The following is a 211612-nucleotide window of genomic DNA, read 5'->3' as shown; positions in this document are numbered from 1 at the left end:
CTCCACCCAGCGATCAGCAGGAAGCTTGGGATAATTGAGAATCATCATCATCGTGGCAATCATCATCGTTAATCCTGGCTCTAGGAATCACCACCAATCCTTTCAACTTAATCTTTACAGCCCCAGACTGAGGAGAAACTCATTCTGTTATTTTCAAGTTAACAATAGTAGGAGCTTCAGTTTACACCTAAGTTGAAGGGGGTTATGCAGTGTCTTGGCAGGCCGAGCAAAAGGAGACAGACCAAGTCCGTTTTCTTAATCGTAACAATATTAAGGCCCGTGCATTAAAGTGGGATCTTTATCAAGGGTGCAAATGGAGCAGGGAATCCATTCTTTTTTGGCTGCTTGCAAGCCCTGCTATTATTGGCTTCTGATGGCCGATTCCTGCTAGCTCTCTTTGCAAATCATCCTAGCTTTGAGCTTTCAAGACTGGCTTTGTTTCATTCCAATTGCTATCTGCAGCTTGCTTGTAAACGGGAGTTTTTGCCTGAATTGTTATCTACATTACCTCTGGGCAGGCTGGCATGATGAAAGGGCAGCAGAAGTAAAGTGATATTTCCCCTCCCCGCATATTTTTCCCCCTCTCTCCACACTTTGAAGTATAAGCCCCCATCATGTGCACAGCTGATTCCCTGGAGGACAAAGCTGGTATGTACGTTTAAGCTTGCACGTTTAAGCCAACAGCCCAACCTTTTGACCTAGTGTCCTTTTTTTGAAAGCAGCCCTTGACTACCTGTGATGGAAGTGGGCCAGGTGAGGTGCACTGTGGGTCACACAGAAGCCCTGCAGGTCCGTGCCTGATTTTGGAAGACGGCGGTTCCAGAAGAGCTAAGAACACTTTCCAAGATTGTCATCTGAATGCCTGCTTAGTTTTGGAATGTAATTGTAGCCAATTCCAGGCTCAATAATTTCTTTTTCACAGAACGGAATGCCCCCCCCCCCGAGTTTTGCTCTGTGATTCTTAGCAGCACTGGATAGTTTTGTCATTGGGGCTCCTGAGATATTTTCTTGACCGCCCAGTCTAGCCTGTATCCCAGGCCACGCTCAGTCAAGCACTACTGGTTTCTAATCTTGCTTAGTTTTCAAGTCCAGCCAAGGTGGACTCTGGACATTTTGCTTAGATGTCCTTAAAATGGATGGGACGACTTCAGGAAGAGTGGAGACCTTGCATCTTTATGGAAGTTGCTCTGGACGAAGGAACCTTAAGATCTCTGCTTGCGAGCTTCCCCAAAGCATCTGGTGACATTAAATGATGCTATGCAATATTCAGAAATAAAGTTTGCCAGTTAAGCATGTCTCCAGCTACAAATTAGCTGCACCTCTTCGTTGAAATACAGCAAATAATAATTGCTGGGGAAAACGTGTCAGGAGCAGCTTAATTAATTCTAGTGGGGTGCTTTCGTAACTCCATTAAAGACCCACATCTCCTCCTGATTCTTCACTAACGACCATATACATTGTGGCTGAGGCCAGTCATCTTCTTTCGTGTCCCAAAGCTTGAGCGTTAATATGCAGGTGAAAGGCAGGGGGGAAGAAGTGAGAGATCAGAAAATAAACACCAAGGTGCAAGAAGAAAAGGAGATAAAAAGTGTTTACTCTAGATTTTTATTAACAGTGTTTCAAGAGACAATAGAAGGAAGGAGAGGAAGGAAGTAAGACATCAGAGCATCAGATTTTTCTCTCCCCCTGCCCCCACCCCACCCCCACCCCCCGGCTTTCCTCTGTAGGTGCCAAACTTTTCTTTCCTTGTTGTTAAAATCATACAAAGGTAAACAACGTACAGAGAATTCAAGTTCAAAAGCAGCTCTCAGCGGACAGACCCAGGTAGGGCGAAAAGTGAGGAAGATAGGAAGTTGTAAGAGGTGGGGGTGGGGTGGGGGTGGGGGTCTTCCCAAGAAAGAGGAGGGAAATTAAAAAAAAATAAAAACAAACAAGGAACCAGTATTAACAAAGACTGTCCTCAGAGCGGGTCTAAGAGATAGAAGAGGGATCAAGATGCAGGAATGTATTTACAGTTCCTCAACCCAACCGTTTCTGGAAGGTGAAAACTAGAGCAAGCACATCTGGTGGCTTTCAGAGATTGCCGTGCATCCAGCTGAAACAGGTGGCTGCCTTTGGGGAGGCAAGGATGGAAAGTTGGCTATAAAAATTCTTTTCCATCCCTCTCCACTGGGTTATTCCACTTAACTACTGTTTTTCTCCTGAGCGATGAGGTCTATTCCCACAATCTCCTCTGGTACTCAAGACAGCAAGGGCCATCAAATGATTTGGCCGAATACGTAAATCCTAGCTGGGGGGGGGGGGGAGAAACCAAAAAAACAACTGCCACTCAACCATCCATTGCCCTCCCCTTTTATTTAATTCAGTGCTGTTGAAATAGGAAGTGTAGGGCCCTGGCTTGGATAAAGGCTGGAAATCAGTACGGCATTCTAACTTCATAATACAAAAAAAAGTCTTCCTTTTTATAGTATAAAAATAATTACGTTTTCCTTGAGGTGAGGATGCCTAGCACTGCAGAGAACATCCACGTGTCGCTTTCCATGAGTCGGGTTTAGTTCCTCAATGAATGCGTGAGCACAACCCCGTGCGTCTCCGGCCAGATTTAATCTGATGCCGTTCCATGGGATCGACTGTACTGTACTGGTTAAGGCAGCGTTTCTCAATTTCGGCCACTTTTAAGGCAGGCGGACTTCCAATGCCCAGAATTCCCCCAGCCGGCCGTCTGTCTTAAAAGTTGCCAAGGTTGAGAAACACTGTGTTAAGGCACGGGAACAACGAGTAGGAAGACCCAATTTCACATTCAGCCTCAGCTATGGAAGCACCTTGGGTTGCTTTGGGGGCCTGTCACACTCACTCTTCTCAATCTAGCCCGCTGCACAAGGGTAGTTAGAGAGAGAAACTGGAGGCGGGCGTATTGGATCTGCCGCCTTATCTAAATCTAATGAAGGAATCCCTAAAAGACGTGAGCGTTAAGGCCTGAAGACATGCCAAGTGAAGAGATGCTAGGTACAACTCAACTTGACATCGCCCTCTGCTTTGGGATGGGAAATTGGATTACTTCCCATTTCTCAGGCAGTTTGTTCCTGGGAGGGAAATAACCTTTCCCAGCTTGCATCGTTACGGAAGTTGGGAGCCAGGAGTACAAACCAAACCGGGAGGCATGCTGGCTTGGTTCGCCTTTATTTCATTCCTTGAAACACTCCCGCATTCACAACGGTCACCTCTTGCCCCATCGTGGTACAGTTGTGTACTGCAGGCAGGGAAAGTCGCCTTGAGTAAATGGAGGCGATGCCATTCTAAAGAGAGGGTTGGGGAAAATTTTTACCCAGAGACCCAGATTAGGAGATTTAGTCAATCAACTCACCCAGTTGAACAGAACAGCCGCTACCCTTTGGACATTTTGACCTTTCCTGTAGAGAAACCTATTTTTGAATCCGTTCCAATATGTGACTCGGGTCAACTTTCTAACTGGAACTGATGCCATGATTTTCATCTGCTTCGTGCAGACCTAGGATTGTGGCATGTGCGAATACAGTTTTATGGACAAAGCCCTCCCGGGTACCCCCAATTCCTATGGAAACAGCACTCAACATATTCACAACTTTTTAAATCTTAGTGTTCTTTTCTTACTGTTTTCCCTAATTTTGTCTCCAACGTATGTCACACCCACCTGTCACAGTGGACATGCACAACCACTGGCCACCTAAGCTGTGCACACACTTTTAGACATGGCTCCAATCCTACTTAGTTTCAAAGGATGAACTAAGTTAATTGGGAGGCAACCCAGCAGATTTTGGAAACTGTAGTGATGCATTTCATCCCTGATACTCCAAGGCTTTATACCAAAGCCAAATAAAAGTTTCAAGAAAAAAATATACGTTTTTCCTACTCTCCTCTGCATACGTACGTACGTATTGTGTGTACCTGCCTACGTAATATGCAGAGGAGAGAAGGAATGAAATGAATTGGTTGATTATTATTTCTTTTGGTAAAAGATACACTCCCTTAGCAACTGTACAAAAGAAAAAAAAATACTGACATTAAATACACCAAAAAGGATATTGAATGTCGGTGGGTGGAGGAAAATAAATAAAAATTTCTTGCAATGCTCCACCCAGGCATCTTTAGTAATAAATTAAATATTTAACGTCACCCATTTTAAAAAGACAGCACGTAACTCATAATAAAAAGAACATTAAAAATCTTTTTTTTAAAAAAAAAAACAAAGAGAGAGAGAACCCAATACTGTTAAATAGGAAAAAGTGCACAGTCAATTTTATACATTGCATCTAGAGAAAGTACATCTTAAATACATAAATCGCCGTGTCAGAAGAGCAGAGACCAATTCCTCACTTAGGATGGAACGGAGAGCCCGGAAGAGGCCATTCATGGTGGATCTCTCCCTTTTGCTCCTGCCATTTCTGTCCTCGTTTGCCTTTCCTCAAACGGGCCCTGTTTGCCCACCTCAAGCTGAAGAAATGTGTTGCAGAGCCGAGTCAGAGAGAAAGACAACAGGGCCAATCACAGCAGAGTTTCATACGCTGGAGACGTTTCCCCCAAAAGGGCACTTCTGGAGGATCTCAAACTGGTTTCAACCATTTCCTCTACATGGGCACAATCACTCCTAAAGAGAGTTTGTTTGCCAGAGGAACTGTGTTAGATCAGAATTGGACTCGGTGAAATATCCTGACTGCTGGCCCCGGGACCTGCCTCTTTCAAGAACCTTAGGAATTGCAATTGGATTAAGGTTGGGCGAGAAGGAACATCTGGTGATGTAGAAGTGTCAAACAGGGATCACCGCAAGATTGGAAGAACTGGTTTTGGACAGGTAGAAAATGAAATGATTGAGAAAAATAAAAACAGCATTAGTAGGAATAGATATCCTGGTAACTGATGGGCAACTAATTCCCTCTTGGTTGGTTGGTTGGTTGGTTGGATGGATGGCCTAAAACACCAAGGACATCTCTCATTATTGGTCATCTTTCATTTGTGATCCTTTTCTTTAATAATACCATGCAACAGCTGTTAATCCTGAGGCATTATCACATTTGTTTGGAAGCGTAGGGGAAACTGCTGCTTTCCACCCAGAATGGTACCTCTGGTTAAAAAAAATCCCTTGTCTTCCTTCAAATTTCCTGAGCAGAGGACGCAACGGTAGCTGAGAAATGGTAAAATTCCCCTTCCACTTGAAAAGAAGGCATCTCAGCATCAGGATTAAATTAGTTTGGCTTGCTGGTCCGGCCATCATAATTTGCAACAACGTCCACTTCTGTTTCCTGCTTACAGCACTTTCAAGATGTAATGGTTTCCAATTTGCTTTGAACTGTGTGTTCCGCACAGCATCTCACCATCCCCAAAACTCAAGTTGTCAATTTCATCATTTTTGTTTCTAAAAGTGGGTCTAAGTGTCCCACGAGACTTTGTTTGGACCTCCAAAGGCACTGAGACAGCCTAATCCAGCAGATGAGAAGTGCATCCCTTAAAAAAATTACATCTAGGGGTTACTTCACAGCAGGATAACTGGGTGGAGTAAAGAATGTACCTGGATATTTCCTCTTGATTCTACGTCTTCAGCTGGAATGGAGCAGAATCTAACCAGAGGAGGAGGAGATCTCAAGATGGAATCAGGGAATAACAAGAATCGAGGGAGGAAATAAATAGCAGGCGATGGGAGAAATCAAGAATTCACGAGCAAAGTATCAAAATCAACAAAAAGTTTGAAGACACCTGGAGGGAAGACTGAATTAACACGTGTTTGCAAAGAATGTTTCCATTTTATCAAAGGATTGATAAAATTTGGATGATGGTCAAAAGCATAATCCACTCAAAAAATTAAACCACCGGAAAAAGAAGCCATGAACCTTCCTGCACACTCCAGCCCAACCATTTTAGAAGCTCAGCCTAACCAGACCTCGCAGGATGGTTGTGATGATGTTGAAAAAAGAAAAAGAAAGAAAGAAAGAAAGAAAGAAAGAAAGAAAGAAAGACCATCTCCTACCACTCCCTGAGCAGAAAAATGGAATGCAAATGACATCTGCCTTCCTGCTTTTGCAAAAATATAACAAGGGTAAGTTGTACATTAAGGAGAAGGCATAGGGGCTGGAGACCATGCATGTATGGCTATTCCAACATGCCAGCCACTCTACATTTTACACTAGTTATCTGGAGAAGATGTGAATTGGAAGCCCACTACTGCAGAGGTAGTGGAGTTGAGAGGACAGATGGCAGAAAGAACCCCTATCTCTTTGGACACATCGTGTCCACCACACAAGATGACCTCGTAGTAGAGAGAGAGCTAGGCTGATGACTTACATAATCCAGGTTGGTTATGATCGGATAAAGTCATGTGAAGGAGGCCATGGCCACTACACAAATGTGACATTGCGAAGAGACCTGGATGCTCAAGTGCTCTTGAGTTGGCCAAGGGATGGTGGCTGCAGATAGAAGGAAACAATTGAGGGGAAAAAAAGTAGCTTGGAGCCAGCATTGACAAGCAACGTGAAGCCAAGCCAATTCAAGAAGTTGGATTCCAGCCGAAAGAAACTCCCGTGTGCAGTAGATTCTCTGTTCTTCACAGGGACCAAATCCCCAAGCCTTAGCCTCCAATTTGAATCAACACAACATTCTGGAACATATATTCCACTCTCCCCCCAATGTGCCAGCCTTTTCCTACCACCCAACCACCCAACTCCCAAACTTCACAAATCAAATCAGCCTCCCTCCATGGCTTAGCAGAAGATTGAAAAGGAGAAGGCGACGATGAATTGATGCTGGGGAATGAGGTGAAGAAGAGAATTGCCTTAAGACACCCCAAGCCATGCCAAGGAGGCACGGCAGAGGTTTCCACTGCTCTGAGGAACATCTCTTTTTCCATCCTTCTTCTCTCTCCCCTCCAAAGTATCACTGAACCAGTGTCTGCTTTGGAGTTTACACGTGCCCTCAAGAGAAACTGCCTACTTTCTAACTCTAAAGTAAAACCTGTCTTCTGAACAAGACCGCCTAAAAACCCAGAGTGGGTTTCGGGAATAACCGTTTCCTGCTCTACAAAAAATCCCCCACAAAAAACAAACCCCATAATAAAATAAATAGTGCCTAACCCCCCACCCCACCCCCAATAACCTGAATTCTGGAGTTCTGTGAGCCCTCTGCAATCATGCATTGGTGAGAAGGGGAATCACAACCTTAATAAGAGTGCACATGCAAAAAAAAAAGAGAGAAGACTATTTCTGAGACAATTTTTATCCCCAGTTCCCAAGAGATTTGATCAGGGAATTTGGTTGCGTAGGGATACCAACCACCCGCCCCCCACCCAGGTTTGTTCTAGCTAGCTAGCTAAATGTTGCTTCAAGAAGTGAGGAGAGAGAGATGTTACACTGCTCCCTGGCTGTGGTTGCGTTGTTGTTTTTTAAAAAGGGGGGGGAAGGAAAGAAAAAAGGGGGGGGGGAACCCATCGCCGGCAATGAGTCCATTCTTCTCACCACTTTGGGAAGTCAAGGATAGGTGAGGATAGGTGCAAGAGTTGAAGGACGAAGACAGAGGTATTCTTTCAAGAATATGTGGCCCTATTTGTTCCCTGGCTGGAGGCGCTTAAGTGTGTAGGATAAAATACAGTTTACAAAAGACGAGTGCTGAGGCAGAGGCCTGTGTATAAAAGGTAAAGGTTCCCCCGCACATGCATGCTAGTCGTTTCCGACTCTAGGGGCCGGTGCTCATCTCCGTTTCAAAGCCGAAGAGCCAGCGCTTGTCCGAGGATGTCTCCGTGGTCATGTGGCCGGCATGACTAGACGCCAAAGGCACACGGAATGCTGTTGCTTCCCACCGGAGCGGTCCCTATTTTTCCACTTGCATTTTTATGTGCTTTCGAACTGCTAGGTTGGCAGAAGCTGGGACGCATAACAGGCGCTCAACTCTGCTACGCAGCACTCGGGATTCGACCCGCCAAACTGCCGACCTTCTGATCGACAAGCTCAGCGTCCTAACCCACTGAGCCGCCTCGTCCCTTTTTAGTATGGAGGTGTGTTTTATGATGAGATTATTCATTGGAAGCAAGTTGATTGCTTCTAGCAGAAGCAGTCCAAAATCAGATTACCCTTCAGCTGCCTGACTGGTTTATTCCTCTCTCTCGTCTTTCATCAATGAAGTTCTTCAGGAGAATTGCTCTGAGGACTGGACCCAGAGGTACCTCCTAAAAGGCCAGATCAAGTGTCTCAGAAGTCGTCTCACCTCAAACACCCATCCTGAATTTTCCAGGAGGGGGAGGAACACTCCCCGATGGACCATTTGGGGCACTGGCTTCCCTGTTGCTAGCCAACTGGCCAGGCCTTTCCTGCAAAGAGGCAGAATTCTGTTGTTCTCTGTTGTTCTCGGCAAGCCCGTGCCAAGTTTTCTTCCAACCAAGCTAGCCTGAATTAACATCTGTCTTCACCCTACAAGGATTGCGTCCTCATCTTGGAAGTGGCTGAGTTATGGCTTTAACCAGCTAAGATAACCTCCTGGTTAATTTCCCACAATGAATCAGTCGTCACCGGAGAGGAAGCGTTTGGCTTGCAGGAACCTCAGACCCTGGGAGGGAGGGAGGGAGGGAGGGAGGGAGGGAGGGAGGGAGGTTCCCCCCCCACACCAAATGCCTCTTGATCCGTGAACTGCAGCCTGTGCTGAGAAGACACCAAACTGGCAGCCCAGGTGAACTTCACCCCTGCCTGTTCCGCACTCTGAACAGGGCTATCTCATTCCTGGCCACGTGCTAACTGTGTATGTGTGCATGCTTGTTGTGTCTCGTGTGTCTGTTCTCCCTCCAGTGGATTTGGATTTCCTACCCGCGGTGCCATCCGCAGAAGACAAAGAAGAGAGACAGATACAAGGGAGAGAGAGAGATGACGAATAAGCCTCCATCAGGTTTAAGTTGGGGATCTCTTTCCAAATGTAGCTTCAGTTCCTTCCTCCTAAAAACATTTCATCTCCAAACCCTGCTTTTAGGCCTGGAGAGACCATTCAGACAGTCAGTTGCTTTTTTTGGGGGGGGAGGGGAGAGGGAGAACCGAAGGGCAGATTTAAGCTCAGATGCACCCCCTCCTCCTGAACCAAATGCAAAAAAATAATAATCTGATCTCGGTTGATTTTAAGGGTCCTCTCTCGCTCTCCTCCTCCTCCTCCTCGCTGTGCAGATTTCAGCCCATCCACTCTTTAGTGTTCTGAATGGAAACCTTCGGTCAGCAAATTCCCCTATCCCAAAACACACGTCTAGAGTTTGTTCCCTTTTTTGTTTTTTTTCTCGGGCTCAATTCAGCTTCCTTAAATTTTGACCCAAACACGGAGGTGGCGGCAGGGTTGCCGAAGTTCTCACTAACACTCATCTATGTTAAGGCTGATGAACTCCTGTATACATTTTCGGTACTGAAGCTCGGTAGGGCTATTGTTGGCATATTGACCTGGGTGTCCGAAAGGGCCCTCGGCTTCACGCATCTCTTCGTTCATCCGAGCCAGACGCAGCCTGCAGGAACGAGAACCGGAGAGAAATTTTAGTTGGCCAAGGGAGAAGACAGCGCTTGGGTCAAACACGGATCGTACAGGCAGTTGGGAGTTAAGCCCTTCAGCAGAGCTGCTTAAGACAGTGGCCTGTCAGGGCTAAGCCTCGGTTCTCGTTTTTTTTGGCCACAACCGGCCAAATCTACTCGTGGGTGTTGAGTTTCCAAGTCAGCGACTTCCAGTACCGACATGCAGCTCATCTCTGATGCAGTAAGGACCCACTTACAAGGTCACGATGTCCGCATTAGCAGCCTGGACAGCGATGCTGAGGGGGTCCTGCCCGTCCTCGTCTGCTGCGTGCTGGTTGGCTCCTCTCTTTAGGAATAAGCAGACCTGGCTGCCAAATGTTGAAAGAGGAGAGAAAGAAACCAGAGAGAGAAAAACGAGGTTAGCCAAGAACATGCTGGGACGAAGAAGGACAGTTTGAAGAGACGGACGGCACAAGGTTGAGAAGCATTAACGTCACGGTTCCGATGAATGAGACAGTTCAAACAAGTTGCAGGCATATTATTTATCTTAAAAGTCTTTGTAATGAAACGAAACATCGGCGCTCATGGAGGCATGCCAGAATCTGAAATCTCCTCCCACCAAACCCATCGTAACACACACACACACACACACACACACAATCCCCGCCCTTATCTACACATCATAAATCACATTATCCAATTAGTTTTACATGTGAGGTCTCTCCTCCCATTCTGTACGCGGGCTTTTCTAATCTTCTCAAAATAGTGGTTAGAAAATTCCCTCCCTTCAAGGTTCAAAGTGAAGCACTTTAAACAAAAGGCTGTCTCTTATATTGTCAGTGCAAAAACATGTCAACGTCTGCAGCGTTGACAATTAATGTATCACACTAGACTTTCATAAGAAGCTACTTTACCCTGGACCGTTTCCACTCTTTAGACTTTCCACTTGGAAAATGACCACCATCTGGCTCAGATTCATCAAGAGTTGCTTCTAACTAACCCAGGCCGGTAGCTTTGGCCTCAAGCCCATTTACCCAACTCCTATTGGCGGCCCGTGCCTGGGTTTGTCTCCAGGGCCTTGAAAACCAGCTTGCTGGGATACGCCATCTCTGGTTTTGCTCCTTTCTCCTCGGGAGTCCAAAGCAACGGTGTCTCCGGGGCAAAGTCTCAACTGCAAACAGCGGTTGACTTCCCCAGGATTTTGAACGACCACCACCTTTTTTGTAGCTGAAGGCACAGCAAGGGACTTACCCGGTGTGGCCCAAATATGTGGCATGATGCAAAGGTGCCCGCCCTCGGATATCTCTTTGGTTAACGTCTGCCCCGTTCTGGAGCAAAAATTCACAGGCTATTAGTGAGCCCTGAAAGACGCAGAGAAAGAAAAGTTAGCTTTGGAGTCTTGGACTTCTCTTAAGGTAGTCCGTGCCTTACGACGTTTAGCGACCCTTCGAAGTTAAAACGGCACGGTAATAAGTGGCTTACGACGGTCTTTCACACTTACGATCGGCGCAGCATCCCCTTGGTCACGTGACCAGAATTCAGACGCTTGGCAACCGACTCGCACTGGTGACGGTTGCAGTGTGCTGGAGTCATGCGATCCACTTTTGCTGCCGCCTTACAGGCAAAGTGAACAGGGAAGCCTGATTCGCTTAATAACGGTGTCGCTAACTTAACAGCTGCGGCGATTCCCTTAACAACCGTGGCAAGGACGGTCATAACATGGGGCAAAACCCACCTAGCTGTCTGACTTAGCAACAGAAATTTTGGGCCAACAATCAAGGACTACCACAGCGAAGTGACCCATTTTTTTTTTGGTGGCTAGGCGGTGCCTGGTACAACGTAACTTTAAGGAAGAAGCCCATCCCTCCTCCTCCAATTCTGAAGAGACATTTGGGGTTCTTCTTCATCTGAGTAAATTTTCTGGCCTACAATTAGCAAGGAAGCGGTGAAATCTAGGTGGTGCTGATGAAGCCCACCCAAGGCACACGGACCTGTTAGACCTGCTTTTACCCTGATGGAGCAACCTCAAAACTGGCCCGGCGACCCGCAGATCTCGCTCACCCCCATGACAGCTTGGATCAGCGGGGTTTTGCTCTCATCCTCTTCATTCACCCAGTTGACGCTGGCCCCGTGGGCCAGGGCCTCCGCCATTACGGGCAGGTTCCTGGCCCTCGACGCCTTGTAAACGAGTAAACCAGGATGGAGCGCCCTCAGGTCTTCCAAATCGGAGGCCTCCTGCTCAATTTCGACTTCCCCGCTGGATTCCTCTGACGCTTCGGCCTCTGCAGAGAGGAAGAGAACGGAATGAAATCCCGGGATCCAAAGACCTCCGGCGGAGGCGTCGATACCGAAGCTCGTGTCTCCCGGCAAGATAAAAGGACTTTGCCACGAAGATCTCACCTTCTTCTGTGACACTGTCAACCACCGAGCCAAAGACCAGAACGTCTGTGCTGCCATCCGTGCTGCCACCCAGTCCGCTGTCGCTGCTTAGACCTAAGAGATCAAAGGAGGAACCGGGCAAAGTTTTAATATGTGGGTGCCGTGAACTCCTGATCTTTTCCTGTGTTGGTTGGTCAAGTTTCCTGTCCTTCTCTTCTGGTTGCCCATCTGGTATGGAATTCCACCACATCTGCCCTAATTCCACCCCCACCCCACCACCCCCATTTTTTCCTGAATTCCCCCAGGCCCCACATTTCATTTGAAATCCCTTGCCACTAGTGTGATTTTGTTTGTGGAAGGAGTTCCAGATTGGGCATCTGGGAGCTTTATTCAAAGGAACCAGGCAGATGGGCATCCCTAAACAGAAGGAGAAGGAGAACTGGGCAAAGCCAGAAAGCAGAGAGAGACAACTAAGCCCATGGTACACAGCGCTGCTCGGTTTGCCCTTTTAAATCAGCGAAGGAGCGATGGGCCAGTGCTATGTCCTGAAATCCCCTCCCCTCGAGGAACTTAATAATAATAGGGATGGGGACCAATGAGCAAAGAGAGAAATCTGCCACAGGAAGTTTTGTCCCACCGGGAACTCTCAGCTCTGGATAGGAGGCAGATCAGTAAGCTAAAAGGTCAGGAAGAGTGAACAATTAGGAGAGGAACATCCCGACATTCAACCCGATTATAATGACTGCAGTTCCACTTAACTTTAATTAAACCGGGTTTCTGCCCTGATTCTTCTCTAGGCCGTACCTGCCCATTTTGGGTGTGGAAGCACATTTCAAAGACTGGGCTTGGAGCTTGGCCAAAGTTGGGATTCCCCTGAAGCTGTTCAAAGTCAGTATTCCTGGGAAGAGGGCTTCAGAGCCTTCGACTTTGAGGTTGCCAGAGATACAGTAAGAGATTAGATGGCCACGGTGACAAAGCCAGATAGCACTTGACTCTAGCGATGTTCTACAGCCTTACCTCCATCCAGGAGAAACGGTGAACCGCTGCCTCCAGGGCCATTGCTGGTCTCACTCCATGGGCTGGCTCCCACAGGCTGTTGAGTTGACGCCTGGTTCCCACCTGCGGAGAAGGAGATGAAAAACGTGACAACGGGCAGCCAGAGCCCATTTTTCAGTGTGTTATTTTCCGAGCCAAACCAATCTTGTTTCATTCTTTAACAAAGTGACTAAACTAATAGACCAGCGAAATACTGTGGAGGTAGTATACTTAGAGTTCAGTAAGGCATGTGATAAAGTAGACCACCACCAAAGCACCTGAAGGCAGGACAAGAAACAATGGCTGGAAACTGACCAAAGAGAGAAGCAACCTGGAATTAAGGAGAAACTTCCTGACAGTCGGGACAATTAACCAGGGGAACAGCTTGCCACCAGAAATCGTGGGCGCTCCATCACTGGAAGTTTTTAAAAAGAGGCTAGACAGTCACTTGTCTGAGACGGTACAGGTTCTCCTGCTTAAGCAGGGGGCTGGACTAGAAGACCTCCCAGGTCCCTTCCAGCTCTATTCAATTATTGCAATTTATATTCTTTTTTTTTAAGGCATCAAACAGATTTTGTTCTTCCTGGAGGGAGAAAAGGGAGTTTGGGGAGAGGGACCAGCTGCTTAAATTTGGCACAAAACAAAGAGAGGGAAAACCTAGCTGCTAAATTTGAGAAAGTCCAGAAAAGTCCCTTTACCGCCTTTCTCTCGTAGCTGAGCACTGAGCTACAGCTGTGCGAAGGGTTGCAGATCAATCTGCCGCACTTACTGCGTGGGCCTGCTCCTGTGTCGAAGTACGAGAAGAGGGAATCCAGTTCGTCAGGGCAAAAGAGGGAATCTCGCCGGAACTTTCTTTCCAAAGTGGCAGCTGTTTGGAAAAAAAAATAACGTTACCGCTATTTTGCTAACGCAGAGACACCAACTCATACAAATAGCTCTAAAAAAAATGGCAAAGCTGGGATATTTTAACTGTGGTTTACTGGGACAAATCACAACGCTCGGCTAGCTCCCTGATAATGACTTGTTCTCGGCAAACCTGGACGTTGGCTCAACAAGCCCAGATCCAAACCATGTTAGATCACAGCATGAGACGTGAACCGCTTCAGGGATATCAGGAAAGGCGGCCACGCAGTGTCTCGACCAACCCTCAAGCTTTCCGCCGCGCAAAATGGCGGCCACTTTGGGCCTGCTGAGGTGGGCCGCCTACCTGAAGAGTGGGCAGCCGGAGACGCATTTCCCGCCTCGTGCCGATACTTCCGACGAGTCGTGGGCGCTTTGGTGGTGCTGTTGCACCTCTGGCACTTTTTCACACTCCAGCGGCGGTGCTTCTGCTCATGGTTGGCCAGGGGTTCTCCCGCCGGTAGCTTCTTCAGAAACTTCTTCTCCACGTATTTGACTTTGATCCATGCTTCTTTGTCCTGCCTGGGTGGAAGCCATTTCTCGTGCTGTTCAAAAGTGTTGGGTTTGCACCCCAACACGCCTCACTTATTTAATAATGGCCACAGATATGGTTTTTCCTTTCCTTCTGCTCCCTGGCCATGGTGGTTTATGGTTTGATATACCCAGGGAAACAGTGACTCCGTTAACCAGCTTGTGTGTGTTGTCTGAACACAGCAACGGCACAGGGCTAACTCATGGGGAAGCAGACATGGAGGAAGTAAAACATCAGAGGCGGGCGGGTAGCAGGAAGACACTGAAAAAAGGTTTACCTTGAGCTGCCAGCTGTGGGCTTTTTCAGCCCCATCTCCTCACATTGAGCCTCGTAGATCTGATTCATGGTAGCATTGCCCAGCTCACACATCAGCTTTGGAAAAACAGCATGTGGAGAAAAAAAAACAGGACAACAGGTGAAGCCAAGTTGCTCTTTTGGCTTCTCCATTCACACACAACGCCCCGTTTGAAATCATATCAGGGGTCTTCTCAGCGGGGATGCCCTCGTTCCGGAACGGTTTCCCCTTAGAGAGGCCAATTTTAGTTCTAGGTTTGTACTTTTCCTGGCTCTGCCCAGCTCAAATTCAGCACACTTAAACACGATACTAGTCCTTAAGCTCCAATTTCCCCCCCCCCTCAAAATCGCAAGATTTAGAGCAGCGTTTTTCAACCCTGGCACCTTCAAGAGGTGTGGGCTTCAACTCCCAGAAGTAAACACTGGTTTACTTTTAAAGGGAATGCAAAACGGAGTGTCAGAAACGTAAAACCTTTGCCTACTCAAGTTTTAGCATTTTCTTCCTCAAGAGCGTCTGTGCATTGTTGTTTTACTCCAAGACGTGACTTAGACCCTCATTCTTCCTCTTTTGACCACATACCTTTTAGCTAGTTGGGGGGGGGGTTTGGCCTTTACCTTCAATAATTCTGGCTCCCAAGAATCCAACGTGAGTGACCGGACTTTGGAGCAGTGAACTCCCAAGCTCCTGTAAGGCAAGACGAAGAGAACGGGTCAGCTTCGCCTGCTGCTAAGCCAAGTCAGACTGCAACCCGCAGTTCGACTGCTGCATTTGTTCTGAAATAACTCTCTCTCACGTTGGCAAGAGTACAGCCTCCTGTGCCGGCTAAGAAGCTGGGGGTACTTTGATCTTCTTAGCACTCAAGGAGGCATGCATGAAAGTACCCGGTGCTATTGAGGTCCTTGGTGATCTCTGAGCTTGGTGGTTTTCCTGCAGGCGTTTCCATTACCCAACTAGATAACTCCGTCAGTGTGAACCCTACACTCCTTTACACTGATGATGTAACCTAGTTGGGTAATGAAATGTCTGCAAGAAAACCACCAAACTCAGAGAGCACCAAGGGCCCCACCGTTGAACCCAACCCTGCGCTACACGTTCTTCTCTTGTGCGGAAGATACCTGTGTATCCCTGAACATTCAATGCATAGTAAGATGCCCAAGTTGATGCTCGCCCACCGGGGATCGGCTTGCCCGCAGTCGCAGCACTGGTCGTTGCCCGAGATACTCTGCACCCTCTGCAGGATGGTTTCCCCTTTCGCACTTCGGTCCCGGGAATCGGAGGCGGAGTCGATGCTGCTGGTTGAAGGGGAGGCTGTCCGATCCAATTTCTGGAGTTAAGACAAAAGCCAAAGGCTGAAATACCAAGCGAAAACATCAAGCATGCCTTTTGCTTTCTGATTTCTCTTAATGCAACCCAGTATATTTTGATATCGTTTTTCAAGGGTAATCTCGGACGCCGACTGGATGCAAGTGCCTCCCGTCGTTCTGGAATAAAAAGGAGGCCTCGTATCTGCGTTCTACGACAGATTTGTGAGTGCGAATCCTGCACCTGTCCTACCGCCTTCTGGTTGCCGGTTCTACTCACTTCAATGTAGCAGCTGTCGGGGCTTTCTCGATAAGCGGAGGCTATACTCGCTTGGACCGCCTGGATCCACGCTTGGCGCAGTTTCTCGGAATCGGCTTGCAGCATGCAGCTCCTGCGGTGGGAAAACAGAAGAGATGGTGACCAGGAGGAACAGAGTTCGCAGCATAATCCTGGGAGATTCTCCCGTTCTCCACCCTTTTTACACCAGACGATATTAATTTCCCCCTTTGCTTGTTATTTACCGATTACTTCTGCTTGGCACAGCGGCAGCAAATTTGTTTAGTTAACCCAGCAGTTCTCGACGGTTAATGCGCACGCCCTGCCCCTCCAAAACTGGGGTTTGGAGCAGTGTGTGAAGTTCTCCTATTAGGGCTCGGTCAACAAGTCGTGGTTAAGCAAATCATGACTTGTAACAAGCAAAGCCAGATAGAATAAGGAAGAAGTCACTGGATTCTAAAGGCATCTTTCTAACAAATTGCCAGTCGTGTGGGTCGTTATGTAATGATGGGATCAACATAGGTAGAGGAACATCCGGGCTCTTTTTTAAGTGAGAGACATGGTTTCTTCTTTAGCACAAAAAGCGGATGAATGGATGGATGGATGGATGGATGGACAAGGAAGCAGAAATTCTTCCTTCTCTCCCGTAGCCCCAGATGTCTGACTTGGCTACTTGACCTTTCATCTAACCTAGAGCTGGCCCAAGTAACTCATTCTCCAGAACAAATTCTGACCACGTGTCTCACAAAACCTGCTGCCGACAACTTCCCTGTTTAATCCCCATCTCCCCTCCCCTTCTTCCTTCCTTCGCCTCTTTTCAAGATTGCTGTTGGCACGATGGCACAAATGATACATGGATTTTTTTTTCCACCACCACCACCCTCTTCTAAGGAACACGTTACTTACTTGGTGGGAGAGACCACTTCAAAACAAAACCTCCGTTCTATGTCCTCGCAAGGCTTGACCGTGCAAAGCCGGAGGTCTTCCACAACCACTGTGAGCACATCCTGCAGAGGGAAGCACAAAACATCTGTCTCAGCCTCCCTGCAACTGGATTTCCTATGGCTTAAGACACTGAAATAGTCTCTGTTTTTGTAACAGCTTCTGTTTGAGTCAAAACATGGGATGCACGCATGCCCCACCCCCAATCTATTCCTCTCCTAGATACAATAAGAGTTTTTAAGTCTTGTGCACCAACCAGCTCAGTTAACCATGTCGCTGAAAGTAAGGAACTAACCTTTAGCTTCTTCTGGTAGACCAGCTGGCTGTTTTGTATGGAGAACCATCTCCTGCAAAGAGAAACAAGTAGCAGGGAGGAGGAGGAGGAGGAGGAGGAGGAGGTGGAGGAGGAGGAGGAGGAATAATGAATGAAGAACGAAAACAGCTTGAAAGAGGACAGTGCCTTTCAGAATAAATGTAGACTTGGAACAGATTCTGAAAATGACAACCAAAAAGCTTTTAGAGGCAGCTGCAGGACAGTATTGGCTTTGACAAACAGCTGTGACATCAATTTAACATGGCCTTCCACAACCTCCTGTCCTGATGTAATGGTAGGTGGAGGACAGGAGGAAGAACCACAGGCTAGACAATAATCAGGGGAGCCAGCAGAAAGAATGCGGTATGGTAAATATCTCAGAAAGGGGTGGGGGTGATTTGACTTGGTTCTTCCTGTCCCTGGTTCTAAACCTCCCAACCGCCCACATTGCCCCCGTTTCACGGCCACTTCGCAATGGCTCACCGATTCCAGGTCTTGAATGCATTGCTTGCTCTCTTGAAGAGGTATCCTTCCATCACTACTCCGTTGGGAGCGTCAACGTTGAATTCCACCTTGGATTCATCGTAAGAGAAATCCTGAAGGCCCAAAGTACAGGGAGGAGGGGAAAAGACATGAGCCAGTGTTGGGATTGCTTTGCTTGGCTGATACAACAAAGCGATCCTGAGTATCTTTATGCTAAGAAGGTCGTCTTGATTTGAGCAAGGAAGTAGGATCGTAGCCATAATCTGGATGAACGTTGAGCCAGCCCATTAATGAAGCAGGCTGCAACCCTTTGGCCATGTTCATCCATTATGCTAAGCCATCACTGGATTTGTTTGGTTCTGGATTAGTGAACCCCAACCCCAACCGCTGAGAACCAATGGCCAGATGGGGGAAAAATGCAAAAATGGTAGCTGTGGTCCTACAGTAAGTCTAACACAATTGAACAATGGCGGAGGGGAACAAACCCCCCAGGAAAATCCCAGCCTCACTCATTTTGCAAAAAGTATCCAGTATGACTCTCTATCACAATGCATTTTTACAAAACGGCTCGGATGCCCCTTCCCTTAAAAAAAAATGTTGATCTAATTACACGTGGGTTTATTTCAATAAATCCTAGTGAAGCCACGAGCCGTCCAGATGTGCAAACTGGAAAGCCAGCATTGTGGCTTGTTTGGTTTGATTTATTTTTATTTGACATACAAGATGTCTGTCCTATTTTCCCTCCTCAAAACAGTGCCTGAAAAAGCAAACCATCTATAAATAAATGGAGAACAAGTAAATATATACGTATGTTTAGGGTCGATGTGTTGAGTGAATCCAGCCACCCCAGATTGGAAAACCACAACGTATGGCCTTGCCTGGTGTGGATAGCCAACCAAATGTGATTTATTCGAGAAACAATATGGCTATATGGAAACCTGCTCAGCGTATGCTGTTAAAAACACAGATCTCTTTCTTGGGTGTACGATTTGCCCCCTCTCATTCTGGGAGCCCCAGTCTGGCATGTTTGCAACCCTGTATCTCAAAGCCTTAGTCCTCCAAATTAAATCCTCCTTTACAGGAAGTCCTCAGTTTACAACCACCAATTTCTGTGGCTAAGCGAGACAGCGGTTAAGTACGTTTTGCTCCGTTTTACGACCTCTCTCCCCACAGTTAAGTTAGTCACACGGTGGTGAAGTGAACCTGGCTTCCCCCTTTGCACATTGGAAGGTCGCAAAGGGGGATCCCCACTGCAACCGTCATAACTGTGAACCAGGTGCCAAGCCTCTGAATTTTGATCATGTGACCATAGGGGACGCTGCAATGGTAGTTAAATGTGCAAAATGGTCCTAAGTCACTTTTTCCAGTGCCACTGTAACGTCAAAGGGTCACTAAATGAAGCATTGTACGCCGAGGACATCACTCCTGGTTGCATCCATTTTGCCTCCTTTCTGTTGGAGGGTTCATTCTCGTCCTCGGAGATGTTTGTTTATTTACTGAATTTATTTGCTGCTCGTCTCATAACGAAGAGAGATCTTGGCTTGCAGAATAAAAAAAACGGAGGCCAAACGATAGAAAGTTGCAAGGCAAGAACCATTAGCTTGAAAGCTTTTTTGCTCATTGGGAGCAGCACGGCCTCCGGCATGCACAGTTGCTAGGCAACAAACCATCCTCTCTTCTTAGGATGAGTGCAATACACACACACACACACACCCCATAAAGCTGGCTCACTCCGCCTCATGTCACATTAAAGAGAATAAAAGCCATATGACCTAATGCTGGCGAGGGACGCTTGGAACCTCCTGGCATTTTGACCAAACCCTGACTTCTTGGGGAATCGGTTTCCCGTGGGAAATGAGTGCTTTGCTCTGGTTGCAGCCATTTAGAAGACAAGACAAAACAAAACCTGGGACATTTAAAACGGAGTTTTCATTTTTTTTCAGCAATCGATCCAAGTTTAGCCTTTGTGATTTGAATGTTCGGCAAGCAAGCAAGCAAGCAAGCAAATAATAAATAAATGAACTCAGCCTTATGAGTTTATTTTCCAAAGCCTTCAGAAGGTGTGGAGGCTGTTCCGCCACTGAAGGCTGTTAAAGAGAGACTGGATCGACCATTTGTTTGAAATGGTGTGGGGTCTCAAGCGAGGGGGTTGGACTAGAAGACCTTGCAGATGTCTTTCCAGCTCTATTCTGTTCTAAGGATTATTAACTTGAAGGACCACAGCTTGTCAATGGCACTTGAGAGCCTTCTTTGCAATATCTCCAGTATTTGGAATGTATCAAGGTATCAACAAAGACAGGTTTGGTGGGGGAAGATGACTCACATGTAAAATTAATATTTGAAAGACAAATCCATATTTCATTTGCAACAGTGTACTGCCAAGAGTAGTCTGGGTCCGATTTTCCTTCCTTCCTTCCTTCCTTCCTTCCTTCCTTCCTTCCTTCCTTCCTTCCTTCCTTCCTCCCTCCCTCCCTCCCTCCCTTCTTTCCTTCTTTCCCTCCCTTTTTCTTTCCTTCCTTCCTTCCTTCCTTCCTTCCTTCCTTCCTTCCTTCCTCCCTCCCTCCCTCCCTCCCTCCCCCCTTTGAAATCTTACATTATATAGGGTCTATTTATAATCCCTGATTTAATATTTTACGTGAGTGTTTTCATACACCAGAGACGTAATTGCTCACTCCGTTATGCCATTCTTCTTTTTTTTTCCTTTGGCTTCACGATAGGCATCAAGAAAAACAAGGAAAGAAACGCTGCAGACACTCAGATATGCCACGCATCCTTCAGCCCGGATGGCTCTGATACACAGTGGCAGCCAGATTTTGCACAGCCGGCAAGAGCCTCATGAACAGTGACAGCCCGAGCCCATCGGTGGCTGCTTCCATGCACACAAGTTCCAGGGAGAGTGACACCGTGTAGCTGAGCTTTTTCTGAAAATTTATCTTTGACTTAAAAAGCCATCTGGAGCGGTCGGCTGCTTTTGTGAATTTTAGACCACGGACAGATCCCTTTTCTAACTCTTAAGCTGAACCAAATTGCAAATCAAACCCAATTTGATTCGGAGGTTAAGAACACACTGGCCCATCCTTACAGAGTGTCCAAATTGGTTTTAAAGGGCTCTGTTCGATTCAACCTTTAAAAAAAATAATCACCGGAATTGACACGTAGGCTACTTCCTTCGTTTCCCCATCTTGACTGGCAAAAATATACATCAAAGCAATTTTCTAGAGCAGCAGAGGGGGCTTCCAATCCTACCCCCCCCCCACCCCACCCCGCCACAAATGCAACATACAAGTAATAAATTAATATCAGTAGTACCACTAAATTGGATGGAGAAAGCAACGACATGGGCTGGGCAGAAAATCTCTGCCTAACCTTGATCCACTGGCGACCAAGAGACCTAACAAGGGCTAAAGTTGTAGCTTGCGGCTTATCCCTCCTTGTAAGAAAAGTCTTGTGTTTTTCCTGCACACCCACAAACTGTTTATTACTCAGGCAAGCAAGGAATGTAAAACTATTTTGGGGAGCTGAAAAAAAACAAAAACCAAGCTTGATCTGTCAGGAAGGCAGGGGCTGTCCCCTGCAAGAATGGAAAGGCAAGAGCAACCACAACAGGTGCAGAGTACTTGGCCATAAGACGCACCCTCAAGAATTGTGTTAAGAGCTCCTTTTGTGAGTCCTTTTTCCTACTAAGTCATTAGGTGACAGGCACTAAGCATCCCGTTCCCCGGCCTCAGCCGTTTCCACCGCCTTCCCCTTTCCTGTTTGATTTGAATTTATTATAACAGTCTTGCGTAGAGAAGGGTTTTCTGCCCCCTCCCCAACAATATTGGACAATTGTTTCTAGGGAAACATCAAATGCCACCACGAAGAGATAGCAAATTCTAAGAGAGCGATCGGAGGATGGAGATGGTTGCGTTAAGGCCCCTTTCTATCGTTCCGAACCCAAATCAAGCCATAGCAGTCTGCGGTTTTTGCACCAATCCTTTCCCAGCCTCCTCCTCCTCCTGTTTTCCTCCCCCCCATTCTGATGGGAAAAGCCCCCCCCCCACTCTCTTCCCTTACCAGAAGGTACTCCAGTCTTCCAAAAATCTTCATGATGCCCCTGTTGCGCTGCGTGGCCGAGCTCTTCCAAGCGTACAAGCGGTCACGCTCCGAACATGTGATTCTACATGGCATTACTAACCCAGCAGGGTGTTTGCTCCTGCCTCCTCTGTCCACCCACCCTCCACACATGTGCTGTGTGCTGAAAATCTTCCTTACGTGGTTTGTATTATCCCACACACCCCCTCACCCCTCCTTGCTCGAAGACTGGCCCGCTGGGTCCTGTCAGAGCAAGAGACGTGGGAGAGTAAACCCAAGTGCAGAGCTGGCTTCAGGACCACCTGCCCGTCCCCCTCCCCTTAGTCCTCCCCCCCCAGGGTCCACGGCTTCCCTTTCAGCATCAATCAGCTTAGTTGCACGAGCTCATTTCCATACAGCTGTCGCCTCTGGATGGAAGTGGGGAGGGCAGCAAAGGCAGAGAGAGGGCTGCAGTGCCTAAACCACTAAAAAAATAATAACTGTGCACCCCCAAGAACGTTGTGAAGGACCCCTAAGATTGTCCACTTCCTACCAAGGGTCATCATGAAACCCCAGCCTCTACACATCTCCTGCTGCAGCCATGAGCCAGTCCAAATTGACTCCTGCCCAGTGGCAAGCTGTACAACAGGGTCATATGGCCGGCCAGTTTTATTGATTTTTTTCCCCCACCAGGCCTTTTCTTTTAAATCAATGCGACAGGCCCAGGCTTGGTATCCTCAACTTTCCTTTTCATTCGTTTTTTTCCTCTCTCTCATGCTTTCACATGCCAGGCAGGTCTCCAAGTCCCCTGAATTTATGTGTGTGTGTGTGTGTGATTCTGCTTGCATCAAAGTGCACCTCTCCTTAAGCAATTGGCCACTGTTTGGGCATGGAGGAGGGTGGGGTGGGAAAGCACAGAATCTCCTGCTACTCGGTGTTGGGATTTTGTAACTGGCTGACCACGTTGCACATTCATGCCGATATATCAAGAGCTCTGGCGGATCGATAAATTGCAGTATGAGCTGCAACAGCTAAATGGAGCCTCAACATTCAGAGGCAGTCTATACCAGGTGCTACAAACGTAAGGCATCACAAATCCTCCCAATGGTCATACTCCCATATTTCTTCCTAATTTTTACCATACCAGAAGTTATTACTTTAACTTGATAGTCATTTATTTATGTGTCACATCCTGCCCTCTTTCCGGTCAAGGCAGGTTCCCTAGCAATTTATCCCCACCACAAGCCTGCAAGATTGGCTAGCTAGGTGGAGAGAGACAGGTTGCGCTCACCCAGTCATCCAACCTGCTGACTAAATTTATCCGTTTTCTGAGCTCACAAAACACACTAAACCATAAACAGACCACACAATGCTAGCCAATACCAACCACTACTACTGCGGCAACTCCGCGATGCAAATGCGACTGCATTTTCTTTAAAATGATCCAAGGCTGTTGTTTGAACTGGTCTGAAGTCATTTAATAAACTTCCACCACTAAGGTGGGCGCCACTGTTTACCCAGAAACAATAAACTAACCAGCATCCGACCGAAGACAGAACTAATAGTACGAGGCGTTTCGATCATCTGAAATGAGTCCTACAAACCAAACAGAGAACACTTAAGCTGGTACTCACCTGTAAAAGAGTCTGGATGGAAATTGAAGAAGAGCGAGGGGAAAAAAAGGAAATAAACAGTGTTATTGGAATCTGCACATCTGTAGGAACCTCAAGGATGCAAAGGTGAATATTTAGGCCAAGGGTGGCCAACCTTGGCAGCTTTAAGGCTCGTAGACTTCAAATCCCAAAATTGGAAGTTGACATCCACAAGTCTTCAAAGATGCCAGGACTGGGCACCCCTGATTTAGGCCATGACAAGACCACAAATTAGGAAAGTTAGAAGCAATTGGCAGTAATACGGCATCTCTCTCCGTATAAGTATAAAATGCAGAACAAGCAATGGTTTGGCCAAATGTCTTTCTTCACCAGTGCCATTCTGTAGGGTGAGGTTTCAGTTGTGAAACCGCAGATTAGCCATGATCTGCTTTTTCCCCCCTCATCTCTGCATGCACCACCTTCCTTGATAAGATAATGTTCATACTGGAGACAGAAAAGCTGATTTTTCCTCTCCTCCCCCCTCAGATCTCAGGTCCAGGAAACACTTTAGTGCCGCCGTCTGATGTGGCCCTACGGCACGACCCAACCCTGTGGGCCCAGAGATAGGAAAAACACAGGATTCCAGCTCTGGATTTTCTGCTGGCTGACAGAGCAGGCCAGGAGGAGAGGGGAAGCCCAGCGGGCAGATGTGCGAGAAGGTAAGAGAAAACTTTTGCTTCTTCATAGTTGGTGGGAATCACTCATTTTCCTTCCTAGCTAAAGAGCCTTTATGCACAATTCCCAAATCCTGTGGGATTTATTCTCAAGTCATCAAATAGTTCTGTACTGCAGGGATATTTTTGTTAGGGCGGTGCATCTTGCGTGACAACTTCAAATTTAATTTAATTTTTTTTTAAAAAAAGAGCTTTAGAATTTAACCCTTCTGCTTAATTATATCGTAATTACTGGCTCAGTAATTCTGGGATTGGAAGTCCACAGGGTGTCAAGTCGCCATGGTTGTCCACCCCTGCCTGCGTTTTTAATCTTTTATGGACAGGAAGCTCAATGGAGAACATAGATTCTGGCCTAAACTGACCCATTCTTTTATGTTGGGATGAGAAAGAAAATTTATTTTTCCCTGGTGCAGCACTTGTTTGAAAGGGGATTCTAATCCAGAGAGAACCTCTAGGCCAGGAAAGCAAACCGCCTACTCATACGCAAGCACGATCCAATTTATCTAAGCAGATGCCTGGGTCTGAGAAGAGAGGAGCAGCAGAGTTTTTATGCCATGCTTGGCTGCATTTCTTTGAGGCAGCAGGCTGATTATTTCTGAAAGCAGGATGCTGCATCTCCGCTTGTGTGACTTCGGGATTCAGACTCACCCGTTGCTGAATAAGGGCGTGTTTATGCTCCATTTCCCTCTTCTCCACAGCCGAGTCGATGACCAACTGGTCCAGCTTCAAGGGGGAATGGGAAGAGACGTAAGTCAGAGGAGACAGACTCATTTACTGCTCTCTCAAGTTTTTTTTTTCTCTCTCTCTCTCAGCCCAAGCAGAACTGTCTTTCTCCCAGGAGACCTCATGCTGGACAGGGCTAAAAGTCACATAGGCAGGGGTAGCCCAAAGCATACCCTCTTCTCTCTCCCCCCCCCCATGAGGTAGAGTGTAGGGAAAGAAAGAAAGAAAGAAAGAAAGAAAGAAAGAAAGAAAGAAAGAAAGAAAGAAAGAAAGAAAGAAAGAAAGAAAGAAAGAAAAGAAAGAAGAAAGAAGGAAAGAAAGAAAGAAAGAAAGAAAGAAAGAAAAGAAAGAAAGAAAGAAAGAAAGAAAGAAAGAAAGGAAAGAAGAAGAGAGGAAGGAAGGAAGGAAGGAAGGAAGGAAGGAAGGAAGGAAGGAAGGAAGGAAGGAAGGAAGGAAGGAAGGAAGGAAAAAGAAAAGGAAAGGAAAGGAAAAGAAAAGAAAAGAAAAGAAGAAAAGATTTCAAACCCAGTATCTGGAAAATAGGCCAAGGGCCACAAGTTGCCCACTTTATTTTTAGGCACAGCTGCATCACAAATCATCCGTCAGAAAGTTTAGAATAGTTTCTAGTCCTCATCATTCAGAACAAGAGATGATTTGAAGAAAAACCAACCAACACACACACACACACACACACACACACACATACACGAAAGGCTTCCTCACCTCAGTAGCTAGTTTCTTCATGTAAGGATCCAATTCGTGCAGGAGGCTGTTAGCCTTGCTGGAAAAAGGTGTATTGGGCGTGCATAAAGGAAAGCATCTGGCAAGGAAGACAGGAAGTCCTTTACGACCCACTCCTAGGTGACCTGTGGCCCTTTGGGGCTCTTCTGTGTATTTGAGGCCTTCTCTGAAAAGGGAAGAAAGGAAGATGCCTCTCCAAGGTGGATCTAGAGAGGCAATCCTTTCTCTGCCTGAGGGGAGAGGGAGAGGGAGATTCCCTCCAGGCCACGGAGGAGGTCCTCCTCTCAGAGAAGGCCACCCAAGCCATCCTCTCCTACATGCGTGGGAGAAGTTCAACTGGTTTGCAGCATCCCCACTGATGGAACTCTTCACCATCCTTCGTAGGTTAGCTGCGGGGTGGGGAAGCGAGAAGGATGAACTTAATAAAAATCCTTACGGCATCCAGAATTTCAAATTTCTTCTTGGCCTGGAGAACGTTGATCTATAATGAAACAAAAATGGGTGAAGCTAAATTTCAACCCTGTGCCGACGAATCTGAAATAAACTAGATGGATAAGTATAAATTAAAATTTCTAATACCAATCTGTAAATATATATATATATATATATATATATATATATATATATATATATATATATATATATATATATATATATATATATATATATATATATAAAGGTAAAGGTAAAGGTTCCCCCGCACATGCGTGCTAGTCGTTTCCGACTCTAGGGGCCGGTGCTCATCTCCGTTTCAAAGCCGAAGAGCCAGCGCTTGTCCGAGGACATCTCCGTGGTCATGTGGCCGGCATGACTAGACGCCAAAGGCGCACGGAACGCTGTTACCTTCCCACCGGAGTGGTCCCTATTTTTCTACTTGCATTTTTACGTGCTTTCGAACTGCTAGGTGAGCAGAAGCTGGGACGAGTAACAGGCGCTCACTCTGTTACGCGGCACTCGGGATTCGACCCGCCAAACTGCCGACCTTCTGATCGACAAGCTCAGCGTCCTAACCCACTGAGCCACCGCGTCCCTTATATATATATATATATATATATATATATATATATATATATATATATATATATATATATATATATATACACACACATACAGAACAGGATGAGCCAAAGACGGCAGAATCTACATGAACATTTTATTGCCATGTTTGCAGGACCTCCTGGCTTTGCTGAAGTGTGAAGAAGGTGTGTGCGTGTGTGTGTGTGTGTGGGGAGAAACCTTCTCTCACCCGCCCCCCGCTAAAAACACTGCCAGCATAGCCAATATCTGGAATGACGGCAATCCTAGTGGTGGAACCCTTTCCGCCAGGCTACTAAGCTAAAATGGACTGTTCAACCAGACTTTTTTTTTAAAGGCTTCCAGGAGCCAAAAACAGCTGACCCCTGTTTTGGTCACCAGCAGGTTATCAGACACAGAGAAAAGTTTGAGGTTCCTGGTTTCTTTGCTTCCCAGTGTTTCCCCCAGAGCCAGTGGCTGCTCATTCCTACAGATCCACAGGATATGACTCCATATGTTGTCCCAGGATGAGACAGAACAGGTTGGCTGCTTTTTTACAAGGGGGAGGGCAGGGAAGCAGCTTGGATCAATATTAGCCTGGAATCTGGGATGGGGTGAAGTAGCGGAAAGTCAGGAAAAGACAACTCAGTCCAGAAAACCGTTTTTCAGATATGACAACATATCCAGATCCGCATAAGAGGAAGCCGGGTAAGGAAGTGATTGGGCCCGATTCTGCCCAATTCATAGCAAAACGTGGGTCAGGAACTGTTTCCTATTTCCTGTCTCTTGCTCAATGGAGTGTTTTCCAGCCTGGGACTTCCCCTCCACCCCCACCCCCCCACCCCCACAAAGATGGGTCGCTTTTCAACATGTTTTTCAAAAAGCAACGCTCAAGCTACTGCCGAAGCAAGCCAAAGGTGGGCACAAAGAAGGAAAACTCAAGGGGAAAACAAAATTGTTTTAGCACTTCTGCCTAATTCTGGGAAGCCACCTTAAAATCTCACCTGCAAGACGTAATCCAGGGCCAAGTGCCGGAAGCATTTCCTGGTGATTGTCAACGTGCCCGTGGCCTCTTCGACTTCGTGGGGCTTGTGCCGCGGGGCTTGGGCATTCTTGACCAAGGCGATCTCCATGTCTTCTCGAACTTTATCAAACTGTTTTTTGGTCTCCTTGAACTTGCGGACATCCCTGCAAAGCAAAGCATTGGGGTGGCCATTAGCTTGCCTGACTTCAGCAGCCTAAAAGGTAAAGGTACCCCTGCACATGCGTGCTAGTCGTTTCCGGCTCTAGGGGCCGGTGCTCATCTCCGTTTCAAAGCCGAAGAGCCAGCGCTTGTCCGAGGACGTCTCCGTGGTCATGTGGCCGGCATGACTAGATGCCAAAGGCGCACGGAACGCTGTTACCTTCCCACCGTAGCGGTCCCTATTTTTCTACTTGCATTTTTATGTGCTTTCGAACTGCTAGGTTGGCAGAAGCTGGGACGAGTAACAGGCGCTCACTCTACTCAACATCAAAAATGGCCAGGTTGGTCTGCACGAGGGGTGTTCTACCTAGGCAACTTTCTGACTAGTGGACTTCAACTCCCAGAATCCCCCACTTCTGGGAGTGGAAGTCCCCAGGTCTTAATATTGCCAAGATTGGACAACGCTGGTCCACCCTGCCTTCACAAGGTCTGCTTCATACCAGCCAATCTGACGTGGGTGCAGTTACTAGAAGTTCAAACTTTTCAAAAATGCTACACATTTTCTAAGCCAAGGGAAAAACATGACAGGCAGTCCTCAACTGATGACCACGACTGAGCCCAAAATTTCCACTGCTAAGCTTGAGAGGATTTTTTGCCCCATTTTACAACCTTTCTTGCCACCGTTGTTAAGTGAGTCACTGCCATTGTTAAGTTGGCAGCACAGTTGTTAAGTGAATCTGGCTTCCCCATTTCCTTCGCTTCGTCAGAAGGTCACAAAAGACGATCACAGGACCCGGGAACACACTGCAACCGTCATAAATATGAGTCAGCTGTCAAGCATCCAAATTCTGATCACCTAACCATGGGGATGCTGAAACAGTCGCAAGGGTAAAAAAAAAAGGTGATACGTCACTTTTTTTCAGACACTAAAAGAAATGGTTGTAAGTCGAGGACTATCTGTATTGTACTGGTCCTGTATCTTTGTTCTGAAAAATGCATGAGGTCTAAGCAGTAATGAAACACTGTACGTAGAAGCGGTAGGGTGGAGGGGAGACAAATTCTTTAGGCTAAAACTAGCCATGTTTTGAACTTTTTTGAAAGAAAGGGAATTCTTGTGTTGGCTTCTCTCTTTTTTTCTCCCCGTGCAGTTATCTTCAACACAAGACTTATACGTGAAATAAATAACTCGGGTAGAGTTCAGATGCTATCTTTTAACCCAATAATAAGCCATGGCTCTGAATGAGAAACAGAATCACAGACTCGTGAAAGGGAGGAGGGGTCTTTGAACCATTGGCTTGGCATTCAAAGCCCAGCCAAGCAGGGCCGGATACTCACTCCTTCACGAAGTTGTTCAACTGTTGCCGGACAGACCTCTGAGCTTGGTCGAAAAGGATCTAAAGATAGAGAGGAAAGAGCAAGCAGAGAAGGGGGGGAGGAAAAACAAATAAGGCCATCAAAAAGCATTTAACTCTGGATTCTTCCAGCAATCCAGTGATTTTTAAACGGGGGGGGGGGGTGTGTCTGTTAACATAAGCCACTTGCTAAAAGACACAAGACAGCACTAAGCGTATGTCTGGGAGGAGCCCACAAGTAGCACGATCAATAGCAGTGCCCCATTGTTCCTTCCCCCACAGCATTACTCAGAGATAGACTACTTCTACGCCTGGAAGCTCCAGACCTAATTGTCGTCACTCTATTTTCCACGAGAGAATGCCCATAGATTAATTATTTGAATTAATTAATTGTTTTAACTGATTTTAATTTTTGTATGTTATGCTTTTAATTTTCCCTGTAAACCGCCCTGAGTCCTACGGGAATAGGGCGGTATATAAATTTAATAAAATAAAATAAAATAAAATAAAATAAAATAATAATCATCCAAAGAAGGGGTGCCTTTTGTCCGCTCCAAAATATACGACGCCCTGCTCCGTTGAATTGCTATTTAATTTATATGTCTACTTATACAAAGGATAACGCTGCTGTTCTGTCTGGAAGGCAGCCAAACCAGCTAATGAACCAACAACCAGCAGTTAAAGTACCGCTAAAAAAAAAGCTTTAAAAACAAAAATCAATCGAGAAATTGAAGGAGATAAACAAAACCAGTTGCATTCCCCACCTTTTCCTATAGAGGGCACCCTCATTCCAGAGGCCAATATCTTTGCTGGCATCAGTATGACCACTTACGTCTAGCAGCTGTTTCTAATTTATCGAAATCTGCGATGACTATGTATTAATACCTTTTCATTTCTTTTCCTGTTCGACCATCAAACCTTTTCTCAACGTCTTAATATTCTAGGCGACTTCAAAGGCTATTTAACCCATCCTGTCTTCTCCTGCTTATATTAATATAATGCTACTTTCTTTCCTTTTTAAACCCTTTCTTTTATAAGAAGGTGGGAACAATCCTCCAGTTTCAAATTCCAGCCAACCTCCAGCCCCCACATTAGGTTTCTGGCTCCTGTCATTTTTCTGGCAACAGGACAGAAGCAGTACCCTGTTGCCTTGTTCCAAGCTGTTTCTTTGGGAGTTCATATTGGCTTTCCATTCAAGAACTGAACCTAGTCCTACTTTTTTGAGGCTAACATGGCCACGCAGCTAGAACCCACACCAAGTTGTGTCTGTGCGTTTCCTTCAGAAAAAAGGGGAAAATATGATCTTTCTCCTCCCACAAATTCTTTGACTTCTGAAAACTCCAGTATCCCCCTGGGTACACTCACACTTTCCTCTTTCTGTGCCCCAAAGCACTGGCATTCACATCCTCCACACTTGAAATAACATAAATGTTTGTTTATTCAAGTCTGGTTTTCCTGCGATATTATTTGAAACTCCTTCAGAAGGCAGCCTTTCGCGAGCAGAGGCCTGAAGCACCCATCAGCCTGCTGGCAAAGGGGGTACACGAGCAATTACCCACCCCTGAAGTCTTTTTAGCTCAATCAATTCCTTTGGCCAAAAGGGGAATATAGCCCAAGAGACACACCAGCTTGAAAATGGTCCTGAGTGGGTTTTAAATGCAAACAGATGCAAGCATTTAGGAAGTTTGAAAGACCACCCAGCTTCTCTTTGCATTTTGCCATCTTTTTGCCCCGGTGATGCAGATGAAAAATCATACACAACGTATATAGCGCGCCGCACCTATGGAACCAACTTCCCACGGAAGTCAGGACTGCCCCCGACCTTCGCTCATTTCACCGGGACTTGAAAACCTGGTTCTTCGAGCTGTTTGGCCCAGACTGAGGGGTTTTAACTAATTTAATTTAATTGGGTTTTAGTTTAACTTCAGGGACTGTGATTTAATCGTAGTTTTAACTGATTTTAATTTGTATGTTATGTATTTTAATTTTCCCTGTAAACCGCCCCGAGTCCTACGGGAATAGGGCGGTATATAAATTTTAAAAATAAATAAATAAATAAATATGCCCAAAGATTCCAACAGCACACAGGGATGCGTAACGCAATCGCAATGATAGTTCATAGCAATCATAAAGGGAAAAGTTCATTTTCACCTCCAGAGATGGAAATTTCTGGCAAAGGTATGCTTGCTGAGGATTCTCCATTCTGAGATTCAGACTGAGATTAAGCAAACTGAGAATCCACAGGCCTGCATTTCTGCAGGATTCGAAGCCCAGAGTCCAATGTACCTATAGCCACAATCTAGACCCATAGCTTCCATCTTGACTGCTGAGGATGACAAACAGGAGATGGCAGTAGACTGAAGATGTTGTGAAAGAGCAGAATGTTGTTGTTTACGGGTCCCAATTTCAGTAGACTGAAGATGTTGGGAAAGAGAAGAATGTTGTTGTTTACGGGTCCCAATTTCAACAAATCCATCAGCTTCAGGCAGCCAAATGGGAGGCTTGGCACCGGGCAAACAAATCTCCATCACTTCCACACACTAATTTCCAGTCCTTTCTTCTTACTCAGAATTGGCTTCTTCTCCCAAAGTCCACCTTGGAATTCTTCTTGATCAAGAGAATAACTCTTAAATCATGGGCACACAATTTTAATGGGGGGTTTAATGATCTGATTTAATTTAATTGAAACCCAGATGTAGATGACCAGGTTGAGCCCGAAGGCAGGGTCAAATGCATCATCAGTCATGAGTTCCTGCACGCCCACAAGAAATCTAAATCCAGCCCACCTTGGAGTCCTTTCCATTCTTAATTCCCACTCAATTTCCCTTAACTGTGAGTAATTCAGATTCTTGTAGAGAGCTTAAGCTTGCCATAAATATTTATACCCATTTGAATTGCCCGAATCTTCTGACTTCCCTAGCACTTGACAACAATTCAAGTGACTTGGAAGAAGTTCACAAGTGGAACAAAGAAGAAAATCTGACAACATCTTCCTACTTAATATTAGAATTAGAACAGTTAACCTAGACTTCTTAATTAACCTGTGGAACTGTCCATCCCACAATGGAATGATGGTGTCCAGGTTAGATGATTTAAACTAGCAAGCAGGGTAAAAATGTCCTTTGGTTCAACTCAGTTCTGGGACAGCACGAGAGAGGTTTTGGGCAGTTCACAAAAGTGGTTTGTGAAAAATTATGGGATTTTTTTTTTAAAAAATCCTATTTCCCATCCATCACACAGATTTAAGTCACAGAAACAGCTATTTGAACGTTCAGCTTTCAAACTTCGATAAGATCACCTAGAGATAATTTGCAGAGAGGTGAATATTACTTTTTTTCCCCCAAAAAGAATTAAATATTTATATTTAAAAAGAACTTGGCTTAAAAAAAACAAAAACAAACCCTGATGCTTTTTAAACTTCTCAAGTCGTTTTTTTGGCTCCGCAACTAAGCTTGGAGCTGATTGTATAAAATAAAAGTTTCCAGAAAGTCTGTCTCTTTTGCCCACCCAGCTCCAAAGTAATCACCAAGATTTTAGGATGTGAATCACTCAGCACTGGTCACTTTAGATGGAGATGTTCCTCTCGGATTAAGTCCCGGCTCCAAGACCAGCCCAATCATAAAGTCAACCTAAGCCAGTCTTGGGGTGCCAAAATTTCAGGATGGCATCACACAATATTTTTCCAGTGAGGCAGTGGAGGTGAAAGTGGAACAAATTAACTAGAAAGTTTGCAGTTCTAGTAAAAAAAAAACCCCAACACCCTCTTTATTTTGTAGAATGGTTCATCTTCCATGTTTTTTACATTCTTTTGGGAGTGCGTGTCCCCAGTGTTAGTGATTTCAGCTTTAGAAGAACAAGAAGCATAAATTAGCTTCCAAGATGATGTCCCACATAGCATTGCTTCATTGCCTAAGTTGCAACAGTCCCTAAAGCTGAAAATAATCAATCGGTATTCATTAGAAGATTTTCTTAGCAGCAGTGGAGAAAGAGATGTTTCTGGTTAAACTGATCATAGCTCCTACGTTACTGTCTAGACCAGGGGTGTCCAACCTTGGCAGCTTTTAAGATCTGTGCACTTCAGTTCCCAGAATTCCCCAGCCAACCGTTTTAGGACAGCCACTGTCTTCTGGTTTTCTTTAGCAAGCAGGATGCTTCTCCATCAAACAAAAGATTAAAGCGTACCTACAGACATATCCTGCAGCCAGAAAACCAGCCCATCCTGGCATGCTAACTTTCTAGATGCATAGATTCCTTTAGTCCTGGGGCCATCAATTCCCCACCCCCATCCCTTGGTGGTTTGTCCACATTACTCTTCATTATTCTTCCTGTTTTGTTTTGTTTTTTACAGTGAAGGTTTATAAGGGGGAAAAGGAAAGGGTTCCATCTTTGCAATGTTCGCAAAAGGTCCAACAATTTCAGAGCAGACTTGCTAAGGTCTCCCCTTCTCTCCATTCCAGCCCACTCCTCACGCCAGCATCGGCCACGGGCAAAATAAATCTACAGCTGCAGAACCTCCATCAAGGCACACCCAGCAAGCAGTGGAAAAAGCAGAAGGAAGCCTCACCAAGCTAATCAGATTAAGTGTTTCGAAGCCAAGTCAACCTACAGACCTCTTAAGAGCATCAGCCCCTTGTGGAATTAGTCCGCTCTTAGTGAGCGAGCGACGGGGGAGCCGGAGAATTGTGCCACATTCTGATTTCCTAGCGGAGGGCGGATTTCTCCTGCGACCTTCCCAAGGCTGCAGAGCGAGAGGGAAAGGGGCTTTGACACTCGCCACCCACCGGCGGCAAAGTCCAACTTCCACGGGGCCTTCCTAGAGAAGCCGTGGAACCAGCATCTCCAAAGGAGGACACTGGAACTCATTCTCTCACATGGCTGGCCTTTGCCCGAGGCAGGGGGAGGCAGAGGCGTCCCCCCCCCAGCGCCTCCCACCGAAGAAGATTGGAGCAAAGAGAGCAAAATCCCGGCTTCCTGCGCGGTCACCCGTGCACCCACAAATGCCCCGCGGGTGCCGATTCCCCCCCCCTCACCGCATTCTGCTTCTGAATCTCCACTGTTGCCATGACAGATGTTCAGAACTCCTGGGGGAAGAATTTTCAACTTGATTTTCCCCGTCGCAGAGGAAACGGACGGCAACCGCAAAAACAGGCCTGCAGAAATTAAAGCCTCGATTGCTTTGCGTTTCCTTCCCTTTCGGAAACCAGCCGAGGAAACGAAGGCCCCCCCCTTTTTGCCCCTCCTCTCTCAGGGACAGATTTTATACCCTCCCTTGCCTGCCCCCAGACAACCTCCAGAGACCGATTTTGATCCATCAAGATAAGGCGGGGGTTAAAAAAAAAAAGCCAAGGCTCCACCCTGCTCAGACCTACTAACCCCCTGGGAGAAAAATCTTCTCCTTCTTCCCCTCCCAAGAGCATCGTAATCCTTCCGGAGTCGTCCACTCCCTCTGTCTGGAGTTCGGCTGCCAACAAGAGTTTTTGGCCAGCTGGAGGCTAAGTCAGCAGCTCCTATGGAACCGACCCCAAGCCCGCCCTGATGAACTAATGGGCCAGTTGCACAAATGTACTTTGAGGTTCAAAATGCAACCCACGTATGCAGTGCTTTTTTTGTAAAAAGAAAAAGGTGCCGGAACTGACACATGTCATACAACCTGCCTTGCCTACCCTACAAAGGTTCCATCCAAAAAAGGTGCCGGAACTCCGTTCTGAGCATCCTATGAGAAAAAAAAAGCCCTGCGCGTATGTCATTTTGTCGGGAGCCGGATTTCCAAAGTAGATGTGATTGCCCCCTCCCTTTCTTAAGATCTTAAAAAGTGATGTTTCTCTTAATCAGAAGGTGATATCTTATTATCCCAAGAGGGAGGGGCCTCCTGAGGTCGGAGAAACGCTAACTTACAAACAGGGATATCTCATTTCTAGAGAAGGAGAGAGAAAGGGGAGAGACTATCCTGGGGAAAAACACACCACCCCTATTTATTTGGTCATTAACAGTCCTCCTCTGACTTCACGACACAGAATAATTCCAATCAGAGAAGGATATGGAATAGTATTGAAAGGGCTTGAAAAAGGGTCAGGAAAATATGGGCAAACCTTCAAAGAAGGGACTATAATGTGGGTACATGATATGGGGACATTTCAGTACGCTGCGAGTTTCTCCTTTTTAATTAATCTACTAATTAAAATCTGGGAAACAGTGGAAAGGGAAAAATAATCCCAAACATTTCACCTTTTATTTTCCTTCTTATCTGGGCATGAAAAGAGGCAGAAAAAGAGTGCTGGTTATATAGTATACAGCAGGGATCTCCAAGGTTGGCAACTTTTAAGACCTGTGGACTTCCAACTCCCAGAATTCCCTAGCCAGCAGGGAATTCTGGGAGCTGAAGTCCACAGGCCTTAACAGTTGTCAAGATTGGAGACCCTTGGCATATTGAGTACTGACTGGGGTACACAGAAAAACAGCAGAATGTTGTTATCATCATTTCTTTTTTTCCATTTCTCCACCCAAAGTATTAGATCACCCATCTTCCCTCACCTCAACTCTGGGTTCATCGATTTCAACGGATCTGAAAAGGATCCACTGCAGGGTCCGGCAAAAAAAGGATCAGCCTATCTTCTGACCGTCTCAATTTTATCGGGGGGGGGTAGAATGGGTCCTTTTAAAACAGCTGCATAAAAATGTATATTTAAACAACGCACTGTCCTCACAAGCTAATGAAATTCAAGACTCCAGATGGTTTTTTTTAGACTGTAGGAGATCCAGTTTTCCATAAGATCAGTGCATTTTTTGTAAAAGAAAAAGGTGCCGGAACTCACACATGTCATACAACCTGTCTTGCCTACCCTACAAGGTTCCATCCCAAAAAGGTGCCGGAACTCCGTTCTGAGCGTCCTATGACAAAAAAGCCCTGCATAAGATATGAAAAATTCAGCTAGGGAGAGTGTTGGCCATCTCAAGTGGGGACACGAAGATCAAAGGGATCTCTTATTACACACCACTTCCCCAATTATCTGGCTGTTGGCTAGAGAGATGCTGGGTCTACACCGACCAACTATTATGTTCTGGAACTCCTAATTCAGATGTCCTTGGGTGACTTCAAGAACATCCGTTGAACGTCTCTGCACAGAAAACAGCTGAGGGAAAGGACGCCACTCACCATGTGATAGTTGACCATTTCCTGCAAACTGTCTCCAAATTTATCCAAGCATTCCTGTAGAAGGCAATAATAATAATAATAATAATAATAATAATAATAATAATAATAATAATAATAATAATAATAATAATAATAATAATAATAATACAGGGGGGCTTAGTTCCATGCATCAGATATCTACGGAAAGGACCATTATCTGCGTTGGAGCATCCCACCTCTCTTATAGAACTGATGGATTCTAACTGAGGCCAAAAGATAGATAGATAGATAGATAGATAGATAGATAGATAGAGCGAGAGAGAGAGAGAGAGAGAGAGAGAGAGAGAGATAGGTCTCCTCTAGCAGCCTTAAGGGGAGTGCTGCAAGCTATTTTCTGGAGATGTTTTGCATCCTGCAGAGAAAGGCAACACTCAACTCATTCATCCCCAGCCAGCCCACGTAGAGAGAACCAATGAATCTGGTTCAATGCACTTGATTTTAAGGCTCCCCTCATTGCTCTCTGACACTCTTGGTCCCCTCTATCAAGTAGTAGAACCCATTCTGCTGGAACGCTTGTTGTTTGACACGAAACTGCAGCCCCCAAATGTAAATGAGCCGTCCCTGGAGGGGTGTCCTAAAGCCCGCCCCCCCAGCTCATCTCCTCCCCATGCCTGTCTCCCCTCTCCCAAATAATGGATGCTCAATGACCTAGTTCAGAGCCGCCAGCAGCTTCGCATTCTGTCTTTTGAGAAAACAACGCAATTTCTTATGGCATCCAATGCCTCAGATATTTTTAGCTGCATACGGAATCTGTGGATGTGTGTGTGGCTTAATTGTGAGTTACAAAAGCCAAACATTTCATTTCTATTTATTCTTTGCACCCAAAATGCACGGAACTAGCAACGTTTGTGTGGGATTCTTCCTCACCTTTTTTTGTTGTTGTGGTGGTTGTTTGCTTGCAATTTTCAGGTCTGATTTGGTGCCTTTATTTAGAACATTTTAACATTCATCGCAAACATGAGCTTCAACATGCTTATTAAGTCACTGCTGGCCTACTAAGAACATGAATAATATTTTCATTTCTGGCCAGTGGGGGTGTGTTCAAACAATTCCAAATATGATCCAAACATCAAATCTGTTCCTCAGATATAAAGTCATATGTTGTTTTCAGATGACACATTTAACCCAGCAGGTGCTTTCACCCACCACCCTAACCTTGGTTGTGCTAACCAGAGTAAAATCTTTAGTAGCTTAGCACATTGTGAACATCCATCTGTTTGCTTCCCCGCATTGTGCCAACACAGGAAATGGGTAAATTCAATAAGTGGGTACAGCTATACTATTGAACTCAAAAGCTGAACTCCACTGCAGTAAATCTGTTACCTCTGCTTCAAAGACACATGTCCTGCTATTAAAGAGCTGAAAACCTGAGGTCCTTCTTCCAAATATTTAATCAAAATCACTTTATTTATTTATTTATTTTGTAATTTCAACCTGCTCTGGAATAAAAGATAGTAACATTATCCCATCCCAACCTCATAGGATCTGTGTGTTTTTGTGAACACTTTTGGCCAAAGTTTCTTTAAAAAGGCACACACACACACACACACAGAGAGAGAGAGAGAGAGAGAGAGAGAGAGAGAGAGAGAGAGAGAGAGAGAGAGAGAGAGAGAGAGAGACAAAAAACCCCACAATGTAATAATGTTTCTGTGTGATAAAAATCAGATGCTCGGTCACTTCCAAACACAGAATTGACAAATTCAAAAGTTGCCTCTGAATGAGATAGGGAAAAAAACAACCAGTGTGATTGGGAGGACAGAAACAGCAAAGCTGTGTTTTCCAAACTTAACACCTTTGAATGGTGTGGACTTCCAACTCCCGGAATTCCTCAGACAGTCATAGTCTGTACCAAGTCTGTGAGAATGACAACCTATCATTAGATCTGCAGCGGCAAGTCTGAACTCAAATCGTGCTGAGCCTGGTCAGCGTTTTGTACACCCTCACAATTTCCAAGTTCTCATTTCTTACCGAGATCATTTCGTCCTTCTTGCACTGCTGGGAGAGATCTCGGACGCCGCCGACAAACTGTTTGTTGGTGATGATGTACGCTTTCCCGGCGTCTACCATATTGCTGCATAGCTTTACCAGCTGAGAAAGAAAGAAAGAAAGAAGGAAAGTAAACCACCTGGTGATGACATGCATTTTTTTTTTAGTGTGGGAGCCGGTCCATCAGCTTTGGTTCCCGCATCAGTTCAGCAAGAGTAAATTTGGTGAACTTGCAGCTGAATGGGATTTATTGCCCGGCCAATGCTTATGTACGGTGGGCACTCCAGAGGTTTGAACTACAATTCCCAGAACCCCTTGTGGAAGGAAATTGAATTCTAAACCTCTAGTGACTGCCTCTGGAGCACAAGTGATAAATTATACCAGAAATTATATTCAGTTGTGTCCTAGGTTTTGGGGAAAGGCAGATTTGCAATTCCACCCTGGGAAAAAGACCCAGCACTTGGAATCTTCCAAAAAGTTTGATTTTAGACAAAAGGGCTCACAAGGGCCAGACAAGAAATAAAATCTGAGGACAGATCCCTCGCTCGCTCTGTTCCCAGCATCTGCCAAGGCAAGCCTAGGTTGCTGGCAACCTCCTTTGCACTGTTGCATCTGATTCCAGGGAACAAAAGCAAACAGATGCAGCTCCCGGTCACATCTGGCGGCCAGATGGGCAGTAGGGAGGCTCCCGAGTCAGCCTCTGGATGAGCAAGGCAAGCTCGTTCTTGCAACGTGGCAGTTTCTGCAGTGCGGTTTTGTGTTGACCAAAAGCTAAGCAAAGCTGTACGTTATTTGCAACAGGAGCTGAAGAGGGGGGGGGAGCCCCGAAATGCAATTAGACGCTCACACTAATTGTGGCGCATCCATCTCCCACAATCAGAAACAGAGGTCTGGCAGAGGTGTGCTGCTTGGAAGAACCGCATGTGCCAGCTGCCACACACACAATTTGCACTTAAGCAAATGAGTGTTTCCTGATTGGCCACACCCCTCTATTATTATGATGATGATAATGATCCCAACCCCTGGTTCTTCCCGCTGGCCAGGGCTTATGGGTTCGTGAGATTTTTTTTCTTTCTTACCTTATCAAGCTTGACTTCTATTTCCACAACATCTGTTTCTACGTCATCTATGGTCGCCCTGCAAAAAAGGAGAAATGGAGATTAAAACACCGGCTTGCCATCCCACACGGAAGCGTCAAGTACTAAGCTAGGAGAAAGTGTCACTAAGGCAGCAGAAGGACAGGATGGGAGCAGAGGAAGGGGTACCCTCTTTGGGCTGAAGTCTACGTTGCATGACGGCTCGGAGAGTCGCTTGGCAGCCCCTGCTAAATCGGCTTCATTCCACTGCTTTCGTCTGTTCAACTTCTGAACTATTTCTCCATCCGTTTTGGGGCTCACTTTGTAAGTTAGGCCCACGGAGAGATGTTTTGGAGGTTATCTAGGGAGGGAGGGAAAGGAAGAGAGAGAGAGAGAGAGAGAGAGAGAGAGAGAGAGAGAGAGAGAGAGAGAGAGAGAGAGAGGGAGGGAGGGAGGGAGGGAGGGAGGGAGGGAGGGAGGGAGGGAGGGAGGGAGAGAGAGAGAGAGAGAGAGAGGAAGGAAGGAAGGAAGGAAGGAAGGAAGGAAGGAAGGAAGGAAGGAAGACAATTTCTTTTCAATGCTCCCTCCCGCTTTGTATCTGAATTTCGTTTCACATCGCACTGCACAAATTTCACATGCCCTAACAGCAAAGCCATGGCTCAGAGGAAGAGTTCATCAGCCTGTTGTCAAGGGCTGTTTTCCCTCTGTTTGAAAGGCATTGCTTTAAAGAAATATAGTCCAGAATAATCTCCAGCATAAGTTAGCAAGCTACCCTACCCCCCACCCCCCGCAGCCCCCATAACTATGCACATACACCAAGGCGCTCAAGAGGGAAAAAAATATTAATAAGGCAAGATCTGGAAGTACGGGTGAGCCAAAAAAGAGAGAGAGAGAGAGAGAGAGAGAGAGAGAGAGAGAGAGAGAGAGAGAGAGAGAGAGAGAGAGAGAGAGAGAGAGAGAGAGAGAGAGAGAGAGAGAGAGAGAGAGAGAGAGAGAGAGAGAGAGAGAAAATAAATGTTTCTTCTGGAGCTCATTTTGGTGGTAGAACCAGACAATGGTTCCTTTAAACTGTCTCCTGGAAGGGCAATAAACCACGGGGCCAACTTGTCCGTCCACCCACCTACCAGCCTGGCCAAATCCCAGGGGTTTGCAACTCCTAATTGTGTGGCTTGTGATGCAGAAGAGAAGTGGGTGGGTGGGTGGGGAGAGCCTGCGAAATGTCTTGGCTTGCTCTCTTCCAGTATTCTGACATCACACACGCCCCTTGTTTCCACTCTCTGATCGTTTCCTCTTCTCGGCATCCATTCGTCTCAGCAAGCTCCATCTTGCTCCACTTAGTGCATTATCCCTCTGCTGAAGAGGGTAGAAGATCCTCGCCTTCCTTAAACGGAAACGTATCTCAGCTAACCAGGTCAAGAAGACCCTGGTTGGTACCCAAAGCCATTTTTCTTCATTCATTTACTCCCAGGGGAATTTAAATGAAAACACACTCTATGTTGTAGTAGAACAGGGAGGACTATTGGGTAGGTGGGCCATCACCATGGTCGCGGCCCCTTTTGCGGCCTGTGGACTTCCGACTCCCAGCATTCCTGAGCCGGCGTCATTCCTGAGTGAAGAGTCCGTAAGTTATCAAAGGGCCACAGTTGCCTGCCCCTGATCTATGGCCACCTTTGCTGAGCCCGTTCCTGACATCTTTGTGGTGGATCCAGAACTTTCGTCCATCCCACAGAAAACAATTGGACAGGAGTAAACTAGGATTCAGGGACTCCCAGCTTTTTGGCGTTCTCATGCTTGGAAGGTGAAATTGTGTAGGGGTCGATCTGGCTGTTTTCTGAACCCAGTAGAGAGAGGAACATAAGCCAATCTCTGGATTAGGCAGCTGCTCCATAGAACATTCTGTGTCTGTCATCTCTGTTGGTATTCTCCACCTGAGTTCAGGTTTAGAAGAAGCCACCACTTCTCTCTCTCTCTCTCTCTCTCTCTCTCTCTCTCTCTCTCTCTCTCTCTCTCTCTCTCTCTCTCTCTCTCTCTCTCACACACACACACACACACACACATGAACAGAAAGACTTCTCAAAAACACCTCACTCCCAATTATTGCCCAAAGATTCTTTCTACCTCGTGCAGAAGAACGCATTTCCCATCTGATTCAGCTAACACCTTTCCAGCTTTGGATCCCTCTTTTTTTTTGCTATCCAAGTGAGCCAGGCGCTCAAAAGATCTGCCTGGTTTCCTGCAATCAGGGAGAAATGGGCCAGAAGCAGGCAGAAAGAGCCCGGCCTTCAGGAGGAGAACCCAGTTGTGATTGGTACACAGAACTCTACAATCTGTTAGACGTGACAACGGCCCCGGGGCAGGAGAGCTCCCTCTGGAAGCTCTCGTGAAGGTGAGTCAGAGAGAGGGTAATGGCACGCACTTCGTGATCACGGCATCCGCGGGAAGGGAGAGCCACGTGAGTTTGCGTGACCTCTTCCCCCAACTCTCGCAAGCTTTGGCATGCCGGAAAGATGCCTTTTGTGAGGTTGGAGGAGACAGGAGCACCAGAGACAGTGAGCAAGTGCCCACAGGAAGACATCTTGAAGAAACCAGGTGCCTGACCGTATTATCAGTCAAAAAGAACACGTGGAATGAGCCTTCCGGGATCCCAGAACGGGAACATCCCTTACCGTGGAGAGAAATTGCTGTCTTAGCAGATTTAGAGGTACCAACTGAGGTCAGAACAGCCATGACACCCGAGATACCTGGAAATTGGCAGCTGGAAGAAGCTTCTAAATGCTTTGTGGCCCACCGCACCCCATCAACCCAACATTAGACATTCTCTTTATCTTGAATTCTGATAAGACTTCTGGTCACTTCCCAAGAGATCTGCCGTGCAACTCAGTACCATTTTAGCAGTGCTTTTTTTGTAAAAGAAAAAGGTGCCGGAACTGACACACGTCATACAACCCGCCTTGCCTACCCTACAAGGTTCCATCCAAAAAAGGTGCCGGAACTCCGTTCTGAGTATTCTATGACAAAAAAAGCTCTGCATTTTAGGCTTCTGGAGGCCGGGTCTCCTAACCCAGTAGGTCCAGCTCGCCTCTCCGAGACCGACCGGTAGTAGCAGCCAGCTGGAGTGCTTTTCAGTCCCAGATTGACTTTGGCACCCTGCTGCACTTTCAAGCCGGATGCCTGCGATTCCTACGTCAGACAGTCTGTCTCTCCCTGACGGCGCAAGGCAGCCCCGCTTGATTTCTGCAGCCCAGTTGGCAACAGCCCCTGGAGTCACGACAGGGTGCCAGGATACCCCTCTGGGCAAAAAAAAAAAAAGGACACTCACACCCAGACAACTTGGCATCCAGACACGTTAAGCCTCAACTTCAAGAAAATAAGCATCACAAAAACTATTTTTTAAAAAATGGACAAAACGCTTCAAGCCATTAATCACCAATCTGGATTACATAAGACAGGAGGGATCTGGTTTCGTTCAACAACAGTGAACGGGAAGAAGCAAAACAGAAGAAGGAGCCACGTGGTCCACGGGAGGACAGCTGGCCTTTAGCTCCATTTCCCACGAGACCAGCAGAAATACCTGCTAACGTAGCAGGAGAAGAAATGAAGATTTCCATCTGCTGGGACGTTTTTGTTCTCGGAAGATTTCACACTACAGGTAGTCCTCGAATTACAACGGTTCGTTTAGGGACCATTCAAAGTTACAACAGCAAGGACAAAAAGGGGCTCATGACCATTTTTCACACTTACGACCCTCGCAGCGCCCCCAGGGTCACGTGATCAAAATTCAGAGGCTTGGCGACTGACTTGTACTTAGGACGGTCGCAGTGTGTGTCACGCGATCCCCAATTCATTTAACAACCGCGTTAACTCCCTTAACAACTGCAGTGACTCACATATCTATCTATCTATCTATCATCTATCTATCTATCTATCTATCTATCTATCTATCTATCTATCTATCTATCTATCTATCTATCTATCTATGCCACAAATCTGGACCACATTTGATGCATCCTTCTTGAAGCTGGCTCCAAAGAGATATATTCTGCATCTGCCTGCTTCTTTTTTAGCCTCCTCCCCCCTCCTCCCCCCCCATATTGTTGGCAAGGCCTTGCCTTTTCTGAAATACAATAATGAACATGTCTCTCCTGGGCTGATTCCTTCTCGCTATTTTTATTCTCCTGGCCTGGAAGTCACGTGGGCTCTGTATGGAAATCTTTTCCCTGTCTGTTTGGCTGGGATGCTTCTCTTGAAGGTTTATCTCAGCTGCAAGTGCTGAAGAGAGAAGCATAAGTGTGAAGGGAAGGAAGGAAGGAAGGAAGGAAGGAAGGAAGGAAGGAAGGAAGGAAGGAAGGAAGGAAGGAAGGAAGGAAGGAAGGAAGGAAGGACTTTTCAGAGGAGGAGGAGGAGGAGGTAAGGGGACAAGAAAGACAATGCTGAAAATTCTAACCATGGCATCGCACGATGTTCCTGCACTTACTTTACCTGCCAGTGTTAACATATTTCAAGTCACTCAAGAGAAATCTCTGTTTTGAAGCATTTTGTTGGGAATTTGAAGGACTGATTTGGAACACACACACACACACACACACACACACACACACACAATCTCTTCCCTGCACTGGCTTCACCTAAGTTCTTTGGATCCAGGTCTAAAGCTCTTTCCAGGTTTCAGTGATGTTGCAGAGCAGAAACACAGCAACAAACCGCAGAACAACAAAACCCCCAACAAAAGCAAATCCCACCGGTTCCAAGAGCCAGTCGGTCTGCGGCTGGAAAAGCAGGAGGGCGAGGCTGTGAATTTCCTCTGGGGCTGCCAAGGGTCGCATTGTTCCCCCACCCTCCCACCCCACCCACGGGATGGCACGCGCCAAGCACATTAACCCCGGATAAATTGCTTTATGAGCTCTGCCACCGTGGCATTTTGCCAATAGACCGGTAATGAGTTGTAGCCATGTCTAATGCAGGGCTTGGTTGGATCACAGGGGTGTTTGTGGTTCCCTCTCCTCCCCTCACACCTGGCCAGCAAATCAAGAACCACCAGGCACCTGAGGGGAGGGGGGGCGTGGAAAAATTACATCTCTGTCTATAAAAAAGAGCCAGGATTGGACTGTGAATACTGAGCAAAAGCAAATCCGACCAGTCACCCCTACGATTTTCTAACTGCACGTCTTGCAACTTTCTTTTGGCATAATTTATCCTGCGAGCATTGCAGAATTTTTCACAGCCCGTTGTGTAGAGCTTTATGGCTTCAAATGTGCACACACGCACACACACACACACACACACACAAACACACACGTACCAGTTCACAAAGGATCGAAGAATATTATCTCTGCCTTCATGAATAGAATAGAATAGAATAGAATAGAATAGAATAGAATAGAATAGAATCAGAATAAATATGGAAGAATAGAATAGAATAGAATAGAATAGAATAGAATAGAATAGAATAGAATAGAATAGAATAGAATAGAATAGAATAGAATAGAACAGGAATAAATGAATAGAATAGAATAGAATAGAATAGAATAGAATAGAATAGAATAGAATAGAATAGAATAGAATAGAATAGAATAGAATAGAATCTGGAAGGGACCTTGGAGGTCTTCTAGTCCAGCCCCCTGCTTAAGCAGGAGACGCTATACCATTAGAGGGACACTTTTTTCCCCCCCAGGCTGACCGGCACTCTTGGCCTGAAATTCGTAAGCTGCAGGATGCAGTCTTGAAAAGTAGGCATAGTCAGAGCAATGAAGTCAGTGGGTACAAGGTACAAAACTAAACCTAGCCTGAACGAACATCTCATAAACGTTAAATCAAGCGAGACTTAATAGGATGCCTTCCCGTTTATGGATGCTTGAAAGCCTTACAGTATAATCAGGCATGTAAAATAGTTCAGACACATGAAAGGAACAGCCAGCCAGCCAGCAGCCTCTGCATGCAACCAGCTATCAAGCTTCACAGTTAGAATTAAATTAAATTAAAATTCTAAGCGTGAAAAGGGTCATATATATCCTTCTTTTGAGTGCTGCTGTAATTTCGAACGGTCGCTAAATGGATCGTTGTAAGGGGAGGATTACCTGTGTTTTCCTGCTGCTGACAAGATGCTGAATGATGAAATGATGCCACCTTAGCATCGTGCGCTTGAGAAAGCATGCCAGGGGAGAACAATATCGTTTCTGAAAAAAGCCTACCGGTGGCTGGGATTCGTGGGATTCGTCTGGCTATATTCTAGCCGAGCCAGAAATAAATATAAACCGGTTACCAAGCATATGAGTTTTGGCCCTGGGGATGCTGCAACAGTCGTTAAGTGTGAAAAATGGTTGTAAGTCACTTTTTCGAGTGCTGTTGTAACTTTGGACAGTCACTAAACGAACTGTTGTAAATTGAGGACCACCCGTAAGGTAAAATCATCAATTTTCTCTTTTGCATAAACCCTGCTGGCTCCTTAGCAAACTTGACACCAAATGCAACAGATTCTACTCTCCGCTTTTGCTCCAGTTAAAAGCACGCTTTAACTCTCCAGGATTTATTCCGCTTTGATCTTTAGCTAATTCCAGCTTCGCATCGCTTGACAGCCCACCACTGGTGAGAAAGTTAAAATTATAAGTACTTTTGACAAATGAGCACGACGAACATGGATCGGCCCTCGTGTTAGCCTATTTGTGCTTTTTAAGCATCTCTGGAGACCGGAAGTTGGGCATTTTGGACTCATCTGCCAAGGGAATTGTTGCAGTCCATAAGAATCCTTAAGAGACAAGTCAACGCAGCCAGATACGCGAGAAAGCCAACACAAATTCAAGGATCCCCCAACCAGGCTTCTTCCACACACCTCCCACACTTGCAAAGTCTTCTTCCCCACCTTTGCAGCATCACTTCACATCCCTCGCTCTCTCTTTCTCCCCATGTGAGAAAAACGGCACCATGGCAACCCTTCACCATGGCAACCGTCTCCATGCTCAGGGGATCCAGGGATGGCCACCGCAGCTGGCATCTGCTCCAATCCCTCAAAGGGGCTCTAGATTTCACGTGGCCTGTCAAACCTGGCACCAGGCCCTTCGCATATTTTTTAGTAAAAACCTGGCTGTCAAAATTGCAAGTCATCGGTGTGTGTGTGTGTGTGTGTGTGTGTGTGTGTGTGTGTGTGAGAGAGAGAGAGAGAGAGAGAGTATTAAGAATTAATTGAAAATAAATTTCATTTAGTGCATTTGGAATATGTTTCACTGTACTGTACTGTGCAGAAGGAGGAGGGCAAGGCTTTAGGTTTTAAAAAGTTACTTAAACCTGCAAAATTTGGCACACATCACAATACTTCCTCCCTTGCACCTCCATCCTAGAGGCTTGCTCCTTCCTTCCTTCCTTCCTTCCTTCCTTCCTTCCTTCCTTCCTTCCTTCCTTCCTTCCTTCCTTCCTTCCTTCCTTCCTTCCTTCCTTCCTTCCTTCCTTCCTTCCTTCCTTCCTTGGAAAGTCTGCACATCTTAAAGTTGCCAAGATTGAGAATTACTGCTCTGTGCTCAATAGCACCAATAAGTTGTTGGCCAAAGATCCATATCTCCAAATAGCTAGTTGTTCCCCAAATTACAGGATAATTATGTGTTCCCTGCTTATTATGTGCCCAGGATTATTTCCCATCAGCCACCCCTGAGCGGAACAGAATTACTCCATTTCCTGCAGGCTGGTGGGAACATAAAGCAAGATGAAGCAGACAAAACAGATCAACCAAGAATTAATTGTGGCTCTCTTCCTCCGGCCAAGATACACAAATCCACCACCCTCTCTCCCTCCATGTGGGTAAGCAAAACTTCCCTGAGATTAGACCTCATTTGGCACATGAGAAAGTTAAAACGTGGAACTCAATCCCTCCCACCCCCCACCCCAATATTTTTGGCTTAAGAAGAAGAAGAAAAAAAATATCCAGGGATTGAAACATTCCAAGCTAAGACAAATATTTAAACTAGATTTCCAGTGCATTGCCCTCTTTTTCAGAGAATCCCGATTGTTCTTATTAAAATAAAAATAAAAATACAGAATACAGACTTGCTTGCGATATTATGAGTAAAGGGCGTCCTTAACAAGTGTCTCGCCAAGCAACAGAAATTTTGGGTTTAATTGTGGTCGTAAGTTGCCGGCTACCTGTAAACAGACCACTTTGAGGATGAACCGTAATACTGACAGAATGAGGTAGCTCTGACACCTCTTTCTCCGATAGAAGAAGAATATACACAGATATAAAAGTATCTTTAGAAACATCTTTGCCATTAAAACTAATAGGTGATAAGTTCAATCCTTGACTGCATTTAAGTGAATTAGCCTCAATCAATCAATCAATCAGAAAAGAGCTGAAAAGGGGCTTTGGAGGTCTTCTACTCCAACCCCCTAATCAAGCAGGGGACCTTATGCCCTTTCAAAAAAGTGGATGCCCAGTCTGAAGGCAACAATTAAACACTGCTTAATTGTCCTCACTGTTAGGAATTCCAGATTCCTTCTCTCCTTGATTAGTTTCCATCCGTTGTTTCTTCTCTTGCCTCTTTTCTGGGCAAGTCCAAACTGAACTGCAAATATACCAAACCAGACCAATTTGCACCCTATACAAAGAGGTAAAGGTAAAGGTTCCCCCGCACATGCGTGCTAGTCGTTTCCGACTCTAGGGGCCGGTGCTCATCTCCGTTTCAAAGCCGAAGAGCCAGCGCTTGTCCGAGGACGTCTCCGTGGTCATGTGGCCGGCATGACTAGACGCCAAAGGTGCATGGAACGCTGTTACCTTCCCACCATCGTGGTCCCTATTTTTCTACTTGTCTTTTTATGTGCTTTCGAACTGCTAGGTTGGCAGAAGCTGGGACGAGTAACGGGCGCTCACTCTGTTACACGGCACTCGGGATTCGACCCGCCAAACTGCTGACCTTCTGATCGACAAGCTCAGCGTCCTAACCCACTGAGCCACCGCGTCAAAGAGACAAATCAGCAAACCAAGATGAATGCTTCCTAACGTCCTCTCAGCCTTGACGATCTTGCAGTCCATTAGAACGCGCAATGGAATGCCTTGTGTGTGTTCCAGGCCCGCCTGCCTTTAAAAAAAAATGTGGCTTTTTAACTTTCTAGGCAGGAGTTTGGAACCCAAAGGTCAGAATGAAAGAATTGTCTCTTTTTATTTTTATTTTTAAAACCAACTGCCTTGCGGGGATGCCCTTCAAATAGCAATGCTTTAAATTCCCATCATGGCCCAGAAAAAGCCATCACTAAATCACAAGCAAAGCAATTCTTAAAATATGGCCCCCTCCAAAAAAAAAAAATCCCTCCCCTGAAACAGGGTAGTTGTTTACACAAAGTCAGCTGTGCTCCGGAAATCTCTTTTCCTTTCCAGAATCCCCCCCCCCGTTAGTTAAATTATGCCAAGGCCTATGGGGAAGTGCCAAAAATGTTCAGAGGGGATGTCGCACGGGGGTGGGGAGGGGGGACTTTTTCCAAGCCAAAAGAAATGGGGATCCTCGGAGGAGTGAATTTCCATAAACAGCTTCATCCGTAAAAGAGCATCCGAAGCAGCAAGGTTCTTTGAGACCCAACACCAGGGATGTCCAGCTTGGTCAACTTAAAGACTTGTGGATGGGAATTCTGGGAGTCCCAGGAATTGCCAAGCTTGGACACCCCTGTAACTAAATTAAACCACCTTAAGAGAGAACAGAGGGCTCCTGGTCATAGGTCTTATCCAGTCTCCCCAGCTGTCCCTGTATTTGGGGGTGCTGCCCCACGACTCCTTATTGGTTGGGATCAGGTAGCAACCCTGATCGGCTGGGATCATGCATCCATTCACCCCCAACTTCACACAACCTCACGGGGACTCCCAAAACTGATATTATTACCAAGTAGGGTCATGAAACGTCTGCAGAAAACCAACCAAGCGCCGAGAGCACCAAGAATCCCACAACTCAACCGTAAGCAACAAATGTCCTCTTCTCGCTTCCAACATTGGACTTCCTTTGCTGAACGGAAAAGTAGCGAATACTCAGCCTGGGCCTCAGCCAGCAAAATAACTTTCCCTGACGCAGGGCCATGGACCAGATTCATCACACACACACATACACACACGAACGACAACATTAGATGGCTATCCAGCAGTCCAACATAAACAACTGTCTTGCTTAGCAACAGAAATCTTGGACTCTGCCGTGGTCGTAAGTCGGAGACTACCTGAAATACAAGTTGAGATTTTTCCTCAAACTAGGGGAGGGGAAAAAAACCTCTCTCTTTTTTCTTTTTCCTTTCTCCTCTGGGGCTATTTGCAGCTGGCGTTTGCTCCGGTGGCCTGGACTCCTGGCCAGTTCCTCCTGGCAGAGATCCCCGTCCCTCCTTTATTTTCGCAGGGACCTGGGGGTGGAGAGAAAGGGAGAGAAAGAGCCCCGTCCATTGATTTCGACAGCTGCACGGAGAGGCTTTCATGCCAACTTCCTTCTCCCGGTCGTTGGCAGGAGTGGCGCCCAGCCTCATTCATAAACCATGCCAGCAGCTGGCACCGGTTCGAAATCCAGCGAGGCCGAGGCGGAAGCGCCTTAGCCCAGCCGCTCCAAGCCAGATTTCGCAGGTGTTTCTGTCTTTGGGCAGGGATCAGCGCCACGCTCACAAATCACAGGCTCATGGACGCACTCACACTCCAGAGACTGTTTCCCCGGCCTGACTTCATCAAGCGGGCAACAATTGACTTACACATCGCTCCATCGTCCGTCCTCAACAGAGCAAGCGTTTGGCAAGGGAGAGTTCCTCATCCTCCTTCTCTCGTCCGTTGTCCATTTTCATTTTTTTCCAAGCTTGTGGGACCCAAGTGGCTCCCAGCTTTTTGTCTCAGGAACACTGGAGTCTATTTTCCTCTGTTTTTTGTTTTAAAAAATTGCCAGACAATATTCTGTCTCTTTCTCCCCAGCTTCTGCGACAGGAACTGAATTGTCAGTGTTTTAACACTAACAGCTGTGTCTTCCAACAATTCTCCTTTCTGTACAGAATTTCCTTGCCCGTGGCACCCGATCCAAGGTTTACAGCTCCAGGTTTCACAGCAGCCAGAGGACAGGGACCTCTCCATGTACACACACACACACACACACACACACACACACACACACACACATCTCTATTTATGCATATATACATGCATACATATCTATCTATCTATCCATCCATCCATCCATCCCAACTGAACATCCCACAGGTTCTGCCAGTTTGCAGTTTTGGCCATGCGAAATTGCAATGGGCTGCCTTCTGTGCAAGCCTCCAATTGCTCCCACAAAAAATGAGCATCTTTCTCTCCAAGCAAGGAAATAGCCCAAGGTCAGCCTCTTTATCTCTCTCTCTCTCTCTCTCTCTCTCTCTCTCTCTCTCTCTCTCTCTGTCATTCCTTCTCCCAGCTTCCTCCACTCTTCATTCCTTCCTTAGCAGAAAAACGCAAACAGGACCCTGCTTTAAATTAAGCCCTAGCCAGGGGCCCGCTTCTGTTTAAGCTGTAAGCCAGGGGCATCCGACCTTGGCAGCATTAAGACTTGTGGACTTCAACTCCCAGGATTCTCCAGCGAGCATGGGGAAATTTTCAGAACGGGGAAACCTGCCACAAACTTCCAGCACCCCCCCAGGAGAGGATTGAACGACTTCTCCATTTGGGGTGCAGCTCCCCACCCCCAAACTTGTCAGAACTTCTCCACTGAAAGAGACTGGCAAAATAGCGCCCTTCCCGTTTGGGTAGGGAATTCAGCTCCTGAATTAAGTCTCTTCCTTTGGAGGCTAATTTTAGGTAGTCATGGAAGCCCAGCTCAATTCCCGGGGTCTGCGTGAGCTGAGGTTTGCAAATGCCTTTGCTATATTATAGTAGTAGTGGCTGGACACCATTCCTCCAAAACACTTTTACAGTTTCTCCATCTAAGTCCTCCCTTTCCAAGCATTAACCAAGCCGAAGTCTGCTCTGGGAATTCCTGCAAAGGAGGGCGAGGAACCTTTCCCAAAGCCATTTCGTCATGGCCGGACTCAAGAGAGCCAAAGCTGCTTGGAAATGCAAGGCTGATTTCCAAGAGGATGGACAGCCAGCCCCCCCCCCCGCGCACACACACACACACACACACACACCTCCTGACAGATTGGCAGGGAGACCTTCCCCACCCCAACCACCCCTTTTCCCACCTCCTGTAATTTCATCAGATTTATTCCCTGGGAAACTCAAGGAAAGGTCGCTGAAAAGAGTAGAAGGGGTGGGATTTCCTTGTGAATTAAAGAGAAGGGCAAAGAAAGGCCAGGGGCCTGGCTGTCTGTATGTGGGTCAAGCCACTTAGCCCTCTCCCCCCCCCTCTGTCCCTCTCCCTCCCTCTCTTTTGAGGGCAGGTGATGAAACAGGAAAAGCGTCACTCTTTCCTTGGTCATGTCCATCATTTTGGAGCCGCATCTTCCCACTCCTAGATGTTTATTTTAAAACTTCTAACGAAAGGAATGGGGAGGGGAGGGGAGAAACACCCCCCCCCCCGCACCCTTGGCCATTATCCTCGCCCTTCAAAGCCGTCATTATGCCCGTTCGGATACAAAGCCTCGAAGGCTGGAGGCAACTTTCAAAACCAGCCTTGAGACCTTTTAAGCTGTGCCAAGCTCAGTCAAGGCTGAGAAAATGTACGCTGGGCCTGAACCCTCAGCCAAACAGCAGAAACCTCACCCCGGAATCTAAGGACACGGGCCGGAAACAAAAAATGGACTTTTAACTCAGTTCATAGGAAAGGCCCAAGGCCTCTCCTGCTGAAGCTGTTTCCTTCCCTTCTCTCCTGGGGGGAGAACAGCCAGGCACGGAGGGTCTGACCGTGTCTCAGCAGGCAGCTGCCTTTAGCTTTGATCCAAGGCGAGAGCCAGGAGCAAAGGCTGGGGAAATCTTCCTAGAGATTTTCTCTCACCCCTCTCCCAACGGCAAGGGCAATTTACAGACTTTCCTTGCTGTAGGGAAGTGATAACAAAGTTTGCAAAGTTCATCCCGTTTGTAAACGATCGCCGCAGAAGAAGTCACGGGAAGAGGAAAAGAATTAAGCTAAAAACTATACGTTTGGGAGATCTTGCTCCTCGCTAACTAGACAAGGGGGTCCTCAACCTGCGAACGCCATTGAGCCCAAAATTTCTGTTGTTAAGTGTGACAGATTTGTTAAGCGACTTTTGACCCATGTTACGACTTTCCTTGCCGCAGTTGTCAAGGACTTTCGGTACATCAAGTTCCAAATAATCAGGGAGATGAAGCGGATGGCTGAAGGATTCAGCTGCATGCAAGGACTAGCTCTTTACGGCTGCTTTATCGGCTCCTCCTCACGCTTGGCTAATGGTCTCCTTGCCCAAGGCAGGTTGAACGGCAAAACCCAAAAGGAAACATCTGGATTAACAATGACCAGCAACACACAGATGAACGTTGGTGGGCTCCAACTGCACCTGGACTGCACAAGATAAGCTTCCCTCCCACCCAACTCTCCTCCAGCCCAGCACCCCGTTTCCTACAGAGGCATCAAGCTTGAAATTATGGGTTTTCAGGATTATTATTATTACTATTTGCAAAGGCTCATTCAGATGCCAACGCAGGGCTAAAAACACTGCAATGATCATTATTATTCTGACATTCATCACGAGATGATCCTGGAATAGAAATCGCCAATTATCTTGCCTGGAGGACTTCTCACCCACATCTTTTTTTTTTCTTTTTTTCCCCCCTGGAAGCAACCTGTATATTTATAACTCCCAGGTTGGCAGCCTGGTTCCCTTCTGGGGTGGCTTGGGTCAAAATGGTCCTCCTGCGAGAGGAAAATCTCAGACCCTCGGAGCGAGGCATCTTCAACCCAACTCACTTAACCACTGTCTCGTTTAGCAACAGAAATTTGGGGCTAAGTTGCTGTCATAACTGGAGAACTACCTGTATATCCACCAGCCCTTGAGGCAGCTTTAGTATTCCGCCAGCCCCGCAGGAACTCGGCAGAGATGAGGAGCGAGCCGGCCTCTCCTTTCTGGCCAGCCTCTTACAAAAGGCCATTTCATGGCCCCTCAGGATACGTCCGGCCGCGGTGGAGGAGCGAGGCCCCCACTTCCTGCCGGCCCAAGAGATTCCCAGGAAGAACAAAGCAGGTGCTGTGTCTGCTCTGGCTAGAGCGATTTCCATGAAAGGCTCCCCAAACTCAGAGCCCCGGGTGAGACCCCAGGAATCAACAGTGTGTTTAAGGAAGATCCTTCCGTGTCTCTCTTTGGGTGAACAACGTGCAGCTTCCAAGGCAGGGAGAAACACCGGCTTGGGTCAAAGCAAGCGGCAACCCCAGAACTTCGGAGAACTTTTCAATCCGAACCACCGAATCCAACTATCTCAGAATCCTCTAAGCCAAACTCTGAAGATGAACATTCGGACATGCGAAAGGCTTCTTTCCGTAGGCCTCAGGAGCCGCTGCTGGTTAAGGAAAACAGCATCCTGGGACTAACGAAGAAGTTCAGTTCGCACAATACAATGCATCCAGATGCGACTGATTGGTCGGCCTCGCGGTGTGGACGCAAAGCCCCCCTTTTTACGGCCCTGTAATCCCTTAATTCAGATGACTGCAAATGGTCCCCTAAACCATGTTTATAAACAAGCCTTAGCTTCGAATGCACGAGGCCGTCAGTGGAACGTGGTTAAAACACACCATGACTAAATGTGCACCCAACTCACTGTTGGCTCCTCAAATCATGGTTTATAACTACAGCAATGCATCAGCCCAGCACGGGGGATATTTTAAAAAAACTGTTTTTAAAGCCAATGTGGCAGAAATCTTTTCACTGCCCTGGAGAGTCAGGTTGGAACATCCATCTGTCAGAGATGAGGAGTGCTAGATTGCTTCAAGAGAACAACCCTGCACATGGAATTAGCCCGTTTTCTGGATTCACACAATGCCTGGAATCTTAGGCTGCCGTTACACAATGCCCACACCGACTCAGAGAAAAATAGACCAAGTTCAATACTAATACTAACCAAGGTCCTTCCTTCCTTCCTTCCTTCCTTCCTTCCTTCCTTCCTTCCTTCCTTCCTTCCTTCCTTCCTTCCTTCCTTGGTTTGCAGTTGCAGTATTGTTTTTTGGCTATTCATTAGCACCAGACCTGCATCCTCCCATCTCTCTTTGGGGAAACCACATTATCTCACAGGCCAGAATTGCATAAATCTGTTTAGACTAAGCTAACCGGGGACTTATTTCACAGCCGAGCAATTGTTACTGCCCGGGGCTTCCACCTTTGAATTTGAACCACCCGCCTTAATCCCCCGTTTCCCACCTTCCTGCCTTTTGCGCTCACTGACTCCTTTCCTTTCAACAGACCGGCTTGAAAATGGGATCCAAAGCAGGGGAAAAGTGTGGGCTGATACACATACAGAGACACACACCTTTTGTGTTTATTTTCCCAAGAATTAAATCCATCCAACCAGTCTTGACAGAAAGGGCTTAGCTTTCGAGCCTGGCTCAATTCCAGAATAAACTTTTGCAGCGTGGAAACTAACTTAAAGGTTTGGCGTAAGGCGAACAAAGGCAGGGGTGTCTAGGTTGGTTTTTAAGGAAACATTTTACCTAAAAACCTAGAAATCTCTTCCCAAGGTTGCCGTTCGTGACCTAAATAGATCAGGGATGTGACGCCTTGACAACGTGGACAAGATCCCGTTGGGCGTCACCGCAAAATATAACTCTGGACCCCAGGATATCCTCAAGCTAATCCTATAAGAGGAGAGCGAGGAGTTTAATTTTATTTGAAAGGATAACTTTTTCATCCCTCGTTTTGAAGGGGCCGTCCTTGGAATCACATTACTCCCAACACGTCCCCATTGAAAGACATAAAAATGCTGGGTGCCCTTTTTAAAAAAATAGGTTTCAGGACCGGCCCACAATGAAGCAAGCTGTGGCTTGGTGTGATGGGGTTCCCAAAGAACAAACCCACCTCCCGCTTTCCTAATGTAGATCCGAGCGGCATCCCCAGTCACAGGTGACAGTGAGTCAGCCAAGCCGTGGCGGCTGACGTCAGGGCCGTGACTCCTCATTCGGGCGACACCGTGAGTGCCGATTGGGTGAGTGAACCCGAGCAGAACCAAAGGGGAAAAAATGCACTCCAAACAGGTCTTTCCAGGTAATTAGATTTGTTTTCCTGAAATTAGGCTTGCCTCTACAAGGTCCACGTTGCACCAACGAGGCTGGATAGGATCAACACAGATCTAAGTCGACTCTTCCCCATCTTATTTTTTTTTTAATATATTAGACAGAATTAAATTCACTTTTACACGCCTCCCCCAAAACATCCATTTCAGATCCGCTTTTCCCAGCCTAGGTCTCCCAGATGGGCTGGACTACAACCCCCATCGCCCTCAAGTACTCATTCGTTCTTCTGCTTTCTCGGAATGTCCGCTGTTCCTGAGATCTATGCTCAAGGCAACTGCACAAGCAACGTTTTAACCAACAAACCAACCCCACAGACACTCCCCTTACTTTGCACTCGCTGTATATTTCTTATATTCCTAGTTCTTATAGATTTGGGCCTCCTTTGCTAACCAATTCCATTGTTGTTCACACTTTAAGACACATTTTTGAAAACCAATTGACAAAAGAAAGAGAATTAGGAGAGAGAAGGGAGAGCCAAATGCTGCAGGCAAGCTCTGAATTGCAAATATGCCATTATAGGACTTTGATTTGTTTGTCTTCAGACTGACCCACCGGCCTTCTCCAGCTGGATATTTTACAGGGCTGAGCCTCTTGCAAATCCCAGTCGTGTCCATGAAATTGGAACTGGGAGAACCAAGAACTGTCTTCCCATCAGGAGGGCCTCGTGTTGGGGACCCACTGTGATACTGTCTCAGGTCATCATCTTTTGGGGGACATCCCCCCCTCAAAAAAAAACCCTGCAAATAAATTTCTAAATAAGATAAAACCACTGTCGATACGGCTTTTTCCGAAGTGCAGATCTGCAAGAAGAAGTGCAAACAATATGCAGAGAAAGCAGAAAGCGAATGCAAAACGTTGGAAAGGCTATATTTCGATTCGAAAAGGTGGTTGGGCTGGCAGCTTCACACTCCACAAAGGTGAATGCCGAAACGGGGACTCAGCACCAAAACCTTTTCTCTGACACCTGGCGCCCAGGAAGCAAATCATTGTAGGCAGTCCTTGACTTACGACGTTTGGTGACCGTTCAAAGTTACGACGGCACTGAAAAAGGGACTTAAGACCGTTTTTCACACTTAGCGACTGCTGCAGTGATTCACTTAACCACTGTGGCAAAAAAAAGCCATAAAATGAGAGAAAATTCGCTTGACATGCGTCTCGCTCAGCAGCAGAAATTTTGGGCTCAGCTGTGGTCCTAAGTTGAGGACTATCATTATTACATTATCTCTACGTTAAAAGGGATGCGCTGCGGTACCTTCCCCAGCGACGTTTCCACAGGGCTGCTAAAAAAACAGCTGATTTTTTTTAAAGTTTGTAAAGCTTTTCAAACACAATACACTTAAATCAACCTTCCAACAGGCCAAATGACCCATGAACTGCAACGATCCCCACTGTCTTCCACAACTCACAAGCCCAGCAAGAAGAAACGATCCATCACACACAAACTCATTCATTCTATTGAGATTTATCATCAGTGCGTTAAAAGCTAGGAAAAAGCAGAGTATCATTAAAACGTGCTTTCTTTTTAGTATTCTGGTTACTCCCTCCGTTTTTTTCTTTTTTAAAAAAAGCAACCACAGGCATTCTACATTTTTTAAAAAAGAAAATAACCGTTCGCTCTTCCGTCGTTGGAAAAGTTTAAGAAACAACCATCTGACATTTTGCCCTGATCTGATCCAAAAGTTGAAACCCAGTGTTGAAAGATGTCCAGATCCTGAACCCCATAACCCTGATATCCATTTTGAATCTGTCTGGACTGCCCAACCCGGCTAACAATTACATTAATAAACATTCAGTCTCTTTTGGACTGAGTTTAACTCTTGGTGGCTTTATAGACACCCATCCCTCTATTTTTCCTGTCAGTGTTGTGTTACGCAATTTCCTGCTTGCCTTTTTTCTAGGATGCCTTCTCAACTTCTTGGCCAATCTGGCTGCCCTGAGCTTTCCTGTTGATCTTCCACCCGATTTGTAAGCAGCCCCCTGCCCCTAACCCAGCCGAATGTTGCAAACTCAGCGGTGAGGGTGAACAGCTCAGCACAAACGATAGGCGGCTGCCACGACACCAAAGCGCCTGGGATTGTCAAAAGAGCACATCCCAACAAAGATGGCCAGCCCCACAGCAATGTGTTAAATAAACACACACCAAAGCCCGTACGCTCCACCTCCGAGTCCCATCACAAAGGGTCACGGCCACAGGGGGAGGCTATCTGATCAGTGAGGTCACTGATCTGGCCCATGGCCAAGGATGCATTTCCAGCCCACCCATCCCTCCCCTCCCTGCAACAGAACTGAAACGCAGCCACTGATCTGCCAGGTTAGATTGTCGGAAAGGGGGGAAGGGAAATGATCAACTCAAGCGGAAAAACTCTGCCCAAATTCCCCCCCCCCCGTTTCACCAGCCTTGTGTAGATCTCACCTCCAAAGTTCCATTTCAAATGAAGCACACATGCAAAAGCAGCATTATGCAGGGACCTCTCTTCAAATGCTCTCTTAGTCTTGCACTCCTCTTATTTTACATAACCCCCCCACCCCCCCGCCGACACCCCAATTTGCCCTCGCCTTTCATTTTACAGAGTGCACCCGTTTTTCTCTAACATCTGGGACTTTCTGCTTTGCCTCTAGTTGCAAATCACACAGGCAAGTTGGAAACGTGGAAAGGTCAAGGTAGAATAGCATCTTTAGTTTCTGGGTAAGTCGGCTGCCAAAAAACCCCAGCCACTGCACTTCCTTTCCCAAGCAGAGAACGCAGGGGGCTTAAAGCAAGATCCACAAGCTTTAACTCCCCAGCCCTGCTCACTCAACAAGCCGAGGGAGGAGATTTCATCTCAAGATTTCATCAGGGCCAGCAACGTCTGTAACTTACATCAGAGCAACCAACATGCCTCTATAATCCTGACGGAATGCAGTTTTCCCAATCCGGGCCAATTTTTGTTTTAATTGGATGCTTGCGAAGTACACTTCTCAAACCAATGCTCAAACAACTGGACGTTAAGGGGGAGAGAACAAGTAACAATGCCGTGTCTAATAACCTGAAAGGAAAACCACACTGCACTCAGCGGGTTGTGTCAAGTTAGGTTCAATGCCGTCTCGCAAATAGGTTGCCTTCTGTCAATAAGACCATTCTTCTCGAAATCCCCAATCCCTCAAAAGTATAATGCAGTTTTTCTAGGCAAGCTCTCCCATCATTTTGGCTTGCTGTTCCCAGCCAACAGAGCAACAAAGCCTCTCAAATATACCTCTGTCTCAGAAGCGCCGAGAGCTGGCAAACCACAATCCTCTCGTGGAGGAAGCACATATTTGCATACCCACAAGAACCCCGGGTCATACTGCAAAATGTGAGCTTCAACAATTTCATTTTGCAAAAAGTCCCTGGAGGTTTGGGATATATCTCCAGGTAAGGCTAGGAAAGAATTCTGCCTGCCCCCATTGAGAAGCTCTGTCTTGGAGGAAATGGCATCCAAGCTCATCCACGGAGAATGGAACAGCTCAGGACATGTGCTTTGTACGCAAAATAAATTCGTATGGCCTTATTGAAAAAAAGTAGGATTGGATCCCAACGGTAAATCCCACAAGAATCAAACATCCTCTTCATTCTGCATTCTCACGTGGTAAAGGTGTGGCTGGGAAAGCCGGCCACACCTGAAGAGAAAGAAGGGCGACCCCTGCAAATTCTGGGTATCTAAAGTACCCTAAGTACCATGGACAGCGACAGTCAGGACTAGTCCTTAAATAATGATCTAGAACGGGGTGGGCAATTATGGCCCTTGGCAACCTGTGGACTTCAACTTCCAGAATTCCTGAATGGCTCAGCAGGAATGGCTGGCTTGGGATTCTGGGAGCTGAAGTCCAGAAGTCGTAAAGGGATCATAATTGATACACACACACACACCCCTGTTTCCCACTATTGAAGGAACGGAGGCAATGGACAGAATCAAGACCAAAGCAAAGGCCTGGAATTGGAGCATTCAAATCTTACCTAATCCGGTACCTTTTCAAGGTACTAAAGGGAACAGAGAAGCTCCTAAACCCTGAATAAGCAAATGTTGCTTCCGGTGCTTAATATTTAATCTTAATCCTGGAGGATCGCAGGGGAAGCCACTGCCGAGAGAAAAGAAAATTCGATCCAGATGGCCAGGCCTGAAGCAAAAAAAATTAAAATAAACCAAAACAACAACAACAACACACACACACACACACGTTTTTTACCACCTTGCAACAGAACAGTGCTGCAAAAGCGCGATCCCGAGAGGCCGAGCAAAAGAAAGAGGAAACTAGCTTTCCTGTGCCATCTAAGAGACATCTGGACAGCGGCAACCCAGATCTAGTAGCTTTCAGCGCATGCTCAGAGACTACATGCCACTGTTTCCCTGCTTTTCAGCTTCCCAGAGGAAATTAACAGGTGTGTGGGGAGGGGGCAGTAAATTACAGCTCTCTTGTGACACACACACACACACACACACACACACACACACCGGCCTTTCCTTCTCTTCTCAACAAGGCTGGTGCAGGGACTTCCTCTTCCCTCCCCCTCCTCTTATCCTCTTATGCTGTGTCTTTTCCTTTAATTCCTTTCTGGGATCCTTTTGGGCTGAAAAGTGGAGCAGACCTCATGCTTCAATCAATAACTAATAAATAACAGATAGCAATACAGTGCTGATCCTCACAGGCACACACATTAGCACACTCCCACGTCCGCCCGCCAGCAAGCATTTGACACACACACACACACACTGCTCTCTTCCAGTTTTGGGAACAGGGCTGGCTCCCCCCCCCCCTTCCTTGAGCCAGACTGCCCCTTCCAACATATTTTTAGCCAGCGCATCCCGGCCTGTCCATTGAGCCCATGTGCATCAGGATGGCAGCCAGCCGTGTCTGTCTCAACCTCCCAGCCTCCACCCTTCCAGCACACACGCGTGGCCACGGACGACCTTGATGTGACCAAAGGAGGGGAGGGGGAGATTGCAGCAGTCCCTTCCTTCCTTCCCTCCCCACTGCTAAGTCACCACCGCGGGTCTGGGGGCAGAGGGATGAAGCCCATCGCAACCATTCCCAAGCTGCTCCCCCCGTTCTGCTTTTACACACACACAGACACACAGAGGACGGGGTCCAGGCTGGCTTTCGAGGGATGCTTCCGCGCCACCCTTTTTCCCTCCACGCTCCTTTATTTGTTCTCACACCAGACAAGAAGGCTGGCGATGGGCATCTGCAGATGCACGGAGGCCCCTGGTCCACCACCACCGCCGTCTGGCGTGGGGCTCCTGCAACCGCCCAGCCATGCGCATGCCACTCTCTCCCCCACCCCACCCCAGCAAAGTCAATGGAACCAAGCTTCGTGTGGCCAGCAGGCCGGGCCCCTTGCAAAACGCCAGCCAGGTGACTAGTTCTCATGAGGCAGACCAAGCAGCCGAGCTGTTATCCCCAGGGAAATCAGCCTAGGGCAAGGCTTTAGTTGTAGGCAAGTACACGCTCCCTCTCTTCCCGTCCTTTCTCCTCCCGACGAGGTAGCGAAGGCGGGGGACGGGCGGGGGTGGTGGTGTGGAAAGCCCTAAAGGATACCTTCTCTATTCCCCACCCCCACCCCCACCCCGTGCGAGCAGCTGCAGGCAAACGGGAGGAAAAAACGGGGAGCCTTTTCCACCGCCCCCATTTTGCCTCCTCGCGTCGCTAACACGGCGGCGGGGACGTCGTCCGAAGCGAGGGCTGAATCGCGGGCGGAATCTTAACAATAGGCGAGCGCGCGGCGCGGGTGAAGAGGGTGCGTTGCGCGACTAACCCGCAGCGGCCCTTGCCACCCCTCCCTCCCCCCCCGGAGAAAGCTCGCCAACGCCCCCTCCCCAAACTCCCTCCACCTCGAACCCCGCCAATCCAACCCGGCGGCGGGCAAAAGCCATGGCCAGGGGAGAAAACGGCCGCGCTTTGCAAAGTGGGGGGAGAGACGACGCCTCCCTTACCGGAATCGGGGCGAATCCTTAATGCACTCCTCGAATTCCACCGTCATCTTGGCCGCCGGGGGGGCCGGACGGGAGGGGGGGGGCAGAGCGAGAGGCCGCTCACAAGCCGGGCAGGCGCATCTCCAACCGGGCGCCCAGAAGCTGCAGCCAGCCAGCCAGCCAGCCAGCGAGCGAGCGAAGGAGCCGGTCCGGGGACGCCCTGCGCAACGCGCACGCCCTCGCCTTGGCGCACGGCTGGCCGCCTGGAAGAAAGGCGGAGGGGTTGGTTGGTGGGGGGGGAGGGAGAAGAGAGGGAGAGAAGAGGCAGGCTGCGGAGCCGAGCTGTCAGCAGCCCAGGGAGCGTCGGCCAACTCCGGCACTCGCTGCAGCGACGCCCAGCCGCCGCCTCGCCCAGCTCCCGGAGGCGGCGAGGGTGGGGAGGGGTTGGGGGGGGGAAAGGCGACGCCTTTGCAGCCCCGGCCCCGTTTTTTGGCACCGGCGCTGCTGCTGCGCTCGGAGCCGGGCCGATCCGGCTGGCAAACCTTCCCGCCGCCTCTAGAGGGCAGCCGGGAGTGCGCTGGCCCCGCGCCTCACCTGGGGCAGGGTAATCCATCCCAAAGGAATTGGGGAAGGGACTGGGGTCCGCTCTCCCCCCCCCACCTTTGGCCTATCTCAGCCGCTCCGGGTAAGGCAGCCTCTTCACCCAGAGGCAGGTTTAGAGGTCAGACTTTCCAATCAACCACTTTCCAATCAACCGCAAGCCAACCAGCCAGCGCTTAGCCCAGCAGGCGAAACAGCTCTGCGGGTTAGGTGAAGTTTTAGACTAGGTAGTCCTCGGCTTACAAAAACGGTTTGTGTAGTGACCGCTTGAAGGTTGCGATGGCCCTGAAAAGCAGACGCCACTGCTTTGCACCCTTACGCCCCCCCCCCGTTGCAGAGCATCCCCCCTGTGGTCACGCGATCCCAATTCAACCGCTTGGCAACTTGACTCGGATTTTATGACGGTTGCGGTGTCCCGGGCTCAGGGGATGGCTTTTTGCAACCTTCTGACCGGTCGGTAGGGAAGCCAGATTCGCTTAACGACCGTGTGACTGACTTTAACGCCTGCAGGGGTTCACTTAACACTTGGGGTGAGAAAGCTGGTCAAATGGGGCAAAACCCACTGAACAAAAGTCTCGCTTAGCAACCAAAATTTGGGGCCTCCATTGCGGTGGTAAGTCAAGGGCTACCTGTAAATGAACCCGGGCGGGGGGGGGGGAATTGCTAGTTTACCTGTCGGGATCCTTGTGGGACAAACTGTGCAGGAGGGAAGCTCTCTTTGGATAACCACAGAAATAAATCAGTAGAGACAGTTCGATTCAGAGCACCCGGCAGCCAACATTAATCTGCCTCTCCAAAGCTCATCCAGGGAGTTAAAAAGCACTGAGGAGGATCCTTAGTTTGACATTTATATGTGCTTTGCAGATTCAGAAAGTTTCCCATGGATTATTTTGACCTAAACCCCAGCAAGCCGCCCCCTCCCTCAATTCTCCCAATTCCTTCACAATGGCTTTCCCGCAGAGATGGCGGCTCTTTCCAATGTTGGCCGATTTGTAACTTGCAGCTGGAAACGGCCTTGCAATGAAAGAGCTGCTGATTTTATCATGTGCTTCTTTGGCAGGAATATGTTTGCAGAAACTCACAAAACAAAAACAAAACAAAAAAAGGCAAGAACGGACACTGCCTTTACAGATTAGGCAGGCAGTCCCGTCTGAATTTTCAGAAATCTGCTCCTAAAGAAGAACTGAATCCAGCTCATTACTCTGTCCTTTGCTTCATCGATGGTGTGTGTGTGTGTGTGTGTGTGTGTGTGTGTAACAGGACAATGTCTCATGCTGAAACAGTCAAGGGACTTCCTTCAGGCTGGATGACGCATTTATAAGCAAGCCAAGTCTCTAGCCCTTATGATTGCAAGGATGTCTGAAAACATACCAGGAATTTGCCCTGTAAATTCTTCCAAAATTTACTTGGAGGACCCACCACTGTCTTCCCAAACTCCTAAATTAGGGACTCTTTTAAAAAAAATATGAGCCTTTTGGGCGTAGGACATGGGTCAAATACTTCACTCCCTGCTCCTTTGAAGCCTCCAGATGTGGGGGGCATTTAGAATAAAGATCCTGAGGACATAATCTTCCAATTCTGCAATCTCAAAGACTGTCTGGGCCCAGAACAGATTAATCTAGCACGGGTGAGGCCTCAACAGAAATCAGCAGCAGAGGGTGTGCTGTTTAATCCTCATCCTGCGTCACACAAAGCCGTGGGAACCTTTTTCTCCAAACTCCAAGTGACACACAAAATTGTTACATTTGGCAATCTTTTTCTCACTGTAGGCCAGCCTTTTTTTGGGGGGGGGGTCAAATGTAGTAGATTTAAGTTATTGCTGGCCTTATAAAAAAATCAGGCTTGCCTTCACCAAGAATGAATGAGTGTGTATATATCAGGGCTTCCCTACGTAGAAGAATTTAAGCATAATTTTAACTGCAACTTACTTCCTGCTAGTTCTCTTCCGGGTCTTAATTTGAAGTCCTGAAGTTTTTGTCTCTGAACTTCCTTCCAGATGCCAGCCAGCTGTTTTAGCTGTACAACAACCCAGGGAGGCAGGATAAGAGCAGCATTCATGCCTGAATGGGAATCTCCATCTTGATCCTCTCTAGAACAGCTTAATTCAATCACATCAGCCCAGAGAATGTAACAAGACATCCTTGCTTACAAAGGAGAAGGTATCTCTGCAATCACAAGGGATAGAAGCTTGTTTATTTTTAAGCCAAAGCTCGAATTTTTACAGAGGCAGACGTCTGTGGTGGGTATCATAATGGGTGGTCTTTTTAGAAGCACTCATGCCTGACGGTTGCCAAGCCTTGAGGCTTGCTGTTTATTTGTTTCATTCTTGTTTCATTTTTCTGTCTGGGAGCAGAGTTCTCACTAGTTGCCAAAAAGAATTGCGGGCCCAACTAGGAATTTATTCTTGGCCTGTTCACAACATGGAGAGTTGGAAGGGGAAAAAAAAAACAAGCCCTGAACTAACCATGGCTAACACGATATAGTCCCATGGTGGTGAACCTATGGCACACGTGCCACACGTGGCACGCAGAGCCCTCACTGTGGGCACGCGCGCCATCGCCCCAGTCCTAGTAGGCCTTCAGCTGGGTTTTATAAAACCTTTTCGCTTTCCGCCACCGTGTACAAAGAAGAAGAAAAAAGTTCAATCAATTTCAACTTCTGGCAGGAAAAAAAAGATCTTGCAAAGTTGGAATTGATTGATTGAACCTTTTAGTCCCACCCAGTCTGCCATTACCGCTGCAGCCATGCCCACCCAATGGCACCCAACAATACATCAGTGGGTTTTGGGTTGCAGTTTGGGCACTTGCTCTCTAAAAGGTTCGCCACCACTGATATAGTCAGTACCCACCCATACGTTCTCTCTGGCATCACTCAAAGTGTTTTTTCTCCATATCTAGGAGAAAATGGGCGTTTGTTACAGATTCAACCTCCTATTCATCACTTTGACAGGGGTTTATAAAAGTCAGAGGTTCAGTTTCTTTAGTGAAAACTCCATTACCAATGACCGACAAGAGGGTAAATAATTAGAGTTGTTAAGTCTCCACAATCCACAAGGATGTTTCTGTGCTTTGGAATATTTTCTCACTGAAAGAATTCTGCGCATGGTCAGAGGCGCAACGCCTCTAGGATGCCCCAGAACCACAACAAAAAACGCACCTAGCTTTTCAACTTTGCTTGGATATATTGGGATTTATTTATTTACTTATTTTATTTATTTATTTTGCACAAAAGAAATTGGGCGTTTTTCTGCCAGGCTGAGAATTTTCCCCAGCTCCCTTCGGGAAAGCTCCGGCTGAATAAGCCCCTCCCACTCCTGGCCGCCGTTCCATTTATAGGCGAAGGTTGCAATCAAGGCGCGACGTCGCCCCTTTTAGGTCCCCTTGCAATCGCCCTATCTTTTCAGTAGGGCCGAGTTTAGGCGGCCGGCTGACTGCCAGCAAGAGGTAACCAGTTGGGGCGGGGGAATATCCATTACCGGCCCCGGGGAAGAGGGGAAGGGAAATAACCAAGCAAGAGAGAAATATTTAGCGTGTGGCATGTCTGAAAACGGTCGAGTTAATGTATTCGGCCGGGGCAGGCAATCGGATAGACACCTTGGAAGGGGCCTTTATCGCCAGGCGCCTAGAGCCTGGGAAAAAAATCCTGGACCAGCAGCCGGGGGATTGTCTTGTTTCATTAAAAAAACATTTTTAAAGCAAAAAAAAATAATTGCATTTTTTTAGAGGCGAGCCAATCCCTCTGCTTTGCAAAGCAATATTTTGCTTGGGCATGCGTTTTTCCCAGGCTGATGGGAATTGCAACTTTAATTTGGGGGACAAAGCCGAAATGAACTCTACCAAAACTCGCTACTTAATATTCTTTCAATACTTCGGGGCCAAATATAGGTAAGGCGAAGAACAGCGCGTACAAATGCAACCTTGAAAGCGGCGGTAGGGAAAAACCAAAGCAAACCACGAGGGAGAAAACAACGATGGAGGGAGGTCCTTGGGTCATCTGAGGATTAAATTCAGAAGGCTAGAGGCAGGAAATTTAAGTTTTTCATTGCAATCGCTAGGAATGCCCTTAATGGGGTGCGTTAGCCAGAGAGGAACCCCGGGGCCATGTGCCAAGCGTGGACTTCTAGACTCCTCCCGCTTCTACTCTGCTATTTTGTATTGAATCGTTGCTTAAATTGAAGGGAGTCCTATGTGAATGCACAGAACTATTGTGTGTTTTTTTCCTAGCATTTTGGGTTCTGGGTCAAAGTTAACAACCCTGCCTCTATCTGACAGTCCGATTCAGCCCACTGTGGAAGACAAAAATGTGAAATGTGGGGGGAAATGTGAAATGAAGTCACCCTCGTCCGGTAAATGTCTCAATCGCAAGGGGAAGCAAGTATTTGGGATGTCAAAAATGGCCATAAAAAGGCAAGTTACTTCAAATGCATTTAAAGCGCCATCAGTGGAAAAGTTTCTTTTAATCCGGCACTTTTCTCATTCTTTTGCTTCGACAGAGGCCTCGCTTTGTTGAAAGCCTGGCATGTAAACATTCCTTTTAAAAGTTTACGTCCCTTTGGGTTTAGCCGCAGGGCTGAATGTGTTTCTACAAATGGCAGTCTTGTGCTGCGGCTTAGAAATTAGAGCTACAAGACAAATATGCCATCAAAATTACACGGTCTGCCATGAGGGGAACCTAAAACTTTTGCCGGCTAAGAAATTTGTCGCTGCACTGTCATGTCAGAAGACCACACTTGGAATACTGCATCCCGTTTGGCCACCGAAGAGCAACAAAGACGATTAAGGGGACTGGAGGCTAAAATATATGGCGGTTGCATGAATTCGATAGGTCTAGTGAAAAGAAGGACTGATATGATAACAGTCTTCCAATATCTTAAGGGGCTGCCATAGAGAAGAGTGGGTGGATCTATTCTCTAGAGCAACTTGAGGGCATCAAGGAGTGAATCAACCTAGAACTAAGGAGAAATTTCCTGGCAGTGAGGACAATTAATTAGTGGAAGGACTTGCCTGCATAAGTTGTGGGTGCTCCATCGCTGGAGGTTTTTAAGAAGAGACTGGGCAGGCACTTGTCTGAAATGGTCTAGGGTCTCCTGCCTGAGCAGGCGGATGGACTAGATGACCTCCAAGGTCCCTTCCAACTCCGTTCTTCTGTTCACTAAGGAGAGAAACAACATAAGTCTGAACTTTTTAATAACGTAGGAATGGGGAACGTCATCCAGGTTTCAAGAGGCTCGTCTTTCAAGAACCACAAGACTTGGAAGAAGCCATATCAAATGAGATGGCGGCTATACTGCATTTCCATACTGTTGGAACCCAGCCAAGTTTCAGCAGCGTGCAACTCTGCTTCAGAATTGATTTTGAAGTCCTTTGTTGGGACGCAGCGTAGATTAACTCAGCCGTTTGGGAGAATAAGGATTATCACATTCCCCCCCCCCCCGCCGCCCTCAGTTTTGACAGGGTAAAACCATCCCCCACCCCTTTTTTCTTGCCCTAATTTGTTAGCTTGGACAAGAGGTTTTCCAACTTTTTTAGACCAAGATTTTTTTTTAAAAAAAAATGGTTCTCGGAATCACGATAAGGAGGCAAAGCTCTCAGGATTGAAGAACGGCTGGGTTCAAGTCTTTTTTTTTCTTCTTTTTTTGCTCTTAAGTCTTTCACAAAACCTCAGGGTTCCCAGAACAGTCTGAAAAAACCCTGTTCTTAGGCAATGAGAAATCTGCCAGGTTGAGTGATGGCAGGAAGAATTGGAATAATTGGAATTTAGCACGTCAGTGACAGCTGTTATTCATATATGGATTTGTGTCTGCACCTGCCACTTTAATATTTTCATTTGCTTTTTAACCTTCTTAGGCATTTTACTATTAAAAAGGCAATTATTTCACACAAAAGCCTGTGCCACTCATTCTTAGCAAAACTCTTCTTTTAACCTACCCTGAGTGGATATATTTTGGTTCTTGCCTTCAGAACTATTGCTTGCTTTAACTTTGAGACTAAAAGCAGATAATGAATTGGGAATAATAATTTTTACTGTAATTATCTGTATTGTGCTTTAAAAATGGAGAACGGAAGCTGCTGTTGGATTAACAGAAACAGCCAGAAGTACTAAGGCAGCTGAACAAGTTAATTTTGTGGGGATGTACCTGCTCAACAATGACCGGTAGGAGACTACAGTGCTGTGGTATTGGGTTCAAAAATTGCCAGAGTTACCAGTTTTGGCACGTCTCTGTTCCTTTGGGTGTGCTAATGTTGAGCACACAGAGACCTGGGTATGTTGTTGAGGAACAACTTGCCAGGGGCAAACAGGCCAATGGGATTTCCAAAAAAAGGTGCAGAGGAAAAAAAATCAAAGGAATTCTAGATAGCAAAGAAGAATATACAGAATTTCTCGGCTGATGGCTGGGAATCCACTAGAGGCAGCTGGATAGGGAACTCTTGAAAGAAAAAGGGTGATAAACACCCAAGACTGGGGTTACCTCTCATCTTCTCAAAGCACCTGATTTGTCCATCTTGGAATCCAGCAGGTGTTGCATTGACATCACCGTGAGAGAATAATTTCGCTGTTCGTTTTTTTCTTCGTCCCCTGCAGTGGTGTGATGGCTCTGCCCGCCAGCATGTCAGCTGTTGGTGTGGAAAATCACCTGGAGGTAAGGAACTGTCTTAGGATTGACCCACCACCTGGGGCGGGAAAAGGGGTCCCGTTTGCTGCGTTGGGCCCCTTTCAAAAGGAGGCGAGGCTCAGCTTTTCCACACCCAGAAGGACCCAAAGTCACCGGCTACCTTAAGTGGGGGGAGTCAGCTTAGCTTGGCTTGCCTCTGTGCTGTTTAGCTCACTGTTGCCCCCTTCTGGATTGTTTGGGCTCCCTTAGGCTGCCCCACGGAGCTTATGACGTTCCTGGTGATCTTGTCTCCCAACCGCTCGCTGCTGCTGCGATCTTTAGAGATCAGCCGGGCTGGTATGCTTCACTTCCAAGGAATCCCCTTTGCCCAGGGCTGATCCACTGCTGAGAAAGCAACAGCCACTTCAGCAGTTTTATTAATTACCCCAAAACGAAAAGGGAGAAAATGGCAAAATTGGGCCTGCTGTTCTTCCCAAGGATGATTTCAAAAATCTGGAGCTCTCCCAAGGAAACCAGCATGGCTGAATTGTGTGCTTTGCTTTGCATCTTTTAAATGTGCTGGCTGGAATGCAGCGAGAGGGGGATGTCTCACTTTCCTGGCTAGAATCTTTCATCCCCCTCCTCTCTCTCCCCCTTTTTTTTGCAATGAAATCCATCCAGAAGAGATCTCTGCCTAAAGGGAAAAAGAAATCTTTTTCTTGGACCCTAAAAGTCTGTGCCAGAGCCAAGAATTTCTTCCCAGGCAATCAAAAGCAGCAGGAAGGGTGCCCAGGACGGCTCAGCTCCTTGGAGAGACAGGAAGAGGGGAGGGAAATGCAGGAGAGGTAAAGAAAATCCTGCTGGCCTTGGGAGGATTATCTGCAACAGGATCATCCTGGATCCTGCTCCCATCCCCGTCTGTGAGAGCTTTTCCAACTGTTCTCTGCCACGACCCTCCAACTTGCCGCCTCCTTAGAGGAGGAGGATTTTAACTGTTTTTAACTCTTGTATTGTATTGATGTTTTTAAATACTTTGTAAACCGCCCTGAGTCCTACGGGAAAAGGGCGGTATATAAATTCAATAAACTTAAACTTAATTTGCAACTAGCTCTTTGCACCTGGTCATCTAGGGCAGGGGTCCCCAACCTGTGGGCCGCGGCCCACTACTGGTCCCTGCTCTGCTGGCCACTGGAACAGCTGGCTGGTGCGTGCACACTCCCCACTACTTGTGCTAGCAGTCACACAGGCACTGGCAGCCCCATTTGCACATGCGTGTGCACGCACGTGCAAATTCGCTTGCTCTTCCCTTTCCCTGGAAAGGTTGGGGACCTCTGATGTAGGGAGTTAAAAAAGAAAAAAAAACTTTCAGGCAACCGTCAAGCAAAATTGGACTGCGATGCCGCTGTGAGTTTTCTCCTCCAGCCTTTTCTGTTGTAAGTGAAAGACATCTAAACCCCCAACAGCTAAGGGTCTGTTTCTTCCCCCCCCACACACACACACCTTCCCAGAAGGCTGCCGAAAATCTGAGAGCATCCGAGCCCATCAAATTTGTCGTCTCCAGCCGCACAGACGCCGGGGTGCATGCCCTCTGCAACACTGCCCACCTGGATGTCCAGAGGAAGGAGGGGCAGCCCCCCTTCTCCGAAGACCTCCTCGTCCAGGTGCTCAACAAGCATCTCCGTTCGGAGCCCATCCGGTGAGTCTCTGGAAGTTTCCAGAAATGTGGATTTAATCTCTTTGGTGGTAGGCTATTGAGCCAGATGGAATTGGCTCGCCGGGTTGGCCTGGAGGACCTCCAAGGTCCCCTCCAACTGTGTTACTCTGTAAAACCGTGGCTCTAGTACTCATTTTAGGGCAAGTCTATCCCTCCTCCCTGTGGACTGTTCTTTCAGTGGCCCTGAAAGTCAGATCAGAGTGGATCATGCTGCCAGATCTTTTCTCCACTGTGATCTCCACGCGTTGTCATGGCATCCTTGCAATGTGGCACCGTTCTCAGAGCGCGCACCTACTCAGCTGGTGGGCTGGGCTACTTGGGCACAAGGAGGGAGCTGCGTCTCATTCAGATGTTACATAAGCTGGGTCCTCTCGCCCCCACGTCTGCACCACGGCGGGAGAGCCGGTTCCACTCCAGAGAAGGGCAGAACAGGCCTCTCTTCCCACCCTCCCCATTCCTTCTCCTTGGCTTCCCCTTCAGCCTCCAGATTCATGTCGTCGGCCCCGTCAAAGGGTCCTGAACTCTGAACCAGAAATGAAATAGAACCTGGGCCTCCAGGGTCACGGCCAACCTTGCTTCTTCCTTTCTGCTGTGGCTTTTAAACAAAAGGCCTGTTTTGAACATTTGAAAAGCTCCCCTCCCCTCTTGGGATAAGCCCCTCTCGCCTCCCTCCCCCCCTCGGCCCTGTCTTTGCCAAGAGAATGGGAAAGCTTTGGGTCGCTCACCCACTCTGGTCGTTCCCTCCTCCACTGCTTTGTCCCCTAATCTGTGTTTTGTTTGACAGCCCAACTCGGAGGCCAACCCAGCATGTTTTCCAGCTTTCCATTGAACGTGCTGCATTCCCTTCCCTTCTCCCCCAAGCCCAGCCTGCAGAAGAGTTTTCTGGCAACGCCTAACGTTTGTGCCTTTGCCTGAAACCGAGGTTACATTATTTTCCCCCACGAATAACAAGAGTTGGAAGGAACCTCGGAGGTCTCCGAGTCCAGCCCGCTGCTCGAGCGGGAGACCCTGCCCCATTTCAGACAAAGGGCTGCCCAGTCTCTTCTTAAAAGCCTCCAGTGACGGAGCATCCACAGCGTCTGAAGGGAAGCCGTCCCTTCCCTGGTTAACAATCCAAATAAATCTATCCTTCTTAAATAAACGCATCAGTACCGAGGCTCACATTTCCTTGCCTCTGGTTTCCCAAATGGCGGAGCCAGGGGCCCTGTCTTCTGGAGAGTGGTGAGCCTTTGCGAGAGGAGAAATGATCAGATGTGACGTCCGGCCCTTCCCCAGCCTTTGGGGAGGTGTGTGTGTGTCAGGAACCGGCTGGGCTACGCAGATCCTAGGACCTCCTAACGGCGCGGAAGTATCAGGCTGATAACCCTAACCCCACTGCTCCGAGGCGTTAAAAGAGAGCCCTTTGTCAATCTCTGTCCGTGCTCAAACGGGCAACCGGATCCCTCGGAATTATTACTGGTTGAATCAGGACTGAGAAGGCCCGGGTTCGAGTCCACCCTCAGTCTTGGACACTCACTGGAGAACTTTGTGACAGGCGCTCTTGTCTTGCTCCCTGACCTCCTTCACAGCATTGTGGTCGAGTGGATAAAACGAAAGAAGCCGTCTTTACATAAAAGCCACGTTGAGTGAAAGACCGCAGAGGAATTAAAACAAATCCCTACCTCTCCCCCTTTTCTTTCTGAAAGCGTTCTGAGCGCTTGCAGGGTTTCCAGCCACTTCCACGCCCGCTTCTTGGCGCGAACCAGGACGTACCTTTATCGGGTGGCCACCGGCTGCACAGCCTATTCTGATCTGCCGGTCTTTGAACGGGATCTCTGCTGGGCAAACTGGCGTGGGTAAGTTGGTGGAGCTCTTGTGTTTGTGGATCCGGCCACTTGCTTCCCCCTCCTGCTTGCAAACCCACTTTGAGCCTTAACATTTCCCATGTTGAAGACACAAGATCAGGACTGCGGATCCCCAGCTGGGCCTGCGAGATCTTAACTAATCTGGGGTTGAGTAGTAATTCGGAGCTGGCTCCAAGAAAACGACCTTGGCATCTGCAGTGTAACCAGGTCACCCATAAATTATGCAGTGACTGGATGTGCCAAGACGTGGGTGAACATACTTCCACAATCTGCTTCCTCTCCGGGAGTTGTTGGATCTGAAACTTGAAAGAGCCACCGAGTCTCACCAGGGATCGTCCGATCTCGATGGCTCAGCGTGTTTTCTCTGAGCCTCGGCCAGGCTGACGGGAAAAAGATGGTGGTCTCAATCAATCCAATCCAATCAAGGGATTGGGTCCTACGGCCCATGAGGCCTGCTCTCTTGGTGCCTCAGTAGATGTGGCTGCAATTTTCTTGGTAGAATTGGAAGCAGCCTCGCTGTTGCTTTCTTGCAGATTTCTTCTTTCATCCATGCTCTTATTTTGATCGGCGTAAGAAAAACAACACAGGTGAAAAAATGGACCAAATTTCTAAACAGGCATCAGTCAGAATTGTTTTCTGTAAAGGGCTTTTTCAGATGACCGGGGCCTTCGGCTATTATAAAATAAGACAGAAATGGTGTCCTTCTATCCTTGGGAACGTTAGCTTTTTCGCTGTTTTCCTCTGTTCACTTTGCAGCCTCTAGACCATTTCGAAAAGTCAGGTGAGTTTCCCCCAGAGCAAATTAATATTTGGGGGAGGACTGCTAGGGCTGTTTTGTAGGGCTGTGTAGAGATGCCGAGACAGGCCAACAGAAGCAGGTTTTTTGCGGTGCATTTTCCTTCTCCGAAATCTTCAAAGGACGAGTTAGGGACGGGTCGCCCATCAGTGTGGTCACTGGGAATCAAAAAGGGCTCGATGGCACATCCTCAGTCTTCTTCCTCTGGTTTAGGCACCTGAACCTGGCCGCCATGCAGGAAGCAGCCACGTGTCTGATGGGCACCCACGACTTCTCCACCTTCTGCTCGGCCAGCTCAGAGATGCCTGCCAGAAGCCCCATCAAGACGCTGAACTGGGTGGAGGTGAGGCCTGCCCAGGGCTTCCTGTCCGAGCACAGCCAGGACAGGTGAGACTGCCCAGAACTTCACTCGTAATTTTGCACCTTGTCTCTCTTTTCCCCATAAATTTTTTTCCTGATGGTTGCTAGTCAAAGACTCACTGTGTTCTGCTTGGGTATTCCATGTTGTGTGGATGCGGCAGTTGCTTTTCTTAACCGAGGTTTGTTTGTTTGTGTGTGTGTGGTGAAAATGTTAATTTTAAATATTAATTTTAAGAGATGGTTTTGAAACACCAAGGTTGACAAGGGTCATCTGGAAGGGTGTCAGGAAGCAAGAAAGAAAAGAAAGAAAAAAGAAGGGGGTGGGAGAGAAAGGAATATTTTATTACTAAAAATGGACCAAAAATGAAACGGGGAGGAGCTCGGATTAATAGGCCTCCATGGATAAGCAACCTTCCTTTGAGGATTTGGTGTTAAGCAATTTGCATCACAGGAATTGAGTTTTGAAGGATTTAACTTTAGTGTGAAATGGAAAGAGGCTCTACTGGCAGGGAAGGTCCAAGAGCTCTCCGTGGTCCTGAAAATCGTGCTCTCTTCTATTTTGCTGAAGCTCAAGACTCGGAAATTTCCCACTCCAAAACTGCCCAAGTGTTTGCCAACTTCATTGCAAACCTAAGGACCAGAAACTTGTCCGTCAGAAGGGCTTCCAAAAGGGAAAAGACTGGGGTGGTTACCCAAAAACTCTTGTCTTGTGCCTTTATTTCAGACTGGGCTTGTAGTGGGAGGAGTTAGGTAAGGAGTGGGCAGGGCCACAAGACGCCCCCACCCCCAGAAAAGCCGTGTGGCTCTTTAAGGACATAGCTGTAGGTTGGGGCTCTCCCAAGATGCTTGGAGGAGACCAACGAAAGAGGATTCGATCTCTGCACAGAGCAAGCTAGCTTGTCAGGAAGAAGAAGTGGAGTGGAAGCCTTCTCCCGATTTGCTGGCTTTCTATCTGCAGGGAAAAAGGTACAGCTCGTTTCCGCAACCAGAAACAAACACGATCGCAACTCACTTTTGAGTGCGAGGGTCAAGTCAGGTCTTACTTTAAACAGAGAGCTTCCTTTGCCCATCCCAAAGGCTGGATTTCAAAAGCTGAAAGCCACCTGAATGCAAGAAGGAGGAGGAGGAGGAGGAAGGATTTGAATTCGCATCCAAAGCCCACCTGTGACTTCCCTTCAGGGCTGCTTCAGCCTGCCAGGTAGTGGGAGAAGGACCTCCTGCTAGCTGAGTGAGGCATTTCCACGTGATCTGAAGGAGGGGGGAAAAAAAGTCATCATGTTTGAACCCACGAATTTTCAAGAGGGTTGTTTTTTTCCTACGCTGATCCAGGCTGACAATTGATCCGCTGAGGCATGCCCACCTACGGACGCTCGCCCGGCCTTTGCTCAGAAATGTCAGCAGGGAAAATTCATCATCGAACTGAAGTTTCTTCCGAAGCCTGCTTTGCATTGGCTGTGCGCCATAAGGCATCCCAACACCAGCAGGGGCACTCCAAGATAGACTGCCCCTGTACATGAGGGGGTGTTTTTAGCACTTTCGGATCAACCCACGACAGTCTTGTGGGTGAACGGGAATGTTTTGCTGATGCTGCAGCCAAGGGGGCTCAAGCCAAAGTTTAGCGTTCCGTGCAGCTGAAGAAGGCCTTGCAGTCGGTCTGAAAAAGGAGCCACGGAGCATGTTTTTTAATCAACATGGTTAGGGAAGAGTTCCAGGGGCTAAATTGAGGCAGGAGACGTGAAGACCCCCAGCCGTTTCTGAACTGTGTTACAAGATACCCATTTTGGTCCCTCGCTGAAATCATGGAAGAGTGCAGATTATTTTGTGTGGTGTTGCATTCAGATTGTCCACAGAGGATCTGTTTCTGAGCAGACCTCTGACTGCTCCAGGGTAGGGCAGTAAAGCAGTCACCTTACAGAGGAGATGGGTGGCATAGAAGTTTAATAAATAATAATCAGCATCTTCCTATATGGCTTTTAATGCTGCCTTTTTGCCCATTCTTTTCCCTCCAGCAACCTGAAGTTTTGGGAACTAGAATTTGTAAGCCGATCTTTCCTCTACAAACAGGTACGGAGAATTTTTCCAACTAGACATTTTGAATAGCGGCGTTCGTCGAGGCAGACTTGTTTGGTGGCCCCTGCGTGCTTCCCGTCGCCGTTTTTCCTCTCGTCCCAAGCCTAGGTATTACGTTTTTATGATTTGAGAGGCAGCCTCTCAACTTTAAAGTCAGCTTGAAGTGCCAACGGCCCCTTCTGGTGGCCCACGCAGGAGAGCAGCGCGTGTCCCTGGAGCACCCAAAGAAGCCTTCTTAACTCGCCAGCTGTCTCCCCTCCACGGCCATCCAGAGGCTTGATCTGGCCAGCCCAAAAGGGCTTTGCACAGGGCACACATGAGGCCACCTGGCAAACAGCCCACCGTGAAAATACAGATGGATGCCTCTCGGCAGGCCCCTGGCACAACTGGCTGTGTCCGGTTAGGTAGAATAAATGAATCACGCTGGGGATGACTCAAGAGGCAAGGGAGATGAGGCTGGCTCTCGCGGAAGCGCCCACCTACAGTTGGTTAGCCACGAGGAGAGGAGGTAGCTTCCTCCGCTTGCGTTGGCTGACTGTTTTCAGCTGGTACTTGCAAAAATAAAAAAAGCCTTAGGGGGTTTCGTTTCCCCCACCGTCTTGTCGCTTGCTTGAAAACAGCTCTGAAAGCAGCTGCCAAAACGCTCCTGGGCCTCGGCTGCCTCCCTCTGTTGTGGGCGGGCGGGCGGCCACGTGCCGCTTGCAACCTGCAGGAGCCGAGAATTTTGCGGCTGGTGTAAATGACGTGAGAGACTCGGGGTGGGTAGCAGCAGCCTCGCCTCCTTTGCTAAAGGAAAGAGCTGCTTTTCCCAAAACACGGAGCCCACCTCGGTCGGGTTGTAGAAAGGTCACTGGGCCCTAAGCTTGGCTAGCTTAAGAGGCACACGATACAGGTAATCCTCGGCTCACGACACAATCGAGCGCAAAATTTCTGTAGCTAAGCGAGACAGTTGTTAAATGAATTTTGCCCTATTTTACGACTTTCCTTGCCCCAGATGTTAGGTGAATCCCTGCAGTCGTTAAGTTAGCAACACAGTTGTTAAGTGAGTGGGGCTTCCTCCATGCACTTGGCCTGTCGCAAGGTCGTAATAGGGGATCACGTGACACCCCCCTCGACACTGCCTAAATATGAATATGAACCAGTCGCCAATTCTGACCATGTGGCCAGAGGGATACCGCAATGCTCGTAAGTGTGAAAATGGTCATAAGCCACTTTTCCCAGTGCCGTTGTAACTCTGAACAGTCACTAAACGAACAGTTGTTAAGTCGAACACTACCTGTATTCCTCTCCCAAGAAGTGAAGGGCTGTCTCGTGGAAGAGGAGGTAAGCTGGGATCCAATACGGATTTGGGCTGAAGATTTAAAAAAGAAACCTTGTGTTTGAGACAACCCAGAAGACGGGCGGGTTCTCCTTCTCTTTCAAACAGATGGCTATTTCTCGGGAGGGTCAGACTAGATGGCTGCTGAAGGACCCCACCCAACCCTCCAGTGCCATGATTCCACTCCCCGATTTTGCCCCAATTGTGTGGATTCTGGAACTTTGGTGTTTTCAACCCTTCTCACTCCAGGTGCGGCGAATGGTGGGGGCGTTGGTAGCCGTGGGTCAGAACCGGCTACAACCGCATCACATCAAGGAACTCCTGGCGGCCCGGGACTTGATGGCTTATCCCCACAACACCATCGCGCCCCCAGACGGGCTCTTCCTCAAGCAGGTCGAGTACTACCAAAGTGGTGAGCAAACAGATGCATCGGGTTGAATTTGGGCTCCCCCTCCAGTTCCAAGGCTATGGAAGCAGAGCACAGGTCATCCAGGATGTCTTTTGGCGTCTGACTTCTAGTCCTCATGAACACAAGAACCAGCTCAAGCAGCTGGACTGACCGTGGATATTTTTTCTGTTTCACGTTTATTGCACTGCAGTCCTCACAAGAACAACTCTTTCTATCAGGGAGACCCCGTGGTTATCTCCTCCGTTTTGCAATTTGTGGGGCGGGGGGGGGGGAGAAGTAGAATTGAGGCTGACATATCAACAATTTATCTAAAGTTGTCTCGGAGATGAGGTTGAAAGCAATTCACTGCCGAGTCTTACCGCTGCTGTACATTCTGTAATTCTGGGTTTGTTTTCTTTCCCCCCCTTCATTATCTTGCAGACTTGGAGACAGAAGATTGAAATGGACTATAATTTCTGCCCAGGGTTTATATACTACGTTGCTGGAGGAAGAAAAATTCTCATTTTCTCATGCTCCGCAGGCATTTTGTTAATAAACTTGCTTAATCCGAAGTTCGACTGCCTCTGCCAAGAAAACTATTCCTTCTAAGGAAGCGATGGGACTCTGAGTTCGGATTCAGCTGCTTCCTGGCCCTCTTAAGACATTCTCCGATAAGCAGACGAGAGAGAGAGAGGGCCTGTTGGAAACATCCCTGCTTTTATTAAGGGCTGGTTCTGCTGTTGTTGTGGTCCACACGGTCAAAAATGGGTGTGTACTCAATAAACCTGTCCATAGGGTCGCGATGGGTCGGACACAACTTCGCAACTAACAACAACAACAACTCAATAAAGCAAAAACAAATCCCGTTTTATATCCTCCTTCCCCCTTTCAGTTACCCATCCGGGATCAGCAATTTCATCTTGACATCTGGAGTGCAGTTTCTTGAGTCATTGCCTTACTATCGTGGGAGATACACGCAGTTGTTAATGAGCGTTTTTAGCACTAGCTTTCTACAATCTTGGAGAATGGCAGGATATTCCAGTTCTTAGGCTACATCTGTGGCCTCCATGCCTCTTTGCGAGTGCAGCAGCTTTTAAGGGTTCTGCCGTTAATTCATCTAGTCAGTTCAACCAGGTCAAGTGCCATCTTGAGATTCTCAACAGAATTTTAAGTTTCCAGTCCCTAGTGATACATTAAAGAAACTACTGCTGGGTACAGAACTTGGTTTCCCCACAACCACCAGCAAACTACAACCCTTTGTCAGCTTTCGCCTGTGCCACAAACCCGTTGGATTAGAGATTGCAAAACACTTTTAAGATTCACTTTCAAAATAGTTTCTCAGCAGAATATTAGACTTGATCGCGCTTTTTCGTTAAACGCTTGACAAACAAACCTTTTATTCTGTTATTACTCTGCTGTCTTTTCATGCCTCCCTCCCCCCTTATTAGAGGCGGGGGTTTGCACAATCAGGATTATAAACTCTGGACCACCAGCTTTGCCCTTCTGCTCTAAAATCTTGGGGGAGATGCCACCATCTTAACACTGAACTGTCTTATTTCTTGCTGCCTCGGTTGCAGTTTGCAAACCACAGTAGCAGAGCCTCTCTCCCCGCTTCCTGCACAAAAGGTGTGTAGGAGGCCCTGACACACCGTGGGGAGCAAACATCCTAAAAGTCAAAAGGAAACAAAAATAAGCTCAGTTATCTTCCAAGAGTTAACAGGACGGCTAAAGACAGATGCAAACGGGTAAGTTTCTCACGTTGTATTTAGGGTGATGAAAATGCACAAAGGCTCCCTTAAAACAAACCTCTCACCTTCAGAATTTTCACAGTCCTGAAAACCTTGCCCAAACTTGCGAGCAACTTCTCCCTTCTATGCAAGTGGCAAACTGGTGTCGTTCCTGCTTTCTTCAGCCTACCGTGGTTGGGAACGATGGGTGCCCCAGTCCAATATATAAAGAGGGGCCACAGCTAGACTTCCAGTGCTTTGGCTAAGCCCTGGTTTTGCCCACTCCACCAAAACCTGAACCAAAGTCAGGGTAGCCAATTCCAGTTGCGGGTTTTACTTTTAAAATTCTTTTGTCCATTTCCCGAGCCTTACCTGTGCCTGCGGTTTCCTTGGATCGGATCCTCGTTTCTCCAAGCTGACTTGAGGCGGACGGCTGCCTTCGCTCCCAGGATGATGGGCTAAGAGGCTTCCTGCAGCAGGCAAAGGCCAGGGAACGAATCCTGCTCCAGAGAAGATGGAAAGCCAGACGGCAGCCAACGCCAGCGAGGAGTGCAGCCTTAGGGCCGACTTCCAGTATTTCCTCTTCCCCGCCATCTACGTTCCCGTCTTCGTGCTGGGCTTGCTGGAAAACGGGGCCGCCCTCTACCTGCTGACCTGCCGGGTCTTGCGCCCCCCTCGCTCCTACGTCTACCTGCTCAACCTGGCTGTGGTGGACACCTTGTTCGTCTGCGTCCTGCCCTTCAAGATCCACTACCACCTTCACCACAACAACTGGGCCTTCGGGGACGTGGCCTGCCGCATCACGGGCTGCATGTACTTCCTCAACATCTACCTCAGCGTGGCCTTCTTCACCTCCATCTGCGTGGACCGCTACCTGGCCGTCCTGCACCCCTTGGTGTACATCAGGGTCAAGAGCGCCCACTACACCCTGGTCGCCGTTCTCCTCTGGGCGGCCGGGCTGAGCATCGCCGGCTCGCTGATCCTGGGAGGGCCTCTCAACGCCAACGTCAGCAGCGCCCAGGTATGCTTCGAGAGCTTTGGGGAAGCCTCCTGGAAGGGGCGCATGCTGCCTTATAACATCTGTGTGTTGATTTTCGGGTTTCTGGTCCCCTTTGTGGTGATCTTGATCAGCTACCCTCTGATCGCCCGGCGAATTTCGCACATCGCCGACAGCGCTTTCAAAAGGAAGGCCCTGAACACCATCTATCTCATCCTCTTCATCTGCGTCTCCTGCTTCCTTCCCTTCCACCTCACCCACCTCCTCCATCTCCTGATGCGAGTCGGCCTCATCCAGAACTGCCACTTGGCCGCCTCCATCTACCAGCTCCGCCGGATCACCTTAGCCCTGGTTAGCTTCAACTGCTGCCTGAACCCCGTCTTGTATTACTACACCTTGGCCAGCAAGTGGTGCCCCTGGAAGCTCCGTTGGCAGAAGCGAGCCTCCAGAGTCTACGCCGTCAACGGTGACCGCGGAGGACGGCCCGACCAGAGAGCGGCGTCAAGGAGCGGGCGATGGGGCAGCCCGGCTGCCAGTGATGCGGTGCTGATGATGCCCCCGAGAAAGTTGGCTGGGCTTTCAGGGGCTGTCGTTTGGCAAAAGGTTTAATTATGTGTGTCAGTTTGGGCTTTGGAGAGGAGCTACCGTCTGGCTTTCCAGATCAGCGGGGTGTTTGAGCATTGACTTTGGCTGGGAGGGGCATTTCCCTTGTTCTTTTGTGTTGGGGCAGTTGTGCTTAAAATTGTCAAATTTTCAGAAAGCAAAGAGATTGTTTAAACGAAGCTGTGGGAGTGTGGTGTGTGTGTGCTGGTTGGTTTTTGCCTGGGTCACAGAAACGAGGACGCAGATCGGTTTCTCTTGCAGCAACTGAGGTTTCTTTGGTTTCAAGACATCAACATGCCTGTAGCCCTGCAAACAGAGTTGCTGCTGAGACTGCAGAAGGATTCAAGATAAGGGAAGAGGTCTGCTCATTCCTTGGTCATGATGCCTGGTGAGACTTTTTGCCAGGGCGTTTTCACACAAGACGCCTGGCACCTGGAAGCAGGCCATCTGTGACCAGGAAAACCAGTAATATCAAAAGTGTAATGTCTTTATTAAAACAGAGAGATAGGACACAAGTATTTACACTGCTCTTTTTTAGGGGTGGCGTCACATGTTTGGGGCAGGAATTGCCCTGCGTGGAAAATGAGGCCATTTTGTTTGGGCAGAAGCAGTTGGGACCAAAAAAAAAGGAGGGTGGTGGTGGACCAAGGGTGTTGAAGTTGAGGAGGCAGACAGAAGGGAAGATAAGGTGGGGGGGATTTGGGGCAGTGGGGGGGTTATACTGCATACAAGGATGTTGTTAATGGCTGAGGGAAGAGAAGGTGCCAGGAAGATGGATGAGAAGCGCGAAACGAAAAAGGAGAGGAGGACTCAGCTCACCTGAACTGCTTCATCCCAGACCCTCCAAAATGACTAAAACAAACATGGATTTTTCTGTTCTGCCAACTCACAACTCTTGCCTCTCGTGCAAACCTGCCACTCTCTGCAGCTAAAAGTCTGTGGCAGTAGCCGGAGGCATCCAGGGCTTCATCCTGTGATCTGAGGCAGGGCCTTTTTCAGCAGAGAGGTGACGTAGCTCCCCATTTCTTCATCCTGCACACGCAACCCAGATTCAAGGTTTCAGTACAGGCAGTCCTCGACTTACGACTAGTGTCTCCTCTCAGAAAATCAGATTTAAAACCTCACCTGGTACGTCCAGGACACAAGCAGAAGTTTGGTGGCGGGATCTTCAGACTGGACCGTAACCTGGATCAAGATGGACTCCACCATGATGGAGGTGTCCGAGAGATGCTGGACGGAATAATCCTTCAAGGCGCTGCGGGGGTGGGGGAAGGAGAGAGAAAACACGTGAGTTTTCCCTGTCCAACCGGAGCAATTTTCTAGTCCTCAAGGTGGGGCAGATTGCCTGGAACCCCCAGCGGCTCCTGCCAACCCTGCCCCTGTGCAGACTTTACTCTTGAGCGCTCAACCTTTTCAGATGGTTGTAGACGCGCAGGCCGGTCTCGTGCTCCTTGCGGGGGTCTTGGAAGTGGATCCGGCAGGTGAAGCGCAGCTGGTGCTCCCCCAGCCCCAATTCCTTCAGGGCTTGCTCGGAAGACACCAAGCGGAAACTCTGCAAAGGAGCAAAGGAGAAGCCTTGTCAATTCCTGCGCGGCAGGATAGGAGGAAAGAATCTGCACTGCACGAAAACTCGCTCTGAGCTCGCTGGGCAGGAGACCCAGTCTGACACTGCTGGTTTCCCCCCCAGTTTGGGCATAATGTATCCCCCCGAAAGGAAAAGTGTGGGCCTCCAAATAAATTCTTTTAAGCCGTGTCATTTTAAAGCCTTCCTTTCTCAGGCTTAACGTCCTCAGAGGCAAGGCTGTCACACTTGCCTTCCCCTGAAAGGCAAATGGCTCCCAGCCTTAGGGATCTACCTGGATTCCCTTTTCCCCACACTCACGTTATCCTTGATGATCAGGGTGCCGTGCAACAGCTTCGGCTTCTTGGAGGCCGGCGAGGGGCCTAGAGAGAGAAAAAAGAACGACAAAGGAAAGCGGAGCCTTTTGCCCCCCTGGATTTCCAGCTCCTGGGCCCCAAATTCCTTCCCTCCAGTCCGTGCCCCTTGGAGGCTGTAATGGATGGCGGTGGGCAGGGCAGGGCCACAGTCTCCCACATGAAACCTACTGATGGCCAGCTCTCTCTTCAGCAGCCCGAGAGAAATATCCACTGGGATGTTAGGATTGGTGAAAATGGACACCGTTTCCCCATTGGCAGGCATGTAGCACTGGACCCCTGCAAGCAAAGAAAAGCGGGGTCCTTGTTAGCTCTGTTGAGGCTTCTTGTCTAATCCCACAGGGAGGACTAGAAGGACCACAATGCTGGTGAAGAGCTGCCAGCCCTTGTCCACCGTCTCGGACTAGCAACTGCTACAAATCCTAGAGTCTGCCACTGTAGCTGACCTCCCCAGCCCCAAGTCAGCGGACAAAACCAAACCCTGCCAGCCCTTTTGCTCCTGCCCGTCTGCGCACTGTTAAAGAAATACCCAAGTTGCCCAAACGTAGCTGTGGCATGCCATAAAACCAACGTCAGGCCGCTTAATAGCAATAGCCCTTAAGACTTATATGCCGCTTCACAGTGCTTTACAGCCCTCTCTAAGCGGTTTACAGAGTCAGCAAATTGCCCTCAGCAATCGGAGTCCTCATTTCACCGATCTCGGAAGCATGAAAGGCTGAGTCAACCTTGAGCCGGTCAGGATCAAACTCCTGGCTGTGGGCAGAGTCAGCCTGCCATACTGCGTTCTCACCACTGCGCTTCCAGGGCTGGGTGTCACTGCTGTTCCCAGGAAATGCAGAGCTGGATCAGAAAACCAGCCAATCACCCCACTTGCGAACATGCGCCCAACCACTGGCTGACCCCAAGCTCGGTTCCCTGTTCCTCCCTCTGAGCCACTTCCGCATCAAACCCATTCAAGCTTTCCGTGTTTCGAGAAGCCCTCGCAAACCTCAGGGGACAAAAGGCTGCCCAGCAAAGTTTCCCAGCACTCCTGCTCAAGACTGGACACGTACGGAATTCTTGCTCGATTTTCTGCTTCAGAAACTCCATCTTCTTGGCCTCGCCATGGACCAGGAGGACGTTGCGGGGTTCGGCTTGCCGAATCAGCTGCATGATGCCCTTGGCGTCGGCGTGTGCGCTGAAGGACATGTACTCCACCTGCATCTTGACTTCCAGCTGTGTGTGTGGGCGGGGTGGTGGTGGTGGTAGAGGAGGCAAAAAAAAAGCATGGCAGCACTCTCAGGTGTCGGGCACGACAACCTTCATTTATTGGTTGCAATTTAGAATATTTCTCTATTTTTTAAGAAAAAAATGTCCCTGGATGTAGCATACTAGTTCAGAACAGTGCTGAGACCACTTGCTGAATAGCTAAACACTAATTTCCCCATTTTAAATTGGACCTTTGGACCTTGCCACATTCCTTCACTCCACGAATATTTCATTGATAGTAAAAGCAAGCAAGTACAGATTGCAACCCCATCTCCTTTTGAAAAATAAGCAACTGTCCCACTTCTTTAAAAGTCGAGATCCTTTAACAGCCGTCAATTGTTTTGGACACCCCAGCCCCCTGCCCTCTCCGAGGGTTCAACTCACAATTTGTCTTCCTTCCATTTCTAGCTTCCGCTGTCCACCCAAAATTTTGTGGCCCACTGTTCCTTGGACACAATACCCTGGCATGATGACCTGGGGAGAAAACCCAGAAAGAAATTAAAGCAGGCCATAACGACTTTGAGAATACAAATAAAAAGCAGCCAACTGTCCCCACACAATGATGCCATTGTAGAGTGATCCCTCAGTAGCCATTAGCTGCTTTTCTTAGATTGGAAGAACAGTTCAGTAGCAGTCTGCTGCCAATCAGCTAAGGCTGAAGGAAGTGTTCAGAATGAGACTGCTGGGCTCAGGAGTCTTTAGGACTGATCTAACAAGCGGCCTGGTTTTAAATTTCCCAAGCACCCAGGCTGTTGAAATAATACTTTCTAGTCTTTCTGATGTGAAGGCATGAAAAATGCAAGCGACTCTTAGCAGACGACGTTAACCTCTGGGCAATTTATTTCTTAATGGCGGACTTGCCGTCTTTCTCCTACCATGTTTTTCTCGTTGCCAGCCCATTTCTTGAAGATATGGAGCGACTGGCCCGCATGCAGCATCCCTGGCGTAGCAAACACAACCTGGGGGAGGGGGTGGATGGGAGAAGGAAAAAGCTTAGATCAATCCACCCAAGATTAAACTGGGGGTTCATATAATGGGTTCCTCCATTGCCCATCCGAGTCTAGAACAACTCGCTGCAACCAACTCGCCACGGCCAACTGGTTGTAAGGGCCGCCCCGCCCCTCCACGCTCATACCATGGGCCCAGGGTTGTCAACGTAGGTCCTCTCAAAAGCTTTGATGTGCTTGAACTCAAACATGTTCCTCTGGACAAAGGTTTTCCGGATCTTCTGATTCGTCCACGTGATGAAGAGCTTGTAGTAGTGGTTTGCCTTCTCCGTCAGCCCCGTTGAGAAGTAGATGGGCGCCTTCAGGTTCATGCGCTCCCTTGGGTGGGAAAAGGGGGAACAAAGCGTGGGACTCTCGCACTTCAAAGGCGAGGCAACGGAGAGGACTCTGCCTCCGCTTCCTCTCTTTATGTGGCCCGACTCCCCTTCCCTGTTCTGGGCTGGTGATGAAAGGGATTCGTCCCTAAGCTCAGCTTTAAATGGCATAAAGGAGGGGGAGGGTTTAAAGCAGGGCTGGCTGGAGAATCCTGGGAGTTGAAGTCCACAAGCCTTAAAGTTGCCAAAGTGCTGCTGTAAGCCAATCCCAATGCTTGGGGGTGAAGATTCCTACAAGCAGCAGCATGGGCTTTAGAGAGCGATGGTTTCAAGGCAAAGGACCAAGGATTGGTGCCTACCAGAAAGTCTCCAGCAAAATGCAGAGTTCCTGAGCCCGGCCCAGAGCAAAGACTGGGATCAGAACCTGTGGGGAAGGCAAGCGAGCAAGCATTAACTTCAAATGGAAAACTGCAGCCCACCGCCGTCCCTGCTGAGAGTGGCGGAGGCACAAGGTAAGAGAAGAGGTGTTGGGTCTGCTCTGCTCTATGCCAGCGTGCAACGTCTCAGCCTTTCAGAGGCAGCCAAAGGACTTGTGATTTGTCCCCCAGTGACTGTGGGAAGCCACCGTCTCAGTCATCGGATGCTCTTTCTGTTCCGCTTCTCTCTTTTCTCCAAACTGCTGTGATTCGAGGAAAGGGGGACACTGCCCCCTCCCCCCATCCCTCAGCATGCCAGCTTCTGGCGTTCTGCCCACAGCGGACCTTTGTTCTGTCGTTAGAGCGATCCAGTTCGAAGTCTCTGGGGTCACCTACCTTCCCTCCGCGCTCAATGGTCTCGTGGACCTTCTTCAAAAAATCCCTCTCTCTGCAGCGCTTGGAGTCCCTGATGGTGGTGGCATATGTGGACTCAGAAATCAGCAGGTCGGGACGGCATTTGTCAATCCAGGCAGCCCTGAAAAAGCAAAACACTGAAGGATTGAACACCTAATATGCCAATCGCTGGATTCCTTTTGTTTTCTTTAAAAAAACAACAACCACCCTCTGCCAACTTGGGAGTGATATCCAATGCAATATTTTAAAAGCCATTAAATTGTGGGCTTACAAGTTTTCTTTTATTACATCCCTCCAAAACAAGTGGAATTAAATCAGTGATCCCAATCAATTCCTCCTCCTGGATTCCAAAGTGCTTACCCCAAATGCCTGTCTGGAGTCATGTTATAGTCACCCTAATAAAGAGAAGGAAATGAAAATATTTACTCCATTTACATCCTCTTCTGTTCATATCAAAGTTTAACACTGTAGAAACAGTAGAGTCGGTTCTTTAGCCAGCGCCTAAAACACTCAGGGTTTGAACAATTAAACAATTAAATCTCATTTGGTCTTTCAACTCAGGAATGATAGGATGATGATATCCTGCCCAGATAAACAGAGCTCCAGCTTACAACAAGGACCTCACAGAAAGCAGAGTTCGGGTTGAAAGGGACCGTGTGGAGACGTGGCAGTTTCAATCCAGGACACTTACAGTATAAACCACCGATTCAGAACCAACTTTGATCTGGAACATCGCAGCCCCAAGGACGTGGCCAGCATAATAGGCCTTAATCTCCAACTCGCTGTCCACCTAAAAACAGGATAAAGTGACTGAAAAGCCAGTAACAACAAAGCAGCATTTTGTGAAGGCTGCATAACAATTCTTCAAGATTTTTCCAATGGAGGATCTCCCAAATTCAGTCAGAACCAGACCAGACCTAACCAGTTACTGAACCGGGTAACAGAGTCATCCCAGCTGTTTTTTTTTCAATAGCAAATCTGGGCAGTTTGCCACCCACTGTGTGAATAAGCGTCCAGTGTTAAGCCATGACATCGCAAACATGTCCAAATTGTGCACGTTATGTAGTGTGTCATTTGTGCCATCCTGTGATCCAGGGTGTGTCATTTCCTCCGGAACTAGAAATATGAGGATTTACAATATACACTGATGCAATAAATGCTCTTTTCTTCTAACTCACTTAAATTTGGGTCCTTCCCCCAAGAATGGGGTGTGATGTGCCTTTCTTGACCAAGTACCTCGTTCCTTGGTCTAACCAGATCTAAGGTAAGAGTAGATCCAAACTGGGATGAGTACAGATCCCAGAGTAAATGCAGCTACAGATATGACTTTTATTTTTTGTTCAATACGCAGAGAGGGTGATGTATCCAGATACTTTCCCAACTTGGGCAAAAATCCCTCCACTGAGGAATGTTCTGGAAATCTGAGCTAAGCGGTCCAAAGGTCCCCTCTCCCTACCTGCACAGTCTGGTGAAGGTGCACAGCCACCACTTTCTTCATGCAGTCTTTGATCATCTGGGACGTGAAGAAGTTGGTCTCCCCTTTCTTGTCCACGGTGATTTTCCGGAAATCTTCCAGGAGAATGGGGCAAATGGCTTTCGTTGGGTGGGTCATGTAAATTGGCCCATCGTAGCCGACCATCTCGCTGAAGTAGGGGAGGGCCCCACAGTGATCCAAATGGAAGTGGCTGGGAAGGACACGAATCCAAGATGGGTTTTAAAAAAGGACTCAGGGAGTTTCAATTTCAGCTCAACTCCACTTTGGTTTCTATCAAATGAAACTAGTTTCAGAACTGGTTTTCTAAGCTAGACATAATAGCGTTGAAACTAATAGATCTTCAACAGAGACTGTTTCCCTAACTGTTGATTCTATTTCTGAGCGCTCTAACCTATTTAGAGATTGATCCAGCACATGAAATTAATCTGATGTGCTTGTTTAAAAAACTGTCTCCAAAATGTCAACAAGAAGAAATAAACCATGTCAAACAACTATCTTCTGGCAAAATTGCTGGCCCGGAAAACACTCTAAATGAAAATCTCCCCAAAACACAGCAAGGGGCAGAACTGGAGAGGCACAGCAGGAAAACCAGGGTGAAGTTAACAAGAACTCCAGAGGTTTTTAAGTTATTTCTTGGAGGGAAACGCCAGGATCTCACTGACAACTGCAAACATGAGACTGGGAAATAGACGGCGAAGGCCAGCAATTGCAGTCAAACTTGTTTTGCATCTCAGGCAGCACAAGTCACGTCAGCTCACAGGTAGTAAAGGATGCTAGGGGTTTTTTTCCCCCATCTGCTAAAAACATAAAGAGAGATGCCCTCACCTAATGATGACACAGTCCAGGAAGTCAGTCAGCCTTCCGTTCTGAGTGATGTAGGAAAAATCAGGAAACCGCCTCTAGAAGACACAAAGGATGTTAGCGTGTCTGGGTTTTTTTGTTTTTTTTCCCCTGCTCTGGCTCTCTGCTTTCCACCTAGCTAGCCACAGATCTCACGGTGCTTTGGCCATTTTGAGCCAGAGGTGCAGGAGGATGAGAGCTTAGAGCCCCCTTCACAAGATGAAACACAGCATGACCTCTGCCTCAGGGAGGCCGCCTAGCCTCCAGCACCCAAAACCCAAGAGGGCTTGGAAGAGGCTCCCATTACTTTGACAGGGAAACCGCCATTCCAAAAGTAGTTTGGGAGAAAGTTCTGGCCATCCCACCACAAATTTAAGGAGGAGAACCTTCAAAGCACAGATCTAGAGGGACTACAAAAGCCATCCCACAGCCTTTTACTTGGACGGCTGAAGTCTACAGGAGGTGAAGGCCAGCCTTTCTATGCTCCACACTGAATCTCCCATGGAGATTTTGGAGTAACCTCCAGCCAGCTCAGTTAGTGGGCCACGCCATGCACCAATCCCTCTTACATCATCATTGAATCCCATGTGCATCCCGCAGTCCAGCATGACGTTCTTCCCTGCAATGGACACAAGGATGCAGCTGCGACCCACATCTTGGCCAGCTCCTGAAAAAGCAAGGGGGAGGGAGAGAGAGAAGAGACAAGTGAATTGATTTAATTAAAAATGCAGGTTTTTATTGATACTCTCACTGGCGCCTGCCACATCTGCATTTAATGCTGGTTTACCCTAGGCAAGCCAGGAATTCCACAGGCAAGCAGAAAAACTGATAGATCATCACTGGATGAATCTTTCCTTTCACTTTTTTTTAAAAAAATTCAACCTGTGCTGCCTACTAAGCTTCCATAAAGGATGCTCCAGCTTCAGTACCTCGACAAAATACATGATAGAAATGTGCTTGGGCCAATCCAGAGCCAGGGATTCAAACAACCCACCGTGTTATTTAATCCACTGATCCAAAGCAACCTTCAGCTTAAACGTTGCCAATTCTCCTCCACCCTGCCCAAAGTAGGGTGTAGTGATTTGTCATGTCCGATTTTTTCCCCAAACTTTGGAAGGGGACTCTCTTAAGGGCAGAGTCTCCTGGCTCTGATCCCCACTTTTTCTGACCCCAAAACATTTCTTTTCCACCTGGCTGACCTGGACTGTCAGGGATTTTAATTATGTTTTTAATTTTTAACTGTAATTTTTAACTTTTTTAATTTTAATTTATTCTACAGGGGCCATTAATTTAATTTTCTTTTCACTTCTGTATTATTGTATGTTATTGTTGTTAGCCTTCGGGAGATAGGGCGGCATATAAGTCCCAATAATAAAATAAATAAATAATAAATAAATTATTACCCAGGGGAGTGACTTTTATTTCAGGCATCCCGGAAGGAAAAATGGCTCCGCAGCGATCACCGTCTCGGCATTGCCGGCGAGCACGACCAAAGTTTCCTAGAGAGGAGCAAAAGAGGGTGCTGAGCCATGCAAGCAAGGAGAGGAAAAACAAAACAAAACACCTTTATTCTTTGCCAGTACCCGTGGGTCAAGCCTGGACTACAGTTCCCATCGGCCCCAGTGTTGCGTGGCCAATGGGCGCGGACGCAGGCCCTAAAGGGGTGGAAAACACCCCCCCCTCCATTGTTTTAACCCCTGGGATGCTGGGAACTGTAGTCCAACCTGGAAAGGTGGCGATCCGTCGCTTACCACCCTCTCCGCCACTCGCCTGGCTCGCCCGTGGAGTGGCGCGCGTGCGCAGCACCGCCTCCTTGGTTTATAGACAAAGGAAAAGGCTAGACTGCCCCACAGGTCCTTTTCTTCCGGGTACAGAAAGGAAAAAAGCGCCTCTCCCGGTTAAATCAGACGACTCTGCCCTAAAACTGGGGGAAAAAAAACATAAAAACTGAAGTCAGGCGAATCCAAGAAGTCTTAAATTTTTTTTATTATTCTTTCCAGAAAAAAAAGAGAAGAGGGAGCACGTGGGAGAGTCACGCATGCGTACGGCAGACCCCGGAAGCGCGAGCTTCCCAGCAGGTTCTGAGCCTTCGTTGGCCGGCAGCTGCAGAAGCCGGCCAGCGGGGAGCCTATTGGCTAGCGAGAGGAGGAGGCGGGCCGTAGGGGCACGAGGAGACCTGCTATTGGCGGATCCGAGGAAGGGGCTGGCTGAAGCGGGGAAGGACGAAGGGGTTGCTAAGGTGAGTGAAGCGCCGGGCTGGGAAGCCCCCTGGAGAAGCTCCTCCCCTTGCGGGGCGGGGCGGGGCTAAGCCTGGGGAGGGGGGGAGGCCTAGAGAGTGGGGGGCTTCTGCAGCCCGGGGGGGGGGGTCCTTAGCTTGGGCTGATCCCAAGATGGTTAATAGCAACAGTAATAACAATAAGCATACCCTTCTGTCCCACCCCCCCCACCCAATCCTAGACAAAGCTCTGGATTCAAAACATGCTGAGTTCTGGGCACGCTTTTCCTAGGAATAATTTGGCATTTTGAGACTGAATTGGCTCTGCTGAGCCCGAAACCCAATAGGCTTATTAACAGGTTCTTCTGATTCTCCGCTGGTTATTCAAGAGCAGCCCAAGGATCTCGGGTGGAATTCGGCCCCGGGACTTTCTGTGGTTGCCTTTTCAACATTAATCAGAAAAGGAGGAAAATCCCCCAGTCTGGCTGGGCTCCTCCCGCCGGAGTTCACGGGTCGGCTGGGCAGGGCTCTCTTGCCCTGTGGAAAGCGACACCCGTGCACTCTGCCCTGGACGAAGGGGGTCGCTGCCTTTGGGACCCCCACGCCAGGCTCCACTGGTGTTAATATGGGCTGACTGGGGGGAAGAGGGAGGGGTTAAATCTTCACCCAGTCCCTTGGATCTGGCTGCCTGCCTGCCTCCAGGCTGACCAGGACTAAAACCGACTAGTAGATTTTGTAACTGAATCGAGACTCAAGTCTCGGAAGAAGCGCCGCTTTGTACAACCGCCGGTTCTTGACTTACAACCGTTCGTTTTGTGGCCGTGCGAAGCTACAACGGGGCTGGGAAAAGTGACTTGGGGCCGTTTCCCACACTTAGCGACCGTTGGTCACGTCATCAAAATTCGGGCACCTGGCAAACCGACTCGTAGGGGGGGTGGTCACGCGATCCCCTTTGGCGACCTTCTGACAAAGGAGAGTCGATGGGGAAGCCAGATCCGCTTAACCACCGTGCCACTGCAGGGATTCACTTAACAAAACGGAGGGCAACTCACTTTGCAACTGCCTTGCTTAACAGTGGAAATTCGGGGCTTAGTTGTGCTGGTCAGTCAAGGACTGCCTGTACCAAGTTTGAAGTCATTGTAACGGGAGGAGGGGAGGAGGAACAAGTTAGACCAGCTCAACCTGCTAAACACTGATGGGTACTTCCGCTCCTGCCCCCCCCATTCCCCCCCAAAACAAACACATGCTTTTAAACTGGATGCTCTGCCCTAAAGTAGGATGTTTTGACAGCCTGACCAAAAGCTCTGGATCACCTCTCCCGTCACACCACCACGCCCGTCTCGGTGACTCTTCAGAATTGGTTTCGCTTTCACCCAGGGCCAGGACTGTCTTTCTAGACTTATTGCAACCACTCACAGAAAGATCTTCTACCTGGAGGTTCCCTCCCGAGGCTCTTTTTTCATCTGCTGGGAATCTCCTCCGTTTCCCAAGCTTCGCCATGGCCGACGGCGAGGACATTCACGGCTTGAAAGGGGTGCTGGTCATGTTCCAGAGGTGTCTGAACAGCAAGGGAGAAATCCTCATGGACCCATATTTGGGAGGCTGGAAAGGACTTGTCAGGTAAACTTCATCGCTTGCTTTGACCTGGGATCGGAATGCCCAGTCCGTTCTGAAGCTGGGGAGGAAAACAAAATTGGGGGGATTAGAATACATTTAGAAAAACCAATAAAGAAAATGAGGCTGTTTTCTATATTACAGGCTAAATATATTCTGGGGGGGAAAAATGTCACTTGAGGAAACCAGAGCTGAATTAGCCAGAAAGAAGCAGGTCACGTGAACAAAACCACCGCTGACCCAATTAAAAATGGGTCCAAACCTCAGCTTTGGATTCCGTAACCTTCACTTTTAAAAGGGGATGGGAAATTAAAGTTAGCGACCGTTCATTCTAGCCGTCATGCTCTGTACTGTCAAACCGTCAGCTTATCTGACAACTTTTTAGTTCAGACCTCACCCCATAGGAGAATAGAATAGAGTAAATAGAAGCTGGAAGGGACCTTGGAGGTCTTCTAGTCCAGCCCCCCGCTTAAGCAGGAGAACCTAGACCATCTCAGACAAGTGACTGTCCAGTCTCTTCTTAAAAATCTCCAGTGATGGAGTGCCCAATATTTCTGGAGGAAGCTGTTCTACTGGTTGATTGTCCTCACTGTCAGGAAGTTGCTCCTTAAACAAGGTGTTCACTTGTTTCCAAAGCTGCCTGGATAATTGATGCAATTACATAAAAGACATTACAAAAAACCTTTCCAACCCTAGTTAGTTTCTTGAGATTTTATTGCATTCAATGTCTCTTTCCCATGTAGACAGAAGAAACATTTGGTGGGCTCGGAGACCCTTGTCCCCCAATTCCCACTAGCCCAGCCAATAGCAATAGCATTTTAGGCTTACATACCACTCCATAGCGCTTTTCGGCACTCTCTGGGCGGTTTACAATGTAGGCATTATTTGCATATAGGCCCCAACAATCTGAAAATGGTATATAGCGTCTTCTGCCTGAGCAGGCGGTTGGACTGGAAGACCTCCAAGGCCCCTTCCAACTCTGTTATTCTGTATCTGGGTCCTCATTTTACCAACCTCGGAAGGATAGAAGACTGACTCAACCTTGAGCCCCGTCAGGATTGAACTCCAGGCTCTGGGCAGAGTTAGCCTGCAACAGTGCATTGTACCCACTGCACCGCTCTGTCCAGTAGGTGTTGGAGCTTGACAGAACATGGAAGGGGGCGTCAATTCCCATTACGTTATCCTGACCACATCTTTGTTTTTTCTCTCTCTCCGTGGAGGTTCCTAAACACGATGGGGTCGATCTTCTCCTTCATTTCCAAAGACGCGGTGACCAAAATCCAGATCATGGAGAACTTCCGCAGCAGCGAGCAGCAGGAGGACTACGTCACCCTCCAAGCCATGGTGAAGTACGAGCTGGCCAATGGGCTGGTGGACCTGAGGGAGCCCGGCAGTTACCCTGCCTCAGGCTGCCGAACTATCCTTCGCCTCCACCGGGCCCTGCGCTGGCTGCACCTGTTTCTGGAGGGCCTGAGGACTAGCGGCCCACGTTCCAAGACATCAACGCTGTGCACGGATTCCTACAACGCCTCCCTGGCCAACTACCACCCCTGGATCGTCCGCAAGGCAGCCACCATGGCCTTCTACGCCTTGCCCACCCGGGACGCCTTCCTGGAGAACATGAATGTGGGCACCACCGAGGAGGCGATTGAGATGCTGGGCGAGGCTCTGCCCAGCATCAGCAGGGTCTACGATATCACAGAAAACCTCTACGCAGAGCACAAGCTCCTCGACCTGCCCTGAGGGGCCGGGGGCCGGCCCAAGAGTGGCAGCTCTTCCTGCGGCTGCAGCTGGGGCCTCCTCGAAATAATCTCCTGCTCTGCTCAATCAGCTTTCTTCTCGGAAAACTCCAAGGCCTTCAAGCCATCCCTGTTTGGGTTTCTGGCACTGGAGATAAAAAAAGCCTTTATGCCGTTTCCCCAATCAGGAAGCTCTCCTTCTGCCCCTTTTCCTCCTTCCGGAAGCTTTGATCCAGAAATGCATCCAGTCCCTGATCTTCCTTTCTCTTCCTTCCTTCCTTCCTTCCTTCCTCCCTCCCTCCATCTTTTTCTTTCTCTCTTTCTTTCTCTTTCTTTCTTTCTTTCTTTCTTTTCTTTCTTTCTTTCTTCTTTCTTTCTTTCTTTCTTTTTCTTTCTCCTTTCTGTTCTGTCAACCAATCGATCAATGCCGGGGACTGCTTCATGAAAGTGCTGCTCTATCCCAACCCAATTAAGCATGACAAGGGTTTTAAGTGCAGGTGAAAACAGGGTGGGAGGATTTACTTAGGTGCAAGGAGACGTGTGATCTGAAGAACTCACCTTGCCCGAGCCATTCCTCCCACCCACAATCAAGCATTCTGCCCCAGGAAATGCAGGGAGGGCCCTTGATAAAAGATTTGCGTTTAATAGTTAAGAGCGCTGGGGAGACACGGATGCTTCTGATCAAGAGACGTCTGGCATCACTGGGCCAAAGGAGCCCTCTCGGGAGTTCTGGGCCTTATCTCTTGGCACCCTTCTCCCATCCCAGTGATGGAAAGGATGCTGGGAGTTGTAGTTCAGCATCTGGAAGGCCATCCTGAAAGCCGTTTTAAGAACTGAAGTGTGTGCTTGAGAAACGGCCCACAAAATCTCACTGCTGATCCTCCTGCCAAACCTCCAAGAGGAGGAGGAGTTTCCCCAAAGCCCTGGGAACAATCTCTCTGAAGGCTGGAAGCTTAGCTAACCTCTCCCTTCATTTTGTGACTCTTTGTCAAGGGTAGATTTGGAGGTGTGGAAAGGGATCCTGGTGATTATCCAGTGTGCTGGTTACTTGACAGCTGCATCATCGCTCAGCAACTGGAAAGCATGCAATCTTTGGGACAGGAAGGAAAAAAGAATTAGCCATTAAGACAATCCATTGATTCCCACCGACATGTACATCAGAAATGCCTTTTCTGCTTTCATTATCATCTTTCGTTTCTTGTTGTCTCCCAACACTTCTTCACACAACTAAGGTTCTCCCCTAACCTTTCTCCCTCTACCTTGGCAGTGCTCTTGGAAGTCTCTAGGGCTGCACTTTCACAGCCTCCTACGCAAGAGCTTGGTCCTGAAAGAGGCTTCAGCCGGACAAGACAATCAGCTCCTCTAGGGCCTCACCTCTTTCCTTGAGAACTGAATTATTGGGTCTGCTCTGTTCTGCACGCCAAAAAACGTGCCGTTTGAGCAGCGCACGGCTACGCCAAGAGACGAAAAGACAGACTTTCTGTGTCGTGGGCCAAAAAAACCACCGGTGACTTGAAAATTTCATTTCCTTATAGATCCGGTAACCAATCTCAGTACTTACTGTTAATACTTGCAGTTTTAGACAGCTGGGGCACAAACTTATAAGCTACACTCCTGCTTTGAAGGAAACCACATGTCCTGCTTTTAAAGCCAGGGCAGGATTTAAAGCCAGTATTCCTTCATTTGCAACCTTACCGCTTTTAGATCTGAAGACTCCGCCGCTTCCTTCTGTTGTAAAAGGGAGTCTGAGCTGAGATTCACCCCCTAACAATTGGAGCAGCCCTTCCCCTCCAGATTACGGCTTGAATATCTGCCTGCAATTATTTTTTTGTTGTTTCAAAGGGAAGTGTGTGGGGGGGGGGAGGACCCTGCCTCTGTCACACCAAGACCTAACTTTACTAAGCACTGAAATTCGGCACAGATTAAGGCTGTTGCTGTACCTCTGATATTGAGACAATCCGACTATGTTTTGTTTTTTTGTGTGTGTTTTCAAAATGGCATATTTTTTTGTCACGGTCCGTTGGGAGGATTCCCTGTTGTTCTTTCTTTCTCGGTATCGATGTATTTAAGGTATGTTTTTGTATTTTCTACCTCCAGTCTGTTTAAATAAACAAGTGCTTTGTTTGGGGTGCCCTAAGGAGGTCGCCCCTAGAGCCTGGATGTATTCTGCAACAACTCTGGTCCTTACCGCTTGCCTTGCTCCGTCTGAAATAAACATTTCTACTGCAGCTTGAAGCAGATGCGTTTCTTTTTCTGAGTTTCTGACAGCTGGAAAAGGGCAGGAAACAAATTAGGGACAGAAAGGTCCTTCCCTTCATCTTCACCCCCCACCCCACCCCATGACCCTCCTAGCCTTTTAGAATATGAGCAGACTGGCCCCTCCCATTCCAAGCAGTACATCTGAGCATAGGTCTGGACAAGCCTCGCATTGTGAGGCCGGAGGAGACGAGGCGAACAGAACAATGTTCCAGCAGCGCAAAATATGAGTTTGTAAATAATTCAAGCATTTAAGACACTTGAGTTCCGTCATTTGATGAATGCTTGACATCACAGTATATATTACTGTACCAAGTCACAAAGTTTGGGGGACCCTGATAATAATAATAATAATAATAATAATAATAATAATAATAATAATAATAATAATAACAAGAAGAAGAAGAAGAAGAAGAAGTAGTAGTAGTAGTTGGAAGGGACCTTGGAGGTCATCTAGTCCAACCCCCTGCTCAGGCAGGAAACCCTATACCATTTCAGGCAAATGGCTGTCCAGTCTCTTCTTAAAAACTTGCCCCACAGAGTCTTACCTGCGGAGAATCCGTATCCTTGCCTTTGGGGATCGGCTCCAATTTTTGTATTCAAGCACGAAATCTGCAACACAGTTCAGGGCAGAACACTGCATCACCAGGTGGGTCAGTCAGACCTTCCTCCCCGCCTTTGGAAATGTGACATTTTGCTAAACAAATTTTCTTTGGACGCTCCCTCCCTGCAACTCACGATGCGTTTTAGCCTTCTAAGAGGCTTCTAGCGGTGAATTGCTGCTCACTCAAAAGCTGCTTTTCAATGCAGCACAAGGAAATGAGATTTCTGTCAGTGGCCGGGCTTGTCTTCCATGGTGCCCTTAGCCCAGCCACACAACTGCTTGTCTTCCCATTTTAGAAGGCCCTGAGACTACGTCTTGGGTGGGCTGCTCCATTCAGAATTGGCACTGCCAAGCTGCCAGACTCTGCCAGAGCTTCAACAACTGTGGGAGGTAAGAACAAAGCCAACACAAGCCAGTTATGAGAGGCAAAGATCCAGGATTTTGGGGTCCGGTTAAAGACTCGGTGAAGGCAAATCCATTCCGAAGGGCCTCAGCAAACTTTTGTTCTGACTGACAGCCAAGCCGCGATGGCCTTTTTCAAACAAGTCCATTTCATTTCCCCGTCCTTTTTATTTTTGGACTTCTTATCCAAAGGACGAGTTGTCGTTTGGGATGTTTTACTGCCACTGATTTTGCTTTTAACTGCAATAATTTCACAGCTGTCGTTTGCATTTTGTTTTACAGATGTAAGCTGCCTTGGATGCTTCCTTAAGTTAATATATGCATCATTTAGAATGCAACATTTTTATGATATCCATTGTTTATGATTTGGGGGCATGTAAAATTCTCTATATAATCAATAATAGCAAAACGGAAGGGAGGTCAATATATTATTATGGATTATGCTTTGGCAAAACTTTAGTGTTCTCCTTGAATGTTTCCACTACCGCCGGACAAGCACCAAATCCTCCCCATTTCACCCCGGGTCTTACCAGAGAAAACAGCAGGTAGAAATTGCACGCCGATCATGGAACAAACCAATAAAAGACAGAGACAACAGAAATATATATATATAATATCTCGGAATAAAATGTTGCCACCACCAATGAAGTAAAATCACAAAAGTGCATTTGTCACATAAAAGTAAAAGCTTTTTTTAAGAGTTTAAAATAGCATTTACACATAAGCAGCTATATATTAACTATACAGACAACTGGAGTTTTTCATACAATATTTACAACAAGCCCTCCCCAAAATTCAGAAAAAGGAAGATGATGTTGGAAATAAGGGGAGTGGGCCATTCACACATCGTCAAGAACACAATCTTGGGTATGACCCAATGCTAAGATATTTAGAGAGTCGGTGGGCAGGGATTTCATTTCCTGCCTTTAATTTCATTTACTATTTTTTTTCCTGTACTGTACATAAATTCTGTATGTGTCGTTCTAATTCCTGATTAGAACTAAGCTGTTCCTTTGACATTATTCCTTACTGTCCAGTTAAATGCAACTTTAAAGGGGAAGAAGCAGCTAACTCAAAATATCCAATTTCAATGTTTTCTTCAGGCCCAAAACAGGCTCACTGGTTAGCAACAGGAAGGATGAATGGGAAAGCTGACGGAAGATCACACCCACAAAACATGGCTGGCTTATCCCAACACAGCTAGGTAAAACATTTGGGAGTTGGGGATCTGTCTGAAGCAGAAAAGGAGAATATGTCAGAGAATATGTCAAACACATATGTCAAACACATCTTTTCAAAACAGTCTCTGACTCAGTAAGCTGAAACACGCTTGTTTCAATGAATTCATGAGGACTAGCTTCTCTGCATGATTATACGGTTTATCTTACTGGCCAGCAAGATAAACCAGCCACGTGGAACCACAATACAATTTCTTCAAAGAGAAACATTTGCTACAGTTTGCCATTAGCTGTGAAAATCCAAGTATCAGCCAGAATTGTTTTTTTTAAAAAATAACAGCCAGCCAAGGGAACCTGTTTCATCTCCATTACCGTAGAGGACCATAGAGAGAGAAAAAAACTGTGTGTGTGGGGGGGGGGTATGTGTGAAAAAGCAACTTGAGTCAGCAGTTGGGAACAGATTCCCTTGCTACTTTGAAGGATCTCCTTTGATTACCAGAGCTGGAAAAAGAAAGTCTCTCCAAGTGCTTGGAGATTCGCAGAGACCCACCTGCCTGCCCTTGATATATAGGTGTGACTGAAGACCTGCCTTTGCCAGGTTGGTGCCCATTAATTCCCATCATCCACATCCAAGGAAAGGGACACCCGTAGGAAGGTACTGCAACGTTCATACAGGACAAAAGCTGCCTTGTGTTGCATTTGCATCACACTCCCATACCCAATGGTCAAAGTTGGAGGGAGGCACGGAATGGAGCCCCTTGAGGGAAGGGCACAGATGGCTGGCTGGCATCTGAAATTCTCATTCTATTTTCCTCAAATCATCCTGGAACTTCTTTTCTCTCTCTGCCTCTCTGCCTTTTCACTGTGTTCTCCTGAAGACAAAAAATATACAGGTGATACCGTCGCACAAACAGAGAACAACTTTGTCCCTCTATGTAATTCTTTTCCCCTTCCTACACATCCCTCTTCTTTCCTTCCTACTTTGATTGGCCTTTCAGGAAACCAGGATCTTTGCACTCCAGCCCAATGAAATGTTCTTAATTCAGAGCAATTGGAGGGGGGGGGCGGCGGCAATCAGTAGCATAAAGAAACTGCAAACAATATCCAGATGCAAACGTAGCCATGATAAACCAAAGCATCTTAGTGTAAAATTGGGTGAAATGCACCGCAACATAGGTAGTACAAAACCATGTACTTTCTCGCCACCCAGCTTGGAAACCTGGGTAGTGAGTGTGTTTGTGTTAATGCTTCAGCTGTTTCCAACACATAACACCGGTGTCGAAGGAAAGGACCTCACTTGGGCCAAAAATCCTCTCTGGAAACGAGAGCACCACCCAGAGATGTTTTTCCAAGACAGAGCTTGACCATTGGCTAGGAGAACAGCCAAAACATAACAGAATAACTGAATAAGAGAGAGTGTGGCAAGACACAATGCCAGATTTAGGGTCTATGACCAACAAAGGCAACAATTCTCTCTCTGTCAGGAGCAAGGAGAGGGATGGATGAAACACCAATTGGCAACACCGGGCTGGAATACCTGCCGAAGCCGTACAATCACCAGAATTTTCTTTCAAGGTGTAAAATAGGCAACCAAAAAGTTCATATCTTTGGAGGAGAAATTTAACCCATCAAGTTTCTCACGAAATGGTTTTCCCTTCTTAAGGCCAGTATGGAACCAGGCTGAGCAGGTGCAAACAAAACCTTAAAGAAAAGTAGCCCAAACGAAGAAGGAAACGAGAGAGATTTTCACCCATTGTTGCAATGGGGTTCAACAAATGAAACCCAATTTTATTGCCCCTAGTTAGTTGTGCTGTCTTCATCAAAGCGAATCCTTCTCATGGTAAGTTTTTATTTCCCCCAGACTGGAAAGAAAGGAACCAGAATATACTTTTTTTTAAAAGGTGCAAAATATGCAGGATTGGAGAATTGCCGTGTTGCTTTTGTCTTTTTTATATATATATAAAAAAAACCTATTATATAAAATACGATCCCTTGGTTAAGCCAAGGAGAAGACAGTAAAATTGCACTGAGAAAAGGTGCCACGCATAACAAAGCTCATTTAAGATACCTGGGGAGAACACCTATCAATCACAGTCAGAAAACAGAAGGGATGGGAAGGAGAAAAAAGGAGGGGAGGGGAGAGACAAAAAATGCCTGATTGGCAGATTTAACATCCCCGGAATCGCTCTTCCCCGTTTGCTGGCAAAACACAATCAAGAGTCAGAAGGGTGTGACATGCAAAAGATTGTCGGGGGGGGGGGGGGCAGGGGGATAGGAAGGGGGGGTTCACTCTCTTTCCCCGTTGCTTTGAAAGAAAAAAAAAAGGTCCCAGGCCGGTCTGCCGACAGAACAGGAACCCTCTGCGCGGACTCTCTAGGAAGGCACTTCTGTTCACATGATGTCCACGAAGAATTCGCACGGGTTGCCCATGGCTTTCTGGAAGGACTGGCGGCTCCCAGTCAGTTCAGGAGGGATGGAGCCAAGTTCCCGCACGGGGGGCCCTCCGGGCGGCCCGCTGGTGGCGTAGACTTTGCCTCCCAGCTTTGGGAAATTCCCCAGAGAAGGCAGCCCTCCCGGCGGGCCGTAAGAGTGGTGGCTGCGAGGACTTCTCTCGCTGAGAGTGGCCGAGACGTGGCTGCGGTGGCTAAGGTGGCTGGGGGGCCTCTCGTGCCGCAGGACGCTCCCTCCACCCCCGCTCCAGGTGGCTGGGTCCGACCCGCTGCTGCTGCCGCCGCCGCCTGCTGACTTGCGGTCCTTCTCTCGACGCCGGCTGTTCTCACTGTTGCTTCGGTTAGAGCCGCTACTTTTGCTTCCTGGAAGGGAGGGGCGACAAGGAGGAGGAGGAGGAGATGAAGCTGGATTAGGCCCAGGAGAAAAAAGGTGGTTGGGAGCCTCGGAAAAGTCCGGGGAGTGATGAAGCAGAGACCGCGGGATGGATGCAGATGGATGCGGAAACATGCGGAGATGCTCAAAGCAAAGCAAAGCGGGTACATAATTGCAATGTTGCATTTGAGGGGATGAAACAAAGCAGACCACGTCAAAAGGGAAGAAGAGACATTCCGGAAAGTGAATGTCGGGATAAAGAACTGTGCAAACAGGGAGTCCCTGGGCGGAGTATAGATTTACAAAGGGGACCCTGTAACAAAATGTTGTACTGTGACTACCTTCCAGCTGTTTTCGGCCCTCACTAGTAAAATATCCCGTTTATTTTTCAATAGCCACTCTGCTCTCACAAGCTTGCGGGCGAGGTTGTCTCTCCTGAAGAATTTGTCCCCTTTGTTTATTTTTTTGAAAAACAGGTCGGCGCTTCGGTACGCTTGGCATGTCTCAAGGAAGTCAGTGCCTTTTTGGCTACGGGCCGGTCGGCACTCGGCACGGAAGTTGAGTGTTAGGAGAACTCGACTGAAGCACGGCGCAATTGGTTAAGAAAGGGTTCCCGCCAAACAGGCTGTCTTCAACAACAAACCCTGGCCAGGAGAGCTGGGGGTGGGGGTGGGTCTGAACCATGAGAGAATAGTTCCCCAAAGATGCAAGTCTCCAAAATTAGTCGGCAGGCAGAGAATAGATAAAGCCTCTTAGGGTTATGAAGGAAAGTCCTTGAGTTGCTATCCTCCGATGCCCATGCTCAGAAATTCAGGGACGGAGAATGAGGGGGAGACTAGCTTTTGGGGGGGGCGGGTTGTTACGATACGAATCCTAAGCTCCTTCCCAGCAGAAAACAGACTGTTGACCTTCTAACAGAAAAGCGACTTTCCTGGATGTGCAAGAGCTAGGGGGCTTTTTTCCGCCTCCGGGTACCTGGCTTCTTTCCTTCCTTTGGTCAACTTCCGCTGGGAAGATGCTGAATGGCAGCAAGCTAGTAGCTAGCTTGCAATCCTTGTTTGCTCAACAGGCTAGCTTGGCTGAAACCTCCTCTTTCTGGGTGCAGAGCTTTCCATGGTGCTGAAGTGTGGTCCACAAAAGGTTGAGGTGTGATTTGAAACTGCTGATTAACTGACAACTCTAGCTGCAACAACCATGATCGGGTTTTCTGCCTCTCCAGGAATTCTGCAAGTGGTAAGGCCAGGGTCCAAGGTGCCCAAAGCAGGTTTCGGGTTGTTTTTTTTTAAATAAATAAATAAATAAATAAATAAAGGACTTAGATGAGGAAGTGGGGAGGAACAAGTTCAAAATTCCAGAGGATGGGGGGGAAAGGAAAGACATGAGAATCGATGGAAGGGAGGAAAAATATGCTTACCAATCCTTTACGAATCCTTCAATCTAAGGCTTGCTCAGGATAAAACAAGGAAAAAGCAATTACCGAAAGCAAAGTTCCTTAACCGGGAGGAGTGTCATAGCAGCACTTAAAACATCAACACACGTCAGCCAGAAGGGCCACTGGAGACAACTCGGGTCCTCTTGACACAAACACACTCATAAGACAGCCATATACAGGTAGTCCTCGACCTTCAACCCCAACTGAGCCCAAAATTTCTGCTGCTAAGCGAGGCATTTGTTAAGTGAGTTTCTGTCCCATGTCATGACCTTTCCTGCCATAGTGGTTAAGTGAACCGTTGCAGTTGTTAAGTTAGCCACACGCTTGTCAAGCCAATCTGGCTTCCCCCTTGACTTTGCTGGTCAGCAGGTCGCGCAGTGGGCTAATGCCTCCTTAAGTAACACCAGCTGCCTGCAATTAGTGCAGGTTCGAGTTCCACCAGGCTCAAGGTTGACTCAGCCTTCCATCCTTCCGAGGTAGGTAAAATGAGGACCCAGATTGTTGGGGGCAATAAGCTGACTTTGTAATAATGCCGCTTGGGGGGTGTGTGTGAAAGCCCTAACAAGCAGGCATATACATAGAATGAAGGCTACTGCTAAGCTTGTAAGCCGCCCTGAGTCTTCGGAGAAGGGCGGGAAATAAATGGAATTAAAATAAAAAATAAAAAAAAAATAAAAAAAATGGAACCACATGACACTGCAGCCGTCATAAATAGGAGTCAGTTGCCAAGCGTCTGGATTCTGATCAGGTGACCCTGGGGGAATGCCGCAACGGTTGTAAGTCGTCTCTTTTTTCAGTGGCCGTTGGAACTTTGAGCGGTCACTAGTTGAAGTGCTGTAAGTCGAGAACTACCTGTGCTTTGCTGGCAAGCTGGGAGCTCTGCAAGAACCAGCCCCGGGTTCAGAATTGTTCTGAACTGTTCTGAACTCGGAACGAGTGTTGTTGTTGGGAACAACACTCGTACTTCGAAAGTTGCTGGCTGAACCGAACCCCTTTTCTAGGTCTGCACAGCATGGGGTGAATCGCCAATGCATCAAACAGGCGACGTGGGAAGCCACAACCTGAGGATCCACAAGCCAGGTTATCAGCAAACTTTGCAGCTGCTAGACTTTTCCCTGACCAGGTGAAGGAACACGTGTGAAATCCATGCAGGCAGCTCAGCCGAACCTTGTCCCCCCTCCCTGATGGCCGTAGCTAGGAGTCAGGCTGCGTGCAAGATGGACGCAAGGGTGCGTGAGAAGAGGCAGGTAAAGCGAGCGCAGGGGAGGGAGGAATGTGCAGAGGAGCCAGGGGAGCAGGAAGGCAGAAGCTGGTGCCCGAGGGCCTACCTTCGCTGTGCTGGCTTCCCGCACTTCCGCTGCCGTAGCTGAAGCCAGGGTCCTGGTAGGCTGGCGGGAAACATGGAGGGGCGAGGGGATATTGGTAAGGATAACCCTGCCCCAGTGGCCAAGGTGCCGAGGGGTGCGGGAGGGAGCCCAGGGTGTCTTGGTCAGAAGCCCCGCTGGAACCGTTGTTGAGGTTCATTGCAGCCATATCTGGAAGAGAGAGAGAGGGAGGGAGGGAGGGAGGGAGAGAGACAAAGAAAGAGAAGAACAGCTCGGTAAGCAGAGGGCTCCATCAAGCTCACTCCTGCCTGCCGTTTCTTCAAAGTGGCATCTCTGATCTCAGCTGATCCACCAAACTCAGGGCGATGCATTTAATTTTCATTTTTAAAAACATTTTTAATTTCCCCCTTTTATTTTAATAAATAACTCAAGGCGGCGAATGTATCTAATTTTCCTTCTTCTCCTGTTTCCCCGTGATAACAACCCTGTGAGGCGGGTTGGGCCCAAAGTCACCCACCAGTTGGCTTTGATGCCTACAGTGGGACTAGAACTCACAGTCTCCTGACTTCGACCAGGTGCTTAGCCACTAGACCAAACTGGTTCTCTTTGCTCAATGAAAGTAGTCTTTTCAGTAGAAATGCTAATATCTGTAAGTTGGCAAGCTAGACTCCTGGGAGGTGTTACAGAAGCAACTTGCTACTTTCTTTTTGGGAAGGTTTTTGTTTTTTTTTAAAAAAAATCCCAGTCTACTCTCTTGGGATTTCCTGGTGGTCTCTCATCCCAAAACAAACCAGCTTTTCCATGAATAGTCAAGGTCAGCTAGCTGTCAACTATTGAAGCAAGAATGAGAAAGAGGCAATGATTAAGTTTTACAAATAGAGACACTCGTGGCAAGTTGGTAGTTTAAGGGCTTGGTTTAATTTCAAGTAAAATTACCCTTTTCTAGTTGTGGATGCAAGACAGACATGCTTAAATACATGCAGACCAAAAGCAGAACGCACCAGCCTAAATAAGCAAAGGTAAACTGACTAAAGGAACAGCTTATCCAAAGGAGACATGCAACAGAGGTCACTTACTGCCACAAAGATCTCCAAACACATAATAGCACTGTTCTGAGAAAGTAATCTTATTCACAGTGTGTCTGAGGTAGCCATGCTTCAGCATGCTGCTGGCATATTTGCGGGCTTCTCGACGGTCTTTAAAATCCTCCACGTGGGCGTAAAGCCAATCAACGACATCTGCTCCTGCAGAGAACAAACAGGAAGACACGGAAATGTGATTATTTGCCATCTATCCATCCATCCATCCATCCACCTATGTATCAAATATCTATCTATCTATCTATCTATCTATCTATCTATCTATCTATCTATCTATCATCTATCTATCTATCTATCTATCTATCTATCAATAAGCGAAAGCTGAGCCCAAAACAGGAATGTGGACATGGCATTCTTGGACACGAAAGGTGAGGGAGGAAAGAGAGGTACTTGCCGGCTGGCAAGATTCTGTTAATGGAACCTTACAATAAAGTTAAAGTTAGTGAACGCCCAGGGTCATTCTGGATTGATCAGGGGGAAAATCCTAAGCAACTCCTACACAGGAAGCTGTTGATTTTGGCCAAACTTTTACCAGGTTCCTCATGGCTGCAGTTAAAAAGAAAATCTAGTGAGAAATTTGATTCAGGCTCGGAAGAACTTACCAATCACCGCATTGGAGATGGTGATTTTTAACCACATCCGGTCCCGAATTTCCAGCCCTGAATCTGGTAACTGCATCACTTTGACAATGGTGGCCATGTCGCTTTTCACCGTCAAAGGGGTCTCATCCAGTTCTGAAAGGGGAAGGAAGATCGGAGGTGCTGATTCTGCGGAAGGAGCATCGTCAGGAGGGGTAATGAAGAGCAAGGCAGAGGGAGAGAAAGCAACCTCACACGGGGGCAGCCTGTCCCGAGAACGGAGTGGAAATTTCTGCTTTGGGGGGAGAGGGGGGGCGGGCGACTGTCATAACCAGATTTGTATCCACCAGCAAGTTCTTTGGTGAGAGCCTAATTAAAAAGAATAAGGGACTGATGGGGTCCTGAGCTTGGTGGTTTCCTTGCACACCTTTCCTTACCCAACTAGGTAACATCATCAGTGTTCAGGTGGCCTGGGGTTTGCTCTCTCCCCTTCTAGCACGGGTGAGGTTATCTAGTTGGGTAACGAAACGGCCGCAAGAAAACAACCAAGCTCAGAGAGCACCAAGGACCCCAGAGAACAATCCTTGGCTACAAATATTCTCTTCTAAAGAATGAATGAATTTGGCGTTTTCTAAGAGCAAGCATTTTTTATTTTATTTTATTTTATTTTATTAAAAAGACCCTTTTATGCAGAAGCCCGTGAACTGAGCAAAATGTAGCAAGGAGCAACAGCCCAGGCAAAAGTAGCCGTTTGCAGGGCTAATAGCGACCCTGGAGTCTTCTTCACCTTATGGCGACCTACCAGTGACTGCAAACTGGCATTTTGCTATCTGTCTGCCTCTGGCTCTCCAGCTAAGGTTTAAGTTTCAATCCAATCCTGAACGCTGCAGGAAAAATGTTGAACTCTACCCGTGGTTAAGAGCTTGATCTGTAAATGGCGAAAACATTAAAAACAGGAAGGGGTGGAAGGTAATCCTGGATGATAGCAGAAAGCTGGAACAAGTTTGGGAGTTTTCTTCCTAGATCTTTTTCCTGCACCCTGTGCTCAGAAATTGTAAGCAGTCATACCGTCATCCTTGGGATAGACTTGGAGGGTGGATAAAAAGGCCAAATCCAGTCTACCCATCTGGCTAACCATGCAAGCAGCCATGATAATATTGCAACAGGACGTGAGGAGACAACAGAAGCATTCACATGTCTCAGGCTATGCAATGCAAGATGCATGCCGTAGCATCAAGCCTTTCATGCCATTTCCTCCCAAGGCTCCTGGCGTGTGGATGCAACCAAGCCTTGACTAAAACTGGAGGGCTCTAAATGTTGGAGGCAGTTTGGTTAGTAGCAAGAAAAGCAGGGTGGGTGGTTTTTTTTTGCCTTGCGGTGTTCCCGTTGGAAACGGAGGTGGAGTGGCACTGCCGATTGCCACAGTTCTGAGTCTTGTCCTCTCTCCATTTAACAGAACAGCAGAGTTGGAAGGGACCTTAGAGGTCTTCTAGTCCAGCCCCCTGCTCAAGCAATGCCATTCCAGACAAGTGGCTGTGCAGCTAGAAATTTTGGAACAAAGAGTCCTCTGTCAGAGTTGCACTGGGTTGGACTAGAGGACCTCTAAGCTCCCTTCGAACTAAAAGACCGCACGTGATTGCTCTGGATGGGAACCCTCAGACAGGCCCTTTAATCCCCCAGTGCGCTAAGCATCTGGACTGGTGATTGTTGGGAAGAGACTCTTGGCATGGAAGAATTGGCCTTCCTTTATGGCTGCTCTCTCTCTTAAAGGGGTCAGGAATCATTTTAAGGCCTATTTATTTGGGGGAAGGGTTAAGGTTTGAGGACCAAGAGGGATGGCTTGGGGGGGGGGGGTGGAGGGGGGGGCACTGTCTCTTTTTATCTCTACTCTGCCAGCCCTGCGCAGGAAGGAAACCTGCCCGGTCCTGGCGTCAGGGTGACTTACTTTCTGAATCGGGAATTGAGCTTGTTAGTGAGGAGCTGGTAGAAGTGATGATGCTCATGGAAGGACTCATACCGTAACGGGGGTATGCTCCCGTCAAAGCCGTGGTATGAGAAATCCAGGCTGCGGGGTCGATCGGCCGCACTGGCTCAGCTGGATCACGAGAGGGAGAAGGGCGGGAAGAAGAAAAAAAACAAAACAGTCAGCCAAACGTTACTTCCATTTCCATTTAACCTCCCGGGGGGGGGGAGTTTTGAACCAAGTTAAGAGGCTGTGCAAAATGTTCACAAGCCTGCTCTTCTAACCTCACTGCGGACGAGAAACAAAATAATCCTCTTCTCTAGGGCCAGCTCCAAAATGCCAAGACTTTCAAAAGGCATTGATTCCCTTAATTGAGCTCAGCTATTAGTAACTCTGCAGCCACGGTGGCAGAAGCAGTTTGCTCTTGGGCTGATAGGGGATCTTTTTTGACTTTTGCCTATTTGTCTTGAGCTTTCCTGGTTGGTTCCTCCAGGACTAGCCTGACGACACCCTTTATCAGCCAAGATGAGCTGTGTTCTGCCACATAGATGCACCATAGGAGGCTGTTGAAAGAAATCTATCTATCTTCCTCTGGCATAGCTTTCCTCACTGCCACAGCCCCTTCCTTCCTTCCTTCCTTCCTTCCTTCCTTCCTTCCTTCCTTCCTTCCTTCCTTCCTTCCTTCCTTCCCTTTCCTTCCTTCCTTCCTTCCTTCCTTCCTTCCTTCCTTCCTTCCTTCCTAGAATTAAGAGGGAGAATACTGACAGAATACCATGCGTATTACCCAAGGAGACCACACAATTCAATAACCATTAGGGTAGTTTCAAAACATCTACCCCGACTCTCTATAGAATGTCTATATTTGCAATATAGAAAAACTAAGACATGCCCCGCCATCATCACATTCCCATTTTAAAAAAAAAAGTCTGAGAAAATTTGGTAACAAATATTTGCTCCCAAATATTTATTTATTAAAGGCATACGCTGCCCATCTCGTTTAGAGGTGATATGAACCCGAAGCCGTGCTCTTTGCAGTTTGACCAAACGTAGAAGGGTGCTGACTAAAAACGTGATATCCCTTAATGCCAAAAAAACGGTGGCAAGGAGCGGTCACTCACCCCTGGGGATTGTGAAGTAACTCCTGGGGGTAGGATCCCAGCATTTGGCCACTGTTAGGCTGATGGGTCTGGGAAAAGAAAAGCAAAAGGGAAAAAAAAAGCAAAAGAGAAATCAGCTTCTGTCCTTCCAACAGGGTGATTAAGTGACGGATCTGAAAAGTAATCAACTGGGCTGATGGACTAGACTAGAGCAAGAGTGGGCAGCTATGGCTCCTTTACGACTTGTGGACTTCAACTCCCAGAATTCCTCCCTCACAGGTCATAAAGGGGCCAGTTGCCCACCCCTGGACTGTTTCTTTAGCTCTTTTTTTTCCCCCTCTTTGTCCCCTGAACATTTACGCTGGGCAGAGAATAGGCTGCTTCCTTCCTGCCAACTCACACACCTGTACTGCGGGGATCCCGTGTACTCACTTACATTTTTATTTATTTGTATTTTAATCCCATTTATATCCCGCCCTTCTCCGAAGACTCAGGGCGGCTTACAATCTAAGAAGCACAAATCAATGTGCTTAGCAATAGCCTTCATTCTATGTATATGCCTGCTTGTTAGGGCTTTCACACACACCCCAAGCGGCATTATTACAAAGTCAGCTTAATTGCCCCCAACAATCTGGGTCCTCATTTTACCTACCTCGGAAGGATGGAAGGCTGAGTCAACCTTGAGCCTGGTGGGACGCGAACCTGCACTAATTGCAGGCAGCTGGTGTTACTTAAGGAGGCATCAGCCCACTGCTCCACCAAGGCTCTTGTATGCAATTTCTAGTGACTTAGGATGACCAAGAGAATGCTAAAAAAGGGAGTGTCCTGATTTCTCTTCTTCCGGCTGGGAAGTAATTCAGATTACTGAAGTGGGTCTTTGCTAGGTAAAAATCTCAAACCACTCGTGAATTATTACGTTGCCTAAATTGGAAGAGGGGCTGGACTAGAAGATCTCCAAGGTCCCTTCTAGCCCTATGATCCTATGAGAATAATCGAAACACCAACATTTCCTCTCAAGCCAAAACACAGGATGGCCTCAATGAATCCACAGGGCTGGCTCCAAAACAGAAAGGGAGAATTTACGTCCCTCCAACGGACCACAAAAAAATCGAACAATATAGCCCATAATCGACTACAATTCCATCTGGAAGGTCAGGCTTTGTCCCTCTATTTTAAAGGGATATTCTGTTTGAGAGAAAGCATAACCCAAATGAATATATAGCTGGCTCTCTCAAATCTGAGGTGCCCACAAAAGGAAAGGGATGGTGTTAGGAAGAAATATTTGCCAGAATCCACACAAATTTGCCGGATGGAAGGGGCAAAGCCCTAAACTTAATTTATTTTCACTAGGAAGAGAAGCAGCACAAGCTGGACAGCATTCCCTCGCTCACCCGGGCTTGGAGACAATTTCCCGTAAAACCCGCACGGCATCGTCATTGCTCATGTTCTCGAAGTTCACCTCGTTCACCTGCAACATATCAGAATTTATTTGTCAGCGAGGAGGAGGCCCAACCCTTCCCTAGTGCTGTTTTCTTCGGGCATTTCAGGTGCCCATCATCCTCACACATGCTGGCTGGGGCTTATCGAAACGGCCCTTTGGGAATTTAAACGCCGTGTGGGAGAAAGCGGACATGCCGAGGAAGGAAACTGAGGCCCAGTTAAGACGCCACGTCTGCGGACACCTTCTCAACCAACCTGTAAAAGCATGTCGCCTGGCTCAATTCTCCCATCCGCCGCCACTGCCCCGCCCTTCATGATGGAGCCGATGTAAATGCCGCCGTCTCCCCTGTCGTTGCTCTGTCCAACGATGCTTATTCCCAGAAAATTGTATTTTTCTGACACCCGAGAAAGACAACAACAATACATTACGCACAAAGAAAGTTAAAGCAGATTTCCACTGTGTATGGGGTTACGACCTCGAAACCAGAGCGAAAGACAGCAGTTGCCCAAGGCACTCTAAGGCTGATTTGACCCCAATTGTCAAATTTTCTCTTGCTCTGCAGATTTAAATGCCTACGAATCTTACCCATGTTGAGGGTGACGGTGATGATGTTGAGCGACATGGTGGAATCGGTGATGCTGCTGAAGGAGGACGACTAGAAGACAGAAGAGGAGAGAGAGTGGTAAGATGGCATAGTTTCAACATGCTGGCGGCCAGAGCCAGCTGCAAAAACATCTCAAGTTGTCGGGGAGCGCCTGCTGCTTGCCACCAATTTATTTATTTATATTTCGTATTTCTGAACAGCCTATCTCCTTCAAAGAGGGGCTCTGGGCAGTGTACAATGTAATTGATAAATAGAACAAGGACCCCTTTGCGGAAGGCCAAGAGATTGGCGGTTTCAAATGAGGAAGAGGAGGAAGCAGATGCAGTGGTGCCTTCCGTAAGGCCCTCAAAAGCTGTGCTTGTATTCGTTTTTCTTTGCCATCCCTCGCTGCAGCTATCTCTGATCTATGTCAGAGTCCACCACCCAAGCTGGGAATGTCAGCCCGATCCAGAAACAGCAACTGCTGGAACGTTTTAAATCTAGATTTGCAAAGCACTGCCATCCCAGCCTCTCACCCGGTCGATCTGTCGCATTTTATGTTTCCTTCGCCTGCGCTTGTGCTTGCGAATCAGACGGGACGAAGTGCTCTGCTCCGTGGAGCTACTCAGCCTGGAGGGAGAAGAAAAAAGGATCTGAGAAAGCGGAGCACAGCTCAGCCACTTTTGGTTCTTGGAAGGCTGTTGCTTCTGGACTGCGAGAGGAAGACATTGTCAGTGAGGTATCAGGCTTTATAGAGATAGACGCTTATGCAGAGCGAGCGAGAGAGTCAGAGAGAGAGAGAGAGAAAATGAAGGAATCTGGATCAGCTCCACATGGCTAGTTTCATTCAATTCTGCCAGGCTTCCACAGGCAGGTCAGACTGGAATTAATCCGGTCACCTTACATGAACTCAAGAATTTATGATTAGTCGTTTTTGCTATAAGGAAAGAATCCCTACTTACAGATTTAATATTCAAAGGCTTTAGCTGTTCTTTTTCCACCCAATATTGTTGTTTCTTTTGCCAAGGAGAGACAATTAGGTTAGATCTACTATTGTGCTGCTCTTGAACTACCTCATCCAGTAGTGGATCTTCGCGTTACAAATCCAGTGAAAGGAGTCTTCAATCCAAAATAGGGAAGGGGGCCGATTTGATCTTTCAAACTGATCTGGAGAGTAAGCGATATTTTTCAGTACCCAAAAGCCTTTCCCCGTAATCAAATTAGTTAAAGAGGCCATTTGACTCCATTCAAATTTCCAACTCAATCCGGGAAACGGATTCAGAAGCTCCACTAAATTGGTGCTGAAGTTCCGCGTGATTTAAGGAGACCGTATGCCACCAAAGAAACAATGGGATACAAAGACCAAGGAAACGCAGGATTAGTCTTACCCCTTTTCTAATTTCAGCCTCTTTCCAGGCTAAAAGAAAACGGTCTGGCTAAGATGACTCACAACTCTTCACATGCCTAGAAGCACCCTGGCCAAGCCCCGGGGGAGTTAAAAAAAACCCAAACCCAGTCCGCAGCCCTTATCTAAAGCTGAAGCCGATACATCGAAGCCAATAGAAAGATCATTTCTCTGAATGAAAAGGATGAAGACGCACAGAGAGATCAAGAAAAAGAAAGACAAAGAGAAAAAAGTCCGATACTCACATACAAGCAGAACCGAACCATTGCTCCCTTTTTAACAGAACAAGCTTTGAACCCCCCCCCCACCCTCCACCCCCCAACTGCCACAACAGGCCTACTCAACACTGACTGGAAGTGTCCCTTTTGCAGCCCTGGACAAAAGCGTCCTTGTCTGCCCCATTCAGCGCAGCCCCTCCTCATCACTCCCCTCCTGCCAGAACGCCTCACGGCTTTATGAAAATCATCTTTGTAAGACTGAAGAACATACCTGGACACATTCCATTCTCTTGCTCTGCCTGGCTGCCTGGCCAGCAGATTGGCCGGCTCAGAAAGGAAACTCTGCCCTGTTCACGGCTTCTGAGTTTGGGGGGGTTTGGGTGCAAAAGAGGGAAGGAGGGGGGGGTGTTGTTTTTTTATTGTTGTTTTTATTTTTCATTTCTTTATTTATTCAACGTATATGCTGTCCATCTCACCTGGAGGCGACTCTAAGGCGGCTTACAATCATTTAAAAAGAATTTAAAAAACAGAATTAAAGCGGTGAATGCTCCAACACCGGAAGTTTTTAAGAAGAGGCTGGACAGCCATTTGTCCGAAATGGTATAGGGTTCCCTGCCTGAGCAGAGGGTTGGACTAGATGACCTCCAAGGTCCCTTCCAACTTTATTATTATTATTATTATTAAAATAAAATTCACTCCTGGACTCCCTTTTCGATGTAAGGCAAGTGGAGTGGTGGACCCAATCGCAGAAGCCCATAATGTCCATCTGAAATGGACGGTCCTCCTAGCATAGGGGTTAGGGTTATAGAGTAGGCCATCAGCCCAGCCCATGGGAGCTGCAACCAAACCTAGAAGAACAAGGCCAGGCCAGCGTAGGAGTCGGCAATGCACATGTAGACAATGGGAGAGGGGTTTGATTTCACAACCACAGATGTGTAAAGCCTCTCCAGATTGCAGCAGACCAGAGCCGAACATGATGAGCCAGAAGTATGATGCTGTGGCAAAAAAAGGCCATGCAGTTTTCGGCATTAGTTGCAGAGGCAGCTCTCCTCTGCAGATTCTAGCTTCTATGGCAAACAGTGAGAGATTCACTATTTTATTTTTTTCTGCAGCCCCAAACATCTGGCGGACATCCAACCGTTTAGTGCTGACCAAAAGGGATGGTGTGTTCTGAAGCAGAGATTCTTTAGCCCCATTGAGCTGCATGGAAAACCAGTCTGGATCCAGCTCAGACTCCATGTGGAAAAAGCAACCACCTGTGGGCACCTTCAAAAGCCTCGGCCTTCAGTTTCCATCAGCCCCAGCCAGCTAACTCAAGGGCAACGGTGGACGTTGTGCTCCAAAGTATTTACAGAGCCCACCGTTGCCCAGGTCAGGGCTGAGAAACACTCCTGGAAAGTGTTGTGGTGTGGCAAAGGACATCCTCACCTGCTGGTGTTTTCCTCGTTGTCTGAGTCCACAAAGCTGCTGGATTCGAGTTCGCTGCTCATCACAGTGGAGGAGCTATCGTAACCGGGGGGAGGCTCCCAGAGTCGGTCCAGTTTCAGATGCCCATTGATGCGAGAGACTGCAGAAACCAAAAAAAAGGTTAATGGGTCATCTGACACCAAGTGGGCCACAGGTGCAAGTGCCGGGATGGAAGCAGCATGGGGTAGTGGTTAGTGGCTGGAATTCCCGTTGCCGCTTGGCTAACTGAGGTCTTTGGAAAGAGCAGAAACTCTGCCTTTGGGGGATGCCCAACGTGGATTGCCAGGTTCAGACAGTCAAATCCACCTCCTTGCCCTACCCGGACCAGGAAGAGAACAAGCAGTGAAATGATGAGGGTGACCTTTGACCCCCATCCAAATCCCAAGTCTGAACAAAACTCCATTTCTTAATTACCTCTCTAATCAGAGCTTTCCCTTTCGTGCGCCTCTTTAGGAAACAGGCGGCGTTGGTAGCTACAAAGAAGCCTCAGTTCATAATGAGGACCCCAAAGAGACCTCCTAAACTTCCAATTAAGTATTCTGCTTTTCCCTTTTAATCAGCATTGGTCAATTGTCTCAACCTTGCGTGGCGTTTATTGTTTCAAACCAGGGTGGGGGACTCAGCCCCCAGCCCCACTGTGACAGCAGGCATATTGCTTCCCATTAAAATAAAACAAAACCACCAGCAAACTCACAGACAGAAGCTCCCTTAATTAGACCCCAAGCAGGGATAAAAGCAGATTTTGGCACACAAGGAAAATACAGCCCATCTCTGGCTCCTTTCCATACCCCCCACCCCCTGTCAGTGCAATTATTCCTCAGCAGAGAAGGACTTGTCCCCTCCCGCAGGCTTGCTTTAGGGTCTGGGTGCCCAAGGCCAACGCTGGCGTTAGAGAGGAGAGCTGCTGCCTGCTGCTTCACAGATGGCTCGGCTCCCTCCAAAGGAAAAAAGGGTGAAGAGGGCATGAAGACAACTACAGAGGGCATCGTTCAGAAGAAAGCTGTTTTCCCGACTGGGTTCTGAAATGGCCAGCATTCTCACAAAAGAGGATCAGCAGGCAAGCAAAGAGTCACACACACACACACACACACACACACACACAGAGAGAGAGAGAGAGAGAGAGAGAGAGAGAGAGAGAGAGAGAGCGAGAGCAGTGCAGACAAACCAACAATCCCAGATTACTTGGTACTTGAGAGAGGTTCGATCCTAGCATTGATGAGTAAGGCTGCTGGAGGAATTGACGTAAAACACCCTCTAAATCTTGAGGGAATGTTTAAAATACACCCAGGAAAGAGAGAAAAGCGGGAAGCCTAAACAGCCTGTCATTTGCCGCTGATTGTTGTGGTGGCATAAATAATTGGGTCAGTCCCGATTAAATCAGAGGTGGAAGACCACGAGGATATTGAAGGCAGGAGGCGAGGCTTGGCAAGTTGAACAAATACCTCGGACAAAAGCAGCAGCAAGCTACTTCCACCTTTTCTTGCCAAGAAAACACCGCCAAACCGTCCACAAAGGCACCAGGAGTTAAACTCAAAAAAAGGGAGATTCTGCATTTTCAAAAACCATTTAGACACCCTACGTGAACTTGCCTGCTTGTTGAGGACACGTGAGAAATGTTTGTCGGCAGTCATTACATGCCTCTGAGGGCATTGTAAGGACTGAGTGTTTGCTGATTGCAACGGACACCTTAAAAACTTTTACTGTTTCAGACCTGATTTTTCTCTTCAATCCTCTTAACGATGTGTTTGGGGCTCCCGGCTAACCTTAGAAACGCAGGCCAACCCGAGGCATCAGAGGCAAAGGAGAAGAGCCAAACTTACCATCTTCGTGACCTTCTCGGTTCCTCCGCCGGTGACGATCCCGCCGGTGGCTGACAACTGACTCGGTCCCTGTTTCGTTGTCCAGCCCATCTCGGCTGCTTGAGGCGTTTGGGCTGGGGAAGAGGAAGAAGAGAGGCATCCAATGCAGTGCAGGCACTAAGCCAGGCTGAATCGTTTAGGTGGAACCCTTTAATAAATCTCCATTATTCTAAGCTAACCGAAGTCTTACGACTTTTGAGTAAAAATGTGTTAACTGGAAAAGGTGCTGGCAGATTCCTTCCAATTAATAAATTTTCAACTACTAAACCCATGATAAATTGTGGGTGTGCTTCCAGGCCAGACATATATGCATGAAGACAAACACACATAGTCCTCAACTTACAACAGTTTGTCTAGTGGCCGTTTCTTGGGAATGACTGGGTCTTTTTAACGGCTACTGTTCGGCTGGGTTCACACAAGTGCATTCACCGCCTTCTGGTGAATGTGGTGGACAGACTCAAAAAGCAAGTCTTCAGCTGTTTGTGTGTGTCTTAAGGAAACTAAAAAAAGCCCGTCTTCTCAGATCATGCAAGGGAACAGCCAGGAGAGGGCAGAAACATCACTGCAAAACATCACTGCTGGCAGAAGCAATCAATCTCTCTCTCTCTAACTGTTCTAGGCGGAAATGCTACACAGGGTGTGACCCATTCCCAGGACGGGGTGGGTGGGTGGGAAAAGTGGAGAGATTGTCCTGGACTCAGAGCTCCTGATTTTATCAGATTTAAGTGCTGTATTCCTTGTTTTATTATTATTATTATTATCGGCATTATTTTTAACTCAACGGGTTAACCCTTGGTGGTTAGGATATCCCACTCTTTAAACTGAGGGCAGGCCAAACTGTTCTCTTTTTAGAAACTGCTTTATAAGAAGGTTTCAAAGAGGAATAAGACACCCGTGACCCTCCAGATGTTGACCTGCTACAATGCAGGTAGTCCTTTACTTACAACCATTTGTTTAGTGACTATTTCAAGGTACAGGGGCACTGAAAAAAGTGGCCTATGATGGATTTTCACACTTATGACCGTTGCAACATCCCCAAGGTCACATGATCAGAATTCAGTCACTTGGCAACTGGCATGTATTTATGACGGTGCGGTGTCTCGAGAGCATGCGGTCACCATTTGTAAACTTCCCAGTTGGCTTCTGACAAGTATAGTCCATGGGGGAAGCCAGATTCACTTAATCACCATACGATTCACTTAACAACTGCAGCGATTTGCTGAATAACGGTGGCAAAAAAGGTCATAAAAATAGGGCAAAACTCCCCTAACAATGACCTTGCTTAGCAATAGAACATTTGGGCTCTATTGCGATCATAAGCCGAGGTCTACCTGTATCTGCATGAACACAAATCCACATCCAATGATGTAGATTTTTTTTTAAAAAGGTGGTAAAAGACATGTTTCTGAAATATCCCATTAATACATTATTTCTTAAGCCCGGTTTTGCACAAGCACCTTGTCACTAGCTTTGCCTGACAATTTTAACAAATATTCTGAATGGAGGGAAAATATTTTGTCTGCAGGGAAGAGTCGCTCAGTCAAAATTGCCAGCATTTTTCATAAAACTGAGTTTTGCAACAGGGATACCCAACCTGCATAACACTGGATATTAACCATCTAAACCCGTATCTGATCATTACGTGATGGCTGTGATTAAACAAAATCCCTGCTTGCTTCTCCCTATCTGATGACAAGCACCGCCTTCCCTCACCAAGGCAGTCAAACTAGCACCAGAGTAGGAGACATTATTCTCTACGGAAAAATGAGTATTTGCAAAGAGCAATCCAGCGTCTCAGGGAGAAGACCAAAGAGTGGACAACTTGAGGGTTTCCAGCTTTGGCTGGATTACAGTTCCCATCTTCCCTGACCATCGGTCACTCCAGCTGCTGGAAGTGGAGAGTTCAACACCATCCACAGATTTCCCCACATTTTTTTAAACTCTGGAAAATATGCCCAGGTGAATATTGCATGCAGCAGAATGAGCATGTGTTGGAATGTTTGAATCGAACCATACTGGAAAGAAGGCGGGCGAGAGTCTCCGATGCCACCGGTTCGCTCGAGGGGAGGAGGAAGATCCGTGTGGCTTTCTGCGCACTGCGATCCGCCATCTGAATGGGAGCTCTCGGCCAGCACCAGCTGCAAGACAAGGAGGTGAATTAAATGAGGATGTCAGCACAAGGATACACCACCTTCCGTCCACAACTTAATGCTGTGAAAAAAGAGTGCCTTGCTAACCATCATCCGGACTTCTGGAAAGAACTCCCTGTCTCTTCCTGACCGGCTTGCTAGACCAAAAAAGGAGAATTGTCCGTCTGACCTCGATACTAAACAGTTAAAAGGTAAAGGTTCCCCCGCACATGCGTGCTAGTCGTTTCCGACTCCAGGGGCCGGTGCTCATCTCCGTTTCAAAGCCGAAGAGCCAGCGCTTGTCCGAGGACGTCTCTGTGGTCATGTGGCCGGCATGACTGGACGCCAAAGGCGCACGGAACGCTGTTACCTTCCCACCGTAGCGGTCCCTATTTTTCTACTTGCATTTTTACGTGCTTTCGAACTGCTAGGTTGGCAGAAGCTGGGACGCGTAACAGGCGCTCCACTCTGCTACGTGGCACTTGGGATTCGACCCGCCAAACTGCCGACCTTCTGATCGACAAGCTCAGCGTCCTAACCCACTGAGCCACCACTTAGGGAAATCCAGACTTTCGAACTGCAGGTGATGCAAACAGAAGCCAACCGAATCCGTCTTTGAGGAAGATGGGAGGTCCAGAAATGTGAAATACAAACACACAAACAAACGAACAAACAAGTTGGCTACTTTAGCCCTCTAGGCACAAGAAGCAGGACTGTATTCAAAGCTAGTCTGGGTCTCATTGTCTCTCTTTGTCTTCCAGCCTGAGAGATGTCTCACCCTAACAGATTCACTTCCCAAAGCAAGCCTTTTTTTCCACGCTCACACTCTTAACGAGGTTCAGCACAAAATAGCTGCGTGATTCTCATCCCAGCGAAGCCCGCCCCTCTCCCCAATTTCGAAAGAGTAACCCCTGGGGAAATGTTAAAAGAATACTAAAGGCAAAACCAAACAGTGACAGAAGGCATAAAATTGATATTCCCCCAGCTGATCTGCAGGGAAAATGTTCATCGGGAAGAAATGTCAAAGAGGTGGATTGACAGAATGGCGGGGAAAATACCAGGGGACCATCTACCCCTCTGGCATCATTTTTGCTGATGAAAAGGTTTGCATGAATTAAGAGGAGGAGGGAGGGGGAGGGAAATCAAAGAAAAATGCAAATGTTACATGTGTTTTTTCTTCTTCCGATTAGGTTGCTAACAGGAAAATGCTTCCCCAAGAGAGAGTGGGAATTCAGGGTAGGTGGCTTTTGGAGGTGGGCGTGAATGACGTCTTCATTAAAAGACTAACAAGTGAGCGCAGACAGAGAAAAAAAAATTATAGGACTGGAGAACAAAAATACAGAGATTGCAGCAGTCAAGTCAGTGAGCCAAGATCCACACACGCCCTTAAAGAAAAATCTACTTTTTGTTGTTCTAAAAATATGGGTAGGTAATGACTTTTAAAAGATCTGAAGACCCGCCAATTCTAATTTCGAAAGGGACAGAAAACCAAGGCTTAATACTTTACTGGACAAACTGAGGAATTTAAAGCTAAGGCATTAAGAAAGGTTGCCCATTGCAGGGATTCTGGGCATGTGCAAAGGGCAAAGCCAAACCATTTAAAACACAACGTGAGAGCTTGCATGGATTTTAATCATATAAAGAACACAGTGTGCTTTTATTTTTACAACGCATAACCATCTAAGACTACTATAAGCTAGATTTAGATTTAAACATCAGAGATCGAGGTTTGGGGCTGTAGAAGACAAGATCAGCTCTAAGGGACAATTCTCTATAGAACAGGCCACCATGCTGAAGTATGTGTTCCCTTCCATTCAGAGAAAGCCATTGTTACTCCATGATGGATTGCTTGCGAACTGTTTTTCACCCATCCCTCTGCCTTGCTGTTTTTCGGAACAATCTAAGGCTGAACAGATTTTATCCATTTATCCGAATCAGTAGCAGACCCGGGAAAGAACCATGCTCATGAAAAAGCAGAATCATACCACGGAGTCTTGCGGGGGGCGGGAGTACCACCCTGGATGGCGGGATGCGGTTGTTGGGGGGGGGAAGCATGACATCATCCTTGGCCAATCAGGAACTAGTGCCAAAGCCAAAGCGGCGAATCAGCTAGGCTAGGGTTTTCCCAAGAGGGGGAAAAAAATGACATTCCGTTATTGCAGCCGATGAAACAGAAAATTGCCTACAATGGCCAACCCACTGTGCGCAACCTGTGTCAGCCGGCACGCCGCCCCAGACAGACAAGGGGGCTTTTTGGCAAACAAAGTCAACCTCAGCAGGGTGGCTGCGCATGGATTCATGAGCCGAAAAATGGAGGAGGCTTTCAAAAGCGGGGATCAAAATCGCAAACCATTGAAGGCAATTAGCGAGGAATTCAGAACGGGCGGCGGACAGACCCTGCAGTGAGGCTAGGTGGGCGTTTGCCACAGAACACGAACGGAAGAATTTGTAATCAGAGCAAAAGGAACTCAGCATCTGGTGAGATGCTTGCACCCCAGAGTTGTGGCTAATGGTCACCTGTCCTTGCATCCTCTTGCGTGCACCGGTGTCTCATGGGTTTTGTCTTCTAGAGATATATCAGATGGACCCAAGACCTGGCAAGTGATGGGTCCCATTTTGTAGAGACACCCCCCCTCCCCCCCAACTGCGTCTTTTGCTCGTATAAATGATCTGGCAGAAGTGACCCCACGTACCCAGGACACGACACGTCCGTTGAAACATGGGAGCTTTGCGTTGTCATCCGAGATCTCTTCCTTTACCACCCTGGGAGAAAAGAAAGTAAAATCAAGGCTTTCCATTGGATGATAAACTTAACAGAACATAGGTAAAAGGCGAAACAGGAGCCCACAAATGAATAGCCGGCATCTGAACATCGGCATCGTTCGACTGCAAGATTCTCAACATGAGCATGTACACCAAGATCAAGCAAGCAAGCCAAGCCTCAGATTCCAGGAGGAAAAAGGAGAAATGCCCCTTCCCAAGGATCACATGGGAGGGAGCTCAGCCAAAAAAATGCTAGAAGGGAATGTGGGGGGGGGGAAATAATCAAGAAATAAACCACATGCCTTGAGAAAGGTTAAGCATCAGTGCATGACTGCTAGGAAACGTCCTGCTCTTAATGATGCCCTTCCCAGCTCAGTGGGAAGCATATATCTACAGGGAGATGCCCGCCTTGTGCATCTGACACCACAGAAAAACACACACGGGTGTGCACAATTCCTGTATGTGAGCAAAGGAATCTTGGGATAGGGATGTGCACTTACACGCACCATCCACAAGGCCTTAAGGGTGGAGCAAGCAGATGAAGCTGTTTCGACCTCAAACCCGCAACCCCATTTTAAGTAACCACACTTTTAACCAGCTATAAAAGCAGCTTTTAAAAGGGCCTTTGCTCAGCAATAAAATATTCAGCTGTTCCATGGATTCAGAGAGGAACTTCATCCCAAACACACAACACGGCAGTTGCTCATTATTCCCACTTACACTGAGATCCTCACTTCAGAGAGGTTTAAGGCTCATCAGGATACAATCCGAACTTTCCTTTTCAAAGTATCTCAAAATTATCTTTCATTTTCACCGCAGAGCCAACATAGAGGAATGTTAAAGGTATATAGGATTAAATATAATCCAGAAAGCAAGAATTAGACTATTTGAAATATATTTTCTGACTATCCAGTGAAACTACATTCCTCATGTTTATTTTTTATCTCTGAATCTTTTTCCAGGTTTTCCTTCTCCTGTTACCTTTTCTGAACTTTTATTCCCCAGCCACCTCCACACTTTTATTTTGCCAGTTTTCAATCAGTCCTTCTCTAAAACACGAATGCATGTACGAATTCTGACCTTCCCTTCTGCAATCCGTATCGTCCATCCAAGCGATGTGGCTGAGGAACCCCCAGCAGCAATTCAGAATGACCAATTCAATTCCTACGGTCGTGACAGTGAAGCAGCAGGCTCGCCCCCCAGCAAAAACACCCAAAACCCCAAGTTGGGATACAGCAACAGACCATATTTTTCAAAAAAACACACAAAAAAAATCAATGGATAGAGGAGAAAATTATTTTTTCACCCGGGAAGTCGTCTACTACACTTTGCACAGATTGCAAGAGCTTGCGGGAGAAGCAGATTGTCTAATCGCAAAAACAAGTCAACAAAGCCACAGGGAGACATATACGAATTTGAAGTACAAATGCGTCACACAATAAACAGGGCCTGTTTTTGGACCCAAGTTGTCTGTCCAAACGTTAAAAGAGTGTCAGGGTCAGTGGTGACATCTGGGCTGCATTTATTTTACTGCTTCACAAATACACAGAATAGCAGAGTTGGGAGGGACCTTGGAGGTCTTCAATAGTCCAACCCCCTGATCAGGCAAGAGACCCTGTACCATTTCAGACTTTTCTTAAAAACCTCCAGTGACGGAGCACCCACAGCTTCTGAAGGCAAGCCATTTCTCCTTAGTTCTAGGTTGGGTTTCTCTCTTTAATAGTTTTCCACCCATTACTTCTTGACCTACATTCAGGCGCTTTGGAGAATAGGCTGTCCCCCTTTTTCTTTCTGACACAGGAGCAACGTAATGCCCTGAACGAGCAAAAAGAAGCCTTGCATCGTCTCACCCTCTTTTGGAAGCCTCTCTTAAGCCCTTGTGGAAAGGAAAGGAAGCGTCATTAGCTTGAAGACAGCGTGGGAAGGAAGCGAGCAGAAGAGAAGACGGCACCTAACCTCTCTTTCCACTTTATTCCCCTTGTCTGGGGCAAGTGGCAAATCTGCACAGGCCTGTACAGAAAACACCACTCGCTTAGGGCAAAAAAGGAATTCCTGCCAGGCAGCCAGGCGGAACGAAGCTGACATTTAGTGATAAGAGGCTGAACTTGATCAAGCAGGCAACTCTGGCCCTTAGCAGCTTTTCACAATTTCAGGCATCAGACTCCTGCCTGGGCACCACCCAGGGAGGTTTGGTCTCAACATGGTGAAATCGGAAATGTCAGCCTTCCTATAAAGCAGGGGTGTCAAACTCCATTTCATTGAGGGCCGCATCAGCGTTGAGGTTGCCCTCAGGGGGCTGGGTAGGTGTGGCCAGGGTGGGTGCAGCCTACTGGGTGGGCGTGGCTAGAGTGCATATATTTATTTATTTATTTATTTATTTTATTAGATTTATATACCGCCCTTTCCCGAAGGACTCAGGGCAGTTTACAGGGTATTTAAAAACCTACTGGCTTTAAACATATAGCCTACTGGGTGGGCATGGCCAGCTCTACCTCGTTCGCATCGAGGGTGCCTATGGGGACCTGGGCAGGAGTGGGACAGATCTGAGGGTCTCTGGCAGAAGGAGGGTCTCTGGGCCAGGGCCAAGGCAGCGGGGGCCGTTCCCTCCCTGTTTCCAGGATGGCTTCACGGGCCGCATGAAACCACTTCATGGGCCGGATCCGGCCCCCGGGCCTTGTGTTTGACATGTCTGCTATAAAGGGACCATAGACAACATCCTGAAAACTCTCCCGCTCTGGTCAACACAAAGCTTTGACTTCTGACCCAGCCTCTCTTCCCAACCTCCTATGCAAAATATTTGGCTATAAAGAAACTCAAAGGTCATCTGCTTCAACCCTCTGCTAAGAAAAAAATAGCTACCATGTTCCTGCAGCCCTGGAAAATTCCTTTTTCTGAATTCCCCAGACCCACATCAGTCTTCTCCTAAAGTTTCCGTCCAAATCTGCTTCCCCGTCTCCATTTATACAAATATGCCACAACTGATGCAACTGCTTTTTACCTCAACTGCTTAAAGGTTGTTCGCAACCAATAAAGCAGCCAAGATCACCCAAACACACACACACACACACACACACACACACACACACAAAGGCTGACCTGACTGAGCACCATACCCGCCTAGCTTATAGGGTGTTTTATTTTGTATTTAATTTCATTTGATTATATATGTTTTTAGTCAGACTGTACTGTATTTCACTATTAACTGCTCAGAGAACTTTTGATTAGTGTATTCTTTGCAAATGAAACAAATGCTTGGCAATTGGTAAGGACTCCCTTTTCCAAACTCAACACAAGCTCCAACAATCAGCTTTTTTCCCCTCTCATCCATGGAAAAGCTGGGAGAAAGACATTTTGGGATAGGCTGAGCTCTCTTAATGCTGTCCTTCAGGTTTCTTGTTCAGGCACGTAATGCCATTAACAAGCTCAAAAAAAAACACACACCAAGGAAAGCAGTTATTATTATTCAAATCTGTCAGATAACAGCAGAGAACTAACTAGTTTTGCCCCAAGGCCAGGCGATACCTTTAGAATTTTGCATTAGCTAAAGCAGTTTCTGGCAATGTGGGAAGCAAAGGACCAGTTTATCAAAGGGCATTTCGCAGAGCAGAGGCACCATTAAAAACCACTGCGCCCCAGTAAGACTGGGTTGGTAGAGTGGCAAAGATGGGTTTTGGCATAAAATGGGAGTTGTTGGGGCAGAAAAGAGAAGTGAGAGAGGGCAGTCAAAACACACTTCCTGATGCTCTCAATGGGACATTCATTCTGTTCCTTTCCTGTAGCAGCAACTCCATAAAGTATTGGAACATAACCCAACGTAAGAACAAGTGCCAAACTTTACGCCACAGATTGCCAAGTTTGGCACAAGAATCTTTGATTCTCTAGCTAAAATTACAAAACGCCCGGGGTTGTTGTAAACCCTCCGTTTAGCAGAGCAATAAGAGGAAGCGATATTTATTAATAAGCAGAATGTCCATGTGTGCTAATCCAAGCCTAATGGAACCTCCACGGTCAGGAGCACTCCACCTCCAAATACACATGCTGGATATAACCAGGAAGGATGGCTTTTGCACCAGGCATGAAAAGGATGAGGCCTCACATCCCATCAACAAAACAGTGATGAGAGTGACAGGCAGAAGATATGGGCTCAAATTTGAAAGAATCACCAAGACAGAATCTAGATTACCAAAGGTTTTTTTTTTTCCCAATGGGTCCTTCATCCACTTCCTGTAAAACTGAGTAAATTCTGCAGGCTGTGCTCAGCGGTGGGCCCTCCAGCTGTGCATCACATGGAGATAGGAAAGCATTAGGAGGCCAAGGGAGGGGGGGCACTGACCAGGCATAGGGGCCATGGCATCTAAACGCTGGCCAGGAATCCAGACTAGCCATCTTTGCGTGACGTGAAGACAACAGCGTAGGAGGCAATGCAGAGTTTTGTCTCGGGCCAAAGCGACCTGACGACAGCCAGCCGCTACAGACCCAAGGCTGTCGAAAACAATCAGGCATTAAAGCCACGTTCAGGACCTGCTCATTGTCAGCCTGTCAAGTTTGGCAAAAGCTATTATGTCTCAGGCGGGCTGCAGCCGCAGACCCAATCGTCCTTTCTCCCTCCAATTAAAAATTTTCTTCTGCACATTCTGCCTGCAATTGCTTTTGGCCTGGTTTTGTTCGTAAAATTTTCTTCTTCGACAACAAGAGCAGGAGGAGATAGAAACACGAAGAGCAAGAAGGGGGTGTAAAAGTCGATTCCCTTTAAAGGGGGATTTTCTTTCCCCATGTGCCCCTTTCTTTCCTATCCCTAACATTCTTCAAATATCTAAGATTAACACAATCAGTCTTGCCGATGTTGGGGGGGGCGGGGCTGGATCTTGCAGGTCTGGGTCCACTCAAGATCCCTTCCAACTCTTCAGAAGGTGTGGATGTCCCATCATTTGTCTGAAATGATATAGAATAGATTCTCCTGCTCAAACACGGGGTTTTACTAGATGACCTCCGAGGTCCCTTCCAACTCTGTTATTCTATACGCTATGTCACGGCTTTGCCCATGCAGTCCTTTGGAGTCAATTTAATTTCACAATTTTTTTTCCTCCCTGCCCCTTTGAGAATGCATCCAATTCATCTTTTTTTCAGCACTTTCCCTAGCGTCACAATATGGGAGGGGGGAGGAACTGGCGGGGGGGGGGAGGCAACTGTTCCCGAGAGACAGCAAAGGACCCGAAGCCAATAAAAATGCATCGGCAAGAAGAGATTCCTTCTTTCAGCACTTTTAATCAAGGCAAACCAACCACGCCGGAAATAATTGGTTAGCATTTACCTCCATTGCTGGTTGAGCCTAGAGATGATGATTTGCGACGCCAAATTATACAGAGAAAGAGGCATCTTTTATTCCTTCCAGAAAAACTGACCCAAAGTGGATGGTTTATTCCACCGAAACCACGGAACGATGGTTATGCCAAGATGATATTTAGCAGATGGGAAAGTTTGCACTATTGGCCATATTTCTTCTCTTAGGTTAAGTAATGCTCGCAGACTCATCCAGAACGTGGCTGGCTAGAAAGAAAAATGATCTCCTACTCCTTTTTTTGAAAGCCACAGACAGATAATTAAGTCATGAAATAATAATAATAATCGCAGTATATTTGTTTCACTTACAAGCCTCATCTCTGCACACTGGTGGAATTAATGGAATTTAATATTTAATTTAGTGTTTTTGTTATTCTTGAAAACCTTCCAGGCAGCTATTGATACATCTGCCTTTATTTTTAAAATGCAGATGAAAAACCGAAACATTTCATTTTGTACAATGTATTTCCATTAAACAGCAACCAAGAGTATAAACCAATGTATAAACAAACCTGGCTCAGACACTGTGCTAAAGCAAAAAAATATTATGTAAATTTGACTTTAGTTTAGCATGCTGTACGGCTCTAGTTGTTACAGTTAGTAAAACATTGGTTTGCGCTCAAAGTACTGTGCAAAACCAAAAAACAGTGTCTCAATAAACAAATCATTAGAGTCAAATTGTAACAGCATAATAGAATAACAGAGTTGCAAGGGACCTTGGAGGTTTTCCTGCTCAGGCAGCAAACCCTATTCCATTCCAGACGAGTCCAATCCAACCTCTTCTTGAAAACCTCCAGCGTAGTCTGATGCTGGAGACAGGAAACTCTTATGCAGGAAGGGGATGCTCAAAATGGATGGAGTCAGACTAAAGATTTTGCCATTCTTCCCTCAGCTTGGCTTATCACATAGTATACAGCCAATTTTGTTAATCTGCAAGCACCAATTAACATGGTAGCAGAAAATTGGGGAAACTGTGATTCTTGCAGTGCTTCCTGATTGAGCACAACTACTCTGATAATCACCCTGAGGAATGGATCCAAGTCCCAGATCAGTCATACTGTGATGAAGGAAAACATCTACTTTCTCTGGAACTCTCCGAGGTCCTGAAATGGGCACATGGTTTTGTTAGGATGTCCCTTGGGCCTCTCAAGTAGATGGGCCAAAGCCAGATGTAAAACAGCAGCCAAGGACTCAGTTCAAGGAAATGTGGTGACTCAATGGATAATGCCTGTCTGCACTACTTTGCTGGTAGGAATACCTAACAACATCTGATAGGCAAAGATCTCATCCAGAATTTCAAACAAAACTTAGAATTTAAAGCGGCAAAGTCAGAAGTTAGTGCCGGACAGCTATTATGGCCAGCGGATGTACTTAACATCTCTTAGGAAAGCCAAAGTAAATGAAGACGCAAGTCCTTTTGTTCCCCCAAATCTCAAGGAATGGGTTCTACACAAGAAAAAAAGAAATCTTAATCAGACCCTCAATCCTGGGACCTTTTCCTGCTCTTAACTTTGCTGATTCTACAGGATGACTCAAGTCAGAGGACCAGACGTTTGTAATGGAGCCCTGACTTTGTTCACGGAAGTGGCTCAACCTTCAGCCTGTCCATTTTAAAGATCCCCAGAGCAGATGATGGGGGAAAAAACCCACTCTGTCCAAGAGCCTTTGGATTTGGTGGCCTTATGGATCACGAGGAGGAGAGGAGATGGTTGTTGTTTATATGTTGCAATTCAAAAGTAGGATTATTTTTTTAGCATTGAGCCAAGTCTTGGTAACATGACAGACACATTCATATGGTTTGCTTGGCAACAAAATGGAGACACTTTGCCAACATTGTTTTTCCAACATTCCAGTTCAGCTTCTAATTGTGGGATTCCCTGGTGTTGTCTGGTCTAACTCCTAATTAGGTATGAACTTGCTTAGCATTGTCAGGTCATCCAGAGGTAGCTAGGTACTGCATCTTAATGAGGTCTTCCCAGGATACGAATATCTATTTTCTGTGCTTGAGTTTTATGTAGAGCAGGCCTTTGGCAACTTTGAGACCTGTGCACTTCAACTCCCAGAATTGGGTGGCAGGGGAATTCTGGGAGTTGAAGTCCATTAATCTTAAAGTTGCCAAAGTTGGACACTCAGATTTAAAGCCTCCTCCCCATTTTCCAGGGATTTTGTTCCATTTCCTAAAGCAAGAGACAGTTCCATACCAAAAAAAATAGTTTTCCCACGCTTCCATTCCCTCCCAAGGAAAGATGTCATGAAGGAACACCTCCTGAGCCTCTCCCCACCCCCCACCCCCAATTAACTGTGAGTAGTAAAGGAAGAGAGAGAGAGAATGAGGTGGCTGGATGGAGTCACTGAAGCAGTAGGCGTGAGCTTAAATGGACTCCAGAAGATGGTAGAGGACAGGAAGGCCTGGAGGAACGTTGTCCATAGGGTTGCGATGGGTCGGACACGACTTCGCAACTAACAACAACAACAAGTAAAGGAAGATTTAGAGAGATGCTCCCCAGATCCCAGATTCTCCCCAACAGGAGAAGCAGTGCACACATATCCTTTAAGAAAGAAACCAAATTCTAAAGCACCCCAAGAATGAACTAAAAAAGAAAAAAGACCTCTGCAAAATGCACTTCTTTTTACCATAATACCCATCATTATACAAAAGATTCCCTTCCAGTACAAAACAGAAAAGGTCCAACTCACACCCCAGATAACTTTATCAAAGCCAGCAGGTTGGAGCCGTTTCCCATACTTAAGGAGAAGGGATGAAAGGTAAATTCTATTTCTTGGAGGAGCCTTGATCCAAAAAACTATGGATGTAGAAAGAAGGCAACCTCTTGATCATTTTTCCTCTGACAGATCTTGCCAGGAGGAACCCCACAAAGACAGGGAGGTGACTTTATTAAGCAGAGAGGCAGACAGAGAGGAAATGGAAGAAAGAAGAAAAAGGGGAGGAGGGGAGAATTAAGACAGCCAATGTATCTTTTCAATCACACTCCTGGAATGACAGAGAGAGAAAAAATCCAGAAATAATAATAAAAATAAGGAAAATACAGACCAGGGTTGCAAAAGCTGGTAGAACAACACACACACACACACACACACACACACACACACACACACCACCTCTGAGACTGCTTGCCTTTCTGTACTTGAGGCCTCCTTGCCCATCACACGTGCCCTCAAAGGGAAACCAAATGACCTCAAGGAGAAATACCCACTCCGTGCTTTGCAAAGCCCGATGCCAACGCAAAACCCCCAAATCTTGAACAGGGATCCCCAGTCTTGTCAGCATCCCTCCCTCCCCCCAAACTGCTTTTCTGACTTTTCAGAGTTTCTTCTCCTTCCCCACCCGAACGTCTGTTAAATCCATCTGTTGTTTTCCAAAGGCATAAAAATACACTTAAGGCATCCACCCCACTCCCACCTTCTTCGCAATCTTCTGCCAATCTCCTTGTCCAGCCCACCCAGCCTCAACCTTCCGACTGCACCCCTGCTGCTCTTCACAGCGCTTCCCTCCCGTCTTAATTTGAAATTTTGAACTATTCATTTTTTTTTCTCTTAAAAAATTCATATCCTTACACCCGGCTCCTTGGAATTCCTTCGCATTTCCCAGGGCCAAAGCCTCGCTCAAAAAAGAAAAGGAAAAAAAAATAAAAGCTGTAAATGGATTCTGAGCTGTCCAAACTAACCAAGCTTTGGGTTGCATCCAGATTCTTTGTCCTGACCCACCAGCCATGAGCACCGGGTCAAGGTGCAAGAGAGAGGCATGTCAGAAGAGGAAAAATCACTTGTGAAAAAATAAAATGCACCGTGTATGATGCCAGTTTGGGGGGGGCAGGGGGAGGGGAGGACACACCTTGGCCAGCGCCCCAAAGGCACATGTTTTGAGCTGTAAATTCACCTTCTCATGCTCAGTGCGAAAATTCACTTCAAAATAAAGCTGCTAGGTCAGGGGTCTTTAAACTTGGCCTTTTTATGACTTGCGGACCAACGCACAGAATTCCTCAGCCAGCGTGCCTGGCTGAGGAATTCTGGGAGTTGAAGTCCACTATTCATGAAAGGGCCAAGTTGGAAGGCCCCTGGCATAGACTTTAAGAGGAGTGGACTTCAACTCCCAGAATTCCTCAGCCAGCGTGAGGGAACTATGACCCTTTGATGACTTGTGGACTTCAACTCCCAGAATTCCTCAGCCGGCGTGCCTGGCTGAGGAACTCTGGGAGTTGAAGTCCACAAGTCATCAAAGGGCCAAGTTTGAAGGCCCCTGTAGCTCGGTGGTCTCATCTACTCAGTTGGCAGAAGGCAGCAGGCTACGCTTCAGCCACAGATCCCTGCTATTTTCAGATACGGCCTCTTCCTCCTCATCTAAGAAAAGCCCCATTGAGGATCCACTCTGCCTGCCAGAACCGTTTTTGGGACGAGCATTTTTACAAAGGGAGCAAACTGTATTTCCACCGCACCTCCTTAGCAGGCAAAGTTCACTAGTATCCAGCTTCTGGAGACAGAGGCCCTCTTTAGAACTTTCAATATTGGCAAAGAAATATATCTTAATAAAAAAAAACCTAACCAGGGAAAAAACGACTTCCTTGGAAAGGGCAGTACGGGAAGTCCTGCCATTTGTTTATTTTTCTAACGGGCCTCTCCTCCAAACCCACACTGCAGGAAACAGTCATGGTCTCCAGCATCCCTTGCCGTGTTTTCCATAATGGGTGTGTGTAATAAAGAACATGCCCCACCCAGCTGGTCGAGAAAGCTTTACCCTGCCTGGTTCAGCAGCTTACTTAGAACTGCTGGCCTGCAGTGGCTTGCAAACGCCCAGCCACAGGAAACGGTTCCAAGAACACCTCCCATCTATATTCTACAACTGGGCACCAGTGCTAACCAGGACGCCAGCCAGTTACCAGTGCCCTTTTTTTTTTTACCAATCCTCCATTCCACCCCAATCCAATTTCCTCCCACCCTGCCCCAAACTCTTATCCCGAGTGGGTTCAATGGCTTCCTCGTCTTTGAAGTCCTTAACTGTACATCCATCTGCAAGTCCACTCTGCTTTTCCTTTATCTGTAGATAGGGAAGATTGAGTAATGGAATTTCTTTTCCGGATACAGCAAAAGTGGATTGGGGCACTCGAGGCACAGTGGACCTCAGCTCACATGTCGGAACAGGGAGACAGCAAAGTTCACCAGTGCCGGGAATTAAACACAGAACTACAAATATGGCAAATATACTATCTGGCCATTGAGCTCCATTGCTTCCCTCTCTGTGGGCATACATCTTTATATAATCTGAAGGGCTAGAACTAGGAGGAATCAAGGGCAAAAATAAATAAATGCAAAGGTGCAGAATTCGACCTCATGTTATAGAATCGTAGGGAATAAAAATAATCCATTGGTGCTTTTCCACAATCCTTCCTTCCTTGGTTCTGACCTTTGCAAATGATACACAACACCAGTTCCTCAAGCCAGAAATAGATCCAGGTACCACAGATCCAACGGAGAAGGAACAGATTTTATTACCAAGCAATTATTACATTTCAAATGCTGATTCATGACAGTAATAAAAGAACTGGGTGTTACGATTCTTTTAAAACAATCATTTAAATGCCAACAAATCAAAAGATTTAGAAGACGCGGGTGGGGGGAGACTCCACCTTAAAGGACTTAAATTAGGCGCCTTCATATTTCAACTCACAGTTCGTGTCATTCATACATAATAAAGCACAATTTGATCCAGTTTACTGGGAAAGGTACTTCTGGAAAACTCACCACTAAAAATAAAGTAACAGCTATCTTTTGTTTATCCCCCGCATCTGGAACCATTTTCTACGTCTAATCCCTCTTTCATCAAATAATGTCAATGATCACTGAGAGACATTTCCTTTATAACTGTGTCCAACCCATTATTTTTTTTAAAAAAAACCCAATTAAACAATTTGTGTTGAAAGTTCTTTAAACTAGTCTGAACACTAATTTATTCAGGGAAATTCTCCTCCTTTGCTGCTGTGCAATTCACAAAGCTTGAACTTGGTAAATCCCTTTCTTGAGTACCGTATAACAGGGGTCCCCAACCCCCAGCCCCCCCCCCGGGCCACTAAACAAGTGAAGCCCCATCCGTGGGATGGAGGCAGCACATGAAACCACGCCCCCTCCGTGGAAAAACCTTTCTCTGTGGAACCGGTCTCTGGTCCCCAAAAGATTGGGGGCCACTGCCTATACCACTTGGTGATCTAAGCCTCTTAGCCATCTCTTCTCCTGCACAACAAACGGTAAAAAAAGCCTCAGAACAGGCCGCTCAAAGTAAACTTTTGGAACTGAAGTGGTCAGTCTTTACTCCTCGCTTTCCCAGGAGACCATCACAAGATCGGCCCTGCTAGATCAAGCCAAAGTCCACTTAGTCCAACAGTTCTGTTTTTTTTTTACTATATCCAACCAGATACTTTTGAGGTGCTCACAAAGGGGTGTCAGAGACATTGTCCTTTCTCACCGTGGTTCTTCTGCAACTGGTATTTTACAGGCACGGTGCTGCTAATGTCAAAATGACACTAAGACACAGCCTTTCTCCCCTCCTTGCTTCTTTTATTAACAAGACACAACGCCTCTTGGGGTTTTCCCTTCCCTTTATACTATTACATTTAACTTTTTTTTAAATTTATAATGTTGCAAGCCTGGCTGACTCTCTCTTACCTAAAAGTCACGCCCAGCCTTTGAAACATAATTATCATTCCATAGAAATCCCAATGCCCCGGCCATCTATCAATGGCCAAAACAAGAAGGCTTTGTGGCCCCAGAAAACTGCTCTGACGTTTTCAGCTATTGTCATCTTTACCCCACAACAAATAAAAACCCAACCTTTTAAGCACAACACTCCTACACTATTATTGCCAATAATATTGCCATTAACCAAGACACCGAAGCCAAAACAAGCACCGCTATTTCTTACTGTGAAACACCAATCTTGAACACATCGCAGGTTGGAAGAAGATAATCAGTATGATCCAGAGACTCCAATTCTCTTTAGCAAACTAAGTTTATTTCTTATCCCTGCTTAGACACCATCACCCGGACAGGAAGGAAAGAGAAAACCAACCTCCAGCAGAAACATACGTAATTGTTTTGCTTTGCCAAGAGAGAAAAGGAACACAAAACCTTGTGCTAAGTGAATGATGGGTATCACAGTGTTATCCTCTCTCTCTCTCTCCCTCTAGGGGAAAAAAATAATCAATGGCACCTAAACATTTCCCTAGTGTCAAGTCTTTCTTTATAGCAAGAGCAAATAAATAAATCAGTAGGCCTAACTTGGCAACTCAGAAAGAGGCCGCAGAAAAGCTGGTCCTGCACGGTGCTGCATACCTGGCATTTGAAAACTAAACTTCAGGCTGCTTTGGTGAGAGGTGGAGTAAAGGGACGGACACCCCCACCCCCACCCAACCACTCACAGAATTTCCTCCCAAAACTTTCATAATTTTAGGCCATCAGAGTGTCACATATGCCCAGCTTCTGTCCGGGGCCTCCTACTTTGGAAAATGTAAGCTCCACCTCTTTAAATTTCATATTTCTGCCCTTGCCATCTGAACATGCCCACCTTTGCCAGTGTGGCTCAACGTATCTCTCTTTCCACGTTTTACCACAATTTCGATCCAGCTGCCATCAAATGACTCTTGAGGACATAGGTAGAACATAAGAGGACGTTAAATCTGATCCCAGAGGTTCACATACCCTATTTTAGCTGGGACTTGTTTATTGACCGGGAGCACACAAAAAAGGCTCTCTTCTGTAAAACATGACATATGACATACAGACTTTTTTTTCTAAGACAGGAGAGAATTACACACGGATTCAGAGCAAGCATATAATTTGGTCTTCCCCATGGGGTATAAACAGGTGCATGGCAAGGGAGCTCCGTGAAAACCAAGCGGATTTGCCCCCACCCCTAAAATGTTAAGAAATACACTCCGAGGCTTGTTAAAAGGCAGGCAGGGGATGCCAGATGTTCCCGAATGCCAGCAAAACCTGCTCAGTTACAATGCTTAACAACCCGCCGAAAAATCTTCCAATAAAAACAATAAGGCAAGACCAACCTACCCAAAATCCTGGTCCATCGACTTGAAGAAGAATTTGTAGCTATGCACCGGCCGGTTGCTGAGGACATTTTTAAAATCCGCCAAAGTGACTTTTTCCGGAGAAACGGGCAATTTCACCAAATAAGGGGTCTCCTCTTCATCGATATGGTAAATTATTTTTGTCTCCGCCATGGAAGAAGGAAAGGAGGGAGGGAGGGCGGGTGGAAAAGGGGGGGTGGGGAGGGAAGAGGGGAAGGAGAAAAGCAGGAGAAGGGTAGAGGTTTGGCAAAGAGAGGAGCGGAGTGGGGTGAAAGGATCGAGAAAGGGGGTGGAAAAGGGAGAGAAAAGGAGGGGCGGGGGAAATAAATCAAGGCCAAGTTCAAGGTGCCAGTCCCTCGGAGTCTTCTAGTTTTTTTTTTTTTAAACAAGGCAAGGTTGGTCTCCAAACAGGAAGGGAAAAATGCCTGACTGCTACGGTCGCGATGCCTGCGCGGAAGGATTGAGGCGCCCCATACCGCCCCCCAGCGGCTCAAGAGGAGAAAGGGGGCTCGGCCAGGCCTCCCCGCTCTGGAGGGGCAGCAGCTGCATTAAAATTGTACCCCAAAGACTCGGGGGGAGCGCAAGAGAGAGAAGCAAAAAAAAAAAAGACAGCAGCGACGAAAGCGGCTGCTATTTCTCTCCGGGCCGACAGCAAATATTTGCGATGCTAACAAACGAGCCAGGCAGCTTTGGATTGGGAGGGTGATGGCTTGGGGGAGAAAGGCAACCCCCCCCCCCCAAACTGAAGGGATTATAGCTGAAGAGGGCGAGCAAAAGCAACGCTTGGCTCGCCGGCTCTCCTTCCAAAACCCCCCTTTCTCCTTGGCAATCTCCTCTCCGCCCACCCAGTTTAAAGGGACCCGATTTTACTTAGGGCTGTCCCCCCCCTTTTTTTGTTTTTGTTTTTGTTTTTTTTTGCAAGCGAGCGAACGCGCACACATACAAAAAAACAAACAAACATCAACCCGTCTCCTCCGGGCAAAAGGCTCCGCGTCGTTACGCACGCGCGGAGGCTCTGATCAAAAGGACAGGCGGGGTGAAAGAGGATCTCCCTTCCCCCAACCACCCCCTTCCGATTCAGACGTGCACGCGCTCCAGAAGGGGGCCGCTTTAAGAAGCGGGGTAGAGCAGGGCCCCCCCACTCCTCCTCCTCCTCCTCCTCTGCAGAGCTACCCAATGGAATCGCTCCTGGGAGGTCATGTGCTGCCTACACCCCCTTTCCTAGTGGGATGGGAGTCCCTGGGAAGGGAGGCGGACCTCCTGTTTTGGTTTTGTTGAGACCTACAAGGACAAAAAAAGGGCCAAGAAGCCCACTGTGGACGCCGGGGACTACAAATCCCCTTCTCCCCAGGAGGCGGGGTTGGGGAACCCCCTTCCTTTCCAAGGGCTGGGAGCGGTGGGAGGTGAAGGACCTCCGATTGTAATACGTGGATCTTCCCAGATCTCGAAAGAAGCACCCGGAAGATGCCCTAATCACGAAATGAAACCAGTTAGTTTCCATCCTGGATACCTCTGGATCCCGGTTTGTTTCCAGAGGGGCTGCCTGGACACAAAGGGGCCATTGCTAATCAGCTGGCCCTGGATGAAACCAGGTTTGCAGTCTTTTTTCCCCCAGTGGGTAACCAGATGCTGGGATAAAAATCCCCAGAGCATTCTTCCCTTCCAGGTAAAACCAGAGATCAACCTTTGGCCTTCGGCAGTTCATTTAATTCCGAGAGTTTCTCCACTCAGGAGACTTTCCCCAAGACGGAGCATACCCTACTCCCTCCTAATATTGAGGGTGTTACCTAGCTGGGTCATGAAACGTCTGCAAAAAAAAAACCCAAATCCCTCCACTAACCTACTCGGAGCATCACGGGCCCCACGTCTATTTGTTTTCCTATCGGTCACACCGTTGGCTCCCACACTGATAAAACTTCCCACCATGCGTAATTTTTTTTAAAAAATGCTGGCATTTGGCCTCACCACAGCTGGTTTCACACATGGCACCTCTGGTTTAATGCGTGGCATGAATGCCAGTGCTATGGCATGGAAACCAGGGTGCCTCGTTTCAGGATCTTGAGCAAACTCAGCCCATGGCCAATTAGTAAACCACGGTTGAGCCCCTTGAATCCCCCTGATCTTTGAAGCCTGGAGCCCCCTTCAATTTTAATCCGGTTCAGAAAGGCTGTAGTAAGAGAAATGGCCACTAGGGGGACGCAAACCCATAGAACCAAACTAGTTCTCTAGTACAACAGACAGCATAAGGAAAATGACACAAAGGTATCTATGAAATTGCTGGGAACAAGTCAAAAGAGGCTTGATTTGGCTACCTCTGTGAAACCAGCGGTATGAGAAAGCAGATAATGCTAGCAATGAAGTAAGATTACTTATTAAATTACATTTTCATTGCTTTACAATTTGTAGCTGTCGTAGACTCGTATACTGTGATTTTTTTTTAAAAAATGTATGTCTTATAATGCAGAAACAAAAATATCACAATGTAATCAAAACAATTTTAAAAACCCAACACAATACCCTCCCCTTAGCTGGAAAAAAGAAATTCAAATTACAGAATGCTTTAAATGACTTAAGTACAGGGACATACAGCCGGTTGAAATTTTCTTTGCTGAAAATGCGCAAGGTCTGAAAGAAAGACAGCCTAGCAGTCATCATTATCGTCAAAATGCTTGCAGTATAGCCACCACCAGCAGCTCTGGGAAGACCATTACAGAACCAAGAGAGACAAGTTCCTACTAGGTGTTTCACCACCGTGTTGGCTAATCAAGGGACGTGCGTGGAGTTTATACGGGTAACACTTCCAACCCATGCAGAACTGCCTCCCTTGTCAATTGTTGCTAGAAATGCTGCCCCCTTTCACATCACAAGGCTTCCAAACAGTTTTTCCCTTTACTGGCTTTGACCCCAGACTCAAACTGAGTCAGAACAGCCGGATAAAGAAGCTATTCACCCCAGTGAACTTTGCAATGCCATTTCATGGGTACTTTTTCCAAGTAGCCTATGCAGAGGTCAGACTTGGCATTTCGCCCCCTCAGTACTGGACGATCAAGGCAAAGGGTTGATATCTGCTCTGGAGCAGGCTGCAATGCTCGGGTTTTGTTCCCGCAGCAACTCTCAACCCACCGGGGTGTGCGTGTGTCTCATAAGAGTGTTCTCTTGGCTGAAAATGCACAAGGAAATACTGATTTCAGAGTTCCTGAAGGATGAAATCAAATTATCCGTCTGTGTTTAAGAGTCCTTTCCTTTCCTTTCCTTTCCTTTCCTTTCCTTTCCTTTCCTTCCCTCTGCTTTAAAAATTATTCCTTCTGAATAGTTGAATGTATAAGTTGTAGAATATCACACTTCCCTAAAAATCGCATTCCATTTTGATAAACGCAGTATTTTATTTCTTCACTGTTTCCTGAATTTGTTTTAAGCATGCAAAAATTTGGAAGTCTTCTTTCATATTTCTACTACGGTGTAGCAATAAAATTTCTCCAGGTGTAAAGACAAGCAAATATAAATGATTGGCAGAGAGCAACAGATTCCTAATTTATCAATGATTTGTTTGGAAAATCTGTGTACCGATTTTAAAACCTGTGGGAGATTTTATGACAAAACAGTGGCTCTCAAATTTCTCTGTTGACATTGATAGTATGTTTAAATACACCGATGCATATGAAAATGCCGTGCAGAATCCTCCGGAATCCTTTCCAGTCACCTAGAAAAGGTTACTAAGTGATTTTACTGGGCAGAAAATCAGTAGAACACAAAATGTAACAGTAGAAAAGTTACCACTTTGTAAAAGAAATATCTAAATGTCATACAGAAATAACAGCAACCCTTTTCTCTCTCCCCCCCCCTTTTTCCCCCCTCTTTTAAGCAGTATTGAAGCCAGGCTGAGTTGAAAGAAAAATATTAACGTGGCAGAGAGATCAGATGGCCAAGTGACCCTATTTCAAATTTTGGATGGCAGGAAATGCTTGGAAGAAGCCATCACAAGCGCAAGAGACACACGAAATCTCTCTCCCTCTGCTAAGTTCCTGGTTACATAAAAGCAAAGAAAAAACTCTTGCCCAAACATCGGTCAGTTTGTTTAGCATTTTATTAGCCAGATCAGGTAGTCGTCCTTAGCAATACCTCTTAAAGAATTCTTCTCGGCATGCCTTCTAACTGTGAAAGATCATCACGATTTTAGGCGCCTAGGAAAAATATTCCAGGCACCCATATTGATCAGAGCCAGTCCCCTTCCCCCACTTTTTTTTTTGCTAATAGCCTGTTTTATAGGCTTTTCTGCACCCGGTTTACTCTGAGTAGCTCAAACTTATTCTCTCAAAAGTTGCGCCCTTTCCCTCAATTCAGCAGAGGTTAAATATAGAGGGATGAATACGGTTTCACCACTACATATACTGTACGTAGGAAGACTGAGGAATCTTGAGTTGGAGGGACGCCATAGGTCAGTTGTTCCATTCTCCAGCTAAGTGATGGGAATCTAGAATCAAGGTATCCTCCCCAATCCTGGGAGATCTTACAGGTTTCTCGTACTGTCATTTCATGTCTTGCTGTGTCCAAGGATTACAGCCAACCACGGAACCCCTATTTTGTCGTCTTTGTGCAGCTGGAGACGGATGGTTATCTGTCCTAATCGCATGAGACAAGAGAAAATTGGGAGGAACGGAACCATCGCCGAGTTGCAGTGAGCTTCCAAAAGAAAACAAGGATTCTGGTTCCTTTTCAAATCCCTGCTTCTCCTGAGCCAAATACTGTAAAACAAAGGGAGTCGGGAAGACTTGGAAGAAGAGGCCTAGGTAGAAACGTCAGATCCAATAGAGGCCATTCTTGTGGATTCGACAATGCAGGAAGGCCATCCCAGATTGGCAAGGTCATCTAAGTCATTTTATGGCTGGTTCAGACTCCAGGGGTTGGCGCAGACCTCTCTCTTAAGCAGACTCTACTACCAAGACAAGACCGGATGGGTTTGGACTAGTTCAGACTCCTGACTCAAAACTTTGGATGAAAAATATGCTGATGAAGAGTTCTGCAGGATACAAATGTCGCCATGTCCCCAAAACTAAGAACCTGGTCCATGTTGTGATTGTCAGTCTCTTTCTTTTTGGCCTTTTATCGCTTATATTTTATCACGGCATAATAATTCCTTGATAACAGCAATTACCTCCTTGTTCCCTCAATGCTGCCTTCATCTCAGCCACAAGCAACAGGCTTAGCTGTCCTTCATCGTAAGACTTTCAATGTAGTTCTTTCCTCCTTATTTTGGCATCATCAAATGGCAGACTCACGGAGTGTAAAATCTGTTAGGTTTTGTTACTCGTTATCTTGGAAGGCAGCGACTAAGAACAGAGGCAAGAGAAACTGGAGAAGAATTGGCAATGGGGGTAGCCAGTAAGGAAAATATTGTTTTTCTCCTGATTCAAGGAGACTCGGATAGCACATTAACTCAGTGGTGGAGAAAGCTCCCCTCTTTCTCGCTTTCCTAACTCCATATTTTAAATGTTGGTGCCAGGAAAAAAAATATGTTCTCTGCTCTGTGTTTAATAGCAAACCAAGCATCTAATTTGTCAGCTTATTATTTTTTTTTAAACAATTAAAAAAAAACTCAAATCATCAATACAACTGAAACAAGACTATTTAAAGAAAAGAGATAAAATCTCCAGGGGGAAAGTATAAGCAATCTCACAAGATGAAAGAACGAAGAAGCTGACCTGCACCCTCCCTTAAAAAAATCATATATATTATAAGATAATAAAGAGGAAGTTTTACAGGGCAGCCCTACGCTGGTTTACCTGGTAGCAAACCTTATGAAATAAGTGTGCATAGGATTTACAGCTTACGTGTCTTGTATGCTTTCATAGGCCCAAGGTTGGAAAAAAGTCTACAGAAACTTCTTGGTAACTGGAAGGATGATCTTTCAAAAAAAAAAAAAGCAAAAGAAAGTTCTCTTGTACTTTTAAATTCTTAAGGGAGCTTCTGGTCCAGCCAGTAGCTTTGAGTTGCTGTTTTCATTTATAATTTTCTTTCCTGAATTCTGGAAAAAAAGAGAGAAGAAATCTAGAATTAGTGGTGGGTTAAACTTCAGGCAAGACGGAATTTTGAGGCAGAATTCCATATGTTTAGGTGCTGTTAATCCACTACTTTCTCTGACTCCTTTTTGAAAAGTGACAAGCAAAGCATGGTGTAGAATCTAATGTTATTTTTTAACTTAAAGCCCTTGTTCACAAGACCAAATTAAAAACCATGAAAGGACACCGAGTTTGCCTGCCTGATAATGTCAAGATGTCAGATGTTAAAGTGCTTGTGGTTCCAGGTTATGAGGCCTGCTGCATTCATTCAAAATGGCTTTTCCCAACACACCGGATTAAATCACCTGCTGGACAATGGGGTTTGTAGTCCACTGCATCAGATGAGGGATGGGGGGGGGCTTTTCAAGCATTTTCAAATGAAAGGATAAGAAAAAGCTAAGGTAGTGGAGAAATATGCAGTGAATTACAGTCTAAGAAGAAGAACACTATCTGGCCATTAATGTACTGGACTTCATCTCCCATCATTCTGTATCACTGCCCAGGCTCCTTCGGGAATTGGAATCCTGCTCCGATGTACTGTTTTCAAAGAACAGAAACATGGTTTTTAAAGGCAGAAGTGTGGATTGGCTTAGAATGCAATCCACGTTCGATAATTAGGGTGTGAAGTCTGGCATGGCAAAAGAGATTGTCAAGCAGCAGAAAGAGTTCTTAGGCCTGGAGCAAACAGAGACAACTCTGGTCCCCTAAAGATCATATTGGCACATTGGAATCCTATCCCATTGGCCTTTCCTGGAGGGAAAGAGTGACTCACCCGCAGTGAAGGACTTGTAATAAGCCCCTTGGCAGCCAGCTGTGGTGAGCTAATGAAAGACTTTGGGGAAGGACCAACTCTACAAGGCTGAGTTTCATCAAGCAGTTTCCAAATATCCCTTTCTTTGCTAACAGGGTGGGTGACACACGTTTTCTCAGAAGTGAGAGAACGGGACGTTTAAATGCGGTGGGGCGGGGGGGGGGAATCACCATCTACTCTTGCTGCCCACTCACCTTTGTCTAAGTCGATATTCTTAGCAGGGAGAATCCTATTTTGTTCAGCTTTCTCCTTCAGGATATTATTTTTGTAATCTGCAAGGAGGGAAATTGTTCAGGGAATAACACAATTTAGAAAAAGGAGGCCTTTCTCTTTCTTTCTTTCTTTCTTTCTTTCTTTCTTTCTTTCTTTCTTTCTTTCTTTCTTTCTTTCTTTCTTCTTTCTTTTCTTATAGATAACTATTTCTAAAAACCATAAAAATAGAATTACAGTCCAAGTGAAGATGCAGTTAACAGATGGGGAAGGAGGGAGCAGGATGCAGTGGGAGGAGGAACTGGCACTTCCTTTTAGATCTTAAATATTCAGGTTAAAGTTAGGCAATCATGCAGATCGCTGAATATGTGTGAGACTGAAGAAGCCACTGGAGGTTTAAAGCAGGGGTCTTCAAACTTGTCCCTTTTATGACTTGTGGACTTCAACTCCCAGAATTCCTTAGCCAGCGTTCCTGGCTGAGGAATTCTGGGGGTTGAAGTCCACAAGTCATAAAAGGGCCAAGTTTGAAGACCCCTGGTTTAAAGCTTCAGGGCAAAGACAGACTTGGAGTGAATTCCCCTATCGACTGGACATTTTGGCTGTTTTAACCACAATTTGTTGAGGAAATCACAACTGGGGATGTGTTGTAGGATTTGCACAATCCAACGGTTTGTTCACACATTGTGCTAATGCCAAACCAAACAAACTGCTGCATGGCACAAAGGTCAGTATGTGGCAATGGGACATGGAAAAGCACCCCCTCCTCAAATCCTCCATCTTCCAAGACTCACCCAATTTAAAATCTTCACTTTTGTAGTTTGACAAATTTGTTGCATCCAATGGAACCTCCCTTAGAGTCAGTTCTTTTCTGGAAATGCAAATGTTAAATTATAATGGCGTTGTTTTGATTTTTGCAGTATTACTATCAGCATGGCATAAGCAGCAATCAATAGATATGTTTCCAAGTTACTGATTTGATCCATTTTTAGATACAAAGAACACAGAGTATAGAGATTTTATGCAATTAATAGCTAAAGATGTCTGAACACTACGCCAGAATTGGATGGCTGCTAGAATGCAGAAGATTCTCAGATGTAAATATAGCATTTTGAGAAACGTTTTCTAGGATCACATATCTTTGTGTCTACTTACTCATCATATTTTTTCACATTGTATTGGAAACCTAAAAATAAAAAAAAACAGACATCAACATATATCCGGGGAGATACTTGCCAACATAGTTAAATAGGTATAGCATAGTAAAACCACACGGGGGATTTCTTTATGGAAATAATCATCATAACAGAATCACAGAGGTGGAAGGGAACTTTGAGGTCTTCTAGTCCAACCCCTGCTCAAGCAGGAAACCCTGTACCTTCCCAGACAAGTGGTTTTAGAGTTGAGACGATAAAAGGATGGAGCTTCATTGAAGAATATACACTCATATCCAAATTGGACCCTAGTGAAATGGGTATTTGAATTTTTTGTTCTGCTATTGCTTGTGGCAACAGAAGATGCATTTGTCTCTGCCACATTTTTTTGGCAATTGTCTCTTGGCAGCTACCATTCTGTCTTCCTAGCATTGTCAGCCATTGTGGTCTTTGAGGAGAAAAGGGTACCCTCCTCAATGACAAACACTGTATTATTTTTTTATCAACTACTGCTGAACAATGCTGCCTCCGAGGATTCTGGGAAAATAAAATGTTAACCGCGTAAGGGCAACCACCAACGCATCCCCCTCCACTTTCAAATGAAAGATGATAACGTATTCCTGAAAATATATCCGTCTGCAACTATTTCTTTTATGCTTGGTTTAAAAGGCATGCAAATTGGATGGAGTGAACTCCGCTTAATTCTTATGTATCATATCCACATGGATGGTAAAAGGTGCTCCTATGCAGAATTCCTTCAGATCCAGTTTTTCCATGTAGCATCTGGATGAATTCATAAGCTCACTTAAGCCCTGGCAGTGAGAAATGGCATTCCACAGCTTAAAAGTAAAGGAGATATTATGTGATAACCATAGTTCTATCTTCTCGGGAGAAAATGGGGCCCTCTAAAATGAGGAGGAAGCCATCCCTCGGAGTAGTGAAGGAGTAACAGATGTGTGCACTCACCTCTCCTGCGGTGCTGGCGAGTCACGAGAATTGCCAGGATCAAGAGCAGGATGAAAAGCAAGAGAGTGGCCAGAACATAGCCCAGCTGGTGGAAGAAATGAGCCCGGCTCTCAGGGATGATGACATTGATGACATTGTGGTTCTGGCCTGAGTTAGGATCTGGATGGTAGAGGAAGATAAAAAATAATAATAATCAGCGGACCGATTCTCAAGCAATTTATAAAACCCTGAGGATTTGTAATAAAACCTCCACATGCAAAGCAAATCTATCTCTGACAAACCATTTCTGAGAGGGGGCTAACAGAGGAGAAGCCGGCAACAAAATCCAAGGAACTGCCACATGTATTTAAAGGCAGCACAGCAATGATAACACCATTCATCAATCCACACCAAAATTCTGACTGAAAAAGAATAGGAGTCTGATTGATCTTGTACTTAAAAAATCAGAGCCTCAAAGAGTTAACAGTAGGTCTTGATGGAAGGCGGAGTAAAAATAAATAGGCCGTGTTGATCTTGTAAGCAGAATAAAATTTCCTGTTAGGAAAGGGTTCCAAACCTTGGAACTATGCCTGGCATTAAAAGTTCCAAGGAAGAAGCTTCTAGCTCCTGCTTTGAAACAAAAAGCTATATTCCTCCCCGAGTTGGGGGACCAACTGGACTTCTCCTGCTGTTAAACAAAGATCTTTGCAAATTTTAGGGTCCAGAAGGGGAGAGGGAGAGGAAAGGAAAGGAGTTGATTCAGTGAGCTTTCCTTGAACGGATTTTTCAACGGAAGTCTGAGTTTGTAAAAAGAAAAAAAAAAGAAAAGATGTTTTGCACAAGATAGAAAAAAAGTTCTTGGGGATCTGGGACCAATTTCCTGGTTGCAGCTGCAAGAAGACAAGACGAGTGGAACAGCTCAGAAACTGGGTCAAACAATGCCTTAAGAGTGATCCTATGAGCTATATTTACATTGTAAATGTAAATGAAACACAATGTGAATGAAATAAAGGGAAATGCTGGGTTTGCCTCGCCAAGTCTGTTACTTTTCTGAGCTAAACCTAGCAGTACTACTGGGCCATTTAAAAAATTCATTGCAGCGCTGCTAGGGATGTTATTAAGTAGTGAATAAATATTAAACAAGCAATAAATATTTTAGATTGTTAATAAACAAAGAAGTACGCCTGACAGGTTTGCTCTTTTTGTTTGTCAGGCATTTTATTGATTAAAACTGCAGGATTTTCCTCTGTTGATTAAAAAAAAAGTTAATATTAGAAAGATGGAAAAGCTGGCTCCTTGGTTCATAATGTGCAATGCAATAAAATTGGCTACTGCTTCAATTAAAAAATCTGCCCTAAAAGACGTTCTTCCACAAAAGCGCTTGGAATTAGCAAGTCCAAATATATATATATATATATATATATATATATATATATATATATATATATATATATATATATATATATATATATATATATATATATATATATATATATATATATATATATATATATATACATATAAATTTTCACATTAGTCCTTGCAACGTAACATGTGGACAGATTCTGGAATTTAGAAGTGCTTCTTAGATGAGAAAGCCCATCCTTTTTTTGTTTTTGTTTAAAGACATCAGTTATCAATTGCTTCAAGTTAATGGCTTAAGTAAGTTAACCGCTCACCTGCTGCTGGGGGATTGGGGCGCGTGAGATTCACCACCACTTTTTTCTCCTGTTCTGGCTCTATCACAGAGACCTGGAATATCCTCCGCTCATGGAGGCCGCAGTAGTGGTGATGCAGGTGACAGGAATAGATCCCTTCATCCGCAGCCTCCAAAGACGAGATCCTGAGTGAGAAGTCACCCAGGGCAAAGGCCTTCTCGGTGATGTTCATCTTTTGCCGGAGGAAGAAAGGCCCGTACAAACGGCCTTCGCCAGAGGCATACAGGTCAATCAGCCGATCAGCCCGGTCATGAGGCACTCCTGGGGGCTGCCTGTCCCAGTGGACGACTTGCTGGTCCTCTTCCTCATCTCGTCCGGTCCAAACCTGGTTCCGGTTGATGCAAGGAAGTATCACCGCACTCCCTTTCAGGGCAACAATCACCACTTTCTCTCCATCCCAGAATCTCTGGACTTCCCCGGCTGTAGAAGAAACCGTACACGGGAGGAAAAGAATAGATTTGCTCCCAGGGATGCTTGTCAAATGCCAGGGGAATCAGAAAGCCCAGGCACTTCAAATGAATATAAAGATTTATTGCAAGCTTAAGCTCTCTACAAGAATCTGAACTGTAAACAGTCAAAGCAAATTGATAGGTAAGACTCGAAGGAGTTCAAGATAGGCTGGACCTAGATCTCTTGTGGGCATGAAGACAACCCCTGACTGATGATGTGTTTGACCCCTACCTGGTCATCTCCTACAATGCCATTTCATACAGTTCCCTCCAAAGGGCAATTCTCTTACAGACAGCATTGCAACCCTTCATACCCATGGTCCTCAAAGTATCTTTTCTACAATAATAAGTCGCCCCGAGAGATAGGTGGCAAACAATTTTAATTAAAAAATAATCAGATGTCAGGGAGGATGCAAAAAACAAGTACAAAGACGGAACGGATCTTCTCGCTTTTTACAAAACCTAGATCCATCACAGCTTTCCAACTCTCTCCACTGATTCTTTGTGTGAAGCATGTGGGAGTCAAGATACCGTACATTCTGAAGCGGCTTTAGACATCAGCTACCCAAGCCAAATTGTCCATTAAGGTCTCTATCACTGGCTACGCTAGACAAAACCCAGATGGTGATCAACTGCCTTGTTTTTTTTCCACTTTGCACAGAAGAACAGAGGGGCTGTACAAATGGTGTGCTGTAACTCTGACAGAAGAATGAATTGCCGCAAAAATATCCAATAAGCATCTTTCATAAATAAAATCTGACTAATTTCAATGCATCAAATACAACAAGAAAAATTCGACTTTCGATCCCATATCAGGGATGTAGCTGATGTGTCTCTTACTGTTAACTCTCAGCTGAACCGACTTCGCAGGCTTGTGGTTTAAATAAAACACACCTTTTAGGAGGTATTCTATCTTTCTAATGAGATGCATCCTACTCCAATATAAGGTACATATAAAAACTGCCAAATTGTTTCCGGCCTGTCCAAAAGAGGAAAATTGTAAATTTCCTTTGCTTCCTTAAGTGGAAGAAATGCTGTATTGAAGCTCTTGGAAAGTTCTTAAAAAATGTCCTGCAAACTTTTGCAGGGTGTGTAGGTGAGGATAACTTTTTTTTCAAAAAAAACCCCCTCCCCTCTATAAATGGTATTGCTTGGTAAGAATCTTACAGAGAAAAATTCATTAAGAACACAAAATGTGAGAATTCTCCTGGATCAAGCCAAAGGGATCACACTGGCTCCAAATCCTACATCTACACCCAGATGCATTATGCAGAGTTCACAAGGCAGGGAAAAAAGGAAAGAAAAAAAAATCCAACAAGGATCCCTAGGAGCATAATAATAGGGTCAACTCAGGCATTGATATATTTCTATTTTCTCAGTCGGAGCAAGATTACTTGTCCTCCGAGACTGAAAGGAAAGGTTTTCTTCAAAAAAAAATTGCAAATCCCATTTTCTTCAGTAACAGAAGCATATCTTACTTAGTTCTCCAGGCCTTTTCTCTGCAGCCTTGTGACGGGAAATGCTTGGTTGGCCACAAACATCTAAATTACAACTCTCTAGACTTCTCATTTGCTCCTTGCTACACAGCAGAAAGGCCCTTCCAAATTTGCTTCAAACAAGGCTACATGATTTGATGATGGAGAAACACCGAAGGGGAGTAAAAATAAAGTTGTAGAAAGAAGCCACGTGCACACACATTCCTCCTGTTGATTCCCACTCGGGAGGTTCCCCACCCCAGCCCCAAAACTGCTGACCTTCTTCAGTGACCTCAAGCTGCAGCTGCACTGTTTCATACAGATGGCAGTAATGGTGGTGGAGGTTGCAGGAATAAATTCCTTGGTCACTCACAGCAACATCTTGATTAGAGGAATAAAGAGAAGGAGATAATTTATGTATTAGAATGATAGGGAGAAGGTAAATGACATATAGGCATCGCTGTTGGAAGTTCGATCCAAAACAGTGCACGAATCCTATAAGTACTCAAAACAAACGCTTATTTGTTTGCTTACAGACTTTAAACATCTGTAAGGGAGGGGAACTTGCCACCTCTCCAAAAAGTGTCTTCTACAGTGAAACTCCTCCTGGTTACAAACCCCACTTTTTTGCCATTTTAAGAGAATGAGCACTTGAAGGGAGTGCTTGTATGTTGTATTTTATTGTATTGCCCTGTACACCGCCCTGAGTCCTTCGGGAGAAGGGCGGTATAGAAATTAAATTATTATTATTATTATTATTATTATTATTAACTATCTGCAATGCAAAACAAACAAACAGGGCAAGACTAATCTGTTTGGGGTTTTAAGGCTGGTGAATTGAGCAGTGACCTTGGCAGAATTTGAAAAAAGATAAGCCAGGTCGGATCTAGTTGGTCCTTGGATAGGGCACCACCAAGGGGATCACAGCTGTAGGCAAAATTGGGAAGGAAACGAGAAACATTGTGGCTGACAGCACATGTAAATCACCTTAGTACTGTAGCTAAGGAAATTACCTGCCACAATCCATGTAGTCACTAACAGTGAAACTCAGCTTGAGAAAAGTTTGTAACTTTTAAACCCAGAATTAATCTCAGTATTATCTATTAATAAACCCAGTGTTTATACGGAACCCATTGGTATGTATTGTACCAGAGAGGGCCAATATTTTCCTTCGGTGGAAAGGCGGCTTTTCAGTGGGCACATCTGGAAGAAGGAGACCCCAAAAGAGGAAATGAAAATATTTGGCATCTGAGAGCCACTCACCCTGCTGCATTTTTATTGTTCATTATTTTATCTGATACAAATGTCTATGGGTTTTATGGTTACAATAACTACTCCTTTGGAAAACCCTTTTGGAAACTGCATCCTTTTTTTTAAAGCAGGACGAGAAATAATCTCAGCTGATGAGTAAATCCACACTTCTCTTTAGGAAAGAGCAGATTAATGGATGTGTGCAGGGCAGCAGTTACCTTGGACTATCAGTGAAAAGTTTCCTTCCGTAAATGCATTTTCGGGCATGGAGATCCGTCCCTGGTTGTACGTGTGGTAAACCCGCTGATCCCCGGCAGAATACATGTCGCACAGCCTCTCCGCAGCCTGCTGACGTCTGTAGCGATCCCAATGAACCACCCGCTGGCGATCATTCAGACTGTCCTGAGTCCAGACCATCCGGTAGCTCTTGCAAGAGAGAACCGTACGGGAACCTGCCTTGGCGGTGATGTTTACTACGGACACCACCATCCCTTCGGGATTGGAGGCATCTGCTGGGACTGCAACAGGAAGAAAGGAAAGAAAGGAGCTGTATAATAATAATAATAATAGACGGCTGCAGCTGAAAATGGAAGCATTCATCTATATACTGAATCTGAAACCTAACAAAAGTTAGGGAGGAGATGGCCTCTCTGCTCCCTCTAGCCCAAAGGAGGCAAGTGCAGGGCAACAGGCCAAGAGGTTCATGCAAAGGCTTCATGGGCCCATAGCACAAGGCACAATCAGAGATCCGGCCTCAGTTCCTAACTTTTGCAAATAAAAGGGGGCTTATGAGAAAAACCCTTCTTGGGCAAGTGTTACAGGCAGCCTGGTCATTTCAGAAAGAATCACATCTACATGTTTTTTGTTTTTAAAATATTATTCCGAGGAACCCTTGGCAGCCTCCAGTAAGCAACCATGTCTTTAAATAAATCCACTACGGTACTTCTGCTACTTGACAATAATCCACCTGGTATGCAACAGGGTTGTTATATGGAATGCATGCCTCTTATTTAAAAAAAATTAGGAGTGTAAAGCTACAGTCTTACTCTCACTTACCTGAATACGGATGAACAGCAGCTTCTAAAATAGAGGAAAGAGAAGAAATTTTTTGTGTGTCAGAGTTTAAAATAACAATATCAACCACCGCCACGAGTGCCAAGTCCTACACAGGACAGAAGGTGTATTTCAGAGAAAGCCAAGGGATGAAGTACCCTAGATGCAGGAGTGGGCTTATCTGTCAGGTCTGAAGAACTGGATCTCATACTGGATCTCATACTGGAAGGTTTGGTTACAGATCTTTCATCTCAGGAGACCACTCAAAGAGGGCCTTCCCATTGGCTGGGCATTATTGCACTAAGCTAAAGTGGCTTCCTTATCGTTGCTGCAGTTTTCAACCTATGGCTGTTTCAAAGCAAAAAATAAATAAATAAATAAAAAGGCCTGTCAGAGGCCAAGGATAAGCTCTTCCCCCTTTCTCATAATGGGTGGTCACTGACCAGCAAACCAAACAGTTCCCCTCTTCCATGAATGTTTCACAGAGACCAAATTGCACCCTTGGCATTGCTCCGGCGGTGTTTAGGCAGCAACGGCACAGAATCTAATTCCCTTCTTGTCTTGCTACTGTTACTCATTAACTAAGCTATAGTCTTGACAAGAACTAAGGGGTGGGGGGAGGCAATAATCCAGACAGGCAATGGACTCAGTGCTGAGATGTTCAAACTGAAGCTGGACAACCATCTGTGGTGATGCTTTCTTTAACACCTTAAGTAGACGGTCCATCAGTCTGGTTGCTATAAAAAAAAGCTGAACCTTGCTGAGCCTTGAAGTCTCTATTTAAAAGACTTGAGGCAAGGGAACACTTGGCAAATCCTTTCCTTATTCCTGGAAAGAGAAGATGTAACCAGCCTGAGTTCTAGTGTCAAAACCTTGAATTTCATGCTTTCAGTGATTTCTTAAGAGATTTGCTAAATGGGTGCTGGACATTCCCTGTATGAAAAGCTCTCACTCCTGTTTTAACAAGATTAGTCTGACAGAACTCAGTCACCCTGGAACACATCTTTTCCGTGCTATCCTCCACTTGTGGGTTGGGGAGGAATTTTCACCCTGCTGTGCTTCCTAGTTCAATGTAAAGAATATACTTGCAGATTGCAATGGTTCAACTTCTGACAAATTCATTTGAAAAATCAATAAATAAAAAGAGATGGGTTGTTCTTCCAAAGAAAGCAGGAAACTCACCAGATGTGCTCAGAATTGCACAGATCCCTTTAACCCTTTTTTTCCCCCATTGTGCCAAATTTAGCTGCAGAGGGATCAGACAATCCCCAGACCTGCTGGCATTGCTAACCTTAGTTGAAGATCAAAGCAAAGGGTGTTTGTTTGGTCTAGGACCGTAAATGTAGTAATATTTTTTTTTTAAAAAAAGCACTCAGATGTTTATAAACCAAAGTGGACAACCTTTTCCCCCCACAACTCCCACTGGGAAAGCATCAGGTTACCACTTTCTACCTCCTTGCCTGCAGTTTTGTGATCATTGGAGCAACAGAACCCTAGCTTTTTTGGCAGTCTACCTCAGAATTTCATTGCTGTGCAGGGACAGGTTTGAAAAGGAAGCCTCTTTTTCATGCCCTACTTCGCACTTATTGGAAACGGGATGCCGTGCTAGACAATCTAGCCAAAAAAACCACAATTGATGTGGTTGAGGCACAGCACTATGGAAAAGCAAAGACTGGATTCCACAGATTCAAGGCAGACTCCACCTTACCTCTTTGTCCCACACCTGGAAGACCACAGGATAACACCTGAACAATACAGGTCGTCCTTGACTTAACAATTCAGCCCAAAATTTCCACTGCTAAGTGAGACAGTTGTTTGGTGAGCCTTGCCCCATTTTATGACGTTGGTCGCCATAGTTAAGTAAATCACTGCAGTTCTTAAGTTAGTAACTTAAGTTGTAAAGTGAAACTGGCTTCCCCGTTGACTTTGCTTGTCAGAAAATCGCAAAAGGGGATAAGGTGACTCTGGGACCATGGCAACCATCCTAGTCAGTTGCCAAGCGTCTGAATTTTGATCACGGGATTGTGGGGAAGCAGTTGAAAGTGTGAAAAACGGCCATAAGTCATTTTTTCCCCAGTGCCATTGTGATTTCAAACAGTCAATAAATGAATGGTTGTGTGTTGAGGACTGCATGCATGTACATTTATATCTTTGGAGCTTTCCAAGGACCTCCGGCTCAGATGTTTTGCCCTGTCAAGTAACAGAATGACACCACTGATCCAGCCAGATAATTTCCAAATTGTCAGATTGCAGTCTCATTTCCTCTCTGTGCAAACATTAAACATGTAAGGTATTAAAATTTAGACTTAATTGTGCTTGTGTTTTTGTTTTAAGTGCAGGCTGTCTTGGGAGAGCCTTCTCACTGTAAGAAAAAATGTAAGTTTTTAAAGTTTTTAAAAATTGCCCGAAAAAAAGATTCAGATCAAATAAAAATTAGTGAAATTATGAGCCCCTCCTCCCCCCAACAGCTTAGGGAGTTCTCAACCAGGTTTGCATGAAGTAGGTGAAATCAGTTTTGCACCCACTGATCTGAGTCAGACAATTGATGTAATCCCGCTTGATTTAGAAAATCAATCTGATCCAATTCGGACATTCAGACTAAACTATCCAATTGGGTTGATCTGAATTTTTTGAAGCAATTGGTCAAATCAATTTGGAGAAGGTCTCTGACAGAATTTGATAACCAGACTTGACTTTTCAATTCAGCTTGGAAAGTAAATTTGATTCTGAGATATGATCAGACCACTATTGAATCTCGTTTGAATCTTTGCATATTCCTCTTATTTTTTATACATTGGTGAAAAACCAAAGGGCCCAGAATGGGAGAGAGGGGATAACTGTTAACAGTTTCACCCATTTCCCAATATTTTCTATATGGCTCTTATAAAATATTTTTACTTTAGATATGATCACAAAACCTCATTTTTTAAAAAAAAACAAATGTAATACTTTGTCTCAGAAAGGAGGAAGAAAGTACAAATAACTTCCACAGCTGAATATGAAAGGTTTTTGTTGGTTTATGATAGATCCAAATCCCTAATCACAAGAACAACTTTTACATTTGCTAGAGATTACTTAAATCAAATTCTCTTTGATAGAGAGAGAAAAACAAGGACTGCAAAGTCTTTTTTTCTGGATCTGTGTTGCAGAGAAGGCAGAAGTTACGAGAAGGGTTTTTTTTAAGTCACCAAATTCTTTGTTTATTTAAGGAAGTATTCAGTATATCCAAAAGTACATCTGCTTGCATTGGCAGATCTTGTCTTCCCAGATCTTGTCTTAGTGTTAAATGGTTAACTATCTCAGCTGCTGTGTATATTTTGGATGTTTTTATTGTTTTTAATTTTGGAGTTGTAAGCTGCCCAGAATAACTGAGATGGACAGCTATTGGCATCAAATAAATAAATCTTTCTAAAGTAGCTCCTTCACCATCAAGATTTTTAAAAAAAAAAATATGTAAGATTTCATCGTGTTTACAATCAATATACCATAGATAACCTCAGGATCTTATTAAATAGCAACCTAATTGATTAAAATTAGCCATCTCCAGTTACTTAACCAAATTCACTTTCACCATTCTACCACTGCTATTATTTAATATTTAAAGAACCCTGTTTTCTAAAAGTTATTTTAATACTTCCTCACTCCCCTTCGTTATGTGTTGCTTTTTTCATCAATACTTCACATTTATTTGGCAAAACCTTTTTCCTGCAAGGCATAGTTACTTGATCTTTAGCTCCATTTTTGCAAGCGTACAACTGTAGCTAGAGGAATTACATTCACACTAAATCACTGACAGAAAAGTAAGGTCCCACGTTTTCCCAACCAGACTCTCAGGATGACAACATTGTTAACTTTTCCCTGCTGATTCTGTTCCTCTGCTTATGCTGGTTGAGAGACATGTACCACATAAACTATTTCTTATTGTATGTGCTGAACCAGAAAGATAGCATCTAATAAAAGTATATACTTCGTGCTGTCATTAAAAAAATAGATCTAATAAATCAAAAATGGCCAAAATAAACTCAAGCCAAGCTTGAATTTTAAGCCAGATTGTGGCTAAGAGTCTTCTTAGTCAAAACCAAATGGCCAACCAATCAATAAAATTCTATCCAAGCAAAACTATATTTTACTCTTCCTCCCAGCAGTACAAAACTCACAAAACATACTCTCATTCCAATGGAGTAACTGATGAAAGTGCTACAGACAGTCCTCCAATTAACTAGGATAATGCAACCCCCCATGTTTACATATATCATTCCCAAAGTATGTGCAAAATCTAATTTCTGCCAAAAAGAGGAAGAAAGAGGGCCATGCAGGGACACACAAAGAAAATTAATCCCGATTTTTCAAACTTACCTTGGACAACCAACAAGAGAGCTAAAAGGAATTTGCTAACTTGCTCCATGTCTCTCTTCCTTCTTTTCTTCAAATCTTCCCCTTGCTGCTTGCTTGAAAACGCTTATGATCTCATGCGTTTACAGCCCCAAAACATGGATATACAGCAAGCCTCTTTCCATAGCACAATGCTTCCCTCCTGTCTCCTTCGTTCTTTCTCTGGCTTGCCAGCCCTCCCACCTCTGTCCAACCTTAGGGCTCAACTTCTACATAACATACATACTATCCGAACTTTCTGCAGCCTTACACAGCCTAAATGATTTTTGATGTAACAGTGATTTTTTTTAAAAAAATCTAGTGTTGTTTTGCTGGCTCCGCTCCTCACAGCTCCAAGTTTCAAAGACAGTTCCGCCCACCCTCCTCCTTTTTTGGATATATGGTATTAATTTTCTGGGCATTTACAGAGTTTTCTTTTTTTTTTCCTGCTTAGGCTGACTTTCTGCCAGATGTTTTCTTGAGCCCTATATCTTTTCATTATCCCTGTTTCCCTTTTTTCCCCCCTTAAAGTTTAGTCTTTTGATTTGTCCATCTCAACTGTAGGTGGCTTTGCTGACAGTTTCAAAACAACCTGAGGAAAAAACATGGATGAAACAAGGTTAAATTGATATTACCGACACATCCCTATTAGATCACATTTCTATAGGAATAAAACATTTGGATTTAAAATCTTTACACCTTCCAGGGGCAGGTGACCTCATTAAATATTCAGTGTGTCTTAGTTCCCTCTGTTTTCACCCATAAACTCGTATTTTTCAGATTTCTGTGTCAGTTTGTAAACTAACATATGCAGAACCTCATTATAATCCGAAACAGATTTTCTTCTGCAGCTTTTGCCAACATGCAGGTTGTGATGCATGTCCTAATGAGTGCCATTTTTATAAACAAACTATCTTGGATTTCAGCATTTTGTTGGCACCTTTCTTTATCATTCACATTATTGGCTTTGATAATCCAATAACAGATTAGGTAGGCCCCAACATTGAGGGACATACAGACATTAAGATAATGGAATTCCAATTTATCTACATATCAGAAGCACGGTGATCAAAGCTAAGCTACATTATAGACCGTGGCTGTATAGCAGAAATATTCCCCTAAAAACATACCCTTGGATCCCTTGGAAAAAGTACCTTCTGAGCAATTCTGCTGCAAAACTGAAGCGTTAGCTCTTTCCATTCACAAGAACTGTGTTAATCTAAGGTCCATCTATCTCCTTCTGCCTCCCAAAACATATTCGGACAAAATATTAAACTGAGTTCATCACTCATGTTTAAATTGCAGGACAGAGAGGTTTAAGAAGCTCCTTGAAATTCAGTTTCAGGCAAAGTACCCAAAATACATACTGGGGCAAACAGCCCTGCCAAGACCTCCTTGTTATTTACGCACAACCAAGTGTGTGTTAAAGAGCTGGATCTGATTAATCCTTGAATGGGGGAGCACCAGATAATCACAGGACTGCAATCCAGGCAAGAGGTCAAAACAGTTCTTGGAAAAGGGCAGCAGCAAACCACTTACATACTGAAGGCAGCATGGACATATCCACAAAGTTTGCAGGAGTTGACCTTGGACTCAAAGGAGTGTTCCCCCCACCCCCCACCCCCCAATACGCCTATCTCCTTTATGCAGAAAGGATCAAGGTTCCTGCAAAGGCAAATAGGGGAAATTCTTCACCAAGTAACCAAATGTTGGGGCAACTGTGATATAACACTATTCTATCAGGACCTGTTAGTATCGCAAACCTTCAGCCAGGCGTCTAAAAGGAATCCAGCGAGCAGGGTTAACAAAGATCTGCTGCTGGCAGGGCGGGTTTCTTGCTCAATAAAGGCATCCCTTGAAATATAGCCACAATTATAGGCCTGCCAGATGTAATCTGCTATTATTCCCATGACTTCACCCGTCCTGGAATCTACTGGGGACATTGTGTTATAGAAGTCTCTCTGTGCTCTGATTGCTCTAGCACCTGGTTTACCCCCACCCGTACAAAGTGACACTTGGGGGGGGGGGGGTTCCATCCCTGTGGAATCCTGCCCACCTGGACCTTGAACAGGAGCAATAATGCAAATCTAAGGTCTCCTCAGAAAATTCTCACTGAACCAAAAGAAAACTCAGCTGACAGCTTCTGTGCTGCGTTTCATGCGATTACTGCTAGCCGCTCTCCAAAGGTGAGAATTCTGTGCACGGTCAGAGGCATTCTGTCCTGTAGAAAGCTTGAAATGGTTGCTGGGTCCATTTTCCATCTCTGTCAAGAGACTAAAGCCTTATTATGTTGTTAAATTAGCCTTTGACTCTTGGTCAGAAACCAAATTTTGTATCTCCCTTTAGGCTGCCTTTCCAATACCCTCTTATTTATAATGCCCATCACAGTTTTGACTCAAAGGAGACTTTATCTCCCAGCATGCCTGCTATGGACTCAATAACAGATGTGATAATGGTGGATGCCTCTCTCCAAAAACTTCTAGGAATTGGACTTAGGCAATTTAGTGTATGAGGATTCCCAGAATTTCTCAGTTTGTATAATAGTCAGTAAAGCAGACTTGAAATTAGCCAGATATTTTACAATGCTTTAATAGCAGTGATCTCGTCCTATTAGCCCACCAGTTACCAGTAGGCTTTAAGCAGATTACGGCTCTATTTCAATGCTCACAGAAAATACTTTCCCTATACTATGGGATGGAACCCATTCAAAACACAGCTTTTCAGTTCTGGCAAGCATTATAGTTTTAATTCCTGAAATTCATAAAAACAGCAGTAATAAGAACCATTTACAAAAACATTAGGCTCACCCAGGATTTTTTTTAAAATGTTCCAAAACAATAATACAAAAGTATTACACAAGGAAAGGGGGAAAAAGAGGGGGGGGGAAAGGAAAAGAAAAAAGGAAAAGTTGAGTCTCTTCAGCAGAGACGTCACCCTGCCAACAAAAGTACACATCGTCAAGGCTATGGTCTTCCCAGTTGCAATGTATGGCTGTGAAAGTTGGACCCTAAGAAAGACTGAGCGACAGAGAATTGAGGCCTTTGAACTATGCTGCTGGAGGAGACTCCTGCGAGTCCCTTGGACTGCAAGGCGATCAAACCGGTCAGTCCTAGAGGAGATCAACCCTGACTGCTCTTTAGAAGGCCAGATCCTGAAGTTGAAACTCAAATATTTCAGCCAGCTAATGAGAAGGAAGGACTCGCTGGAGAAGAGCCTAATGCTGGGAAAGGTTGAGGGCAAGAGAAGAAGGGGACGACAGAGAAGGAGGTGGCTGGATGGAGTCACTGAAGCAGGAGGCGTGAGCTTAAATGGACTCCAGAACATGGTAGAGGACAGGAAGGCCTGGAGGAACGTTGTCCATGGGGTTGCGATGGGTCGGACACGACTTCGCAACTAACAACAACAATTTTGCAGCTGTGGGTATATATCTTTTTAAAGATTACAGATCAATACAAAAAGCATCCTTTGAGCATGTATCACTCTGCTTTCTTACAACAGGCAGCTAGCAGCCTAACCTGGCAAGAATTCATGAGCAGATTTTAACGTATTTGCTGATTTCTCTAGTTAAGGAAACTGGCTAAGTTTGATTACTGAAGGAATTCCTTTGACCACAGGTAGAAAAGGGCCACATGGGTTCTCACCATTCTTGAAATCAGATTCTACGTAAAGCGAGTATTTGCTTTGTATGCCAGAGGTTTTGGGTTCAATTTCCTGGAATGATGGGAAAAAAATTCCTCATGAAACCCTGGAGATCAATTGCTAATCAGGATAGAATGAGACAGATTGACTCAATAAAAGGTAATTTTTTATTTTTCTAATTCTTCTTTTGTGGGGGAAACATCTCCTCCTGTCTGAATAAATCAGAGACAGAGAACTGGGAGGAAATAACAGAACAATCGAATCAGAATCATTGAGGCCTCATCCCACTGGCTTTGCTTCCAAAATCTCCCTAACAGTCAGAAAGTAAAATTCCATGCTCTGTTACTCATCTCTATCCAGCAGTTTTGGAGATGTTTCAAAAGTAAGACCATCAAGTATTTTTTAAAGAAATATGCTCTGTTTACCAGAAATAATTTTGAAAATCCAGATTGCCACCAAGACTTTGTTCATACACTTCCCCAGTTGAAGATAGTGGTGGCATTTGATGTGCACAACATACTTAAACATGGTTAGTGTTTTGGTGGTTAGGGAGTTGTGCAATCCAACCTTTTGGTTTACCTTATGAGTCAACCTGCTGTATAAACCCAGAAAATGAATTAATTCAGTTGCCAAGATCTTTTGTGTGAGAACAACCCATGTGGTCCAGTTTCACTCAAGCTGGTGGTTTCCAGATGTGCTGGGTATCAAGTCCCATAATTCCCAGCCACTTGCTGGAAATTATGAAAACTCTGGATCAGCAGATTTGGGGAGCTTTGCCAATGCTTTAAACCACAGCATTTCTGCCTCCTCCATTAAGAAACCACATTGGGGTATCTCTGCCTTTTGAAAGAACATATTTGTTCCCTTTTAAATTACTCCCTACCTTGTAAACCTGCCTATTATCACAGCCTACTGGAGAGCCCAAAAAAATGAAGGAGTTCCCAAACCACCCACAAGATCAAAGAATTATTTTTCGGTTGCTGCGTTAGAAGTTGCACCTCTCCTAAAATATTGTTTTTAAAGGTTGCCTGAGCTTTCCAAACCACTGTCTTTTATAAAAAATAAGATTGAAATAGATCTCTGGGCTGCAAAAAAAAAAAGGCCATGCATGATTTAGTTGGTAGAAGAATTCCAGTGCCAAATGTAGAGGCCTTGAGATGGAGTATAGCCATTTATTTTTTTTTGTTATCCCAAAGCTGTTGAGGAACTGAGGGGACCACCGCCAGGACATCGTTTTAATTCTGAAATTAGCAAGTTTCATCCTGAGAATAAATATCTCTTAGCTATATGACTCCAAGTTCAAGATGTTGAATCAAAGAGGCGGATGGCTGGACAAGGACAGGGAGCTGAGGACTCGTAAGCAAACCAACAGCGTAATTGAAGCTGGTAAATCTCTTGGAATTCCAGCCAAAGTTTAGCTGCCCTTTAGAAATATTTTTAGAATATTCTTCCTTATGGCTTACTTTAAGGATTCCTGAGAAAAATGTGCAGGTGGCACACTTTTCATTCCTATCCACCTCTGGTGGCAGCACTTAATCAACCTGATCTTAGAAGACTAAGCAGTGTTGGCTCATAATTGGAAGGAAAGTATCAGGAAATTCCAGGCTCATAGACTAGACTGGAATGCTGGAAAAACATCTTGTGGTTTCTAATCATCTAAGCCCAGACATTCTAGATTTTGAAGAGGAAGGTTTAAGGATAGGTTCACAAATTATTCCATAACCTACTGTTTGGTTTTGATTCAGATCTGGATCTCATTCCTTTTGCAATGGTCTCAGGCTACATATGCTAAATGGCAATATGATGTTGGAAGGAAGAGCTAAGGAGCCTGACCAGTTGTGTGGTCAGTCGGGAAGACAAACCTAATGGCTTTTTCCCAGCAATTAAGCCTCCTTTTTTTTTCTCTCAGGCAAGATGACTTGAGTTCAAACTGCTGGTCCTGTACAACAACTTTCCCTGAACCTTTTGCAGATCATCTTTTACAACCGCCCAGGATGAAATCACCTGGATGGTGAGAAAGGAAATGGACTTGGCTCAGGAATATTAAAGCAATGAACTGCCATGGAGATCAAGGCTAAGTCCATAACCACATTGCTTTTGGCTTTCTCCCTGTTCTTCCAATCCCCTGAACACACTTCACTGATGACTCCTTCTCTTTGCTCAGCTTCCCTTTACAGAGGCCGTACATCTTTCAAGTTTGAGCCAAAGTTTCCACACCATCATCCCTTTTGATTTCTCAGTGATATCCTTGATTCCTGGAATTTGATGAATTGTTAGTTCCTACAAACGCCATTTTTAATGTGTGTAGCCTAAAACCACTTTGCTATCTGTGCAGAAGGTGGTGGATTGAAACTCAAGGTCCATTGCTTCAGTGTCAGGACCCACCCCAAACCACGTCTTAGGAAGACAAAAACTCTTGGAGCCAGGGTTTTAGTCCAAAAGAAATCTTTACTATGACATGCTCGGTTGTAGGAAATGAGACAGGGCTTAATATTTCCACGATGTAAACCCTTATAAAGAGTTCCCGGTTTAACCCCCCTTAATCCCCATTTGGTCAGTCCCCCCCATCCTTCCTCTCGTATCATCCATCTCGTGGGAAAGAGGAAGTTAGGACCCTTTTGTTTATTGCTGTCTACCGTGACAAAAGCCAGATGCTAGCCCCCCCTTTTGTTTCCCCAGTTCAAAAGGCTTCTCCTTTCCTTTGAAATGCCTATTGCCGGTTCAATACACATCTATCCTCTTCTCTTCGGGAGATGGCAGAATCCATGGGATAATGTTTGAAACATTCCATTTATGAATATGATATAAATGGATTCTGACAGTCCGCTCTCCTTAGAAGAAAGATGTGTCCATCTGTAGGGGGGGAAAAGAAAAGAGAAGAAAAAATAACATGTGTAAATGTTAATTCGGTTTGTTTGGATATTCTGTATGAAATCTCTTAAGCAGCTTTGGTGCTTTAACGTGGTGTTTGCTGACCCATTCATTTTCTGAGGAGGGGAGGTGTTTCCAAGCCACTAGATATTGGGTCGTTCCATGATGTCTCCTGGAATCCAGAATTTCCTTCACCTCGAAATGTTGTTCTCCTTCCACCATGATGGGAGGTGGGGGTGGTGGAATTTTTGTTCGTAGGGGAGATTGTTGTTCTCTCTTTATTAGACTGCAGTGAAAGATTGGGTGTATTCGTCTAAGATTTTTAGGTAGTTCTAATTCAACTGTTACTGGGTTTATGATTCTTTTAATTGGAAAAGGTCCAATGTATTTTGGTCCTAGTTTTTTACAGGGTTGGAGAGACTTAAGGTATTTTGTAGACAGATATACCATCTCTCCCACCTTGAACGGTGTGGGATCAGATCTTTTCTTGTCTGCCTGTGTCTTGTGTGCTAATCTAGCCTCTGTTAATGCTTTTCTGACAATAGGCCAGGTGTATTGTAACTGAGCAATCCATTCCTTTAGTTCTGGAATTACCGGTTCTTTTGGAGTTAGATCAGGTATGGGGTTGAAGCTCTGGCCTGTGGCTACTTGAAAAGGAGTGTAACCTGTGCTGGAGTGAATTGCGTTGTTATATGCCACTTCTGCGAAAGGCAGCAGGTCTGTCCAATTGTTCTGCTGAAAATGTACATAACATCTTAAATATTGTTCAAGTACAGAGTTAGCCCTTTCCGATTGACCATTACCCTGAGGGTGATGACTAGATGTCAGTCCTTGGGTGGTTCCTAACAGAGATAAAAATTCCTTCCAGAATGCTGAGGTAAATTGCACCCCCCTGTCAGATATGATGCGTTGTGGTGCTCCATGCAATCTGTAAATATGTTGTACAAAAAGTTTTGCTAATGTTTTTGCAGTAGGAATTTTTGGGCAAGGTATGAAATGGACTTGCTTAGAGAACAGATCAGTAACAGTCCAGATAACGGTGTTTCCGTTGCTTTCTGGTAGTTCCACAATAAAATCCATGGCTATTTCTTTCCATGGGGCTGAGGGATTCGCCACTGGTTGTAACAGTCCTGGCGATTTCCCTTGTAACCTCTTGGCCATTGCGCAAATTTGACAGCTACCCACATAGCTTTCTATGTCCTTTTTCATAGATGGCCACCAAAATTGCCTTTTAGTTAAGTGTAAGGTTTTTACAAAGCCAAAGTGTCCTGCTGATTTTGTATCATGGCACAGTTGCATGAAATTGATTCTCTGTGTGGCAGGTATATATAGCTTCTCCCCCACCCACGGCAGTCCATCTTTAATTGTGCACACATGTTTATTTTTCCGGAACCATTCATCACTTTCCAAAGATTTCCTGAATTCTATTCCAGTTTGGCTATCTACCTTCGGCTTCATTTTTTCTTGTGCCCTGGTGGTGACTGGTGCTGCCAGTTGTTGTTCCGGTACAAGTGGTTTAAAGTCAGTAACTCTTGTGCTGTTATATTGGGGCATGCGGGATAATGCATCTGCCAGGAAGTTCTTTCCCCCTGGTAAGTGTTTGAGTGTGAAATTGAATCGGTGAAAGTGTTGGGACCAGCGGGCTTGCTTAGGAGTGAGCTTCCTGGGCGTTTTTAGTGCTTCTAAATTTTTGTGGTCAGTCCAGACTTGGAGAGGTATTTTATTTCCTTCCAAAAATTGACGCCAAGTTAATAATGACCACCTTAATGAGAATGCTTCCTTCTCCCATATTGGCCATCATTGTTCAGTTTCTGTAAGTTTCCTGGATGTATATGCGCAAGGTTGCAACGCCCCCTCATCATTTTCTTGTAGTAATACGGCTCCGACTGCTACGTCGCTCGCATCTGCCTGTATTACAAAAGGTTTGTTGGGATCTGGGTGTTTAAGTACAGGTTCCGCAGAAAAGAGTCTCTTTAGCCTCTCAAATGCTGCTTGACATTCCATTGACCATTTCAGAGGCTGGCTGGGTTTCACGGGTGACCCCCCCTTCGTTTTCAACAAATTTGTGAGGGGCATGGCTATTTGGCCAAATGCAGGGATGAATTGGCGGTAGAAATTTGCAAACCCCAGGAAACTTTGCAATTGCTTCCGTGTGCGGGGGGGGGGTGCCCACTCTAGTACTGCCCTGACCTTCTCTGGGTCCATTTCGATGCCCTCTGGGGATATGCGATATCCCAGGTAGTCGATTTTTTCCTGATGAAATTCACACTTCGATAATTTAGCATATAAATGGGCAGCTCGCAATTTCTTCAGGACTGCTCTGACTAGTTTGATATGTTCCTCTTTGGTTTCTGTGAAGATAAGGATGTCATCGAGGTAAACCAGGACCCCCTTATATAGGTGCTCTCTCAGTACGTCATTAATTAATTGCATAAAGACTGCGGGGGCCCCTTGCAGTCCAAATGGCAATACTTTGAATTGATAGCACCCCATTGGGCAGTTGAATGCAGTTTTCCATTCGTCTCCTTCCTTAATCCTAATACGGTAGTATGCTTCCCTCAGGTCTAGTTTGGTAAAAATCTTTCCTTTCGATAGGTGGGATAGCATATCCTTCATTAGGGGAAGGGGGTATAGATTACATTCACTAATTGTATTTAGGTTCCGGTAATCTACAACCAAACGAAAGGAACCATCCTTCTTCTCCCTGAACAGAACCGGGGCGGCTACTTTGGGTTTGGCGGGCTCAATAAATCCTCTTTCTAAGTTTTTCTTTATGAATCTTTCCATTTCTGCCATTTCCCTTGGGCTCATGGCATACATCCTGGGTTTTGGGAGTTTTGCCCCAGGTTTGAATTCTATGGTGCAGTCTGTGGGGCGGTGGGGGGGGAGCTCATCTGCTCTTTCCTCACTGAAAACCTCAGCCAGGTCCCTGTATTCCTCCGGTATCTCTGTTAGCCCCTTCTCTTCCCCCACTGCTGCTTTTTCCTCCCTCTGGGTTGGGGGGATGTTTGGGGGTTTTACGTTTTCCTGTTCCCCTTTTGGGAAGTTGAGTTCTGCAGTCCTCCAGTTTATCCCGGGGTTCCATTTCTTCAGCCATTCCAGTCCTAAAATCATTGGGCATGCCATGCCTGGGGCCACTATAAATGTTATGTCTTCCTCATGGGACCCCAGGGACATGTGGAGTGGTAGAGTGGCTAGGGTAGCTGGTCCCCCCCCTGCTATAGACCCGTCTAATTGACTGAAGGAGATTGGTTGTTTTAGCCTCCTCACTGGGATGCTCAGTTCCTCCACCAGCGTTGGGCTGATGAGGCAGCGGATGCAGCCAGAGTCTATCAAAGCTTTTATTTCATTGGCTTTTGGTGCAGAGGAAGCTAATATAGTTACTGTCTTAAGTATGGGTGGAAGAGGTCCACTTACCAAAGGTTCTCCCTCTGAGCTGTCTTCCGAGGTGTCCACCGCCCCTGCAGTGTAGGCCGGAGTCCAATCCCAGGTTTTGGCAGAAATTGTGGACTCTACAGCCTCTGTCCCCTTCATGGAAGATTCTTTTGGGTTGCCTTGAGACTTCCCCAGCTTTTTGGAAGATGGTGCCTCTGTTTTGCGTGGAGGGGCTTTCGAACGACATTCTGCAGCACGGTGGCCCTCTCTCCCGCAACTGAAACATCCCTTTGATTTTTTAGCCGTGGCCGGTGGGTTTTCCCCCTCACGTGTTTGCTTGAGTGGCGGGCGGCCCCATGGTTTTCCTCTGCGTTGTCTTTTCAATAGGTCTATTTCCACTTCCTCTGCCAGGACATACCAGTCATCGAGATGGTAGGGGTCTCCTCGAGGCAGGCAAGCGTCATACAGGTCGTAGTTTAGACCGTCTTTGAAATGGCTGAGGAGGATGTCTTCTGGCCAGTTCAGCTTGCTGGCGATGGCTCGGAATTCTTGGGTATATTCGGCCACTGTTCTCCTGCCCTGCCTCACCGTCTTGATTCTCTCCCGGGCCTTCAGGTCAGCCAAAGGGTCCTCGAATCGTCGCCTCAAGGATGACATGAATCGGTTGAGGTCGTTGAGTTCTGGGGCGTTGGAGTCATGCAGGTTCACCACCCAGTCTGCAGCCGTCCCGTCCAGGGCAGATTGCACAATTCGGATGCGTGTTTTGTCACTGGGGATGTCCCGTCCGTACTCTTCCATGTAGCTGAGGACTTGGGTTAGGAAAAATCCCAGTCGTGATGGCTCCCCCTTGAATTTTGCTTCCAGGGGTGGGAATCTTTGGCTGGATCGTTGTCTGCGCCGCAGAGTGTATCGCTCCTCATCTCGATCCCCATCTGTGGGTCTGGGGGGGGTGGGTATCGCTGAGTCAGCGGCTCCTGTTCCATTGGACAGCCCTGGGGTTTCAGGTGTTGGGTTCCTTCCGTTACCCCTCCAGTTGCGACCCCAGGTGTTGTGGTTTCCAGCTCTCTCCTCCCTTAGTGAGCTCAGGGTTGTTTTCATCGTCAATAGCTTTTTCCAGAATCCGCTCTTCCTCACTGGCGTGCAGGGAGTTCTCCATCTCTTGTTTCCATTCCGGTTGGTGGTCGCTCCGTCTCAGGGTCACTTCTCTCCAAGCCTTTTCCCACTCACTTTTCCTTCCAACGCCCATCGACCACCGGGGTTTTTGTTCGTGCTGCTCCGCCGTTTCCTCCCAGGAGGAATATGATGCCTCAGCTTCCCAATGTTTCTGGGAGTTCGGCTGGGGGGGAGGCTCCTTCTCCGTGGGGCTTTCTTCCCTTCTTGCTTCATCGTCAGACATCATATTTATTTGCAAAATCCCCCGGTAAGGTTCTTCTTCCCGGGTTGACTTTCGTTGCAAGCCCTGTCTAATGTCAGGACCCACCCCAAACCACGTCTTAGGAAGACAAAAACTCTTGGAGCCAGGGTTTTAGTCCAAAAGAAATCTTTACTATGACATGCTCGGTTGTAGGAAATGAGACAGGGCTTAATATTTCCACGATGTAAACCCTTATAAAGAGTTCCCGGTTTAACCCCCCTTAATCCCCATTTGGTCAGTCCCCCCCATCCTTCCTCTCGTATCATCCATCTCGTGGGAAAGAGGAAGTTAGGACCCTTTTGTTTATTGCTGTCTACCGTGACAAAAGCCAGATGCTAGCCCCCCCTTTTGTTTCCCCAGTTCAAAAGGCTTCTCCTTTCCTTTGAAATGCCTATTGCCGGTTCAATACACATCTATCCTCTTCTCTTCGGGAGATGACAGAATCCATGGGATAATGTTTGAAACATTCCATTTATGAATATGATATAAATGGATTCTGACAGCTTCAGTTATCAGATCTGCTATTTCTTTGGCTAAAAAAGCACCACCGAGTTCTAACCTGGGCACGGTGTGACTTTGTAGTGATGCCAGCTTCCTCTTTCCCATGACGAAACTGACGTTGCAACTCTCCCCGCTGTAGACTTTGATGTATCCTACAGCTGCTATTGCCTTCGTCAAAGCGTCTGAGAACACGTGCAGCTCCTTCTTTGTTGCAGTGGTAAGTGGAAGGGGAACACATGTTCGCAGTATGTGGACACTTTGGAGACAACTTAGGGATCTGCACCACATCTCCCACTCTTGCTTGTGCTCTGGTGGAAGTGGCTTGTCCCAGTCTGAGGTGTGTTGGGAGAGTGAGCACAGAAGAAGCTTTCGACTACGTTGGAAGTGAGGACCATCTGTGCCAAAGTTGTGATCCTGTAGACCTTTAGCGTGGTCCTCAGGATTGAAGCCTGTCAACACTTCTTCACTGTTGGAAGCAATTTTGTGCAGCCTAAGGTTAGCTGCCGCTAACATCTGGCGTGTCCTTTTTAGTAGGTCTATAGCTTCTGCGGGAGTGGTACAGACTTTGAGCCATCATCGACGTAGAAGTCCTGTTCTACGAAGCGTCTGGCGTCTGCACTGTATTCGGCTTCACCTATATGGGCGGTGCGTTGCAGGCTGTAGTTAGCAATTGCGGGGGAAGAGCCATTTCCAAAAACGTGCACTCACTTTCTGTATTCTGCTATCTGCTGGTTGTGATGGTCATTGCTGAACCACAGGAAGCACAGGTAATTGCGATGGTCTTCCCTGACGTAGAAGGAATAAAACATCTGCTAGATGTCAGCCATGACTGCCACAGCTTCTTTTCTGAAGTGGATGAGCACTCCAAGCAGACTGTTGATGAGGTCAGGCCCTGTGAGAAGGACTTTGTTCAAAGAGATGTCTTGGTACTGTACACTGGCATCGAAGACTACTCTTATCTGCCCTGGCTTTTACGAGTGGTACACTCCGAAGAATGGTAGGTACCAGCATTCTTCATCTTTCTTCAGTGGTGGGGCAGGTTCTGCTTGTCCACTCTGGAACATCTTTTCCATGAACTCTACTAGATGAGCTTTCATTTCGGGCTTTTTGTTCATATCTCTCCTCAGACTGTTGAGGCGAGAGAAAGCGTGCTCATGATTGTTAGGTAGGCGCTGCCTGGGTATACGGAAAGGTAGTGGGGCTACCCAACTCCCTAAGGCATCCTGCAGGCATTCCTTGTCCATGAGCTCTTGAAATTCTTTGTCCTCTACTGACGGGCCGTCATTGTCGTTTTTGCTGGTCTGAAACACTGTCGCTCATAAAGCAGGCTTGGCTGTCAAAAGCGTGAAGTGTTCTTGGCAAGGTTTCATGAGATGCTCTCCCATTCCTGAGAATGGAGGTCCCTGCCACGTATGTTTGGGTTGGGGCTTGCAGCTGATCGACACAGACCCTTCCTGTGATGATCCATCCAAGCTCCATCTTAAGGGCAATCGGGCTGCCTGATGTGCCTCTGACCATATCGTGATAGGCATAGAGTCGGGGGCGTCTTTTCCCAACATAAGTAAGATTTTGGCTTCGGGATCTAAGCTATGTGTGACATGTAAGGCGTGTTTCTCGCCACGTCTGGTGTTGGAATTTCACTGCGTTCATCTGGTAGGGAGTCCCATTCTGTCACTGGTGGCAGTCGGAGCCGTGAGCTTCCAACGACTCTATACACAGTCCATAGGCTTTCCTCCCCGCCGTGCTCCGAGGCACTGTGACCGTAGATACTGTGTAAAACCTTTCTTCAGTTGGATATCCCTTCGTCATGGAGGGCTTGTTTGAATGCATACTTCCACAATATGTATTCCTTCCCCGGTTCATCGGAGAATTTCTGCATGCCTTTGGATGCCAAATCTAGCCTTCCTCTACAGGGTTTTTGAGGATACATTGGTGTTGCGTAGGGGGCGTAGCTGGGTGGAATTGGTGCATTGCTCCCAAGAGCGGGGGCATGTGCCAGGGCTGGCAGGTAATTTTCTTCAGCATGTTGTCTGCAGAGGGTAACTTGCCATGGTGCGTACGAAGGGCCTTGAGGGTTTGGCCTGAATTCCTCTGCCTTTACATTAAGCTGAGGAGGCCTGACTTCTTGTGTGCTTACTTGTTGGGGGGCGGGGTCTTGTCATTCAGATGGTGCGTTGCCGGCTCCCTGGCCAGTTGGCACATCTGGTGGCCGAGATTCTCCTCCGTGGTCGGGCATGAAGGCGGTGCCTCAGGATGCTGTTTCCCGTTGACGCAGTAGAAACTCTAGCCTAGCCTGAGTCCTGGCAATCTCGTCTTGTAGCATCCGCTCTTCCTGTTGTGGAGTCGTCACCATTGCAGATGGACCTGTCTGGTTACCATCTCTGGCTTGGTTCGTTAGAGTCAGTTGTGTAGCTCCGGAGGGAAGGTCTTGTGATCCAGATGGTGCACTGTCGGCTCTCTGGCTGATTGGCACATCTGGTCGTGGAGATTCTCCTTCCTGTCCACTTGGTCTTGGGGGACTTGTGGATAACTGCGGCACTCCTGTCTGCTCCTGTCGTCTTGCGCTCTGGTCGTCAACGTAGGCTTGCACATGGTCCTGTGGGCTTACAACTTCTAGCCTTTCCAAATTGCGTGTGAAGGTGGCCCCTTGGACTGCCTTCTGTAAGGCTTCTGCTCTTGCCGCTGGCGCTGAAGAAAGTCAGGCTCGGCCTGAACTCACTTTCGTCTGGCCTCCATCTGAGCTGCTTCAGCTTTTCGTTTGGCTTCCATCTGAGCTGCTTCAGCCTCTCGTCCAGCCTCCATCTGAGCTGCTTCTTCCTCCAGTTTGACCAATTCATCCCTTTGCAGTTGCTCCGCTTCTGACACGCAAAGAGCTGCGTTGGCTGCTTCGGCTTTGATTGTTGTATCTTAATAAGAGCCCGCATCACCTGCCCTCTGCAGCCCGGCTTAGAGTATCTGACCTTGCTTACAAATTCCTTGTGTGGGGGCTCCTCCTACTGTTCCCAGCAGTTAAACCATGGCTAATATTAAATACTGTACACATCCATGAACTTTTCATGTGTAAATGTGTGTGCGTGTATTTCTGTATTTAACATTTATTCAAAGATAGAACAGATTTGATAAAGAAAAAATATTAAGAAAATGACAACTATATTGGCCAAAGATTTTTTTTATTGTATAGGGTATACTATAAAAGTTAGCCAAAGAATAACATTTATGGTCTTTTTTTGTCTATGCAACTTTATCATACCATCCATAAACAATGCCATTTTTATCTACATAGAATTGAAAAATTATTGTAGAAGTCAGTATATAAATTAGGGATGAATAAAGAAGGAATAAAGATGTTTTGATCTTGGGAAACTGCATCTCTACTAAAATAAAGGAATTTAATGAAATCATCTCTATGGCCTGGCTGTGGATCCTCTCCACCCTGATGAAATACTGCCTTGATTCTTCCAATATGCTAACATAGGCTTACCTTTGAAGATCCCTTGAAGAGAGAATCTGTCAAGCATATTTGGTTCCAGCCAGTCAGCCCACCGTCCAGAGTTTGTATTCATTGACCAGGAATACAGTGGTAGCCTCTTCAGAACTAGTGGAGCCCAAAAGCTCAGCTTCGGAGTCTTGATCAGAAGCTGACATCTTTAGGCACAAATATGGTTTAAATAATGGGTATTAAAACTCAGTTGCATCACATATCACATTTTTTCCCTTTGCAGAGCTGGAGGGGGCATGGCCTGCATGTGACGCATCCAGCCCATGGGCCAATTTGACACCCCTGGTTTAGATGCATCAACTCCAGCCAGTTCTAACTGGTACTCCAAGGTTTTTATTTGCAGTTGACTCAGGCAATTGCTGCCTGGGATAAATACTCCTATTGATGATTAGGGATGCTTTGGCCAAACAGGGTCATCTTTATACAATTTAGTTTTCCAGCCTGAGAATGATATTCTCTTAATCTTATCAAAATGCTTCACTTTTCCTTCTATTGTTTTTAAAATGTCCATTTAGCTATTTCATACTTAAAAAATAAAACCAACCCAACCCATTGCAATGTCATTCCTTTGGTGTTTTCAACTCAGTTCAGTGACATTTATTTATTCAATTTCTATAGCCATCCATCTCAATCTATGATTCTGGATGGCTTACAGTTCAGAATTTGTGACGGCCAGCTCCTCCATTAGACTTTGCAGTGGCCATTGCTTGCAAATTTTGTCTTTCCCATGCTACTCCCTTCAGCTAAGCAGCTAAACCCTAATAAATATCCCTTAGACAACTGATCATAGAACAGTTATAGGTCTCAAAGCAGGCCCCCATTCAAACTGACTCATTGTGTCACTGTAAGCCTGTGATAGTTAGCAACACAGCATTTATAACTGTCAAAAGCACTTCCTGAACTAAAAGTCAGAAACCCACTAAATAAATAAACTAGCTAGTGAAGCTGAAGGGATTTTGTTATGCTTAAGATTGATATTAGTAGTGATACTTTGTACTCACATATCCTTGCTTATGTGCAAGCAGCTTTGTAGGTGTTTTATACTGGGAAATTAGTTACATAAAAGCAAATGTTTCATGCTTTAGGTACAGGGGATTGCTTACATGAAAAGAGCATGGTCAGGGGAGGGAGAAAAGGAGTTAGGGTGGAACCTGGGTTGTTGTGTTTGAGTCATCATCCAGGAATTATTTTTCTGTACTTTTTGGTTCCTAGTACCAAGACCAGATCTCTTTCTTCTGGGAAGGTATAAAAGGTGGAAGACACCTTTCCTGGTTGTTGCCTTCATCTCTCTACCAGCCACGAAGGGAAATGTGACCACCCGACTCTGATTTTGATCAAAATAAAAGTGGTTTGCTTGCTGAAACATTGGCTCAGGAGTTCCTTTTGGCTCTTTTAAATTCCTGAGTAATGCTGGGGCAATTGGGAGGCTAAGTGGGAAAGCTCACAAACCAAATAGGCAAGTTTCCTTGGCATCCTTTAGCCAGTCTGTCTTGGGCAAACGTATTTTGGTCTAAGTTGGAAGGCTGACCTTTTGAATTCCCACTCAGGCTTGTGAAAACTGGCTTGAGGGTGCTCTCACAAAATGGCTGCCACGGGGGTTTCGCCCAGGGCTTATGCTGCAAACACCCAGAAACCCATCAAAGAGGGCTAAAGAATAAACCTCTCGTCTACCTGGTGTGGGTTTGCAGCCCTAGGTTACCTCAGGGACAGCATGTCCGACGCCACGGTTGCTCCATAAGCCACAATGAAGCAAACCCTGGCTTAACACGAGGCACAACTGCTTTTTTATCTCAAGGAAAACTCTCATTCGTCCCAACCTCGGGCTTGCCAGACACCCCCACCCCGCTCCCAAATTTTATAGCCTTCAAAAACAAAAAAAGACGCCAATTTCCTTCAGGCGGTCCCCAAAAGGCTAAAGCTGAATTGCGCGCACCAGCGCGTGCTCGCGCCCCAGCAGGGCGGCGATATTGTGCGCACGCGCGCGCCTAGGAAGACTGGCGGCGGCGGCGGCGGCTTGGAAATGCAGCGACGGAGCGGTAGGCGGCGCTGTGCCGCTCAGCCGGAGCCCGGCGCACGCGCACAAGAGAAAGCGAAGCCGGCCAGATGCCTTCTGCTTGCCAGAACCGTTTGTTGCTTTTCTGCAGATGCAACTTGTGGGGTTTTTTTTCCTGTTTCAAGGGTGACGCAGAAAATCCGGGGGCTGGGCCGGCCCCGGCGGGAGTCACCCGCAAAGGTGGGGGGGAGAGTAGGATAGGCTTTTGCATCAGAGTACCAAAAATTCAGCAAAGAGCGAGCAGTCCACATGTGAAGGCATGTTGCGAAGCATTGAAACCTCCCCCTCTTAATTTTTCTCAAAGGGGTCCTTAGGAGAAGAGCTGGAAAGGAGGGGTGAGAAACGAGGAGCTAGATTTGGGTATTTGGTGCTGGTCTGTCTCTGCGATGCACTTTGCACTTCGCATTCCCGGCTGTTGGATATCTTGCCCCAAAACTGTACAAACTCTTAAAAGGAGGACCAAATATGCCCTCCCATCCAAATCCCTGCAACTCTAAAGCTAGCTTGATTGAGACAGAAAACCTGCCCCCCCCCAATTCCCAATGGGGTTTCCTGCACCCGGCCGCCTCCTTTAGCAGGGGTGTGTGTGTGTGTGCGCGCTGAGGTCACCTCAACCTTTACAATCTTAACATCTGTACTGAAAATTGGGACAGGAAAAAGAGCAGAGCGATGCCTTGACGGATCAGCCGGAACTTTCCATTTCACGTTGAGGATGGCACCTTAAAATGAGTGGCATAAATAAAATAATGGCTGATTCTAGCCACAGAGGGTGAATTCACATGGCACAAACCCGAGGCAGAGGTTGGCGATGCCCACCCATCTTTAATTCAAGAAAGAGACCGGCTGGAATGCAGCACTGAAATTGCATTATGGTGTCACTGCTAACCACCTGCCAACAGACTGAGCAGACAAGAAAAAAATCCCCTTTCATGTTAAAAAGGACACTCTAGCAAAATGTATTTATTCATACCAATCTGTAATATATTCAACAGTACAAGGTTGCCATAAGGATGACCGTTAAAAGGCTCCATTTCCAAATTCTTGTATAATTGTGATACAATTGTCAATGGGGCGGGGTAGGGGGGGCACGAGAAAATTACCTTTGCCTTTTAAATAATGTTTTTAATTAAAGACATTTCTACTCAAAAGCGGTATCAAGATTTCACATTTCTGAGATAAATCTTCGGAGTTACCCATCCCTCTGGGGCGTTTTTCAAACCGGCTTTTTTCCATATCCTTTTCAGTTCATTTTCAAATTTTTTCTATAAAGAAAGGGGGAAAAAAATAATTGGAAACAATGCTTTAAACCACAGCATTCACAAGACACAGTCTGAGTTTAGGTTATGATCTTCTATCATCATGTTCCACTAAAAACAAGTGGAGAGAGTTTTTTCCCTCTGCTGAACACATACTGTCTTATGTCTAAGTAAATTTACCCGTGTTGTATGGCTGTAGTATTATCCTCATCTTCTCTACTAGCCCCTTTTTGGTATCATTATTGTAATTATTATTACTCTGTTGGTTTGCATCTGTACTGAGAGACAAATTCCTTGTGTGTCTTAATCATATTTGGCCAAATGAAGTATTCTTTTCCTGTTAAGAACTTGCCTTATCTTGTTTTCTGAGCAAATTAAGAACTATTTTTCCAATGCTGGAGGAACAGCATTTTAGCAATCAGAAGAGTGAAAAAATTAAGATTATGTTGGTAAGGGAGACAGTTGTTTTAAGTGAGTCTGGCCCCATTTTACGACTTTCCTTGCCACAATTGTTAAAGTGAATCAATCAGCGCAGTTATTAAGTTAGTGACAGGGTTGTGAAGTGAATACGGCTTCCTGATTTGCTGGTCAGGTCACAAAAGGTGATCCCAGGACACAGCAACAGTCATAAAGACAAGTCAGTTGCCAAGCATCTGCCAGGTGGCTGAGTGGTTAGAATGCGGTATTGCAAGCTAATTCTGCCGACAGTTTGATTCTGACCGGTTCAAGCCTTCCATCCTCCCGTGGTTGGTAAAATGAGGACCCAGATTATTGGGGGAAATAGGCTGCCATTTGTAAACGCTCAGAGGGGGCTGCAAAGCACCGAGAAGTGGTATATAAGTCTAAGAGCTATTGCTATCTGAATTTTGATCACATGACTGCTGTGACGGTCATGTAAAAAATGGTCGTCAATCAATCATTATGCAATTTTGCTGCACAGAGGCACATGTATAGTTAATGTGTACTCATCAAGAGACGAGAGATTCAGCCATGCTGTACAGCCACAAATGCTCTTCACCTAGAGGTCGATGGGCCTCTTCATTACCTGCCCAACTCACCTGTTTCCGCCACATCCGCTGTTCCAAGATTTTTCTCCGGGCAAATTTCGTGCGTTTCATCAGCTTCTTGTACTTGTGCCTATTCATCTTTCTCCTCCGGATCTTCAAAATGTTTCTGCATTCCATTCTGGGCCGGTTCATCTCCCCTCCTTGTTCTGCCTCCTCTTCCTCCTCTGCCTCAGTGCCCCTGGAAGGAGCAGGGAGATCATACTGTTGGAGTGGCCGGGGACTGTTCCTCTCGTGAATGTTTATGATGCCTCCAGTTTGAGAGAGGAAATACTGAACCGTCAGCCAGCTTTCAAGAGGGGAGATAGACATCTTGCGAGGGACCAGCATTTCTTCTAGCTCAGGGTCAAGTGAAAACCACTGGTGGGGCCGGGTTCCATTTTTGCTCGAGGGATGTGTGCTGTAACTTGCTAGAACGGCTGCTCTAGGAAGTGGAAGGACAACAGGTGGTCTGGACAGAAAACACCCTATGGACAAGTGGGAAGGAAATTCATAAATAGGCATTTGTGAGAATATTTATATAGCTAATCCTCAACTTTCAATAGTTCGTTTAGGGACCGAAGTTACGACAGCACTGAACAAAGGCCGCTTTATCACAGTGGTGACCATTAGAGTAGCTCCATGGTCACGTGATCAAAACTGGAATGCTTGGCTTCCTATTTATGACGGTTGCCAGGGCCACGTGACCACCTTTTGCGACCTTCTTACAAGCAAAGTCAAGGAGGAAGCCAGACTCCCATTTCCTTAGTTGTGTCCTTACAGTCACCAAGAACTAATGCAATTTAGAGCAGGGGTCTCCAACCTTGACCACTTTAGGCCTCGTGGACTTCAACTCCCAGAATTCCTCATCAGTCGTGGTGAGCTTCGATGGCTGAAAGTGGGCTGCTTTCTAACACACACACACACCCCTTTATCCTTTTCTGGGTACTATTCCAACACTTGCACTGTGACACTGTTTATTTAATTTATTTGCTACCCACTTACCAAGAGGAGACTCTGGGTGGCTTGCATTAAAACAATAAAACCATAACAATATACACATGGCATGGGTCCGGATTATTTACGGGAGCACCTTCTCCCGGCGTCAACTTCCCATCGTCCTGTGAGCTCCCACAGAGAGGGCCTCCTCAGGGTGCTGTCGGCCAGGGAATGCCGACTGGCGGCCCCCAGGGGGAGACCATTCTCTGTGGGCGCGCTGACCCTCTGGAACCAGCTCCCTGTTGAGCTCCGGATGGCTCCCGACCTTTGCTCTTTTCGCCACGACCTGAAAACTTAGTTATTTGAGCTTGCCGGCCTGGACTGAGGGATTGGGATTTTAAATTTTTTAAATTTTTAGAATGTGTTTTACTTGTTAGGGCTAATTTAATTTAATTCATTTTAAGTTTGTATATTGTATATTGTGTTTTAATTGCCCTGTACACCGCCCCGAGTCCTTTGGGAGAAGGTCGGTATATAAATCCATAATAATAATAATAATAATAATAATAATAATAATAATAATAATAATAATAATAACAGTATATTTAAATGCAATGAAAACACAGGTTTCGATTAAAAGATGGGGAGCGGGGGGGGCACAGAAAGTATTTAGGGTGGGGATGGGGTCAGTTATTAATCCACCCACCACCTTCTTCCCCACTCGGGAGCCACGAGGTGATGGGAAAGGCCCCTTTTGGCCCCAAACACTGGCCACCCACCCCCACCTCCACCCCCCAGCCCAGGCCGCTCTTTACCTGCACACCGCGATGCCCTCACCAGGGGAGCCATCAGCCGAGAGACCAGCATGTCGAGGCCGGCTAGTAAAAACGAGAAAGGAAGAGGAGGGGGGTCAGGTCAACGAGGCCGGGCAGCCCCCGCGAAGAGAGGCCCTTTCGGGCAAAAGGAGGCCTAAGGAAAAGGCCTTCGAGGCTTCCAGAAGGGCCGGGGCCCGTTCTGGAAAAGGCAGGAAGCCTTTTGTTTACTCACAAGCACACACACAATACGTAAATACGCACACGCAGAAAGGCCGTACACACACAACCGTATGCCTCCTCACCGAGGCGCTTACCATCTAGTTGAAGTCGGGGAAACAATACGAGAACGCACTTCCGGTCAGGCGCTCCGGACCGTCTGTCTTAAGTGTCCCTCCCGGAAACGCGCGCTCTAAAGGGAAGTTCCGCTCCTGTATTCCTTCCCCTATTATTGTCTCTGCTGCCCTCTAAGGATCCAATAGCGCAGGAGGTTGATGACAGCCAAAAAACAACAAACCCTACACTTATATTACTAAACAAGGTTTTTGCAACAGTGTTGCATAATTGCCACTTCCTAATATACCCGTATTATTATATCATTTATATCTCTTCCCCCCCCACAACAGAAGCTTAAGGTAATACTTGTATTACCTGGCAGCTATGAACTAATGGAATTTGGGCAGATGTAATTGCTATGGAAGTTTCACAATTCAGACTCGGCTTTAGAGTTTAAAGTCTTCCAATATTAGTGCTTTCCCTGGCAGCAACAAGGAGAATGCTGATGAGTTAGAAATTAGTTCCATTTGGCCTAAACTGACAGCCACACAGCAAGTATTGTTGTACTTGCTAACATAAGTTATTTTGTATTTTAATTAAGACTTTTCTCTCTTAAATGACGTGAATGGTTTAACAAACCATTTCAGACTGGAATGTAAACGCTCTTTATTTTATTGCTGTATGGATTGATTGATAACTTCTAACATTCCTAAACTTCACGATCAAAACCTCTCCAGCTCAGAATGTTTCCTGACGCAAGAGCTTGTTAGTGCTAATAGGGATGTTTGTCTCTTTGTGAACTTCGAACAACCTATTCTTATTAAGCATGCTAAATTTTACGCCCCTACTTAAGTCAGAGCTCATTTAAATGGACATACAAGTAACATGTTTAACTCCATGTAATTGATTTTCTATGCAAAGGGGAAGTTATTTTTGTCCCGTCCAATCAACTTTCCTCTTTATAATTTTCTTAACTGTAAAAGGGAATGTAAGATGATTCTCGGGGTTCCCCCTTTGAAAGGAATACTTTTTAATTCAAACATTCCGAATAAATAAATTGTAATCAAATGAATTTCCTGTCTTGATCTGTTTCCTTGGAAAAATACGCATGCCTAGAGCCATATTTGGCCCTCAAAGTACACATTGTGATTGGGAGATAATGCCAGGGAAAAAAGGTGTGTTTGCTTACATTGTGGCCTAATAATGTTAATTACTTTGGAGTTGGAAATCTGCTGATACTTTCTCTTCCTGCGTGGGGAGTGTTTTCATTTACGGCCATATAAAATCATCATCATTCAGCTCATTAATACAAGAAACAACTAAGTACATGGATGTCTAGGGAAGATGGGGGTTCAAGGGTCATTTAGTAGAAGTCACATTGAAATGCCTTTTCAAAAGCAAACGAAGTTTATTAAGACATTAAAAAATGACCTAGAAACTAACCCTAAAGTCTTTAGTAATAGTAGAATAAATTATTTTCATTGTCTGCTCCAGCCAGGAATCCTGAGATTCAGAACATCTTCCAAGTGCGCTGCTGAAGAAATTGGCCTCTTGCTTGGAAGGACCATCTTATTTCCAAAAAGGCTGTGATCCCATTTGTGTGGGCTAGTATAGGGTGATTCTTCCACAGAATTATCTGGAAGCTGCCACACCAAATTCACACATCGCACTAAACTCTCGTTTTTCTACGCTTTTATTCAATTCCAACTCTTCTTCCTGGCCTCTGCTCCATCCACACAAGCTCTCACCTACCAAAGCCAGGGTGTGTATTATGAACTGTTGTTATGTGCTTTCTGCAGAAAACCACTCAGAGCATGGAAGTGTTTTTGGGATAATGAAACATTTAAGGCAAAGTGTGCTGTTATTTTAAAAAAAAACAACTTTTCAGAAACCACAACTATGGGCCCTAGATCCAATGTGACACCAAACTTCAACGTTCTGCTCTGTGTAAAAGACAAACAACACAATATTGGAAGCTTAGGCTAAAATCTGGTACCGGGGAGAAAGAAAACACATATCACAAACTAAAACAGCCATTCAGCGCAAGTCAAAGAGTCCAAGTCCAACTGTTTAAATACAAAATCAAATACTTTAATGAAATTAAGGAACAGGAAGACAGCACAGATATACCACTAAAACGGATATTCTTGTGCTGCATACATTTCTCTCTTAATATAAACACCTTTTCTTCAGCAAGCTAAGAGCAGACAAAAGCAATCAGTTCTTCAGACTTTTGAAAAGATCCTGAGTAATTTTTTTTATTACCTAAACCACATAAAAGATTAAGCTCTATGAAATCATCCCCAGCTTAGAACTGGTGGCCAGCACCAGGCTTTTAAAAAAAACACCACCCACCCACTTTCAGCTTGTGGAATTTAAATACTATTCCATAGTTCTTTCTGCTGGGGATAAAGAAATAATAACAATAATAATAATAATTAGGCCTGTGGGGAAAAAACCTCCAGTTAAGGAATGTAAAATCTGCATTCTCAGGATGCGGGTTTCCTAGTTCCAAAATTACTTGAAACGGCATTTGCACGTTGAAAGGGTTAATTAATGCTTTCCTCCATCTTTCCCATTTCAGCATCAGGTACTTTTTCCCTCCAAGACTGCCTAATATAGGCACTTAAGTTTTAAGAATCCGAAAATCACCTTCTGTAATAACAATGCAAACAAGTTCACTGTATGACCAAAAAAAAAAAGGGAAAAAAAAGAAAGAAAACGAGAGGGAAAAAAATGCTGTTAGCACCTAGCAATGGTGATCTTCCAAGATCCTCTGAAAGAAATATTTAAAAAATTGACAAGTTGGGAGCAGGGAAGGGAAATCTCAACCCTCTGAATAGTGTTCCGAGGTTTTCCTTCATAGAATCCGACGCAGGCCACACTCCTGCTTTGACAGCTCAAAGGGACATCATCACACCGGCATGAAGCAGACACAAAATCCAGCAGACAAGCAACAGCCCTCTATCAAGACAAGGGGGAAACAGCCAAAGAATGTCCCTCAAACCTCATCGTTTGCCCGTGCACGGTCCGTGCCACCCGGGCCCTTAAATAGCCAAGGTGGTTGTCAGGCTCGAGTCCAGCCTTAGGCAAAAGAAAGGCCCGACTGAAGCCGGGAAAGGGTGTGTGTGTGTGGGGGGGGAAGCTTTGGCTGTGCTGTGTCTGACTTCATCTCCGGTGTCGGCTGTGGCCGGGGTGATCTCTCTCGTAGCGATGGCTCGGCCTGTCGTAGGGGTTGTGCCGCTCGGGCCTTTGATCCCTGTAGTGGCTCTTCTTCCGATACTTGCCCGTGTGCTCGGGACGCTCCCGTTCCCGCGAACGGCTGCGGGACCTTGAGGAGCTGCGGCTGCAGGACCGCCGGGCTTTGGGAGAACCGTACTTGTATCCCTTCTCTTTCTTGTAGTTTCGCATCTTGGAGCTCGGGTAGCTGGGGGCGGTGTGGCTGAACTGGTGGGGAGGCGAATCGCTGCGGCTCCTCGAACGGCTGTGCGACTTGGAGCAGCTGGAGGTGGAATGGCTTTCACTTTTCCTGGAAGGGGGGAGGGAGAAGAGGAAGATGGCTACCTCTCGCTGCTAAGCAAAGGCCCCGGCAGGGCAGATTTTAAAAACATTTAAAAATTAGAACAGTTGGCCTGGATAAGCCTTTCGTTTCATCCTGCAGTTACACTGGCTAAAGCAGGGCCCTTTGATGACTTGTGGACTTCAACTCCCAGAATTCCTCAGCCTGCATTACCGCAAGCAAAAGCCCCACCTATCTCCGGCAGAGTGACTGTGCCTGGCTGGACAATGAGCTAGGCCGGACTGCGAAAACTGCTGTCTGCAGGCTTTAGTCTCAAGAAAACCTTTTTAATTTAATTTTAATTTTAATTTATTATCATTTCTATACCGCCCTTCTCCCGAAGGACTCAGGGCGGTGTACAGGGCAAGAATAAAACACAGAAATTTACAAAAATTAAAAGATAATTAAATGCATGCCCGATTAAAATACAATTGATACATAGTAAAAACCCCAATAAGAATGATAAAAAACCCCACCAATCCCCCCTCAGGCCAGGCCGGCTTGCTCGAACAAGTATGTTTTCAGATCGCGGCGAAAGGAGCGAAGATCCGGCGCCGTCCGGAGCTCAACCGGTAACTGGTTCCATAGCTCCGGGGCGCCCACAGAGAAGGATCTCCCCCTGGGGGCCACCAGACGGCATTCTCTGACCGGTGGCACCCTGAGGAGGCCCTCTCTGTGGGAACGCACACGGCTTTGCATTCCCCAGGTACCAGCTGACTTACTTTTATTACCAAGACCCCTTTGCTTGTTCTTCACTCTTTATACCAACTGCCGGTAGACGGCCCCAGCCTTTCGGCAACCAACCTCTTTTTCGGAGAAGGCGAGTGCGAAGTGGATCGAGAATAGCTCTGGTCTCGGCTTCTACTGCGACTCCTGCTCTCGCGGTCCCCTTTCTGAACGCTGCAGATTCAAAGAATGAGAGAAGTGATGTTCCGGGTTATCTTTCTCTTTTGTCTAACCCTCTCTTTTTCTCAGTCAGTGAACTTTCACGGTAGAAGGTAATCTTCAAAAGAGATTCTCATTACAGCAGGGTTCCCTGACCTGGGCTACTTTAAGGTGCGTGGACTTCAACTCCCAGAATCCCCCACGGCTGGCTGGGCAAAGTCTGGGAGTTGAGGTCCACGCATCTTAAGAGCGGCCCAGGTTGGGAAACGCTGCAGGAGAGAGAGAGAGAGAAAAAAAGTATCTGGATCCAAACTGGGGGGAGAGAAAAACCAACCCTCCTCGACACGACTTCTGTTAAGCAGAGGGGAACCCCCAGCCCCAAACCTTACCCATTGATCGGACTTTTGGACCTTAATCGCTTCATCCCTTCGGTCTTCCGCTTTGCATTTTTGAGCACCTGCACGGGCAGTGGGGAAGGCTTAATGCTGCCTTTGGTATCTTTCGGAGATTCTAGTGAAAGGAGAAGGGACAAAGTTCAGGAAATCCAGCCGATCCAGGAAATTTAGGCAAAGCACTGCTCAATTCTTGGGCTACAGAACAGAGAAAAAAAACCCTCGGGAAACCAAGAACAAGAAAGGTCCTGGGACTTAAGGCTGCAAGTCCAGCCTAGGATTCCGTTCCAATAAAACCTCCAAAGCCTGCCGGGTCTATAAAAGCAATGATTTACAAATTCTGCTGGGCCCGAAGCCTGGGTCAGGATGTCAGAGAGGGAGGGCTAGTACGGGGGCAGGGGTCCCCAACCATCCCACCCCCCCGGGCTGCACAAACAAGCAAAGCCCTATTCGCGAGATGCAGGCAGCACGCAAAACCAGGCACGGAAAAACCGCTCTCCGTGGAACTGGTCCCTGGTGCCCAAAAGGCTGGGGACCTCTGGGCTAGGTCAAAGAAGGGGCAGTTCAAACTAGAAGCTAAGGAAAATAAACCCACCAATCCACCAGGACTGATGGGCTGGTTTCCAACCAGATTGTTCTGCTCAATGGCTAAGATGCTGGCCAAGGCAAACGGATTCTCCCTTTGATGGCTACTTCCCCGAAAAAGCCTCTCCCACCTAGCTTCAGGATGGGAAACACCCACCTGGTTTGGGGACGGGAGAAAAACCTGACACTACCAGATGGGGCGTTCCATCTGGCGCGAGGCCTTTGGCCTGGGCTTTCTCCTCTTCCATGGCCAGCCTCCGCTGCTCAACGCGGCTTTCCAGAACGGCCAGGTCGACCTGACGAGGCAAAGAGACAGAGCCATGGCTTTAAGGGAAGCTTTGCGTACCTGAAAAGGCTGCACAGAAAGGAAGGGCGGGCGACAAGAGGTGGGTGGGGAAGAAAAGGGCAAAAGAACGCGAAGCACAGGCAGTCCTCAACTTACAACTGTTTGTTTAGTGACCGCTCAAAGTTACAACAGACCCCCCTCCCCCCCAAAAAAGAACATGACCATTTCCCACACAAGCTGATCGAGGGGAGAAGAGTGGGCTAATCCACCTCTGTTACCTTCACATTTCGGAAATCTGCCCCAGATCGGCATCCACGTACCTTCTTCACTGCGTAGAGCTTTAAAATGTTCAGGCAGATCTGCTCAATTTCCTCCTCGATGGCCCCAAAGAGGAGAAACCAGTGAGGACGATTTGGAAGCGGAATCTGCCAAGAAAAGGCATCAACGGCTCATCAACCGTGGGTGAGACCTTGTAGCACTAACGGCAAGTCACAGTTAATGGGCCTCGAACCATTAACAGCCAGCTTTCAAACTCCCAAGGGTTGAGCTAACATCAAGGTCACGACTCTAAAAGGACCCATAACTTCTGGAGGCAAGCTTTCCCACTGATTAATTGCTCTCGCTGTCTGGAAATTCCTCCTTAGTTCTAGGCTGCTCCCATCCTTGCTTCCATTGTTCCTCGCCTGCCTTCAGGTGCTTTGGAGAATAGGCTGACACCCCCCCACCACACACACACACACACACACACTCTTCTTTGTGGTGAAAACACTCAGCAGAGAGCAGTCCTGCTAGGAAACACGAAGGTCCCTCCCAAAACAACATGACCTAATTTTATACACTCACCTGAAGAGTCCGAGCAGCAAGGTAAATACAGGCACACGCAATCGTCTCCGGTTGATACCTCATAAAGACATCCGTCCTCAGGCTGTCGTTCATGTAATTCCTGAGAGAATTGGGGGAAAGAAAAAAAAACCAAAGGCATTGCTAACTTGCCCCAAATTACTTCCTATACAGGACTAAGCCTCCTTTTTTCAATCTAACGGAGCTAACTTTTCACCGCCAGGTGGGTTCGCTAGGTAACCCTGTGAACCCCAACAGGATGGAAAGGGAGCGAGCTGCTTCATCTGGCAGAAGAGCATCACTCTAGAACACCAATCTGGAATGTTATCAACTGGATCTGGGCGTTTTTAGGAACGAGAACCCGTTTTTTAAACTTTCCTCTCGGCTACAATCTGCTGGCCTGGTCTTACGCAAAGCACAAGGTTACAGTGAACAGTAGCAGTCCAAAGCCCGTCCCACCACAACGCGGCCAATGCAAAAACAAACAGTCCGCAGGAACGGGCTCCAGGCTTTTGAAGGAGGGAAGGGGCAGAAATCCAGAGCTTTTCCAACAGCCAGCCTCTTCCGTCGCAAGCCGCTTCTGAAGGGGAGCTTCTCCGCTTGACGAAACCACGGGGCCCAATTCCGTTGGCGGGAACCAGCCTGAAAAACGTCCATCCTTTGCCAACGGGCGCATGAGTCAAGCCGACGGTGCCTTTGGGCTGTCCTTAGGCCTCTCTAGCCTGCCCGGCTGTAACAAGGTTTCTCAAAACAAATGTTCACAGAATGAAGTAAATACAGCACACGACCTCTGATCAAGTCCATTTTGCACACTGGAACACGGAAGGCAATGCAAGCAACACAGTACATTTCCACCACCTAAATATTTTTCCCAAGTGGTTTTTTTCTCCCCCCGCCCAAAGTTGTCGTCCGCTGGATTGGGTTGATGAGCCTAGAACATATACGCTGTTCTTACGCTACGGGCACCTATTTCTTGTGAAGATTTGCACAGGGGGGTAATTTTAATTCCTGAGCTGCATTCTAGCCATTAAACCCGTGCTTGGGTCTAAATAGAGGCAAAAATGGAAGAACACAGCAAAAAGATAATAATAATAACAACAATAATAATAAGGCGGCAAACCAACATTTAACAGGAATGCCTTTTCTCGTGCAAAATACAGGGAGCCCTTGACTTACGACCACAACCCAAAATTTCTGTTGTTAAGTGAGATATTTGTTAAGTGAACTTGGCCCCTTTTTGTGACCTTTGTTGCCACAGGTTAAATCAGGGGGTCTTCAAACTTGGCCCTTTTAGGACTTGTGGACTTCAACTCCCAGAATTCCTCAGCCAGGCACTAAATGAATTGCTATAAGTCGAGGACTGCCTGTATTTATGCCAAGGCGTCTTTGACCAAACCAACAGTCTTGGGACATGGAAAAACCAGTCCAGGGGATGTCAAGAAGGGCTTAATAATAACCATGTTTGGACTATGGCAGTCTAGATCCACAACAACCAACCTTTGAATGTGGCTACTTCAGTTTAGAAGACACACACCAAAATGAACTAAGGGTTGGTGGCTTCCCAGAGTTACAAGAGCCTAAGTGATCAAGGGCAGCACCTGGAAACAACTGAAAAGTGTGGTTATGCAACATTAAGATCTTGGACCTTCCCCCCCACACACACCCTTCAGACAGTACTAATTCCAGCAGAGAAGCAAACATTCTAATTCAACCACAATTGAAGGAATTTTCCGGAAGGAAATGGTGAAGATCCAACTTTTGAAGAAGTCCAAACAGAAGATCTAGGCCATACGATGTGCATTAAGAGCCCGGAAAGGTGACATCTTTTTTTAAAAAAAATAATAAATAATTGCAATACAATACAAAAGCATAATAGATTTTACAGATGCAACGACCAGAGTCCCATCCCTCCCTCCCTCCCAGCCCAAAACTCAGTCACATTTTTTATTTTATTTTTTATTATTATTTTTTAAAAAAAGAAAAGCCCAGTTGAATCAAAAACATTTGCATTGAACTAAGATATCGAAACATGATAAGTAAGCATCAGAGCATCTGGACAAGTAACACAGGCCCATCTGGGGTGGGTGGGGGGGCGGGGGGAAAGTGTGCAAACAAAACGGGGGGGAAAAAAGAAATTGGAAACAGAGGAGAAAATAAAAATAAAAAATCACAAGCAGCAGTTCGGCCAGGTTTTGTTTTTTTTAACTCTACTAGCGGACGCATACCACCTGTCAGCCTTCTCTCTCTGGAGCCTGCTCGGGTTTGACTGAAGACGCCAGTAATCCCTGCACCATTGTTCGTGGGCAGCAGAGGAGAGGTCTTAGTCACTTACCCTCAGAGGCTACCCTTCGATCAAAAGAGTAACAGAAAAAAGAAAAAGTCAAAACAGGTTCTCCTTCCAAGCCACGCCAGACAGTTCATAACAATCGCTTTGAGTTCTACGTTTACACCCTGGTGGTAGGTTCACACAAGTTAGCTGCTACCTTTCTTAGAACGGGGGGGGGGGGGGGGGAGAGACTGGCTAGGACTGAGATTCGGGAAACACAAACATGGAACAGAGCAGAGTTATTTAAGAGTCTAAAACCTGGAAAAGCTGGAAAGGAGGGGAGGGGGCGTTGCAAGGCGACAGGGGTCCACTAGCCACCCAAAAGCTATGTGGTAAAACAGCGATACCCAACCGTTGTGGCTTGGCGGCTGGGCTGGTGGTAGGGGAACTGGGCCGCGTAAGTGTCCGACACCCCGTACAAGTTGAGCTGTGTGCCCGCCCTGGCCCGCCCCTCGCACACGGGCAGCGTGCGTGCCAGTCTACCACCCACGTGGCCCAATTCCAAATGGGCCACAGCCCAGGGGGTTAGGGACCCTTGTGTTTTTTTTAAAAAAAACTGCCGCCCCACAGGCCCACCCAGGGCATTGTGTTTTTGAATGACCGCTGCTTCTGGCCCCTTCCAAGGTTAATTTCTTCTGGGCCCTGCTGGAAAATGGATTTCTTTTTTTGGGGGGGGGGGGCGCAGATTTTCTCCTTCAAAACCCCACCTGGAAATTTCCTTCACCCCCACCCACCCCCCAGCAGGAGAGAAAAGAAGAGCAAAGGGGGGGATCCGCTCTCTTACCATTTAAGACAGAGTGTCTGACTCTTTTAGCAAAAGAGGCCCGTCCACTCGGAGGGGCAGGAGGTGGCGTTCCGGGTTTTTTTTTAAAAAACAAACAAACAAAGAGGAAGGCCACGCGAACGTGGCAGTGGAGCACACGCGCGCAGCCCCCAACTATGACACATTTTCCTGCCACTTCCCCGCGGGCCTCAAGAGAAACAAGAAACGTCAACTTACCATGAGGTCTGGACCAGGTGCTGGTTACGTTCACATTCTAATACCTGAAGGTACATAACGATTATCTGGAAGATACGGGTGACGGAGTTATACAGGTGATCGAGTGGTGGGGGAAGAGGTTTTCATTCAGAGAAGAGGCCAGCTGAACTAATTCCCTCTTGCCAAGCTGCTCTGAGCCACAGCTAACTCTAGACAGAGGCCCTCCAGAAGCAGGGAAGGGAGGCTCACAGTACAGACACACAGCGCAAAGCTTCCTCCTAGGCATTTATTGCTTCCGGCCCTGGCTCCCTCTTCAGCTTGCGCAGGTTGCCTTCCCGTTCCGAAGAACGTTAAAACTGGAGAGAGCTCTCTCTCTCCTTCAGTGTCCACCTCAAAAAGTGCACTACTTGCTGAAGAGATGGAGAAAAAAAAAGAATCAATCTATCTTACTTTGGGCTCCAAAACGCGCTAGAAATGAATAAAGACTTGGCCAGCGGGAGGAGGCGGCGGCTTAGGGTACTTAAAACTGATTCAGAAGCTGGAGCTTATATTCTGAGAAGCAATAGCACTTAAGACTTATATACCGCTTTTACGGTGCTTGACAGCCCTCTCTAAGCGCTTCACAGAGTCAGCGTATAGTCCCCAACCCCGCAACAATCCGGGTCCTCATTTTACCGACCTCGGAAGGACGGAAGGCTGAGTCAACCTTGAGCCGGTCAGGATCAAATTGCTGGCAGGGAGCAGCACTGCATTCTAAACCACTGTGCCATCACGGCTCAGTAAAAAAAATAAATTAAATAAATTAAAAAATTCCCAGAAAGGGAATTAAGCAGAGCATGGTGGGAGAGAAAAATTCAAGGAGCAGCAGAGTGGGTAAGAAATGGGTGCGTCCACCCATCCAGATATCCTAAACCATGGCGGCGATAATCCTCATTTCTGAAGCTGACCAACCAGATTTCATTCATGCAAACATATTTTATCCAGGGATTTCCCCACTCCCCTCTGTTGGCTTCAAGGTTAAATGAGGGAACAGTGCAGCGTGAGGGGGTCAGAGAGCAAGCTTAGGACAAGGAGTCCACTCGCCACGCTCCGCTTCTCAAGAACTTCCAGTCATTTACTGGCAATAATTTACTTTATTAAGATGGGGCTCTGATCGCAGAGATTAGCGAGAGGGATGCAATTTGGTTGTGAAGTTGCAAAGGGGCCCTTTCCTGGCACAACCAGAGAAAAGGCCAAGCCCTTTGTGAGGCCCAGTGTAATTCAAGCACCTCTGATGGGACACCCTTGCCCAAGAGGCCACCGCACAAGAGGGTCAGGGTTAAGAGTACCGAGCAAAGGCATTTTTTTCCCCCTACTTTCCTGGGCTGCAGCTTGTTTCACTGTTCACGGGCAGTGGCCCTATCTTAAAATGTTGCCAAGTCCAAAAAGAAAAAGGGAAGCCACACAGCGAAGCAGAGAGGATGTGAGCAGAGGGGAAGATCTGAGCCGCAACCAAGATTGGTTTTGATACCGAAAAATTACAGTGTTACCTGGGCATACAAAAGACAACTGTTATGCTAAAAGATTGAAACCAGCAATCCATTAATACAGAAAGGTAATCGACGCTTAAAATGGGAAGCCGTCAATTCAAGTCACAAGCGAAACAGTTTTCTTCAAAGGGGGGGGGGGAGAAACCCCAACTCTTTGGTCTGTCCAGTCAACAGATGTATAGGAATGCAAAGCAGGAACCCCAAATACACACCTTGTGAGGATGCTTCACGTGCACGCAAAATCCAAGTTCCTTCAAAACTCTCCTCTCTGCCTTGATGATTTGGTTCTTCAAGTTGACGTATTCTTGATCCAGTATTAGAGGGACAGGTTTCCTGCGCGGAGGAGGAAGGAAGGTAGGTCTTGGCTGAAACCTCAACAATGTAACGCCGCAGTAGGAGTTTCATTGTTAAAACTTTTGTACAATCTGAAAGGGAAAACCAGCTCAACCGAGGCCGCAACCCTCATCCCCTGGTGCAATCCCATACAGTTGAAGGGAGCCAGGTGGAGAAAGCTTTCAATTCTCCATCTGGAACCCCCACGATCCTTTTGATGAATGCCAGGCGCCCGATTCGAGCTCAGATTCACCCTCTTTTAACATATCCTTCAGCCCCAGAACGAGTTCACTCCCTAGCGTAGCCTTACTGAGGCAACTCCAACAATTATACTGTTTCGAGCAAACGGGGGCTCGTTCCCACCACACAGCGATCTCCCTCTTGCTGAGATCAGGGGTGGGAAAAAAACCCTGCAGATCAGAACCCCAGGGATGGTCTTCTTCACGAACAGATTGGGATCCGCAATCCAAGAAAGACGGGATCCTTGAAACGCCCCTACATTGGGTGTGGATGCAGGGGAAATGGCCAGAGCGTGAGAGGCGAAGCAAGTGGATGCAGGCGGTCATTCCCAAGGCTTCCAAGAATTACCGCAAGAAGGCTGAACTACCACTGCAAGAACTGACCCAGAGCCGGTTGCACTTCAGACTTACTTTTTCTCTCTCAGTAGCCGAAGTCGGTGGAATACATTAATGACATCTCTTATGCGCCGTGGGGCTTCTTCAATTTTGGAAGCCAAATGAAGACAGGCCATTGACACGTGCTGGAAGAAGGAAGGCAGTCAAGGGAAATTGCACTCTGAGCAGCGAGAGACCAACTTGTACAGCTGGATTTTCAGCCACTTTTCTCACAACACATCCAATCTCACTGAGCTGCCCCATTTGTTTCTGAGATCAATCCAATCTTTTTTTTAAAAAAACCAAAACAGGTAATCCTTGACTTATAAAACCATTCCTTTAGTGACTGAAGTTACCATGTCAGCGAAGAGGGACTGCTGACCTTTTTTTTACACTTACAGCCATTACAGCATCTCCATGATCACGGGATTAATATTCAGACGCTCGGCAACTGGCTATTTATGACCGTCGAAATGTCCCGGGTTCACGCGATCCCCTCTTGCGACCTTCTGATGAGCAAAGTCAATGGGGAAGCCAGGTTGACTTAACAACCGTGTGGCTAACTTAACAATTGCCAACGATTCTCTTAGCAACCGTGGCAAGAAAGATCATAAAATGGGGCAAACGTCACTCAACAACTCTCTCACTGAGCTAGGGAAATTTGGAGTCGACTGTGGTTGTAAGTCAAGGACTTAGCTGCATTTTTTAACATTAAGAAACCAAGAGTGTTAACTCTTCCCCCCAACACACACACACAACTTCTGAGACTGAGGAAGGGACTTTATCATTAAGATCCTCTTGGTGCAACTCCAATAAAGGTCTTTCTAAACGACCTCAAGGGGTGCCTTCATATAATTTTTGAAAGAAAGACCAAAAAAAAAAAAAGTCTCTCCCTGATGTTTTGGGCGAGTCTTTTTTTTTTTTTTCTGACGCAGGAGGTAGAATTTCGTCGTCTTTTAAGAGTTGCTTAAAGGTCAGCAATGAAAGAAAAGCAGCGCATAGTTCGATCAATGCCAAATTTAGCATCAATTTGATCTATTACGGATATCGTCCAAGAAGACAAAACACATACAGATTCATGTTAACGCTAAACTGTCAGCAAGTAATATCAGCCTGGGATGTCAAGAAGAATAGGTTCCAAAAACGACAACTCAGTTTGCAGTTCCTAAAATTAAAACTACGTACCTGCATGTAATGCTTCACAAATGATTTTGTATAAAAGAAACGTTGGAAGAGCACCTGCCCTGTAGCCATGGCCACCTGGAAAACAAAAAGCAAAGCCAGCATATACATTAATCCTCTTCCAAGAGGAAAGGATAATGGAACATGAGTTCTGAATGTATAAAGAATCTGCAGTTATATTTTCCCCCCCATCACATATGTCTCCTCCAAGATGTGTGCGTTATACCTAAATCGGCTTGAGAAAAACACTTCCAAGGCATCCAGGTTTTTCCTTATTTAAGGGAAGGAACTCAAAAATGCTTTTATCGGCAATCACACACACTGTACAGGCTAAGCTTCCTAGTGCCCAAGGAAATGAGGGGGAAGATACTCTTTCATGTATTTGAAAGGATGGCCCTGTGTAATCCTCACTCCTGGTATCTAAAATAGCAGGCATGTGAGAAAACTGCATTGTTTGTTTGGTACCGACAGACAACTTAAAAGGGTTCTAAGGTGGAAGACACTCTATGGCCTTCCGCCCACTTTCTCTGAAGACAGAAAAATGAAAGGGCCGGGCGGCTCTTTACTGCTCAAAAGGTGCAATTAGAAATAAAAAAAACACCAAGGGGCAATTAAAAACCCACTCTTCCGTATAAAAGACAGCTCTGGAGGAGAAAACCAAGAAAAGATTTCTCAACAATGGGAAGGGAATTTGGGGATGAAATCAGCCAGAGCGCAAGTCGGAGCTGTAGCTCCAAAATAATCCAGTAATCCAGTCTGCCTTCAAAAGAGCAGTAATCAGTTAGTTTCCTTGGCAAACAACGAAGAAGTTGCAAGGGAGGGAATCACTGTCATTTCAGGCCAAAGGGCTGTTGCGTCACACACTTCCTGGAACAGAATGCCGGCTTGCCTCTGGGCTGTGCTAGAAAACTTCCAGTAAAGCTATTTTGCTTTCTGGCTTCCTTATCGTGATTCCCCTTTAAGAAGTTTTTATTTTTACAAGCCTGGGTTTAACTGCTTTAAAAAATAAAAAAGCCCCTAGCCTGGAAAACAAAAGCAGAATCAACTGATCAAATATTTAGAGTTCCTAAATATTCCTAGATTTAGAACACATTTGTACTTAAGAATCACAAAACTTCCTACGACACATCCAAAGTATTTTGAAAGGATGAACCATTCAGACGAAAGAATGAAATAAAGATGAGCTATCTATCTACCATATATGAGAATCAGATTATTACCATATAGATCAGTACCACTGATGTCATAATAGTACCATATGAGTCATAATCTAGTATTGTTTGGAATTTTGAGTTTCATTCTGATGTTTCACTATCTCTGTCCTATTGTTCAGTACTGGTCTTGATTTGTACAGATCCAAACTGGCAATCTGAACCGAATATCCCCAAATATCAAATTTTGGAATTAGCTCCTAAAAGCACTAGGGGGGGGGGGCTACAAAATCCTTCAGCGAATCCAAGAGTTTGGGATCCCTGGTTTAGAGGATCTAAGCTTTCCTCGACATTTCTGAGAAAGGCAGATTTTGCATATTTGAGATTAGGCTACAAGGACAACACAATGCTTCAATTGGTAACAATGCCTTCCCTCTCCACCCACAGTGGGGGTGGATCATCTGCCCAAGAGGCATTGTTTTTTTCCTTCTTTTTCTTTAAGGAATCTGCATAAAGGTTTTAGGAAGGCTTAAGTCCTTCTTTTAAAATGCTAATGGGACTCTGGTTACAAGCTCCCTTACAATGGATAAGGAAGAAAACGAAACCTCAGGGACTCCTCCCCCCACTTAAAAGGCGATGAAATTCTATACAGTAATAAAAGAACAGAGTTTTGAAATATTAAACGCAATAAGCTAATCATCTGAAATAGCATAACTTATTAACTGCAACGCAGCACCTATTCCAGTAGTTTTTCCACCTGGACCCCTTGGGGAGGGGAGAGACTTCAAGCCCCAGGATTCCCCAGTCAGTCTCCAAGGGGTCCAGATTGAGAAACACGGGACTTCTCCCAGCTTCCCCAGTGGAAGATGGGCGTTGTAGTCCAATCTACTCCGCACTAACGTTCCCTGCTCTTTCCCTCGCCGCGCCGCCCCCCTCCGGCCTGTAACCGCCGCCGTGGAGGCTTCCAACGGCCCGGCTTCGAACTGAGGCCCGAGGAGGCCTCCGCACCTGAGGAAGCCGGAGCAGGATCCCGGCCGCCTGGACGAGCTCACAGCCCGTGATGCGGAGCTGGGCCTCGGTCTCGGCGTCGAGGCCGTTGCTCCTGGAAGGCGTGAAGCGAAGCGTCTCCTCCGGCAGGAGGCAGTTGTCCAGGGTGAGCAGCACCCCCGAGTAGAGCCGGTCGCCGATGCGGAGCGCCCCGGGCGGAGGCGGCGCGGGAGGCGGCGGGAGAGGCCCCGGGCCGCCGCTAGAAGACGACGACGAGGAGGAAGAGGACGAGCAGCCGGCCGAAGCGGCGGCCATCCTCGCCGAGCCGAGTCCGAAGACCGCCGGGGCCGCTGTGGCCGCCGCGGGCGCCAACATCGCCGCCATCTTGTCCAGACGACGTCGCCACCTCCGCTCAATCTCCGACGGGTTCACCTCCTCTTCCGGTTTCCTCTCGCCCGGCTTCCTGCCCGCGCCAGGCTTCTGGCCCCGCCCCGAGGCTACGGCCTCTCCGATTGGCCCGCCTTCGGGAGGCGTCGGCTTCCCGATTGGCCAGCGCCTAAAGAACATCCTTGTGACGCAACGGTGGAAATTTCAATTTTCCTTCTCCAGGAAGTTGCGAAAGAAAAGGGGGGGGAGGGGCCAGGCGGGTTTGGACGTCGTTGGGAGAGGCTGAGCGGAACAATCGGGCTTCCCGGCGTGCAACGCGCGCGCCGCTTCTACTTCGCCTTCTTCTCAGGAAACGTTGGGATTCTACCACTTCAAAATGCGGGGGGTAGGGTGGGGGTGGTGGACCCCTAGCCGGTTCAGAGAATTGGTTCGGATATTTTGCCGAATATCTGGAAGGAGAAATAAAACACGGCGAGGGAAGACTTTGGGGAATCTTTACTACCGTTTTCACCTTTTCCAGAGGCGGAAGACGTTCTAAATCGGCTCCCCCGTGCGCTCAAATGGTACAACCCCAGATTGAAGGCAAAGTTCTGAATGGGCAGCCAATCCGTTCGTTTGATTTAATGCCCAGAATGGCAGAATTATTTAAAATTAAAACAAATTATTTAAAATTAAAACAAATTATTTAAAACAAACAAAACACACACACTTCGATGATAATTCCCCTGCCAGCTAGGAGCTATAGGGAGCCTAGTCCTCCCTTCCCCAGCAATGGAAATACACCAGGGGTCCCATCCACTGCAGCATTTCCTACTGTTAGTGGCATTGTAAAGCTTTACAAAGTGCGGGGCACACAATCAGAGGTGAATTTCCTTATATGGGCCTTGCAGTGGTTGTGAGGACACTGGGCCTGGTTAATGAATTCACTCAAGGGGGGCTATTGCACACCACCACCACCACCCCAGGTACAAACTCACCATGCAGAGCTGATCTGCATGACCTGGTTAAAAAAAACAACACCTTCGTTACAAATGAAGGTGAATATACACATCAGGATAATATTGCAGAATCCAATCTGTGTTGGTCACTGGGACCAGAGGTTTTGTCTTCCGAGCTTTTTGGATTTGTACTGGAGCCCATCTTCAGGGGACTTCTCTCTTAACTGAGTGCCTGCTGCCTGTGCAAGGTATTTGGTAGGGTGCCTGATGCATGTGGCCTTTTAGATGTTGGTTGGGGGTGTGTTGATGGCTGGCTTTTAAGTCATCGACTGTCTTTTGCTTGTATTGCCCAGCCTTCGTCTTCCAAGTACTTTGATAAGTACTTTTCCCAGGCTTCAATCGCTTCCCTGGCTGTTTTTGTGCCTGCTCGTCCAACCATCTTAGTAGCTGCCAATTGCAGTTTACAGCCTAGCTTTGAATGGAAATAGATTGTGCCAGAAGCTAAGGTCAAACTGAACTTTCTAAGGTGAGGTCCAGGAACCCTATTCACACAGAGAGAGAGATATTGCTTCCCAACTGCAAAGGGCATTTTATCTCTGTCTCTTGTATTTAAAATAACGCAAGGGAGCATTTGCAGAGCTGCTTGACCTTGTTTGCCAAACTCCAACCAGCAAAAGCTCTTTGGCAAGGGAAAACAAGGCTGAGCAGAGAGCCCAGAATATTTAAGATGGGGAACGATGAGAGACCAGAGAATGGAGAGGCCTAAAAGATGTTTCCCACATTAAAACAGAAATTGCCTGGGAGAGAGGGCGGTTAGAATAATTCAGCCGCAATGTTTTTTTATCCTTTCAATTTTCCTTTTTTTTTAAAAAAACAAACCCCAATCAAACTTTCTTTTCATGTCACCCTTTGCTCTAAAGTCCATCTTATATATTTTTTCCCTTTTCTTTGTTTTGCTTTCATTGTTTTACTGAATAAAAAAAAATGGGGGAAAAATTATTGCAGATGGGAGATACCTTGGATATATATGCCCCAAGTTGAATAGCCACATAACCACGGACCAAACTGGATGACGTTCAGAAATCATGGCTTCGGCTCAAGCAGGGAGAGAGAGAGAAAAAATATATATGAATATTTTTATTTCTAAAATGTCCTTTTTTAATTTGAGCAAAGCTCATTGGGAAGCGCGTTCCCTTCATGGATATTTCACTAGGCGGGAAAATATTCCTTCGGGTTCCTTTCCTCCTTCTTCCTGGCCGGCCAGCAGCCCTTCTTCCCCTCTTCTTTTCGCCAAGGCAGCTAAAGATTTGAACGTCTTTGGTTCATAAATGGCTAGATCAGCCAGAGATTTCCGGTTCAGTTCTACTTGACACTGATGCAGGAGAAGTAAAGAAAAAAGAGAAATGACTTGGCCTGAGTCGAGATTTACATTTCCTGCATTTTTATCCTGTCCATGCACGAAAAGCTCAATGAAGAAAAAGCAGATTTGAACTTTGTAGAGAAAAAAAGTCTTTTGCAAACTTTTTAAGGCCTGCTGCAATCCTTCCCCGGTTTTTTTTAAAAAAACAATTGTTATATTTAAAGTCACCCATGCTCACAGTTATGAACCACAGCCATATGGCCATCAACAAGCCAAAAACAAAACCACATCACCTTAAAGTGTAATAAAACATTCATAATATAAATTTAAAAGGATAAAATAAAGCAACACTAGCAACAGTAATGATAAAATTGGTGGTGTCATTTCATCACCTCCAGGCTGTCTGGAAGAATGCAATGTTGAAAAACATCTGGGAATCTAAAATAGAAAAAAATAATTAAAGCCAATTACCTTATAAAGGCCACTTATGAAATTACGGTACTTAATACCATGTTCCAACGATGCTGCTTCAATCCTGGTTTCCCAAAGCTAAAAGGAGAAATGCAATATTCATAAGATTTTGGTAAAGAACACAAGAATTAAGATGTCTGCATTGCTGCGGACCATCCCTGGCATACAATCCTATCCTACTGATTGAGGGGGGGGGGCGTTTCCTAGGTTTCAATAGTTTCTCTGGCTATTTTTTTACTTGCTCTGCCAATAATCTTAGTAGTTGCAAAACTGAAAGTTGAAGAAATTGAAACTGAATATAAATTTACGGCTCCCATTACTTCGTGAGTTGAAGACCTGACATTAGATATTATGTTACTGACAGATGTAACTTATGCATGGACAATGACTTTGAAATACGGTCATCCTTAACTGAAACTATTACATAAAATGTCATATACATCTGTACGAGAAGCCCTTAAGGGCATAATTTATACTGCTGTAATTGCATTGTTGCTTGCTTTTCTCTCTTGGTTATGCAACTTTGCTCTGTTCTAGTAAATAAATAAAGCACAATTTCTTAAATGAGCACCCAGCAATAACAGAAGGTAGAAACCGAGCAGATTTGCCCTTAAGGCACTTTAGGATGCACAATATTTTATAAGCATCTCAAATGTTTTGGCTCTTTCTTACCGTCCTCATATCTCTCTTTTTGAGCAATCTGGCCTTGGTGGCGTACACAAAGGCCCTCCGAACAGCTCGGTATGCCAAGCTGTAACAACGGTTCTTCCGTCCACGAAAATGCTGGAGAGATGGGAAGGAAGGACACAAAGATAGCAAAATCAAAATATTTCCAGTCCTCGTTAACAAGAAACCCCCAACTCACAAAATCCAACCTGAAGGTGCTTGATGTGTTAAAATAATACGTAGCACAACCGAAGTCTGGCATCACTGTGCAGAACCTGGAATTGTTACCCTGTCCCTTCAGCCCACCAATTGAGCACTGCCAAGGTGGGCATCTGCAGCAAGAAGTCCCATTCAACAGATCAGGCTGCTGAGAATAGGGAATTCTGGCAGCTGTAGTTCTAAACATCTGGTGGGGGAACTTATGTAGTTTACAATGACTTAAGTTTGCAAGAACAATAATAATCATAGCAATAACAGAGTAAGTCAAATGCAGTACTAAGAGCCATCCCATTACTACTAGGAGCAACAGTACAGCTGTACTACTAGGAGTAAATGCCGCTTGGGGGGTGTATGAAAGCCCTAATAAGCAGGCATATACATAGAATGAAGGCTACTGCTAAGCTTGTAAGCCGCCCTGAGTCTTCGGAGAAGGGCGGGATATAAATGGAATTAAAATAAAAATAAATAAAATAAATTTCCAGCATTTCTTAAGTAACTATGCCCTTCAGAGGAACTTAACTCCTGATGCTCCTGTTGCGTTCTAGGCAACAACCCGGAAGTGTGGTGCCCTCGCCTTCTTCCAAGAGGTTTCTTTCACCTCCCTCCAGCATTGCCCTTTCCTAGTGGTCTCCCATCCCTGGCTGCCAGGCCGGGCGCCGCCTGGCTCCCAAAACATCAAGCTATCAAACCATCTGGGGGCTAAAAGGGGACGAGAAGGAAGACTGGCGGGGGTGCACGGCGACCCCTTCCTGCCTTACCAGGGCATGCTTGAGAATCTTCTGCTTGCGCCAGAAGCGGTCGGTCACCCGGCTGCGGAGCCAAAGCGGGAAAGTGAGGAAAACCATGCCAGCGAGCCTGAGCTTTGCAAAGGGAAGGGCGGAGGGGTCGCCCGGCGGGAGGTGACCGAGCCACGCGGTGCAACGCCTTCCGTCCCCCCAACCCCGACCTCCGGGCGAGACTTCGCAGCAATTGCTGCAAAAACGACCGGGAGAGCAAAGCGGATGAGCGCGCCACCCGCAGCCCCGCACTTCCGCGCGCTGCTGGGGACTCGCCATTTGAGTGGAGAGGGGAAGGGGAGGAAGAGGAAGGCCGGCGCCACGCCGAAGCGTTCAGATCGGGATTTGGGGGGGGGTGTCGGGGTGTCGGACAAAGGGGGTGATTGTCGCTTCTTCGCCCGGAAGACCCGCCATGCGATCTTCCTCGCGTCCTGTTCCCATTGACTTCAATGGGAATCGCCCCTCAAGGAGGAAAGAGGAAAGCCCGAACAAGGGGCGAAACGCAGCTGCGGTTCTGTTCGACGCGGCCCGCGGGGATTTAAAAGAATCCGAGGTGGCCATTCCCGATTTTTTTTAAAAAAAACAAAACACAAAACCCTTTGGCTAATTTGGAAAGGCTATATAGCGGATCGGGCCTCATTAGGAAGGGAGACCACAAGGAAAGCCCAGCAACCCAACTTTGGTCCTGTTGGGAAAAAGCCGCACGGGTGGACAGAGACGGGAACGCGGGACGCCGGTTGGGACAGGCTGTGGCAGATGGGTGTAGGAATCAACCGGGCGGGGCTCTGAGGGGCTTTTTTTTAGAGCCCTTGCAAGGCTTTTGGTTTGACCTGCGCACCTCAAAAGCCCGCATTTGCACAACCACCTGCCTCTGGGAGTGAGCCAGTTCCCATATCTGCATCCAACACGGAGTAATGAACTCACTGGGTTTACACAAACCACACGTGTGAGCTGATCGTTGCATGCACGGGCCAGCCCACTCTGCAAACAGAAACAGTATTTTTCACGCACACATGTATCTAGAAAGCTGGACTGCACAAGGGGCATTGTCGTGTGACGCGTACCTGCCAGTTGTCATTGTGTAACCACCTGAAGGAGTGGCAGAAAGAGCCCAAAGGACATCTGTCCTACCCCATTCCCGGCTCTTTCCTCTGCCCAGCTCTAACCGTCTTGTGCAGGTGCCAATCCTGAGCACACCACAACTTATCCCAAAAGTTGGGAGCTCTTTACAAGCACTCCTCAACTTACAACAGTTCATTTAGTGACCATTCACAGTGGCGATGAAAAAAAGTGATTTGTGACCATTTTTCCACACGTAGGACCATTGCAGCTGGTCACATCACCAAAATGTGGATGCTTGGCAGCTGGTTCGTACTTATGACCGTCGCAGCCTCCTAGGGTCACGTGATCCCCCTTTTGCGACCTTCTGACAAGCAAAATCAACAGGGAAGCCAGATCCACTCAACGACCGTGTTAATAACTTAACAACTGCGGGGATTTTCTCAACAACGGTGGCTAGAAAGTTGGCCAAAGGGCCGCAGAACGGGGCAGAAATTCACTTAAACAACCGTTTCACTTAGCAACAGAAATTCAATTATGGTCGTAAGTCGAGCACTACCTATGCACGTGGCGACAGCCAGGGAGAGCACAGCTAGAGAAAGCTCTGGGTTAGGGCCTCTTCGGCGGTCTCCTTCCACCAAGTCTTCCGGCTAAGGTCTGCCCCCTTGGCGATCAAAAGTTCCACCAAGGGAAAGAATTTCTTTTCCGCAGCCAAATGCAAGGCGGTTTTGCCCAGCCACCCAGCCACGTTAACGTCCGTTCCGTGCTCTAAGAGACAACTGGCGACGTCGGCGTGACCGCCCAGGACTGCGCGGTGAAGTGGTGTGAGCAGGAGGCCATCTCTTCGATTAACGCTTGCAGGGGAGCTTCCTCTGAGCAAAAGGCAGACAGACCGCAGGCACCCGGCGCCTGCTGCCTTGTGGAGCGGGGTGCAACCACGGAGGTCTGCTAAGTCTCGATCCGCTTGGCTCTGGAGCAACAGCTTCACGATCTGAAGGGGGAGACAGGAAAAGCTTGAGAAAGCAAACCAAAGTCGTGCTCCAGTGGAAGAATCCAAGAATCCCACAGGTTTTGTGCTAAACTTCACTGAGTCTCTGAAATAATTTGATTTTCCAGATCTGGGCTCTCGATCCGTTGGAAAGCGAGATGGATGAAGTTTGCGACCGCAGGGAAGAGATTGGACAACCATTTGACTGAAATGGTCTAGGGCTTCCTGCCTGAGCAGGGGGTTGGACTAGATGACCTCCAAAGTCCCTTCTAACTCTGTTATTCTATTAAAGCATTCCCCAAATATTTATCTGCTTGTGATACATAAAAACAGCCCCACTGATAATGAGCAACAATCACCCTCACCCCCAGCTTCGCTATAATAGTATTAATCATTACGATGAATTATAGCAGTGATCTTAGTATAGGACTGATCTAAAAATTAAGACCACCTCATGATGGCTGTTCTTAGAAGCGACAGAGAGCGCCGTCCTTCCGCAGTCGTCTTGGAGATTCACGTCGGCCCCTTGGACAAGCAAGAGACGTGTGGTTTCGGGTCTCCCAATCTCAGCAGCTATGTGTAAAGGGGTGACGCCTCCCTTGCCTTGGAGATTGGGGTTCAGCCCTTGGGCAACCAACCCGTTCATTATGTGAAGCTGGTGGCCAGCTGTGGCCCAGTGCAGGGCGGTCCACTGGTTACAGTCGCAAGCGTTCGGATCTGTCCCGTGCCGTAGAAGCAGTTGCGTCATCAAGGTGTGGCCGTTGGCGGCCGCGCAATGAAACGGGGTAAGGCCCTCTTTGGTTGAGTCCATCGCTGGAGCCCCCCGGGCCAAGAGGAGATCCGCCACTTGGGTGTGGCCGCTCCAGGCAGCATGGTGCAGAGGTGTGTAGCCGGCCTTGTTGTCGGTACGGATCATAGCTCCACGCTGGATGAGAAACTTTACCAAGGGGAGGTAGCTATGCAAGGAAGCGACGTGCAGGAGAGTCCAGCCGTTTTCGTCTCTAAAAAGGGTTCATTTTTTTTAAAAAAAGAGAGAACTGAGAAGGCCTTGCATGGAAAGCTAGGAATGCTGGGAAGTGTAATTCTAGAGACAGAGGCATAAAATTGGTATCGGCCAATTCATTGTAGTTTCGAAGCCCAGAATGTGTGGCTTTCAATACACGCTGTGCCTAAAAGGCAGGATGCAATTTCTCCAATGTTTTCTCACCCAGCAAAGGAATTTCTGGCTTTCCTAACTGGTTTTTAAGGAGCATTTCTTTTGCATTTCTTTATCTTTCTCGTATCCTCCCGCCCACCCCTTTACTGATTTCTGTTCTTGTGTGTGTGTTTGGGAAAGCCAGACTCAAAAGCCAAAGGGCTGATAATTTGATGCCATTGGCAAACTGGCAGCTAGGTGCTAATTGTGATTAGTGTTTAACCTCCCAACATTGGCGGTTTGTGAGAAGTGACTGGACAGCTGTTTGTCCAAAATAATGGTATACAGCATTTCCTGCTTGGATGAGAAGACCTTCTAATCCTTGTTATTCTGTATAACTTTGGTGAGGGATTTTTCCCCCCCTCACTGTGGTTTATTGAACCATGTGAATCCAACTTATCTGGTTAATTTAGAGTCCAGCTAAACGATCTGTACCAGCCCCAGCGTTGGGGCTTAACAAGTAAGTAGTTGAACCCTGAATCAACCCAATTTTAGCTACTACGAGTCTGGTCTCTCCTCAGCCAGGGAGCTGTCTTGAGGGGAAATGGGCCACTCTTTTGATCAATCTGCACTGCAGGATTGTTGTGCTGGGGATAAAACAAAGGAGACATTTCCAGGTAGCTACAGAAGAGCCTATTTGTAGCTCAGGGATGAACTGTGGGGTCCTTGGTGCTCTCCGAGCTGGGTGGTTTTCTTGCAGACGTTGCCTCACCCAAACTAGGTAAAATCTTCAGTGCTACGTGGGGAGAGAGCACACCCACCCCACTCCCTTTCAGCACTGATGATGTTGTCTAGTTTGGCAGTGAAACGTCTGCGAGAAAACAACGGAGCTCAGAGAACACCAAGCACCCCACACTTCCCTGTAAGCTGGCTGGTGTTTTCAAGAGAAAAAGAAGGCTATAAACGCAATTAATATTTTTTAAAACAGACCCCCGGCCAAAGCAGTAGCAGGAAGTTTCTACCTGTGCGCCCGGACCTCACCTGCTGTTTGTAGACGCTCCTCGCTTCAATAACTGCTTTACCAGCCGCAGGTCCCCATTCCTGGCTGCCTGATGGAGCTCCCTCCATCCTGGTGCCTTGGCTGTCGGCAGCAAACCATTTTCAGCACCGCTCATGGCAAGCTCCAAGCCTTCCTCTTTTCCGATTCCCTCGCCGATGGTTTCTGCCAGCACCATCCACTTTCTCACCAGCTCAGCCTGGGTTTTTGCCGCTGTTGAAGGAAGAATGGGGGAAAAACAACAACAACGGATCAACGTTAAGAGCCTGCGCCGAAACAAATAAAAAAAATGAGATGCAGAGAGAAAAATGGGATGATAGGACGGTATCAAAAAGGAAATAGACCCCGCCCACTTTGAGAAGCCCCGCCTACTCCTCGCATAAGCCCCATCCATGTGAACTTCACAAACACACACACACACACACACACACACACACACACACACACACTTTTCAGCAAGTCCACTCTGAGAAAAACGTGACCCCTGAATAAAAAAAATTCATTCAAAATTCATCTCTGCTTCAAACTTTGATAAATAGCCGATCGTTTCTAAGGAACTTTGAGCTAAAGGGAGAAATTATCCACTCTCAGGTAAGGCCGACTATGTAGGATTTTTGCACTAAGTCAATCTAATCCCGGGGCGTCCAACCTTGGCTACTTCCAAGACCTGCGGGATTCAACTCTCAAAATTCCCCAGCTAGCGTGATAGTAAAAAGCAGGGCTGGCTGGAGACTTCTGGGAGATGAAGTCCAAGGTAAGGACATCCTCACCCAGTCCAAACTGAGATTTTTAACTTCCTTCTAGAAGCATAAAAAGCACGTGAGACCTTGTTTTTTCTTACCAGTCATTTTTCTCCTCTGCTGCTGACTTTTGGTTACCACACGGTGTTGTTTTTCCAATGATGAGGGCGTGTTCAAGCCCTTTTTTTTTCCCCAGGGGCTGCCGCAAAGCTTGGCAATCTTTTCTTATCACCCGAGAGGTCAGTGCAGTAGCTACTTGTGGTACACGGAGCAAAATTTCCACAGCAGCTCTGTAAAGAAAGGGAACAGAGAAAGACAAGAATTAGGCCTATTGTATTCTGACAATATTTGCTCCATAAATATCCAGTCAGTTCCAAGAATGGAGCCAGCGAGCTGAGTCCAGCGGATCGTTCCTTGCAACCTGTGCATGAGTGTGCAAAGAGCTGTTTATTTAATAACTTAAGTAGACCTAAGGAGGGAAGGAAATGTGTCCGCGCATCGCTGATTGGATGTCACCTAGCTAGTTCGTCTCCCTTTTGTGTATACACAAAGACGGTAGACACCCGGCCGGAAACGTTTCTGAAGCCTGTATAGATTTGAAGCAGCCTGATGTTTGAGGGACACGGGGGCTCTAATCCAACACAGGCATGGACTTCAGGTCTGGGAAGGCAGCTAGGAAAATAATGCAGTAGTGATTGGTGTGTGTGTGTGTGTGGGGGGGGAGATCAAAGAATATGAGGCAGACCCAAAAGAAGATGGAGAGACAACATCAAAGACATATTACAACGACATCAATTAACAATGGTTGAGGCTGCCAGAGGAGGACGAAGAGGAAGAGGAGATGGGGGTGCCTCCCAGATGAAACACACACCCCGTTTAGGATTTGCAGGAGTCCTCCATCAGGACAGCACAAAGTGTGTTTTGAAAAATCAAATCCAATGTTTGCGAATCCTCAGCAAATCCAGACCGAAAGGTCTGCTTTGCTGGATTCTTTAAAAAAACAACAACCCTTTAAAATATCAGTTGAACCAGATCCTCACTCATCCTTCACCGTATTAAGGGGAAGGGGAAGAACCAAAGGCCCTTTGTGAGCACCCCAGTTTGATTCAATTGCACTTGGGGCTTCTGGGAAGAAAAAAAACAAAAAAACCACCCTGTATGGGCAGCTCGGTGGCAAAGGGACACTTAACCTTGGAAGCAGCGCAAAGGGAAACAAAAGTCAAGTGGGCGACTTTCTTACAGACCATCCGGCATGCTCCAACATGTCCCCTTTCTGAGGTTACTTCTGTTATTTAACGCCCTGTTTTGTTCTGTTACTCAACCCTGGAATTCCTTTTTTAAAAAAAATGAATGTCACTTGTTAGAATAACAAAATCCAAAGGAAAGAGCCTATGCCGAATACTTAACATTTTTTAAAAACCGTAAATAAATAGGTAGAATAGCCATCGCGCAGTGATTATACTTGGACCCAGAGCTGTGTCGAGAAGTTGATTTAGAGCAGAAGAACTGATCATTAACCTGACTTCTCTCCGGTGGCCTCACCGGCTGGCCTTTTGCCATTCTGAACCATTATCCATCGCTGGTAAACTAAACAATGAATTTTTAAAAAGCGTACAAGCCTGAAGACCTTGAACCACCACCCCCCCTCGGATCTTTACGCTCTGAGAGGTAAAGGTTGCATTAATGGCCCAGGAATTAATCACGGGCACCAGAACCGCTTAGGGATCCAAAATCTGCGAGGGTCTTGTTTTTTTTTTTAAAAAAACAAATCATTTGTAAGCCACTGCAACGGTCTGCAGGAATGACCTGGGGGAGGCAGAAAGAAGAGCGGTAGATGGGGGCATGCAAAAAATATCTTGGCCGACAGGAGGATGGGACCCCTTCCTCTTTTCCAGAGATTAAATGGAGGGGAGAAATATTGTCAGGCTCGTAACCTGACAATAAAAACTGTGCTTCCTGTCCAGACTACCTTGCAGGGCTAACATCCGTCTAGAATCAGATAGCTCCTCGATGTGCATAAAATAACGCGCGCACCCGCTAGGCCACATTCCACTCACTTTTGTTCCAGCTTTGCAGCTTGCAAAAGAAACCACGGAATACTTGTATCCCCGGCTCTGTAATTTATCATCGTGCTGCTTCCTTTCACCCGCCAAGGCCTTGTGTTCAAGATCCACACGTCACTCACTGCTCACGTTAGCAGTCCGATCTTCCTTAATCAGCCAGTTACACAAAGCCGAGGGACACCATTAAATGGATGGGCCCAAAGCTGCCCTGTGCTGTGCCCTGTTTTTATCTAGTCGTTGATGACATTTCCATCCTCTACTTCAGAATGTCAATCCCGTTAGGATAGGGAACTCCACCCCATCACTCTTCGCTTATTCCCAGTTCTCTCTGGACCCTTTTTCACTTTTCGAAGAATCCCTTTGCTGGCTTTATTTTAAAAGTGCCCAGCCCTGAGCACAAGGGGTTGGACTAGATGACCTCCAAGGTCCCTTCCAACTTATTATTATTATTATTATTATTATTATTATTATTATTATTATTATTATTATTATTATTATTATTATTATTATTATTATTATTATTTATTATTATTATTATTATTATTATTATTATTATTATTATTATTATTATTATTATTATTATTATTATTATTATTATTATTATTATTACTATGCTACAACTAAATGTCTATGGAGACTCTCAGACATCCAGGTCATGGTTGGCCCCAAGATGCTTTTTTCAAAAGGCAACGAAACATTCTTGGTTTTATTCTTTCTTTTTTTTTTCTTGGAGATGTTTCATTTTTCATTCGAGAAGCTTCTTCATCGGTTCTGACTTTCCCACCATTCAGTCAGAACAGAAGAAGCTTCTCGGATGAGACGCGAAACGTCTTCGAGGAAAAAAACAAAGCAAGTCCAGAGTCGCCTTTTGAAAAAGCACCTTTGGGTTGTGTGCTCCAAGGAGGAGATCTTCCTCACAACTAGATGAACGCAAGATGGTGCTGTAAGCAAAGAACAAAGAGAGACGACACCGTAGCTGTTTGTGGCCACAGAAAGAAGTCTGTCATCTCTTTTTATATGTGGCTTCCGGGGACCGTGGGAGGAGGAGGAATAAAATGAGGATTGTTGAATCCGAAGAGAGTTAAAATGCCAAAGAAGAGTGCTACTTGTGCCAATTAGGCAGTGGTTCATCACACTAAGGCTATTGTGCTAACTTAATTAGCACTTCCTGACCACTTCAATCTGGTGTCCTACTTTTTGCTGAACCCCCCCCCCCCCGAATCAGGAGAGGCCAGAAAAGAGTACGTAGCTTTGGGAGCAAAAGGAGGAACTTCTTCTGAAGGGCAAATAAATCCTTTCTCTTTCCATCCATTCCATGGATCTAGTTATACTTTACAGAGCATCTCCCTCTGAGCTGCAGAGACAAAGCTCTGCTTAGCTCTTTGTCCAGGATGGATCTCCACTGAAGGCGAGTTCCCACAGAGAAAGCAGCTTTATGGGGTAGGTGGTTGTTATTCTACCTTCAGAACAGGTCTGCTTTGCCAGATTAGATCCCAGGGATCTCTAAAAGGCTACCAGGTGGGGATTCAAGTTCAGTCTGGAGGTTGGAGGTAGACGTTCAGAGGAGGTGGCGCTTGGGCTGTCCGGTTCTTCCAATTCTGGAATCGTCATCTTCTCAAGAGGAACATCCACTGTGGAAGCCATCTCAGGAGGCTACTGGTCTCCAGTTCCCCTTGATCTACCTTCTGGGATCAGAAATGGTTCCTCCAGAGACTAATCCCTCTCTGTAATGGTACTGTTAAGGTGAAGTGGGAGCTGACAAAATACTAGTTCTTGGAGTTTCAGAGTCCGCTCCTTGCTCTTTAGGTAGCCACTTCCACAACCACGACTCCACAAGTTGCAGCTTTTGGGACTACTGTTTGGGCAGCTGGGGTGGGCACCCAGTTCAGACTAGCTTTCCAGAGGTGCTCCTTGGAAGGCAGGTTGGGGGAACATCTCCGGCTAACTGTTCCCAGGAGAAAAAAGAGCTTCAGATCCAACTCCAAAGATGAAATCCTCGCAGAGATAGGAGAACAATGATGCCGCTGTCCCTGCCCCCGCTGGTTTCCATGGCTTTCCTTGTGTTGGAAGAGGCCACCCAGTCAGGCTCCTGCTTTGTGAATGAAACAAAGGTAACAGATGCATTAAGGGATGACAAAAGACGCTGAAGGACTTAATTGCATGGATTCCACTGTTTTGCACCCACTGGAAATGTGTCCTAAACTAAATCTTTATTTTTTATTTTTTTATAAGAAGAGGGATGATAGCAATCCTCTATGATTAAGGGCCTTTAAAGGAGAAGGCCAACCCTGTCCTTCCGCGGAGCCTCTTGTTAGGAATGCTAATGAGAAGGGGAGCAAACCGTTCCGCAACAGGGCTCTCCATAATATATTTTGGAGGACCTTCTTTCTGGTCAGACAAGATCCAGATGGGTCATTAGACTCAAAAGTTCTTCTGTGCTGCTCTTCAAACTTCACCTGAAATGCTAAGGGATGGGTGGGAACCAACCCATCTCAATTCTACGATCTTTGGCCTTCCCAATGCCAACGTGCTCCAAGCTTCAACCGCCCAGAAGAATCAATAAAATCTTGGCTGCATAAAATAAGGAAGGGGCGAGATCAGGAAAAAGTGTTAGAAAGTGTCTTTGGGCAACAGCCAGGAGCAGCCAAGGAAGCTTTGCAATGGACTTCAAAGCTACAGCAGAGTTCAAAACCGCCAGAAGAGGCAGCAGAAGAAATATAGCGTGAATGAAAAAGATTGCTGTGGAAGGGGGACTGTTAATTAAATAGTTTACAGGGCTAAAAGATGGATGGGAAAAAATGCTGCTGTTGAGAATTATATAGCCTATTAGATGAACTGGAATGCACTAGGATAAAATTGGGGGTAAATAGAAAGTCCTCCGTATGGCACAAAGTCCAAACAACTATCTTGGAATGCCTAAAAGGCAATATTCCGATCCTTCCTTCCTTCCTTCCTTCCTTCCTTCCTTCCTTCCTTCCTTCCTTCGACTGGGACTGACTTCCTTTAGCTGCACAGTAGACCAAATCACTGTTCCCTTGGCTTCCTTCAAACCAAGGAAGAGGCATCGGTGCAACAACTTTCTGCACCTAGGAGCCATCAACGAAACCATCTTCAATTTGAGCTTTTAAAGATCATTTTTGGCTTAGGAGGGCTGCAAGCAGATGGCAGGTCATGCCATTGGAGCAGGCAAGGTTGACATTTTCACCTATTTTCTCCCAATTTTGGGAGGCTCGGGATTTACTATTATTATTATTATTTTTACAACCCCCAATATTTCAAAGCTTCGGCGACAAAGAGAGAGAAGTGTAATAAAAGCCAACCTGGGGCAAGTGAGAATATATCCTATACTCTTCACATGGGCCTTTGTCATTAGAGATGTGCTGAGGCGTAAAGAAAGGCAAATGAGGTGGATACGTGACAGTCTTGGTGTACTGGACAAATACTGGATTTGCCTGTGTGGGTGCAAAAAATGCAGAGAACGAGGAAGCAGGCTCTTGTTGACTTGGCAACTAGCAATGGCAAGTCAAATGACTTTGGGTTAGTATCCAGCCTTTCCTTAATTGTTCAAATGCCACTCCTCTTCTTCGTCTTCACTCTCTAATCCAGAGCACAGCCTCCCCCCCCTACCCAAAACAATATTCACCTCTACCTCCCTTTCCTTCTTTCCTCCTTCGGCCTGCCCACCTGACTTCCGAACAGTTTCTAATTTCTGCCTGCTTGAAATTAGATCTGCCCACTTACACCTTTCCCCAACGATCCAGGATCTCGGAGCTTTCCCAGTAGGAGGTGTGAGAGCAGCAGTCCAGATCCTGGAAAAGAAAAAATAAATCTGTAAGTAAATAAAAAGCCGGTGTGTGTATGTGTGTGTATCTGTGTTGCTGCATTGGCTAATGAGCAGGTTTCTTTTTGAGGGGGTGGTCAAGCTCCCACCAACAACAGTCTGGTTTGCTGTGAGGTCACATAAAAGCTAAAATAAGGCTGGTTGTTCAACATTCCAGAGGGGACCGTCATCTTCCTCGTTCGGTTAATTATGTATTTAGAAAATATAGAGGGCTACCCACTCGCTCTCGGTGACTCTGGGCAGATGGCAAAGAATAAAAACCCATCAATATTAACAATAGGTCTCCCAACCCTCTGGCAAACAGCAGTCGGTCAAACGAGCCTCTTGAGGGGTTCCATCCCACTCGGGGTTCCCCGAGTCTCGTTGGCCAACCAGGTCTTCAGGGCCTTCAGTGGAAGAGTGTCAAAGTGGGGGCCAGTCTAATCTCCATGGGATGATGCTCTAAAGGGAAGGGGCCACCACGGAGAAGGCCCTTCTTCTGGGTCCCATCCGATGTACCTCCTTAGGAGAGGGGACCCCACCACATTATCTGCCTCCCTGCTTGGGTGGGTCCGGTGGATGTCACTGGGGAGAGATGGTCCTTTAGATCAGAGGCCCCCAACCTTTTTGAGCACCGGGGACCGGTTTCGTGGAGAGAAGTGTTTCCGCGGACCGGAGGGTGCCTGGGTTTGTGTGCTGCCTGCATCCCACAGATAGGGCTTTGCTTCTTTGTGCGGACCATTTGCCGGCATGCCACGGGGCGGTACCAGTCCGCAGACCGGGGGTTGGGGACCCCTGCTTCAGATAACCTGCCCCCTGTGGTTTAAAACTATTTCAAGCTGACCATGTTTCTCTGCCCTGCCTCAGATCACCTCTGCTGGTGTTTGATTTGGAGCCTCTCTGCTTGTCCAATTACCTAACTCCCACTGTACCAGAAATGGCATAGCCATTATTCTAACCCCATGGATAAAAGGCAGATTAAGACATTAACCAAGGCAGGAGGCAAGCTGTGGGCTGTCCACCTAATGATAAAAATTTGCAGCATGATTGTGCGGTTGCGAGGGTGCGTATTTTCCCCCGGAGGTTCATCTTCAATAACAGAAGCTAATTAGACCCATAACTAAAAGACCAAGCTGTTGAAACGGTGCAGGCACGCCAAAAATGCTACATCTGTTTTTTCAGGTGAGATTCTTTGTGCCCAACTGTGTGGATCCTTATGCCCAATTTCTTCACTAATTAAAGTAAAATCCAGGAAGCCATTGCTTAGAGAGGAAACCTGCAATAAATTGGAGCGCTTGGAATTACTGCATCCAGTTTGGTCATCGTGATAAAAAATAATAATAATCATGTTGAGACCCTAGAAAGAATGCAGAAAAAGAGCAACAAAGCCGATAAGGGGTCTGGAAGATGAACTGTGCGATGAACGATTGAGGGAACTGGGTATGTCTAGTCTAACAAAGACAAGGATTAGGGGTGATATGTTAGCCGTCTTTCTATATTTGAGGGGCTGTGACAGCAATGAGAGGGTCAACCTATTCTCCAAAGAAGGCAGGACAAGCAATGGATGGAAATGAATCAAGGAGAGAAGCAACCCGGAATTAAGGAGAAACTTCCTAATAATTCGAAGTTAACCAGTGGAACGCCTTGCCTCCAGAAGTTGTGGGTTTTTAAGAAGAGATTGGACAGCCATTTGTCCGGAATGATATAGGTTTTCCTGCTTGAGCAGGGGGTTGGACTAGATGACCTCCAAGGTCCCTTCCATCCCTGTTATTCTATGTTTTAAGTTCTGAAAGCGGTGGGGAGGGGGGGAAGGAAAAGGGCAAAGGAAAGAGCAATTGTGAAGCACAAACACTACATATCTCTTGAGAACATTTTGTGCAATCCATCGTGTTTGTTTGCACCCTGGATGCCATCTGGATTTTATGCAATTATTCCGGGCTATTTTAAGTGCAATGGCCGCGGATAAAATCAGCCGTGCGACTTTTCTTCTGGAACTAAGATGAGGGGCTATGTTTGAGAAAGGAAAGGAATAAATTGTTTCAAAGCTGGAAAGAGAGCTGCAAATAGGTTTAAATATTCATCAGAGGAAAGGTGAAATTCAAAAGCCGTGATTCTCAATATTTTTTGGCTCCCCAGGGGGAAATAATGCCTTCTCACTACTATTTCATGTTTAAAAATTAACCTGGTTGGCAGCTGACTCTAATGCTAGTCGTAAAGAAGGCGTATTGTCTGCAGTTCTTAAAAACACAGGAGCGTGGTCTTCTAACCCATCCACCACTTCGTTTATCAGGTCGTGGTTAGTTGTTTTTCATTCAGAGAAAGCACGAAGCAGTTTCAACAAGAAGCAAGTGGATTTCGGCAAGCAAAACTTCAAAAAATGGGCCAGTTCCCACTTCCTTGGAATCTCTCCTCCATGTGCTTTCCCTTGTTCAAAAGAAGTCAAAATAGGACAGCTGATGGCAAGAGAGCTGGGATACATGCGTACGCGGTAAGTGTAGTAAGGCCACACCCAGAACAGTGCATCCACTTTCGGTCACCACATTACAAAGGAGACGTTGAGACTTTAGAAAAAGCGCAGAGAAGAGCAACTGAGACGATCAATAGCAGTCTTCCAGTATCTGAGGGGCTGCCACAAAGAAGAGGGGGGCGGGGTTGAATTATTTTCCAAAGCACCAGAGAGGGCAGGACAAGAAACAACGGATGGAAACTAATCAAGGAAGAGAGGCAACCTGGAATTAAGGAGGAACTTCCCGACACTGAGAACTGCTTTCCTTCAGACGTTGTGGGTACTTCATCTCTGGAGGTATTTAAGAAGACACTGGGCAGCCACTTGTCTGAAATGGTCTAGGGTCTCCTGCTTGAGCCCTGGGGGCTGGACTAGAAGGCCTCCAAGGTCCCTTCCAGCTGTATTCTGGCAGTGTTGACAAGCTCTTGGAGAAATCCAACAGGAGCCCAGATTCAGCACCATGGAGAGCGACAACAGCCCGGACACAATTGACCGGATTCTATTAGTCCTGCTGGAGGAGACCTCTAGCTGCTCCCCAAAACAGACCTTAGGGCCAGTGCCCTGTGCTTGACTGGCTCCAGGTGCTATAAGCAGACATCAGACCAAGTTGGCTTACATATTTTGCAAGCTGCTGGGTTATCCCTAAACTCGTTCACTCCCTTCCTCCCACATGGGAAGTTACGATCTTTTGAGTAGACTGAAAAATAGACTCTGGTCCTTGTGCACGCTTCCTCTGGACAAGGAGACATATCCACATTCGCCAAAATGCACCTGTGCGAGGCTCACACCACTTCCTTCCTCTGAAGCGCCCAGGAAATCATTACGGCATCTCTAATTTTCTGCCAGAGAACTCTGTGTTTTATCGTTCTCCTCGCGCAACTCTGGGGGTGGGGGGGTGGGGGGTGGGGGTGGGGAAACGCTCGATGCTGCCAGCTGAAGTGTCTATTTTTAAGACGCCTCTTGGCACTTTCTTTTATTTTTACACGCTGCCTTTCTCTACCTTCTCCCCTCGCCAATTATCGGCTTCGCAACACAGGCCGAGGCGGAGGATAAACAACTTTTTGAGATGTGAGATGGAGGAGGAAGACGAGGGAGACTCTGCAGAACCACGAGATGGAATCTGGCACGAAACACTTTCGAGGCAGGTGCTCTTTCAGGTCCCCAGCCTTCGCGGCCACCAAACCTCCAATCTTCTCAGCAGCTCCCATTCCACTAAGGAGGAGGCCTTCCCTATTTTTTTTATGCCTCTTCGTTGCCACGTGAGGTCCCCCACCCCATCCTGAAAGCGAGGCTGATCTAACTTTCTCCACTAGAACCCATCAGTTGGTGTGCTAAAAATGTTAGTGATCCTACTGTGGTAACTGCTAAACCCACAGTAAGGGGTGAGGGGGGTGGACAATCAACCAGTGGAACAGCTTGCCACCAGAAATCGTGGGCGCTGCATCACTGGAGATTTTTAAGAAAAGACTAAACAATCACCTGTCTGAAACGGTGTAGGTTCTCCTGCTTGAGCAGGGGGCTGGACTAGAAGACCTCCAAGGTCCCTTCCAGCTCTGCTCTATTCTATTCTGTTCTGTTCTGTTCTATTTTTAATTCTATTCTATTCTATTCTATTCTATTCTATTCTATTCTATTCTATTCTATTCTATTCTATTCTATTCTATTCTATTCTATTCTATTCTATTCTATTCTATTCTATTCTATTCTTTCCATATTCTATTCTATTCTGTTCTATTCTATTCTATTCTATTCTATTCTATTCTATTCTATTCTATTCTTAATTCTTATTCTTATTCTTATTCTTATTCTTATTCCATTTCTATTGCTAAGTGAGACATTTGCTAAGTGAGTCTGGCCCCATTTTGCAGCCTTTCATTCCACAACTGTTAAGTCAGCAACACCGCTGTTAAGGGAATTTGGCTTCCCCGTTGCCTTTGCTTGTCAGAAGGTCGCAAAAGGGGACCGACCACGTGATCCCCGGGACACTGCAACCCTCATAAATATGAGTCAGTTGCCAAGCGTCCAAATTCTGATCACGTGACCCCGGGGATGCTGCAACCGTCATGTGAAAAACAGCCGTTTTTCTTTCCGTGGCTGTTGCAACTTTGAATGGTCACTAAATGAAATGCTGTAAGTTGAGGACTACCCTGTAGTTGTGTTTCTTCCCTTGTGCTTCCACGAACACTCCTGAAACGCCCATGAGATGGGTCCAGCCCCCCCCCCTGAACCCACCTTAGCTAGCACCAAGGTGGACTAACAGCAGCCACGCTCTCATTGCTAAGTTTTTGCAAGTCTCCCAGAGCTGCTGCAATGGGGTGGCTTGCCCCAGACGTAAACCTCAAATACAAAGAAGTTGCAAGTCAGGGGCAGAGGTAGAGTTGGGTGCCTCGTGCAGACCTGGCACAGCCTCCACCACTTCCTCATCCCTTCTTATGAACTGCCTTTTTTTCCCCCCTGCCGGCCACCAGCCTCCCCTTCGTCAGCCCGCTGGTCTCGTCCCCCCCCCCCCATCAAGAGGAGACACAGAGCAGGAACACCAAGGAAAAGATCAGCGCTGGGCCCGGCTGGATGGGAACTGTGTGTAGCCAGCAACTCGAAGGAAGGGGTGGAGAGAAGCAGCAGCGGCAGCAGCAAAGGATTGGATGCCTG

At 46.5% G+C, this 211612-nt stretch overlaps 10 protein-coding genes across 22 annotated transcripts; 3 read left to right on the top strand and 7 right to left on the bottom strand.

Moving 5' to 3' along the window:
* Positions 1 to 7831: 7831 nt before the first annotated feature.
* ACAP3 (ArfGAP with coiled-coil, ankyrin repeat and PH domains 3) lies at positions 7832 to 61807 on the bottom strand. The gene is given in 25 exon segments (XM_081341529.1): positions 7832 to 9490; positions 9752 to 9862; positions 10746 to 10855; positions 11556 to 11776; positions 11895 to 11987; positions 12891 to 12992; positions 13678 to 13776; positions 14116 to 14330; positions 14618 to 14712; positions 15250 to 15319; positions 15751 to 15959; positions 16217 to 16328; positions 17120 to 17220; positions 17451 to 17502; positions 17952 to 18064; positions 24979 to 25053; positions 25777 to 25827; positions 25829 to 25873; positions 26231 to 26275; positions 27813 to 27996; positions 29327 to 29385; positions 36497 to 36550; positions 38504 to 38623; positions 39601 to 39658; positions 61685 to 61807. Coding segments are annotated over 25 exon segments (2589 nt in total). The 5' UTR covers positions 61732 to 61807; the 3' UTR covers positions 7832 to 9342.
* A 4116-nt stretch (positions 61808 to 65923) lies between these two features.
* On the top strand, positions 65924 to 78222 carry PUSL1 (pseudouridine synthase like 1). The gene is made up of 8 exons (XM_081341124.1): positions 65924 to 66147; positions 68846 to 68903; positions 70364 to 70551; positions 72255 to 72404; positions 73423 to 73596; positions 75579 to 75633; positions 77207 to 77369; positions 77787 to 78222. Exons 1-8 carry the CDS (start codon positions 66032 to 66034, stop codon positions 77804 to 77806), a joined length of 924 nt encoding a protein of 307 aa, XP_081197250.1. The 5' UTR covers positions 65924 to 66031; the 3' UTR covers positions 77807 to 78222.
* Positions 78223 to 78931: 709 nt separating this feature from the next.
* LOC308675641 (lysophosphatidic acid receptor 6-like) lies at positions 78932 to 81051 on the top strand. Its single transcript, XM_081341099.1, has 2 exons — positions 78932 to 79090; positions 79439 to 81051. Exon 2 carries the CDS (start codon positions 79587 to 79589, stop codon positions 80676 to 80678), a length of 1092 nt encoding a protein of 363 aa, XP_081197225.1. The 5' UTR covers positions 78932 to 79090; positions 79439 to 79586; the 3' UTR covers positions 80679 to 81051.
* A 90-nt stretch (positions 81052 to 81141) lies between these two features.
* On the bottom strand, positions 81142 to 90106 carry INTS11 (integrator complex subunit 11). Of its 2 annotated transcripts, none has more exons than XM_081341094.1 (18): positions 90093 to 90106; positions 89745 to 89840; positions 88911 to 89008; positions 88327 to 88400; positions 87463 to 87691; positions 86698 to 86796; positions 86367 to 86401; positions 85989 to 86127; positions 85536 to 85600; positions 84991 to 85180; positions 84731 to 84814; positions 84240 to 84329; positions 83660 to 83822; positions 82779 to 82886; positions 82555 to 82616; positions 82082 to 82224; positions 81798 to 81927; positions 81142 to 81704 (listed from the first exon to the last, which is right to left on the bottom strand). In XM_081341094.1, exons 2-18 carry the CDS (start codon positions 89770 to 89772, stop codon positions 81639 to 81641), a joined length of 1803 nt encoding a protein of 600 aa, XP_081197220.1. In that variant the 5' UTR covers positions 89773 to 89840; positions 90093 to 90106; the 3' UTR covers positions 81142 to 81638. The 2 variants fall into 2 exon arrangements, with proteins under 2 accessions (XP_081197220.1, XP_081197221.1); XM_081341095.1 differs by lacking the exon at positions 90093 to 90106 and adding an exon at positions 89925 to 89942.
* A 436-nt stretch (positions 90107 to 90542) lies between these two features.
* CPTP (ceramide-1-phosphate transfer protein) lies at positions 90543 to 96144 on the top strand. 2 transcript variants are annotated; one of them, XM_081341527.1, is made up of 3 exons: positions 90543 to 90580; positions 91847 to 92176; positions 93391 to 96144. In XM_081341527.1, exons 2-3 carry the CDS (start codon positions 92055 to 92057, stop codon positions 93911 to 93913), a joined length of 645 nt encoding a protein of 214 aa, XP_081197653.1. In that variant the 5' UTR covers positions 90543 to 90580; positions 91847 to 92054; the 3' UTR covers positions 93914 to 96144. The 2 variants fall into 2 exon arrangements, with proteins under 2 accessions (XP_081197653.1, XP_081197654.1); XM_081341528.1 differs by having other exon boundaries at positions 90568 to 90580; positions 91975 to 92176.
* A 4166-nt stretch (positions 96145 to 100310) lies between these two features.
* Positions 100311 to 135075, bottom strand: DVL1 (dishevelled segment polarity protein 1). Of its 2 annotated transcripts, none has more exons than XM_081341519.1 (15): positions 133946 to 135075; positions 120463 to 120532; positions 117657 to 117778; positions 115602 to 115714; positions 113743 to 113881; positions 111228 to 111321; positions 110694 to 110763; positions 110363 to 110502; positions 110059 to 110135; positions 108689 to 108756; positions 107553 to 107702; positions 105632 to 105763; positions 105006 to 105173; positions 103933 to 104139; positions 100311 to 101162 (listed from the first exon to the last, which is right to left on the bottom strand). In XM_081341519.1, exons 1-15 carry the CDS (start codon positions 134113 to 134115, stop codon positions 100741 to 100743), a joined length of 2142 nt encoding a protein of 713 aa, XP_081197645.1. In that variant the 5' UTR covers positions 134116 to 135075; the 3' UTR covers positions 100311 to 100740. The 2 variants fall into 2 exon arrangements, with proteins under 2 accessions (XP_081197645.1, XP_081197646.1); XM_081341520.1 differs by having other exon boundaries at positions 107625 to 107702; positions 133946 to 135072.
* Positions 135076 to 139857: 4782 nt separating this feature from the next.
* MXRA8 (matrix remodeling associated 8) lies at positions 139858 to 154094 on the bottom strand. Of its 2 annotated transcripts, XM_081341526.1 has the most exons (10): positions 153438 to 154094; positions 149085 to 149108; positions 148247 to 148546; positions 147057 to 147158; positions 144815 to 145273; positions 143157 to 143315; positions 142192 to 142222; positions 141831 to 141907; positions 141024 to 141101; positions 139858 to 139984 (listed from the first exon to the last, which is right to left on the bottom strand). In XM_081341526.1, exons 1-10 carry the CDS (start codon positions 153484 to 153486, stop codon positions 139959 to 139961), a joined length of 1305 nt encoding a protein of 434 aa, XP_081197652.1. In that variant the 5' UTR covers positions 153487 to 154094; the 3' UTR covers positions 139858 to 139958. The 2 variants fall into 2 exon arrangements, with proteins under 2 accessions (XP_081197652.1, XP_081197651.1); XM_081341525.1 differs by lacking the exon at positions 139858 to 139984 and having other exon boundaries at positions 140863 to 141101.
* A 17651-nt stretch (positions 154095 to 171745) lies between these two features.
* AURKAIP1 (aurora kinase A interacting protein 1) lies at positions 171746 to 177108 on the bottom strand. Of its 3 annotated transcripts, none has more exons than XM_081341331.1 (4): positions 176574 to 177108; positions 174858 to 174920; positions 173119 to 173591; positions 171746 to 172066 (listed from the first exon to the last, which is right to left on the bottom strand). In XM_081341331.1, exons 2-4 carry the CDS (start codon positions 174907 to 174909, stop codon positions 171959 to 171961), a joined length of 633 nt encoding a protein of 210 aa, XP_081197457.1. In that variant the 5' UTR covers positions 174910 to 174920; positions 176574 to 177108; the 3' UTR covers positions 171746 to 171958. The 3 variants fall into 3 exon arrangements, with proteins under 3 accessions (XP_081197457.1, XP_081197456.1, XP_081197458.1); XM_081341330.1 differs by lacking the exon at positions 176574 to 177108 and adding an exon at positions 175172 to 175212; XM_081341332.1 differs by lacking the exon at positions 176574 to 177108 and adding an exon at positions 175119 to 175137.
* Positions 177109 to 177199: 91 nt separating this feature from the next.
* On the bottom strand, positions 177200 to 191360 carry CCNL2 (cyclin L2). Of its 4 annotated transcripts, none has more exons than XM_081341325.1 (11): positions 190800 to 191360; positions 188644 to 188718; positions 187495 to 187604; positions 186724 to 186844; positions 185004 to 185068; positions 181681 to 181780; positions 181116 to 181262; positions 180709 to 180847; positions 179964 to 180084; positions 179494 to 179589; positions 177200 to 178659 (listed from the first exon to the last, which is right to left on the bottom strand). In XM_081341325.1, the coding sequence occupies exons 1-11, from the start codon at positions 191343 to 191345 to the stop codon at positions 178299 to 178301; spliced, it is 1881 nt and encodes a 626-aa protein (XP_081197451.1). In that variant the 5' UTR covers positions 191346 to 191360; the 3' UTR covers positions 177200 to 178298. The 4 variants fall into 4 exon arrangements, with proteins under 4 accessions (XP_081197451.1, XP_081197452.1, XP_081197454.1 ...); XM_081341326.1 differs by having other exon boundaries at positions 181158 to 181262; XM_081341327.1 differs by having other exon boundaries at positions 178519 to 178659; positions 179412 to 179589.
* A 1868-nt stretch (positions 191361 to 193228) lies between these two features.
* Positions 193229 to 206429, bottom strand: MRPL20 (mitochondrial ribosomal protein L20). Of its 4 annotated transcripts, none has more exons than XM_081341585.1 (6): positions 206379 to 206429; positions 200676 to 200864; positions 199819 to 200047; positions 198094 to 198643; positions 197214 to 197645; positions 194607 to 194717 (listed from the first exon to the last, which is right to left on the bottom strand). In XM_081341585.1, exons 2-5 carry the CDS (start codon positions 200680 to 200682, stop codon positions 197247 to 197249), a joined length of 1185 nt encoding a protein of 394 aa, XP_081197711.1. In that variant the 5' UTR covers positions 200683 to 200864; positions 206379 to 206429; the 3' UTR covers positions 194607 to 194717; positions 197214 to 197246. The 4 variants fall into 4 exon arrangements, with proteins under 4 accessions (XP_081197714.1, XP_081197711.1, XP_081197712.1 ...); XM_081341586.1 differs by lacking the exon at positions 206379 to 206429 and adding an exon at positions 204098 to 204328; XM_081341588.1 differs by lacking the exons at positions 197214 to 197645; positions 198094 to 198643; positions 199819 to 200047; positions 200676 to 200864; positions 206379 to 206429 and adding exons at positions 193229 to 193475; positions 193935 to 194012; positions 195578 to 195802.
* Positions 206430 to 211612: the final 5183 nt, after the last annotated feature.

This window comes from Vipera berus (assembly GCF_964194415.1).
Source record: "Vipera berus genome assembly, chromosome: 17".
In the NCBI taxonomy this organism is placed as follows: domain Eukaryota; kingdom Metazoa; phylum Chordata; class Lepidosauria; order Squamata; family Viperidae; genus Vipera; species Vipera berus.
This window is presented reverse-complemented; position numbering and strand designations above follow the sequence as displayed.

Bases quoted from the DNA above. Each gene is read 5' to 3' on its own strand.
- INTS11 (XM_081341094.1), bottom strand. From the start codon at position 89,772: ATGCCTGAAATAAAAGTCACTCCCCTGG. The intron at 88,401-88,910 runs GTAAGAGGGATT...TGTGTCTTCTAG, and splicing joins ACATGGGATTCAATGATGAT to AGGCGGTTTCCTGATTTTTC. The intron at 81,928-82,081 runs GTTGAGCGCTCA...CCACCCCCGCAG, and splicing joins GTCTACAACCATCTGAAAAG to CGCCTTGAAGGATTATTCCG.
- MXRA8 (XM_081341525.1), bottom strand. From the start codon at position 153,486: ATGGAGCAAGTTAGCAAATTCCTTTTAGCTCTCTTGTTGGTTGTCCAA. The intron at 145,274-147,056 runs GTCAGCAGTTTT...TTTCTTCTACAG, and splicing joins GCTTGAGGTCACTGAAGAAG to CCGGGGAAGTCCAGAGATTC. The intron at 143,316-144,814 runs GTGAGCGGTTAA...TCTACCATCCAG, and splicing joins CCCCAATCCCCCAGCAGCAG to ATCCTAACTCAGGCCAGAAC.
- PUSL1 (XM_081341124.1), top strand. From the start codon at position 66,032: ATGCGTTTTTCCCAGGCTGATGGGAATTGCAACTTTAATTTGGGGGAC. The intron at 68,904-70,363 runs GTAAGGAACTGT...ACACCTTCCCAG, and splicing joins GTGTGGAAAATCACCTGGAG to AAGGCTGCCGAAAATCTGAG. The intron at 73,597-75,578 runs GTGAGACTGCCC...TTTTCCCTCCAG, and splicing joins TCCGAGCACAGCCAGGACAG to CAACCTGAAGTTTTGGGAAC.
- CCNL2 (XM_081341325.1), bottom strand. From the start codon at position 191,345: ATGTTCTTTAGGCGCTGGCCAATCGGGAAGCCGACGCCTCCCGAAGGC. The intron at 186,845-187,494 runs GTAAGTCTGAAG...TCCTCCGCGCAG, and splicing joins CGGCTACTGAGAGAGAAAAA to GAAACCTGTCCCTCTAATAC. The intron at 181,263-181,680 runs GTGAGTGTATAA...TTTTCTTGGCAG, and splicing joins TTGCTGCTCGGACTCTTCAG to ATTCCGCTTCCAAATCGTCC.
- AURKAIP1 (XM_081341331.1), bottom strand. From the start codon at position 174,909: ATGCTGGTCTCTCGGCTGATGGCTCCCCTGGTGAGGGCATCGCGGTGT. The intron at 173,592-174,857 runs GTAAAGAGCGGC...ACTTGTCCATAG, and splicing joins GAGGGCATCGCGGTGTGCAG to GGTGTTTTCTGTCCAGACCA. The intron at 172,067-173,118 runs GTGAGTTGGGCA...CTTTCTTTATAG, and splicing joins AGCGGATGTGGCGGAAACAG to AAAAAATTTGAAAATGAACT.
- DVL1 (XM_081341519.1), bottom strand. From the start codon at position 134,115: ATGGCGGAGACAAAAATAATTTACCATATCGATGAAGAGGAGACCCCT. The intron at 110,503-110,693 runs GTAAGATTCGTA...CTCGGGTGTCAG, and splicing joins CACCGTCACCCTCAACATGG to AAAAATACAATTTTCTGGGA. The intron at 105,174-105,631 runs GTAAGTTCTTCC...TGTTCTCTGCAG, and splicing joins CATCTCCAATGCGGTGATTG to GAGCAGATGTCGTTGATTGG.
- CPTP (XM_081341527.1), top strand. From the start codon at position 92,055: ATGGCCGACGGCGAGGACATTCACGGCTTGAAAGGGGTGCTGGTCATG. The intron at 92,177-93,390 runs GTAAACTTCATC...CTCTCCGTGGAG, and splicing joins GGCTGGAAAGGACTTGTCAG to GTTCCTAAACACGATGGGGT.
- LOC308675641 (XM_081341099.1), top strand. From the start codon at position 79,587: ATGGAAAGCCAGACGGCAGCCAACGCCAGCGAGGAGTGCAGCCTTAGG.
- MRPL20 (XM_081341585.1), bottom strand. The intron at 198,644-199,818 runs GTGAGGTCCGGG...AACCCTTTTTAG, and splicing joins GGAGCGTCTACAAACAGCAG to AGACGAAAACGGCTGGACTC. The intron at 197,646-198,093 runs GTGGTCTTAATT...CTCCCCCTTCAG, and splicing joins CTAAGAACAGCCATCATGAG to ATCGTGAAGCTGTTGCTCCA.